The sequence below is a fragment of the Colossoma macropomum genome, unplaced genomic scaffold (genome assembly GCF_904425465.1).
Source record: "Colossoma macropomum unplaced genomic scaffold, Colossoma_macropomum, whole genome shotgun sequence".
Lineage (NCBI taxonomy): Eukaryota > Metazoa > Chordata > Actinopteri > Characiformes > Serrasalmidae > Colossoma > Colossoma macropomum.
Genome location: NW_023494805.1, coordinates 22,091,573 through 22,329,176, shown reverse-complemented (window position 1 = coordinate 22,329,176; position 237,604 = coordinate 22,091,573). Strand labels below are relative to the sequence as shown.

Here is a 237,604-nt window from a genome sequence, read left to right as displayed (position 1 = left end):
TGTAAAGATGCAAAAACATTGACATGCTGCAACATCAGACAAAATTTCAAAATCTGTCAGCTTAAACATATAGATCATAACCGCTGTGTCAGCAGGCTGGGCCACAGGCAGCATTCGGTCATGGAAAAAAAAAAGAGTGGCAGGGGAGCAGACAAACAGAGAAGAGGGGGGGAAGATGGGGCGTCTGTCTCTCCAAGGCATCACAAAGGTCCAGAATGACTCATAATGTTTTCTGGTTATGATGTTCCATGCTTTGAGCATCATACCAGAACCTCTTAAAATGAGTTATTATCATTTCATAAGACTGTGTCCTTTTTTAAACATGTTTGTCATGCTTGCAGCAGTATCTCTTGCTCCAGCGGCCAAGGTCATGCTTATCTCTCTTTTTGCATGTGGAAAATGTCATCAAGAGCAATTCATTAAACAGTCATATTCAATGCATTTATATGCATCTAAAACTTTTAATTTTTAACTTAAGTGTGGAAAAATCTTTCTTGGAGAAAAAAGGTTACATGCGAACTTGCTGTGTGCTGCAAGTGTTGAATAAATTCACCAAAATAAAAAAAGTTATGCTGGGGTATGCTGTTAAAAGGGAATTTTTCAAAATTTCTGCAGAACTATATAGTTAAAATGTAAACAAAGTTATTCTGAGTGGTTTGATGTGAAATGGTATGTTTATGAGAAATGGTGAGAATTGTTCACAGTGGTGATGATAGGAACCAGACGTCCACAGTGTTTAATGCTTCTAAAAGCTACCTCACAGAAAGTTATTACATGAAATCGTAACACACACACACACACACACACACACACACACACGCACACACACACTGACTAATGCTTGACACGTTAGTTTGAGCAAGTTTGTAGCTTAAACCTTGTTTTTTCAAATGCATTCCTGGTGGACAGGTACAACCCCATTTCCAAAAAAGTTGGGATGCTGTGAAGAATGTAAATAAAAATAGAATGCAATAAAATGCGAATCTTGTAAACCCATATTTTTAAAGGAAAATACTACAAAGACAACATATCAAATGTTGAAACTGAGAATTTTTTTATTTTTTTATATATACCCATCTTGAATTTGATGCCAACAACACATTCCAAAAAAGTTGGGATGGGGCATGTTTACCACTGTGTTTCATCACCCCTTTATTTTTAACAACAGTTGAACAGTTCGGGGTCTCCTTTGTCGTATTTTCCATTTCATAATGCACCGAATGTCTTCACTGGTGACAGGTCTGGACTGCAGGCAGGCCAGTTTAGCACCTGGACTCTTTTAATACGGAGCATTGCTATTGTAATACATGCAGAATGTGGTTTGACATTGTTTTGCTGAAATAAGCAAGGCCTTCCCTGAAAAAGACATTGTCTGGATGGCAGCATATGTTGCCAAAACATGTATATATCGTTCAGTATTAATGTTGCCTTCACAGATGTGCAAGTCGCCCATACCATTTGCACTAACGCACCCCTATACCATCATGAATACTGGCTTTGGAACTGTGCACTGATAACAAGCTGAGTGGTCTTTAGCCTGTAGGGCACAGTGTCCATGATTTCCAAAAAGAATTTCAAATGTTGATTTATTGGACCACAGAACACTTTTTCCCCACTCCCGTCAGTCCATTTTAAATTAGCTCAGGCCCAGAGAAGGTGGCAGCATTTCTGGATCTTGTTTATATAGGGTTTCTTTTTTGCTTTTTAGAGTTTTAACTTTTGCATTTGTGGATGCAGCGACAAACTTTTTTCACAGAGTGTGGTTTTCAGAAGTGTTTCTCAGCCCATGCAGTGATTTCCACTACAGAATCATGTCTGTTTTTAATGCAGTGCAGTCTGAAGGCTCGAAGATCACAGCCAACAAATACTGGTTTTCAGTCTTGTCCCTTGCATACAGAGATTTCTCCAGATTCTCTGAATCTTTTAATGTTATGTTCTTTGCTATTTTACATTGAGAAACATTACGTTGCACACTCATTGCATTCCATATCCACAAACTGCTGCATGCAGGGGAGGAGCTAAGAGAGGCCGGTGCAGTGTAAAATTTCAAATGAGACTGTCTTTGTATTTCATTAACTGCACTTTTGTTCAATGTTGTCTTCATTAGGCTTTTTGAATTATGCAGCTAAGTATACTAAGCTAAGGAAAAGGAAAGGTAATTGGCATGTTATGCTGCCTTCAAGTAGTGTCACCAATATTACATTTATGTGGTGGGTACACATGAACGCCACCACAAAGTTGTCTTTACTTAGTGGGAAATTGGTTGTGCTTCAGTTATTCAGCAGCTACACAAACACTCCAGGCCAAAATCATCCACATGCAAAAATACAAATATAAGCACATTATGTGATGCTTCTAACTGGACAAAAACACTATTCATCTAATGCTTATTTTTTGCAGTAACACAAAATAAACATACTCTCTTTAATGACAGAAAAAACACAGTAAACAAAAAAGGATTATTCCCAGCGCATCCATCTTCTTTCTGACCAAAACCACTTGAACATAGATTAGCCTACCACATCTTACGACCTCCAGAGTTCCTAGTAGAAACTTCTGAAGGCAGCATTACAGCAAACTTTAGCTTGACAGCATAAGCTAACTGCTAACTTAGGCACAATTCAATGGTGTGAGATACTGCACAGTAACATCTTTTCTTTTAGTGCAAAACATTAGTGTTCAATTTAAGACAATACTACTCTACAAACATTCAGGCTTTAAAGAGAAGTACATAGTATAAAATATATAGTGTATGTAAGAATCGCTTTATACAGAACCAATAATTTAATATACTTTATTATAAAGTATATAACTTAAAATTTAGCAAATACAAAACAATTTGATGTTTTTTTGATGTTTTGCCCACAAAATAATATTCTGTCACATTGGCTTGATAAAGTGTGACACTATTCACACCTTTAGACCTTTAGCATTGATCATTTGTTGTTAGCTCCTCTGCTGAACCGGTCAGCCTATTCTAATCAGTAATCCAATTCCAGAGAATATAGAATATAGACCAGTTAAAAAGAGTTAAACACAGCAACTACAATGGTTATCCAACATGGCAAGTATAAGGCATAAACACTAGAAATCTCAAGCATATTAAAGTTATCTTGATTGTTATTGTTCCTGTTTGCAAAGCAAGAGATAAAAGTTTTTATTCTTTTTTACTATGAGCTCTAAATTTGTTTTATTTTGGTCAGCTAGCCAGTGTCCCCTACTGCAGTAGTTGAACAACGCTTAGCAATTGCCTCATTTAATACATTGCTCTACATGTATGAAGTGCCTAATATGACAAAATACGTGCAAAAAACATTAGGAAGAATAAACATTTAATATGCAGAAGAGGTCCAGGGTCCATGCACGAGAGACGGTAAAAGATTATTTGCGAGAGCAGGGTTCGGTTATTTAGCTTTGCATTTTTCTTCAGTTCTTGTCAGTTTGGCGAAGATTTTCTCTACTCTCTGAACGAGTGCACTGCGTTTAGTTCACGTATAGCACCACAGTGACTGACTAGTGAACCACCGTTGCCAGTCCAAAGTGAAAACTAAGCAGTACTAAGAAACTTCATGAGAAAAAACGAGAGAGAAATGTTGTGATGTGAGAGTGTGAGATTAGACGGAATTGCATGAGTCTCACGGCCAAAGCGAAAATATAGGCAGCTCTGATAATGTCTGAATTGAGACGCTCCCTTACTCAGCCAGATCAATACTTTAAAAGCAACATCCCTAACTATAATGTAACAATGATTTGTTATGTTTAAACTGGGTAGCAATCTGCTCCATCTATTGGAGTCAGGGTCATTTCTGAAACTTTGGGGGCCGCAAACAAAATCCGAATTTGGGGCCCCTCATTCATTACAAATGTATTATTTTGTCTGGAAGAATAATTATGAATTAACACTTTAGTTTTATAACCTTAATAAATGCTAAGAGTGCTAAGCAAAATGTGAAAAAACAATGAGTTATGATCTCATCCAGAATGCAGCAGCACGACTCATCTTCAATCTCCCAAAGTTCAGCCACATCACCCCACTGTTGCGCTCGCTTCACTGGCTTCCTGTAGCTGCACGCATCAGATTTAAAACCCTTATGCTTGCCTACAAAGCCAAAAATGGACCAGCCCCTCCCTACTTGATGGAAATGGCCAAGTCTAGAACTGTACCACGAGCCCTTCGAGCTTCGAGTACAGCTCGGCTTGACCCGCCATCCTTCAAGGCGCGCGGAAGGCAAGCATCAAGACTGTTCTCTGTGCTGGCACCCAGGTGGTGGAACAAACTCCCACTGGCTGTCCGTACAGCAGAGTCTCTCGCTGTCTTCAAACGCAGACTGAAGACACATCTGTTTATACAGCACTTAAATGAACACTGAATTAAGTATTGATTGCAATGTATTGTACAGCACTTATGTATTGTATTGTATTGCACTACTCTGTGTTTAACTCTGTTCCTTTTTCACTAGGTGTCAATGACTTTCTGATTCTAGCAGTATCTGAGCTTAGGACTGGCTTTCTCTCTAACCTATTGGTAACTAGCGAAGATACTTTCTCTGGATAGACAAAGCACTTTTTGTAAGTCGCTCTGGATAAGAGTGTCTGCTAAATGATGTAAATGTAAATGTAAATTTGTATAGTTTCAGATCTCTAAAATACAGTTGTAGATCTAGAATTCTCTTTTGACTAGTAAGAATATTATTGATATCTAAATGTAGATTAATAACTACTCAGAATGCAGTTTTGACTAGTAATAACTACTTTTTAACTCTATATGTAAGAAACTGATATCTGTAATTATGATTTGACTAGTATGACCTACATTAGAATGAGTAATAAATAAAAATAAGATATAAAACATTAAGTTAAGACTAGTTATAATAGCTTTACAGATGTCTTCTTTGAAGTTATTGGGATTTAAAATATAGTTTGAAAGATCTACATTTCTAATTCTTACTAGTAAAATTATGTTTCCAATCTCTCCAATGGTTTAATGAATACATAAACAACTATGAGATTGCCATTTCATGCATATTTATGAGAGCGACATTAGGCAGGAAAAGGATGGTGGCTATGTGTGCAGCAAGTCAGTGCAGGGCACAAGATGGAAGGTAGTTGAGAAGGAGAGGAATAAAGGGGAGAGGAAGAATCTGACTTGTTTAGCGAGTATTAAATGTGGTCACATTAGTGAGGGAGTGACTGAAGGGCTCCAGGAACATCGACAATATATCAGCAACCGGAGGATTAGTTAAATTATCGGCAATTGTCAACAGTTTAACTAGCTAACCAGTTTGCCATATAGCTTTACATTTTTATGGTGAGTTGGACCCTAAAGTTTGAAATAAAGCAGAGTTTAATTTGTGATTTTGTAATCAAGGTTTTACAACCCCAATCCCAAAAAAGTTGGGACACTGTGCAAAATGTAAATAAAAACAAAATGCATTGATGCGCAAATCATTTAAACCCTGTATTTGATTGAAAATAGTTAAAAGACAACATATTAGATGTTGAAACTGATCAATTTTATTGTTTTTTTGAAAAAATATGTGCCCATTTTGAATTTGATGCCAACAAAACGTTCCAAAAAAGTTGGGACAGGGCAAAAAAGGCTGGTAAAGTCGTGTAATGCTAAAACATGGTGGTTTCAGAAGTAAAGATGAGGAGGGGTTCGCCACTCTGTGAAAGACTGCACGATCAAATAAAGCAACAATTCAAGAATAACGTTACTCAACATAAAATAGCAAAGAACATTTGCTTTTCATCATATATGTTACATAATAACATTAAAAGATTCAGAGAATCTGGAGAAATCTCTGAATGCAAGGGACAAGGCCAAAAACCAGTATCTGCTGGCCATGATCTTTGGGCCCTCAGGCAGCACTGCATTAAAAACAGACATGATTCTGTAGTGGAAATCACTGCATGGTAAGGGTGGGGGGGAAAAATCAGTTCTTAGATGCATCGCGATGCGGATGTGGACGATTCTGAATCGATTCACAAATGTCAAAAATCAATTTTCTAAATATTTAATTTATAAAGTAATATTGACGGAACGCAAGAGGCGGAACTTGGAAGTGTGGAAGTGCAGCGCCCGGACAGTCTGTGATGTGCACATAACAAAAACACAACTGGATGAGCGAAAAATCCGACCGGCAACCTTTGCATTAAAAGCTAGGTTAGGTCAGGAGTCACAACCCTAATGTTAAGAAGAGACATTTTGTCCTTTCAACAAAAATCAGCTTCTTGTTCGAATTTTCCCGTTCCACCTTAAATTCTGCCTGAGGCGCCAGAATGTAAATGCGGCACCATTTAAGGTGGACCGGAAAAAATGTTTGACAGTCTCTCGTTGCAGATTTAACGTAGCCAGAAAACCAACAGTGTTGCTTATAAATGCGAATAAGTCCATTTATCTCCAAATGTTCATCTTAAATCTGTCTCTTTGCCTTTTCGTTAGCTACCAGCTAGGCGAGACTGCGTTGCTAGGTGACCTGCAGTCTGTACGCCAGGGGAAAAGGGACCTGAATAAGAGCCATACTATATGCAAGTTGTGTCACCCTAAACTAAAATATTTTGGAAACGACAAACATGAGAAACCATATTACGTGTTTCCACCTGTTTTCCGTATGGTTGTACTTGCTGCCAACCAGAGGACCATTGAGCAAGCAATGTCAAAGCTTCCACCCAAGTCGGAGGCGAATTACAAACTCTATCACAACTTTTATTGCCAAGGATTTGCGTCCGTACCAGGGCTTTCACGCTATGTTGGACACTTTGTAGCCGAGATACAGAAGATACCCCAAATGAGAGACTGCCTGCGTCTCATGTGCTCCAAACAAAAGCAGTGAATGAGAGCCTTCCAGTTCACTTGCCACATCACTTACATAAAAGATATTGGAAGTAAATTCATTATGGATCATTACAAATACTTTGCTTTAAAAGAACCAGGTCCTCACACAGTGAGAAAATAGAAGTCCTGTATAGAAAAAAAGATGCATCAAGATGCATCGATAATTGTTTTATAATCGCATCACAGCCTTCTGAATTGTAATCAAATCGAATCGTGAGGTGCCTAGAGATTCCCACCCCTACTGCCTGGGCTCAGAAACACTTTTGAAAAACACTGTCTGTGAAAACAGTTTGTCGCTACATCCACAAATGCAAGTTGTGTCGCTACATCCACAAATGCAACTCTAAAAAGCAAAAAAGAAACCACACATAAGATCCAGAAACGCTGCCACCTTCTTTGGGCCTGAGCTCATTTAAGATGGACTGAGGGGAAGTGGAAAAGTGTCCTGTGGTCCGACAAATCAACATTTGAAGTTCTTTTTGGAAATCATGGATACTGTGTCCTCCGGACTAAAGACCACTCAGCTTGTTATCAGTGCACAGTTCAAAAGCCAGTATTCATGATGGTATGGGGTGAATTAGTGCACATGGTATTCGTGATGTGCACATCTGTGAAGGCACCATTAATGCTGAACGATACATATATGTTTTGCCAACATATGCTGCCATCCAGATGACATCTTTTTCCAGGGAAGGCCTTGATTATTTCAGCAAAACAATGTCAAACCACATTCTGCATGTATTACAAGAGCATAGCTCCGTATTAAGAGTCCGGGTGCTAAACTGGCCTGCCTGCAGTCCAGATTTGTTACCACTGAAAACATTTGGTGCATTATGAAATGGAAAATACAACAAAGGAGACCTCAAACTAATGAGCAGCTGAAATCCTATACCAAACAAGAACGGGAAAACATTTCACTTACAGAACTACACTTCCCAAACACTTAGAGTGTTGTTAAAAGAAGAGGTGATGCAACACTGTGGTAAACATGCCCCCATCCCAACTTTTTAGGAACGTAATGTTGGCATCAAATTCAAAATGAGTATGTATTTAAAAAAAAAATAAATAAATAAATTATCGGTTTCAACATTTGATATGTTGTCTTTATACTGTTTTCAATTAAATATAAGGTTTAAATGATCTGCACATCATTGCATATTGTTTTTATTTACATTTTGAACAGCATCCCAAACATTTTTGGAAATAGGGCTGTATTTTAGATCTAGTCACACTGCATCATAGAGTCTTAAAAGTAGGTTAATATATGATCTAACCTGTTATTAAGTGTGCCTGATGGATGCACCAGTGTAAATAAACAGCAGGTCTTTTTGAGACCAGTTATTACAGATGGGTTGCTTTCCTTCTTCCAGTATAAGTGAATACTAGACCTATTCAAAGTCCTTTTTTCTGGCCTAGTTCAGGTTAAAATTTTTATCTTGCACAGCCAACAAATTAAAAAGATTAAAACGTTAACCAGAATTTAACCAAATAAGGTAAAATGCATTAGCAGATATACAATTTTGCAAGCCATTAAAAATATACATTATATAGATCAATGGATCATGAAAGCCAAAGTATCTCCCTCTTTCTTCCAAATGCAGGTAAAGGTTGGTGGGAGATTTGCCAAATGTCAAAGTTATTGAGTGCAAAGATAGACTGCTGCATGTGGCATAACAGGGCTGTAACGCTACACAATGAGCAGCCATTGTCATCATTTCATTCAGCTAACTTCAAGGTTGTAACCTGCCATACATCATGAGTGACTTTTATATTAAAGTATCCTCTAAGGAATCTGCACTAAGCGTGTGAGAGAGAGAAGAGGTGTGTTGTCTTCTACAAAATAGCATTACGTTGAATAAGTTCTGACTAGTAAGAGGTCAGTTTTATAACTAGTCAGAACACCAATTGGACTAGTCATAATTATCTATCAACGAGTGATGCTTTCAAAATGGAGACCTGTAACATTTATTTTTACTAGTAAAAAGATATATGTTGACATCTGTACTTACATTAAAAGGATCTGTAATTCAATTTTGACTAGTAAAAATATGTTTACTTTATAAACAAGTCACTGGTAAAATTAAATAACATTTGTATACATCTATATATACACATATATCATTTTTATTCTTACTAGTCAGAATTATATTTTGACTAGTCAGAATTACTTTCTTCCTAGTAAAAACAGAGCTATGACTTGTATCGCTGGCGTCATTTTAGGCTAAAACAGCTTGCCATGAGCAATGACACGTAACAAATTCCTGAATAGTCAAATATCAGCATTTGAAAACTGGTACCTTGTACGATTAACCCAGATCCACAATATTAGTTAGTCCCCCTTCTCATATCAGAGGAGGTTTCAACACTTGTTCCACTTGAGAGGAGCAAGGAGGATTCAGTGTGGTCTTCCCCTTGTGACACAGGGTCATGGACCACTGGCACCATTTGGCGTGTTTGTGAGTCTTGGCAAGAACTCATGAGATTGCAGACAAAGTAAACTGTCCCGACGGGAACTGGAACGGCTGCCAAAGACGAGGAAAGGGTCATGCTGAAGCAGTCCTGTGCCACAGAAACAAATGATTTCAGTGCTGCTCCCTGGACAACAACAAGAACGTGTGCGCAAATCCTCCAATGCAATTCTTATGCAATTCAATTCTGCTAATTTACTGTTGATAAAATTTTTGGAAAAGACCAACCTAGTAGGGCAGAATACCAGTTGTTTAAATATACATAGCAACGCAATACAAATATCAATGATCCATGCTTAACCAAGAGAAACATCACATTTATGCATTATGATTTTCTTATACATGCTTGCTAATATGGATCAGTTACATGAAGCAGGGTCCAGCTATTCTACATTAAATAGCGCAAAGATTGCATAAAAATGTATTCAAACAACTGCCCTACTTTAAAAAAAAATCTGGGTCAGGTTCTGTTTCAATATTTGTACAAACAAAGAGCCAGAAACACATTAAATGTGCCAGCAAAAATGAGAGTCAAATAGCCATGTATCAGGAGGTCAACTGATCAACAGAGAAAGCGCCAACACTGTGGAAAAACTCAGCTACTTAAATTTGTCTACAAACAGCACCATAAGCCAGCAACAACAGGCTGATTATAGTTATAAGAACATGAACATGTAGTGGAATAAGGTGCAGACATATTTAAAATGATGTGATCTGCAAGCTACGTCAGATAACATACATATACACAGCAGTTACTGAGGTAATAAAACAGTTACTGAGGTAGTGAAAACAGTGTAAACACAGTGCTGGCAACAATGTTCCCGATAGATAGTGCAAGTAGAGCATCAAAAGAGGTGTGTATGAGTGTGTAGGGGGGGATTTAGTTCAGTCCTTGTGAGTTTAAAAACCTGATTGCCTGAGGGACAAAGCTGTTGCAGAGTCTGGCAGTGATAGCACGGATGCTCCGAAACCTTCTGCCAGACAGCAGCAGTGAAAAAGTCTGTGTGAGGGATGGATGTGTGGCGTAGATGTCCATGATGGAGGGGAGAGAGACCCCGATGATCTTCTCAGCTGTCCTCACTATGCGCTGTAGGGTCTTGCGGTCGGAGGCGGTGCAATTCCCAAACCAGGCAATGATGCAGCTGCTCAGAATGCTCTCCACAGTCCCCCTGTAGAACATGATGAGGATGGGAGGGGGGAGATGAACTTTCTTCAGTCTTCGCAGGAAGTAGAGGCACTGCTGGGCTCTCTTGGCTATGGAGTTGGTGTTGAGGGACCAGGTGAGGTTCTCTGTAATGTGGACGCCGAGGAACTTGGTGCTCTGGATGATTTCCACAGCAGAGCCAGTGATGTTCAGTGGGGCGTGGTCACTCCGCACTCTTCAGAAGTCAACAACCATCTCCTTAGTTTTGTCTACATTCAGAGACAGGTTGTTGGTTCCGCACCAGTCTGTTAGCCACTGCACCTCCTCTCTGTACGCTGACTCATCATTCTTGCTGATCAGACCCACCACAGTCGTGTCATCAGCAAACTTGATGATGTGATCTAAGCTGTACTTTGCAGGTACAGTCATGAGTCAGCAGGGTAAACAGCAGCGGACTGGGTCTTAAAAGACCTATTTCTATGTACTTAAATTTAATATACTACAATATTCCAAAATCTCAACAGACCATTTTCTGTTAATTCTGAGAAATGATGAGGCTTGTCTGAATATGATATTGTCATGAAAAGTAGTAATGTTACAGATTGTTACATGAAAATGTAAAGCCATCTTAGAGCGTGTAATACTGCAGATTTTAAGATATTCAAGCATGTTATGAATTTACTCTTACAACTGTAAAGGCTTTTTTAAGACTCATTCTGTGTGCAATCAAATTAGCCTGACAGAATTACCCTGTTATTTTATAAACTGAATATGTGATTCTAACTTACAAAGTCTAGAGTGTAGTATGATTCCTCTGCCACTGTGACCTCTGAATCTTGCGCTTGGTAAATTAAGCACTGCTTCCTCAAACTACACTGGGACACAGTCTTGGCATTAATAAGCACCAAAATGTTGAATTTCTATTGTAAAATGGATCAATAAAGCATACATTTATCTTTTTTATATTTCTCCTATTTACCAATGTTACAGAAATGGGTTCTGTTGAACTCATCTGCATATAAATGATAATCCCCCGGTATAAAAGTTACATTTGACAACTCTACAGTATAAGAAACTGTTTCAATATGACAGGCCTCTATATTTGCAGCTGATTAACTATAATAAAGTCTGGGAATACTCAGCATTCATCGATTACAATTGTGGCAGAGTGCCCCCTAATGCCAAAACATTTACATTCAAGAAATTAGTCAGGTAATATGTTAAGCCCGACTGATAAAAATATTTTCTATTTAATTTCAAAACAAAATGCTAAATAAAGTCAAACTTTTTTTACAAAATGTGCTTTATTTCATCTCTCAAGACTTATAAAATGATCATTTTTATTGCACGACCAATCTCTTCATACTCTCTTTAAGAAACATGTCTATGAAAATATATAATCCATAAACATTATGCACATCTCCTTTCATGTGGAATTAGGACACTCAAATTCAAACATTGGCCCCCTTCCTTCCCTCTGGAGGCTACTGCCTCTGACCAGGAACACAATGTGCAAGAACACGTGGTTTCCAAAAGAGGTCGCAATAGCAGCATCAGTAACAGCAGCAGCAGCAGCAGCAGCATCATTCTGCGAAGTCCAACAAGCACAGCAAAGGCACCAAACAGTTCTTTTCATAGTTTTTTTTCCCCCTTTTATCCAAAATCTTTTTTTTTCCCTTTTTTTAAGTGGACTTTTCTATAGAGTTAAGTAAAGTGCAAACACTTAACACCTAACACTTAAGTCCAGACACATACAAAATTCTATTACTTTCCCTCCATCATTACAACATGACAGACAACAATAAATACGATACACAGACAAATACAAAACTGAAAACTTGAATAAAAAGAAAAAAAAAAAAACACCACTATTTGCATGGCCTACAACTCTTCTCTTGCCATGCATCAGTCAACTATTTGTCCATGAGACTAGAGCACACCTTCATCAGGTACAGGTTAGCTGAGGGCAAGAGATGGTGACAAAAATTCAACAGTGGTGGTGGTACCGTGTGGAAAGTTCATAGTGATCAATCCGTTGATTTCCATTTGTTCCTTGTGCTTTCCCGACCCCACATTCATCTACAGGTGCAAGATTCTGCCACCATGTCCTCGTACTCCTTGTAGACGATGCTGCCATTCTTCTCCATCATCAACACGCTGATGGGTTTGTATTTGTACGGCACGCAGGAAGGCAGTGGGATGTCAGCCACGCCCAGCTCACTGATGAAGGTCTGTACGATGGCGTGGTTGGGTGAATTCAGGCCGTAATGCAGGATGCGGGGGCAGTCGCCCATGCAGTAGCGTGGGTTGTACATGTGTGGTGCAATGATCCAGTGGTCCCAGCCCAGGTCGCGGAAGGTCACACGGTACGAGTGCAGCTTGCACTGGTTCTTGGCTACGCTGTTCTTGCCCTGCTTGTAATTCGGGATGTCAGCAACTATGCTGCCGGGTTCTCTGGAGCGCCGGGATCTCGAGCCAGGGCGAGAAAGAGCTCTGACGTACTTCGCCCATTCCATAGGATGTCCCTCTTCTTCCAGGAAGAGAAGCAAAGCAGGGGCTCTTAGGTGGTTCTGCGGCGGGAGACGTTTCCTCTGGGCCCTGCGTCTCACAACAGCAGGTTGAACCCAACCAACTTCCAGACACTTGTACCGAACAATGAGGGCCAACTTGCTACCTTTAAACTGAGACACATAGGACGTGACGTCAGATACAGTCCACAAGCTCTGAGGGCCCAGAGTGACATCAGTGTCATTGGCAGGCTGTGAGGATGACACTCTGGCCGTGCACCTAACAGGAGGGTATGGTGCCACCGGTGACCTCAGATGAACGAAAGACGCCCTCAGTAGTTTGTTCAGTGGGAGGTTTTCCAATTCATACTGTACGGTGTAAGAGTACAGCAGGTCTAGCCGGGTCAGGAAAGGGAGGAGAGAGAGTCACTCTCTGGGTGGCAGGAAGACAATCATTCTGGTTCTCACAAAAAAACATTTAATGACCAACGCATAAAGCAATGAACAACAGCTTATTAATACTTCTCCAGTGGCTTAAAATTACTTATTTGCCTAATTTTGCAGAATTTACAGCCCCATGTAAAAACTCTGCATGAACATAGAGACTGCTTATGACTGTCTATGTTGATTTTGCAATGATAGAATTAACTATAACCGTTTGACAACATTTAATAAAGCATGTGTTAATTTTATTCTTTGGCTAGTATGAAACAAACACCTTCCGCTGAAAAGGCTTATTGTGCATATTTCACTGCTTCATAAGGCCACATTTGTTACACCCAGCTAGGAGAAAACAGCAGAGCAAAGCTGGTCATCAGCAAAACCAGCACGAGAGTTTTGGAGACTGGTATGCTGGTCAGCAGCAATGAAAGCCGTTATGCTGATCACCACCAAAACCAGGATATGTGGTGTTTTCTACTGAGCTCAAGACAAGTGGGCTTAATTAGCTGTGTTTTTCAGTAGGGAGCGTATCTTAAAAGAATTCTGATTCAAATCGAATTAATCGAACCAAATAATGGTGAGCTTCGCGATTCTATGATTCACTGAATTGTTCCTGAAGAATCGAAACTGAATCGAACCGTTGAGAGATCAGATAAGCATAATATTCTCGTCTAAATATGAAGATATGGGACAGTGACACGTATAAGAAGTAAAACTGAAATGTTTTACCGTTTTGTGAGGAGTGGAAGTGTTTTCTTGCGGTAAACGCACGAATCAGCCTGACGGTGTTGGACCCAAACAGTTTGTGCTGCTTCGGCCTACCGTCCGCATCCGCCGCTCTCCTGTACAGACTCCACATGAACTGCAGACTCTGGTCCTCCGCCTGTCTCTCTGGAAGCCCGCTGGTGTTGGGGCTCCTGTGTTTCGTGTGGCGGTTTCTTCGACCCTGCTCCGTGGAGGTCGGCACCCCGAGGCGCGAGGGCGAAAAGGCCATTTTATCGGCGGCGCCCGAGAACGTGGACAACAACAGCAAGAAACACGACAGCACACAAAGTCTGAGGAAAGTGTGACTGCCGGCAGCCTTCATGTTCAGCTTGTGGCACGGCTGAGTGCAGCCAGGGAGGCTACCATCGTCCAGCAAAGTCACAGGGCGGAATTTGTGCCACGCATCACCCGACCACCGCTTCACCTGCTTCACCTTTCTGCAGCAGCGGGCCTCAGTTAACCTGCTCAGCGTAAAAGGCCCTGCGCGTTACGTCAGCGGCGCGAGCAGCCTCAAACCCGACCGCCGCCTCCGCTCAGTCAGAGCACGCAAAACTAATGATTAAACTTACATCATACTGACCAGGGGCCGAGCCAGAGCCTGTTCAGTGGGGTTGCCAGGTTAGAGCAGAGATCTTACTGGGGTGGCAAACTGCTAGAGAAAAAAGTGTCCAGTAACACTACGAGAGAGTAATGTTTGGCACGCTATCAGACAAAAAGACCATTAAAACCACGAGGATTAAAGCCTGATGCTTTTGTTTTTACAATGGTAATTGCCTTATTGATTCCCATTAGAGACCACTCTAAAGACACCTTTAGATCCCATTAGGTAAACCATCAAATGCATCTGGAATTAGAATACATGTTAAACCGTTAGAGTCCTTTACACTGTGAGATCAACCCATCAGGAAAACACAAAATACTATTACTGACTACTGGACACCACCAGAAACCAATAGAAACTTCAAATGATTGATAAGATTTTTGTCAGCAGGGTTATGTTCAGCACAGAATTCCCCTCTGATGAAATATGCTAAACACTGCAGTAAACATTTGAGATAGTTCTGATAGCTCTACTCTGATTGTTAAAATCTTCAGTTACAGTAATGTTACAGGAATCCACATAAAGCGCAACAAAAAATACCATAATCGACTGATGTAGAGATGTATGTAGAGATTAAACAAAACAGAGGAATAACGTTAAGGCTGATTATTGAGTGCAGTGTCATATCACGACTGATTGAACACTGCACTGATAGCAGATTTTCACTGTAACACTGTTCACACAAAGTAGCAGGACTGTTTCCTGTGGTGGCTGCTTCATTTTTGATAGCTGAATGTTTTACTCTGTATAGGTGTGGGGGGCACTGGCAACCCCTTAGCTCCATCCCTGATACTGACACTATAACACACTAGTCTAATGGAAATCCGATGTTGTGCTGGGTGCAACACCTAATACAGGCTATATATAGGCCTATTTAATGCTTACACCTTTTAATTGTGTCTACACAGTTGATCTATTTTGTTTCACAGGAAAAAGAATACAATTTTAAAAAGTTTAAAACTTTAAAATCATCCCTAATCGGCCCCAATTGGGGTGGAATGTAGTGCTGTATAGTAGAGCTGTATCTTGTATCGTCTTAGAACAATTATATAACTTTGACTGAGAACTAAGGACGGGTGATGTGATGACATCATAGTCTACTTGAGGACATTTTCACAAACAAACAATAAGTAATATTTAGTTTTTCTGAGGTTTGTGAACAAGTTGGAATAGACAAAATACACCAACCAGCAAACCAGCAGTACTGCACTAGAAAAAAAATAAACTGAGTTCAATGTAGTTTTAAATTCAACATTGTGCAAATACATAAGCAATTGAAAAAAAAAAACAGGAGGACAATCAAACACTAGTAAAAATTAAATCAGGTACTGCACAGTTACTGTACTCTGGTTGCTCTTTTTTATGCTACATGAAGTTGTTCAGTGTTAGAAGTTCTGGCGATACCCATTATGTACTTTTTGCGTGACGTCATTTATCACGATATTGATAACATTTCATCATATTGCACACCCCTAAGACAGTTGTTGCATTACGTTTGCCTTATTAAACTCCTGATAGAATAACGGTCCATTCACCAATAGTGGTCAGATTTAGCAAAACATTTGATAAAGCTCAGTTAACACTTTAACATGGTCTTTTCCTCAGGCTGTGTTGTTTTTAACGCTGATCTGAGGCCGCTCGGACAGCTCTCTTGCAGCGGTGAAGCCTGGGAATTTGCGTAGGAGGAGCTGGTTCACTTCAGTTGAAAAAAGGGCAGCTCGGAGCTGGACAATGGACAAAGCAACAGTTTCACGATGTAGAAACGCCCGCCCCTCAGCCATTACCACATTGGACAATACCAGTGAAACTCTATCCTAAACGGTCGCTCTGCCTGTCACTCAAACGAACTTCCCAGCCTGAAGCACTTCCTCCGCTTTGAAACTTTGGAAAGTCAGTTTTGACCGCATTCTTTGTGTTCCACCTGTATTCGGACAAGCCCCGCCCACCCGCACTAGCATTGGGTAGATCCTCACACTCAAGCCGTCCTTATAATGTGATTGTGAATTATTAGCCAATTGGAACGCAGGCGGGCGGGGCTTTTGGAATACGGGTGGAGAAAGAAAACTCGTCCCGAGCAGCCCGGCCCTCCTCCCGTCACGCCGCGAGCTGCCCAGTTGTTGATAGTGATGGAGGGATTGGACTCCGCGGCCTGAGAGAAGTGAAGGCGGAATCATCAAGCGGAAAGGCGGAATGGAGACGGTCGAGCAGCTCGTGTCCTTCAATCACATCCACGTTCAGCTGAACGGAGGCGCGCCGTGGGGCTTCACTCTGAAAGGAGGGCTGGAGCACGGAGAGCCGCTCATCATAACCAAAGTAAGTGAGTGAGTGCTGTGGAAACTCGTGTGCTCCCGCTTGTTTTCTTTCAGTTGGCGAGACTGTGGGAGCTGCTGCACAAAGAACCGGAGTGAGACAGTATACAGTGACGGTAATGACGTGTGGAGCTGCAGATTGTCATTCAGTAACTTTTACCCAAAGTGTGCAACAGTGTTTGCAGTCTGGTATCAGATTTCAGGCGCTCTGCTTGACCGCTCCGCTCCGCTCTCGCATTTTTGGAGGCTTCCATTGATTTAGCCAGTTTTAAAGGAAAGGTTTAAAATCTCGAGCTTTCTGTCTTTTCTTCCATGGTTTCTCGCACTGAACTGATTTAATGCCTTTCATGATTAGAGAGCGCTTCTTTCTTCCCACCAGTCAGCTCTCTGTGGGCTTGTCTACACTCACGTGAAACGTGGGGGCAGACTTTCATTCAGACTTTGCCTGGGTGTCTTACTTTTTGGTCTGGTTGGAGTGTACTGTGCAGTGTTTGGTCGGGTTGAAGTGTGCTGTGCAATGTTTTTGAATTCACCTGAACTTTTCCAGACCACACAGAAAATGGTCAGCCGTCATTCAAAGAGTTTTCAAAATTTCTACATAATTCAAAGAGATGTAAACAGAGTCATTCTGAGTGGCTTGATGTGAAATGGTGCACTGTAGAGAAACTTCCCAACTCTGATTTCCTCACAGTGCTGGTGATAGGAACCAGGGCCCCTGGTCCAGGGGTCTTAATGTCCACAATGCAAATATAGACATTTTATTTACTATCCAAATAACCAATGAATCTACATGTGTCTTCTGAGTTTTACATGTAGAGTTGATAGTGCTAAAATAATGGTACATTCCAAAAATTACATCTCGTTTTTTTAACAATTTTATTTTTTCAAAACTACCATGAAACAGTGTGTCAGACATCAGGCAGCGTACTTCTAAATAGCTTTCTGTGAGGTAGCTTTCAGAGGCAGTAAATTCTTCAGATGTTTGGTTCCTATCACCACCACTGTACCCAAATCTGACTCTGATATTTTGTCTAGAATTGAGCATTTCACATCAAACCACTCTGAAGAACTTTGTTTGCATCTTAACCATTTAAGTCTGCAGAAAGTTTGAAAAATCATTTGAAGTCCTCTTTAATGTTTATTGATCAAAGTCATCTTTTATAGGGATATTGCAACCAGACCATAAGTTTTTATTCATGAATTTTTAGATAATGATAGACATCAGAAGGACATTTTGCAGTTAAATATTGATAATTTCATTTCTACATTTGCACTCACCTTTTTAGATGACTAGCGTGAGCACAGAAGTGTCATGTGGAGCTTTTTCATGACACATTCCCCTGATGTTTGATACAGCTCTTTAAATTTTCCACTCTCTTTTGGTGTTTGACTGCGCATTACTAACATTTTAATTCACTAGTCTTTAGGCAATGGAACGCTGATTTCTTTCTCATGTGAAATCTAAACTAACTTCAATCAAATTTAATCAAAATCAGTACTGTGTAAGAACTCCTGCATCTGTAAACCAAGATTAAGATACACAGCATCAAAAGTTTCCAGACACTTGAGTGAATTCAGCTGCTTTGATGTGCACATGCACTGACTCGGGTGTTCAATTGTGCATACACAGCTTGTGTAATCTCCATAGAAAAGCACTGCCAATAGAATGGGATGCTCCAGAGCAGCTGCATATAAGCCTAATGTCATATTGCCCAATGCCAAGCATCGGTTGTAGGGGTATAACACTCCCCTGCATTGGACTGTGTAGAGGTGAAACTGTGTTCTCTGGATTAATTGACCACAACTGAATACCTTTAGAAGCTGGAGTGGCTATTATGATCATCCAACATCAGTACCTGACCTCAGTAGCGCTCTTGTGGCTGAATGTAATCAAATCCTCACAGCAGGGCACCAACATCTAGTGTAAACATCTTCCTGCAAGGGTAGAGACTGTTACTGCAGTTAAGGGGGACAAGTATCAGTTAATATCCTTGATTTTTGAAGCAATGTTGGATGAGCTTGTGTCTACAATATTTGTCTATATAATGTATGAATGACAAGATCAGTGACATGCTATGAAGCAATCGGTTCATAATAACAGAGTCACGTAAAACCTCAGGATAAAGCATAGTTCAGTTAGATGTGCTAAAGAAGGTGGTGCAATAAGGAAATGTTAACTTTTATGATGCCTAAAAGGCAGCGGCACTGCCACCAAGAGACAGAAGCTTGTCCAGGCTTGACAAAAAAAAATGTATAAAGCAGATAAACAAGCTAAAATGAATCATAACACCAAAATTATAGAGAAATTTGCAAAACATATTTTGAGAAGCAAGGAATGGTGGGTGCTGGTTAACTGCCTATGCCGAATAACAGCTAATACTGACATCCTTGACATTTTACTCAATGGCACAGCAGGGGCCAAAGCAGTCTTGTATCTCTGTATTAGCCCCTGTCATATATCAAGCAGCTGCTTCAACAAGACTATCACATTTAAACCAAAGAACTTCAGGCTCCTCAAGTATCTGAAACCCAGCAAAGCCTGAGGATCTGACCAGTTCCCCATTAGAGTCCTCAAGGAATGCAGTGCTGAGTTTGCACTCTGTGCTGCCTCCTCCATTGCTGCTTTTGAAATAGAAACCAAAAGAACTCTGCTTCCATTACCCCAGTTTACAGAAAGTACATAAAATCCACATTTCTGCTCTGTGACATCAATAAAGTCATGAAGGCATTTGTGAATAAACAGTCACAGTGTTGCCTAATGAAACAACCTAGCTTCCAGCAGACACTTTAGATTTGGACTGAACCACAGTACACCAAGCGTATTAAAAATCTTGTACCAGAGATGAAATAACTCCCTGGATCATGGAGAAGATTGGGACTATGGCATCACTGTAGACCAAACTTTAGTCTAAAAGGGTGTCGCAGAATTTATGTATGTGGATACAAACCTAATTCACCAACAGGTCAAACAGGGAATGTTTCAGGTCACAGCTCAGGTAAATAATCTCACCTTAATTCGGTGTGGTTTGGTGGTCGACAGCAAAGTTGGACAGTGACTTCAGCCCTCATTAATGGGCTACTGCCCATTCTGCTCACTCGTACATGACTGTGGCCTCTTAAGGCTCCTGTCTTGCATCATAGATTGCAAATGTGTCACATCATTTTTAGGTATTTGCGTAATCAATCGTAGTTGATAACAATGCTGATTAATTTGCATTTTCTTTTGCTGACTTTTCAGAAATTTGCTTAAAATTTGCAAAACGTTTTCAATGGTAACGTAACTACTGGATCTTTTGACTTCCCAATTTTTGTTCTAGAACTGTATAAAGGCAGCTGTCAGCATTAGAAAGTTGGTGTTTGTCAGGGGAATGTTGGGAAGGTGCACCATAGCTTTACAAAACACAAGTGCACAGCATTGTGCATCATATAACAGTTTTTACAACACAATCTGATTAGTTGCAGAAGCACTCCAGCCGTATTATTTGTGATAAAAACACGTCTTTTCACAATAACTGCATCATTCCATTGAGCATCCTTAGCACTGCTAAGTAATGGCTTTATGCGGCGGCTAACTGTTACTGCTTTACCACATACAAAAAGAGAAATGCATATATTCCATTAATTACTTCTGTAAGATAATGTTTGACCTGCAGCCCAGATTCTAAAGAAGAGTGTGACAGCGGGCCTACGTCAAATTTTGAACCTGACATTGCCCCTAAGAAAGTTTTTCAGGCAACAGCTCTGGCCATGGAGCAACTAAAGAAACTAGTTAGCACAAGACAAACAGAACACAATCCAGCAAACAAAACAGACTGTGAAGTGCTTTACAGCAAAATAACGTTCAGGTTAATCCGGCAAATACTGAAAAAGCTGAGCTGAACCTGATATTCGAGCAGTTTTATGGCTCTGTCTGTAATGCAAAAGCTGCTACATTTTGGAAATACATTCATACATTGGAAAGAATTGCCAAAAGTAAAACATATATTTGATACAATATTCGGGGCTTCTTAGCCAAACTTTTTCTCTTTATTTTGCAGAACTGTTGTATAAAAACAATACAACACTTGAGGTTGTGAGTTATCGCAAATAAGTTCACTCTCTTGTTCTGTTTCTTAAGTATGCCTCGCTTAGCTCAATGAATTCTCTATCTACATGCTTCAGTCTATTGGAGAACATGCAAAACAGTCCTATACACAACTGACTGTTCTCAGTCAGGTCCTCAAAAGCCTGGTTGCCACTGTCGCAGTCATGTTTAAAATGCTTTGCCTTTGGCATCTTCAGGTCACTGTGGATAGCAATGGCATGTCGCTCTCTAACATTACCTTACCACAAGAATCCCCAGATCACAGATTTTGGCACACTTGTATCTGAAAACAGAATAGCCTTCAAAAAAGTCAGGAGTGTGGGATAAATAAAGTTTCCATACTCAGAGTGGATGACAGTGAATGATTTGTATAGGTTTTGTTTTTTTGGGTTTTTAACATATATATATATATATATATATATATATATATATATATATATATATATATATATATATATAATATATATATATATATATATATATATAAAGAACAGTGTGTATAGCATAATATACTGTCACATGTATAAATTTTAAGTATTGATTTTACAACAGGTGAGCTGAAGTTAAGCTATACATTATAATCCCTATGCCTAAGTCTGCTAATTTATACTTAATACACTCTCTTTGCTTCAGTAGCCTCTGTGCATTAAAGAATGAGGCCTGCAGGTCTGGATGCAGGGCCAGTTGGTGAAATGCATTTGATTTCCCTTCTGCGGGTTGCTGTCCTGCTGCGTTCCACCAAAAATGTTGATTTGTTTTTCTTGCATTAAGATGTTTTGGGGTACAAGAGCCCTAGAGATCACATTCCTAGACTCACCCTGTGAACCAGCAGAGGGGGGGGAGGTGGAGTGGAAGGGGGAAGGGTAGGATACAGGGAGAAAAAGATGGAAAGGTTGGGGGATGTGCTTGTGGGAGACGAGTGTTAAAAAGAAATCTGCTCAGTCTGTCCTTATGTTTGTATATGCTGTGGACAGATTCAAGAGTCTATAGAGAGTGAACTTCCTTTTGCTGTCTTGAGCAATTCAGATTCAAGAGCACATAGTGTTTATGGTTTAACTGTTAAAAAAGAACAGAATGTAAAGTGCTGCAAGAGCATTAAAGCGTCCCAGTGGGTTATTACAGAGCTCCAATTTTAGATAATACTTCAGTGCTGAATCACTGCGGCTAAGGATTGTTGACAAGCCTGAATGAATTCAAGACGAGCATCAACTAAACACTGTAAGATAAGATGCCTGTGTGAAAGTGTGCCCAGGCCTTGTGGGATTTTTTTTTTGTTTGTTTTGTTTTTTTTTTCCAGAGTGCATTGATGTGGCAGGCCCCTTTGCTCACAGATCACATCATGTACTGAATGAATGCTACCCCACCCAGAGCCTTAGATGTCCTGCTGACCTCAGGGTCTACAATAGGACCTGACCTGCTACTGGAACGATGACAAGATGCATCAGATAACTGCTATAGTCTAGACTTTCACATCATTACTTTATGTGAGCAATGGCTACAGTACTGCGGAAAAGTCAGAGACCACCCTTTATTTATTTCATTTCTAGTTAAAACAGCAATTAAGTACAGGTTATTCATTTTTCATTGAGAGGGGAAAAAAGCAAAAAACATATATTTATACAGAAGCCTTAACAACTGAATATATTATCAAATGTTTCAGTATGCAGTGACTTCATTACTTACTTTCAGAAATCTGCAGGGATATGTTTCCACACCTCAAAAGTTCAGTCTTAGAAGTTGGTTGCATCTTCTGCTTCTCACAATCCAGGTATTTGAAAAAAAAACATTTAGTAATGTTGGGGTCTGGGCTCTGGGGTGGTCAGTCTGTTTTTCTGAGAACATCAGCAGCTGCAAATTTTCTTTTTTGGTCTATTTCTTTTTCTCAGTGAAGGTTTTTTTACAGCTACACATCCCTTCGTACTCATAGTGCCGAGTTGTCTTCTCACAGTGGAAGGGATGGACAGAATTTTTTTTTTAGTTCTGAAGCAAAAACGGAGCTTGATTTTCTCCCCTCTCTCAAAGATGAAAGCATTAATTATTGTTTATCTGATGATGAGAGTTTGGGTGGTCTACCAGGTCTTGCATGATTGCTAGGAGTCCCATTTTCCTTTGACTTTCCCCTTTTATCCCCCTTCTCCATTATATCTAATCTCTTAGGAAATATCCTGAAAGATGCCTTATTGGCTGTTTTGACTCTAAATTAAGTTAATAAAAGGCTGTCTCTGACTTTTGCACTGTAATGCAGTCAGGGTTTAAGGCACATGTGTCAGCCTCCAGTCCTTTTGGGCCAAAACACTGCAGACTTCAGCATAGTGCCTTATTAAACATACCTGATTCAGCTCATCAGCTAATAAGGACTTTGTGAACTGAATTCAGAGCGTTAGATGAGGGTAAACACTAATATCCACAGCATTTTGGCCTGGAAGGTCCTCAGTTTAACATGTCTAGTTTAAGGGATGTCGTCCAACTGCTTAACTCACTGTTCCCATTTCCATTTAATAAGACCACTCGTTCATCTTTTAAAACAAGATTGCTTGATTATGTCATCCCTCTAATAATGGCAGGAGAATGTAAATTTTATTTAAAAGGCCCTGAGGACTCTCAGCGACTAAATGGGGGATGTCGTGCACATGCATGCCTAATTAAGCCATGTTGCAGACTGGTTAATTCTCAGTGAGCTTTAACCCACTGTTTTGCAGGTTGGTTCGTGGCCAATCTGATAACCCCATATCCTTCACCCACACTTTCTAACTGGTTAACCTGAAACACATGCTTTTTCTGACATAGTGGTCCCTCAGCCAGCATGCTGTCAATGTGTGTAGGTGCATGGGGAACTTGAATAAAACACTTTTTCAAATGTTGGTGGTCTCCGTTTTCACCATTGTGCCCAAAGAGTTGCAGTTCACATACCATTTAGCCTCTGCTGGCCTAGGGAGTGCTCATGTCCGAGCACATGGTTTTTCCATCTGATTTCAAGGCAAGGCACGATCTCCATGCTTAATAGGGCCTGTCTCTCCTATCAGATATCTCTAGACACTCTTGGAGGCACTGCTGGCCCTTCATGCACAACAAAAGGGTTATAGGGAGAGTGCCCCAGGGTTCAGTACTGGCTCACCTTCCATAACCCTATCAAACATAAAGACTTGCCAGCAATGTATTCAGAGACCTCTTTAACTCATTAAGTAGTTGAAAAGCATGCATGTCCATGTGATTTAGGAGCTTTCTGTGTGCTTCCATGTTTGACTATATAGAACAAGCAGCATGCTGCCTTTTATAGTTGGATGCACTGGGATAGTTTAGAGCAAGCACATTATAAGTGAAATTATTATTGACTTGTTTAATCAGACTGACAGTAAAAGGTGACTGGTGAGTATTTTCCTGTTGACGCATTTTCTTGTTCAAAAATATATTTTGTGACACAAACAAAGCAAAAAATCTTGGATGTTTCAGCTTAGGTCATGTTTTTTACATATCAGATACAACACCAGTTTTGGGACACTTAAGAGAGGATTAAACAGCAGAAGTTGACACTTTTTTGCACTGACCTTAAAGGGTTAAACTCCCAGAGCTAGGCCCATAACAAGAACAGCTACAATGACTAAGCACAGAGGAAAAGAGGCCTCCTCCTAACGACACCTGAAGGACTGAGACCATTCTGCATGAAATGGAAGTTGAAAGTGGTCAAGTGGAACGTTTGCTTTAGTAATGGCTCCTGTCGTAAAAACCAATGTAACATGCATGTACTGTGCCCGGCTTCTCAAGAGTTTTACAGCTCAAACCAGTATGTCACTGAATGCAAGTTTAAATGAGACAAAAAATAGGTTCTTTGTACGCAGAACTGACTGTGGATTCATGTAATACAGATCTGAAGAGTGGATTCAGTTGCATTGCACAGCATGGCACAGAATACTGATGTAAAATTAATGTTGGCATTTCCATGCTCACGCTGAACCACTAAACAAACTGCAAAAAAGCTCAAAGCCATTTGGTTCTGACAATGAAACTGATTCCACACGACAGATTAATAGTTAAAAAGCTGATTTATGAAAAAGGTCACTTTTAGGTCTTTTCTCTAAATACTGTTAGTGTGCTTTCCTTCTTTTTATCTCTCTCTCTCTCTCTCTCTCTCTCTCTCTCTCTCTCTCTCCCTCTCTCTCTGTCTTGAACTCTTAAACTCTCTTTCTCTCGCGCGCGCTCTCTCTCTCTCATGGTTTGGGATGGAAACTGCATTTTCTTGCGTTTCTCATCTTCTGCTGTGGAGTTTATATAGACCACAGGGCACACTAGTCATACTTTTCTCCCCGCTTCTAATTGGCCAATGGAACTTTTTTTCCCAGGCATCATAGTTTTGGGGTGAAGGAAGAGACTTTGGACTTTAAGATGGAAATGTTGCTCCGAGGCCCTATTTGCACAGTGTGGGTTTGCACAGTACTGGCGTTACAGGTCACTGTACTCCCTCTCAGTTCCATAACATCTTTTATCAGAATTGTGTAAAGAATAGAATGACTTCCTCTTTTTCTGTTGTCCAATAAAGACAAGCCTCTGTTTCTGGAACGTTTTCCCAGAGCTGATTCAGAGACACTGCCTGTCTGACTACTACATGGGACACATCAATATGAGGTAATGGCTACTTTTGGTGACACTGATTTGATGGAATAGAAGAGGAATTGGGTGAAACAATGTTTGTTTGCATGCTGGCCTATTCTGTAGCTGGTTTAGGGTGTGGGAAGAATCTGATATCTGGTAGGAATGTGACTTTGGCTCCTGTAGGCCTTTGCCTTGGGTGGAGGGGCTTAGATGGAGGGAGAGATATTGGGGTCTTATTGCTTCAACAGCACCCCCAGCACACACACACACACTAAAAACACATGCTTCTGTTTCTATACGTCCCATTAGGTGTGACTACTCATAATGAGTAGTTAGTGTAATTTATGTAGACATGGTGTAGAATTAGTGTATGATTTAACTGATAACTGAATAGACCTGAATATACGTATATAGATATTCAGTGTTGATAATAGGTGGAGTTTTGCTGATACTAGCGTTGATATTGGAACTTAAAAACAGTACAGTGTCTGTGTCGGTAGTAGAGAACACTGATACCATAAAGCAGTTTCTGTGTGCGCTACTGAGGACCTTAACTGAAGTGAGTGATGTATCCGTGATGTGGGATTATTTCACATTCAAGAGAAACAGTAGTAAATTTCTCACTGCAAAATCTCTATTGGCAGTGTCTTCAGGGGAGGGAGTAGTAGATATATACCTGTTGAATTTCTTCCTAAAGTATTAGCCATGTCATAAATTTTATACCCGTATGTTACAGATAAGCGCAGCTAATGCAGTGTGCATTGCTAACGTTAGCATGTAATGAATGGCTGAGTCAAGGATCTTTCAGTAATCCTTTATCTCCCTGCTGTGTAGTCAGTTACAGTCGGAGGTAATGTTGGTCCAGGCTGTTATTGAGGGAGCAAACATTACAGATATATATGAAAGGAACAGCCCGTTTCATGGGATAACTATAGCCTTTAGCATAGCAGCCTGCTAGCCACGTTTGAGATTTCCCTAGCACTGCCTGTAGTGTGCCTCCGTCAGTCAGCGCCATCAGACACCACTGTGGTCTCCAGCCTGGTGCTTGGATTCCTACTTTTTTATTACTGTAATGGTTACCGATCGCAGCAGTGTCTGATGTTTGTAAATGTAAGCACGAGTGCATGGGGTGTATGAGACAATAAATTCAAATGTAAAAACAATAAATAACTGCTGCATTTTATTATTTTTCACAAAAAATATATATATTTACCTCACTTGTTCAATATGGTTCCTGTCATCTAACAAACTTCACTTGGGCTTATACAGTAACGGAACAGCCCTTAAGATGGTGTTGGGGATTCTTCCAAGGGGAATTGGCGATAGGCAGAGTTAATGAGTTTTGGAACAGACGGCTTGTATGTGATTTGTTCTAGGTGTTTTAGAAATAGCCTTAATATTTCTGAAATATTTCTGATATTTTAAGGCTCTTTCTGAAGGAGATGGGCCACTGGTTGGAAAATGAATGGGAGAACTTGTAATGCTCATCTTGTAATGCATCTCTTTACAGGAAAAGTCCTGCCCTTCAGTAAAAAGAACTAATCAGCTTGCTGGTAAAGCTTCAAGTGGGAAAAGCCCCCCTCTATTTGGGCTCAGTTGTGGAGATCTGTGCAATCACTGTAGCCACAACAATCCGAAAAACTGTTTTTGTGGCAAATGCTACAAACTATTTGTGTGGTTTTAACAGATTTTATCAATTATTTTAAATGTTTTTGAAATGATAGTTTGGTCTTCAGTTGAGTTTTGAGGTCTCTCAGCATTCAAAGAGGTAGGAGTCTGGTCTTGTATGACTGGAAATAACTGCCTGGTGGTGTTGCCAAGACGGCCTGTGTGAACTGACTTTCCTATGATGACTCCGTGCACATTAAACATAATGCATTACATTTTGATTTTATTTTTTATTTTTCAGCCTAGTCGAGCATTATATAAATGACTTCCTTGATATGTATAAGATGTGAAAAGTTGTTCATGGAGACACTTTTCTTACTTATGCTCATTCACTAGATTTCCTACACTGAACCAGCCAGTCATAGGATCATTCAGCCATCAGACATGCTCCTCCCAGGGAGGTCAGCACAGAGAGAAAAAGAAACACTAGAGAGGAGAATAAGGGGGCACTTTGTTTGAACAAGGTTAGCAAGGGCTACAAGGTCATTCCTCACACATCATATCCTCCAGTGACACACCATGGCCCTATTCATAGACAGCAGGGAACTGGGAGATGGCAGGTTTTGTATTGAGCCGTCACGCTGCAGCCTCCCTCCTCCATGCATCCATGTCTGCTGTGACAGTGATGAATCAATCTGTCTTAGCTTTGGCCTAAAGGTTGACAACTCTATGGCTCTGACCATTGTCCTTTTCGGAAACACGTCCTGTCATGATTTCCCAATTTCCGAAAAACAAGTGATAAAAATATACCTTAGATGAATAGATGAATCAGCAGTGGTGAAAATGATGATAATGCACATTTTTCTACTGCAGATCTCTTTTGTCTCTTACAGCAGAACACATAGTGTTTATATATCAGAAAGTTACATATATAAGATATGGTGGGCTCTTGATATCTAAACTTGTGAAAGGACACCATTCTTCCAAAAGATATTTATTTAGTTGTTGTTTTGATGATGGTGGTGGAGAGTGCTGTCTAGCTACACTGGTTCAAAATCTACCATTAACAATTGATTGGATTGAGATCTGGTGACTGCAAAGCCATAACGCATGATTTACATCATTTTTGTCCTTGTCAGCACTCAGTGACCCCTGATCCAGTGCCTTGTGTATGGTAGGCAATGGCATCCTATAAGAAACCACTTTTGTCAGAATAGAAATGTTTCATCAGTCAGAATAGTATTGTGTTGACTTGCAGTGACTACTCTCTAAGGGGACAAGTGGACACAAACCATGCCCCCCCCGTATAATAGAGCCACAGAACCCCCTCTCTGTAGGGGACATTCAGATCTGTTCATCTGGCCGTATAACATTTTTCTACATCTCTGTAGATCTGTACCTAGAATTTTAATGGTACTGAACTCTCAAATGTGTATTCGTCTTTGTAATGAAGGGTTTATATAGTGCAATCCTACTATAACATCCCTCTCTGTGCAGTTGTGGATGGACTGTTCTTGCTGACACAGTCTGATCATGTCCCACTTTGACCTTCTCAGTCACCTGAGAAACAGTTGCTCTTCTGTTTATCCGTACATGTGGCACTAATACACAAGCATCACAGTCACTGAATGCATGCTTTCAATTTCCAATTTTCATCTCTATTTACTGATCTTTCCCATAGATCTAAGTGTTTTGGAATCTTTAAAAACTGTGGCCTTAAAAAACCTTACTTGAGCCTTACTTTACTTGATTAATTGACAGTATAATGAATAGATTACTCAGTCCTTTAATAAGCTCAATATTTGTGATGGAAACCTAAATAATGTCATTTCAGAATCATTATCATGAGCACATCTACATGCAGTGTTTGCCTTTGTTTGGGTTATGAACGTTGTCCAGTTTTTGTGAACTTTTAACAAGCTCACCTCGAAAAAGTGATTTATTTCCAGTCGCACTAGGAAGCAGCCTGATGTGTCTTTAATTTGCCTTCTAATTTAACTTCACTAAAACAAAGAAGAGATAAATCTCCTTCAGGAGGTTTCTTCTTCATCTCCTTGGAAACCCTTCAAAGGCGCCTTCTCACCTCTCGGCGAGAGAGACGCTGTGGTGAGAGCACACGCTGCTGCCTCTGGTCAGGCTTCAAAAGCCGGAGGTGCTCTCTGGGCATGTATGAGACATTAGGGATGTTTGTGAATATGTCTGCCAGCCCTGATATATGGCGTCTCAATTGCTCTGTAAATGGATATTTAAGTGCTCTTGATATACACATTACTGATTCGAGCGCATGACTAAGTAATTGAGTTATACAGAGCCAAGTTGTTTTGGTCTGACTGTCAACTGAAATGTAGATTTAGTCTTGCATGTTATCGCACTTGGAAAAATTAGGCTTTTATGTTGCTTGTTTTTTCCTTCTTAAACATGCCATCTGTGACAGCATTCTGAAAATGTTTTGAGATACTTATAAGTGGAAACTTGATAACATTGTATTATTATTATAAAAATATTACTGGAGAGCTGAGAGTTTGGTTTGGCTACGTTTCAAGAAGTGTTTGGGGCAGCTATGCTAGTGTTTTATTAAGTTTTAAAGCAGCATTTTACTGCAAACTGCAAAATTCACATTATACTGAAGTAAATCATTCATCCTCAGACACGTCCTTCACGAAGTTTTGATTGAGTTCTCTTCGAATACTCTTTCGGCATGTTCGAAAAATGACATAACAAAATGTTCCACCTTTCACCCTGATAATATATCACAAGCCACCACATCTTTTTTGAAAACTAAGCATCATTGGACAGCTCAGGGCGCTTGCAGGAGAACAAGAGTCCTAACTACCAATTCTGTTTGATTAGTTAACAGACTTGCTGGATGATGGGAATCCTACCCACTCAGAGAGAGCAAGACCAGTCGTGCTCTCTTGAACTCCTGACAGCTAATGGATGTGGCATCACCAGGGATCAAACTTGGGATCTTTTGATGACAAAGGCCCAATCCCATTTCACCCCTTGCCCTTAGCCCTCTGATTTGCGCGTTCACGTCTAGGGTTAGGGTGTCCCATTTTTTTGTTGAGATAGAAGGCTAGGGCGAAGTGTTAGGGCTACATGGCCCTCCAAACGTAGGTTTTTCAGAGACACACTCCAGAGTGTTATCAGAAAAAAAGAAAAACCGCCAAGATGGCTGCGCGAGCGACCAAAGAAACCCACAAATGTTAGTATTTTCTCCGTTAAAAAAATTACGGTAACCATTGTATTATCTTAGTTTAATGTCGTTTCAGTGTATTGTGGTTGTTTTCTTCGTAGCAAGCATAAAAAATCGCTAATAGCATGCTAATCTCTCGGTAGCTAGCTAGCTAACTTCTCGTTCCACCTTAAATAGTCCAGCAGTGCTGACACCTGAAGCGCCAGAATGTAACTGCTGAACCATTTAAGGTGGAACGGGAAAATTCAAACAAGAAGCTGGCGAATAGCTGACTTCAGCGTCATATCACCAATGAATTAGCGGCGCGGTGACCGATAATAAATAGGTTAATTGTCTTATACGCTCTCTATGAAGGCATATGATGCCCTACATGTAACTAAAGCCCAGCAGTGAGGTTCTCTACTATCACTGAAGACGGGCCGGGTCGCATGCAGAGCTCCGCTAGTAGCTGTTAATGAAGCAGTGTGGTTTGTTTGTTTGTTTGTTTTTTTGTTTTGTTTTTTTTTTGAAGGTTGTCCCATTTCGTAAGGCAAGATTTCAACCCCTACCCCTTGTAACTCAGTTCCAAGGGGTTAGGGTGACACTCGAAAACAAGGGGTAGAGGTAAAAAGAAAAAGTGGGATTGGGTCCAAGTGAACGCTTAGTTCCCTTTTTTGGACACAGTTCTTTATCGTTCTCTTCTACAACCTCTCCATCTGTGTACTTGACCCTCCCCTACTCAGTTTAGTCTTGCACTTTGTACCTGATCTATAAATTTTTATTTTATGGCTGTTAAAGCTAACAAAGGCAGCTTGCTGTTCTAAGTTCCCTGTGTTTCACAGAGAGATTAGCTTTGGTTATTGTGCTATAAGGATAATTGATAACTGAACTGCAAAGCTAATGTTACAGTGTCTGTGGAGAGTATTTGCAGAAGAATATCTGATTTGACTGTTGAATGAGGAGCATTTAGTGGCATTTGTGTTTTGACTCAAATGTCACAGGTGTTTTACTTGTTGGTTAGAGTATGAGGGTTGTTTTACAGTGTAGTGTGATGTGATATGTGTGAGTGAAACACTTATTTTGACTGCAGTGTGAGACTTGTGTTACTGATGTGTGCAGTGGTAAATGGTTTGGCACGGCTCAGGCCTGGTTGTCACACAAATGCAGCTGGTGTACTGCTACGACATTGAGGTCTGTGCAAACAGAAGTTGTCAATTGAGACTGTAAGAGGCAAACGAATGAGGAATGTGAATACGTTTCTCCACCGAGAGGCATTCCTTCTGCACTGAGCCTCAGCTTAAAACAAAACATTCTCTGTTAAACTGTAGCGTGTGTGTGTGTGTGTGTGTGTGTATGTATGTGTGTATGTCTAAACATGTTTCTCTGAAGTATTATATTCTGGTTAAATGTGTATCTGTGTGTATCGTAATGCCGCTGTCATAAGAAAATCATGTACGTCAAAAATGTAGGAAAAAAAATTGGCAACGATGTACAGCTCTGTGCAAAAAAAAAAAAAATCAAAAGCTGTTTCTCTGGGGAGTGAGCATAACGTTGCTGTCAGAACAAAACCTCATATTTCCATTTTTGTTATTTTTCAGTTTTTGACATAATTTGAATGTACCCATTCTCCTTTACATCATGTGTGAGTTTCACGATTAGTGGACCAACAGAAATGACCTAGAAAAAAGTCTGGTTCCATTGACTTACATTATAAAAGTAAAGTATGTTTTTTTCTGCTCCTGTAAAGTTCATATTTTAGAGATACAAGGTTTTGTTCCAAAAGCAGCAATATTGCAACAATAACATTAGAATAAATACAGATACACAATGATGGATAATGATGCTGATGGAGTTTAACAAATCTGTGCAATTGCTGAAGCGCAGCAAGAAGTCAGGGACCTGTGCTCATCTAACTGTATTCGTCTATCCAACGTATTGTTTTTTAAAAACAACAATACAACAATGTTTAACTGTATTTATGTTTATTTTTATTTATTCTAAAGCTATATAGTGTTTTTACTGGCAAAAACACACTTACTGCCAAGATAAATAGTTTTCAGCAGTTTTCTACAAACAACTATGAACAACCACAAATGTTTGGTTGGTGTGCCGTAACCATGTTTGACTGTTGAAAGACTCTAGAATGTTCCCTTCCCATTCACCCCAGTTCATTTCACTCGCTAGGTCTTAGTTCTGAACATTCTATGGACAACTGGAAACGTTAGAATGTTGTGCTCGTGTTTCCTGGTGTTTTTCTCATCATGCACAGTGTTGTACATTAACAAGATTTTGGACTATTTCTGTTGGTATATTCAGACAGTGTAAAGGGTAACTGGCTTTTTTAAATGGCTTACAAAACCCCCCGTGAAGTTATGAGGTTTTGATATGACTGATATATATATATATATAGTTACACTTAAAAATAAGGGTAGTGGAAAATTTCCTTTTGAGTGATGCCATAGAATAACCTCTTTTGGATCCCTTAAGAATCTTTACAATGGATGTTTCTTCAGGCAGGTTTGTAAATAAGAGTGTGAAGAACCTTTTTGAAGTTCAAGGAACCTCCACATAATGTAAATTCTATCCTAGTTAAAGGTTTTTCCTAGATCCATGCATGCAAGGCAAGAATAATTTAGGAACCGTTAGTTTTAAGAGCGTATGAGTGTGTTTAAAGCTGCAGGAAGCCCCCGAGCTCTGTGTGTGTGTGTGTGTGTGTGTGTGTGTGTGTGTGTGTGTGTGTGTGTGTGTGTGTCACACCTTTAAGAGTCCTCTAGCACAAAAAACTTCAGAACGACTCACTGAGGTATAGCACACACACACACAGCCTAAACCCTCAAAGAAGCCATTATTGTCACTTTTTCTCACACTGTCTCTCTATTTTAATCTCTCTCTCTCTCTCTCTCTCTCTCTCTCTCTCTCTCTCTCTCTCTCTCTCTCTCTCCCCTTAACTCCTCTCCAGTGCTATTACTTCCACACTTTGTTCATTCTGCTTTGTTCTTTCTCCTCATAATGGATGTGTGTGCCAGCGACAGGATTTTCACCCGCTATGACCCTGAATGGCACCCAAGTGTGTCCATGCTTCGGGTTACCCCGGTCCAAAGCCAGATGAGAAGCTCCCCTCACTGTGTGTGTGGGGGGCTGTGTTTCCATCTAAAGAATTTTTATTAAAAATGTATGTTGAAGTGTGTTAATGCTTTAAAACTGTTTGTCTATGTAAGCTGTGGAGACAGAAAGCATGTGTAATATTTTAAGAATGTTGACAAAACTTTATCGGATAAAATGTTTCTCAGTACCTGAAAGAATGTGAGGAAACTACATTGGAAATTTGTTTTTTTTGGGGGGGGGGTGGGTAAATAATGCACTCATGCATAAATTAAGTGTTGTGACAGATTTTCCCTCTTACAACAACCACAAACAAACAGTATGGACTGAAAAGATATACTGCCATATATATATATAGACAGAGAAGACAAAAGTACACAAGTTGTGGTGCAATTTAATCAAAGATGGAAACATGTCAAATACCACTTTTTAATCCATAAATAAAAACGTATGCCACAGCTGTTTTTATGATTACATAAAGAATTGTTACTGCTAAAAGTGTGTGTTTGTGCTTTCAGTCTGAACTGCGGATCTGTGTGTGTGTGTGTTAGGGAGAGGGGGGGGGTTAGGGAGAGGGGATGGGTTTGGAGCAGTGGTGCATGTCAACATTATGGCAAAAATCTGACCTCATGATACACATTTTAATGATGCACAGTATTTACTAATATCTATTAGAATAAGCATAATGATTTGTTAAATTCAGCATTTGAAAAATATGAACTGTTTAAAAAAGAATAAGATGAAAAATCAAACAATTGTTTAGAATTATTTATTATGATTTTGGCACTTAGTGGCATATCAGGCTAACATCCAGTCAGCTACTTATTACTGTGCAGGTTATGCGGTTACTATACACTAAACGATGTTGTTGTTTTTGTTGTTGTTGCAGATGGCATGACACCACGTTTTATTGGCCAATACTGGTTCTCTCTATAATTGACCCCAGTTGTTCACCATAGCTATGACATACTGAGAAAGTGTATTGGGATGTAAATCTAACAGTAACAAAAATAAGTAGAAGTAGAAAGAAGAGCTAAAGAAATGTGCTGGGAGGCACTGGGTATAATACAGATGTTAGTGTGTGTTGTTAGCTTGTGGTGTGGGGCATTGGCTGAAGTCCTTGTGAAGCTGTAGACAAAAGCAGTCCTCCAGAGGAAGGTGTAGCCCCCCCCCTCCTTTAAGGCTGTGGGGAATACAATGGCTGGAAGTCATCTCTACTTGTCTGGATGACTATTCACCAATCATGAGCACCCACACTCCCCCACACTGCCCATTGGTCCGTTCACTGTTGTTGAAAATAGCTTTGGGATCAGTATGTAAGCCATTCAAACATTTCATGTCCATTTTCTATACATTAATGACTTATCCATAACCTACCTGGGTGAAATAGCATGCCCTGTGTTCTCCTCCCACGTTTGTGCTGGGCATCAAGGAGGTAATTGACAGTGTTTCAGCTCAGTGCTTTGCGTTGTGTATACCTTTGGTAGGGCCTACAGAGGTTCGTCAGTGGACTTCATTGTTCATGCATTTGGACTGCAGTTCAAGCAGACTGGTCTCTGTTTCCATTGACAGACTATGTGATTGAATGGAAAGGTGTGGCATAATTAAGTTTGATTCATAGTGATGTAATGACTAATTGCATGTGTAGCCTGTATATACTCACTCTATTTGACTCTAATGTAATTAAGTTTATTATGATTGAGTGCATCAGGAATCGTTTTTCTGACTTCTTTTTTCCCCCAGTAAGTTTCGAAAGCCCATTGTACACATGGTGAAATCAGTGGTAGCAAACAGGACAAACATCTGTGTAGAACAGTTGAGCAGGAACATTGTAAAGAGTCGCTTTAAGGGAGGAGAGTGACAACAAAGACAAGTTTATGGCTCTATATGAGTTTTGGAAGTCTCAGGAAGAGGAGAGGGGTGAAAAGGATTCCTCTTCAGTTCTGGCATGCAGCTGTGAAGCCTCGTCCAGCGCACACCAATACACTCCATGGCAGGGGGTTACCGTAGCGACCTGCTGACTCTGCTTTTGATTGTTGTTGGAACGAAAGCATGGCTTTGTGGGGGGGTGTGAGTGTGTGTGTGTGTGCGTGTGAGCGAGATGGAGAGCGCAGTGGTGTTTGTGTTTTCTGAATGGATGTTCTTGAATGGCATTCCCAGTGGACTTTGTCCTTTGGTATCAATTTCCATACTGAATATGTATTAACACATGCAGGGGGAACTACCATGCAGTAGAGCGCTGGGGACCTATTATCATGTTACAATCAAGGAGAGGAGAAATATGTTAAATGCAATCCATGTTTTTATTTGCCCTGGAGTTCAGGTCCATTTATCACTGTAATAGACTACCACACTTGTTCATTACATGCAGCTGTTTAATTCCCACTGAGTGCAAGGCCTGCACAATATATGGCTTGTTAATAGTATGTTGCGTTATTGCAACTTTGGCCTTTGTGACGCAATACACAAATGAGCACTTCAAATAAAATAATGCACTGAAAAATCTATTTTACACTATTGTCCCCCTACCCCAGACAAGGCTGATCGACCTAAACGTGTTTGGTGTCTGAAAGAGCTACAGGGGCCTTAAGGTTAGTATAACAAAAGTTATTTTTCTGAATCAGTACTGTGGCTATGATTTACATTGCGATTATTTTTCCATAAACTAAGGGTCCAGACTTGGCTCAAGCACTGAGTGTAGGATGGCAGATGCCCTGTTCTTTATGTGGTCATGTCATGTGGGTGTAGTTGCTGACTGGTTTAACCAGTTATCTACGGACAGTTCACAAGCTCCATGTGACTAGGTCAAAAAATTCCCCACTTTAAACTAGTAAGTTGTAATTAAAATTGCAGCTCTTGTTGCAGCTTAAATTGTGATTTCTATGTAAAAGTGATTAATCTTTCAGGCGTAATAGAAGTCACCCCAAAAGATTTTGAGTGCCTTTGACTTAATTGTTAATTGTTTTTATATTAAAATTGCAAATCGTGTGAGCTGCGTTTTTTTAATTTAAAGCCTATATTATCAAGTTTTAGGTGGGGAAACTGAACCCAGTAACACAGAGCTTGTGAACCAGCTGTGGATGAGTTAGACCAATCAAAAACTACCAAAACACCCCTTTGTACAACACAACCACAAATAACTGCAATTGGAGTTTTTGGTCAAGCCTTCTTGGCTAAAGTAACAGGCCTGGACCTTAATTAATGAGAAAGAATTGCAATTTAAATCACAGTTACAATATTGGTTAGACAAATAGAAATTAGATTTTTTCCACCAACTTCTTCACTGGTCACTGGTCACCTTACAACTTTTTAGTTACAATAGCCTTGTAGCGCCAGCATAAGACTAAAGCAGCAAACCAAAGAACCAAACATGTATTGGCTGATCAGCTATATTTAAGGTAAGAAAGAATTTATTGTATTATTTCAGATGTGTTTCTGTGGCAAGAGTAGGGTTATGACATCCAGTAATTTCAGTCAAAATAATGCAGGCCAGTCTTTAACTATATAATATTATAACTCACAATTGTATTTTAATATTTCAAGAGGATTATTGCAGTTGCCACATGCAGCAACATAATCATAATACAATATTTTGTCCATATCATGCAGCCCTACTGTGCGCACTCTAGATGGAGTGCAAGGCTGTGGCTTCAGCCTTTTATCTGCATCTATAATTATGCCGATGCTCCTGCTGTGACCTAAAATGCATCCTTTAATGTGATGTGAAGTTTTTCTGTCTGTTCTCTATAAACATCTTTTCCTGTTTACTTCTGTCCTTCTTTTTTTCTGGATCAAGCACCTTCCCACACATAGGTGTGACATAAGCCAGTCGCCAGGGCTTCTGTTGCTTTTTCCTGCAGCAGTGCTGTGAATGGAGCAGATGAGAATTTCAGTGTGTTCCTTAGTCTTCCCGGACCTGCCCAGAATGTCTTCGTCTTACTCACTTCCCCCCTTCCATACTGCTCATCTCCTTTTTCCATATCCTTTCTTCAAATGCTTTAAGCCAGTACATTCAAACCCCCTCTGTGCGCTGAAAAAATCCCCCTTTTTATTTCAGTGGAAGGTTTTGGTCAGCATACATGGATCTTCTTTCTGTGGGCCATAATTTAAAAGAGAATGTGTTTTCACTCAACATCTTGTTAGGCTGTAGTGATTTTGATTAAAAACAGTCAGTCAGTGAATGAATGAAAGAATGGAGGCTATAAAAGAAGAGGAAGAGAGAATACAGGAAGAAATGAGGGAAAAGACAGGCAGAATAATCTTTTTTTCACAGGGAGCATGCTGTTTAATGGACAGTGAGCAGATGTAGCATGTGTTAATCATTGGCTGTCATGTGACTGGCACACACACACATATAGGCTCTGGAAAGACAGATAAACCAGAAAGACAGACATTACTGATACGTCAGTAGGCCTATCTGCATTTAAAGGGTAATTCCTGATTTTGTAAACATTCTTAAAGTTCCAAAATGTACTGTTCACTTCCAAGACCAGGCCATACAGTACGGTGCAGAAGTCTGAGGCCACTTTTCATTTATTTAATTTCCAGGCAATACTTTGTTTTTGTTATTTGTTTTTGTTTTTTTTTGGTCCATTTCCTTTTCTCATTAAGTCCTCCTTGACAGAACCATAACATTTGAGTTTCTTCTCAAAGTGGAAGGATGGACCGAAACACTTGTGGATTTTTCTGCTGTCTCTCACGGATGAAAGCATGACACCTTTGGTGTTCTTCCAAGTCTCACATGGTTGTTAGGACTCCCATGTTTTTAGTATCGTTTAATAATTCTTTTTTTTTAGCTCCAGTTTTAGAAACTCCTGTTTTTTCACTTATTTTCATGTCACGTTCCCCTTCCTTATTCAAGTGTATTGTCTTATATTCAGTCTCATCAGAAGTATCTCCTGAAAAATGAATAACTTGTACTTAATGGCCGTTTTTACTGGAAGTTAAATACATTAAGAATGGCCTCTGACTTTTGCACAGTACTATATATTGACATTAAAGATGGCAAAAGAGGCTCATTCTGTCACAAAAAACAACATATTTGCATATATCTGCCTGTTTAGCCTACAGCAGTTTAGCCCTGCCCATTTATGTTGATGTTATAAGGAGTGTTTCAGCCCAGACTGCAGACAGCTCAATACAGGGCAGCCATTGAGAACAGAACAATTATTTTAACTGGATATAGAAAATAAGTATATCATACCAGTAACAACTACTCAAACATGACATACAAGCTGCATGTCAGTTGTTGGTCATATGCATATAAATAGTTTACCGGGGTTTTCTATGTGGTTACAATTTAAATGTCACTTTTTATGGGTAAATATTTTTGTATCATGAATTTGCATAGTTAATTAGCCTTGCACATTGATTGCAATACTGTTTTTGAGATGTTGCCTTGCAGTAAAAATGCAGCAAAGAGAAGGTGTAAGTAGAGTCAAAATGTTGTTAAAGTTAATTCTCACCAATTTCTCCATGTTTTTTATCTGTGTGAGTCCCAAAACGCTCCATATTAGACAAGCTGTAATAGTCAGTCCCAAAGTATTCACAGAAAATGGCCAAATTTCAAGACATTTCTCACACACCCCAAAAATATCCACACTCTGAGACTCTGGGCTGCATGCCTTTGGCCGCCTCTCTGTTAATGATTTTTTGACTGGGGAAATCATTACAGGCATTGATAAAGGAGCATTTGTTTTAGAGCGGCATTTTTGGCAAACTCTTTCTCCCCAGTGCTCATCGGCACTGGCCTCTACTGAACACATCCTTAAATTATTGCTCAAAACGTGGGTGTCGAAACTCGTCTAATTCTTTGAAAACATGTTTTGACATGTTCTGTTTTAAATGTGTTTATGTTGAACACTAAATCCTCTCAGACTGGTGTCAGTGTGATCAGCGAAAGCTACGTTTCTCCTTTCAAGGGTAAATAATCTCACTCAGCATGACCGATTCCTGCATCTCCATGTGTGTCTTCAGAAAAGGCACGCTAATCAAAACTCTCGCTGCATTTGACTTTGAAATTACACTGATCGCCAATACTTCTGGCTTTCAGACACTGTAATTTCACTGCTTAGGTGTTTGATTTCCTCATAACTCCAAAACAAGGCTTTCTCTTTAGCAGAGGATTGTTTTCCTTCCCTGCTTGCCCTCAGTTTACTGGTTTGGCATGGACTGCAAAGGGCTATCAGGTGACTGGGCAGCTGGGCAGTGCCTTCTTGTGTCCAGCTGTGGCACAATGGCCGGCAAAGGGCCAGGCTGGCGGAGAAGGGCACGCCCTGTTATTTATAGAGCATTAGAGGGGCTGACCTCATCCAGTCGGATCGGAGCGCGTGGGCTGGGGCTGGTAGACAGGGAACTTATTCTTCTCCATCACTCATCCAGCATGGTCTATAGACTGTCTAGTGTTTCTAGAGCACACATAAAGCTTACTCTGCTACTTCGTTTCAGTGTTAGCTGCATAAGAGAGGTCAGCTGGCTCTGGATCTGTAAGCTCAGTGGTCATTCACGTTCTTAGTGAAATCTAAATAACATGACTGATAGTATGGCACAGTTCTTCAGTTCCAGTCCTGGAGGGCCCTCATCCAGCACTGTTTGGTGCTTTCCCTACGCAAAAACACCTACTAAACCTGCCAATTAACCAAGAGTTGAACCAGGTGTGTTTCAGCAGGACATCACCAAATTGTGCTGAATACCGGCCCTTCAGGACTGGAATCTGCTGATCTTCCAAATCATACTACTTACTTTAGTAAGGTGCTTGAAATCTGTTGGTCTTCCAAATGATCCAAATTGCATTAAACTTCTTTTTCTGTCATATGTAAGCATAGTTTTCACTGAGCATTTTTCAAAATTCAGTTTTTGTCAAGCTTTGTGAGGTTGCAGGAAATATTTACATAAGGTACTTAAATTTGTAGCCCAGCTATCATAATCCAGATGATAGAAATAGATTTTTCCATGTGTTGATTGATAAAAATCAATCTAAACTAGACAATGTCACCAATACATCAATTTGAGACTCCTATTTCTCTGGTTACACTAGTGGGTTCTGAGAAGACATGCACCATTACTTTAAAGGTAAATAGGCAAATAAATCTTTTTAAATATAAAATACCAGTCATGTGTTAAGAAATCAAACCATTCTGTCAGCAATAAATTCAGTGATGTCACAATTTTCAAGCACTGCATTACCATATAAGTAGCCTAATGAAACAGGGTGACCATTAGCCGGCATCTGTTAGCATTAACCTTATCTAGATCTTGTTAACGGTACTGGCACACTTTTTTTTTATTTACTTCTGTTTTTTATACGTCAGTTTTATGCATCAAATCGTCCAGCAATACAGTGACGCAATATACCGTTAGAAAGCTTGAAATCTCAGGATTCAATTCCCGTAAACACTTTTATGATCTGTTATATGTCTCTCATTTGCAACATAAGCACTGAATGAGCAAGCGCTAGCAAATCTGTGGGTCCTTACCTTCAAAGCCTTGCTGCTATCCACAGAGACATCATAATTCAAAACACGTCGTCTTGATAACACAGCAAGAGTCAGAGATCAGTTTAGAGATCTGTGAGTCAAATGGAAATAAACTCCGCCATTCTAGCCTCTGTTACTCTGTGTCAGTAATTCATACAGTTATTTGGTTGGGGAAAAAAGACACAAAAAAGAGTGTCACCTTTTAAATGAGACCAAGATCATGACTGTAGCCCAAAGTATGTGCGAACAGTCCTCCTTTTAGTTTGGGTGTGCTGTTTCAGGCAAAAATGCAGCAACAGATTACTGTTTCCATTGTCTGCTCCTGTTGCTAAAGTTAACTACCAAACATCTGTGGTAATTTATTCCAATACACTCTGAAAAATACAGGTGCTGTAAAGGGTTCTTTGGTGCTGTAGGAGGTCCACATTGGTTTCCTTTCAGTGGATGGTTCTTCAAAGAACTATTTTAACTATTAGAACTATTATGTAACTGTGAGTGTGAAGAATCTTTTTAAAGTTTAAACAAGCTCCACATAATGTAAAAGTTCAAGTGAGAACCTTTTCCTACATGTTTCATATTTTTTTTTCTCTGTGCTCCAGTTATAATGTTATTTAAAAAAAAAAGCCAGGACTGTTCAGTTTTCTTGATATTAGCCATTTCAATTGATACAGAACCTTTGCATTATCTGAAGCCTTTAAAACTTTAAAAGATTCCTCACACTCATAAATCTCTTTTTCAGACATGGTTAATTATTGAACCAAATGATATAAACCTGTGGCTGCAATGTCAACAACACAAATAAAGCAAAAAAAGTGGTAAATCTGGAAAAAAGAAGTTTTTGTTAGGCACCATTTTGCCTTACAACACCCTGCATTCTCCTCTACTATAAATAGATTAAACAAAAACAAGTTTCAGGCCAAAGTCTTACCTCTGAACTGTCATAAAACAGTGTCTTAGACATCAGGGAGTATTGTAATCATTTCATGTGATGACTTTCTCTTACGTCTCCCTTTTTTAGAGGCGTTAAATGCTTCCATACATCCGGTTCCCATCTCCACCACTGTGAACAATTCTGACTCTGCAAGTTTTAATTCTGACTCTGTAAGATTTCACATCAAACCACTCAGAGTGACATTATTTACATCTTAACGGTTTAATTTTGAAAAATTGGTGGAATTCCCCTTTGAAAGCCCCTCACTATCTGCTTAAACATAGCCCTTCAGATTTGGCTCGGAAATTGATAAAGGGCCTGATGTTGTCAGTAAAGCAAGTATAGCAGGTTTGCCATCTGTCGGCTGCATTCAGTTCTTTTATCATTCGTGCTAGTGTTTGAATGATGTGGTCATCAAGGCCTCTTCAGCAATCAGTAACATGCTGGAACAGGCTGCTCTTTAATCCCAAACACAGTATCTGAAAAGCCCTGAGAGCAGTCTGGTGCACTTCTCTGGTTTGATGTGATGCAGGTCCTGTTCAGGCCTGGTGCGTGCTTGTCTTTTTTGGTGCTCTGGATCAACACTGTGTCCCTGTTGTAGACGCTGGGACTGTTCACCCTCAGCCCATCTCATTCTGATAAACACACACACACACACACACACACAAACACTTCCAGAGCCTGAGAGCATACATGCGCGTTTGCTACACTGGCAGAGCTGCTAAGAATGGCCTCTCAAAGCCACTTATTGTATTAAGACTATTCCCGCCATGGGACTTATAATTTTCCAGCCTTATTCGGGTAATTTGAGCCTCCTCTCACCTCCTGGGGTTGAAACGGTGAGCGTATTTTATCTCGCCAAGGAGGGGCAGGAAAGGAGGTACAGTGATGCCATTTGTTTCCTCTCCTCACCCACGGCCTCTCCTTCATTCCACCCGTCGTTTGTTTTCACAAACGCAAAAAACGTTAATTAAAAGCTAGCAAACTAGCAGTCTCCCACTAGCTGCGAGCTACCTCCTCAACAGCGTTGTCTGCCAGACCTCGTTTGAAGAATGGGGTGCGGAAATTGTTTTATTTTCATGGCTCGTAATGAGCGGTGGTTCCTGAGGGAGATGGCTGAAAAAAGTGAAGGAGAAGAAGGGAGAAAAAAAGATGGAGGACCATTCCAAACTCCACAAAGACCTTCTTTGTAAAAACCTCTCCTTATGGTCATTGGGGAGCGTGGAACAAACTCGCTGGTGCCAGTGCCTAAGCCAAATACACTCACACACACACATACACACACACAAATACACGGAAAGAGGCCCGCTGGAACATAGGTGTGGCGTGTGCAGAGCACACAACGCCACAGTTATTTTTATCTCCAAACCTCCAAGGAGAACATGACCTCAGGGGAGAAGGAAAGAAAGAGAATGAAAGGTAGCAGTGGGTGGACACTGAGGGGAGAGAAAGACAGAAAGGGAGGGAGAGATGAAGGCCGAGGGTGGAGGTGTAGTGGCTTTCTGAAGTCCATGTGGCGTGCACCAGTAGAAGCTTATAACTCCTCAGAGAGTAGTGCTGAATGGGGGAAACTCCACTGCCATTTATTTCTCTACGTTCTCTAAATAAGGTTATGACAGTCTGGAGCTAACAAGGATGGAGTGCCATTACATCATGGCTTGGGGCGGCCATTAGACGGGACCGCTGGGAAACCAGGTCCGTTTTGATGGAAAGCATCGCAGGTATTGTAGAGAAGCTTCCGTTCTTTCTCCGTTCTCCTTCTTTTTGTGTCTCTCTGTGCTTTGTTTTGGGAGTGTTGAGCACTTGGGCACCAAATGAAGTAAGTCTGAGAGGGTGTGACTGAATAAAAATGGGGGCATTTGGCTGCTTCATTCAGAAGTCAATGCACATTAAATTGCTGGCTGCCTGAAATACCATTACAAATCCCACTATAAAGCCTACCTGGGTTTATGCTTAGCCCTGGAATAGTTTTGTGCCTTGTTCTGGTGATGCATGTACAGCTGTTACATGCAGGCTTAGAAAGAAGCTGTTTTTACTTAATTTCTATTTATAGCTATGTAAATGGTCAAGTGCTGGCAGCACTATTGGAGCTGTATTAGGCTTATGAGAGGAGGTGCTGTAATGTAATTTCTCAGAGATTTGACTGGCCTATTTGTACAGGATAACATTTCTGTATAACTTCCCCAAATTCCCACAGACAGCATAAATTGAGACATCATAGAACAAATCTATATGTTACCATTACGCAGCAGGCACCACACTCAGTAACAATAACAGCTCGGATCATGGTCATGTCTGTTTGGAGGTTTTGTTATTACATTACTCTTTACACGCAAAATGGTTCTTCAAGGTTTCTTTAGTAAAGGCAAGAGCTCTATATAGAACCATTTGAATGCATAAATAGTTCTTTGCACAGTTAAGTGCTTCTTCCACATGACAGAAAAAGAGTTGTATGTGTTTTTTTAAGAACCCATTTAAAAATGGTTCTGTATAGCACCAATGAAGTTCCATTATTGAGTCAGAGAACTCCTTTTCAGTACTATGCCGTACCTTTATTGCTAAGAGTGTTTCGTTAAGTAAGGTCAATTGAGACAGGATTACACTTAAGGATGCTCCGATATGGGACTTTAAATTGGTACTAGATTCACCTGGAGAATTTAACATAAATTTTTAGAGATTTACAAATGCAGAAAAATGAATAAATTTCAGATACTAATGTCTTTTTTAAAAGCAAATATCTATCAATATGATTCTGATATCATTGTGCTTCCCTAATTACTATTACTGAGTCAGCTTTAAAGTTATGGTCAGCCAATTACAGAAGGTAATTCTGTATGAATTTGCACCTTCAAACTGGATTACAATTACAAATCTTGTCTGTAATGACTTCCAGTTCCTCCCCAGGTATCTAGCTTGAATAAGGCTTGAAATGGACGTTTGGCTAACCAAGAGTGGATGTGAAGAAGAAGCCAGGATTTCAGAGTCATATTTGAGTATTTACTGTGGCGTCTGTCTGAGTTTTCTTCAGACGAGTGCTGTCAAATATCTGTATACACCAAATGCAAAGTAATCCATGTTATCCCAGGAAAATTGCCTTGTGAGGAAAAGGAGTGAGACAAAGAGTGTTATTGGGAGCATGAAATTGTTTCCATCACATGGATTCCTGTCATAGTTATCAGAGAGAGAGAGAGAGACCCACGGGCAGGAGCTAGTTCTTTTTCATTGAGGCCTTGAGAAGAAACATGGACCAACTTAGAGGAATACTTCAGTGTTTTTCTATATCTGTCTGCTATATCTGTAGCATAGTCACTTACCACAGACAGTAATTTTGGTTTAGAAAAAAAAACTGAAAACTTGTCGAGTTGAAATACAGTTATAATAGAAGCCAAACGGCAGATGTTTAAACAGCTCAATACAAGGACATTATTGTGTACCGTAACTGACCATTTGCTTCATGTGTCACAGATAGAGATTAAGTTGAAAAATGCTGTATTCCTTCTACACAAATGTGATTAGTTCTAGTTGCTACGATATGATATATTGCTGAGTGGGAGAGATAAAGCCTGCAAAAGTGAACTGGAGGGAAGAACATAAACGTCTTTTCTGTAAACCCCTGACTAATCTATGCTCCTGCAACACAGATTAGTTCAGATTGGTCCAGAAACAGGGTGTCCTTTGGCTCCATTGTGCTCCAGATTTCAAACCCGTGTTCCAAATTTCCCTTCATCTCTTATGTGTTCTTATTTAAAGTCAGTGAGGTTAATGTCTTTTTTTTTTTTTGGATGGATGAGCGTTTCAGAAAGTATGCAAGTGGGTGCGCATACAAAATAAGGCATGTGAAACAAGGTCATGAAGCACATTATAAAAGTAACTGTTGTGCTTCAGGGTTTACCTAAGAGCAAACACAGAAACAGTGCGCTCCCCCACCTGGCTTTGTACTCTGTGAGCATGAATATGCACACAGTCTCTGCAGGGACCCTCTCTCTTTCATCTTTGACGATTCCTCACCAAAACCACAGTGAAGTATTCCTGCAATGTTCAGAGCTGCTCTCCCACACAACCACAGCCTCAACAACACTTCTGTGTTTATTTACACTACTGCAGAGAGGCTCGCAATTACCACGGGAGGAGAGAGGGTGTGTGTATGTGTGTGTGCGTGCATACATGCATTGCGTGCCCGTCTGTCTGTACATGTTATTGTAGCTAGAAGGGCTGCTTTTGGGGCCTGTCTCACAAAACAGAGTTTCTTGCAGGTAGCCAGATACATGGTTCATTGTAACCCTGGATTATGATGATGGATGACGTTTTACTTGGTGACCATCAACATGGAAACTTACGCTGTATACCTAAGCTGCTCCAGGGCCGCTTATGTTCAGGATTACGAATTATATAGAACTTTTGGAACAATCAGTGCAACTGTCGGACCAATCAGACTGTTGGACCAATCAGAGCTTCTGACAGAGACTGCCTTTTGACACAGGTAGACTCCTCCAGTTGTTTTCCAGTCATTTTGACATTTGTAGCACCTAGGGGTGTCACGATATGCATGTTAATATTCAGTTTTTCATTTTTCATTATTTTATTTATTTATATATTTATTTTTAACAGGGGTTATATGGGGTTGCAAGACGATACACACTGTGAATCAAATACAGTTAAGAGTTCATGCTGTAAAATGAGTGATACTGGGAATGGCTGCTTTAGGTTTGTTTAACACAAACCACAACGAAACCTTGAACGTGAAACACTCTGCTCTCACAACTGGAAAAAACAGCCTACCTTGGATGATTGATTAGCCAAGCTGTCTGCAATGGCAAGTAGAAAGGACAAGCTTGAGCAAGCGAAATCGTCCTCACACTCTCCTGTTAATTTATTAATTAATCATTATTCCATATTAATTAAGAACCATTGACCAATTGTGCTTGCACACAAAGGAATTTGACCTCCACATTTAACCCATCCATGCAGTGAAACACCCACACACATTAGTAAACGCACACACTAGGGGGCAGGGAGCATACTTTCTGAGAGCGGTGGGCAGCCCTCTCCACGACGCCCGGGAGCAGTTGGGGGTTAGGTGCCTTGCTCAAGGGCACTTCAGTCATATCCTGTCGGCTCAGGGGATCGAACCAGCGACCTTCCAGTCACAAGACTGGTACCCTAGCCTCCAACCTATGACTGTTGGGGATCACCTCACTTTCCCTTTCGAGTACAATAATGAAGGGCAAAGAGTGGTAGATCAAACAGTGACCATGTGCCTGATGAGGTGCCTAAAATGCACAAAAACACTGATTTTAGCTTCTTTATTCGTCTCATCTGTTCCACCTAAAATGAAGCAGGTTTTGTGTCTTGTAAACAAATATATGCAAATATTTTTTTTTTTCTAATTCTGGATCAAAAATGTGTCATATCATATGTCAGTATGTATTGTTTTGTGAAATTTGCATATCATTTCACTCCTAGTGGCATTAGTCACATATATTGAAAAATATTGTTTTCAGTGGAGGAAACCAATGCTATTGCATAGATATTAAGAATATGAAGCAGTTATTACTCCAATAAGTACTAACACAGCAGCCGTGGTGACAGCAATGCCTTATATTATCATATGCTTTACTTTCCTCATATTCACATAGTATAATTTCTTTTTCCTTTGGAAAATAAACAGTTCAACTCTTCCTCGTGTTTTACGTGATAAGCATCATGCTTTCCTGTGCACAAGCACATGGTTTAATCTTAGCTTCGCTATCTAAAGCCCTGTCCCAAATGACGCCCTGCAGTTCTCCTCCAAGACTGTACGTAGGTGATGTTATCATTGGGCGCATATGAAGGGCAAAATCCCTCATGGGCTCTGGGCTTAAAAGTGTGCATTTAGGACAGACTATGTGCAGACAATTGCTATGTGCAGGCTTTTTTATACTGATTTTTCTTAAATGGGCTAATTTGCTTATGGCACAATTCAAATTCCAAGCATTATGCAGCACAATGATGTGTTAAATTAATAAACAACTGCATTTTAGCTCAATAGTGCAGTTTGGGATAGGGCATAGACCTGGGCTGACAGAGGATTTTTTAACTGAGCATGGAACAGTTACATCCACTGGTTTTTCAGATTCGCTTGGTTAGAAACCAAAATATTGCCAAACAGGTGCAATGGCAAGCTCAATCATTTACCTCCCCCCTGAGAGTAGATCTCATGTCCTGGAGTTTTTTTTGTTTCATTTGCTTATTCCTCAGCATTGTTTGCATGACTGAAAAACTGAAAAGTGGCACTGAAAATAAGTACAGTACTGTGCAAAAGTCAGAGACCATCCTTTTATGTATTTAATTTATAATTAAAACAGAATGTTATTCATTTCATCAGTGAAAAGAGAAATAGAAAAAAAAAAAAACATTTAACAGCCTCATTAACTAATTATAATTTCAGTATTTAGGTAATCCACACTTTCCACAGATATTCCAACTTCCATGCATTTGGAATACTTGCTTTCATGTTTTCAAAGGAATCTGCAGCGTTTTTTTTGCTACACCTTCTAAGTTCAGTCTTAGAATTTGGTTGTATTTTCTGCTTTTCACAATCCAGTTTTTTAGCTCTAGATTCTGGGGTGGTCAGTTCATTGTTCTGAGAATACCAGCAGCTTTGTTTGATTTTGCAAATTTTCCTTTTCTCAGTAACGGCTTCTCGACAGCACCACATCCTTTCAGACTCATAGTTGTCTTCTCTGAGTGGAAGGATGGACAGAAACACCTGTGGATTTTTCAGATCTGGAGCAAGAGTGGAGCTTGATTTTCTGAAAGATTGAAACTTTAGAAGTATTTTCAAAAATATCTCCACAAGAATGAATAACCTAATGACTGTTTTGGCTGGAAATAGAAAAAATGTCCCTGACTTTTCCATAGTACTGTACGTGTATAGGGAGTTTGTTTGTGATGTTCTGTTTGTAAAGCCTATAATGAAGTGTAGTCTTTTCTAAGGTATACATTTTTTAACTAACCGCAGATTACAATGATTGTAAAAAAGGAATATTTAAATAACAACAAAACACTAAAAGAAGTCTTGTGGCATGTAAAAGAGAATGAGTAAATGAATGAATATGACTATAATTCAGCATTTATTGAAATTATCACAAAATCCAATAATAGAAATTATTGGCCCAAGGCTGTTGTTAAGCACCATCATAAAATTAGTTAACTGTGGTTCCATTTGTTAGGTTTGAAGTTGAATGTGCTTTGTGAGACAGGCCCTGTGTGTGTGTGTGTACATTACTGTAGCAATAAAGGGCACTTTTGGAATCTGTGTGTCTGTGTTTGTGTTATTGTAGCACAATTGGCCACTTTTCCAATGTGTGTGTGTGTGTTTACATGTCTCCACCTCTCCACCGCCGGCCGTTTCTGTTTTACAGAACAAAAGAATAATGGAGCGAGGGATGAAGTGAGAGAGCTGCAGGCATATGGTAGTGATCACAGAGAGATGCTGACAGACACGCACACACCAGCAAACCTGAGTCCACTTGTGACAGGCTAAAGTTTGGCCACCTCTCTTCATGTTCAGTCTGTGTGTGCAAATCCTCACAGTCTGCTCTGTGTAACTCGGCTGCCTCGGTAAGATTGACTAATTAGCAACATGCTTCCTTTTCTATTCGCTAACTTTGTGAGTTGTGGCACAGCTCCAGTTGATACCGGTAGGGTGAACTATTGATTTAGTGAGCAGCCTGGTATTCACTAGGTGTTTGATGAGAGAAGTTAGTGTTCAGTAGCAGGTAAGACTGAGGAGGAGGGCTTGTAAAAGAGAGTGATGCATTGTGCTGACTTTTCTAGAATATCTTGTTCTATTTAGTGAGAGGTCACTGTGGGAGAAGCTGGGTTCACTGAGACTGCACTGGTTTGCAATAATATTCAGGGGGTGTCCAGAAATGACTAAACAAGGCATGCAGCCTTTTCTATTGTGGTGAAAGAAAACACTTCTTGGGTTTAAAATAGTATTGACACACAGAAGCCGGAGTGTAGATTTTTCTTTTATTCTGAATATTTGAAATGCATATCAATTGTTTGACTGGCAAAATACATTTCTTTCTTAAAGTGGAATTTTGGAATTTTTCAAAATCTGCATAGTTCAGTTTCTGAAATGTAAACAAAGTCATTCAGAGTGATTTGATATGAAATAGTTCACTGAGAAACGTTCTGACTCAGATTTCTTTAGTGTTTTTGATAGGAACCAGGGGTTGTGATGTCCACCAGTGAACCTACACATATCTCGAGTTTTTATGTTAATAATGGTAAAATAGTGGTAAATCAGAAAAAAAACTTGTCTTTGGAAACTTTTATGCCTTACAATGCCCTGCATGTACCTCTCCACCATGAGTGTATTTAAAAAAATAAGTTACAAAAAAATCTTGTCTCAAAACTATTGTAAAACAGTGTCTCAGGAATCAGGTAATACATTCATAACAATTTTGTGTAAGAACTTTCTGCAAGGTAGTTTTCAGAAGCATTAAACTCTTTAGACATCTGGTTCCCATCACCACCTCTGTGAACAATTCTGACTCAGTAAGTTTCTCGAGAACAGACCATTTCACATCAGACCACTCTGAATGACATTGTTTAATCATGCAAGTATGCAGAACGTCCCCTTTAATCCATGAGCTAGTGCTGTTTCTTTCTAGTGAGACCAGAGATTTCAGAAGTTCTTTGGAATAGTCTGATAGTGTAGTGCATGATATGCTCTGAATGCTCACAGGAGAACATTCAATCACCCAGAGATCAGAGATCAGACACATCACTAATATACCCATAAGTGTCACTAAGCAAGAGAAAAGTATCTGCTAATATGTAAATGTAAAGATGAAGTTTTTTTATGTTCTGTCTACTTTACAAGATTGCAGTGAGATGAACAAATCAATTCTGGAATTTAGCTCAGTACGATGCAGTGTGGAGTCCAAGAGCTAGAATGGCTATTGTGGCAAAGGCCTTGGTTGACTGCATTGCCTGATAGATAGCTATACTGTACTAGGAAGGCAGGTTATCTGAGAAGTGTGGCAAGGTGGGTCTTTCTTCACGTACTTCACAGTGAAACCGAGTCATTATGATGCCATTATGGAATTCACAATAGCTGGGTTCAGGCACGGGGTGCGCAGTGTGACGATATTTATCGTTATCATGTCCCATTATGTCACAAGTCACTTTACTGAATATATTGTGGATATTGTCATTACTAAAAAAACACTGACCGACTACATGTTTCATTATAAAGGGAGCGTAAATGGTCTCGTTTAATGAGATTGAGTGCAGCGCAGTACGTGAAGAAAGAAAAAATATTGTGGTGCATATTATGTACCAAGAAAATGCCTTGAGTTACTGGAATATATTTCTGCTATATCGCCCACCCCTGGTCCCAGCTATATTATTACAGCAGTCAGCTTTTTTGATAATACCAGACTCTACATTACAGGATCTAATATGTACTGTTAGGTTTCTCATCCTTAATTTATACCTGCTAGGCTGCAGAGTCTTCTATGATGGCCTGATTTGTGGTGCTGTCAGTCCTGTCTGCTGGAATGAGGGATGTTTGTGCTGCTGATGGTGATCTCTGGGCTTGACGGAGTATGATTTATATACAGTGGCAGGGCTAATGTTTATTTGTGTGAGATTTATGTGCTGCTGTTAATGAGATTTATGTGCCGCTGTTTAGACTGGCCATATCACTGACGTGTGTGTGTGTGTGTGTGTGTGTGTGTGTGTGAACTGTATGTGTTTACAATATGGTATGTATTTGACCTTTGACCCTTCTGTCCTGCTGCAATTAGAGGAAGTAGGGAAATGAACTGCCTGACGCTGTCTGTATGTGTATAGTTGTGTGAAAGTATGTATTGGATGTATATTGTGTGTGAAATGCTGCTCTTTATGCTTTATGATGTGAGTTTAAGTCTTTATGTTTAAATGTAACAGCAGAGCTTTAGACATTGTTTAGGCTCGTTTTACAAAAACTGCTGAAAGAGTGTTTGTGTTTGACTGAATTTAACATTTAATTTTTAACTCTTTCTTTCTTTCTTTGTTCTTTTCTTTTTCTCTCTTTCTCTCTCTTTTATTCATTCTTTTACTTTCCCTCTCTTTCTTTTCTCTATTTCTTCCTCTGCGTTTTTTTTTCTTTTTTCTCTCTTTTTTCTCTTTTCTTCTCCTGCTTTTCTTTTTCTTTATCTCTCTTTTTCTCTCCTCCTTCCTTTTTCCTTTGATTTTCTTCCTCTTTTTCTTCTTTTCTGTCCTTTCTTTCTTTCTTTCTTTCTTTCTTTCTTTCTTTCTTTCTTTCTTCCTTCTGTTTCACTTTTTCTCTTTTTTGCCTCCTCTTTTCTCTTCCCTTTCTCTTTTCCCTCTTTCTTTCTTTCCCTCACTTTCTTTGTTGTGCGCTCTCTCTCTCTCTCTCTCTCTCTCTCTCTCTCTCTCTCTCTCTCTCTCTCTCTCTCTCTCTCTCAGATAGAGGAAGGAGGGAAGGCAGCTCAGTGTAAGAAGTTGAAAGTGGGAGACGAGCTGGTCAACATCAACGGCTCTGCACTCTGTGGCTCTCGCCAAGAAGCGCTCATCCTCATCAAAGGTTCCTACAGGGTTCTGAAGATCATAGTTCGCAGGTACACACTCTGTACTCCCTTTCATACACATGCTAAGCCAAGGTCAGGGAGTATTTCCAGGTCAGAGTTCTTCTGGATCAGTAAAACTGAAGAAGGAAAGGCTGTTCAGATAATGATGACCTCAATGGGATTTGTGCGTGTGTGTGTGTGTGTGTGTGTGTGTGGGTGTGAGAGTGTGAGAAAGAGAAATACTGACGCTCAGACATGTGGAAGTAGCCTCCCAGTGTGTACTGTTTGCTTTAGCAGGGCTGATATGATCTGACGTCAGTGAAGTTCAGCAGACAGGCATTAGGTCACCCGTGCCCAATGACTGCTGTCTGACTCACCCAGCGCTACTCCTTCTCTCATCTCAGAGAACCAGGCCAAAATGACCTCAGTGGTATCTGTACAGCTACACTGTTTAATGAGTAGAGGATTAGCACTGATTAGGATTAGGGATTTCCAGAACGAAGCTGATAGATTAGTATCATTAGCCCTAACAGGCATAGTTTAATGTATCAACAACAACTACGTTAGAGCCCTGAAGACCTCCTCCGCCACCTCTGCAGCTTCTTACCTCAGATCTTAATCCCTTCTCACAATAAAGGTCCTCTCTCACTTCTCTTTTCTTTGACCAGCTGCACATGCACTTTATTACCCTCCCATTGCACAAGCAGTCTTAGTGTCTTTAACTAGCCACAGTCATATAATGTTCTCTGAGATGTCTGTACATTGTTTAAGGTAGTGGTTCTCATGGTATTCACTTTGGAGAGTCGCAGATTTTGTATACACATTTTTGACCATGATTTTATGACCTTTAACACCAGCCCAGTGTTATCATGTTGACATTATAAACTAAGTGCAAGAAGCAGGAAAAGGCTCTCATTGAGATGGCTGGCCAGCAATATGCAGTTTTGAGTCAAACAGCTAACTGCTGATTTGTGTATGTCAAACATTACATGATTACTAGCGAACTAGGCTAAAAGGAATGTAAAAAGTGTATGTCACTTTGTTCAGAGTGAGGAAGAGCTTTGGTTTATTAATGATCAATAATGCCATGTTTTATATTTGTTTGGCAGCCCTGCATGTGATATTACTAATTAGCAACGCAGCATGTTTACTACAAACATAGCCTGTAGAGCTAGCCTACCAGCCCTGCTAAGAAGTCCATGTCCCTTGCTCGCCAAAATATGAAAAAGCCTGCTCTAGCCTCTAGATTGCTTTACGATGAGTTGTGAGGGAGATCAGGGCTAAAACTGGCTAACCACTGGTTTAAGGAACAATCACTTGTACATGGATACACAGAGGTGCATTTAAACTGTGTTTTGAAAAAGCCAATGGTGGCGTAACCATCCAATCGTATACTGACTAACTGTGAAACTGTGATGCTGTAGCAACCCTACTGGCAGCCTAGCTTATCTGAATTGGATTGCTTTTATTAACTCATATTTGTGTGACTGTATTATCTACAAAAACACAGATATAAATCAACACTCAGTAAAGAACTTGGATCAGGACTGGGGGCAAAAAACAAAACAGGATTGGGACATCCCTGATTAGGATTGGCTGTGTACAGGGAAAAAGCAGTAAATTCCACCTCTTTGTGACTGCGTGGTTATTTGATTCACTGTCTGACTTGTATTTGGAATATAACACAACTACCTTGTCCCCAGACAATAGTGTCTATCCAGGTTATATAGTCACCTGGAAATTAAGACAAATCCTTAGTCCTGTCTGTAGTCAGCTGTCAGGTTGTTATAGAGATTTATTCTTGTCTACTGGGGCTGGTTCACTTGCCGATCTGCCAGATGGGCTTTTCATGCACTGCAACTAATCTATAGAATTTTATGTATCCTAATTGTTTACTGCCTCACACTGGCTAAAGCTGAAACTACAGTGAATAAGGGTATGGATGGGAGCATTCCTGCTCCTGCAACTCTGGCGAGTTTGTGTGGGTGTGTGGGTGGGGGGTATGTGTTTAGTAAGAGGGGATTTCCTCACAGTTTATTATTCAGGTCATTCTTCTGTATCAGTTAGCAGTCAGTCATGTTTGTGGCTGCTGGTCATTCTGTTGTGTGTGTGTGCTAAAAACAAACTAGGCACAATGTCCAGAAAGGCCAGTACTAGGACAGCTCTGCACTCTAGTAATGCTGGCTCTGTATAAGTATCGAGTTAGGAATAAGGGGGTGAGGAGAGTGTTGGGGGGCAGAAACGGAAAAATTCCTCCCCTTTTTACATCCGTTTATTTGGCGGCAGTTCAGAAATGCACCACTGAGTCTCAGTGTTATTAGCCTGCCTGTGGTTTCTCTCTCTCACTGGTTTTCGAGGCATCCCAGGCCTGCGTGTGTGTGTGTGTGTGTGTGTGTGAGTTCTCTTACATGTTAAAGACAAAAACCTTAGAAACAAACTTACAGTTAAGGATAACTTACGATATATGATATATTAGTATTACTATTATTGTGTTAAATTTAACGGGTTAAATTACTGATGTCACTAACTCCTTAACACCGAGTTTGACGATTTAAAGCATCTGTAGTTCCAGCCTGAAGCCCAATTGGACAGTGCTCGTGGTAGAACTATGGATAAATCAACAAGCAGCAAACTGACAAAAGCAATTGCAAAGTGCAAAGCTTCAGATCCCCATGAGGGCCTCCACTGTATTGAGAATCCATGAGGTGTGTGAGAGCGAGAGGCTACAATCACAGAGGAGTTGGAACCTTTGCTTGGATATATGATATAGCTACTGTTGCTCTCACAGTGATGAAAACTGGAGACTTCATTAGCCTTATTTTCATGTTGGCAGTGCATTCACATTGATTTTCATGTTCAGTTCACATGAACTCTGCTTTGAAAATAACGTTACTGAAATGTTCAAGGTAATAAATACGTTCTGGTGACATTTTGTCCACTGATATAGCTATGACATGACAAAACGCGCTGCTCTTTAAATGAGGGAAAATCTTTCTCTTGGATTCAAAATTGAGCAAATGTGATTGACAAATGTGATTAAACATGACTAACTCTACAAAATAATGTGATTAATTGTGGGCAGTTTTTATTTATATATTTAAATTATCTTCATTTTTGACAATTATAAAATACCAGCTGCTTTTAACACAATGTGAAAATTTCCTGATAAATGGACCAATAGAAATGGCCCAAAATTATTTAGAATAAAAGAAACAAAGAATTTTCTTTGTTTCTTTTTTCCTCATCCTGAATAATTGCTGTTTCAGAGATATGAGGTTTTGTTCCAACAACGTTATATAATACATGTGGAACTATATGACTCAATATGAAACTAGTGTGTCTGTGTGTGTGTGTGTGTGTGTGTGTGTGAGTGTGTGTGAGTGTGTGTTCTGTGCTCCTCTTTTCACAAGTGTGTGAGTGAACCCACCACCAGAACTTTGAGGCACTTAAAGGGGTCTGGATTGCATGTTTGGCTTGTGCTGTATGGACAGATTATTACAGTAAGTTCTCTGTGGTTTGTGTGTGTGTGTGTGTGTGTGTGTGTGTGTGTGTGTGTGTGTTAGTTATGCATTGGCTAGAAATAAGAAGCACATATTCATTCCTGGCTCTTGGTGGTATCAGGGCACCTTTGTGTCATTTGCGGCTGATGCCGTAGATGCCAGTTGTGTGTTTTATGCCAATATATGGTTTCTTGTCGTTACAGTGTGTAGTTTTTGGCAGATGTCAGGATGATGTTCTCCATGACTCTGCTGCGGCTGCTGTTGTCACGGTTGCTGACGCCGTCTTTGCCGCCCAAATCCATGGGGACTATTGCTGGAATGTTTCAGTATACAACCCTTGGTTTCCAGCATTAAAGCTGGAGGAGGTATGAAAGACTCCAAAACAGTGGGGTCCGCTGTGGTCTAGCTATTTGTTTCTTCTCTTTCCATGGACCTTTAGTAGGCATGAAATAATTTGAGCCCAATTTTTTTTAAAAAGTGCTCACTTATTCTATCTTATTATTAAATGTGAGTGATGCCAGTGAATGAGTGAATTCTTATAAATATTTATTGTTATATACTCACCCAGCATTAGGAATACCTCCTTGTATCTCCGCTCATTGTCCATTTTATCAGCTCCACTTATCTTATAGGAGCACTTTGTAGTTCTAGAATTACACACTGTAGTCCATCTGTTTCTCTGCATACTTTGTTAGCCCCCTTTTACCAGTGATACTGATGTGGTGGTGGTGGTGGTAGTGGTGTGTTAGTGTGTGTTGTGCTGGCATGAGTAGATCAGACACAGCAGTGCTGTCCACTCACTGCCCACTCTGTTAAGGCACTTCTGCCTTGTTGTTCCACCTTGTAAATGTAAAGTCAGAGACTGTAGCTCTCCGTTGCTGCACCGTTTGTGTTATTCATCCTCTGGTCCTTCATCAGTGGTCACAGAACGCTGCCTACAGGAAGCTGTTGTGTTTAATCCACTTGTACCACTGTCCCGACTTTTTTGGACACGGGTTTGTACTAGACAACGTATCTGTAAGTTATTTAGTTATTGGAGGAATTTAAGTGTGGACCCTAATACAGGCCCATAGAATTTAAGGGGTTAAACATAGCCTATTTGAGCAGGAACAAGTTTCATTGGGTGCTGTTGTAAACACACAAATGAAAATGAGGAATGTTTTAACTGCGCATGTCTGTCATACAGAAATATTTCACTGAAGAGGCCATTTTCTAGAACAGAGTTCACTAGAGTTCTTGAATAAGAACCGCATTGCTCTAAAAGCCACGATTTCGTTATAAACAAGTTCACTTGCATCCTGCCTGGTAGACAAGCACACCCCTAAAGGATTGAGATGATCTTGTATGGAGTGGACATATACTGTTACAGAATAGAACTGCTGTCAGATGACCAGAATATTCAACTGTTTGCTTAACCTCACCTCTAAACTCACTCTTTCCATTGCTAGAGTGATAATTACAGTTAGGTTATCTGGATAAAGTTTTGCTTCTTTTTTTCTCCGCAAATATTGTAATATTTATCGAAAAGTCCTAAAATATCAAAATACAATTTTTCCCACGATATAATTCCTCTCTAATAGCCAGTCACTGCATCTTTTCATAGGACAGTTGAATGTACTTGAAGGAGAATCCTCCATAACCGACACATCTGATTGGCAAGCATCATTTCTTTGTGCTCATCCTCTCTCAAGTTGTCTCTTTTTCCTCTTCTATGTGAACAGGCAGATTTCCTCTGCCCCCCACAGGCTGCTCTGGTGAAGACAGGACAGTGTGTGTGTGTGTGTGTGTGTGTGTGTGTGTGTGTGTGTGTGTGTGTGTATTTGTGTGTGTGAGAATGGGAAGGTGACGCGTGGAGTAAATAGGATGTTTTGTAGTGTTCAGTGGCCGGAGACTGTGTGTACCTCCTTCCTGCTTACATTGTTTAGCAGCAACTGTTTGGAATGGCGATTGTTTTGAATGTTGCTCAGTAGACCCAGATTGATGAGGTCATTTCAGACTTCAGTGTCAGTGCTTGTGGTCATGCATTGACACATCAAATTATCTTTATGCACAGAGAGTATATTACAATAAAACTGAGCCATGGGAAGATGTGCATTACAGTGATTTTACCATGGTTAAGGTGTGTTAAAAATATCTTGAAGTGGCACTGTTTTCTTACAAAGGCAAAAAAACAATGACAAAATGCAATAAAATGCAGCAATGATGCAATAAATACTTAATTCAGTTATTACTAATAATAATGACAATAAACAGTCTTCTGCCCAGCAGTATGGTTTAACAATAAGCTATGGTTGCTAAGCTACATAACAGCCATTGTTCCATAAACAGCACAAGAGTTTTAAATAACGTAGTGCATTAAAGGGGAATTCCACCAGTTTATACATAATTTAATTATTGAAATATAGTAACCAAAGTCATTCAGAGTGGTTTAATGTGAAGTGTGTTTTAGGCCAAAATCTTACCTCAAAACTATCACAAGTCAAATGTCTCAGGCATCAGGCAGCTTATTCATAAGCATTTCATGTAATAATTTTCTGTACAGGAGCTTTTAAAGGAGCATTTCGTGTCAAACCACTATGGATGACTTTGTTTACGTTTAATTTTTTACCAGTTAAATTATGCAGTAATTTTAAAAATTGATGGAATTCTTCTTTAATACAAAACTCAGCTGATGCGTGTGATCATATGCATGTGTGTCAAGTATTTTATAACAGCTTTGAAGGTGACTCAGCCAATCAAATTTTCTGTTTCATAAAAGGTAAGATCATACCATCTTCTGTACTTGGTGTACTTGCCAAGGGGTGCGGTGCTGACCACTGCAGCTTGCCATCCTGACCACTGCACTCAGTCTTTGGGAAATTCCTAGCCCCTCACGTCACACTTCCTGGTCCTCCCAGCAACATTTCCCCGTCCTGCTTCCTGTCGCAGCCACTGACTGTAGCAGCATTTTTAGGTAGTGCACTCGGAGTCATGGGAGCAGAAGACGAAAATGTTTACATACAGCCCACGGCCATTAACAAGGGACTGACCGTTAATCCCTGCCCAGGACAAGTCCAGTAGCGGGGAACATTGTTTAGACTATGAGTGTGGAGGAGTGGCTGTGGGGAGTTGACACACACATGAAGCACAGACGAACGTACATGCTCAAAGAGGAAGGGCAGAACACTACAGGAAAGCCACGTGAAGAAGCCAAGTCTTGCTATCTGCCCTGCCATATTCATCTTGCTTTATGTGAGGAGGCTTGACACATTCTTACTCACCACTGGCAGGGAAAAATAGACTTCCCTTATACCCACTCTCATGCACCCTGATCATAATGAAGATCATGACCAGTGTCCTCTACATGCCTCATCACTCACCGCTGCCTTAAATGGAGAAATCCATACTTAACTTAAATAAAATCTGTTTTTATAGCCCATTGCTTAGAAGCTTGTACTAGAGCACTGTTCGTATTATAGTACAATACATCCATCTTAGCATAATAACTTTTAATGTAACAAAATGTCACATTTCCAAAATAGTGAATTTATTGTACAGGAGGTTTTGGCCTAAAATGTAATTTATTATGTTTAATTCTCAGTGGATGGATAGTGAATAAAATGGCTAAATCTAGGTTGCAGACATTTCAACCCCTTGTTCCTAACACCACCACTGTAAATAATCTCAGCTGGTAAATTCCTGTACAATCCACCATTTCACATCAGACCACTCTGAATGTCTTTGTTTACATCTCGGCCTCTGAATTATGGAGAAAGTTTATTAAAAATCAGTGGAGTTCCCTTTTAATGTGATATTTTAGGCCAAGTCACATAACGTAACGAGTACTTGATGTTTTTAAAAGGTGTAAAGCAAGGCTGCCAAAAGTTGACCAGTGAGGATGTTTGATTTGGCCTACCAAAACGCTATCCTAACCCTACCTTTGCAGCCACTGAGACTTTCCTTATTTTCCTTTTAGAATTGTGTACAGAATTGGCAAAAACAGTGCTAAATGTTGTTTCACGTCTTAATTTCAAGTAGGCTAAAGTTGGCTTCTAATTCGCCAGCTTTTTTGTTAGAATTTTCCATTCCAACTTAAATGGAGCAGCAGTTACAAGGTGCAATGGGAAATTTGACTAAGAAGCCAACCTCAGCTTTTATTTCTCAGGTTGTCTCCTAAATGCTTCCCATATACTTGTGTTTCTGACTGTCAGGAATCAGGAAAATATTACTTTGCTCTTCAGTACCAGCTGGTCAGTATCACTGCTTGTTTAGCTCCAATCTGATCTTTCTGCCTTGATGGTTCAATTTTGTGTTTATATGTGACCCATCTCTGTTATTAGTGTGAACACACAGGTACACTGAAAGGTCCAATGTGGACACAAAATCAATACTGCACATTTGAACTGTATGCATCATAAACAAAACTGTCATCCGTCATTACGATACTGATGAAGTGAACAAACTAGCAGCTCAGGTCTTTATTGCAGAAATGATTTGCCCTGGGAGGTCATCAGCTATATGATTAGAGTGGGAAAGTGAAGGCCAAATGCAGAGCTTTTGCTGTTTCTGTAACTATTTTGTGCTGGGAGATGTGGGTGCATGTGCAGGTATTTGCGTTTGCAGTGAAGAGTGTGGTAAAAAATTTAAACACAAACCATTCTCATGATGTGTGTGTGTGTGTGTGTGTGTGTGTATCATATGCATCCAATCTTGAATACATACAGTCAGACTGTGTTTTGCCAGCAGTGACAAAGAAAGATTCTGGGAGTACACAAATTATCTTGATGGAAAAATAGGCAACAGTGAGTGGGTGCTATAAACAAAAGAAAGAAGCGCAATAAAACAAAGCAAATTGAAGAGGCAGCTGTGACAACCAGTACTGAGGGATAAATTATTAACCAGTACTGTGCAAAAGTCAAAGACCACCCTTCGTTTATTTCATTTCCTATGAAAACTTTTATTAAGTATATGTTATTCTTTTTTCAGGAGATAATTCCAAGGAGATTATATATTACACTTGCATAAGTAAGGGGAAAGTCAAAGGAAAATAAATTAAAAAAAAAAAAATCTAAGAGATTTCCAAATGGGGCTCCAAACAATCAGCCAAGTACTGGTAGACCACCAAAACTGTCATCATCAGATAAACAGTACTTAAAGCTTTCATCTTCAAGAGAGGGGAAAATCAAGCTCCACTTTTGCTTCAGATCTAAATGTAAGTACATGCTGCTGAAAAAAAATAATTTAAATGAAGGGTGGTCTCTTCATTTAAATTACTTGTATTTAATGGGTGGTCTCAGACTTCTGCACAGTACTGTATATGTTATGTTAAAGTTCAAAAAAAGCACTTTGTGTAGTAGTTGTTGTTGTTGTGGTGGTGGTGGTGATGCTGATGTGTGTAAGGAGTCTGATACTTGGCCAAACCTATCAGGAATACGTCCATGGCTCATGCCCCTGGCTGACATATAAGCACCAAATGGGCAAAGTGTTGACCTCAAAGCAGAACCTGCGGGTGCTCTCAGCAGGGGGACAGAGTGAGTACAGCCATTTGGAGTTCTAACATGAGCTGTTTGGCGAAGGCTCCTCTGAAGCCAAGCTCAATAGCATCCCCCCTCTATGAGTTTATGGGCCACAGGGGATGTGTCGGCTCTTTCAGATCTAAAAGAGATGGCAAGAGGAGAGACAGATGAGCGCAAGGGGGGAGAGAAGAGACCGACAAGTTCAAGGAGAACAGTGTCAGGAAGTTTCCAGAAAAGCACTTTGAGGGGCTGGCAGGACCCCCTCCTGCTGTGCCAAGAAATGGCAAAAACAAAGGAGCTCCAACTCCTGCCAAAACAATGGACATTCCAGGCATTCTTAAGCCTGCCCCCCCCCCCTCCCCCTCTCTCTCTGTGTCTGTCTCTCTCTCTCTCTCTCCTTCCTCTGTCACTCTCTCTCTCTCTCTGTCTCTTTCTCTCTTTCTGTTTCTCTCTCTCTCTCTGTCACTCTCTTTCTTTCTCTCTCTCCCTCTCTGTGTCTGTGTCTGTCTTTCTTTCTCTGTCTCTCTCTCTCTCTCATCTGTTTTTCATGTAGCACTGTGAGTGTGATGTGTTTGCTGGTTTTGTTGATATGCATATTACACATCTATTGCAGCTGTTTATTGTCTTTATATTATTTGTGTTGAGTTCATGTGTGTATAGTAAGACTTGTATATCTGGTGAAAAATGTCACATATCATCGCTCTCCCAAAAAACAACACAAATAGTTTAAATTACTTAGAACAAAATCTCAAAATTTCTAACATTAATAGTTAAGAATATTTGTCTTCTACTGTAACGTTACTGTTTTAGGGTGCATGTATTTTTTGGACAGCAAGAGTGTGGAAATGGGCATGTGTGTATGTTTATCTGTGTGTGTGTGTGTGTGTGTGTGTGTGGTAAGAATTCAGAGTGAAGACACTCAGTCCAGTGTAAAACATGCATAGTCATCAGTGCAGACGGCCTCTCTGTGTGGGGTCTACGGCTGGCTGCCATTGGGATTCCATTACTGTCTGACCACACAAATCAACGTGGCTGCTTTTTATTAGCACTGCCATCAATCGTGGGAGGCTACTTCTCCACTTCTCTCCTCACTGCTACAGTTCACTGATAGAGATTTACCGGACCGGACTCCACACATGCACACAAGATGTGGGCTGCATTGTCATGAAGAGGATGTGCAGGATCAGAGATGGATGGGTCAGTTATATGGATTTCACTGCAGATGGTCAGTGGACTGCAGAGATGAGCTGCAGGATCTGTGTGTAGAATGAAGCCAAGTTGGCCTTAGATTAGGAAGCACAGGCGTTTTTTTAAATGTTTATTGCACTTTTTTGGATCTGAATCTGATTCATTAATAGTAAAACTATCTGAATATTACTACCTGAATCTGATTCAATGACTAACTGAATAGTACTATGTGAATCTGTATTAAACAGTGTTATTGCGATCTTACTACGTAATTGCAATTAATTGAGCTGAGTGCAGTCATTTAAGCTGATCATTTTTCCAAATTTATTAGCTTTCACAATTTTATGTTTTCATCACAACAAACAGAATGTGAAATGGATGTTTTATCCACTGGGTTGAGCGAAATACATGCAGAAAAAAGGAAATGGAAATAAAAGCAGAAATGCACTTACTGCGATACATTGTTGCTCTTAAGGAAACAACAGAAGTTCTACATTGTGACTGGTGCTACAACGTTTAAATGCAGTGGTGTGTATTGTTTGTTTATTTGAGCTCGAGTTGTGTCTGTCGTCACATGGGAGCGACTAAGAATATACAGATAGGAAGCAGCATAGCTAATCTGTCAGTTTGCCCACCTCAGGCTTGTACTTCAGTAATTGCACACAATTAACAAAAAAAGACAATTCAAACATTAATTGCAATCATTTCCACAGCAATTAATCATCAGCCAACATTATTATCATGGTAGGCCTAGTCCTATTCACATCTGTTTAATAAATAGTAGAAATATTTCTTCTATCTTAATAGCACTACCCAAATCTGAATTACTAGTACTACTACTATCTGAATCTGTTGAATGTGTGCTACTGTTGCTGTCTGACTAGTACCATCTGAATCTGTTTAATGAAGTGCAATTTTGATGGCTTTAATTTGGTGCTGTTGCGCTCTTTAGTGTGGCAGACAGGCACCTGGAGCCATGACTCAACACTTCATTTAGTTTGCATGAGGAAGTCCAGACAGAATTGAAGCAGGGAGCGGTTGAGTATCGCTGATAAGCTGTTTGTGTAGAAGCGTTCTAAAATACATTCTTCTTCTACTAGAAGAGAGAGAAAAAGAGCAGGCAAAACCCAAAACAACAAACAGGCCATTGTGCTGAGGAGGCCAGTTGTGGACGGCTCTCTTCCTGAGAGACTGGCGTTGGGCCTGTGGCAGTAATGCTCCGAGCGCTGGTGATTATATGGAATGCGGGCAGTGTGTTTTCGGGAAGTGGGTGACTAGAGAGCAAACAATGGTGGTTGGAGACTGCACACGAGAGTGAGGGAATAAGGAATGTGTGTGTGTGTGTGTGTTTAACGGCCAACATGTTACAGGTCAAAAGTCAATATAATTGGGGACAAGTAGTTCATCCTGACAAATGGCGCTTACCTTACAGGGGAATTCCACCATTTCTGCACAATTCGTCTTAAGGTCTTAGTCTTAAGACCTCTAAAATTAGTCTTAAGGTCAAAATAAGATTTTTTTGCAAATACATATTAGAAGGAATTGTGGAATTTAAGAATTATGTCTTATCTTAGAGCATCTTATTCTTATTTAGCAAATCCTAAACTTCTCAATCAAGGTCGATAATTATGTCTTTTACTAAGCGACCAATCATTTGCACACAGCTGAAATGTAAACACAATCAGAATAATGTAAATCAGCGTAAAACGAAATAAACTGGAAGTTTTTTAAGAATATTGTGACTGTGACTGGAGTTAGGATAAATTAATAAACTTAGGACCTGTTACTCTGTAATAGCTTCTGTCCTAAATACCATCCTAACTGAAGCTGTGGTGACTAAACAGATGAGATGAGATTTCAGAGTTAGTTTCTGTAATTGCAGCCCCTGGAGTCCTGATATCTACAACACAAATAAAGCCATTTTGTTTACAATCTGTTATTACCAAAGATTCCACATGTGTTATATTGTTGAGGTTATATTTTCACAATGTTGATTATGGTAAAATGGTGATAAACCTGGAAAAAAAATCTTTAAGGACTTATTTTGCTTTACGGCACCCTGACTGTATCTTCCTGCCATGTATCTGCATTTTAGGCCAAAATCTTATCACAAAGCTACGTAAGACAATATCTCAGGCATCAGGCAGCATATTTGTAACATTTCCATTAAACAGCTTTCTGTGATGTATCTTTAAGAGGCAGAATAGTCCTCAAATTCTTTTTTGCTATCACCACCACTGTGAACAATTCTGACTTGGTTTTCTTTAGAATGGACATTTCACATCAAATCACGTTGAATGACTTTGTGTATGTCTAAATCATTTGGGTATGCAGAAATTTTGAAAAACTGGTGAAATTCCCCTTTAAGATAATGAAATTCCTAGGATGGCTTTGTGTACATTGTACACCACACACTCTGTCTTAGACATTTCCATGTAAACAAACACACGGATTCCTCAGTGTTTGGTCAGTCTGACCTCAGACTATTATGATAATGTTATTGCATTTCTGTGTTTGCTTTCTCATTTTGGAAGTGTTTCATTGTTTTAATATTTGACTAATGACATTGCCAGCTGAACCAGTGGCTTTGGAGTGTTATGAGGAATGGAGAAATCTAAATGAAATTCCACTGGCAAAGGCTATAGAAAGACTAATAGAGTCTAGACTAAATGGCTGAGTAAGTATAAATGCTTTTTTCAAATGGTCTGAACATGATCTCTGTTACATTCATTACTTAGATATAAGGCTGCATAGGCTGCAAGAAAAAAGACATTTTACGATTAAATTTCTATGATACGCTTTGCTTTGTATAAAAATACCTTGATGTAACAATGTTATTGACTGGCCTGTATTATTTTCATCAAAGGTATTTTGCATTGGTGAATCACATGAATCACTTGCTTCTAAAACTCATCTGGAACATCTCATTATCAGGATCAGGTCAGGATGCTCCAACATGCAGCTCTTTATGATTAATCAGCGGCCTAATGTATATTTAAGCCTTTTGCAATATCAGTATTGCAAAAGACTATATTGCGAAAACAATTAACAAACGATATGTTGTGCAGACCTAGCAAATCATCCAGAGCTGCTTGTTGTTCTTGCTTGTAGACATGAGCTTCAACTCATTACCTTGATTATCACATCCATCATGGCTTGAATTAGAGCAGGAAGAACACTAATCTGGAAAAGGCTGCAGGTCCTAGACAGGCACAGAGAGTGGGAACTATAGGGAACCTTATAGAGCTATAGATGCTGAGCTACTGTGAGCTACAGATGCAGGATAAGATAAGACATAAATGAAATAAATGATGATGTTCCAATAAAGAACCATAATTTTAAATGTTCTTAATGGACAGAGTACACCAACAACTGACCAACAACAAATCCTAATGTTTGTTTGGTGTGCCTTACCTGTTTCTGACTGCTGGGAGACTCTAGAATGTTCTCCCCTTTTCACTCTGTTCTAGAATGTTCTCCCTCCATCACACTCTTTTAAACTCTTCTTCCCCCATTCACATTTCCAGTTTTACTTCCCTTTTATGCTGTTCTAGAATGTTTTACCTCATTCACAGTGCTGTACACTCTTAAAAAAAAAAGAAAGATGGTTCTTTAAGGGTTCTTTAGTAAAGACAACAGTTCTGTATGATGAAGTGGTCCTTCAGATTGATGGAGAATGTGTTACATATGGTTCTGTGCAGAACCTGTGCAGGGTTCTTCTGTTGTTAGCAGCTTGACATTATAACAACAGCAGAACCTTTTTTTTAGTGCTAGAACTATTTTCAAAAGGGTTAAATATAGAGCCATATACAACACAACATCCATTTCATTATACAGAGTACCATTTAAGCATGCAAATGATTTTCTGGGTTCATGGTTCTACACAGAACCATTGTATTTCCTAAAGAACCCTTGAAGAACCAATTTTTTTAGGAGTGTAGAATATTCTGTTCCATTAAGTCCACAGATTTACATTTTTTTCCCATTCATACTATTGTAGAACTTTTCCCCCTATTCACACTGTTCTAGAATGTTCTCTTTCAGCACTGTTCTAGAACGCTCTCCCTTAACCCCTTTAAAATCAAATTCCAGACTTATTACACACCACTGCCTGGCCCACATTACAGGATAATCAGGTCGATTCTGAGGCTGATTTGCTCCTCCTCACAATCGCAAAAGGTCTCCAGATATCAGGGTGAATTTAAACGATAATCTTCCCAGATTATCCTGTAGTGTGGGGTGTCTATAATTCATTCTTTGCTCCTCCAATCTACTCCCAGTCCAGTCGGGGCCCCGATTGTGAATCGTAAATATTAAACATGTTGTAAGACTCAGTGTCCTGTAGTCTGGGGTGGACTGCGATTCTCTAGTGTGAAACGTGATGTTGATGTCATGCCTGAAAGAACATCAACCAATGAGAGCTGAGCTGAAATACACTTGTCAGTGTGTACGGAAGAAGTTGCAAGCATGGCGGTCAAATCGAGAACTGTTCACCTCGTGTGTGAATGTATGTGTGTGTATGTATGTATGTATGTATGTATTCACCTCAAGCTCACCGCAACCTCAAGTTGCAGTATGTATAAGCCCTGTTGACCTCTTCTTGTCAGCCATGGCTTCATCCACAATTTTTTACTTCCACTTGGCTTTTTCTATACAGAAAGCACATACCACCAGCAAAGCAGTAGACCACTGAAGCCGTTTTATCATTCTGTAGTCAGCGCTGTGCTCTTATGCCCATATAAGGAATTTCTGTATGAGAAGAATGAATGGAGTTTTTCAAAAACCTCTGTCATGTTCTGTGGTAGTCAAAAATGTTCCAAAGCTGATATGTTTTCTCTGAATTACAAGATCGTTAAAGAGTCAAAGAGGTCCACCTTAACTGGTGAGGCGTTGCAATAATAACTGCTGCGCCATTTAAGGTGGAACAGGAAAATTCAAACAAGAAGTTGGCGAAAAAGTAGCTTACCGGCTTCATTATGAGGTGAAAGGCATAAAAAGGAACAAGGAGGTTGCTCTGTGTCTGCTTGGCAGGTGGGTAACATTATCTTCTTTTTGCTCTTTCACAGAATCCACTGGTCAGTATTTTTTTTGTCCCATTTGCTAATGTATTTGACAGCTAATCACAACTGCTGCACTATTCCAAGGTAGAATGAAAAAATTCGAAAAAGAAGCTGACGTCAGCCTCGTAGTTTTTATTTTTGATAAGGAGACTTAGGTTCACAAAATATCCTACCTACAAGTTTTATGTACAGAGCTACCTATAAAGATGTGCTACAGTAGGACATTTTGATAAGTTAGCACAACTTGCCAGAACATCATAGCCCACTTTACTTTCGTGTAGCATAGTGATGTAAAATTCATGCGCGTATATTCATATTTCAACACTTTAACAACCTCTTAATTCGGAGGATCTGGTGATATTAGGGAGAAAAAAGGTATATAGGACTAAACATATCAGGTTCTGAACATTATTTACCGCAGGGCATAATAGAGGTCATTTTTAGAAAATCCCTTTCATTCTGGGCATAGAGAAATCGAGCTTAGACCCGGAGTTCCTGATATTCCACTACGTGGAATGATGCATGACTTCAGTGGTCTGAAGCCTCGCTAACAGCCGCTGTGTTTGTTTAGATCTAAAGTCATAGAAGTTTGTGGGAAACTTCTATGAGGCTTTGAGGATCGGAACCATTAGTCAGGACTTCTGTTCATGTGCACAGTCTGAAAGTGTGTTTCATTCAGGGCAGATTATATAGTGTGGGGCATTTGATGATTAACAATGATGAAGGACAGAAAAATTGGTGAAAAATATTATTATTTGTGGGGTAGAGCTGGGCGATATGGCTAAAAATGTTATCACGATAAACAAAATTCATATCGTTCGATATCGATACATACCGCGATAAATGTCAAATCATTATTTCTTTCAAGTTTGAAGGCTGATTTTGCTCCTGGGTGGTTAACTGCTGTTTTAAACTATCCTTTATGGTCGGAACACGACAAACACTCACCAAACAGTGGAACATTTCACAGATCTGTCATGGGAGAGTGGGAGAGAGTGTCTGGTGAGCTGTTTTTACCAGCTGGAAAAGCACGGCTATTTTGTAATAGTCATAATTTAAGAAAGAAAACAACAGAAACAGATCATTTTTAGCTGGTGACGAGCGCTCGGCTACCCCGTTACAAATGACATCACAGTATTCAGACACCAGCTAGCGACAACTGGATTTCTCTATACTATCGTAGTAGTTTAAGGGGTGAACCGCAAAATATCAACACCAGACAAACGGAGTCCTCCTTTTAGGTATGTTTAAACTGAAAGCGGTGCTTTTGTGTCGTGTTTGATCTACAGTATCATCAGTTCTCCGTGTTGTGCAGTGACGGAGCGCTGCTTCAAGTTAGCCAGCTGCTAAAACAGCTAGCCTGGAAAGATAACGCTCTCCTGCTCTCCAATGTCTCACAGCTTCCTCAGTTTACTTTCGTTTAAATCAGAGCTGTAATTTACATGAACTCACTTCTTTCTTTCACTTTCGTTGCTCGAGAATGCACTAATACTAAAATATGACTGTCCGAGCGCTGTAACAGCGCTTTAGTTGTGAGGATTGTGATTTAACGCTGCTAAAGCTGTTAGGATGTTAGGAAAGAGGTGAGTTCGCTGTAGGACAGTACAGTTACACCACTGACCTCGTCACTCAGACTCGGTCACAGGAGAACAGATCGCCGGTCGCTCGACTCAGACAGGGAATGTGTAACTCCGTGTTTCAGCCGTTGCTAAAGACTTATCTTACTCGTGGCCCCCTCCCTCTCTAATCATGTCGAAAAACTCGGAAGTGCGCCCTCTCCTGGCGACAGCAGGGTAGTGTCGCTTTCCTTGCAGTAGAAAACGCCACCAAGGCTTTCGCTGAACGTGGGAGTGTGAGAATGGTGTATTATATTGAACATTTATCGAACATGTCGTATCGCTATATCGAGGAAAAGTTATATCACGATAATTATCGTTATCGTTTTATCGCCCAGTCCTATTGTGGGGTCTCTGAGTTTCAACACTGGTTAGTCCTGCAGTGTGGGCCAGGCCTAAGGCTTCTTATTCAGTAACTACTTGGACTACAGTGCAGACTGGCTGAGGTATTCTTAGGTCATCGAAGTGTGTATATTTTGGCTATTTAAGGGGTTGACTGCTGACAGAAGAATCTTGGTATTTTGGTGTTTTTGGTTTGGCATGCTCCAGCCTTTAGGGAAACAGAAGATGTTCTTTTATGGCATCGTTCCAAAGAACTGTTTTGACACCTTTATTTTTAAGAGGGCATGTGATCCGTGGATTAATGATTCATCCAAAAAGACTCTGATTAATCATGGCATGGTCTTGCAACAGCCACTAACCAGACAGCAAGGACTGTGAAGTATTTTAGTCATCCTGTGTGTGTGTGCACTACTCTGACTAACCTGTCTATCATAACAACCAAACATCTAAGTAGTCAATTATATCCTCTCTTGTTTTATCTTTTCTTCTGCATTCATTCAGAACCTTTGCTCACACGACCCGTTCAGAGCCATTTAGTGTGTTATTATGGTAGTAGCTCTTGCTAAAAAAGCTTAGGCCACCATCTGAGACACCTGTGTAAACCCATCATTAGTTAGAGAGAGCTGGATATCCATTATCATTTCTCCCATGCGCTTTATTTCCGACTTTTCTCTTTCATCCGTGCACTCTCTCGGTTGTGGATTGACCCCGTTCTGGCTTCCCTCAGCCCCTCTGATGGGGGAGCTGTTTATGAAGGCCAGCTGAAAAGAGTTAAGCTTCTCTTTTGCTCTCCAACATGCTGATTGAACAGCAGAGCTCACAGCTCTCACATTGTTGTGCTATCAGCACTGAGGAAAAGGCCAAGAAAACTTTAACCTGGCAGCGTGCCACAAAAACAGTGCAGCCCTACTCTCTCTCCCCCTCTATCTCTCTCTCTTATGCTCACTCACTCACTCCCTCTCCCCCAAAGAGATCTGTCTGTCGCTTTCTCTCTCTTTCTTTTTCTCTCTTGCTCTCTCACTTTCTCTCTCTCTCTCTCTCTCTCTCTCTCTCTCTCTCTCTCTCTCTCTCTTTCACTCCTTTTCTGTCTGTCTGTCTCTCTCTCTCTGTCTTGCCATCTCTCTTTCTCTCTTCTTTTGCTCGCTCATTCCTTTTCTCTGAAGAAAGATGTCTCTTGCTCTTTTCCTTTCTTTTTCTCTCTCGCTCTCTGTTCCTCTCCCCTTCTTCCTTGCATGCGCTCTCTCTCACTCCTTCTCTCTCACTGTTTCTCACTGTTTCTTTTTCTCTGTCAGTTTTTTCTTTCCGTTTCTCACTCTTTCTCTCTGTCTGTCTCACTCTGTCTTGCCATATCTTTCTTTTTCTCTTTTTTGCTTGCTTTCTCTTTCTCTCTCTCTCCCTCTCTCACTCGCTCTTTCATTCTCTCTCCCTATCCCCTTCCATTTTTACTTGCTCTCTCTCTCTCTCTCTCTCTTTCTCTTTGTCTCTCCCTCTCTCTCTGTCTCTTTCTTTCTTTCTCTCCCCCCTCTCTCCCTCTCTCTCACTTGCTCTTTAATTCTCTGCCTCTCCCCTTCCATTTTTGCTCTCTCTCTCTCTCTCTCTCTCTCTCTCTCTCTCTCTCTCTCTCCCTCTTTCTCCCTCTCTCTCCCCTTCTTTCTCCTCTAGCCAAAGCTGACAGCTCTCCCTGAGAGACAGGAAGTGGTCCTCACATTTTTCCCCTCATTCAAACAATAATAGGAGAGTACCCTGGGTATTATTTTAGCAGCGGCTAGCTTCTTTATCTGCTCTGAACATAGTTTCCTCTCCGTCTGAGAACCACTTCCTCTCGCTAATGTCATTAGAGAGAGAGAGAGTGGGAGGTTTGTGTGTGTGTGTGTGGTTTGTGTGTGTGTGTTTGAGGGTGAGTGAAGACTGCCTTGTCTTTGGCTCTAACTAGAAATGTAGAGGGAGGGTGGGGGGGGAATAGGGAAGTGCTTTGCTGTAAGTGTGTGTGTGTGTGTGTGTGTGTGTGTGTGTGTGGAGGGGGGTATATTCGTGTGTTCATTTTTCCTGGACTAGAAATCTGTTCAGAGCCTCAGGCTGCCTCATTACTGCTAAATAACCACAAGCCTTCACTCATATGACCGCCAGAGCTGTTAGGGTCCTGATAAGGGCTGACCGCTGACACCGTAAACAGACCTCACTGTAGTTTATTCTCTGAGTTCTGTTGAGGACTACTACGTTTGTACCTGGACTTTATGCTGGACTTGGTCAGAGAGGAGTATTTGAAGATTTTTCTGCTTTTATTTCTTGTGAGCCTGTTCCGTTCCGTTGCATTGCGTTCTGTTCCATTACGTTCCGTGGGCACTCTGGCTTGGTAGAATCAGAGTAAGTAACTGTCATTGGTTTCATTGCCTTTCTTTATCTGTGTGTAGTTTTCTTCAGGAGCTCTCGTGGATGTTGAGAGATCTAGCTTCAGATTCGTATGTTTGTTGCTACGTTTTCATTTTACACTTTACTGAAGGGCAGTGTTCATAAAGCTTCATAACACCTACTTTTCATGACCGCTGACTTTCATCTATAGTGACATTCTGACAATACTTGCTGAGGTGGAATGACTTTAAACTTGGCAAAAGCAGACTTTGACAACTGATTCCTGTCAGAATAAGCCTTTGTAAACATTTACATAGGTTTATGTCATTTGTCATGAAAGTCTTATGTAGGTGTCATGTAGCGTAATGAATGCTACGTGAAGTGCTGCTGACAGTTCGTATGTGGTTTGTTTTCATGTTGCGTATCTGTGTAAGTTTGCTTGTCTGTGGTCTGTGATTGTTTCTATGTGAACTGAGCTTTATTGAAATACAGGCTTATAAACAGAAGCTAGCCGTGTCTTGTGAAGTTTATTTCCTGAACGCTACTTGACTTTGTAAGATACGGTTAGTTAAATCGCTGATTCCATTTTATGCTTGGGACTTTCTTGGGACAACAGACCTCCTCAGCCTCTGTAAGAGGACCTTGGGTAGCATTTTGTTTCTTGTAGCTCCATTTTTGTTGTTTTTTTTTATTATTTTTAACAGAATTTGAAAGTGCCAATGGTCCTTTTTAGGATGTTAAAATGTAAAGCTCAGTGAGACACTAGACATGCTCCAAAATTACTTTGAAACAATCTTCTTATATTCAAAGTTTAGAGAGCTTTTTTCCTTTCTTACTTTCTTTCTCAAGCCATAAGAGATGGCTACGATTAAAAAATGTCTGAGTTAATCCAGTAGAGTGACAGTTTTGGAATTGTTTGCTTTGACACTGAGCTTTTATTATAAGTACTGTAAACAAGAACCTTTTTGGCTTTGCATGTTGTGCCTGCAAAGTGCTATTCTAAGTGTGTTCTTTTCCAAAATTTCCCATTTGGTGAATTTTGTTTCCTGGCCAAGTCTTCCTTGGGGAACACCATTATTATTATTAGCGGAATAATAAGCCATTCAGGACAACCGTTCCCCTGGGAAGCATATCGTCATCCGGAATGTTTGGGAATATTGTCTTTTCTGTCAGTGGGGGTAATGGGATGTACCTGGAGTCTTGGCCTTGTTCCATGAAAACTGTAGATTAATGAAAGGAATTTAAAGATTTTCTGTAGGTTTCTCACAAGGGCTTATAAAAGAATTGCTAATGCTAAGCTAGCTTGTGGTTTGCTGATATGTTTTGGGTTTTTTTTTTCAGATTTCTATCAGTGGTGGATGATGTGCAAGCAAGAACTGTTTTCATTGTTAAACACTAAAAAATAATTTAATGCTTATTCATCAGTATAGGCATTGAAGTGGGTTTTGAAGAATACTGAGTCAGTGTCACTCATCTTAGATGTATAACACGGTGGGATTACTGCATTTTTCCACTTAATGATGGTATACACAACTAGGGGTGGGCAATATGGGGAAGGTATAATATCACAATACTTCAGGACTTTTTCATATAATGCAATATGCTGTATGATATTTGTTTTTTCTGAAGTTTGATAAGAAAAAAAAAGTGGTTGATGCAGAAGAAAGGATGACATCGACAATATACTCAGAAAACCATAGCGTGATATAATGTGACATAATTTATCACAATATTCGTAAATATATTGCCCACCCTGTACACTACCAGCCAGAATCGCACCCTGTGTGTTGTGCAAAATCCAGGTGTCACTGCCGACCTCGTATCAGCTGAGTTCAAGACAACTTGCTCAGTCGTCCATCAGTTCATTTGCTCATTAAGACTAAAGAGCAGCCTGAGTGACAGAAACAGTCATGTACCATCAGTCTCATTTGTTATGGTTTCTGATGATGTATGCATGTGTCTGTTTTCTCCTGGCAGACGTACTGTGCCCCTGATCCGCCCTCACTCCTGGCACCTGGCGAAGGTGTCGGAGCCACCCTCTGTGCCTGGCCCAGCAGGCAGTCCGGACGGCCCCCCGGCCATGCAGCTCCACCCCCCAACCTTCAGTGTACCGTGGCACTCGGGGGGTGAAAACAGGTGGGAAACCATACGCATGCCCTCCTCAGCCCTCACTCACAGCCCTAAAAACCCAAATACCTTTGATATTACTGTAAAATGGAGTCTTTTAACATAGATTGCTGGAGTGTGATTGCTTGTTAATAGATATAGCTGGCCCTGCTTTGTTTGTGTGAGAGAGAATGATACTGCATTTTCGGCCTGGGGGATTTTTTTGTAAAGGAACACAATCAGCAGGAAGCCAGTGATCTCAGGTCTTATGTCAACACATGCCTCGCCGGATGCCACTGCTATTTTTAGACTTTTGATTCATGCATTCTTCAAAGATTGACCAAAAGCAGAATTATGAGAACATTCACAATAAATCTACAATTAAAAAAACACCACAGAAAGTACTATAATCTTAAATCTTAGAGGATTTCTGAATAAACCAATTCAAACCATTCAAACAAACCATATTTAACAAACCATATTACTAGTACATTCCAGGTTTCCACAGTCTTTTTCTTTAAAAAAAAAAAAAAAAACCTTAATGAGGATAGGCACTGTTCCCTGTTCCCTTAGGTGATTGTAGATTTGCATTCTTGCTGATGGTTTGCGCCATAATGCCAAGTGTGTCTGGGCCATTGCATTTTGATATTTATCACTAATCTCATTGTGATTATCTGTAATGAGTGTAAAGGAGTTTATGTAAGACTAGGTCAAAATCATTCTAAATTCCCATACTTCTCTAACTTTGACCTTCTCCAAGTCACTTATGCTGGTGGAACAATTAAAATATATCTGATGTGAAAAAATGCATATGAGGATAGAGATGGTAAATACTTTCACTGGCTGGAATTCATTTCATAGTCACTTTTAGAACATTTGATTTATGTTCCTATTGACTTAAATATTTATTGCTATCCTATTGTGATCTAATATGTTTTTGAAGAAAACTTGCTTTAAAGCAAAGTTACAGCAGCATTGATTGGACCACAGATCAAACAATAATGGGCCACTCTGGGTGCTGTGAATGTTGTCACATATTCTGTGTTGTCTAGTGGTGATAGGATAGGGATAAAGTTGGGAAAGATGTGCGACTTCCCTAGTGAAAACCTAATTTCCTTTTTCCTGGTATTGCCTCTGGTGCAGTAAGAAAAAAGCTATACATGGAAAACAGAAACACTCTATTATATTCCATACACTGTAAATTTGACATTTCAAAAAAATCCAAAATAGTTGATCGTTGATTAATGCACTTTCTGTTGTCTCATGTCATTCTTTCTTGTTTTTTATCACACCCTCTTTTCCCTTCCCTCTCTCCTCTCCCTGACTCCCCGTTGCTCGCTTTTCTCTCCCTTTTTCCTTTCTCTATCTTTCTGTTCCTCTGCAGTGAGCTGTCCATGCAGTTGGGCCACCTCTCCAGGCACTACAGCACAGACCGCAGCAGCTCACTGGGGAGTATGGAAAGTCTGGAGAACCCTTCTAGTCAGGGTTACTACGAAAGCCAACTCTCCCCCATCGATCCTGCAATCTTCAACAATAAACGAGACTCTGCCTATAGCTCCTTCTCTGCCAGCTCAAACACTTCTGACTACACGGTATCTCTGCGGCCTGAGGAGAACAGCTCCATGGACAGCCTTCTTCAGGGCTTGGGCCCCTCCTGCAGGTTTACAGAGAGCCATCCAAACTCCACAGCCAGTGGCCGTGGAGAACTGCATTGTGAGGAGGCAAGCCTTGAGTCTAGGTCTCTGCCTCATAGGCCAGAGGCTAAGGTACGGCCATCATCTTACAGCTGTGAAGAAGAAAAGTGTGGACCTCCCCAGCCTCCCATGAGGAAGGATAGTTTCAGGGCCACCAGAGGCCGACCAGGGGTGACAGACAAACGTTGTGTATCTGCTCCCGTTGGTATTCCAAATATGACATGTTGCATGATTGAGAGCCCACCTCACATTCAGGAGGGACTGAATGGGAGTGGGTGTCTGAATAATGCACAAGAAAATGGCCAGAACTTGAAAGGAAATAGCACAGAACCTTACTACACATTAAGTTCTCAAAGAGAACTATGTTTAGATAGCCAAGATGGATTAACGGAGGAGTTTAAAAAGAGCAGTCACCTCCAGCATCTAAAGAGGCATTCATCTAGGCCCAGTCCTCAACCAACAGAGAGCTCTGATACCCAACTCAACCACTTACACAACAGTCTCCCATCCAGGATGCACAGACATAGCGCCCCTGAAAAATTACTAGCCTCTCAGCTACGGATGATGGAAGTTTCCAGTGACAATAGTGAACATTCCATATCCCCTTCTAGCCAGTGGTCTCATTCTATGCATCCTAGGGTTGACCTGAGAGAAAACAGCCCAGATGTTACAACTCAGGGTAAATGGGAAGGCAGCAGATGCTCCACCCCTGGTTCACTGACTACATCAGAAGTGGAGGAACAAAGAGTGGAGGAAGAACCGTTCGATTCAGGCCAGAGCCTGTCTCCTATCCAGCATTCCTGGGGACGATCTGTCAGTGTTCCAGAAGAACCTTTAAGAAATGGATTCTCTGGGTCGGCATCCTCTATAGACTCCGAACTTCAGGAAAGGGATTTTGGGCCGATTAGTGCTGCAACCAGTATGGACACACTACTGGAAGAGGAGCAAGAAAGAGAGAAAGGAAGGGAAGATGAAGCTGAGGTTTCAAAGCCTCCTCAGAAGCGCCATTTTCGCTCATCTAAGTCTCGCCGTCGGAGTGAGCGGTTTGCCACAAATCTTCGTAATGAGATCCAGAGGAAAAAGGCTCAGTTGCAGAAGAGCAAAGGCCCAGGTGGGATCCTCTGTGGTGGGGATACAGTAGAGGAAGAGGATGGTGCAAACCTTGATATGGAAGGAGAATCCCGATCAGAGTCTGCAGGAATCCATCAACCCAGAGCCCAAACTCAGAGCCCAAACCACATTGGTTACCAGAATACTGCATTTGCTCCATCTCAGCCCAGAAAGACTGCTTCAAACCCAACATTTCAGCAAGATCCAGACAAATTCTGTGGAATAAATCCTGTGGAACATTCAAGAACCAGGACTGAGGAAATAGAAGTTTCACAGCATGAAATTCAGGGCATCTCATCAACCGAGGCAACAAGACCAGATTGTGTGCGTGTGGTCGAAGAGGTGGCACCAGCAGGTAAAGCCCGGCGTTGGCGCTGGACACCAGAAAACAAACTGCAGCCAGAAAAGGAGCCATCCGAGAAGAAAGGTAGTGAAGGAACACTGCAGTCATCTCGGAAGCTTGGAACAACAAGAGGAAGAGTGGGTTCTTCTAGTGGGCGCTCCAGTAAAGCAGAAGATTGTGACATCCCACCATTTGCAGACCGCAGGAAGTTCTTTGAGGAGACTATTCGGAACCTGAGCCAGTCTGTGACTAACTTGTCAAGCCTGACGAGCCGCCGCCAGAGGCCAGAGAAACAGGGGAGGAAAGATGATCCATCTTCTCCTGATCCCCATGAGTCAGTCCCTGACCTTGGGCGCAGGAGGTTCTCTTACCAGGGTGGAGTCCATGATGGAGCGTCCATGAATTCACTTGAGACTAGGAGACAGTTTGTCAGTGCACGGCGAGAGAGGGAGAGAGAGAGAGAGAAGATGGTGGAAAGGGAGAGGGAGAGGAGAGCAAGAGAGACTTAGGGAGCAAGAGAGACTTAGGGAGCAAGAGAGACTTAGGGAGCAAGAGAGGCTTCAAGAACAGGAGAGGATAGAGGCCTGGAAAAAAGAGCAGAACAGGGAACAAGAGAGGGAGAGAGAAAGAGCAAGGAAGGAGACAGAAAGAGAACAGAGTGTGCAACAGATGGAGAGAAAATGGGAGACAGACAGAGATCTCACGTATGCAGGTCATGACCTCAGCAATTCCATAATGCCACCATCGTTGCCTCACGGTGCCTATCTAAAACAGCCACTCCCACCTCAGAATCTAATCTCCACTAGTTCTCATCCAGACAATTCCCACAAGACTAGCCCTGATATTCAAAAGCCATGCTCAGCCTTCAGACCTGTAATGAGCCATCAGCATCAGTCTGACCACTACTGCCGACACCCTGAATACCAGGCCAGGAGCTGCACCCCAACAGAGGTGAGATTTTAGATTAAGAATAAATGATTTCAGGTTTAATAACTTGAATATTTTATATGCTTGTTATATTCTGAAGATATTGTTTTGTAAAACAGATGCAGGTACAGTGCAATTTTTTTTTTTTGCTATTTCATATAATTTACAGTAATAGTTTATACGACGGGGATTTAAATATTACAAACTATTCACCAAAATGTGTTTTTAGATGTTTTGTTCATTTATGTTTATGCATTTGGCAAACACTCTTTTCTAGAGCAACTTACAATTTAAATATGTTACAGAGATAGACAAACGTGGTGTTAGGAGTCCCAGGCGGGAGGTTGAACTCCAGTCTTCCACATAGGGGGCAGCAGTGTTACCTACTAGGCTATATCAAATGTAGTATTTCACGAATTCTGTGAACAAGACATTATTTAGTCAGGAAATAATAATAAAAAACTTTTAATTGGATTTGCACTTTTGAAATATGTTGAATTCTGGATATTAATTTTATTAAAACTTCATTCTTAATTCTAAATAGTTCTCTCAGTCATTTTAGATCTCCAGCATTCTGGACACATCTAAAATATCTTAAATTTTATTTACAGCTTCCAGTTGTCCCACTAATTATTCAAAACTGTGAAGTTGCATAGTACTGACATATTAGAATAATTTTATAAATATGTCTGCAACCAGATTATTATTATTATTATTATTATTATTATTATTATTATTGAAAACAGTGATTCCAGTCTTTTAAACAGTGATCCTGAACCTTTGAATGGTAGTGTGTACTATATTCTGTATATATTCTGATCTTTTGGAAAGTTTGGTCATCCACCTTAAATGCTGCTAAAGGCAGTTCTTGATGGACATATTGCTTGGTTATGACACCATATTGGAATATATGCATATGCATTTCAAGCATGCCGCACACCAGATGTATGTAGAAATCTTTGCAACGTGTAGTCTTGACAGTCTCTCCCCTGCACTTTACAGTCTAGTAATATCCTTGTATATAAGTTTGCAGTTATTGCATAGAAGAAGTCCACAAGTCTGGGTCTGGAAGAAAGTAGACTAGCTGGATTTATGAAGCCCAGTAGGCCTAAAGAAAGTTGCTGGGCTCCTTGAACTGCTGGATCAGGGCCACTTGCTCTAGAACCTCAGCAGCCAGCCAACAATAACCTTGGACAAGACTTATGCTCTGTCTTGGTCCAGCTTGTATTGTAGAGGAACATACTTTAACCGGAGGTTCAAATGTCCGTTGTGTAACTAAATGTTAGAATGTATGGTCTGTTATAAATACATAAATCTAGTATGTCATCTAGGAGGTACATACCAATTCCTTGCAAGCATATAATGTGAAGTCACTGAAGCTATTTTAAAGTGAACCAAATAATGCTGAATTTGAAAGTTTTCGATTAAGATTAAAGTTAAGTTCACTTAGAGTTGGTTTCCCAGACAGAGATTAAGCTTTGTCCAGAACTACACAGCATTCTGAATGGAGTTTCTCCACTGAAAGGAATGTGGAGTCCAGAACTAGGCTAACTCCCTGTCCAGGAAACTGACCCTTTAAAACCGAAGAGGAGCGCAGTGAATAAACCATAATTCTTAAATGCAGTGAAACAGAGCAACATTTTTATCTTGAGAATGTATGTTGAAAAATGACTTGTTCTTGTTAGAAATGCTTCCAATTAACATACTTACTCCCATCAACTAAAATCCCTTGGAGTTAAAGTTGCAGCAATATTCCACATTTGAGTAGTGTTCAGATATCTCAGAAGTCTTTCTGCAGGGTACTACAAAGATAGAAACTGGACATTCATTTCAACTCTACAGAATAGTCCAATCCCCCTTTAATGTTACCAGATGTGCAGGACATACTAAAATGGTGCTTCCTCAGGATCCCATGAGGAAAAGGTTGGCTGTGTCACTGAATGTAAAATATTTCATAAACTGGCTCCAGTCTTACAGGAAGACTGAATATGTATGTTGTTTTATTATTCATTGCTTTCAGTTCATGACCTACATTCTGATCTCATAAAGATAAAATATTATGAAGTTTTTGTTTTCTCTGAACCAGAACATTCTATAGCTCTCAAACTGACCTTCATCCAAATAATCAGTTTTCTGGCTATGAATAATTTTAAGAAAAAAAAACATTCTTAGTTTTATTTTGTGTGGTACAAAACATAAACCATTCAAAATATTTTTCCCACCATGTGTAGGCATGACAGATACAGATACATGACCATAATTTCAAAATTGGAGTTGGATCTACTACTATATTTCAAAAACTTTGTTTGAATTTTGTTGAATGGTAATGTAACTGTAGCAGAAAGTTAAGAACTTTCATCATTACAACAAAGCTTCATATATGGCTATTTTTTGTGCCTCAGGCACCAAGGAAACTATAGCATCCAAACAGTTTTCCTGTTTCAGTTCCTGTTTTGAATCACTTGGCAACTGTCGTCCACAGGCCTATCCTGTGCGGGAGCTGGAGCAAACAAAACTCAACAGGAAGTTCAGCCTGACTGAGAGGTAAGGTCACTTCCCCTATATAGAGGAGTGTTTCACCGAAAAATCAAGTCTACACAGTTCTCCACCTCTTACCTCAAAGGTAGCTGATTGCATGAGACATGTTTGTTTCTTCCTACTTTATTCTTGCACTGGAGCTACAGGCTAATGCAGCTAAAAAGTACTGTAAGTCTATGGGGGTGATTTCACAATTGGGGTGCAATTTGTGTCCTACTGACGTTACATTTACAAACATGCATGTAAAGATAAAAGATGTTTTAAACATGGGTGTCCTTCACAACAATCTATGTGAATGTTTCACATAAATAACTATAACTTTAATTTAATTACTTTAAACATTAATAATACTTCTATAGCACTTAAAAAACAGTTTTTTTATTTTTATAACTTTACCTTGAAAAATAATCACTAAAATTCTTAATGTTATTTTTGCACTAATGTGTGAATCAATTTAACATCTCATACTTGAAACATCCTCTTCCTATGAGTCATTCATTAGAGGTTATGGAAAATGTATATTTTAGTTCCCAAACAATTACTCAACCCTGTTACTTAAACACGTTCACCCCTGTGAAATATCTGGAAGATTCCCCAAGTTACATGTTCACCAGGAAGTTGCAGCTGAACTTCCTGAAGGTCATGGGAACAAAAAGTTTAGCATTCTTTATTTTCAGTGATTTTGTAATATTGACTTGAAAGTAGTAAATCATTACAACACTATTAGCATGGATGCTAGTTGAAGAAATTGAGTGTGTTTGCTAAATCTGTGCAAAAAACTCAGTCCTGTTTCTTTCCATACTGTTACTCATGTAAGCCATTGTCAGCAAAGAAACCTTGTGAAAAATGAGTTCTTGTTCCTGAGATCCTGAGATGGGTTCACACATTTTTTAAATTGTTCAAATAATTCAATAGTTCAAAGAGTTTGAATTAGTTCAAACTGTGGTTTCACAGTTTAAATAAATAAATAACTGTATTCAGATCATCAGATATTTACAAGAATTATGTTATGATCTATTTCAACTCAAACAAAACTGTAATAAGCTCTATTTAAACCATAATAAGCTAAAGCTATATAAAACCATCATTTATAGCCAGGGTGTCCAATCCTGGTCCTGTAGATCTACCACCCTGCAGAATTTAACACATCTCATCTAGTTAATGAAGGCTTTAAGGGGCATCTGAATATTAGGTGTTGGATCTGAACTTTCCAGGGTTGTAGACCTCCAGGACCAGGATTAGCCACCCATGATGTACAGGGTACTTTCTTTTGGGAGGTGGCTGACCCAAACCCTAACCCCTAAATTTACACTTGTGAAAATACTTCATAATATTCAATATTTTTTCTTTTAAATTGAAGTTGAAATATTTAGATTTATCTATCATTTTATTTTTTTAAATAAAAAAAACAAATAAATACAAATACTGGCCCACAAAGAGTTTTAGTTCATAGACAGAGCCTTATTTTAGCCACAGCCCTGCATTTTAGAGCAGGAGGTGAGACTGCATCCCTGTCCCTCATGGCCACATGGTGAACAGTTAGATCCCTCTGTTTTTAAGTAAATGTCTGAAAATCATTGTGTAACATAAAAATGGTCACTGCCATTTTAACATTAATATTAACACATTAACATACACATTAGATGTAATTAAATAAAAAAACTCCACTGCAAAACTAAAGAAGTAAACCTCAGACACCCAACATGTTTTGGCCGCTAAACTATGTTTGAGGAGAAAAGGGGAAAATTTGTGCAAATTTGATTTTCAGTGAATCATGCCTTTGATTTCACTAGTGGGTGGTCTTTCCAAGTTTAACTTTTGTAATTGTTGATATGTTTTGTCATTTTTGATTATGGTGATCAAATTTCAAATTGTACAGTAATTTTCTTTAATTATATGTAGACGTAAGTCGCATTCCAAGAGAGGATATGTGCTGTTTCAAAAATTGCTGCATAAGCTCCAATAGCATGTATGAATCTTATTTTTCTTCTCTGTAGGGACTATGTTCAGAGTAGACGAGACTTCAGGCCAGGAGAGGTTACTGTGTGTCCGGGCTTTCAGGGCCAGTGGAACAGACCACGTGTTCGTCACAGTGATGATCAACCCTTCAAATCATCACTACTTAGAAACCGTGCCATGTCAGAAAATGACCTCCGGGTGGAGACCCTTTGCATTCAAAGCCACATATCAGCTAATGCTAACGCTAGCAGAATCAGAGAACTTGATGAGAACATCACATCTGTTGATGAAGCAAAGAAGAAGAAAGGCCCTCCTCCTCCTCGTCCACCGCCCCCAAAATGGGGTCAGTTCCACAAGAGACGGGCCTCTCATCACAATCTCTTCTCCTCCCCTCCTGCCTCCTCTCCACAGACACAAACGTATTCACCTCGCCCCCCTGTTGTCCCCGAAATGTCACGTCAGCGGTCCTATAGCCTTCCTCCAACGGATGGGGCAGAGAACTGTCAGCACTGCTACCACGAATGCCAAATTGCTCCACCTAGTCCTGCCTTGAATCGCAGAGCTTTCAAACCGGTGGCCCCGCCTCCAAAAGAACAAGACACACCCATGTCTCACCATTATGAAATGAACAGAGTGGTAGACACACCCCCACCCTCGACAGAGTCGAGCACAAGGTAAGGACAGCTAACAGACCACCTGTTCTGATATCATATGTAAAGGATAGGTATTGTGTCTGACCTCATATCTATAATTTCTGATTTCTATGTATTATCTCACTTAGCCTCATTAAACTGTTTTTCAGATTGTCTGACCAAAGCTGGGGTCTTCCTTCAAATCAGTTGAGACCAGCTGTGGTAAAGCCAGTCTTCCATAAGCATAGAGCAGAGTGGGATTTGACTGGCCCTCACAACTCCTCAACAACCAACAGCACTAGTAGGTCATCAGGACCTGCCCCTTCTTCGGAGAATGGCTCTTATCCTGGGGCTGTTCCTCCTGAGTCCTACTTCACAATGAACAACTACCAGCAGCACTTACACAGTCAGACACAAATGGCCTTCCCTGGCACAACCGTGAAGAACCCAGAACATTCTACCCAAACTCCACCTCCAAGCCAGGATCATGCCTTGCCTTTGGAAACAGACATAGATGAGTTCCACGAGAACGAGGGCACAGCAGTGGAGCAGCAGAGGCAAGAGGAAGGACGGATGGAGATGCAGTGCTTTGCCCAACCAGTGACGGTGCTGGAAACCGACATAGACACGCTTACTGACGAGGAGGCTCCTTTGGCAGGGATGAGGAGAGTGCAGAGAGCATCCGTGGTGGACTCATTGTTGGAAAAGGATTGTGGCAGAGCCAGGAAGGAGCTGATGGGAGAGCTCTTCCCTCACTGCACAGAAGCAGGGAGTGGAGGAGAAGGCTGGAGAGGAGGTTACCCAGTTAGTGGAGACACTCTAGAGAGGTAGATCAACTATTTTTCTCTGTTTTATTCTATTTCCAAGACTTGATTAGAACTAATCTCCATGATATCATAATTATTTTTAACTGCTTAACTACTTAATCCCTGCATACTTTTTGTGCTAGGTCCTCTAGACAGGCCTCCTCAGCATCACAAGGCCCAGCCTCCACCACCTACAGTGCAACCAACAACAAAACTCAGCTCCTTTATAAGATGAGGGACTTCTCAGAGATAAAGGAGGAGGATAAAGAGCTTAACTACAAGGTTTGGTCTAATTAGATTTCTTTAAGTCAGTGGTGTAGTCTAGTTTGAAGTAGAAGGTATTCTGTGATTCGCTGACCCAATCACAGTTAGCAAGACTAGCCTAGCTAACGCGTAAATGAAATGCTTAGCTAGCTATATAACTAGGCTACTTGCAGTCCATTAAAATGATCTCTTATGTATGATTGCAACTAGTGACTATACCCAAATCTAGTGCTTTTCTAGGGCTTATACAGTATATATCTGCCCCAAGTAGTAGCTTACCTGTGTTTTCAGTAAGGGTCTTCCACTGACTTTGAAAGATTTGAAATTTATGTTTCATTTTTCTATATGTTGGTGTTTGCAGAGGCAGTTAATGGAGAGCCTGCGTAAGAAGTTAGGTGTGTTACGGGAAGCCCAGAGAGGCCTGCAGGAGGACATCAGGGCCAACGCTCAGCTGGGAGAGGAGGTAGAAAGTCTGGTGCTGGCTGTCTGCAAGCCTAATGAGGTGGACAAGTTCCGCATGTTCATTGGTGACCTAGACAAGGTGACGAGTTTGCTACTGTCCCTTTCTGGCCGGCTGCTGAGAGTGGAGAGTGCCCTGGACTGCCTTGACCCAGAGTCAGGTCACACTGAGAGGGTGAGGAAAGGGGTGGCACTGTGGGGCACAAGTATACTGTTGTGATATGTTTTGTTATATTTCATCATATGGGGTGGAAAATTGGGATTATAGTTTTCTAGTGTCTAGTGCTACTTTCTTCTAGTCTCCTCTAGTTTCTTTCTGTTGTCAGTCAACCACTTCATTAGCTTTTTTTCATTAATCTGTCTGCACAGCACTTCTGTACTGATTCGATTCAGCATTTGATGCTGAAAAACATGGGTGTTACCCAGGAATATAGTGACTGGCCTACTATTAGGTTATTTTTAAAACTTTAAATTTCTTAAAATACTCAGTATTTCCTAAGGAGCGTAATTTTATAATGCATACAGCCTTAAATTCTACAGTTTAGTTAGGAGTAATGCAAATACTTCTAAAAGACTTTAAGGGGGAAAGATGTTAAAAGACCTTATGCATAGATATTTTTATTCATTCTGCATTTACCCTTTCAAAAGTATATGTATTGGTATCAGGATACTAGCACTGGCGTTGCTGGGTATGGATTGAAAAATTAAAAAACAAAACAAAACAAGACACACAGTGGCATTACCTGTCCCTGTTTACCTGATACCAACAGTCCCAACTTTTTTATAAGGGTTGTTTTTGGTTTCTCTGTGGTCCTCTAGCTCCCCCTGCTGGAGAAGAAGAAGCAGCTCCTGGCACAGCTGGCTGAGGCTCAGGAGTTGAAGGAACATGTGGACCGTCGAGAGCAGGCTGTGGGCAGGGTGCTGGGCCGCTGCCTGACCCCCGAACAGCTGCGTGACTACAGCCATTTTGTGAAGATGAAGGCGGCGCTGCTGGTGGAGCAGCGGCAGCTGGACGACAAGATCCGGCTGGGAGAGGAACACCTCCGTGGCTTGAGGGAGAGCCTGGGCCTGGGAGTGGGAATTGGCCTGGGATATGGGCATTAGAGCAACTGGAAGACGAGGGGAGGATATGTGTGCGCGCAGGCACGAGTGGCCGAGCATGATCGTTTCTGCGTGACCTAGTGAACACATAAGAGTATCTGAGAAAGACCATTATGTTGGGGAGTGGACCATGCATTGGATGTTGTAAAGAGCCTGCAATGCCTAGACTTGATGCTAAAATACTACAGAAACTCTTCAGTTGGTAGTTTAATGCTTTGTGCCTACATTTACCCATTCAGCAACATTTTCACTACAGCACTACTTGAAATTGTGCATTGAGAATTCACACTAGGCTAAAAATAACCTCAGAACATTACATCTAAGCCACATTACAGCTGTATGTGTGCCTCTCATCCATCTCAACAGAGGGATTCTCCATGCACTGCTATTTATTTATTTATATCTCAGCGAATATGAAGAAAGAATTCAGCGTGCTGTATTGGTTTCTCTTTACGAGGTGACTGGGGTGGGCTCCATCACCCGAAAAAGCAGACAGACACCTCTCCTATCAGCAAACTCAACACTAATACATAATCTTGCATCATTGCAGAATAGACATGCTACTTATTATCTGTTGGAGTTAAAGGTCTTTGATAGAGAAAGAATTGTATATCAGGGATAGAGTTACAGAATTACACGGTCTTCGTGACATCCATCTTTTACCTTTAATCCATTCAGCCAGGTTCAGAGAACATTTGCATTCGTTATTCTTTAAGTATTTATCTGGCAACGTATCTTGTCTATTGCAGAGCATAACACAAAAACATGCTTTTAGCTTTTCATTATAAAGTGCTTCACTGTATTTTCCATAACTCATTTCAGGCATTTTTTGCTGTTGCCAAAGATTTATTCAATGAACACAAGAACAAAAATATGGTGCTTATTCTTTTGAATCACATGCAGTCAGTTAGCCTGTCCAGATCTTGTTTCAGCTGTGTTTTGTTCATTTTAACTATTACATGTAGTTAAGTGAGTACTGGGGTCTCCTGCTTTCTGTTGTGTAATATTCTACACCACTTCAGACTGCAACTTCTGGGCAAACTGCTTCTTAATATCCTTCTCTTGTGGAGAAAGACTGGAGTTTTCTTCAGAGGAAAGGGGAATGCTGCTTTATTGAACATTTAATACCTTGAAAACCTTTGTTAAAAGAAATGTTAAAGAAATTTGTTATTTCTGTTTTTTATGTTTTTTTTGAGATTGAGTTCAGGATTTTTTGAAGGGCTTTCACAACTGACTTCTTTCTCACTGTGCCAAAAGAATGAAGGTGGAGTTGTTACAGCAAGAAACTGTCAAATATGCCCTGGAATATGTCCCGGAATATGTCCCTGTATATACAGCCTACTTTGTACTCTTTTTGTTGTATTATACTTTCGTAAATAACTCCAGACTGAAAATATAAGAAAATATTTGGTTGAGTAATGGTTTCCCCACTTTTTTTTTGCTATATTAAAAAGTCCAGTGTGGAATATGTACAATTGATGATAAAATATTAATATTTTAAGCTGTGTGTCTTGCTTCATTTATTATAAACCAAACACAGCACTGTGCAGAAGTCAGAGACCCCTTTATTTATTACAGTTCCAGTTGGCCATTAAGTACAAGTTTTCAGAATTAGGAAAAAAGGCTTATGTTTAACAGAAAAATACACAGAAGCCTCAAAAGCTCCATATAATTCCATTTTTTTCCATTTCTCGTGTGTCTATTATTTTCAAGAGACTTGTTTTCAGTTTTTCTAAGAAATCTGCAGGGATATTTTTCCATACTACAAAGTTCAGTCTTATATGTTGGGTGTATTTTTGGCTTCTCACAATCCAACTAATAACTAATTATAATTAAGACTCCAGTCCATAAAACACATCCGTTCAGACTCATAGTGCTGAGTTGTCTTCTCACAGTGAAAAAATGGACAGAAAGACCTGTGGATTTTTTCAGATCTGATGCAAAAGTGGAGCGTGATTTTCTCCTCTTTCAAAGATGAAAGCTTTAAGGATTGTTTATCTGATGGTGACAGTTTGGTGGGATACCAGATCCTGCATGTTTGTTAAAGAGATTTCTCTATTATTTATTTTTTGGACTCCAGTTTTGAAACCCCTGTTTTTCACTTTTTTGCCTTGACCTTTTACTTCCATATGCATGTGAATGGAAGGATATTGTGGTGGAGACTTCTGTGTAATGCTTACTTGTTTCCTGCTTTTTTTTAGACTGAAAAACGAAAAAATTTCTATAGCTGCTTTGACTTGTCCCTGACCTTCGCACAGTACTGTGTTCTCGTTTCACAATCATTACAAGAATTGCATCTGTACAAATATAAGTTGTAGAATTCAGTAATACAGGCTATGCCATATTATATATCGATCTCATTCTGTACTCCCTATCAGGATGGCTCAATGGCTAAATTACCTATTTAACCTGTATAAACAAAAAAAGGAACATGACTGAATTACTAAGCTTCCCCCCAGATTTTCCAGTTATACACCATTTCCAATTTTTCCATTTCCGTTTTTTTTTTTAGCTTGTATTATGTTTTTAAAGAACATTACCTTTCGCTCTAGAAATTGAAACATTTTGGTTAACTTTACAAATGCATGAGACATAAGGTGAAAATCCCTTTAATAAAACTCATGAAATTCAGTGTAACAAAGGAAAAACACTAACTAAAAGCAAGTTGATAACATTTACAACCACAAAGAAAACAAAAACTGTACAACCCTAATGTTGGATTCACTGCTCATTTTCCTTTACTCAGATTTTTGTTTAATTCATTAGTTTTAATAAGGGGAAATTTTTGTGACAAAAACGGTTCACTGTATGTGTTTGTAATACCGCAGAGTAACCATCGCACACGGATGTATGAATAATAATCTTGGCTGGTTCTTGGGTGTATTCTCCTCCACCGCTGTGCCAGAATGAGGACCGTTATTTGTACAGGATGTCGTAGTGGCCTGGTCGATAGAGGAGGAAGATGCGTGGTTCGCTGCCCTCTGGAAAGACGTGGTGGTTAACCGTGCCTCCCTCTCCTCGGTCCATGTACTCCACCAGTATAGACACATTTAATGCCTGTGCTAAGGCAATGATGTGGATGTGGTCACTCTCTTTGGACATTGGCTCCACCTCCTACAAAGCAGAACACGGACATTTAGGCATTAGTTTTTCAGCTAGTTTTAACACTCAGCTTCTCATGCTTTGGATAAATTCTCAAATATTATATTTCTAGGCTTCTGCTGAGTTTTTGTCCTTAAAGCGAGAGTTCAGCATTATTAAATATATACATTTTCCCCCTTACCCCATAAGTCATGTTTGGCATACAAAATTTGCCTCTTTATACTGCTTTTACACAAGAAGTGACAGGGCACGCCTACACTGCTCCACCATGCTTGCTATTTCACACCATATGTGATTCACAATGAACTGAAGAGCATTTTCTGTCCACATTTGTCCTTTCCAGTAATGTAATGAATAAGTTACTACAACCTGCAGACGTCTTTATTCCATTCACAAATGAAATGCATTTTATGTAGACAACATTTGAGCGTAGCTGTTAGCTATTAACCGTAGCTATTAACTATAGAGGATGTGTATACTTGTTTTCAGAAAATCAACAAAACATGTAATTTGACCAATTTGAACAGTCACTTTTGCACGTGACTGGCTGTTTCATTATGGGCCCAGACTGCATAATATAGCAAGAAGTTTTATAATGTTTCTAACTAGAAACCACCAACATACCACATGTGGCAACCATCCAAAACAGACACAAAGCATATTTCTGAGATACGCGTTCTGCCACAGTGCCGCATGATGCACATGGCTGGTGTGGAAGGCTACATTAATTAACACAGGCGCATCAGTGTCTGGTGTAAAGTGAGCTTTATATTTGCACTGTGAGGTTAGTGTAGTTAACAAGTAATGGAAGCTTATAAGGTATAACCATCAATTAGCACAGTGCAAACCGCTTGTCTCAAAAGGTGTCAGCTGTTAACTAATCTCAAGCAGATTCGTTTTATTTCTGACACTGTATGACATACAGTTACCTACAAGAAATTTAGAAAACAGGGACAATATTGTACATTTTTTTGGCCAATCACTTCAAATCCTCAAAAGTCTCTTCTTACCTGCTGGCAGAATTCTTTGACGGATCGTCCTCCCTCTATGAAGTGTTGAAAAAAGGTGTGCTCTCTCTGCAGGTAGCCTGAAGTAAGCAGCCTCAGATATACCACCACATAATCAGACACACTCTGGTCATTAAAGGAGCTCAGCAGCTCCCCGAGAGCTGGCTGCTTTTCACACAGCTCAATCAGGTCCATGAACTAATGAAGAAAGAGCACAACAATACGCATGAACAGTACTGACAACTAACAAACACACATTTACGGAATTAAAAATGTTTGTTTAAACACAACAGCAGGAACTCGTCTTATCGTTCCAACTCACTGTGTTATGAAAGTCTTCAATAGTGAACTCGGTGAAGCCCTGGTTCACAAGGTCCAGTTTGCTTTTTGCTGCCACTGCTTTAAACCTACACCCAGGGGAAATCAGTAACACACAGACAACTTCACTACAACACTGCAACAACTTCACTAATATGGGAAGTAACCAAACTACCTAAATCTTTCCAGCCAGGTGCTGAATAATATTTGAAAGACATCAACTTCTTATTTTGACTTGAGTTAATATACATAAGCAAAGTTATCATCAAAATTAACTTAGCCCTGAAAAAACTCTGACACCTCATCTAATTTTTTCTCACTGATACTGTTAATTTTCAGTTCCTTTCAAGTCCATCTTCTTAGGTCATGTCCCTGGTCATCTTAAGCACCGATTCGTCATACAATTTAAAAGGCAAATTTCATATTTTTCCCATCATCTTTGATTAAAGCATAATGACATTTTCCTGCCTTTAAAATGTCTTGTAAATTCTGATTATGTCGCTGTGCACCAGTAGACGGGGAAAAAGGATATTAACCAATAATACCATGTTTCACCTCCCCCTCCAACCATCCCCATCTTTCATCAAGCAAAACAAATTCTGCTACCTCAGAGACCCTCCCTTATACCACATTTCACATTGAAATACATCACACTACAGAAGGACGTGCAGAATGATTCACGTGGACTTAAAACAGCAATTGGCTAATACTCTGGGTACATTTTACAACACTCAGCTTCATATTCATCAGTGTTTTCCTTGGTATGAAGACTAAATTGTGCTTAAACAATGATTTGACAATTTTCTTGTCCAAACTATTATTAAAAGCACATAATGAAACTCTTTCGGGCCAAAGGTGGTTTAAACAGCTGAACGGTTTGAGTGCTGATGAGTGCTGACATCACAACAAGAGGATAAAATGCAGTGTGTAGTAGTGTGTCATTATTCCCATGGTAGTTCTGTCCACAAACATTAATGTGAAATATTGTTTTGCTTGTAATAAATCTGGCTAGTCCTTGGTATGTTAAGTTAGTGCAAACCAAAGAAAGAAAGCATGCTCATTTGTAAGACATTCTGAAAAGCTAGGAGTCCCCAAACCTTTTACACAGAGTGTACATTTCCTGCTATTGCCCAGTCCAGTTCACATCATTAGCCAGAAAGATGGCAAAAAAAGTGATGAGACACTGTATTAAACTACCAAACAAAACCCAGGCTTTACTTTTGTAGCTCTTTGCTGTCGTCCAGTAGTGACTCCAAATGTGAGAAGCCGAAAGCTCTGTAGAAACAGTTTCCATCAGGTCGCGTCTTCCGAATGTATGAATATTTTTTGTGAAGGTCCTGCAGAAAGTACATCAGTTAAACAAAAGTAATGATTATGTTAATCCTTAATTTTTTATTAGCTACTTAAAGATTTGATGAACTCAAGTAAAGCAATGAAATACATTTAAAACATTTTTTAAAAAGGTATAAATGTATCTCTGCTCAAAAGATCTTAACCTTAATCTTGAGTTGATAGATGGTGTCTTCTTCTGCATACTCTTTCTGTAGCACAGACAGATCCTGTCTGTCTGACACTAAAGGGTTGCTGGTGGCTATCTGTTCAAACAAAGACAGCAAATATACGTTTCTATACAACAGCGTACATGCTCATAATTAACGCAAGGGGAAAAGGGTAAATATTAGAATCTATTCACACATTCAGCATACAATATTCACTCAACAGTTGTGTGTCAGTAGAACCACAGATACCATCATAACTCTGAAAGAGCTACACTTTCTTGTGGCTAAAACACACTCAACACCACAATCCACAAATCTTCACCTGTGGTATGTGTAAATGCAAAAGCCAAAATTGAATATTGAACCATCATAACTTACTTCCTGCTGAATTCGGTCTTGCTGTGCCATGATGGCTTCGTCATAGGCAAGGCAATTCACGCCTACAAAAAAAAATAAAAAAATTAGACATCTCGGTGAACATTATAATGACCATAATCTGAGTCACTTGGGGAAAAAAAAAATTCTGTAGCAAAGACAAAAAACGTCTGGAAAAAAACTGATGTACTGATGTATTTCAGCAACACATATGAATATGAATCAGTATGGCCTCTGTAGCAGTCCCATGCTGCAGTTTATCCAATCCGATGAATTTACGAAAAAACGACTATGACCAAAGGCAACGCATTAGAACAAAGACTAGAGCTAGATATCAGGTCAGAAAGCCAATAACTTTACATATCTTCAAGAATTGTAAATTTTATTTACTATTTCTGGTCTGAGAAGTAAAGCCACAACAAGAATTATTAAAATAAAAAACAAAATAGCAAAAAAATCTGTTCTGATGATGACAATAAACCCAGACCTTAACATGAAAGGTCCACAAGAGTGATTGTCCATTCCCTGACCCCACAAGCACACAAAATTGTCATTAAAAATAGCCTTTATTGTTTATTTTAATTATTTATTTTACTTCACTTTTTTAAACAAACAACAGCCAATTGCCGTTCAATTTTACAATGCTCATTATCAAAGTATGTTAAAAATAGAACCATCTATGAAAATATATTTTATGTGTGTTTTATTTTTATGTGCTTTATTTTATTAGTAGTCACCATTTACTTTCGTCCGTTTATCCAGATTTTTCTTAGTAAGAAATCGGATGCAACTGGACCATTGCAACCATTGCAAGTTTGGATCAGAGACCCTCCATAACACCATGTTTCCCTTGGAAACACATCACAATTTAAAAGGAAAACGAGTAATGATTTTTAATTCATGCTGACAGCCAATAAATGAGCTGCTTTCTCAAAATGAAGAGTGTAAAGGATAGACACAGCATTGATATTACTCAAACTGCACCAATGCACATATGCTATATGTCCAAAACTTTGTAAACATTTGTTGAAATTTGCAGAAATTTCTCATCCAACGTCTCTTCTGAAATCAACAGGGAGCTTAATAGGGTATTAATAGAGAGTCTGTCCCCCTTTGCTGCAGTAACAGCCTCTACTTTTCTAGAAAGGCTTTACACTAGATGCTGGAACATTGCTGCGAGGATTTGACTGCATTCAGTCACAAGAGCATTGGTGAGGTCAGGTTCTGATGTTGGATGATTAGTTCTGGATCACAAACACCCCTCCAACCCAGCCCAAAGATATTGGATATTGGAGTTCCATTACCTCAGCGAATGCATTTCCACTACTCCACAGTCCAGTGCTGGGGGGCTTTATATCCCTCCAAAATAGTCCCAGAAGTGTTTTTCCAGATTGACCACTATTTTGCTATTATCAACATTACATATAAAAACTCAGGAGAGACGTACAGGATCACTGGTGGTTTTGGATAGTAAATAAAATGGGTATATCTGTGTTGTAGACAACCCCTGGTTCCCATCACCACCAGAAATCCAAGTCTTAAAGTTTCTCAACAATTAACCATTTCACATCAAACCACTCTAGATGATATTGTTTAAATGAAGCAGAATTTATAAAATGGTCAAATTTCCCTTTAAGTCTTGAATACTTGAACTGATCGTGTCTGAGCTATGGCTGTATTGTCCATTTTTGGTCATTTCGTCCTCTTTTCCTGACTAAAATGGCTCTAAAGTAATGACTGCCAAGGTTTCTTTAGTGACATAACTGGGGAAAAGCTCCAGCTATTAGCTAACTACATAAGTTTACTCGAGTCAGCAAAGAGGAAGCCTAGCAAACCACAACACAAGCTCACCGGCAGTTCGAAAAATGGTTTATAAATGAAAAAATGTGAAATAGATGTCGTCGGCCTCCAAGCTGGGATTTACAATCACATGAAGGCATCGCTGCGCTGTCTGTGTGTCTGAGGCAGCAGAGCGGCCGCTGCTTTATTTACACTGAGGTTTCTGAGGCGCCTGACAGCCGAGACGAGCCGGGTCAGTGTGAAAAACTCAGCTGAGAACATCACTGACTGACATACTGAAATCTTCCCTACATCTCAGCGTCTCTATCTGCTTTCTCTGTGTGCAGGCTGAGGAGCTGTGGCCTCCCTCCTTCCTCTCTTTCTTTCTTCCTCCTGATGTTGCAGCTCGGCCCAGACAGACACAGAGGCAGGGTTTTTTTTCTGAAGCAGGTCTCGAAGTAGAAAAGAAACAGAGCTGGAAACACGGGACCTACAGCACGTACGTGCAGCACCGTGTCAAGGGAAAATGTTTCGTTTTTAACACACACCGCTGCGCTCACTCACCCTCCATCTCTCCCTGGGATGTTTCCTGCTGCTCGTCCGCCATCTTGGACTGGGGTTGTGTTTCCCCCTCCCTCCGTGAACCTTTCAGCACTGCCGGGTCAGCTCCGCACTGCAGCGCTCCGCACTGCAGTCTGAAGGGTTCTGTCCTTCTAGATCAGCTCGGTTCTCCAGACCTTTAAAAATGCTGAGAATACTCAGGCTGTCGCTGTCTTTGAGGGGTTTTCGCAAGGGGGCAGCGCGGCGCTGGCATCATACTAGTCTGACAAGTTAGTTGAGAGTTCTGTTTCCTCGTTTCATACATGTGGTGGTAATGTGACCTAGAGAACATAAGGTGATTCGTACGGATTAATTTTAATAAGACGTGGCCACGAATTAATAATAATATATTGAGGTCACAAATTAACATTGTCGTGGCCTCAATATTAATTTTTGGCCACGAGAAATTAACTTGTGGCCTCGATATATTAATTCGTGGCCACGCGTTTACGAAAAAGTAATCACCACGTTACCTTGGGGGCATCTTAGATTCTAAGTCCAGCCCTGATTCTTCACTTCTTGACCTTGATTGAAAGATTGCTGATCTGTTGTACGTTTCCCTCACAGGATCTTCAGTAGTGTTCAAAAGTTTGGGATCACCAATCATATTAATAACAGTAGTGTTGTTTTATTCAGCAACAACTAATACAGCATTGATTGAAATACTGTAATCTAGACACCATTTCAAGATGTTTCATTCAGTATAGAAAGTTTCTGGGAACACCATAAAATCATTAAATGATAGATAATGTAGTTCTTTATTTATAGTTATTTCTAGATGTTATCTGCATGAGATTTGTTTTGAGTTCTGGATGGTAATTTTATTATAACTTCATTTTCAGTGGTTTACATCTCTCTCAGTCCTTAAAGAGTCATCTAAAGCTGGACTTTATTCTTGAACATTTCTAGTTGAAAATTAGCTGAAAAGTATCAGCATCATAATAAAACCACTGCATACATTTATTTGGTCCCAAACCTTTGGACATGAGTGTAAATTGATACTAGAGGAAACTAGGATTTCAACAGTGCTGTGTAATACTTTTATAATAATCTGTAATGTTTTCTCCTGTAATATTCCTGTAATATTGTTTTATAGTAGAACTCGTGTAGCATCCTGTTAACTACAGTAATTGTCTGAATTTGCTATACAATTTGTAGATGTAGTATTAGATCTTTTCCATAGGGGATAGTGGGACTTAGACTGCCAAGACAGCAGTAATCAGACTTTTTTTTTATATACAATTGCATTAGAACCTATTCTGGATTATCAACTGTGAACATAAAGCCAAACTTATGAAAAATGTACCGTGTGTTGTTTTTCATAGGCTTTGGCATATTTTGTACATCCAAAGGCAACTTGGTGTGTAAATTTCAAATATGGATGGAATTATAATATTGACCGACATTAGACATCTCAGGTGATATCACATAAATACATTAATTCAATGAGGGTGACAATTTTTATTTATTTATTTTTTTTACAAGAGGGATGGCACCCCCTTACATCCCTGCTCAAATTTAACTGTGAGTTACGTTAGTACAGTGGTTCCCACTGGTCCTGGAGTAGCCCCTGTCCTGCACATTCTGGTGTTTTCCTTGACTCCAGCACACTTGTTAAAACCAATTAGCTAACCAACAAGCCCTATGTTAGTTTCTAGAACAGGGTTTACACCAAAACGTGCATGGCAGGGTGTAGTCCAAGACCACGGTTGTGAATCTATGCAGTGTTGGAAGCATGCCCATTAAGTAAATATATCTTGTGTATCCACAGATGACCTCATTGAAAACATGGACAAGAAAGCCACATGGGACAGATTTTACACAGAAAATAGCAAGGGAACATTCAAGAATTTTGAGTGGTTCTTTGGCTTTCATGCAATCAAAGACTGCATCCTGCCTCTGCTGCAGACTGCGTCCACTACTGATGCACCATTACATGTTCTGGATATTGGTTGTGGGACATCAGCACTGGGACCCTGTATCTATAGACACTCAGAATGTGCTGTGAAGATCACATGTGCTGATATCTCCCCAGTGGCAGTGCGACTGATGCAGGAGCATGCACAAAACATGCCAGTACAACCCTGCAACCCATCCTCCATCCTGGTGTTCCAAGAATTGGACTGCACAGAACTAGAAAGACACTTTGGGCCAAAGAGCCTGGCTTTAATAGTGGACAAAGGGACGACAGATGCATTGGTGAGGTCTAAGAAAGGGCAAGAGAAGGCTGGTCAGATCATAAGGCAATGTCTGAAGGTGCTGAGACCCTCAGGGAACCTACTGCAGTTCTCAGATGAGGATCCTGATGCCAGGCTCCTTTGGTTGGAGAAAGAGAGTCGAGGCTCAGAGGTGGCAGCTGAAGTAGGAGTAAATGAAATTGGAGAGATCAGAGGGGTCACTTATTTCTGTTATCAGATATCCCCTCGTATACCCCAACTCTGACACTGAATATTCCTGTATGTCACTTCAGCTACCACATTTTTTTGTCTTATCATTTTGGTTTCTTTCATTAAACATTTTTGCAAATTATATACCTGTAGAAGAGTGTCAATGTTTTGAGGCCATTGCTTAAACATCTGTAGATGGATTACAGGTGGACTGCCATGATTGTACAGATAAGACTTTATTGTAATTTGCATAAGTGCCATGATTAAAAAACACAACAAGAAAAAAGCCCTGAGGCCAAAGCCAAGCTAACTCAATACAATACTGTAGCAAGCACCAAAAGAGCCAGTATTGTATTCACAGAGGCAGGACACTGGTTGGGAGTGGCATGGCATCTTAAAAAAAATACATGGAACATCAAGAAATTGTAGACAGTGCAAATGAACTATGGTGTCCACTTAAAATAACACCAATAAAAGCCTGGTTTGATTAAGAACTATAGTCCACACAAAACAGGAAAACAACTTTTAAAAAGGCAAATAAAGCACATTTTGGGATACCACAGTGCCACACATTAGAAAAAGAAAAAAATTGTTATGGTCCTTGACGGCTTACTTCAAACAAAAGAACAAAAGATTTGCACGCACTGTTGCATCCTGCAAACATTTATAACTAGTAAAATCCTGAGGGTTTTTGTGGGAGACATCAAACCCACCATGTTTCACCCCTAAACAAATTAGATGTCTGTTTTTAGTATTTGCAGGGACGGTTTGGTTTCTGGCGAGTGTACGGGTTGTACTGACGCTTTGTGTGCTTCTGCTTCATCACAAAGTTGTTTGCTGTACAGGAGGGGGCAGCAGAAACAGGTTTTCCACTAGAAGAAGGCAAGGTGCTGTAGTTGCCACCTTGAACCCAAAAAAGATAAAAGGTATGTTAATATGACAAACCTAGGGAATGTAACACATTACCATAAACATCCTTGAAGTCAGTTAAAATATAATACAAGGTTAGTGATGGTAGATGCTATAAATATTCCACTTACCGTTGTGAGCGGTGTTGTTTTGCTCAACGTTCCCAAAGCTGAAGTACCCAGCACCAAACTGCGGGAGTGTAGTTATTCCATCTTCATAGAAATCAGGCCCATAGCCATCATACTTCTGTCCTTGTTGCCAGACTGGCCCTGAGAAAATACATTAAAGAAGTTGTTTGTAAACACTTATGTAGCCCCTTTATTAATTTTTAATGAAGCGAGGCCCCAAATTTAAAAATTGAGGCCACGAGTTAAGTTTCTTGCTCCCACAAATTAATATATTGTGGTTGAGCTTGTGGCCTTGATATATTAAATTGTGGCTACACATTATGAGAAAAAAAAAAAACACCACCATGTCACCTTAAGGCACATGTGTCAAGCTCCAGTCCTTGTGGGGGCAAAAATACCTCAGACTTCAGCATAGTGCCTCATTAAATAAACCAAATTCAGCTATTATCTAAATAACAAGGCCTTCACGAACTAAATTCAGAGTGTTAGATGAGGGTTAGTGCTGATCTCCACAGCACTTTGGCCCAGAAGGTCCCCAGGCTGACATGCCTGCCTTAAGGGCTCCATAAATACTAGTTTTTAAAAAACCTTTTAAAAACTGAAGCTTATTCAAATTTTGGCTTAATCGTTGTAAAATCTGGTTAACAATTTTTATACAGAATTAATTTAACATTTTTACATCATTATTGATTATGTTTAGTTGATTGCAACCTGTGTAGCTGAAGGCACTGAACGCCATGTAAAGGTTACTATACCCCCTGCCATCATATGGCCCTGCTTTAAAAAAAAGGCAAACATTATTCAAGAAGCACCTCTGACAAACTCCTTGCACCAGCAAAATATCATAAGTCTTGTTTATCTGCAACCACTCAACTTTTTCAGACGTCCCACTGGTACTCTGTAGGTTTTGCTAGAACCTGAACTTGTCCAGGTTTTAACAACATATGTTCAGTAAAAAAGGAGACCAACTTTATTAACAGTGTACAGTAACCCAAATAAATAATAACAAGGGAAACAATGGAGTGAGCACTTTACCTCCATTATAGCCAGAATCTGTCCAGGAGCATGATGGTCTGTAGTCACTTTGATATGAAGCCTGGGTGTAATTCAGCACAGCCATCTTATTCTGGTCTGTAAGATAAGGTTGCTGATGAAAATTGCTGATAAAAACACACACTACAAACTACTACTTTCAATTTACAAACTTTTCACAATCTGTTCTCTGAGTTGGCAGGCTGGTTATACACAGGAATGTGCTGCAGCTGCATTCCCTTACAAGGAACACAACATATGTAATACCGACATGCCAAGCACTAACCCAAAACATGTATTTTTCCTCCAGAGGAAGAGCAACCTCTGCAACATTTCCGACTACTTCAATTTGGCGTTTGTGGGCTGAGTATACACTCACTGGCCACTTCTTTATGTTCACCTACCTTTTATCTACATCACTTTCCATTTGATCATGTCTACTCAGCATGCACTTTGTGGATCTCCAATTAGAGACTGTAGTACATCTGACATGATAGAGACATGTTAGACTGTGTGGACTGCACTGTTACTGTAGTTTTTGAGAGCTTAGTGTCACTGCTGGACTAAGAACAGTCCACCAACCAAAAATACCCAGCCAACAGTATCCTATGGTCAGACATTGACCACCGATGAAGGACCAGAGGATGACCACAAACTGTGCAGAAACAGAGGAGTCATCATCTCTAACTGTATATCTACACAGTGGACCAATTTTACATCTACATGGTGGACTGACTTAAATACTCCAGCAACAATGCTGTGTCTCATCAAATCATACCAACACAACACACTAACATGCCTCTATTATGTCTGTGTCACTGCAGTGCTGAGAATGATCCACCACTGAAACAAGACCTGTTCTGTGGTTGTCCTGTGGGGGTTCTGACCATTGAAGAGCAGGGTAAAAGTGGACAAAGCATTCAGAGAAACAGATGGACTACAGCCTGTAATTGTAGAACAAATGAGGAAAGTGCACCTATATAATACATCAGTGGATCTAATAAAGTACTAATAGAAGTAGGTGAGTGTATGTGAAATTTGTATTCCAGGTTCACATCCTCTTTTCACATGGTAATACTTACTTAGAAAAGGTTTTTAAAAATATAAAGTTTTGTTTAACATACCTTTGGCAGTGTGGCTGGGCAGCTCTACGCCCCAGGCCTGAGCAGCATGGGCCAGCAGCAGGCACGTGATTTGACGATGTGCTATGGCATTCCAGTGAACCCCATCCTTCATGCGATGTTGGAGGCTGAATCGGAACGTGAAGTGCAAGTCTAGAACGTCCAGTCCGTAAGCATTTGCCAGCATAGCACCGTAGAAGTTTGCCTCGATTACATCAAAACGTAGTGTTGGGCCCACATACTCAATCTGAATTGAAAGATAAGAAAATACAATTATTATCTTACTAATCATAGAATTGTCAGTCGTCTGACTAAGGGACTATCCAAAGGTAACTTTAGATCAAGGGCAGAACCACTGTAAGTCCATGCTCCATGTTTTTCTATCAAACTGTGCTGGACTCTGAACGTCCAAAACCAGAACTGATGACCTCTGCTTAAGGACTTTTGTGACAAAGTTAAACAGAAGGGACCTGCCTCTGGTACAAGAAAGCCTCCTATGATCTTCTTGCCAAGAGGCATGGTCATGTTCCACATCACCAGGCTTTCCCTTGGCAGAACGGCCTTCAACTGTGCAAAGAACTTGTGCAGGTTCTCCTTGTACTCAGAGACCCACTTTCGGCTATATCTGAACACCAGAACGGAAGATAAGTTCAATACATACATAATGCAGTGATGATCAGACATTTACATCTAGAAGTCACATGGAACAAGAACAAAAGTAAGTAAGAAGCATTTTATCTTCTTTACAGGAGCAGTGGTTCTTGTCCTTTGGCAGCATTACATATAGGTGTACATGCTTTATTCCGTTACCTTGACACATCCCAAAGACAGGAGTTGACTATGACCACATCTGGTTTCAGCTCATGTTTGAAGTCAGCAAGGATGCTCTCCATGTAGCGGGAGAAGACCCGTGTGATGAAGTAGAACCGGACCAGGTGATGGTCTGTGCGGTACTGACGCACTTCTCTGTACTCTGTGCCGTTGGTCATGGGCCCTAGTCTTCCCCCCTCTACTAGGCAGTCCTGTTCAAAGGACAGCTCTCCCTGACAAGAGATCACAACGAAAAAATATCCAGCCTTTTAACTTAAAGCAGAAGCCCAAGCAGTCATACCATCACTCCTGCCCCAGGACAGTTATCACCCCTATGCGCTGACCTAATTTTATCATAGTTTGTATATCTTTGCAAAGCAAGAGTCTGCTCACCAGGTGACTAACAGGTAACTCTCTAGTAGGACTACAAGGTCTGTTCAAAACATTGCTTCAGTAACTGTAATAAAGTTAAATGAATCTGAATATCACAATCCATTTTTATTTGACTGCAAAATATAAACAGTTTTTGCCTACCGTAGAAAAACAACTAAAAGGTCTCAGAAACTGCCAGGGCCAAACCCTTTACGTTCCGAAATGTGTCAAGTTACTGGGTCTGTATACTTTTACAAATCCCAATATAGAGTTTGCTAATACATGAGTTGAACGGCATACCTTGCTTTTTAGCTGGGACAACGTCAGATGAGTATCTCTCTGTAAAAGTAACACCAAGTCTTTGTACACAGACCGCTGAACTAGAAGGGAAATCAAATGATGCACACTTCAGCCATCAACAGTACCTCCGTTATATAGATAGGTAGCTAACTTACTTTCATAAATGGGAACATTACGATTGTTAACTACTGGCTGTTTATACTTACTTGAATCTCCAAGTACAACAACAAATTTATTGTGGAGGAGCTGACTAGCCTGAAAAGGAGTCACATTCCTCATTACGGCCTCTCGCATCTTTTTATGCTAGCTGGTTAATTAGCTAGCTAGCAAGGCTGTATAAATGTGAAGTACCTGCTACAGTAGTAGAGAACTAAATAACTGAACCGAACCAAACCAAATCAAAAAGGGTACTGGTGAGTTATGTTGATTCAATGGCGTTAATGCTGTGCTATAGCCTGTCAAAACCGGATTTCCACGCCGCTCTGTTGGTGTTTTCAAACCGCCAGTTCAGAAGAGCGTCAGAAGGCGTTTCTCCTCGGTTGAGAACGTCGCAGGCTGCTAATGTCTTGGTGACTGTTGATGTTGACGGCGCACCATGTTTAAATAATTTGGTTGTTAGTTAGCCGTGGTGCCTGGAGGCTACATGAACCGATTCTCCTGCCGGCCTGTAAATTAGTAGCGTTCACGTGGACCGAGACCGATTCATCACTGAAATCTGCGACGACACGAAGTTGTATCTAACGTTAGATTGCTACCTCCAGGGGGCAGCCTTTCCCTCAGCGTCTTCAGCCTGATGGCTTGGTTTAGGTGTCTTAGAAGCTGTAACGGAGAAAAACTGTGGACTGTCAGTTGTTACTAACCTAATAGTTTTAGTACTAGGAGTATTGTTTTATGGGGTCATTTAGGCCGACAAATTATCCTACCAATAGTTTTAATGCTGCGAATATTGACAAAGTAGATCGACAGATATAATCTATAAAAATATGCGCGGTCAAACAGCTATTCTGTAGAAGAGTGTACCTCTAATCAGGCATAATGCAGTTCAATTTACAACTCAGAACCGCACTCAGAAAAATGGAATAAATGCCTGAAATACATATTTATTTTCACCCACTGACTCTTCATTAATTAATTTATTCATTAATTTTTTGTGCTGTTGTCAATAGGCAAAAGCACAAAGACAATAGGTGCACAGAAAGTGTATACAGATATATGCATGAACAGCAACTGTAGGTCAGAAAGCAGAGGTAGAATTTAAAATGCACACTATAGTTACTTTACTACAGGGATGTCCAAAGTCCGGCCCCAGGGCCAAATGCAGCCTGCGGACAGATTTTAAGTGGCCCGTGGCTTCTGCTTAAAAGTGTGTTGTAATTGGCCCAGTAGCCAGTACTATTTTAATCTGCTCTTCTCATTTTAACAAAGTGGTTTCTGGACGCTGTTATTGCATTTATTTGATATGTAAAGAACATTTGTAACAAAATCATCCCACAAATGATATTTTTTGAAAAAGTAAACATTAGTCACATTTTATTGTTACTCTAAAAAAACAAATCAACAACGTGTTGTAAGCACTTACTGTTCCAAATTGCTCTGAATGAAGCCTTGGGGCTTGGAGCCCTCATGTATTTGTCATGGTCTGATCTGGCCATCTGTGATAAACGTTTGGACACTGCTGCTTTACTACAGTAAATAACCTATAATAAATATACCGATCAGGCATAAAATTATGACCACCTCCTTGTTGTTCATTGTCCGTTTTATCAGCTCCACTTACTATATAGGTGCACTTTGTAGTTCTACAATTACAGACTGTAGTCCATCTGTTTCTCTGCATACTTTGTTAGTCCCCTTTCACCCTGTTCTTCAGTGGTCAGGACCCCCATGGACCCTCACAGAGCAGGTACTATTTGGGTGCTGGATCATTCTCAGCACTGCAGTAACACTGACGTGGTGGTGGTGTGTTTGTGTGTTGCACTGGTCTGAGTGGATCAGACACAGCAGTGCTGCCAGAGTTTTTAAACACCTCAGTGTCGCTGCTGGACTGAGAATAGTCCACCAACCAAAAACATCCAGCCAACAGCGTCCTGTGGGCAGCGTCCTGTGACCACTGATGAAGGACTAGAGGATGACCAACAAAAACTATGCTGACACACATGAGCTGCTGTCTCTGACCAACAAGGTAGGAGTGGACAGTGAGTGGACACAGTGCTTAAAAACTCCAGCAGCACTGCTGTGTCTGATCCACTCACACTAGCACAACACACCACCACCACGTCAGTGTTACAGCAGTGCTGAGAATGATCCACCACCCAAACAGTACCTGCTCTGTGAGGGTCCATGGGGGTCCTGACCACTGAAGAACAGGGTAAAAGGGGGCTAACAAAGTATGCAGAGAAACAGATGGACTATAGTCTGTAATTGTAGAACTACAAAGTGCACCTATATAGTAAGTGGAGCTGATAAAATGGACAATGAGTGTAGAAACAAGGAGGTGGTCATTACGTTATGCCTGATTGGTGTATATGCCCTATAGCCGTTGAACTTGCCATGTACTATCCTGTACACATACAGCATGTGCGCTCATGTATGTTACAAGACATTTGGAGTTTAACCTAAACATGCTGGCGATTGTGGCAAGGCTGATGGCGATGCACCCTAAATAAACATACCAATTTTAGTGTCTCACTGTCAGGCAATGTCTGATGGTGCTGAGACCCTCAGAAAACCTGCTGCAGTTCTTCAGTGAAAATCCTGTTGCCAAGCTGCTTTGGATGGAGAGGGAAAGTCAAAGTGACAACTGATGTAGGGGTGCAGGAATTTGGGGAGATGAAAGGGGTCAATTATTTCTGCTGTCAAATATCCCCTCATATAGCTCAACTCTGACACTTTCAATATTTTTGTATGTCACTTCAAAGTTTGTTGTCATTTTGGTTTCTTTCATTACATTTCTTTATTAGGGTTACATGACTGTTGAAGAGTCTTACTATTTTGACACTTGTTTAAGTAGATCTAAAATATGACCCAGGCAGTCTCTGAAAGTCTATATGGTAATTGGGAAGTCACAGTAATTGTAGAACTGACATAGAATTGTAGAAAGAATGAACGGTCTGTCTAAAGTATGAGATTCTTTTTAAACCACTGCTGAAACATATGTAAATTGATTACAGCTGGACTGCCAAGATTGTACAGATAAGTCTTTATTGTAACTTGCGTAAGTGCCATGATTAAAATAGACAACAGCGACATCAAGAAGCTCGGTGGCCAAATATCATGGAATTATAGACAATACAAATGATGGTGTCTGAATAAAATAACACCAATAAAAGCCTGGTATGATTAAGAATGTCAATGGCAACAAAATAACACGCTTAACATAACTCTTAAAAAGACAAATAAGGCACATACATTTTTTCTGAAGGTTTAGTGAGATGAAATCAAACCCACTGTGTTTCACCCCTACACAAATGTTTGTTTTCAGTATTTCCAGGGACGGTGTGGTTTCTGGCAAGTGTACGGGTTGTACTGCCACTTTGTGTGCTTTTGCTTAATTACAAAGTTGTTTGATGAACAGGAGGGGGCAGCAGAAACAGGTCTTACAGTAGATGAATGCAAGGCATTGTAGCTGTCACCTTGAACCCAGAAAAGACAAAACATAAGTTAATATGACAAACCTAGGGAATGTAACACACAGTCCATTACCATAAACATCCTTAAAGTCAGATAAGGTATAATACAAGTTTAGTGATGGTAGATGCTATAAATATGCCACTTACCATTGTAAGCTGTGTTGTTTTGCTCAATGTTCCTAAAATTGAAGTATCCAGCATTGAACTGAGGAAGTGTAGTTATTCCATCTTCATAGAAATCAGGCCCATAGCCATCATACTGCTGTCCTTGTTGCCAGGCTGGACCTAAGAAAATATATTCTAAAAGTGCTTAGCAAATACTAGTGGATGTAAATTTTACATCCTCCAAAGACTAAGGCTTATTCAAATTATGCTTTAAATATATATATTTTGATAAAATTTGACATACCAGCTTTAGCAAAATGATTGTAACCTGTGTAACTGAAGGCATTCGACTCCATGTGAAGGCTACTATACCTCCTGCCATTATATGGCTCTGCTGAAAAAAAGACTGAACTGATTAATAGATAAGACAGTATACTGCTTGTGTGTCTGAAACCACTCACATTTAGGGTAACTGCGTTATTATCTAACTAGGGCTCTATAGGCTTTGCATCAAAATCACATCAGAATCAAGCAGACTCAGGTCAAAGGTTTAGCAAAAATGTTCAGTGAAGACCAACTTCATTAACAGTGAACAGTAGCCCAAATATAAAATAACAACAGAAACCATACAGTGAGCTCTTTACCTCCATAAAAGCCAGAATCAGCCCAGGAGCATGATGGTCTGTAGTCACTTTGATATGAAGTCTGAGCATAATCTAGCAACTACATGTTATTCTGGTCTGCAAGACGAGATTATTGTTGAAAATTGCTAACGAAAGCAAACTACTTCTTGCAATTCAGAAACTTTTCACAATCTGTGATTACCTGAGTTGGCAGGCTGGATAATATGATGCAGATGAATGTGTTGCCGCTGCATTCCCTCACGAGGAACATATGAAATACTGACATGCTAAGCACTGTCTTGTATTTTTCCACCAGATCAAGAGTAACTTCTGCAACGTTTCCAACTACTTTAGTAATTCATGTGCTAAATACATGTAAAATTAGTATTTCAGCTTCAGATTGGATCAAAGCCTGAAATGCACATCTAATGCTAATGAATCTGTGGCAACTTTTAACATCCGATACTTACACACGTATGCAGGGAAGGGTTATAAAAGAAACCATAGGTCTTGGACTGTTGGTGAAGTTTTGTTAAACATACCTGTGGCAGTGTAGCTGAGCAGCTTTACGCCCCAGGCCTGGGCAGCATGAGCCAGCAGCAGGCACGTAATCTGACGATGCGCCACAGCATTCCAGTGAATCCCATCCTGCATGCGGTGGTGGAGGCTGAATCGGAACGTGAAGTGCAAGTCTAGAACGTCCAGTCCGTAAGCATTTGCCAGCAAAGCACCGTAGAAGTTTGCCTCGATGACATCAAAACGTAGCATTGGGCCCATGTACTCAATCTGAATTGATTAAAAATTCACTTAGTAACTATAAAACAGAAGCAGAGAAGCAGAGGCCCTGTCCAGCTGGGGTCCAGCACAGTTTGGTGATTTTCCTTCTCAAATATACGTACTAAACCAACTATGTAACTAACAAAGCAGGTGCTTTTCTGCAGGGCATTCGCCAAACTATGCTGGACCCCAATATCAGAATTGATGTCCCTTGCGCAAGTACATCTTTGCCCAGGTTAAACAGGAGGGACCCACTTCTGGAACAAGAAAGCCTCCTATGATCTTCTTGCCCAAAGGCATGGTCATGTTCCACATCACCAGGCTTTTCTCTGGCAGAATGGCCTTCAGCTGTGCAAAGAACTTGTGCAGGTTCTCCTTGTACTCAGAGACCCACTTTCGGTTGTACCTGAACACCAGAATAGAAGAAAATGCACAGAATGTAAGGATGATCATCAGGGTTCCCACTCTTTATACGAAATAATTTTCCAAGACAATTTTCATTACTTATAAACACGACAGCTTTTGCTCACAAAAGATTGCCCTTAAAATGTCAAGTAAAAAATAAAACCCCTAACAAAACCTTACTGACGTAGTGTTACACACTCGCACAAAGCATTCCTCAAACAATCAGCATCTGAACACAAGTTCTACTTAAATGTTAGAAGTGAACTGCAACTGTCACACATGCTGCAAGACGCTGGCATATGTTAATGTAATCCCTCTTTACCAGGCGTTCCAACACATCTTCCCCGTATCTGTCCACTGTATTATTGCAAACAAGAAGTACGAATGGACACTCAAACTGGGGCATTCATTGCTAAAATATGCAATAAAAATATGCACAAATATGAAATGTCTGTGGCCTCATGACCTAAATTACACTTTTCCAGGACTTCACAAATATTTCCACGGTATTTTATAAATTGTGTTATTTTCCATGTGTTTAACTGGAAACCTAGTCTAGGAACTTCCAGGCTATCCAGGACATAACGCACCCCTGATATTCAAACTTTTATATCAATGCCACATACACTCACTTTATTGGGCACACCTACCTTATTTATGTATCTATGATCAATTTGTCAACTCCACTTACCATATAGGTGCAGTTCGTAGTTCTACAATTACAGACTGTAGTTCATCTGTTTCTCTGCATAACTTGTGCGGTTATCCCACCTTTACATCAGGACCCCTACAGGACCACCACAGAGCAGGTACTATTCAGGTGGTGGATCATTCTCAGCACTTCAGTGACATGGTGGTGGTGTGTTAGTGTGTGTTACGCTGGTCTGAGTGGGTCAGACACAGCAGTGCTGCTGGAGTTTTTAAATTATTAGTCCACCTTGTAGATGTAAAGTCAGAGACAACAGCTCATCTGTTGCTGCACAGTTTGCGTTGGTCATCCTCTAGTCCTTCATCAGTGGTTACAGGATGCTGCTCACAGGACGCTGTTCATTGGATGACGCTGTGTGTTGGTTGGTGGACTATTCTCACTCCAGCATTGACACTGAAGTGTTTAAAAACTCCAGCAACACTGCTGTGTCTGATCCACTCAGACCAGCGCAACACACACTAACATACCACCACCGTATCAGTGTCACTGCAGTGCTGAGAATGACCCACCACACAAATGATACCTGCTCTGTGGTGAGAATGATCTGCTCTGTGGTAGTCCTGCATAAGTCTTAAGCACTGATGAATGGAATAAAGGTGGGACACAATAACAAAGTATGCAGAGAAACAGATGGACCACAATCTGTAACTGTAGATGTACAAAATGCACCTACATTGTAAGTGAATCTTATGAAATTGTCAATGAGCGTAAATACAAGGTAGAACCACCGGCTGTAGAACAACAACAAAAGTAACTAAGACGCATTTTGTCTTCTTTACAGGGGCAGTAGATCTTGTCCTTATGCCACTCTTAGCAAAAATGTTTTTATACAGTACCAAAAAGCGTCCTCTCACTTGTAACAATAGCAGAACCCTTTTCAGTGCTCTATAGAACTATTTTTTAAAACCATATACAACTTTTTTTTCCAACATACAGAAGAACCATTTGACCACGAAAAAAAACATTTGTTTTAAAGAAGCCATGAAGAACCATTTTTTAAAGGTTGGTTTACGTTTACATGCTTTATTCCATTACCTTGACACATCCCAAAGACAGGAGTTGACTATGACCACATCTGGTTTCAGCTCATGTTTGAAGTCAGCAAGGATGCTCTCCATGTAGCGGGAGAAGACCCGTGTGATGAAGTAGAACCGGACCAGGTGATGGTCTGTGCGGAACTGACGCACTTCTCTGTACTCTGTGCCGTTGGTCATGGGCCCTAGTCTTCCCCCCTCTACTAGGCAGTCCTGTTCAAAGGACAGCTCTCCCTGACAAGAGATCACAATGAAAAAACATCTATGGATTTAATTTTGTGCCAAAAGTTTCAAATAAAATAATAAAATCCAAGCAAAATATTAAGTATAAAAATGTCCAAAATATGTTGCAAACACAAGTAATGGGAGTAAATATCCAGGCTTCTGACTTATAGCAGAAGCCTAAGCAAGCATATAGTCATTCTCCATACCATACCATACGCCTATGCTGACCCCCTGACATATTGGGAAATTCTACTTTGTGAAATGTGCCCAAGGGTAGTAATAACCCCTGTGTGCTGCCCTTGTTTGATCATATTTTTGTACATCTTTGTAAAACAAGAGTCTGCTCATCCGGTGATTAACAGGTAATTCTCTAGTGTGACTATGTGGTCTGTTTAAAACACTGCTTCAGTAACTAAAGTTAAATGCATCTGAAGATCAGAATTAATCCTTTTTTATTTGACTGCAAAATATAAATAATAGTTAAATACCTTGCTTTTTAGCTGGGATAACGTCAGGTAGGAGTCTCTCTGCAACAGCAAGACCAAGTCTTTGTACATAGACCGCTGAACTGGAGGACAAATAAACTGTTGCACATTTACCAGTTAACAGTACCTTCATTATACACTGTTGTACATCGTTTATACTCACTTGAACCTCCAAGTACAACAACAAATTTATTGTGGAGGAGCCGACTAGCCTGATGATGAGTCACATTCCTCGTTACGGCCTCTCGCATCTTTCAACGTTAGCTGGTTTGTTAGCAAGGCTGTGTAACTGTGAGATATCTAATACCGTAGTAGGGAACTAAATAACTTAACCAAACCACCGAATGGCCGGGATGATTGTCTTAAACACGGCGTTAATGGTGTGCTGTAACCTGTCAAACATCAACCTCCATGTATTTTTGTGGGGTTATCAACCCGCCAACCCAGAAGAACGTGAGGAAAATTTAGTGCGGGGACTCGACTGTCCGATTCAAGGTATTCGGGAATCGACTCCCAAGATTTGATTCCACACAGAGACGTTCGAGGGTGGGGGTCATAGTATTAGATATTCTGCTGCCGCTTTCAAGCCATCCTGTATAAAAAATGCGTCCTTCCACAACATAAACACCAATACATTGGCTGCATTGACGAAGTGAAAACGAAGTACATTGTACATTATAATAAAAGTAGCTTGTCTGGTACTGGTTTAAGAGAAGTGCTGGTCGGGTACTGGTTTAAATGGTCACCCAGCATGGTGATGATTGTTGACCAGCGTACCAGCAACCAAAGCACAACATATGCTGGTTTTGCTGATGCTGTTTCTTCTAGCAGGGACAGGCTAACTATCCCGTTGGTCAGCTAGGTTAGTTTAGCTAGAGTTGTCTCTTCAAATAGCATTGCTAATATCTAATAGATAAACGCAGGACACTGTGAAATGCTAATAAAAACAGAAAGCAGACACTATAGTAAACTGGTAAAACGTAAAAAGTCTCAACTTTTCACAAAGCAGAACTTCTCAGTTTAGCCAGGCAACTTGAAGCCAAAAGCAAGCTGGTCAATTATGAAAAGAGCTGAGGGACATTGCTATTGGACATTTCTCATCTTTGGCCTTTAGTTTTCTGGCTAACTGAGAAATCAAGCTTTGTGGAATACCCACACTTCAGTTAACATCACAGCATATGTGAGACTGGAGGTCACATGTCTGGAGTCTTGAGATTGAGATTCTGCAAGTGATTTTCTCACAGTCAGGACACAAATCAGTCACTACATGAAAAATACAACATGACAAAACATAACAATGATAAACAAGAATATTTTGTTAAATAAACACACACATTTTCTGAGCTGCTTATCCATCTGGGTCTTGGGGAGCTGGAGCCTATCCCAGCGGTCATTGAGCGTAAGGCAGGAAACACCTTGGACAGGTCGCTAGTCCATCGCAGTCATAAATAAATAAATATTTGTATCAATAATAAATTGATTCTCTGGCCAGGCAACCAGGGTCCTTGTCTGCTTTGTCTGCATGGGTTTCCTCCGGGTACTCCGGTTTCCTCCCACAGTCAAGCCAATTGGACATGCTAAATTGCCCTTAGGTGTGAGTGTGTGCGTGAATGTATCTGTCTGTCTGTCTCCCCTGCAATGGACTGGCGACCTGTCCAGGGTGTATCCTGCCTTCCACCCAATGACTGCTGGGATAGGCTCCCCCCAGCGACCCAGAAGGGTAAGTGGCTTAGAAGATGAGTGTGGTGGTGACAGGAACCAGAGGTCACCATGTCAACAGTGCCAATACAGCCATTTTATTTACTACACAACTTCCTTTTTGACACCCTGCACCTCTCCACCACGAATGGAATAAATAGGTAAAAACGTATCAAAACTAGTGTGAAGCAATGTCTCAGGCATCAGGTAACATTTTCATAATGATTTCATGTGATAACTTTTTCCGATGTCTGCATCTGGAGTTCCCCTTGTGTGCAGCCATATGTGCATGTGGAGTATAACAGTTTCAACCATGACTCTGCCAATCAGACCAAAATGTTTTTTTTTTTTTTTTACATGAATCTCTTTCATAAAAATGTTTTTCAGAACTCAAATGTGTTTAGATTAGCATATATCTGAAAGAAAACACATGAACCAAAATTTACTTAAATGTTGTATATTATTTTATGCACCTGTGTCTTTCAAAGAATAGAAACGGTACAATGTCTAAACTAAATATATGTTTTAAAATATTTCAACTTCGTAACAGTAAAAAAGCAACCAAGACAGAGATTGCCTGAACACGGTCTAATCGTTTCTAACTGAAACAGTTATAATGATTTTCTTTTTCTTCAAAAAGCAAAGCTAAAGCTAAGGATCAACTGCTTTTAGAAGGTTAACAGTAACATTTTCAGAACTTAAAAGTCAAAACATGGATATGTCCTACATCCAGTGAACTTTCTAATTTAACCTTCCAGCATAAAAACGGATAGCTGAAATTACAGACAGAGCAGTCAACGGCTGAAACTGTCTACGAGGTTTTTTGAGTTCCATGGTCCGGCGTTGTTGGCCAAGAACTGCTGGTTCACCACGGTCTTGGCATTCTGATACAGGTGGGCAGCCATCTTAAAGAGAATATAAATGTGAAAATATAAAATGTCTACCCACACAGACATTACTAAAGAATTACTGTTATAGCATTCCCTATTTCAAGGTTCTCAACTCCAGTCCAGGGGATCCTACAGTATTCACCAAACCCAGCACAGCCAATCCAGCTAGCTCATGAAGGGCTTGATAATGAGCTGGGCCCAGTTTCCCCAAAAGCACCTAAGCACAAACATTATTCATAAATGGTAGAGAGAGTGTTCAGTGTAATGCCCACTCTATCATTTATAAATAACGTTTGTGCTAAATGCTTTTGGGTAACCCAGCCCTGATGAGTTGGATCAGGTGTCTTGGGGCAGGGTATACCTGAAGCTGTGCAGGGCATTGGGATCCTAGGACTAGAGCTGAGGACAACTGGACTACATGCATCAGTTTCTGGATAGAGATTAAGCTTGTGCATAGATGTTGTGGGACATGCAATGCAAAATCACCCCTAAATAATAGAAATAAATTTTGGCCTAACCAGTATCTATGAAACTCACCCAAGAATTGACAAATACCTTGGCTTTGCGGTAGGTCGCAAATGACAGAAGGTCTGGTTGACCAGAGAGCATGGCTACTTTTCTGAAGCTGAAGTACTGGGCTCGTTTGCACAGCCTACTGGAGAAGCCAGGCCCACTCACAAATGGAGAACTGGCAAAACAGGAAAAAGATAAAAGACATGCATGGGGAAAAAAAGAAGAAAAGCCAATGTGACTGCAGTGGTTGTTTTGTGATAGAACAAATATATATTAAGCTTAATATTAGTGATTGGGGCAGTGTTGATGGTGATGTTCTTCAAACAGGCCACAACACTGGAAATGTGCTTCTTATGGAATAAATAAACAGCTGAACTCAGATGTAAGATTGTTATTTTAAGATTTGGGTTATTCAAATGGAACACACTTGCCCCAACAGGTTAGCTATAGTGAGCTAACTGGCTAGTCAGGCGAACTTTGTAATGCGCAAGTTTGAGCATAATGTACATAATGTGTGTGAGTAATTGCTTTGTCTGGCTATAGACTTGGAGCAGAACCACGGTGTAATGCCTGTAAAGACTACTTTTCTCTTCTGTTGACGTAGAAGTAATGCCTGGCCCACAGTACAGGATAATCAGGCCAATTCTGAAGCTACTTTCCTCCTCCCGACAATCACAAAAGGTCTCCAGATATCAGGATGATCTTAAATGATAATTTCCCCCCAATCATCCTGTAGTGTGGGGTGTCTATAATTCATTCCGCCCCAATTGCGAATCGTAAATATTAAGCAGGTTCAATATTTATGACTCAGTATCCTGTAGTCTAGGTGGACAGCGATTGTCTACGACTGTCATCAAGCCTAAAAACTGTCAACCAATTAGAGCTGAGCTGAACTGAAAACTTGTCAGTGCACAGAAGTTGTAAGCATGGCGGCTAAATTGAGCTTGAGGTGAATACACACACACACACACACACACACACACACACACACACACACACATATACATATATATATATATATATATATATACACATATATATATATATATATATATACACACACACACACATATATATACACACACACACACACACACACACACATTCATTCATACACACACACACACACACACACACACACACACACATATGTAAGGTGAACATGTATGTATGTATGTATTCACCTCACGCTCACGTTGCAGTATGTATAAGCCCTGTTGACCCCTCCCTGTCAGCCATGGCTTTATCCACATTTTTTCTTCAACTTGGCTTCTTCTTTGCAGAAAGCACACACCACCAGCAAAGCAGTAGCTTCACTGTCATCCGCTATGTTTGTTTAGATCTAAAGTCAAATTATTTTGCGAGAAATCCAGCGAAGTAGCAGTTCGCATGATCTTCCATGACGTTTTGCGAATCGGAACCATTGGTTGGGATTCTTGTTTCTGTGCACAATCTGAAAGTGTGTGGTCTTTCATTTTGGGCAGATTGTGTAGCATGGAGACAGAAAAGTCTGTGAAAAATATCATATTCTCTCACATTTTCAACACAGGTCAGGATTTTTAAGATCCTATAGTGTGGGTCAGGCATAAGTCACCATTCATACTGTCCTTACCAGCTAATAGCATAACCAGTGGTGCTGTCTAGAATCTCAATGCTGGAGTCTCCCAGACACCAGTTGACACTGAGGTCTCTGCAGTGATCTGAACTCAACGCAGGTCCCACACTCTCTCCATTCTGAAAGAAGATGTTCGTTTGTTGGTAAGGAGGGGGCAAGAGATCTTTCACATCAGTTCCCAGGCGCTTGTTGATGGTGTTGGATACATTTTCTGCGTGGTGACTAGAGTCACCTAGACAACAAAAAGTAAACAAATGAAGAAAACCATTCAGTGAAAAAACATCACAAATATAAGCCCTCCCTAGGTTTGTTTTGCTGTTGTTTTAGGCAAAAGGTTCTGGTAATTTTTACAACAGCCACAAACCACTGACACATTTGTAATCTCACCAAGTATGGCACTAGTGATGTATAATGGCTTAATGAAGTGACTCAGAAGTGCTCCTTGTGCTCCGGTGACAGTCCAGCGGGTGAGTTTTGCACTGTCAGACATGCAGCAGATGCGGGCGCCCCAGACGCTGGGAGGCAGGAAGGCTGCAGGGACCAGAGAGCCTTTGGCATGGCACTGCAGCTTCAGTGATGGATAGCCACTGCTCTGGGATTTCCTGTGAAGTTAAGCTATTTACTGACCAACTGCAACTGAAAAATCATCAGCTTTACAACTTCTAACTTAGACTTTAGGTTTGTTTACTTTATGTTATAAAAACCTCACCAGGTTTCAAGCGCAAGTATCTACATTAAAGCAAATAATTTATGACAGGGGTATTCAGTTAACTAATTTTTTAATTGCCAGGTTTAGTAGGTGTGTCTGAGCAGAGAAATTAGCAAAATGTTCTGGATTCTAGCCCTACAGGACTAGAATGTAATGCCCCTGATTTATGATTTAAAATAATAACTAAAAATGCAGTATGCCATACCTTTCAAATTATGTGTAACACACAAATGAGTCAGGATGACAGTTAACTCACATCAGAATGCACTGTGCTGCTCCTTTTGGAGTCTGGCTGGTGTAGAGGTGCAGGTAGATCTGTGGTTTGACCTGAAGCAGCTTCTCTGTGGGCGTGCTCTGGAATATAGAGCATTTACTAAGCTCTGATTCAGAGCTGTAGAACAACATGAGCTGCTTATACAAATACCTGATAACAGAGACAGAGATATTAAATACATTTTAAGGCTTCATAGAAGTAGTTTGTATGAATAATGTAAAACCATTTAAGAGCACATGGATGACACAGATCATATTTGAGGTACCGATCAGTAAATACCTAATTTCTAATGTCGTTTGGAATAAAAGCTTAATATTTTTTCATCTTGAATAGCACAAAGCCATTTGGAGTTGCAGCCAAGTCTTTGTACTCAGTAGGTAGGACCAATAGCAAGAACATTTAACTCACAGCTCTAAAATCTAATCTCCTAAGCCATTCAGAGTGGTTTGATGTGAAATTCTCCATTATAAAGAAACTTACCAAGCCAAAATTGTTCACAGCGGTGGTGATAGGAACCAGACGTCCGAGGAGTTCAATGCCTGCAAAATGCTCCCTCAAAATTATTACATGAAATAATACATGAATGCATTCCCGAGACATTGTTTTAAAACGTTTTCAAAGAAAAGTTCTATTTTCTCATTTACCACTGCATCACTTTATACAGGCTGACCGGCGACTTCATTAAATACATTGTCCTGCATCTACACTCATTATCCATTTTACTAGCTCCATGTAGCACATAGATGCACTTTGTAGTTCTACAATTACAGACTGTAGTCCATCTGTTTCTCTGTATAGTTTGTTAGCCTCCCTTCACCCTGTTCTTCAATGGTCAGGACCCCCACAGGACCTCCACAGAGCAGGTATTATGTGGGTGGCAGATCATTCTCAGCACTGCAGTAACACTGACGTGGTGGTGGCGTGTTATTGCGTGTTGTGCTGTGCAAGTGCATCAGACACAGACACAACTGGGTCAACTAATTGTTCACTTAGACACCCACCTTGTTGGTCCAACTTGTTGACTGACTGCCGGTCATCCTCTAGTCTGTAATCAGTGGTCAAACGATACTGGTTTGGTTGGTGGACTATTCTCAGTTCACTGGTTGTTTTGGGTAGTAAATGAAATATATATTTACAACCCCTTGCTCCTATCCCCACTACTATAATCTGAGTTGGTAAGTTTCTCTACAATTAACCATTGCACATTAAAATTTAAAATATATTATTGTTTACATCTTAAGAACTTCTGTTTATGTTGATAATGGTAAAATAAAAAAAAAAAAGTTTTCTTCAAGTACAACGTCTCCACCATGAATAGATTTTAAAAATATGTTTTGGTCCAAAGTCTCATCTCAAAACTAAGAAAAAACAGTGTCTCAGGCATTAGGCAGTGTATTCATAACATTTCATGTAATAACTTTTTGTGAGGTAGCTTTTACAGGCCAGATGTATGCTTCCTATGACCACCACTGTGAACAGTTCTGACTTAGTTTTTCTAGAACAGAGCATTTCACATCAAAACACTCAAAACTTTGTTTACATTCATCAATTGAATTATACAGACATTTTTGAAAAATCAGTGGAATTCTCCTTTAAGTTTCAAAAAAAGTCCTTTTTCTTACCTCTTGAGGGCTCTACGTGCAATAACGATGCCATGGCAGTCATGGACAACAGAGCCTGTGAAACAGAGCCAGCTGCTGCAGCAACTCTGACCTGTTCCCAACGCCACCACTTCATACTGCTCACAACACTGTCCTCCTGTGTCAGTCACCTCTGATACAAAGAAACATTTTCACATGTTCAGTTGAGCACCATCACTTTAATCCGACACAAACTGTGCTACATAACCCATTGTTCTCATTCCAGCAGCCTCACACACCCACCTCTCTCCAGTATGAAAGCAGCAAGGCAGCTTTTAGTGCTGTGGTACTCAGGACATTCTCTCAGCAGTTTGTCGAAGCGTTCACTACACAGGGCTGCAACACGATTCTTATGCCAGTCTGTGAACCTCACTGAAAGAAAACATGCAAGCATGAATTTTACAAAATAAAGCAACCATTACAAATGCACCACATGTTCATAAAGAACTATTATCATTTAAGAGACTATATTGTACATTTTTCTTGTTTTTTATTTTGTCCCCTGACCATAATTCATTAATACATGACTATTTTCCATCCTCTCTTAATCTTAAAAAATAAAAGTCACAACATAAGTGACACCACATACCACATGTAACAAGCAATCTGAGCGGAAATGTATAAAACAAACTGATGAGCTCTGGCTGAAGTCCTCAGAACCGTCAGAAAAAATAACAAGTTAATTTCTTTAAACAGTTGGATCCTTTGACAGGCTGCAATGATTCCTATGCTGCCTGACAGATGCTGCCTGATGGGACCGCTTTTGAAGCTTACGTTTCCCTATATGGACTGGAGGGTTAAATGTAGATTTTTAAAGCACGTTCACATTCAACTTATATCAGAAACGTTTTTCATGATGTAAACCTTCTGAATATGACACACACAAACCACAGAGCACAGCATATGGACAACAGGACATGTTGCACAACCAGCCCACCTCCAGTCCTCGTCCCTCTCTTGGGGGAACTTTCTGCTGTGTCACCTTGCCCTAGTAAGCTGCTCTCCCCTTCGGAAGTGCTAGCCAGGCTCTTGAGTGAGAGGCAATCCAGCTGGTCTACGTCCTCGTCCTCATCCTGCATCAAGGCCGGTGGCTCCAGCGTAGGAGTAACAGGGGTCCCTGGCCTTGATGTAGTGGGATTCTCTGAGGGAGCTCGAGGTAGGAGGAGGTCAGGGGTCCTTGATCTGCATCCTTCAGCAGGAGCACAGGGAGGGTCCCCAAACCCATGGCCTGGGAGGGGAGGCCTGAGACTGGCCCTGTGCACACCAAAGGTGGGCTCCCGCTCTGAGGCAAAGCGCATCATCAGGGAAGCTGCCATTCGTGGAAGGCGTTTCCCTTCTCCACTGGTACCATGATCCACCATGACGAAACCTAGTGCTGAAGTTTACATTTCGGAAGAACATTCAGACAGATAATTCTATATAGCACCAAAAAAGGTTCTTCTATTGTTACAAAGCCATGTTTGTAACAACAGCAGAACCCTTTTTGGTGCTATATAGAAAAATTGGTATATAGAACCATATACAACACATTCTCCATCAATCTAAAGAACCATTTTACCATGCAAAGAACAATTTAAGCATGGAACGGTTCTACATATAGTGTGTATATGTGACCAGGTCAATAGGTTATACAAAACCAGGACGTAATCCTCATGAAAAATGAGGATGGAAATATTTGCAATGATTTAGGTTAGCACAAACACAATTAGGCAACGACAAAAAAGCGAAATGTATGCGAAACATGGTAGAAAAATTAAAACAAATCAGCTAGCTGGCTAAGTTTAGCCACCTTCTAACGTTAGCTCGCTAAATTGGACTTTGTTTGCTAAAATTAGCCAAACAGAACGTTAAAAAACTAACGATACATAGCAAGAGAGCATTAAAGCTTTCATTCAGTAAAAATGACTAATAAACAAATGTAAATGAAACAGAAAAAGCAGAAGTACTTTTCTGTAAAACACATACTGTCTACTTACAGGTTGCTCGGTCGCTCTTTTGCCGAAACAGCCAGTTTCTAACACCGTCCTCAGTTCAGTATCACGCCTTCTCCGCTGAATCGTTAGATATCAGTACTCGTCTTCCAGATAATGTGAAGAGGCGCTCCATTGGCTGAAACGAGTTGTCAGTCAACCGGTGGGCGGAGCAACTCAAGTTTCCGCCGCAGTCCTGCAGTGGCGCGACTTTCAGATTCGTGAGTCGGTTTGGCGGGAGACGCAGCGGGTCTAACAGCTCCGGTTGATGTTTGTTTCAAACGATTTTAAATAGTTTTACGACGTACCGGAGTATTTACTCTCTGTTTTCACATTACGTCTAATTTATCTGCACAGCGGAGCTGGAAAGCCAACGAAATGGATGAGTTCGGTGTTTACGCCGTGTTTGGACCAGAAGAAGAAGCGCCTCGGCGGATTGTAAAGTAAGCAGACCTTCACCGTGTTTACCGAAATACAACCAGCTGAGCTTCGTTAACTCGGACCGTATCAGTGCTTAAGAAGATTTAACACTGATTACCTGTTCTGTAACAGGCCCGTTAAAGCGAACACGCCTCTGTGGATGATGCCGCTGTTTTTATTGATTTGTATGAGTCTTAATGCAGAATGAGGTCCAGCAATTCAGGAGACAGAAACTGAAGGGTTGCAAAATAGCTTGCTAACGCTATATTATTTAATTTCAGAGCAGTTATATAGACTGCCTGAAACATCTGTTGGACTCGGGGACAAAGTCTGTTGCTTGGGTCGAGCATTTGTGAGCGATTCATGAGGTAACGTTAGCTTAAAGGCTAAGCTAACAAAATAACAACACCCCATACTTCTTTCCCAGTTCCCAAGCTAGCCAGTCTGATTTCCATCTATTTATCTACATCAACTGATCAGGATTTCCCAAACTCTCAGGGAAGAAAAATGTATTTGGTACCTCTAAAAATATGTAAATATTATATTTTATATATTTTAATAATGTGCCTCATTGGCACAGTGGTTCTGATGTGATGAGAGATTGGTCACTTTCTTAGCAAACAGTGCCTCAGTCCTCATTTTTGTTAGGTGTTTTTTTTTTTCACTTTCTAGTCCCATATATTATGTGCTTATCTAATCTATCTAATGTTGTTCTTTGGTTAAGTCTTTGGTAAATCCCTCCACTACACCCTCCCTGTGATTAGGAATAACTTTAGTTAAAAAGTTACTTAACTAACTTAAAAAGTAGTTAGTTTTGGATGCACAAGCATAAATGCCTTAAAGTAGAATTCCAGAGGGACTAAATAGTAAATATGTAAACAAAGTCATTCAGAATGGTTTGCTGTCAAATGCACTGTTGTAGATAAACTTAGAGTCAGAATCGTCCGCAGTGGTGGTGATTGGAACCAGACGTCCACAGCAACATCACAGAAAGACACTACATGAAATTGTTGGTAACATTTTGCCTTGTGCCCGAAACATATTCTACGATGATTTTGAAATAAGCTTTTGAACTAAAACATATTCATGTCAGAGAGGTGCTTAGATAAGGGCATATTTTTTCAGATTTACTACTATGTTACCACGGTTAGTGTTACATATGAAACACAGGCGACAGTTGTTGGTTCATTGCTTGCTTTGGATAGTATATGAAATAAAATGGCTATATTTGTATAATATGTATCATGACCCCTGGTCTGTCACCGCCACTGTAAAGAAATCTGAGTCATTAAGCTTCTTTACAATTTCACATCAGGCCACACTGAATGTCTTTTATATCTCTACGGTTAAAGGATGTAGGTGTTTAGCTTCCTCTCTAACTATTCAAACAAAGTTCTTGTTTAGGCAGAGAAAGTGAAAAGTCTTCCCCTTCTCACAATAGATCAGTGATCCCAGTCCTGGAGTATCCTTACTCTGCATGTTTTTGGTGTTTTCCCTGTGCTACACACCTAGTCTAACTATTCAGCTCATAAACAAGCCATTCTTGAGTTAAAGTGAGTCTCAAAATATGCAGAGCTCCAGTACCAGGGTTGGGAGAAACTGCAGTAGATGATGTTTGGTTAAGCTACATTATTGTTTTTCTTCTTAATGTCCCCATTTTAAGAAATGCTGGCCTAATGTGTTCATTCTGTCTGTACAGTATTGGTAGACCTGGAAAGAGCACCGTTACAGTGAAACCAGGTGTCCAGCAGATTGTACTCTTCACCAGAGGAAGATGGGACAAGTGCACAAGCGTTACAGTAGAGCTCAATGATGAGAATAATGTGCTTATCCTTCTGGGCAAATTAACACCATTCAACAAGTAAGACTGCTTCACTGAACTTTCTTCTGTTACAATTACCAAGTAAGATTCTGTTTTAATTCTTTTATTATTATGTTTTATACTTTCAGATGTTTCTCCTGGGAATTATGGGAAGATGGTGCATGGTCCAATGGGGCAACATTAACTGTTCAACTTGAGGGGGTGAGTGCTGTCTGCAATCATGCAAGTTACTGGTGAGCTCAATGGGTTTTTAAACTAAATTATAAGCTTATTTGTGTTTTCAGGTTAAAAGTGAACCTGATGCAACACTTACTATTTCACAGAAAGAATACACTCCAGAGGTGAGGTGCTTGCCTGAATTCCCAATTGAAGTACTTCTCAGTCAACTATACTCATTTTGAGATCTTTTCCTGCTTTCAGGTAGTGTGTCTTAAAATCACTCTTTCTTTGTAGTGCAATGCCGCAGCTCTTGTACCTCGAGGAGGCGTTGGCAAAAGGAAGCGGTCACGAGACGAGGAGGTAGAGGAAGATAAAGCCAAAGGACAGGAGAATATTTGCCCGAATGCCTCAGAAAAGGCAACACCACACAGACGAGGCAGGAACAGTCTCCGTGCAGGACAGACCCGCCTGTTCCCACAGAAAGAAGAGCAGACTACAACTCATACCCCTCAGAACCCAAGAACTAAGGCAAAACAAACCAAAACCCCAACACAGACTGGTGAGTATGTCTGTGTCTGTATGTGAGTTGGCTCACATTCAAGGTAGAGCTGCACAATATATTGTTTGTATCATTTTTAAAATATTGACTTTAGTGATATCACCAAGGCTTGGAATATGTGAAAGAACTTTCATTCAAACTAAATGTTTTATTGTGTGCTCACACAATTGCAACGTAAATAATTTAAGTCAAATTAATGCCAGCCAGTCTTTCACCACATCACAATAAAGGTTCACTGATAATGTTTTAATATTATATTGCAACACATAGGTGTACAATTATGGTCTTAAGTGTTTGTAATTGTGTGCCTCCTCAAGCTGCTGTAGACAGTCCTTCAGGTCGCTGGGGCCAAACACTCTGTCAAATTGACCCCCAGACAGCCATACTGATTGGAGGGCAAGGTGCCAGGATGCAGTTTTGTAAGGACCCCATTTGGAAGCTGTGTACAGGTGAGCTTTCTAAACCCTTTTTTCTGTACTGTCCATCCACAGTACAATAATGTACAGTCTGCTTGGATATTCATTCGTCTTCAGACAAGTATATTTGTAGACAAGTTTTAACTTCCCTCTGATCTCCTAATCTTCTTCTTTAGAGGACCTGTCATGGGTGCCAGCAGAAACTCTGGCAGAGGGCCCCACACCAGAGGCCCGGATTGGTCACACAGCGACCTATGACCCAGAGTCGAAGCGGATCTTTGTGTTTGGCGGCTCCAAACACAAGAAATGGTTTAATGATGTCCATATTCTGGATACACAGAGCTGGCGGTGGACTATGGTGGAGGTAAACTGGAATAATTTTAATGCAATACTTTTTATGATTGTACTATTTAACTTTTCAACTAACACTTTATGCTGGATGCCTATATATTTTTCATTGAAAGTGTAGTTACAATACATAGCCAGGCTAATTTGCTTGTCTGTAAATGTAGTCCATAGGGTCAGTTAAAAAAAACAACAAAAAAAAAAAAAACTAAAATCTCTAACTCTTGCCTTCTTAGGCACAAGGTAAAGTTCCTCCTCTGGCCTATCACAGCTGCACATTGTTCAGGGGAGAGCTCTTTGTGTTTGGAGGGGTATTTCCCCGCCCCCACCCTGAGCCTGATGGCTGCAGCGACTCTCTCTACATCTTCAACCCTGAAATGGCCATCTGGTACCAACCTATTGTCAACGGAGACAAGCCTGCTCCACGCTCTGGGTGGGTGTGAAATTGAGGAATATAAAATCAAGTAAAGTTGAAATTAGACTTGTACAATAGCATGAAGCAGATATTATGTTGAAGAATGACTGTGAATCACCTCAGTATAGTAAATAAAAAGTGACCATTGTATATAATGTTTACCTCACTGAAAAACAGGAGAGAAATGAAGGAAAATGATTATGATCATTTAAATTTAGTTTTTGTGATTTTCAGAAAAGGTTGTTCATTTTATTTATTCGCCTTCTTGTCTAGGCATTCTGCTTGTGTGATGCAGGGCAAGATCTTCATTTTCGGAGGCTGGGACACTCCTGTCTGTTTTAATGACATGTTTCAACTGGATCTGTGTAAGCCCTATATTTTGATTTCTTATTTTGTTGCCCCCTTGTTGCATTTGGTTTTCATTGTGGGGACATTAAAGGGACACTCTGGCCTGAAACTAGCACTTCATGTTATTTATCATGTTATGTAATATTCACTTGCACAGCATTGCATCCCTCAGCCACATCAGAATCCACAGTTTTGTGTTCTTTTTGTGTTTTCGTCCATCAGTGTTTTCTCACTACAGTACCATGCATGCAATACACAAATAAGTTATACAACCATTGCAAATCCCAAGCAGCAATATAAAACTACTGATGTAATGACTAATAAACACAAATGATAGCTTATTAGCAGTAATGTTATCTATCTGGCTTCTTTGTACATTAGCCCATTGGGGGGGCATTTGCGTCTTTATATTCTCACACTGGCAGCTTTATTCTTAGAACCATGTAATGGCTGAAGAAATCTTTTCGCTGACCAAAACCATTTACTTCTTTTTCAACCAACTGGGATTTTTGGGTTAATATAAAATCATAATTTTTTAGGCTTGATGGAGTTTTCAGCAGTGCAAACAAGTGGATCAGCTCCCTCGCCAAGAAGGTACTCGTACTGTTTGAATTTTCTGCTCAGAACGTAATGATCCTGGAACACCTAATTTACATTATCAGTCATTGCTTTATGCTATTGAACTAATTACTGCTTCATATTTAATGATGCTGTTACCCTCTATGACTAGCTTAAAATGACTTTCATCTTTTGTTGTAACATTATTATTTAAGCCATTACTCAGCTGGATTGGTTTAGAGGATGTTCTGTTTGACCCTACTGACTCACCTTAGAAATCTTGACCATCTGACCATAATTTCACAGCTGGCACGGCTGTGCTGTCCTGTCTGATTCCCGTTTCCTGGTCCATGGAGGCTACAATGGGAATGATGCATTGAGTGACACGTTTATCTTCAACACAGGTGAGCATTGTGGTCTGCCCCACCGACATATGCTCAGACCGTAATTGGCCTTAGCAGCGTGCATGTTGACGTGGATCAGAATTTTAAAGCCATGCAGATTTGCTTCAAATTGAACACTAGCTCTCTTGTAGCAGCCAGTGCTCTGATCCCTAGTCTCCACTCTGTTTCATCCAACTGGTCTTCCAACTACCAACTACAGGGCCGTTATTTATCAGCAACATAAACTACACCAAACAATTTATGAAACCCAGTTGAGGTCATCAGCTCAGCCACAAACCAAGCCCAAAAATACAACATGCAATGAATGGGTACACAAAGACAGAATTACTTACTTATGCCCTCGTATGCTTTGCAGTACTGAGTCAGTACATCTGTACTGAGACTGTTTGTCTGTGACTCACTGAGTAAACTGGTTAGAGAGGAAATGTATCAAGTACTCAGGTTGCAGTAACTATTAGAAGCTGCATTGGTCAGCTTATACTTCTAGTGGCTACGGCTTGAAGATCAGCACAGAAAATTGGCACAACACCTTTTGAGTTTTTTACAGAAACACAAGGATGGAAACTTGTGCTCATCTATGCACATTTCTGATTTTTACATTAAATTCACTTTTTATAAATGTGATTTTTCCACTTTACAATCATATCTGTGTGATTTTTAAATAAGGCCAAGCTTGCACTGGATTTTGTAATGTTGATCTTTTAAGGAAAGCATTGTTTCTTCACCACTGGCATTTTTTTTCTTATATAGATACAAGCTGCTGGACCTCACTGACACTCCCTCAGCTAACATCAGTGCCACGAGCTGGACATTCCATCATCACCATGGCAACAGCATGCACGAAGGTACCTCGCACATCCTGGAAATCCACAGAAAAGGGATTTCACTTAAACCTTTAAAGAATATGTTTGTATAACAACTCCAGATGTTGTGTTTTTTTTGGGTTCCACATATACATTTTCTTCAAAACAAATGGGGTCTTGCATTATTTGCTTTCTTCTATCACAGGATTCCAGTGATGAGCAGGAGGAGTTTTCAGAGTCTTCCCCACAAACCATGCTCATATTTGGGGGAGGAGACAACGAAGGCAGCTTTTTCTCTGACTTAATCACTATGCCAGTGAAGGATGTGTGTGAATAAGGCTGAATGTTTTAAATGTTTTGTGTGTTTTTGTTTCTTTTGTGTATTGTGAATTTTATGCTATTATTTTAGAAGTTGTCATCCAGTTATTGTGTTTTACACTCTGATGTGAAAATTAACCTGTTGGAGCCTGTTGCCCATTGAGTTGAATAAAAAGTTGTATTTATCTCTGTTATGAGTGGAATAGTTGAGGTTGGAGGTGGTTGGATCCCTGGGTGTTTCAACTAGAATAACTAGCTATAAATAGAATAAATGTTATGGAAAACCAAAGTGGCTTTTCTGATCCTGTTCTGGTGACAACAGCTGCAAGACATTTGTTTCATTCGAGTTTGCAAGTATTTCTTTTCAAAGGTGTACATAATCATTAAAATATCATTTTAGTGTGGAAAGAACTGCATTGTTGGGGCATTATTTGTGGTGACTGCAAAGTTCTTTGTAAAAAGAAAATTCTGTTCTGTTGCTTCAGGGTGTTTTTTTTTTTATTTCAGATTTCTAATTTAGCACCAACTTTTCTCATTCAGGTGATTGTTTTTGCCTCATGTCTGTATGATTTTAGACCCCTTTAATAACATGGGTGGGTGATGTAGAAAAAATAAAATGAGACATTTTCATTGTATGTGATTTGTATCGTATTTTTCTGAGGTTTACGAACAAGTTACATAAAGCAGACATTTAAAAAGCTATAGAAAAAAACTGACCTCTGGTTCCTATCATCACCTTGTTTAAGGTTTACAGTAAGACTCCGCAAGTTTCTCTTGAAAGGTGCATTTTGCATCAAACCAACCTGAGTTTGTATACATCATGATTTAACTTTGCAGAAATTTTGGAAAATAGATGGGATTCCCCTTTATTTTTTTAAGATAACTACAGTTCAGTTTTCTCTAAGTTCTGATGATATACCTGACATCCTCAGGAAAGCACATCATGACGTAATTTATCACGATAACGATAATATTGTCATATTGTCACCCCGCTAAGAGCTGTGATGGTCCTCGTAAGCCAGCTGCTCTGTTCTTTGTACTGGGCGAGGGCCGCTTGGTGTCAGCCGACGCCCGCAGTCTAGCGGTGAGTAACTTACCGCAGTGTGTTCTTGAAGGCGGTGCTGCTGCTGTGTGTGTGTGTTTACGATCCCTGCCGATGGAGGCCGAGCTCCTCTCTTCACCGCCCCTCGATGTACGTCGGCCGGCCATGTTGCTTTGCCTGTTCCGGTGTCTCTCGCCTGATTGAGCCTGGCGCTCGGACACCGCGCCTCACAAGTCAGCCTGACCCGCTGTCCCTCGTCCTCGGTACGGAAGATTGCCTCTCAGAACCGTGACCATCATGGATTTTACAACCTGACCACTCTGGATGTTCACCATGAACAGTAGTTAGCCACTTTGCCCTCACGCGTCGTCCCTTTTTCCTTAATGAGGAGCGACCGCTCTGGGATCAGGATCAGGATCAGGACTGTGGAGGGACGCGGTCTCCGCGGAGCTGCTGCTGCTGCTGAGGTGTTTTTGGGGGGATTTGCCCATTGGAAAGCTAAGCTAGCTGACTAGCTAGCTAACATTGTGCTAGTCCTTGCCTGCATTAGCTGGCTCACTTCCACCGCACACCACAATAGTTGGATAGCTAAACCAACGTAGCCAGCCAACTACACAAGCTTATGACACTGCTGTTCCGTTCTTCACCTTTATTTTCCACTCCACCGCTATCGGTTTCGTGCGAGGGCGCGTTTATTTGTTAGTACCCGTCATTGTCTTGTGTATTTTCCGCAGCGAGTGTCAAATTAGCTGGTTAGCTAATCCCGGTCGGCCTGACATACTTGATTTTTGCCATTGAGGTGCCAGAAAAGCTTCACAACAGCTTGATTTTGCCTCACAGTCAAGTCTTTTTAGCCATTTTTGAGAATGGGTGCTGTAGTCATTTTTCTCTAAGCACGTTATCGTTATTGTGCTTTCAGGCATACTGAAGTTACTCAGCCTGATACTGAGCAAAATCCACTCGCCCTGCCACAAAACCTGTACAATTAGCTTAATAACGTTAGTCGCTGGATTTCATTCAGGGAAACCGAGCCGTTTTTTAAAGAACGGGCAATTACTTGGCTGTGCTAATCTAGCCATCAGCTGAACTTTTGATTTTTATCCTCCTTCACTGTTGACATGGACTAATGTGGGATTCAACTTGTTGATCTCTGTCTGCGTGGCTGGCTTTGCTGGCGAGCTAGCATTTAGCTAACAGCTCATTGGGATCCCAATCCTCTCTTCTTCCTTGACCAGCAGCCGGGAACAACGAACAAAATCTCTCTGAGCCTCAGTGCTAAATGTGTGTCTGACTCTAGAAAAAACTCTTTCCCTCGGATCCGTTTCTGAGAATCCCTGACCAAAAATGTCTACCCGGACTCAAGGATTAAGTGTCATAGAAAATTCCTCTGGCCAGGTGAGACTCAAAAGCTCATTCATATTCATAGTATTCATATTCCGCTCATTACACATAAGCAAATCCATTTACATACACAGCAGTATCTCAGAGTTTGATCAGAAGACGTGTCCCTCAGTGTGGATCATGTTGCGTCTGAACTAAGCTTGTATACTGTAAATGTACACTGGACCCAGCAAGTAAGCTTGACAGGTTACCCGTTAATATTGAAGTAGTTTGTTTTTCTACAGTCTCTCTCACTGGCAGCCTTTAAATCTAGAGGGTCTTAAAACTCCCTGTCAAACTAACAAATGTGTCAGCCAGTCTAGCCTTCGTTTCGCTGCAAATGCATTTACACTGGTAATTTGTCTCCTCATCATTTAAATGATCAAGTAAGAAACATGGAGTACCTGAGGAGAATTTTAGCAGTCCCAGATCAGGGACTCCACTAAGACTCGTGTCAGTCTCAGAGGTGTCTTTGCTTGTGTCAGTCTCAGAATTGACAAAGCTTCTTATCAGACAGTTTTTTAAAATGAAATGAACTTGAGAAACATATCAGCCACCACAATCACAGGTGTCTCTCTTTAGGGCTGGTTTCCCTGGAAGGTGATTAGTCTTAGTCATGGACTATAGTTTGCCTTTCAGTGTAAATTAAAAGAGCCCATTCAAAGTCCTGTGTAGTCCAGGACTAGGCTCAGTCCTTGACCAGGAAACGGGTCCTTAGGCTCATTTTCCTTTATCTAGATTATGCTTAATCCTATTCAGAAAAGGCTTTTCAGTGGCAAGTCACCATTCGTGCTACAAATTAGTCCTAGACTAAGGCTTAATCTGTGTCCACCAAACTGGGCCTAGGATTCATTCTCTCTGACCCAGATTGAGACTATACCTAGACTAAATAGGATCTTTGATGGTAAAACACTGTTCACATTGCGGTTTAGCCCAAGGCTAAACTTAATCCATGTGCAAAGCACTCATTTTCTGTTTTCCCCTGCATCATCCCATTTTTATCTCCAGTCATGTTACAGCGTCATAAAACAAAAGGTTTCAACATTTCCTGCATGGAATTTGAACTAGAGGCGGAAGGAGAAGCATGTCTATGCTCATTGATTGCTAATGCAAGTATGACTAATACTGACTGAAGTGAGAGATGTCTGACCGGAGGTAAGCTGTACCTGAGCGGGCATTTAGCTCAGGGATTTAACAAGGAAAGCGCTGTAGGTCCATTTTTTTTTTCTCTCATATTTCTGGGAATCTCACTCCAGGTGCTCTCAGTCCCAATTTAAGGCGATCTTGTGTGTCTTGTTTAATCGAGGTTCAACGTGAGAAAGATGAGTCAGTGGTGTTAATCATGCAGCTGAAATGTGGGTGAGCCTCAGCTCCATGAGAGGGAGGAGTGCTGTAAAATGTGTGATTATTTTGCATCATCCATCAGTGGTGTATTCAGGAGCAGGTTGATATGAAGGCTATTTTTTGTTTCTCTGCAATCTGAATGTAGGGCAGATGTTACACTTTGAGGAAGATGACTCTCTACATCTGTTTATTCTTCTTTGCAACATATTGAACCCTGGTGTGGTGTTGTGTAGTTGTGTGTTCAAACCAAATTATTACATGTGAAAGTATACTTGGGGGAGAAAAAGCACAGAGGGGTGCTAGTGTTGCTGTTATTTCAGGTGAAGGCCTCTCAAACCTGTCCATTGTGTGGTTAATTTTATAGTTCTCAGAAATTCTCGATCTTGATCCCAATACATGAACAAGTGGTCTAGCCATGTCATTTGCCACCGTTGCTGTGTTTTCTCCTGTTGAGATGTAATATCACAGGCCACTGTTATCAATCACTTAGCCTTATTCACATCATAATATTGCCTGAACTTTTTACACCAATTAAGTGGAATGAGCCCTCCCTTCCTGGAGGATAATGAAGGTGTTAGTTACTAGTTATTACTAGATATTTAGTTATTTTCTTCTAATCTAACTGTCTAATGAGATGTATGCACTACTTTTAGTCTTCTGCCATGGAAAGTGTTTGCAACCAGTCACTGTCACTTTGTTTACTTTCACAGAAAAGAATTATAAATATTTTTATGTTCAAGGCTATCAAATTGTTTATTATGATTAGGGTCATGTATGCAGCATGTGTGCAGCAGCTTTATTGTATGAAATCTTGCATGATGCAGGCTTCACAGCACGTTTCAAACAGAGAACAGCACACTAGGCAAAAAAGTGCTCAAATGCCATTTGGAGGCATCTCCTCCATTATGTTTTTTCTCTCTCCACCCAAAAAGGGATTCTTCATGGGTCCATGGAAACTCAAAACACCATTTGAATGCATGGTTAAAAGTTGTTTTGTTCTGTTATGGCGAAAGAATATATAGAAGTCTTTAAATGCCTGTTGTTACAGGTTACAGCTTTTTTGGGTACTATTACAGAACCCTTTTTTGCTAAAAGAGAGTGTAGGTTTACTACATGTTTGTACATTTAAAAACATTGCACCCAGTTTTCACTTGTACATACATGCTCACACATCTAAATGTATTCAAAGATGTCGATGTGGTTATGCTTTCATTGCTATTTCTGAATGTGTGCGTATCAAGATGACTTTGTTCTTGATGTATTGCTGCATCTATATACTGATCGCAATCCTTGTTTTCGTAGATTAGTAGTGGATAATATAACTTAAATGACAGAATTATGATGTTGAGCAACGAGAAAATTACACTAGTGCAGAACTGTATGGGTTTCTCTTGTTTGATAGGTTATGCAAGGTAACTTGTGTACAAAAATTAAGCTTACATTTATCCTTTAAAGGCTTTTATGTTGAAAACCTCACCAAATAAATCGACCAAAAACCAAGTATATACTGAACTACAAATGATGTTAGTAGCAGCATGAAATTAAGTTTGCCTGCTCCAATAAAGGGCTGTGCATACTGTTTGTATGTCAGCACTTCAAAGAAGCCACATAAAGCGAGACTATTGCCAGGCCTGCCAATAGTAAAGTAACCAGCATGGTCTAGTCCAAATTCACTAAGAACTAGGCCATAACAGGTTTTAATTAAAGCTTGTGCTGTCATGGACTGCTGGTGGAACTTGATTATGCTGGGATATTCCTAGCTAGTTAGCTACTGAACTTTTAGTGACAGCCCATATTGCTTATTAGTTAATCATTCTACTGCAGTGGTTCTTATCCCTGGTCATGAAGAACCCTGTCCTGCATAATTTAGTGCTTTCCTTCCTCTGATACACTTACTTTAAGAAAGTGCTTGTTATTTAGCTGATTAGATGGATCAGGTGTATTAAGAGCAGGGAGAATGCTAAAATATGCAGTACGGGGGTTCATGGCAAAGGATTGAGAACCTCTGATCTACTGCTGTTTATTAATAGCGTGGACAAAAACACAGTGAGATACTGACAAGAGAACCCACATAAGCTTTCTTTCCATAAAATGGAAATTTGAGCTAATGCCTTTTTAAAGTTTATGGGCAAAATTATACTACTATCACACATGTTTTCTAAGCATTCTTGGACTGTTGTTGGGTCTGATTGATTAAAACTGGATATGGATACTTCGTTGGACCTGTTTCATGCTAGAAGCTGTCAGTGCAAATCATCAGTCACTTTCAGCTTGAATAATCATTTGTGATTTTGATAATCTGGGCCAAAATCTTATCAGCTAAACGTGGCAAAATGGTGATGAATATGATGAAAATAATCCTCTGGATATCGTCGTCTGAATCAGCGTTGATTGTCTCACTGGTCACCATGCACATTTGCTTCTACATGTTCATATAGCTGTAGGATATGAAAAGTAGGAACAGATCCTAGATCATCACTTTCATAGCGAGAAGTATGAGACATATGGGCCCCTTCTGTTCAGCATGGTTGAGCCCAGGGTTGATCTTTTGCCATAGTGAGATTAAACTGTCTCTGTAATCTGTAAAAAACAGACAAAACTGCTATCTCACACATAATTCTGTCACAACAAGAAGACCAGGACATCAGTGGTGTTAGGTTCTGGATGATGATTAAAAATCGCCTGTTCATCTTTGGTCTCTCAGTTTGATCTTCCATCATCTATTTGTAGTTGTAATTCATTCGTTTTCATCATTTCTCTGCATAGATGAGAAGGTGTTGAGATAGTGATACTACCTGCATTCTGTTATGGTCATTTGCAAAAATTCGAAATGTTGCCATTTCGACTAGCCAGCATCAGCATCATGTTCCATGGTGAGATATAAGAGTTAGAACTTGGAGGTATAGAAAGGTGGGATACCAGTTATGATACACCAACACAGTGTCCTTGACAGACTTGATTCATGTTTCATTCACATTTTTTATTGCTCTGTAAAGAGAGGCAAAAGATGATGAAGCGAATGTTGAGTGATCAGGTGAGATCAGAGGTTATTGGTTGTAAAACTCCTTTTGCCTTCCAGTGTGCATGTGAGACAAAGAGTAAGTGTCTTTTTCTAAGGCTTTGTTCTGACAGGTAGCTCAAGTCCAATGTCCGATTTGAGCAGGAAGGTTTTTCTGCAGTCTGAACAGCACAAAACCACATGAAATCTGTTGTATGTGGTTTTAAATTCAATTCAAATGTATCTCTAAATATTTCACTGAGTTTGACCAGTCAGATCTGACAAGTTACTATTTTTTGCCATTTGGCTCACGACACTTCTTACGGTCAGAATACCCTGGTCAGTTTAAGGACACAGGCTTTGTTACTATGAGAGTCAGTGTGGATATCCAACCAAATGCAACTAGACTCTGAACATACTTATCGAATTCACTCACTGGCAACTTGTAATGTGGACACTAGGTCTGAAAATCTGATTTAAGAAACACATCTGATTCACATACAACGTGAACACCTGGAGACACAGAAGCATCTTTTTTTGCTTTTAATTGACCATCCAAAACCAAAAATGAGAGAAAACTATCAGGGCAGGTCACTTCTTGTGATCCTTTACTTTGGTGGGTCCTAAGTTTGTGGACGTGCAAAATCATTGCGATGTTATGGGTCTAAACTTTATCATGTAGTTTTATACAAATTATACATCAAAAACAGTCCAAATCCTATTTGACCACTAATATTAGAGCATAGCTTTTACAACCTACACTGACCTTATAAAATATTTATATTTCTGCGCTAAATGGCAGAGCAAGGAAACGATGGTATCATCCTACAACGCAATTCTAAATTTAACTGCCAGTTCTGTTCCACACACCGCAATAAAAATCTGCCAAAATCATGACAAACCAGCCCAATTTTTGTATACTAGCCACAGCACATTCACTCAGGCAACAGAGCCAGACGTTCACTTTCTGTATCTATTTACTGACTAGGGAAGTGTTTATTTAAGTAACTATTGGTTTATTTACTTGTACTTCAAAAGGAAATAAGTCTCGAGTTCCTGAGAGTTTGACTGTAGTTCTTCGCGTTTTGTAAGTCTGCAGTGAGGTGAGCTGAGTTTGAAAGCCTCAATTTCCAGGCAACTGTTGCCTATCAACTATATGCAGTTCGCTGAAAAAAAATCTATCCCCCTTCTTCATATACAGATCAGATTGCTTTAATGGAAGTGAACAATTACAAATGTCACAATGCCAGAGAAATCGCCAACTCCAAAATATCATCTTGACCGGTTTTACCTCGCATAGTCACACATTTCCACAAATAGATTTTCACAAGTTGAAAGAGTGAGATAAGTATCTAACAGTGTTAATGTAATGACACCATGTTACTGCTGTGAGTGAAGTTGGGCATTCAAGTAGATCAAGAAGAACCAAACCCAACCATATACAGGTGTACAGTGGAACCAAACAGCATAGCTTCGGGGCACTAGTGCAACATACAGACAGGGCTGGCGTTTACAGGACCGCACAGCACATGTCCAAGACAAGTTCTACATATAGAGCAAGTAAACAAGGCCGTCCAGTGCAATACTAAATTACAGCACAGTGATTACACAAATATCTTGCACAGCAAAGTCTAGAAGCAGTCAGATTCTACCCTTTCCATTTGAAGATTTCTCTAGATCCAAACATCATCACAGAATTTCATCAGCTGCAATTAAGAATAAATTAGCTGATGTAGAAAGAACTGACTCTTTTGACTGTCTTTCTCTACGTTTTGATGAAACATTTCCACTGTATCAAAGCAATAGGCATGTGGGACAAGATTTTATATGAATTTAAGATTCATTTTAGTCCATGTAAATGCAGATTCTGTTACCTGGTGAACACTTAAAATCTCTGAGTTGTTAAATTTTGGTAAAAACAGACTGCATTGAATCTGTTGTTTGGCAATGTAGATTTAACAGAACAACAGAAACTGCACTTGTAGACCTAAAATGATCTTGTTTATATGAATGAATGAGTTCAACCGTAGTTTCTGCGATGAATTACAGTTTTGTATAATCCAATAAATCGGCCTTTGGCAGAGACATAGGATAGCACTGTAAGTGACATATAAAGATGGTTTTTGGTGTTTTTGACTCAAAAAGCCTGTTATGTTCCCATTTGTTCTGACCTCTATTACTCCTTCCCTTCTAAAGATAATAGAAAACTCTGGCTTTCACCTGTTACTACTGGCACTAAGGAGAAAACTCAACCTTTCAGTAGGGATTCGTGGCAATGAACACCTGTACACAAGGTCAAAGAAAAGTGCAGTCAGCACACACCAACAGCGCCTCCAGCTCTTATAGTGTAAGCCTTTTTAAACGGTTGTAGCACTAGGTGATCACTGATCAGTTTGTGTACCATGTGTTGTATATTCTTTGTATGCTGTTGATCATAGAAGTAGTTTAATTTAAGTCAAATCAAACTGTGGCTCAATTTGTGCCCAGTTCAAATAAGGAAATATGCAGACATGTTTAAAATCAACGATTAATAATGTTGTCTTATTCACATAAAACTCTTATTCACGTAAGTTAAAAAGGGCATTGATGATAAAGTTATCGATTAATGCATTTAATAATTTGTTAATACACAAATGTTCCTGACCTTGCTGAAATACATTTTTGCCTGCATTGAGATTGAATGTCAGAGATTTATTATTTTCAGCAGCAAGAGCTGCACAATATATTTTTATCATGATAGCAGCCTTTACATTCCTGTAGGGCAAAAGACGCACGAAATGCAGTTGAGTCCTCTAACCAGTCATTTTACTGTGTGCTATGTGCGTCTTGACAACAACAGTTACACATGGGTTTCTGTGTGTGTTTTGATGAATGACATTCATGTAATACAACAAAAGTAAATTATTTGAGTAAAAGTAATGCAGGCCAATCTTCAACCATTGCATAGAGTTTGTAATACATTGCAAGTAAGGCTGCAATTAGTCGTCAAAGTCTAAGAATATAAAAAAGTTGTTTTATTGTAAATTGTAAATGGTGTTGTAAAAAATTGTCAGTGTGGATTTTTTATTGTCTGTGTTGTTATGAGCTTTATATTAATATAAGCATAAATTCTGAAAGATTTCAGTACACTCTGTACTCCTGGTCAGGTGTGTTGCAGCTTCTGTTTCATTGCATCATAAGAAGAAATCATTTGTGGCACAGACAGAACTTTGAACGATGGTGCCAGAAAAGGTAGATGAACTCAAGAAAGCAAGACCCACAATAGTCGTAGTGTGGTGCAGTGGACAATATGCGAAGAGTAAGAGTTTTACATCAGCACAACAGTTAAATAGAAAGCTCCAGAGTTTTAACATATTTTAAAATGAAAAGATTTCTTTTTTTTTACATTTCTTCTTGTGTTCTGTCATACTATTGGTTTTGCCTGTTGCCATCTGACATTTGTCTTTTTCGGACTCCATAAAACAAGAATTTCAGCTAAGTGTAAATGGGATAGTAATATATAGTAATAGTAACAGCATCACAGTAACTGCAATTTCATATTTTAAATAATCCGTTTTCAAATTCAGGATTCATGTGCCATTATTTAAATTTATATCTCACTGAAACAGGAACAGAGTCATTAGATTAGTCAGTTAGTCAAGACAGTAGACGAAAGATTAACAGATTATAGAAGTAATCATTAGTCCCAGCCCAAGTGTGAAGCTTATCACTTTTGGCATCTGAATATCAGTGTTTTCTCCGCAGTCTGCAGCCCTACTCCACACACACAGTGTACGTCAGTATGTGCTTTAAGCTGCTAGGTTTATAAAGCAGCAAACATTTTTTTGGAGGTTTCTTGATGTCCTTTGTCTTTTGGAAATAATTTGGCAGAGGTGAAACAGTTGGTTAAGGCACAATGCTTTGTTTACGGACACGAAAAGCCTCTGTAGGAATTCAGTTGACTAGGCTTCTTTTACACTTGGCCTCTCTCCAGAATGAGCTTTGGAGCCAGCAGGGCAAGTATGAAGCCTCTGGCTGTAGAGTGTGTTGTTAAAGTAAGGTTGTGTAAGTTCACTTTAGCTGACCGACCGGCAGCCACGGCAGCTCAGAGTTACGAGCTACTTTGAATGCTTTACTGGAGCACACGCAGAACATTACCAATGTTGAGGAACCACACACTGCGGTGTGGGTAGAGTTTATTTTATTAATCAGTCAGTACGAATATCACAAGGACTCACAGTAATTCTAGCAAATACCTTTTTAGTTTGAATTATTGCTGTCAGAGTTGACTAAGTGTACAAGTAAGGCTTTATTTAGACAGACATTCAAATCAGTCATATATCAGGTGTGTTTTTTCCTGATATTATTCATCTTTTTCCTGGAGGGTAAATGGTAAACAGAACAATCTAACTATAGATCTTTTAGCTTCTTATTTGAATGTTGATGTGCTATTTCAGCAAATAATCACATTTCTAGGACACCATTGTGTGTTTGGGCTTATTGTATGTTTACAGTAGTTTGTACCTGCTAGTTTCAGCGATTCTTGACTGGTTTTCACGTCGAACTTTAGCAAACTAGAGGAAACAAGCCTTTCCAGTTGAGCTGGGCGTGAAGTTGACCGGAGGGAGTGCCGAGGCTTTCATAGTACATGACGTCATGTAAGGGTTTGTGTGTGTGTGTGTGTATGTACGTAACACAGAGAGATGAGTCAAAGCCTGTGTTTCTGCTGGTTGATATCACTGCTTCAGTAGCTCTTGTTTGAATACTAGGCATGTTGGCTGAGTAATGTGTAACTCGTTTGTAATGGACTTTTCCTAAAGCCATTCTGTGTTGAATTTTACAGTGTCTTTTTTTCTTGATTGTCATACGCTTTTTGTCTTTCTCTCTATTCCAACAATACAGTATCCATATGGGTGCATTAAAAGTAGCTTTGTGTGTGTGCATGTCTGTGTGTGAGTAGATGATCACAGTAAGATTAGGTTGACACCACTACCTGTCATCAAGGTCTTTGAAACAGTCCTGCGACACCATCAGCTTATTTGTTTGTGTATCAGCAACTTAAACAGGCTTCAAAGTTTCTCTCTCTCTCTGTAAGTTGCTTTGTGTGTAAGTCACTGTTACAGTGCATTTTTGCAGTAAGAAAATTATTGATTTTTTATTTATTTTTTTTTATTGAAAGAGGAGAACTGCAGTCCATACCTTTGTACCAATGCCTGACCCATATGAACATTTTGTCATTTTTAGTAAGGCTGATTTTAAGGACCTAAAATTTGCCTAATACCATTTTACATGAGCCAGAAAATTCCAGCAGTTTTAGTTAAACAGTGCATTACTGACGGATAATTGTCACTTTTGTTACAGTTATCAATTATAGTTATAGTGTAATAGTAGTGACTAGGCCCAGGGTAACCAGGTTACTGTGGTAACAACCCCTACTTACAGTAAAGACTCATTTATCACTAAATAAACCTAGTTTATTTATTGATTTCCTTAATACAAACCATTGCAAGACACTAGTGTTCCCACACGTGAGCATAATGGAACTTTTGGCAGAAAGGCTTCGGCTCTTGGGTAAAACACTGTCATGTTCTGTTCTCATATAGTTGGTCATCAGGCGAAAGACTCTCAGACAAAAAGGCATCAAATGGCCAAATTAAAGATCATAATATACTACTATCACAACTTTTACTGAACTGTGAACTGTTCTAGCGTTCTTTCATTTGACCTTCAACTTGCAAGCTGTGACTGTGTTTGCTTCCCCCTTACAGTTTTGGTTTAGCCATTTACTGCAGCTAGTTTCCACAGAGCTACCCAAGTAAGAGGATTCTGTTTCGGGCACAAGTGTAAATGTAACAGTCCCTGCAGCAATAGTTGCATATGAAAATACCATTTCCATGCAACGTTCACTAAGAATGGATCAGTGCTGTATCGGGATGTTACAGTGTTTTTAGCCACAATTAGCGAGTTATTATGGAGCCATAATGTAGCTTAATTTGGTGACCCCCTGCCGCTCACTCATGAGACTAAAGATGGCTCAACACACACTTACACTTTAACACGCTTAGCTGTGTGATTGGTCCCAAAATGTTGCATGTCATTGATATCAGCGTTATTTGTTAGCTGTTGACAGTTTACTGGAAGAGGATGAGACGGAGAGAGAAGGGAGTGTTATGGGCAGTGAGAGAGAGATAGAGAGAGGGTGAGAGGGTGAGAGGAACAGAAAGAAGGTCCAACTGCTGTCTATTTGTGTCCTTGGCTGTCACCAAGCTCAGTTGGAAATAGAGACAGTGTGATATTTATACCCTAAACACATTACCTGCAAAACCTTGGAATATTTTTCTTCCTCTGTCCCCTCATCTCTCCATCCATCCGTTTATCTGTCTAAGGGTCAGTGATATGGAAAAAATACATCATCATTGTACTGAAAAACTTTATGGTAAACTATATATAGAAATATTTAGGTTTCTGTTGTTTGCGTTTGAACAGACTAAATGCAGCAGCAAATCAATAGTGCCACATTTGCAAAAGACTATGAAAAAGTGTGAGAACAATGATTTTTAGTTTGGAATTAAAATGCTTTAGGAAAGATTAGGAGAAACTGGTGAAAATTGGTAAAAAAAATAATTAAAGAGATAATGGCACAAGGTGTAGATGTCCACTCAGCTACTTGTTACTGTGCAGTTTATACAGTTAGTTCACACTTGCTGCTGCTGTTGTTGTTATTGTTGTTGTTGTTGTTGTTGTTGTTGTTGTTTTTGTTGTTGTTGTTGTTGTTGTTGTTTATAGGTTCTTTGTTGGTGTTTATGGTACACATGCAGTTGTTCTATGTTTCAGGAGTACTGACGATACCTATGATGAAGTGTATTACGATGTAATTTCTAACAGTAACTGTCATCATTGCCCACCCCCAGCTACATCCGTTCTTTTGTTTTTTCAGTTTCACACTTTGTTTATGTCCCCCTTTCATGGACTTGACATGACCTATGTTTTGCAGTCTGTGGACACATTGCTGTACTTCTCTTTTTACTGTATTATTAGTGGCATGTACCACAGATGAGATACTGACATGCTGTTTGGTGCAACATGTCCTCATTCTTAGACCAATCCAACTTTTGGTCTGCACGTAATTAAACACAAGAGCATGCTTTACCGTTCTTTTAGCAGCACGTCAGCACAATACATAGGGCTGGTCAGTACAGTACAAAATGCACCAGATATGCAACGGACATTTTTAGTCAGTGGTTACTTTAAATTTGTTTTAAAGCTACAGTAACAGGTTATAAGTAAAAAATGATGAGGAGAATGTATTTAAATTTATTTATTTGAATTTCTGAAATATTTTCTTAACATTTTCCTTAAATTCTTATATTCAGATTTAAATTATTCAAGAATAAAGAATGTATAGGAGAGATCTTCTGAGAACTATTTTCTAGATGTGGTTCACTCTGAGGTGCTGACCAGAGCACAAAGAGGTAGAGTCTGAAACAGTAATGCTAATTGAAAAAATCTGAAACAATAATGCTAATTGTTTTTAGATTGTACCTTCAATTCTGAATTATTGGCACCCTTCATGACAATGAGGTAAAATCAACATATTAAATTAACCACACATTCATTCATTCATTCATTCATTCTAACCCGCTTATCCTTCTGGGTCGTTTGGACCATGGACAGGTCGCCAGTCTATCACAGGACAACCACACATTCAAAGAGTTTTTAAAATGGGTATACTGCACATTTTTATTTAGTGTGTTTTGGAACAAACAAAAGATTTATTTATTTATTTATTTCTTTATTTATTTATTTGTATTGGCTGCTTCAGTGTAATAATTGGTGAAGCCTCCCCTGGCGAGAAAAACAGCGCTGATCTGCTTTCTGTAATGCTTAACAAGGTTGAAGAACACTTGTTGTGGGATCTTGGACCACTATTCCATGCAAAACATTTCCAGTTCCTTGATATTCTTGGGTCTTTGCTTGTGGATTGCCCTCTGCAGTACATAGGTTTTCTGTTGGGTTCAAATCTGGAGACTGAGAGGGCCATTGCAAAACTTTGATTTTGTGCTGCTGCAACCATTTGTATGTGGATTTTGATGTGTGTTTAGGGCCAGTATCTTGCTGAAAGATCCACCCACGGCTAAATTTCAGCCTTCTGGCAGAGGCAAACGGATTTTGGGCTAGAATCTCCTGATATTTAGTGGAATTCATTATGCTGTTGATTTTTACTAGATCCCCTGCAGCAAAACAGCCCCAAAGCATCAATGATCCATCACCATATTTGACAGAGGGTGTCAGATGCTTTTTGTTGTATGCAGTCTTTTTTTCGCTAAACATGATGATTGTGTACATGATCAAAAAGTTACAATTTTTCTCATCTCACCAAATCACACAATTCCATTTATAGTTTTAATGACATTTTGCAAAGTTTAGGCACAACATTTTGTGGCTTGCTCTTAGGAAAGGCTTCTTTCATGGAACATATCCAAGAAAGAGTACACTGTTGATAAAATAAAACAATTCTTGTAGGAATGATTTTCTTTTAGATAAATGATAAGAAGTTTCTCCAAATTTTTAAGGGATAATGTGAATTATTGTATGTATTGTTTATAATATATATAATTGCTTTGCTCAGTTTTTGAGGTGGGGCAGTAATTCTGGGGTTGACTGTATATGAGAATTTTCATTATATGTTAACATAAAGCTAACAGTGAGTTCAGTACTACAAACTTTTGGAAAAAAACGTTTTTGTGAATTTTACTTCATACACATGCCCCTCCTTCTGCTGTGCCGTGGCTGTTGTGATTGTTTGCAAGCTCTGCTCAGAGGTGGGAGTGTATCATGTGACCCGAGCGTGACAGTGTAATTGGAGTTTGTGAAAGAAGAGCCAGGCTGTGTATCCAAAATGTCTGGTGAAACGACAGCTTGTTTGACTATATTGCATTGATGCTGTTTTAAAGTGTCCACAATAGTGTTACAGTGCGTTTTTATTATTGCTGTATACCAAATTACCGAATACCAGCACATAGCTAATTGGTTGTTTGTGTGTGTGTGTGTGTGAGAGAGAGATGACTGTATTTGTGCTTGTGTGTATGTGGGTGTAAGATAAGCTAATAAATTTGTGTGTTCTGAACCTGCCGGCGTTTGACCATCACATTGTGATTATGGCCACTTTGAGTTAATGGTGAAGGGAGAGAGTGAGTGATCCTTTAGTAAGGTAAGGGAAAGTGAATGCGTTGAGAGGACTGCTGCAGCGATAGATCTCCATGGCAACGCAGCAATCACGACCTAGGGTGTTTTCCTTTTTTTTTTGAAGAAGAAGAAATGGTGGAGTGTCTATCTGTGTGTGTGTGTGTGTTTAAGAGAGTGAAGGGGGTTGTGTTGTGCAGCTGTTTGTAAGTATATCAGGTTTCTAGGCACTTTTGGTTCGTGCACACACCCCATCTCAGATTTGTGAAGAAACTGCTGTGGAAGCCGAAAAGGTCAGTGATAATATAATGGCAGCCACGTCAAAACAGGTCCAGCCTGACCCTGCTGTTCTGCTCTGGGATCAACACGGAGAGTGTGTTGTATCACCACCATCACCTTAGCAACCTTGTATCACCAGGGTGTCTCAGATCCAGTACTGTAGAGTACTAACCACTTTTATCGCAACTCTGCAACTGTTGTGTTCGCACAACACACAAATGAGGTACTACAATTAGAGGTGGGCAGTACGAAGGTTATCGTTGTGTCACTGTACACATGACTGTATCATGGGTTTTGTTTAGGGCCTGAACAGCGTTTTACAAAATTTATATACTTGATATTCAATATACTTGGTATATGGTAATCATATATATACCTGCATCTCTCTGACATCTCTGCATTTTTAGCTTTAGGTGTGGATGTTTAGAATTGATTTATTTTTGACATTTTCCATATACTAATAATAACTGTTTTGTTATAAGGTCGTGGCTGATAGAATTTATTTTAAGCCTTAATTTTTTGTGGCTTATAAAAAGACAGTGTAACTGGAAATATGTAGGCCAGCTCTAAAATCATTAGTATTTGTATTACATTGAACAACTGAATGTCTCGTAAAAAGTCCGACTTAAACTGAGGACTGTTATAGAGTCTGTAAACAACAACAGTAAAGTTATAGTAAGGTGCAGTAACTCGTAAATAGTAAATTTGTTCTTGGATTTTTCTTTTTCTTGGCCACTGGTCTCGCCACGGTTAGTCTCTGGTATTGACCAAAACCATCTAGCTTTGTTTAAAAAAAAACAAAAAACAAACCTAAAAACTAAAACATTCCATTGGTTGGATTTGTTCAGAGTGGGCATTGAATTAAAATTCAAATTTGGAAATGGACCCTTGGATCAATATTACTTTATTAAGATTTGAATTTCGCGAAAACCTGTTGTTATGTGTACAGTCTTGCGGAAAATAAAAACATTCTTCACGTTTGCCAATTTTTTAGTCAGTTTCTGACATCAAAGCAAACAAAAAGTCAGAAGTTGCAGAACCTGTTGATGCAGAATATAATTTGAATGAAATTTGATGTCATTGATAGCATAACGATGGAAATAGTTGTGTAATTATGTAACTGCATTTAAACAGTATAATAAAATGAAAGTAAACACTATAATTCTGAGCTTTAATTCTGTTGTCTGATGTGAATCTGTAAGGGGGTATAGCTCGATTTTAACTGACTCCACTGTACAATTTGAAAAGGAGGAAATTTGAACTGGAAGTATTTAAGTTACTTTCAAAGGATTATGAATTGGTATTGCTTTTGTTTGAACTCAGTCTTGACTTGACGAAGATGGTCTTGACTAAAACCCTAATACATAGTAACAAGTAGCTGGTTGGATGTCACCGTAATGTGCTATCATCCCATTTTATTGCTTTATTTGTCCAATTGTTTGATTTTTTATTTTTTTTTAAGTAGTTTATTTTGGCAAAGCATTGAGTAAAAAAACTCATGGTGCCCATGTTTTTCCATTGCTATTTTGGCACTGCTGGTACATTTTGTCAGTGATCATATTGTAAAATGTTAATACTTTTTGCTCTGAAACGTTAGCATTTGATTTGAGATTAAACTACGGTGTAGTAATTCTGACTCTAGAAGTGAAGTACAGATAGTGAAGTGCTTAGTGCCTGAATTTGTGCCTGTGAAGGGAAGAGAAAAGCGTCGACAGCAAAACACCTCGTGCTCTTCAGTAGTCCGGCAGTGTGCCGCAGAGAAAGGGTAATGAAGTAAAGGGAGAGGGAGTCGTGGCTAAGAGGGGAGATTTTATAAATAAATAAATAAGCAGTCGAGTCAGGATGTATATAGAGTCTTTAACTGTGAAGAGAAAACAGAGGACAAAGCTAAGTTGTGTCTGTGTGAGAGAGAAAGAGTGTGCGTGAGTCAGTGTGAGTGTGCTATCTCGATGATGTAATGATAGATCCGCCCATACCACCCTGCTTCTGTATCAGCTGCATGAGGACACACACACACACACATATATAATGCCAAGGTCTAAAATCCACCTGTGATGAACACTGTGCTGTACAGTGTGTGTCTGTGTGTGTGTTTGTGTATCACAAGGGCAAAACCTTTTCTTTATGGTTACTAAGTTTTAAGGTTTACTAAGTTTAGGTTTGAAACCAAGAGGAACATTTGCAAATCAAACAACGAAGCTGCTGGTGTTCTCAGACCAATGAACTGACCACCCCAGAGTCCAGACCTCAACATCACTAAATGTTTTTTCAAATACCTGGATCATGAGAAGCAGAAAATACAACCAACTTTTAGAGTTGTGGAAAAATATTCCTGCAGATTTCTTAGCAAAACTGAAAGCCAGCCTCTAGCAAATAGTGGAAGTTGCTGCTGTGTAATTTTGTATTAAACGTATGTTTTCTGCTGTATTTTCTATCACTTCACTTGTGAGTGTTAGGAATCTTTGTCTTTGGACAATATTTGAATTCCAGTTCTGGAAACTCCTGTTTTTTTTCCTTTTTCTATTTGACTTTCACTTTCCTTATGCGGCTGGATTATACAGTAATGAATAACTAAATGTCCAGGTTGACTGGAAAAAGTGGCCTTTTGTCCCATCTGTATTATATGTAAGTACCTGTATGTAATAATAATATGTTGTATCTTAATGGCTGATTTGACAGAAATGAAGGCTGTGCTTTATATATGGAACGTGTGTGTGTGTGTGTGTGTGTGTGTGTGTGTGTGTGTGTGTGTGTGTGTGTGTGTGTGTGTCTGTGTGTGGGTGGGTGGGTGTCTGTGTGTTGCCCTCTAAAGTCAAAGCCCTATCCTCAGTAGCTGTCAGCACTGTGTCAGTGTCTCCTCTTTCCACACCCTGACTTTTGCTACTGCTCTTGGCTTACTCAGCCTGAGTCCACACACACACACGCACACATACACAGAAGTACACACACGTACACACACACGCACTCTGAGTTGGGGTCCCATGTTTTTTGGCTGGCTTTTCCTGCATTTCTAAAATGCTGTGACTGTTAAATTGACATTGTGTGAATTGGTTTAGAAGTAAGTAGTTTGTGTGTTTGTGTTCGAGTATGTGTCTCTGAATTGTGCCATGACGTCAGGATGTTAATTGTACTCCTCTGAACTTTGATCGAGTTAGTCTTTGAAGACAGAGCAATCTTAGTGTGCAGTGTGTCTGTCTTTGCTCTTTGCACAGTGAACACCTCACTCACTTTGTAATTACTGAACGTCCTCAAGACCTTCATCTCTTTCATTCAGATATAAAAGAGAGACTTCTCTTTCACCTCAGATGGAGTGTGTGTGTAGGACTGTCAGAAGTGATCAATTAAATGTGATTACTTCATTTTTATATCATTGATTTAATTGACCTTCTTGATTTAATCAGCAATGGTTAATTAGCAGTTTGTATGATGATAATGCATAATTTGAATTCCCCAACTGACCTCCTGATAGACAAATGCGTTTATATGTATTTTGCCACGATGTTAATATATTTTCTTTAAATTGCGTGTTTTTCTTGTTTTTATCTTTTTGTGTGAAGTATAAATAGCTTGTTATTGTTGTTACGTCCATTATTGTTTTCTGTCTTTATAAAAAAAAACGGATTATTCGATTCATCATGAAAATAATCAGTAGATCACTCGTTTACTGATAAAGTATTGCCATTTATGTTTGATGGCATAGCGATTTCTGTTAATGTGTAAGGAACAATGTCAGAAAAGGGTATTGTATGGGTAGATTATTGTCCATCAAGATACAAACAATGTAAATATACCCTGTAAGGTCCAACAAAGTCCTTGAAGTCCAGTTCTGCACCTTAAATGGGTTTAAAGGTACACAATGTTCAGTTCTTCTGAGGAAAGATGCATATTTGTACATGTTCATAACTTTTTTTAAAAAAGTAAACTAAAAAAAAAGACAAGGCATAAGCAGACAATGCAAATTAAAACAGCAACTGAAAGTGTTTGGTACTATTATTTTACTGACTGAGTGCCGCCTCGATAAGAGTGTTTATACCCTGAACAACATTTTTTGACAGCAAAGGTGTGTCAGAATGTGTTTATCTGATGTGAAAAAACTTTTTTTATCTAAGCAGTAAGAAATGTATATGTTTATATGTCAGTGCACATTTGCGAGGGGGACAGTGGGGATACATGTCATTGTTAACACTTCAAGGTTGACACAAAGTGGCTCTTTCTGCTGTTTTATCTTCTGCTTTCCGTTATTAACACAATTTCTGAATGCGGTTGCTTTTATTTCAGTGTGTAAACATGATCTGACAAAGAAAAAAATTCTTGGGTTTTATTCAGCTTGTCTCACAAACCAATTTTATGCACACAGAAAAACATGAATAGGAATGTAAGTCACAAATCAGTCACACTTTATTTTTACTCAGTTTAAACAAATAAAAGACAGTAAATAAAGCACTTATCGATTGAACAGCGCTTTTAGTGAGCTCATGCTGTCGTGTAGAAGAAAACACTGTGCCTCCAATAATAAAAGAAGCCTTGTGCTTATTTCATACAGTGATAGAAAACACAGTAGCACATAAAAAGCTCTGGTTCTATATGCTGAAATTACTAAAATGATTTTGCTCTCTCCAGTGGGGACGTGCACATAGCATAGTGCCTTGGCCGATTTAAAGAAGTGGCTGTTTTTTCTGGTGCTTGGGTTCATATGGTTAACAGAAAGTATTATGTTCAGTTTAAATTGCAATTAAATCTACATGAATTTCACACATATGAAGTTGTGTTTACTTTTTTTTTTGTTTTTTTTTTAAACATTGCACTCATATGTGTCATTTGTCTGTAGTGACAGTGGCACCAAATACTGTATTCTTCGCTGGGGAACCAGCAAATAAGAAATCCTTGTATTTTTTGTGTGTGCGAGAGTATTTGAGTGGTTCACGTTCAGCAGATGGGCCTAGCTGCTCTAAACTGTATGTTTAGCTTTTTTAATGTGGTAAATTGGGGGGATTGGAACTGGGATTTGTGTTTGGAGCTTGTAGGTAATTTGACTGGATTAGGGAGCTTTTAGGAGTTGGGATGGTCCTAAATCTAGTGAATGCTTATGCGATTATCATATTCAGCATTGCAAGCTGCTGCTGCTCTGCTTTCATTCTGTATTTTCCATTTGTCCTACTGTCACTAATTTATTATGCTGTATTTGCATGTTAAAAACTCTTCTTACATCTGTAAATATTGAAGCACATCATGTTTGGCCATGTTTCATGGGCTCAGCTCCTGGGGTCAATATGCCAATGTTATTTCTAGCCACCACTGAGTCGCTGTGATGATGCAGTTAAATTCAAAACAGGACAAGTTGTTTTGTAACTTCCTGGTTCACTTCAGAGGCTGCTTTGGTGCAAGTGTGACAGTATTTAGTTGGGAAAGAATCTGTGACTAAATTACAGTGTCTCTGCCTTCACAAGCTTTTTTTTTTACATCTTGGAAAACCTCAGTGTTAAACTGCTGAATATGGAGACTTGTGCACTTTATAATAAATGTTTAGCTGACACTGTTCTAGTGAAAGGTTAAACTGTAAACTTCAACAGTCCCAAGTTTACAGTACTATTATTACTCTATATAGTATTGCATGCACATTGCCGTTATCAAATATAGAGTGCATGTTTGTGTGCATGTTTATATTTGTATGCATTTTCATTAAAATAATGTTCTGACTTTGTTGGAAAACATATTATTGCTGTCCACAACACCAAATTTATAGGAGAAGGCAAAGATGGTTTTAACTTTTAAATGTAAGTAAAGAAGTGATATATAAATATATATAGATTTATATATAAATATATATAGATTTATATATATATATATACACACACACACACACACATTTTGCAGATATACATTCATTTTGAAACTAATACCTGCCACACATTCCAGAAAAGTTGGGGCAATTGATGACTAGGAACATTGTCCCCCCAGTGCCAACAGGAAAGTGCAATGAAAACCCAATAGTCCTTTTCAATACTTTTATGTAGAAAGAAAGAGCAAATTACAGTAAACATCATTTAAAGATGTCACTATCCTTGTCTTTGCTCTGAACACACGGCCAGTAATGCTTAATAAACTGTAAACGGCTAAGGAAAGTCCAAAAACAGCCAACTTCCACAAATCCTGAACAAACATTGCATCAGGCCTGTTTAGGTGTGTTTGAGGCTTCCTCTTCTCCAGCGCGGAGATTTTTAGCCAGGACTTTTGTTTTGGCATTATTAGATGGTTGAAAAAATTGCTTGTTGAGATTACGATTGTAGAAAGCTGCCTGTGCCTCTCAGTAGTCCTGTCTTTCTGGAGCCTCCTGGTCTGTGACCCTAACCAGCTTCACCTGTCTGCCTGGATCACACTGCACATACTACACACACACTCGTGTTACACACCCAGACTTGTTGTCACTCTGTTATGTTGTCGCTGTGTTACGTTGTCATAGGGAAGTTTAGTTTGAACGAGTATCTTAATGAGTGAGTAATCTTCTCTCTTTCACTCTTCCTCAGACCTCATTGGACTCAAAAGCAGGCGGGCGACCCAGCATGCCGCGCTGCCGAAACCCAGTTGCTACAACAGCGGACGAGCAGCCACACATCGGCAACTACCGTCTGCTGAAGACCATCGGCAAGGGCAACTTTGCTAAAGTTAAACTGGCCAGACATGTCCTAACGGGGAAGGAGGTAACCAGAGCCTTCGTCTGACCTGTATCCAGTTCTCTGACCGTCTGTGCGTTTCTGTGCGAGTCTCCTTGTGGACTCCCCTCATGTCTCTCTGTCATGATGGCTCAATTAAAGTCAAGTACTCAGTTAAAAAAAATGATCAAAGTTGGCAGTTTGCATAGTGTGTATTATCTGTTCTGTAAGGTTAATTATTCTGAATTTTCAGTTGTCAGCATCATTGATCAAAAGCTCAATTTTTAACAGTTGATAATGACGGTACTAGACTCTGTCAGTCTGATTCACTATTAATGAGTGTGACACTTAAGTTTTTTTTAATTTCCTTTTTTCTATTTTAGGTTGCTGTAAAAATCATAGACAAGACACAGCTCAACTCTTCTAGTCTTCAAAAAGTGAGTCTGCAAATTCTCTGTTTTTTTTTTTCTTTTCTTTTTGATCTGTCTCTCTTGAGGGTATGCATAAAGGGGCTAATTACAGGAAGAGGGGCTGAATGACTTCCTTTAGTGAGGGGTGGGCGAGTCCTCCGGCTCATAAAATGGACACACCAGCCTCTGCATTCTCTCCTAAATCTTACTTGACTGTTAGAAACTTTTAGAATAGAGTGTCTTTTCTTACTGCAGGTCTTGGTAGATTTAAGTAATGTATAGGTTGTTTAAAGTTAGATAAAGATAATAGATAAATTTGCCAGACAAAGTGACAAAATCTGAATTTTCAAGTGAGGAGTTTTTTTCACCGTAGCAAATCAAAATACTTGCTTCTGCATCTTCAGCCATATTTTGGAAAACTGTGTTACTGTTCAGGTTGAAGTTTTCCTGTTCTTTAGAGGATTCTTACCCATGTACTGCATATAATTAACCAGTATTATTTGTTTTAGTTTGACACCATGCATCAAAGATTAGGTTTACGTACTGTACCAGAGGTTGTCTATAATACAAATGTCAATGTAAACAAAAAAAGCTAATATAATTTTGCAAGACTTCAGAACAATCTTTGAAAATATCTAAAGTATTTTTTCTGTTCTTTTTGTTTGTTGCTTCTTATAATGTTAGTTTTGTCTGTATGTAATGTATTTTGTTTTGGTTTGTATCAGGCCATAGGAACTACAGTTGAAAATTAGCCAGGTGGCTAGCATTGGCACATATACTTAAGTATGGAGGAATGTGCATTTTCTGACGTAATAATAATAATAATAATAATAATAATAATTAACCATTTGAGACTGAACCTGAACTCAAATTACAGTAAAAAGTATGAAGATTAACCTTAAGGGTTAAAAGCTTTTAACAGGGTGGACCTGATAATTACAGTTGATGGGAATCTTCTGAAGCTGCATTCTTTCTTCTCTCTGCCCTCAGTTGTTCCGAGAAGTGCGAATCATGAAGCTTTTAAATCATCCAAACATAGGTGAGTAAATTCTTCAGCACCCTGTATAGTTGTGCAGTGTGACTGTCTGACTCTGCTGTTACAGTTGTGTGTGAGTGATACTTTGTTTCATTCAGGACTGTGTGTGTGTGTGTGTGTGTGTGTGTGTGTGTGTGTGTGTGTGTGTGGCCCCGATGGCCTTGATGGCAGCAGTAGCTCATTAGTGTGTAGCCAGCACTCGTAAATATGAAAGATGAAAGCAGAAATATGAAAGGGAAAGCCATGGATGCTTTGAGGGTGCTGCACAAGAAAGAGAGAGGAGGAATCGGCCCCGTTTTAACCAGTTTAATGCTCTGTATTAAGGATTTGAATATGGGCAGCTTTTTACGATGGCAGCCTGTGCTTTGCTGCAGCATGCCCTGTTGGCGGCAAGATCAAGAGTAACTCGCACCAGTAGATCTGCTTGGCCGCTTTACTGACTTTTACTCAAACGTCTCAGTGGTTAAGATCACCATTTATTGCAGTGGTTATTTTCTGCTTTGTCAGGGCCTCTTCGGATTAAAATGAGGAGAGTTACAGCCATTTTGCTTCGATTATGTATAATAAACATTCTAAGACATTCTAACTGCCATGGAGAAATATACACAGTGGCATCAATAGCACAGCAACTGTAGTTAAGATTATTAGGCATGAGTATGAATCTCTTCTATCTGTGATTTGTTTACGATTCTTTAGGAAACAGTTCAGTGCATCCTGAAATCTTAAATTTCGCTAATTTAATTTGAAAAGATTGAGGATTATTGTTAAAAATACACTAAGACTACAGGAGCTACTAAACTAAACTACTATTCTTATGGAATTTTAGATGGGGAGATTGGATAATGTAATTTTATCACAAAATGTCTGCTAGTATCGGTTCGCACTTTCGGACCAGTTACAGGAAGTTTTTTGAAATGAAAGAGTTGTTGTTTTTTGTGATGTCATGAAAACCAATACATTTGCATATATTCACCCCTTCAGCCTACAGCAGCTTAGCCCTACCTGTTCATGCTGAAATTATTTCAGCCTGGATTTTTTTTTGAGTGAGGCTCAATACAGAGCAGCCAATCAGAACAGGCACAGTAACAAAAACAGCATGTTTAATTCTAAGGCTTAAAAATGCTCAAAGACAGAGTATTGTCATGTAAATATTGCAGGATGTGGACCTTTAAGAACAACTTGAAAATAGCCTGAGAGTTTTATTGTTGTCCAAAAACGAGTGCATGTATTAATTAACGTTTGTTATAATCGGATATGACTGATTGTGACTCGGTCCACTGATTTTTATATTGTTAGAGTGTACTTTAGTACTCTGGACATTACCTTTAAAAATCCTGTATCAGAAATATACGGAGTATGGCATAATTTGTAATTATCCAGTCTGGTGAAAGTGTTACTGGACTGATAGTTGTGGACATCCTTAACTGTTTCATATTTCTTTTTATTAGCTGTGTTATTATGTTTTGTGTAATTCATTATGTAATTTTTTATACTTCAGACTTCGTCATTTAGTTTTAATGGAAGCTAGCATTTAAACTGACCTTTGTCTTTTTTTTTGTTATGTATATGTGGTATATATTCATGCTTCAGTTGTTATTGCTTGGCTGCAGTTAAACTGTATAGTATTTTGCTTTATATATGGAAATAGTTGATTTCACCTGAAATGCTTTTTATTGCATGCATCCTAATGTTTTGGACACAGACTGTTGCCAGAATGCTGCAACATTTGTAACCGACCTTCAGTTGCAGTGTACGGTTGCCCACGGGTTGCCAAATCCCCAGTTAACCCTCTTCTAAATACCTCTCTGTTGACATGTTTTGACTGATAATGATCCTCTCTCTCTTTCTTTCTCTCTGACTTCCCCTTTTTCCCCTCCCTCTAGTGAAGTTATTTGAGGTGATCGAGACGGAGAAGACGCTGTATTTGGTTATGGAGTACGCCAGTGGAGGTGAGGGGGCTGTTTGAGGCCTGCTGTCACTAGCAATCTTATCAAGTGATGAGTACTCTCCTCAAAGCACTTTGAACACTGGGTTTAAATATCCTCATGCTATCTTATTCTCTTTCTTCCCTAACTTTCTCTCTCTCCTGTCCTTTTCTTCTCTTCCTTTTACTTTCTCTGTCCTTCATATCATTCACTTGTTTGTGTGGTCTTCTCTTCCATTATGTAGGAGAGGTTTTTGATTACCTCGTCGCTCATGGGAGGATGAAAGAAAAGGAGGCACGTGCCAAATTTAGACAGGTGAGTGTGTGTGTGATGTATTAATATTTTACAGGTAAAGTGTGTTTTGTCTGCTTAACTGCCTGTGTGTATCGGAGAGACACAGGACTCATTAAACTTATAAGCTCTCGTGTGTTCGTATTTAATGGTGACAGTTTAATTACAGACAGAACGTCTCATTTAGAGTGAGACAGTTCCCATGTGCACTGAGCACCACAGCCTAATTCACTTATCTTAGTAAAAGCTCTGTCTGCTCTCTCTCTCTTTCTCTCTCTCCCTCACTTTCTCTGTCTCTATGTACCTTTCTCTCTCTTTTTACTTGCCTGTCACTGTCTTTCTCTCTGTCTGTATATATGTCCATCTGTCTATTCCTCCTTTTCTGTCTGTCTGTCTACCTGACCTTTTGTTTCTCTTACTATCTTTCTTTGTCTTTCTCTGTTACTATGTTTTCTTCTGTCTGTTTGTCTGTCTGTCTGCCTGTCCATCCGTTTCTCTCACTGTCTTTGTCATTCTGTCTGCATCTCTCTCTCTCTCTCTCTCTCTCTCTCTCTTTCTGTCTCCCTCTCTCTGTATCTATCTGTCTGTTTGCCTATGTGTCTGTCTCTATCTGTCCGTTTCTCTCACTGTATTTCATCTCTGCATCTCTCTCTCTATCTATCTATCTATCTATCTATCTATCTATCTATCCAGATTGTGTCTGCAGTGCAGTACTGCCACCAGAAGTGCATTGTACACAGGGACCTGAAGGTAAGTGATGGCTATACCTTTATTCAGAGGGACTGTGTGTGTATGTGAGTGACCTTTCAGGGCTTCGTCTCTTATGCAAGAGGACAGGAGCAGGAGCATTTTTTTTTATCTCCGTTTGTTCTCTAATGGCTCTTACAGCCCTCCTATCTTAAAACATCTCTGAGCGCTGCATGAATTAATCAGGAAATAAAATCCCCTGATAAGTTCAAGGTTTTTTTTTCTTTTTTAGAATACACGTGAGTGCATGTAGGAATACATATCATCACAGTCCTGCACACACTGCCTGTTTGACCGCACAGCTTGATTTCACAACATTCTCTCTCTCTCTCTCTCTCTCTCTCTCTCTCTCTCTCTCTCTCTCTCTCTCTCTCTCTCTCTCTCTCTCTCTCTCTCTACTGTAAAGAACAGTACACAGCTCAGAACACTTCTGTTTTACAGCCTTTTGATCACCCACTCCCCTCTCTCCCATGACAATGCCACACCCATCCTTCACCTCTTCGCTGTATTGGTCCAGAACCCTGTCACTCTGACCTTTGAGCTTTCGAGTTAATCACAGTCACCATGGTAGCAGGAGTTAAACCCCCCCTTCATCTCAGAGAAGTAGTTTGAGCTTTAGATTAAATATGCTTTGTACCGACCACACAGATGTGAACCACACACACATTACACACACAAACATGCACACAGTGTGCATTACTATAGTAACACAGAAGAGCAGATTACAGTAATACTCACTGTTTTCCTCAGACTGCTAAATTAAAAGCAACTACTCCACAGTGCTGAGTGCAGAATAATCCCTTCTTACACACAAACAAAGATCTCCATTAAAGCTTTGCATTATTGAAATTATAAAGAGTAAATTATAAACAGAGGGTATATGGAATTATGAAAAGTTTTAGCAATGATAAAAACTTTTAAATGTTGAGCTGCCCGTAAATGTTAAGAGCTACAGTGAAAAATCTTAAGGAAAAAATCAGTTTTGTCTGCATTAAAAATCTGAGATTTTTTCCCCAGTTAAACCTGAAAAACAACAAAATTACAAAAATATTAGAATTTGACATTGAACCAAGGAAGCTTTTAAGTCTCTGTTTCAATTAAGCAAATTTATGACATTGACCATGATAACGCCTTGGTACAAAAGGCCTATTTCTTCCATTTAAGCCTGTGTTCAGTGTCCACTTGGGTGCACGTTGTCATTAAAGCAAAAGAGGGACATACTGTACCAAATACTAAGAAATTCTGATGTATGGAAATATTTAGAAGATTCCACTCACTCAAATTGTTATGCTGATGATATAATGTGTAATAAAAAAAATAGAAAAGAATGCAAAGTAGAAGCATTTTCACTTGTAGTCTCAGACTTTTGGACCCCACTGTATTACTATTACTGTATCTGTGACTGCAGCCTAAACTTTTGATGCCTTGCTAAGTGTGCAGTCAGCCAGCTAAGCCAAATGCATTTCATTATTTCCAAGCAGACACACAATATAAGGCTTGCAAGGTGTCAGAAAGCCACAACAGGCAGTATTTTACTTGTGAAAGCTAGAGATGCACTGATATTGGATTTGCAGGCCATCTGCTGATGCCAATACAAAAAACTTTATAAAATGTAAAAATAGGGGCTAGATTCACCTGAATTAGCTTTACAGAGAAATGTAACATGCTGTTGTGTATAAACCTTGTATGTCCTTTTTTTTCTCATAATTTGAAAACTCCAGCTACTCTTCACATTTGATTTACAGTATAAGTGAAGAATGCTTTTCCTTTTCCTATGAAGTTACCATTTTGTCGATACGAGGTTTTGTTCTAACAGCAGTGATATATTTCTAGTGGGTTGTATTGCACAGCCTAAACATTCTGCTCTTAGATTACTACATCATCAACTGTCAGTCTTAAAATACAGCCAAGTCTAAACATCTGTCCAATGCCGATAATTTTTTTAAGCAAATATCGGCCGATATCGATATGATTCATCATCATGAATCTGTAGTTAATATAGTACATATCACATGCAGTCATATACAAAAGTTTGAGTACCCCTTGTCTGATTGTATGTTTTGATGCAATAAGTGAAAGTAAGTTAACACACCCGAACGTGTCAGAACACACTTGTGCACATTTTAATGCGCAATAACTGTTTATGTACTTAAATTAACATATTGGGGGACAAAGAAAAATAAAGAAACAAACAAACAAATATATGTTATGTATATGCTGTGTTAAATCAGCAAATGAATGAGTTGTGTACTGAAATATATGCAAAAAGCCATAAGCATATTCCCTGTAGAGGATATGTTTTTTTAATTTCACTTAGAAAGAAAACAGAACATGTCATTTGACAAGGGTGTTCAAACTTTTGCGGATGACCGTGCACATGGAGTGTCACAGTCATATCAAAACCTGTTTTTCTTTTTTTTTTTTAACACAAATTGAAAACACCAGCCTCCCATTATATTGCAAGAACATTTTGTGATGTATAGATCAATAGAAAGTACCTAGAATGAAATAATGGATTTTGTACATTAATGTACGTTGAAGTTTTTTTTTGCTTTTCTTCACAAGTTTCAGTTTTGGAGATATAAGACTTTACAATACTGATGATATGATAATATGTTGAAGACTTGGCACAGACTGTATATTCTTGTGTCATTGTCTCTGCTGTCTGTATGTTTGTGTTCGTGGTATTCACCAGACTGAAAGCGCTGTAGAAGGTGAGGTGTGTGTGTGTGTGTGTGAACGCTGACTGTTACCTCACATTCACTAAGGCCCAATCCCATTTCACCCCTTGCCCCTACCACTTAGCCCTTAGCCCTCTGGTTGGTGTCCCAATTTTTGTTGAGATAGAGGGGTAGGGCGAAGTGTTAGGGCTACATGGCCCTCCAAACTGAGGTTTTTCTGAGGCTCACTCCAAACAGAGTGTTATGAGGAAAAAAAAATAAAAATGGTAATTTTCTTCATAACAAGCACAGAAAATCGCTAATAGCATGCTAATCTCTCGGTAGCTAGCTAGCTAACTTTCCTGTGCCGCCTTAAATAGTGCAGCAGTACTGACGCCTGAAGAGCCAGAATGTAACTGCTGCACCATTTAAGGTGGAACGGGAAAACTCGAACAAGAAGCTGGCGATAGCTGATTTCAGCGTCATATGTCTGAAGAATCAGCGGTGGGCGATAATAAATAATTGTCTTATACCCCCTCTTTGAAAGCATATGATGCCCTAAATATAACTAAAGCCCAGCAGCGAGGTCGCTGAACTTTACCCTCCTCTGCTATCAATGAAGACGGGCCGGGTCGCCTACAGGCCACCGCTAGTAGCCTCTTGAAGCAAGGTTTTGTTTTGTTTTGTTTTTGTTTTTTTTTATTTGAAGGTTGTTCCATTTCGTAGGGCAAGATTTCAAACACTACCCCTTGTAACTTTGTAAGGGGTTAGGGTGACACTCAAAAACAAGGGGTAGGGGTAAAAAGAAATGGGATTGGGCCTAAGAGTGCTCTGAAAGCGCAGCCTGTGTCTGTGTGTGCCGTGTGCGTGTGTAATGTTGTGAAAGTTGGTCCATGTTAGGCGGGTAATATTTAACTCTGCCAGCCAAGCCCAGTTAGCACTCTGCATCTGTTGCTAGGCAACGCGGCCTTCCCGCTTGGCTAACGTTGGTGGATAAACATTTGAGTGGCAGCGCTTAGGGTGTTCGTGCATTTCAACACCACCACACAGGCATGCACGCATACATGCACATCTGCATGCATGAGAGGGCTCATCAAGGCAATTTGGAAAAAAAGCTCAGAGGGCTGAGAGAGTGAGACACTTTGAAGTGAGTGGAAGATTATGTGGAAGTTGCTGATCTGGGAAGACTTTATAGTTGTCTTTTATTCTTTGCTGACTCATCTTCATTTTGTACTGCTTTTATATTTTGCCCCTTAAACCCTCTGCTCCTTCTTTAACCAGCAAATGTTTGAAAGGTCACAGCCCCCCTTCCTTTCCTTTTTTATTGTCTTACGAGGCTACACAGTAACAAAAAACAGCTAACGGATAAAGAGAAATTAGAAAATGGTCATGTAAAATGAAGTATGTAAATCATAACTAATTGGAATTCAGGGAAAAAGTAAAATACAAAACAAATGATATATGGACAAGTACACAGACAACAACAAATCGCTTCCATTGTGGAAAAACATACACTTAACAGAATGGAGGAGAAGTAGTATTAATAAACATACATATTAATGCATATAAAATAGTTATATTTTGTATAAGTGCCTGATAATGACCCTTCACCAGGATATACAGTAGCCGATTGTTGTCAACTGGTCAGATTGTTTAAGGACAGTGTTTCGCCATATATTTTATTTCCTGTGTGAACCATTTATGATGTACTATATTTCCCATAATGTGTAGCACACCGTCAATACTGTCTCCTCCTCTTCCTCTCTCTCTCCCTCCTCTGCTTCCTAGGCTGAGAACCTTTTGCTGGATGCAGATATGAACATTAAGATTGCAGACTTTGGCTTCAGTAACGAGTTCACGGTGGGGAATAAGCTGGACACGTTCTGCGGCAGCCCCCCGTATGCCGCCCCAGAACTCTTCCAGGGCAAGAAGTACGACGGACCAGAGGTGGACGTCTGGAGCTTGGGTGTCATCCTCTACACGCTGGTCAGCGGGTCACTGCCCTTTGATGGGCAGAACTTGAAAGTAAGATGAGCGTGAGAAGTTCAGAAGTATTGTTAGAGAAAGATAAGTTGGAGAAATGGAAATATAATAATGGGAAATATGTTATTTACTCATCGACAAAGAGTGTTTAAAGTTGATGCTTTGCTTCATTTCTCATCTCTCTCTCTCTCTCTCTCTCTCTCTCTCTCTCACGCATAGGAGCTTAGAGAGCGTGTGTTGAGGGGAAAGTATAGGATTCCCTTCTACATGTCTACAGACTGTGAAAACCTGCTGAAGAAATTCCTCATCCTCAACCCCACCAAAAGAGGCAGTCTGGAGGTGTGCATATTTTTTTATTTGATTAAAAAAAAACACTAAGTCCAGAACTACAGTTACCGTCTACTAATTCTTTTCGCAGCTTGTCCATTGCACTGTCCACCAAACAGTAGCAGGGCTTTGCATGCAGTGTAGTCTTACCCTGAGACTTTGTCCACGCTCTGCAACTTGCCTATAAATATGACTGAATGCTCTGTTGTAGATCTATTACTGCCTCCACTCATGCTGATGGATTCTTCACAACTGTGCCACATGCACACAGTGAGAATATTGACCAATTAATTAATAAGGCATCAGAAGCCATACTCGTGATTGAAAAGAATGGCTGAATTAAATGACCGTTATGCTTTATAACTGCAAAACACGTGTGTATTATTTAATTATAAACCCTGGTATACTCTCTCTCTCTCTCTCTCTCTCTCTCTCTCTCTTTCTCTATTCAATTCAATTCAATTCAGAATAGCTTTATTAGCATGACTGTGAAGTACAGTTTTGCTAAAGCATCACAACAGTAGCAGTGAACAATGAAAACAATAATGAAAATAAAATAACAAAAAGAACTAACATGATAACCATATTAATTATTATAATCACAGTATTACAGTATTATTATTATCAGTGTAAGTATAACCATGCTACTTAATAAACTTATGACACATTTGCAATTTTTAACATAAATAAGTAGGGTGGGGGTCGGTAGGGTGGGGGTCAGTAGGGTGGGGGTCAGTAGGGTGGGGGTCAGTAGGGTGGAGGTATTACCCACTGTCTCTCAGGCGGTGACATGTTGCGTACTGGCAGCGAAGGGGACTGTCTGCCCCTGTCCAAAAAAGATTTGTAATTTCTGCAGTTGTGTACATTTTTCAAAATTTGAGATTAACTTCAAATTAATTTTGAAAAATTTAAATCTCTCTCTCTCTCTCTCTCTCTCTCTCTCTGTCTGTCTGTCTGTCTCTCTCTCTCTCTCTGTCTATCTTTTTTACATTCTCTCTCTCGCTCTCTCTCCTTCTATCCCTCACCCTCCTCCTCTTTGTCTCTATCTCTCTCTTGCTCTCAGCAGCAGATCATGAAGGACCACTGGATGAATGTGGGTCATGAGGAAGATGAACTGAAGCCCTACATTGAGCCCCAGCCCGACTACAAGGATCCCAAGAGAACAGGTGTGTGTGGGAGAGAAAGTTGAGGCATGCACACAAAGAGAAATGCTGTTAAGAGACAGTGCTGTGTGATATATTGTCTATAGCTACATTGGTGTTGTACAATAATGTGCAGTATATATGAATAGTGCATTTTACAATACTGCTAAGTAAATAGTGCATTTCCTTTTTGAAAAAAAATGTGGTTTCTGTCTGGTAAACGATTACAATACTATGTAAAGTTCCCTGATATAATTTATAATATATTGTACATAAAGAGTCATACAATATTATATATTTTCATACATTTTTCTTGGACTTTTTTCTCTTGAGGTCATTATTCATTTCTACATGACCATTTTCCAGCTTCTCTTTATCCCTTTAAATCAAACAGGCTGTTTTTTATTACTGTGCCTATAAAACTGATAAATAAATGATCTCTTCTGAATAGCTATCCTTTATAGTGCCTCAAAAGACACTTAGAACTGAAACACTACCTAGAACTACAATATGAATAGGGCTAAACTACTATAGGCTGGATTGGTGGATATATGAGGATGAGTTTGTTCTTGTGACATCACAAAAGATGAATTCAAAACGGGCTGTTTTTGCGTCACGGTTTCCATATATAGAGTGTATGGACTGGGTAGTGAATAGTGTTTGGGAAATTTGGTTTTCCATGGTATGGTCCTTTAAGAGAATAAAACATAACAAAACAGTCCAGTCAAAACACACTGTGTCAGTTTGTAAATATTCTCTTCGCATAGAGACCATTATAGAAGAATGGTCTCATGAACCTTATTAATGCAAACTTGAATATCACCTGATATTGTTAAATATTTGGAAAATATTGTAATATTGTCTTTTATCAACACTACCCAGCACTGGGACAGGAAGAGTGTGAGGCTTATGAGTAACATTTGTCTTATTTCCTTTTATTTAGATATAATGCTCCAGATGGGTTACTCACAAGAGGAGATCCAGGACTCACTCGTCAACCAAAAATATGATGACATCATGGCAACTTACCTCCTGCTTGATTATAGGAACTCTGAGGTGCACACCTGCGCACACACACTCTTCTGTTCAGTCATATGACACATAAGCACTGTTTACTTATATCAGCTATTTCCTTCACGTCTCTGATGTATGTGTTGCAGCTTGATGAGGGTGTCAACATGTTGATAAAACCACGTCCAGGAAGCGACCTCACAAACAGTAATGCCCCATCTCCGCCTCACAAGGTACAACGCAGTGTTTCCTCCTCTCAGAAACCACGGCGAGCCACAGATCAGGGTGAGTGATGGGACAAGTTAGCGACACTGTAGTCCTTTCATTTAGCCTTCTCTCTAAACCCCCCCCTTCTCTCTCTCTCTCTCTGTTTAGGTTCATACTCTAAAAGGCCTCAGGGGGATAACAAGCACACCGCTGAGGATTCTGGAAGGAAAGGGTCCAGCAGCTCCACCAAAGTGCCACCCAGCCCTATCGTCCCTGGAGACCGCAAAAAGAGCTCCACACCCTCTACTGTAAGTGTGCATGTGTGCATGTGTGCATGTGTGCATGAGAGAGAGAGAGAGAGAGAGAGAGAGAGAGAGAGAGAGAGACGAGAGAGTATAGCCACATTTCTTTCTGAATAGTTTACATGCATCATTTCATTTTTTTCCAGTATGTGTATCATCACTGTTATAGCTCCATTTCTTTCACAGTTTTTTGTTTTGTATTCGTTTGTTCTGTTTTGTTCAAACGCCATTTAAAAACTCCAGCTATGTTTTACTTGTACTTTACTTTTTTCCCTGAAGTCTACTTAATATGTTTGGGAGGTTTTATGTAACAAAAACAGTCATAAATAATTTTTAGATGACCATTTTCAACCTTTCTTTATCTCTTGGAATTAAACAGGCTGTTTATGTTACTGTGCCTTTAATATTGATGTATGTAAATGGCCTCTCTTCTGATTGGCTGCCCTGTATTTTGCCTTGTTCGAAAGCCACAACCACTGCAGGCTGAAGAATTCCTCATAACTTAAGTGTGAAGGAGTGGATCAAAAGTTTAAATGCCGCTGGTCAAATTACATGTTTTTGTTGATTTTCTGAATGAAAATAAGTTAGAATAAAATAAGTACAAAGAACAAACGTCTGTGCATTTTAATGCACAATTACTGTTTATTTACTAAATTTAACATATTAGGAAAAAAACATAAAATGCAATTTTAATAACAATTTTACTTCTCCTGCAAAGTTACATTTCAGAGATGTGCAAGGTTGTTATGGCAACGATGATATGATATGGAATGCTAATTGCTAACCCTGGTTTTTGGGACCTTTGACCTTACAGAACAGTATCCTTTCCACGGGCACAAGCCGCAGCAGGAACTCTCCACTTACTGAGAGAGCCACACTGGGAGTCCAGAACGGCAAGGACAGGTACGTATATGCACATACACGCACAGTCAGCAGATAACATTCAAGAAGTCATTGCGTTGAAACACATACTCCAGGATTTCTCCATACTCCAGAGTTGCGCATGCGCACACAGACAGGTTCAGGCATGAGCTGCACTTCTCAATGAGTCTTTTTAAGGGAGTTAGTAGTTACAGGTTCTCATACAAACATATTTAACCCTCTCTCACTGTCTCAGTGCTTGCGTTAGTTAACCTCATGCATGTTTGACCCTAACTGGTCTTGTGACAAAGTCTTCTCTGAACTCAGCTGGTACCTGTCACTGAGGATTTAGGTTAAATTAATTATGCCTTTTTTTGTTAGGATTACAGAGCACTCTTACCAGTCAGTGCAGGCGCACACACAAAGGTGCATCAGTGTTTGCACACCACCGTATACACTCAAGGGCTTGTTAACCTTTCTACATGAACAGCCTGGCATTTCTAAAAACTAACACAACCTTATCCCTAATCCACTCCTCCTCTATTCCCATCCTTTCATCTTTCCCCATGCCCTCCACTTAAAGGACTCCCTTACTAGCTCATCAGTGGTCCTTTCTAATCATCAATGTTGCTCAAGCCCAAGATACATATACATATACATGCTTACATTCTATTGGCTTTAGTGTGCAGTGTGCTCTGTATACAGTGTATATGTAAAATAATGTGTTCATTATGCATAATCAATGCATAAGCAGACTTATAGAATCTTACTGCACTGCTTGCTGCACACTGGAATCAAATGGGATAAGGGATAGGCAGAAATCACAGAATTGGGCAGCATTCAGTGACATATAGCTAGCTCTTACAGTACTTAACCTGTATAAATAATCACTACATATAGTTAGGCAATAAACAACAAATAAATTCTCTTGAAAAATATAAATAACTATTGATAGCTACCCCAGACTGTAGATGACCTGTATGTAAATATACATAATCATTACTTACATCTAACCAGGAAATTATGCGATCTGTACTATAAAAGGTAGTTTTTGTAGTACAGGTTGCATACTTTTAAGTAGTTTTTATTTAAGAAAACAGATTCTTCCTCAGCCCAATGAGAGTTGATTCCTCTGTGGAGAAAGCCATGTTTCTTTTGCCTTTAGCAGTGTGATTTGTTTTGCTCTTGCTTGTTGTGTTCATTAGAAAGCTTTATGCTCATGTACTGTTAAGCTTTATCAGTATGTGGTGTGTCTATGATATTCGTGCTGTAAATGCGGCTGGAGGTGCTGTTGATTTCATTTGCCTCTGTGTTAATCTCATGAGCTTACTTAAATCATTAACTAGTGTTGTACTGTGTTTGGTTTTGGTGTTACCCTTCCCCCTTTACCGTCAGCTTCCTGCTTCTTCCTCTTTCTCCATGTCTGTCTTTCTTTAGTACTTTCTCTTTATCATTCTCTCTCTCTCTCTCTCTCTCTCTCTCTCTCTCTCTCTATCTCTCTCTCTCTCTCTCTCTATCTCTCTCTCTCTCTCTCTCCTTTTTATCCTTGCACATTCTTTCTTTGTTTCCTCTCTTTCCCGTGTGTGTGTGTGTGTGTGTGTGTGTGTGTGTGTGTGTGTGTGAAGGATTAGTTTGGCTTGTGATGGAAAAAAGGCACCATTAACTCTTTTGTTAGATTTCTGTAGTCGACCTGTAATAGGCTTACTCTCTCACTCTTTGCTGCACAGAAAGGTGATAGTATGTTATTTCCCCACCACAAACTACACTAATCCCTGTGTGTGTGTGTGTGTGTGTGCGCGCGCGTTTGTTTTCTTCTCCTTGATGCTTTTCCCTGTAATCAGCACTTTGTTTGACCTCCCTCACTTCTCTCTCTCTCTCTCTCTCTCTCTCTCTCTTGTGCACTTTCTTTCTTTCTTTGCTTCATTCTGCCTTTCTTTATTTCTTTCTTTTTTTCTCTGTCTTGCTCTCTCACTCTGTCTCTTTTTTACTGTTTTTCTTTCTCTGTAATTTTTTCTCTCTTGAGCACTCTCAATCCTTTTTTACTTTCTCTCTTTTGCTGTCACTCACTCTCTTTTTCTCCTTTTCTTCTTTGTTCTCTCTCTCTTTCTTTCTCTCGCTGTCTTTGTTTCTCTCTCTCTCTCTCTCTCTCTCTCTCTCTCTCTCTCTCTCTCTCTCTCTCACTCTCGTACCACTCTGTGCTGTCTCTCTGTGTATATTCTCAGTGCCTAAGCTCATTGCTTTCCTTTGTGCTCTCTCTATCTTTGTGTCCTCTGCATGCTCTCGCTCTCTCTCTCTCGCTCTCTCTGTGTCCCTCCCACTCTCCCCGACTCTCCCTCTCCATTGTGTGATGAATATGGCTTTTAATGAAATGCTCTTCCCTCCCTCCACACACACACGCCCATGTCTGTGTGTGTGATGGTGTGCGTGCAATTGTATGGTGGCACTGCTGTCTCAGCCTGAACACTCCCGGGTCCCGCGCCTCCACAGCCTCAGCCGCCGCCGTGCTCTCCTCCTCATCCTCTTCTTCACGCTCCCGCCATCACAAGTCCCTGTCCTCCTCAGCCCACCCCTGCCCCGCTGACCTGCACACACACCAGCCCAGGCAAGTCCCCATCGAGCCACACACAGAGTCCTGTACCTTTTTACTCCGTGAGGGTTGGGCAGGGCTTGGTAAAGGTCACTTTAGGACCTTAGTGACCGTACAAAGGATTTTAAAGTGTAAAGATTGTGGGGAAAGTCTGTGAATGCCATGTGTCTGAAAGAAATGTGAAAGAAACACTGTTGGTGAACTTTAAAGACAAAATGAATCAAAACATGAAAATAAACTGCACTAAAAAGGAGTGCACCATTAATGTTTTAATACAGTTTGTTGTAGGCCATGTCACAGTTTTCAAGTAAATGGTTTCACAGTATTTTTAGTGCTGTAATGTCAATGCCATCAAAATGCCAACAAACGTGAATGTGAGTTGCAAATGAGGAGCCAGCTGTGGAATGGCTGGGAATTTTTTTCAGGAATGGGAGTGACATCATTGTCCTTGAATCCTCAATGGTAAGAACAAGGTTAAAGGAACACTTAAGCATTTTTCAGACTAATTTCTGTCTGTTGTATTTGTAGTGTACAGTTAACTACTGCGGGCAGTAATTTCAGAACATTTCCCTGTACTTAGAAAACACCTTGACTCGAAACACACTTTAGAAGCCCTTGGGCAGTTGCTGAATTCCATCTTTAAAAGCTTGTGTGAAATATGTTTTTCTAGGACACTTCGATGAATTCTTCAGTCAGATATTTGTAAATTAGGCTGTAAATACGTTAAATTTGACCTTTTAGAGATGAAGCTAGTTCTCCGTTTTCTTTTGTAATTTGTGGTTATTCCTTATCAGCACAGTGGTGTGGGCAGAGTTTTTTCTGTGTTGCTCCAGTCTTTAAAACGTTGCCTAAAGGTTCATAACATGAGCTCTAGTAAGACGTTCTGTCATGTCTGTCTCATACTAACAAAACAGTCACATTAGCAGGTGACAAGTGACCAGTCATTTTCTATTGAAACAGGCAATTTGTAGCTGCTGTATAGGGCAACAGGGCAAGTTCTCATCCCATTTCTTATTTTTACCCCTACCCCTTTGAGTGTCACCTTGCCCCTTGAAACTAGTGGTTCAAATCTTCCCCTACGACATGGGACAACCAATCAAATAAAAAAGAACATTACTTCATTAACAGGCTGCTAGCAGTGCTCTGTAGACGACCCTGCCAGTCTGCAGTGATAGCAGAGGAGGGTAAAGTTCAGCAACCTCACTGCTGGGCTTTATTTACATTTAGGGCGTCATATGACTGTAAAGAGGGGGGATGTGACAATCCTTTATTATCGCCCACCTCTAATTCTTCGGTGATATGAAGTCAGCTATTCGCCAGCTTCTTGTTTGAATTTTCTGTTCTACCTTAAATGGTTTTTAAGGTGCTTGTTGTGAAGAAAAGATGCTTGTTATGAAGAAAAGCACCATAATACATTAAAATGTATTATGTACAATTTTTTTTTCCTCATAGCACTCCAGTTGGAGTGTGCATCTGAAAAACCTCTGTTCGGAGGGCCATATAGCCCTAACACTTCGCCCTACCCCTCTATCTCAACAAAAATTGGGACACCCTACCCCTAGGCGTGAGTGTACAAAACAGACGTGTAAGGGCTAAGTGGTAGGGGCAAGGAGTGAAATGAAATTGGGACCTAGACTGGGTTCCAAGGGTCCCCATCTACTGCTGTCTGAACCTTTTGTTCCTGCCAGCATTTTGTTTTTTGTTCCCAATAGTATCACACAAAAAAGGGAACCTATACATATCAACTTATGAACTTATAACAGCAGTTCATATTTTAAACAAAACAGCGATTTTTGATCACATGTGAACAGTCTTACATACCCATTAGAGACAAACTTGAAGCAACATTAGCAACGTGTTGCTTCCTACTGTGCATGTATGGAAGGACCAGAAATGGTTGTTTTGAATTCATATTGTATAGCCACGTATTTCAAGTGTTTATTCATGGAATTCAGCAGTAATTCCATGAATAAACATGGACGTTTGGAGTTAACAGCTTTCTGTTCTTTTTAAAGTACTGGGAAACACTTGGAAATTACAGTCCTTGGTAATTGAAGGTACAATACAGATGTAGTAGAGATTAGACTGAAAAGCAGTGGAACATTCCTCTTAAAGATGTATAGTTGTATATGCAGCTGTTGGCCAACGTGTTCCTGTCTGTTGTACAGAGATGTAAGTTGAAAGCAGCGATGAGTTTATTATAGGCTGTATTATTCATTTGTATTTTTTTCTTGGTAAAAAAAAAATAACTTAGATGAATGAATACCTTATATAACCTCTATGTTATGCTTCATTAGCAGTCTTTCTCTTTTGAATATGATATTTGAGTCAAGTGAGCAGCAGCAGTGCTCACTCTCTCACCCTCCCCACCTTGTGAATGACCTCATAGCTTCTCCTTCTTACCTTATTCAGCTAACCTAAACCCTAACAGCTGTTCTGTCTCCCTTTTCTGCAAACGCCAACCAGCTACACCTGGGATGAACATCCATGCAGCTAATAACACGTTTCCTTAACAGCACAGCCACTTACACTTGTCTGGATATGAGACATATTTGTCTGCCTTGACTTAATAGGTATAAAGCGCTGTGTACACATTTTTCAGAGACGGACAGTGTCATCAGCACACAGTCTGCAATAGGCAGACTCTCCTCAAACAGTCCTAACATGAGGGTGCAGCTGTGGAAATGAATACATGTTTCAAACATTCAGTGCATCTCCTAGAAAAGGACATTGTGTTCTCTAATCAGAGGTGGGCAGTCACTAGTTAGATTTGCTCAGTTCTGTGTACTTTAGTAAAATGTTGATTAATTAGTTCTTCTCTGAGTTATTTTCAGTAATACTTTTACATCTACTGAAGTGTATTTATTTGTAAGGAAAGTATTCCTCTTTTCACTCAGTCACATTGTAGTCAATCACAGTGAGCTGCTAACTGTCTTTTTTTTCATTCTGTTCTGTTGGTTCTGCAGCTAATCTGCTTTTCTGTTTCTCACACTTCTTACCTCTCACTTGCAAGCTTTAGCATTTTATTTTATACCCAAATGATCCTGACAAACAGGAGAAGTTCAGTTGCTATGCTGAAAAAAGCTTCAGCTTAGAATTTTTACTGCTTTTCTGTAGGGATCTCAGTCCTCGGATGCTTGTTTTGATCTACTTTAAAGCAGAAATCCATACATTTTTCAAACTTGCTGCATAATTAAATCCTCAGGATGTGAACAACATTCAGAGTGGTCTGATGTGAAGTGTGCCATTTTGAATTAGTCTAAGTCAGAATTGTTCACAGCAATGAAGAGTTTAACACCTCTAAAACCTGCCTCACGGAAGTTTATTAAACGGAAGGGTTATGAATCGGCCTCTCACAGTTATTACAAAATCACCTGATTGCAATCATTTGAGCTGATCGCAGTTTTTTCCACACTTTTAGTTTTTACAATCATGTGTTTACATCACAACAAACAATGTGAATTGAATGCATTTTCATCAGTTTTCATTGAGGAAAATGCACGTAAACAAAAGAAATCAAAACGTTTTTGGGTTTTATTTATTAACTTCATTATTTTATTAAACTTTATTTCTGCATTAATTTCTGAATGAGTGCTATAACACCTGTGAAATGAGCAGTGTTGAGTAATGTTTATTTGAGCTTGAGCTATTTCTGTCAGTTGTGTGCTACTAAGAATCAGCAGGAACTAAGCTAGGAAGCAAGATAATCAGCCAATTTGGCCACTTTAGCATTGTATTTTAATATTGCATACAATAAACTACAAAAAAATTGCAATTACTTGTATGACAATCATCAACTGAAATTACATAATTATGACAGGTTGTTACAAATACGTTACCAGATTCCTGAAGCATTATTTCTCGAACGTTTTAAGCGTTTTGGCCTAAAATATAATTTTTAAAAAATATATTTATGGTGGGGAAGTACATGGCAAAATAGTACTAAGAAACAACACTCCACCCCCACAGGCCATCCAATTTTGCATATTTAATGTAATTTTATCTTCATAGGTGAATGAAAAATATCACCATTTCCCCCTTTTTCTGCCTGTATTACTAATACTGTTACTTTTACTTGGGACTGACTACTCTTCACCCCAATTTACTCGAGTTCTTCTGTTTCTAGACTCAATTAAAACATAGAGGTAATATATGGAATGCATGGTTGGCTTTAACCTTGTAGCTTGCCCTTGCTGTGTCACTGTGAGTGAATGGCTAGTTTTAAAAGACCTGCTGTGTTGCATGCAGTGAGCTGGGGCTCTTCCGCATGTGGTTGGGGACCGTTGAGGTACTGCTGCCTTGTCACAAAGCCTCTCTTTAGTTCCTTTATATATGATCACTAACTATTTCCCTATGTATTATTCCTCCTAACTTCAGTTTAAGTGTGCTGCTATACAAGTGCCATATATATATATTAGGCATATATGGAGTATTATGAAGACTTGTGTAGTAAATGGTGTGATGCAGTGGCTCTATGTGGAAAAACTGGATTATTTAATCCAGCAATGCTAATGTGTTAGCTACATTAGCATTGTATGGTTTAACTTTCCCTTTTAGAAAACATCTGCTGTGTGTGTACAAGCCCTATAGCTTGTACAAGCATATACTGGCATCGGTATATGTTTGCTAAAGTCTTGCATACTTTCAGTCAGTTTTTTAATAATTTACTTGCAGCTTATGTTCAGTACAGAGATATTTTCAGGAAGTTCAAGTTTTGATGATAGACTGTAAGTATTGCATATCCATGCATGCTACCGATGTGATTATACTGCATATTAATGCCATACAGAATATGTAACATAACACATTCACATACGCGCTATAGGGTCTGATGTAGTTGCTGTGTAGTGTATATGTGTGTTGTGTATAAAATACATTATCAGCCAAAAGTATGTGAACACCTGACCATCATACCTACATGTGCTTTTTTGGCCATACTATTCCAAAATCATGGGCATTAATATGGAGTTGTCCCGTACAGTGGCTATAACAACTCCACCCTCTTTGCAGGCCATGTCTTTATGGATCTCGCTTTGTGCCCTGAGCCACAGTCATGCTGGAACAGGAAAGGGCCTTCCCCAAACTGTTGCCACAAAGTTAGAAGCCTATATTTGTCTAAAATGTCTTTGTATGCTGCAGCATTAACATTACCCTTCACAAGAACTAAGGGGTCGAGCCAAAACCCTGAAAAACAGCCCCAGACCATTATCCCTCCTCCACCAAACTTACGGTCTGCACTATGCATTCCGGTCCAAATCCAGATTTGTCTATCAGACTACCAGATAGTGAAGTATGATTCAACACTCCAGAGAACACATTTTCACTGCTCTAGAGTCTGGTGGTGGCGTGCCTTACACCACTCCAAACATTTGGCACTGTGCAGAGTGATCTTAAACTTGTGTGCAGCTGCTCAGCCATAGAAACCTATTTCATGAAGCTTCTGATATGCAGTTCTTGTGCTGATGTTGCTTTCAGTGTTTGGAAATCTGTAGCAAGTGGTGCAACAGAGGATATGTGATTTTTATGCACCGTGTGCTTCAGCACACTTCAGTAGTCCCACTCTGTGAGTTTGCGTGGTCTACCAATTTGTGGCTGAACTGTTTTTGCTCATTACACAATAATAGCACTTACATTTGAATGATTTGTGGCAAAGGTGCCATCATATGACAGTGCCACATTTAATGTCACTGAGCTCTTCATTGCATGGCTATGTGCTTGATTTTAAACACCTGCTGGGAATGGGTGTGACAAACACCTGAACTCAATAATTAGGAGAGCGGTCCACATACCTTTGGCCATATATTGTATCTTAGATGGTTGCTGTTAGAGTTCACAAAAGCTTGGTGTCTTTTCTGTCCTGGATTATTTTGCTCCCCCAGGAATGACTGAGAATACATCCATAGCTTAGTAGTTTTTGTGTGTGTCATATATACTTCCCACACATTAGCTTCAGTTCCACAGAAAGCGGATGTAAAGTTTTGTTTTTTCTGCAGTGATTGCTTTATTTATTAAAGGCCAAATATTTAGCTGCTGTTGAACAAAGACACCTGAAGCCTGCCGGCTGGTTAGCTGTTCTCCAGCTGTCAAAGCCAATGAAGTGTATAGCCTAACAACGGAAATGTATGTGCTTCTGTCTTGTTTTCAATACATTTAAGATAACATAACTTAAACATAGTTCTCCAGAGTAGACTAATCTACATGGTGTTATTGTTGTGTGGAAATCTGAAGTGCTGGATTTCAGGTATTACTGTCATGGATACAATGAGGAACCAGAACTTTCTTGTTTAATGAGCAGTGAAGTGATATCACATTTTCTCCTCAGTTCCTTATTACAGTAAGATTACATTATTGTATTAGTACTCAGTGGGTTAAGGGGAATTCCCCTGATTTTTCAAAATTTCCACATATTTCAATTGTTCAGATGTAAACAGACTCATTCAGAGTGGTTTGACATGAAATAATTTATTGCAGAGAAACTTAGAAATATAGCTATTTTATTGCCATTTTATTCAGAACCGTAAATGACTCAAGCATCAGTCATATTTGTAAACGTTTCATATAATACCTTGTATGAGCTAACCTTTTAAGGCATAAAACATTTTGGATAACTGGTTCCTATCACCACCACTGTGAACAATTCTGACCTGGTAAGTTTCTGACTTGGGAGGCAGAATGGTGCATTTCAGACTACTCTGAATGACAGTTCATATCTTAAACATTTAATTAGGAGTTCATTTAGAAAAATCTTTGGAATTACCCTTTAAATTACAGTGATTCCATGCAATTTTCTTTCTCAGAATAGGATTGGAGTGGAGTGGGTCCCGTTTAGAAACCTAGTGTCCTCTGCTTAGATGCTATGGTTGAGTGTGCCTCAGTGTTAAAGGTCTTAGGTGTATATGTCTTTCCCTGCTCTGTTTGCCAATCTTTTGTGGTTGAAATGGGAAACTGTATGGCAGTGGAGTGTGTGTGCATGTGTGTGTGCGCGCGTGTGTGCGCACAATGCTAATTGATGACCTGTCTATACGTTTACCCCAGATAACAGTTACAGTCCATATTCATATTGACAGCTGTGATTTTTGTTCCTCATAAGTCGTTAGTGGATTTTCTTTGAGAAGTTTAGGAGATAGTTGATCAGTGGTTAAACCTGTTTGAAAGGGTACATAATGCTCATCTTATTGAAATATAAAACGATTATAGATGCCATCTCAGCTGACCTGTATTTTTAAGTGCCAAATTGCTACACTGTTAGAAATGTCACCCAGTGGGTGTGTGAGAATCAGCACACTGGTTTTTGATCTGATATATTGGCTGCATATATATATATATATATATATATATATATATATATATATATATATATATATATGTATATGTGTATATATATATATGTATATATATATATATATATATTAGCACCTTACTGATATATTGTATTATTGTATGGATATTATGGTCCTGAAAACACTTTTTACATTACTTGTTTTAGATATTCCTAAGAATTTCGGGAGTTCACGCATTTCAGCTGAGCTGACGGGCGCCAACTGTTCACTTCTATTACAGCGATACAGACTAACTGATAAACAGAGACAAAATACCATCATGCTAGAAACAGCAAAAACATCCAAACCTTACTTAATGCATGACAGCAATGTTATACCATTAAAAAAAAAAACCTTTAAGGGGACTGATGAAAAATAAGAGCTAATTATCAGAAAGCAACAAAATGATTAAAAATTATGTGAAGCCCCGCCCCCTACACTACATTGTTTGTCATGTATTTGTCATATTTGATGATTTATAACTGATAGTCATATCACTCAGTATTGCACTGTTTAAGTAAAACTTGTAGTTTCAGCATATCATCACTATTGCACTTCAAGCCTTGTCTCTCTATTTTCTTTCCTTTTTTATATATTTTAAAAACTCCAGTTACCATTTACATTGTGTCAGGATTTCATGATACATAAGCCTAAAGAAATGATCCAAAATTACTTGAAGAAAATCTTGCTACAATAATTTCCATTACAATTTCAGAATGTTTTTTTACTTTTCCTCTATGGTTACAATTGTGAAAATTTGAGATTTTGTTACTACAGCAACGATGTAAATTAGAACTGAGCTGAAATGATTTATTTGTCAGGCTCTATCGTTCATATTGAGTGAATGAAAATTTCCAGCAAGATTTCTTTGTTACATTCTTCATAGTGTACTAGCTTTTAGAGCTGTTTCATGTGTACTGTAAATGTGTATGTCAAACAAGTCAGTTTGAGAAGATTGTGTAGCTCATGTGCACTTAGGCTTATATAAGGTCAGATGCCATTATTAAGTAACTGCAATGTTAGGGTCAAGAGACTATCCTGGCACGGCTCACAGCTGATTTACTATTGGATCTGACAGGGTTCAGGGCAATTGGTTGATGCTTCAGCAGTTGTTGGTATGGATGCCGTGTTTGGGTGAGATTCAGTAGTTGAGGAAGGCACACTGTACTAACAGACTCATGCACACACATTACAAGATCTTTTAGTCATGTTAAATTTAAATTAATATAAAAACTTACTAATTAATGATAATAAAGAATCTGCTTCCTTAATCTTACTTTGAACATTGTGTGTGTCCGTGTGTGTCTGTATGTATATGAGAGAGAGAGAGAGAGAGAGAGAGAGAGAGAGAGAGAGAGAGGGATTTAAGCTCTTTATATTGGGAGAGGGATGTGATGTCTGTGCTCTGTTCTCTCTCAGCACTGAGCATATTTTATTATTTTGAGAGATTACATAACACATTTTAGCAGTGCACTGCAGGAGTGAGTCAGTTTCACACCTCTATATCTCACACCCTGCCACATTTTAGATGTGGTAGAGATATACTGTGGAGTTTAGGTTATCGCATTGCACTAGTTGTGTCTTGTATTCTAAGCTCTTAGGTGTTCTTGCTGTACATTTTGCACTCTGTACATCATTCCTTTGGTCTCCATGATTCAAATTATACAGGTTTGAAAACAAATGAGCTATCTATACTTTACCCACAAATATTTCCTTTCGTATCAACTGTTGAGGTTGGAGAAGCTTTACAGCACACTGGCAGAAATCCCATTCAGCCTTATAAGACACTGCAGTAATCTTTGTGACTGATCTGAATCTCTTCATAAGGTTGAGTTTTCAGTTTAAAATGATACACTGCTAAGGGCTCCTGAGTAAGACAACCATCTAAGCGTTTGCTCCCAGCAGGAGATCACAAGATCTGTGTGTGGTTATGCCACACCCATTCGTGGTCAAGCCAGCGTAACTGTCCTCTGTCTGGGTGCGTAGGTTGGCCCTGTGCTCTTCTCCAAGCGTGTTGAGCGCTCCAATGATGTTGCGTTAGTGGTGGTTTGAGAAGATGTGGTGCTGGGTTCACATGACTTGGAGGAATCGGATAGCCTTCACCCTCCCAGCTTGGTAGCGTTGAAACCTACTTAAAAGATAGAATTGGCTGGATTACGTTGTTGTACTGAATTTTGTTTACACAGGTTGGAAATGACAATGAATTTGCCTCCATGCTATTGTTAGCTTGACTACACACCTACAAAATATCCTAACAGTGTGACTCTCACATGCATGCATAGTAATAAATATTTGGTATTACGACAAAACCGGAATTGCGTGCTACAATTTCTCATTAATTAAACCTCACAGAAGTTTTTGCGAAAGAATTTGTGGGTAAAGCATGCATAAGGTTAACTGTTTGAAAACATGTATTTATTTGCTACAAACAAACACTTTTTGTGGGTGGAGCATAGACAGGTCAACTTTCAAAGAGGGGAAAATGTTTGAATTTATTAAACTATTTCCCTTTTTTCCCTCTTTTGCTTTTTTCCAATGGAAAAATTGTTCTATTGCAGTGCCCCCTCTCAGAGAGCACCTGGTGCCTCCCCATCGGCCCACAACATCAGCAGCGCCGCAGGCACGGACCGTACCAACTTCCCCCGAGGGGTGGCCACCCGCAACACTTTCCACATCGGTCAGCAGAGAGGGGCCCGGGACCAGCAGGGCTCACCCTACCATGCCCCGCCAGCTTCCCCCTCGCTGTCCCACGGCAACAGCCAGCAGAGGCGGCCCGCAACCTCCGGCATCTTCAGCAAGTTTACCTCCAAGTTCGTTCGCAGGTGAGAACCGCAAAAAAAGAGCAGTGAGTCACCTGCTTGGGTGGAGGTGTGGGCGATCAATGGGTTGGAGAGGGAGTGAAAGGGTCTGTGGGGTCCAGCTTGGTGCTGAAATGTTGAGAGGTTGTTAAAGTTTTCTTACCGGCCAAGGAAAGAGGACGTTGTGTTGTAGGATGTGTTGACAGTGTCTGGAAATAGAGTGACTGTTTTAGAGCAAGAAACAGATGGAAGGAAAGAAGTGATTCAAAGGAAGAGAGAAATTCTTGTTAAAGAAAAAAAAGAAGCCAGACACCAGCACATCTAACATATTCTCACATCTCCGCTTCCTTCGCGGTTGGGGTATGTGCTTACTTGGGACTTTCTTTCTTTTTTCCCCTCTCTGAATTCATGCTAATTTCAAATAGGGAAGTGGTCTGGTTTTTATTTCTGTGTGTAACTCTCACACAAATCAGTCATATCTTTTATCAAGCCAGTGTTTCTATCTTTTAAAAAAAATCTAATATATTCAATGTTTTAACTACCCCAGGTGTAGTTTATCATCCAAGACATATTTGGTATCTAAAAATGCTTAAGTTACCAGGCTTATGCTGCTAACAAACAGTAGAAGCAAATAAGTCACCCAAATTTTTCTATAACTACATTCCCAAAACTTCAATCCGCAGATCTTCATCAAGACTGCACGGTTTTGTTGATTTGGTTTACAGCACAGTATGACTTACTTTGAGCTATAAAAACAAACAAAACACTGCAAGCTATTTTAAACAACGAGGTGTTTTGCCCCACTCTTCCTCCTCAGGTGTATGCATGCTTCAGATTATGTTTGCGATTTCTGCAAAAAAAAGCTGTTTAAGTGTTGAATTTTCAAATTGAAGATAAGTTTTTAAAAACGAAATGTCAGAAATCTCATAATCTAGTGTCCACATGCCGGCATGGCGGTTGTGTATGCGAAGGGGAAGTGGATACAAATCAGCGAAACCTTAATAAAGGGTTGGGCACATTCACAAAGCTTCTCAAAGTAGGAGTGCTGATCTAGGATCAGATTCCTCTCTGACTTTGACTGACTTCGAGAAGCTTCATGAATACAGGCCCTGGATGTGGACTGAGCAGGTTGAAAGTTTTGGGGATGTATTTACAGAAACAATTTGGGTGACTGTTCACTTCTATTGTTTATTAGCAACATTAGCCCCATAGCTCCAATTTTAAACTAAAGAAGCAAAATTTGGACACCAAACATCATCTTTGATCGACTGCATCTTGGGTACGTGGAAAATTGTTTAAATTAGATTTTTTGTGAAATCATTCCTTTAAGTCTATGCACATACTCACCTCTGCTCCGGGGTGTTTGCTGCTTCAACATTGTCTCAAATGATCTTGCCCACAGGTCAAGTCCTTGTTAGGTAATGAATGCACTATCACACTAATGCATTATCAGTATCCACAATCTTAACAGCACTACTTTAACACACATACACATATTCATACTCGTGCATTTCTCATCTGTTTCATCATCTCCTGCTTATAAGTTCCAGCACAGTCTGAACACACTGCCACTGCCATCTTTTCCGCACCTCCGTGGTGACAGTAACCATGGTAACAGCGGAGGTATCGCATTCCCTGGCTCTATAAATATTCGTGGTGGGGACACCTTGGCCTGCACTCTGTGGTGCCGCCAGAGCCGTGGGCTTTAGAGAGAAACTGTAGGAGGAACTTCAGTAAAACATTACTGAACCGGTAGCATTTTACAGATCAGTAATAACTGGGTCATAATATGGTAATTTTGTGGTAACAGTTTGTACTTACCAAAATATTACATGCTAATTTTCTGTTTGTTACTAAACAATAAGTTATTGTAATTGTAACAGTAACGAGGTGGTGATTTAAATTTATATGCAAATTTTTTAGCTGTTAAGTACTAAGATAAAGAAAAATAAACATGTATAAAGATATAAGTATGTTTTGGTGGTGTGTTTTTTCCATCACTGAACTAATTTCGTAACAGTGTTAACAGGTAACACAAAAGGGACGTGACGTTACATTGTTCCAGCCCTGATTCTGTGAAATGTCAGTATATTTACCTCGTCTTCTTCCTCATCCTGAGTAACTACACTGTGTGTAGGTGGACCTACATGTAACAGTAATAGATAGAACAACCATGAGTGATTCAGTAATTTAATCCTAATATCAGTGCAGTTACTCACCTTATTTTGAAGAACTGATGTTTCCACCTGACATGAGCTGCAGTAACTGAAAGTCAGTGATTTAAATGATTTAAAAGAATTGCGGCAAGATTAAGCAGGTATCACGCTGTAAGAGCTGAACGTGAAAATAGTTTGCTCCCATTATTTTTCCATCTTATTACCAACTTGTTACCAACTTATTATTACTAATTTATTATTTGTTAACAACTAAAAAAAGGTCATTTTTTCAATTTATTATACCTTGTTATCATTTTTTTGTTTTATTACCAACTTGTTACCACTACAGTTGCTAACTTATTACTAATTATCAGCTAGAAAATTCTCATGTAATTTTTTAGGTCAGAATAACTTGTTACAATTGTTTTTCTATTTCATTACCAGCTTGTTCCTGCTACAATTACTAACTTGTTATTGCTACAAAATTAGCATATAATCTGTAGGTTAATACAACTTGTTACCATAATATTGCTATATAATTGCCCCCTTACTACCGATCTGTAAAGTGCTACCACAGAACTATTTCCACACTGTTCCCAGCTCGTTTTTAACATGGCATTATAAGGCTGGACCTCACATTTGAGGTTGTTTCTTTCAGCACAGTTTAGGTACCTCATCTACATAGACGTCTTTGTGATTTGAAGAAAACAATGAAGTAACAGTGTATTATTTTATCTGTTAAAGGGAAAGAGGAATCTGCTACTAACTAAGAGAGACTGGTTCTGTTGAATCCTCTATGGGTCTGGTTTATTGAATCATATAATATGTGCAAAACAGTGACTAGAGCAAAAAGAATAATACAGGATGTCATTATTTGATTAGCTTGGTAGTTCTCAGTGCTATAGTTCCTCACCTATTGCGCAACCCTGCTACAGAGCTGTGACGGTCATGGCTTGTAACGTTTCTTATGAAGCCACTACAGCTTTTCAAATTACTGGTACTGCAACATTGCCCAGCACCTGAGAACTGTTTGACCTTTCATATTTCTTGTCCCAGTGGTGGCCTTTTCTCAAAATGAACGCTCTGCCAACAGCAACAAATTTTCAAGGTCTTCCTACTAAAGTTGGGACGCAGCACAGCTGGGACCCTAATTTGAGCCCCAGCAGGGTTCTGCAACACAGAGCGAACTCTTAGGATAGTTGACTTGTTTGACATGCTCCAGTCATTGATCTACTGGACTACATTGAAACTACCAAAGTACAAAATGTTTTGATAAATCTGACCCTAAGATTTCAGGATTTTTGGACCAAATATCTTTGTATCACATGAATGGCTCATTTTTGCACCAGAAGCTTATTGTGGGGATTGTTTTCATCTTGGTGTTAGCTGTAAGTCTGCAAGAGCAAATATAACTGCAGTTTCAGAGCTGCTCTCTGTATAGATGTCTTCAGATGATGTTCATTTTAAAACAGCGGACTGTTTAATTTAATTATGAAGCACTCTATGAACGCAGAGTTCAGCGGAATTCTGAATTAGAGCCCAAAACACATACAAAATGCTCTTATGAGAGAGTGAAATTGCCAAATTTTAGCACCCCTGGTGAAATTACATGTTGATTTTCTAAGTGAAAATAAGTTAACACATCCTCTTGGACACACTTCTGCACAGTTAGTGTTTATTTGCTGAATTTAACATATTGTAAAAAAATAAAAATAAAACATTTGGCCTGTGCAAAAATTATGGCACATTTTGTTTTATGTTTTGTTTTTTTACAAATGTGAAAGTGTGTTCTGTGTAGAGGAGGTGTTATTGTATATTATAACTTACTTTCACTCATACAACAAAATATGTAACCTGACTAGGGGTGTACAAACTTTTGCATACAACTGTATGTAATTTGTTTTAATCAGTGCTCATGTAGAGGCATTTTTGCATGTTTGCTTGTAAATACTTAGACTGTAACCTTACAGAGGAAATGTGGTTTCATGCTGCGTAATTCAGACCTTATGAAGTAAATGGTTGGCACAATCAGCCACTTTTGTGATGCACTCAGATTTGGTTAATATGTCAATCCTGTGTATATAAATAGTGTAATATTACAAAGGATTTTCAGGAATACAGAATATTTTTCAGTTTTTAAAAGAAACCAGAAGTATTACGTTACTGGTTGTCTTCAAAGATACCTCAAAGTGTTTGTCAATACTGTGTGTTAACATGAATTCTTGGTAACTGTTTAATGGCATGCTGTGAACACTATGTTTACTTACTCTTTCACATCATTCAACCTCATGTAAAGTAATGCACTTTGCAGGGAACCAGTTCACCTTGAGGTTTTATATCTCATGCTTTTTTTGTGCACTGCCATTCATATTTACATGCATACATTTTTTTCTTTCCTTTTTGTTTTCTTTTTTCTTTTTTGTTGTTGTAGAAATCTATCGTTAAGGTTCCCCAGAAGGTAGGAAAGCACAATGATAACCCCTGCCGAAGCTTTTTGTTTTCATTTACCCTTTTCCAAATATTTGGTGTTTTTGTGCAGCTTTTTCATTTTTTTTTACTTTTCCTTGTGCTGTTTCCCCCTGATATTCTATGGTTGACTGTTTGTTTATTTCTTTTCTTCTTTTTTTTTTGTATTTGGTTTTTGTGTGATGTGTTTTGACCAGTACTAACATCCCACTTCCTTCCCAAAAGCTCATCCTCAACACCCTCAGTGCACCAAAAGCATAACACCCATCCTCTTACTTTCCCCATCCTCAATCCTTTACCTCATCTCCCTCTTCTTTGTACATGGTGACCTCACCTGTGCTTCCACGTAGACTACAGTTCCTAACTTACTCAGGTTACCCCCAGGGCACTGGAAACAGAACATGATGTCATAGCAGTTCCCTGGCAGAAAGGATGGATGTAGGTCATGGGAAAACCCAGCGTGAGGTCATCAAATCCCTGAATTTAGAGAAGTTCAAAAAGAAGCAAAGTGATGAATACATCACTGCCTTGCACATGCTCAATAGACCACTTTTGGTTCCGTGAAGAGCCTTTCAATGGATAACTTTTCAAAGAGCTGTTAGTATAAAGTACCTTTTTTAAGGCTCATCATAATGTAAAGGTTCTACACCAGTTAAAGGTTCCTCTCTAGAACCATCTGTGCAAGGCAAGAAACATCTAGGAACCTTTATTTTTAAGGATCTGTTTATTAGATAGAGCTTTGAGATTTGAGAAAAAACTGTAAGGGGGGAGTTGAGGTTGGAAAGGAATGATGAAGGGGTTATTTTTTTGCTGCTTTCTTTTAGAATGAGGTCTTCCCTTCTCTTTCTTCCCTTCCTTTCTTTTTCTCCCTGGCTCTTTTAACATGATGATGATGATGATGATGATGATGACAGCAGCTGAAGTTGAGATTGTCTGTCTGGCTTTGGGCTGCTCACCCAACCCTCCTCCCCATGCGCCCCTCTTTTTTCTCCTCTTTTTTACCCCCAACTTCTAAGTCTCTATATTTAACCTTCATTTGTGCTGAACTGTCTGTGAGAACTTTCCAGACTCACTTGTGCAGGCACCAGGTGTATGGAAACCTCCATCACTCAAAACTCACTTGGGTTACAGAGCTTCACAAACTGACAAATAAATTAACACATTATTTGTGGCAATATATGTTTGCTTCCCATCAGTGAGTGACTTCTCCCTTGTGTCGATGATATGTGGTGTTTTTGCCAGCAGAGGGCACTGTCATGCAGTACAGTCACTAACATGTTATTTTGTGCCCTCTGCTGGTTAAGAATTGTATTGTCAATTTCATTAACTTTTCTTTACAGGTTGTATTGTACCCATAACCTCATGTCTTTCTATTCTTGGAACTGCAGATGCTACTTTGTGGTCACTAACCTCTTTCATGCCTGCTTTCAGCTCTTGGTTGACCATGTTGTTGAATGTCTTATTAACTGTCTGTCTGGATTTGAAGATCTCTGACGCTTGCATTATTACATTAAAGGAAGAGTTTAGCAAAGGCAAACTGCTTTCTTCTCACTCCAGATTTAGTTGATCAAGTGAGACATGTTTGGTGTACAAAGTTATTGGTGTACAAAGTAAACTTATTCCATTGGCAGATAGCTTGATTCAAGAAAAGCCAAGATACTTTATTTTGTCAGTGTAATTCATAGTAACTAAATGTGTTACATGTTAGTGGTTAAGTCCAAGGAGTTGATTTAAATCTGGTGTACTGCTCATGGAATTTAGCCATACAGTATGTTTTACTGTATTTTTATTTCAATTTGTTTTAATTTTAAATAATGTTTTTACAGATAAAAAATACTTACAGAAGGAAGAGTTTAGCAAAGGCGAACTACTTTCTTCTCACCCCAAATTTAGCTGATCAAGTGAGATGTTTGGTGTACAAAATTCCTCTGTTCGGTGTCTAAAGTAGCTTTTGCCTACCAGTTAGCGTTGTACAAACTGCCTAAATCAGCTCAAAACGTACCTCAAACCACATCAAATTGTTTTGTAATCTCAAACAGACTTGCTAATGTGATTTCTAACACTGCATAAGGTACTGTTAGCTATTTAGATTAATTTGCTGTTTGAGTTGCACAGAGCATTGAAAGTAAAATTCTTTTTAGATTTAATAAAAAAAGAAATGTTGATTAAGCTGAAAAAATGAAACATATTTTTTGTTCAGTCAATAATAATTGTATGTTTTTAACATATTGATATAGTGTTGCTTGGTATCAAGCAATGTGATACTATTAATACACTTAATAACAGTATCGAAATCAAAATTCTGGTAAAACAAGCTTCCTTTACTTCTCTACATTTGCTTTGTAGCTCCAGTGCAAAACTGAGGAAACTTTTTATAAGCCAAACATGTTTTGCCGATTAACTACTTTTAGAGTAAGGAGAAAATTTTGTTCATTTCATTTTGCCATTACTTTAATGTGAGCCCTTGTCTGTCTCAGAGTTTTGTGTTTGTCTGACTGTCCGTTTCTGTTGTTAATAATATGTGTGTGGTGGTTGGTTGTTTTGATGTTGGTGTGTTTAGGTGCTGGTGTGTGTAGTTAGGGGGTTTTACTGCCCGTAGGGCTAAACGGTGTTGGATGGCTGTAGTGGCTGTGGTGATGGGTTTGTATTTGCTCCTTTAGGGCATCCTGGATGGTCCCAGTTTATCCTCTTCGATTCCATTCCATCCTATAATAATTGCTGATTCATTCATTCACTGTATTCACCATCATGGAGCACTGTCAGATGGGTGCTATTGCATGTAAATAACGTCAGTACTTACACAATACTGTCTGTCGAAGTAAAACAGGTTCTCTGATCAAGACCATGTAACCTAAATGAATGAGTACAGTTTTCGATAATGGAATGGGATAAAAGTAACCACATAGGTATTCATGTCTCTTAAGGTGCTAGAATCCCTCTCTCTGTTCTAGACTGTAAAACTAATTTTGTTGCGATTTCTTTCGAGGAACCCATATGAGGGAGAGGGTCGGGAAGAGGGGAGCAGGTGAGGAACAAAAAAAAAAAACAAACAGACAAGAAAGGCAGATCGGATCAAATGATTTCCTAATCAGTAGATAATCAGAAAGTCATAATTGGCTCAGAACAGGGGGGTTAATTGGGTGCTAATTGGTTTGTAGCTGGAATTGTAACCAATCAGGTTAATGAGTGTAGAGAATGGTGTTAGAGTGTGTGGAGTGGATGCGTGTGAGCGGAGGGTGTGTGTGTGTCTGAAATGCTTTGTCATGGAATGTTAATTTCATAATTTGGTGACTAATTGTGTCTTCAATCAGATGGGTCTCTTATTCCTGTCTCAGTGATTTTCTCTATCTCTCTCTCTTGCTCGCTCTCTCTCTCTCTCTCTCTCTCTCTCACTCTCTCTCTCACTTACACATAGATACACATATACAGACAGTTGAGCATGTTATAATTCCCTATGTGCCTTATTTCTGACCAGCCTCGTACTCCTTTGTTCCTGTAGCTGCAGCCACAGCTTTGTCTACACTTCATACATAACAGCAGCAGCCTGTGGTAGAAACGTGAGGAGGGTCAAGAAAGTTCACTCAGATTTGAGGCAAAAAATAGTTTACATCTAGACCAAACTTTCTCCACAGCCATGCATATAGTGTCCCCTGCCTTGCAGTGCCTGGCCCTGCAGTGGGAGAAGGAGAAAAGGAAGGTGAAATGCAGTACTGTGCAGAAGTCTGAGAAAAGTATATGTTAAGCTATTAATTTGTCTGATAATAGACTAACATTAGAAAATTGTAAATAAGCAAATAAACAGTGCATTGTGATTTGATGTGTATCAGTCTGTTAGCTTAATCATTTCCAAAGCTCGCCTTAGTTACCACACAGTATCTAGTTTGGTTAATCAGTCCTTCATTAATGTCTTAAACCCAAAGGCTTCATATAACTAAATATCATACATATCGCTGTTGTCGGAAGAAAACCTCCAAAATGATGACTTCACAGGAGAAGGAAAAAATCTACTTTTAATGTAAGTCAGTGGAACCAGACATTTTTCCAGGTCATTTTGGGTTATTTCTTTTAGTCCGTTCATCATGAAATTTACACACGATTTAACGGGCAACAGCCACTTTCAACAACTGAAAAATGACAAAAATAGAGACGTGAGGTTTTCTTGTGACAACAGCGATATTTATTTCATAGTCATTACTGAACAGACTAGATTTTATCTAGTTAAATTATCTTATTCCATTGGCAGATGGCTTGATTCAAGAAAAGCCAAGATACTTTATTTTGTCAGTGTAATTCATAGTAACTAAATATGTTACATGTTAGTGGTTAAGTCCAAGGGGTTAATTTAAATCCGGTGTGCTGCTCATGGAATTTAGCCATACAATATGTTTTACTTTATTTTTACTTTAATTTATTTTAAAGTTAAATCATGTTTTTACAGATAAAAAATACTGCCAAGAACGTTTCAAACAGTTTTTGATCAGTACTTTTGCACAGTACTGCAGATGAAGAAATAGATGGAGAAATGCCTCTTTGGATCAAACTACTTGAGCTGTTCTCTTGTCAGCTTAAGGTCACACACACTATCACAGATTAGTCAGCAGAGTGAGTCTGAGTAAGTTGAGGCCCACATACTTACTCAGTAAGCGAGGCTGTGGCTGGTTTCTAACAGGAGGCATTAGCTGTATGTGACAGACATGAGAATTAGCACATAACCAGTGAGGAGAATGAAGTGGCCTTAAAGGAATACTCCAGCGTTTATCAGCATCTCTACCTGCCATATGGCTTATCATGGTTTTATAGACTTATATTTGAATCAGATGTCTTCACATTTTTCCATTAAAACACTGACTTTCTCAGCACATCCAGAAAAACTGTAGCAGCTTAGTTTTGTATGTCACAAGTGAGCTTAAACTTATCATCTAATGTACTAAAATATGCTCATAAAAGTAAGTGCCAGGCAAAGGACAGCAGTCATGTCAAGGCTCTCATTGGCCTTTGGGTCTCGGGTACTGGCCTCATGCATGGACAGTGTATATATATAAGTGTATATATATAAACTGGACCCAGTCATTCCAAGTGAGGTCAGTCATGTCACTTCCTGATTGGATTCTCAGGCGGTGGATAGCAGGAACGTGTGAGACTAGGCAGGCATTTTAATGATGCAAATCTCCAGCATGATGACGTCCTCCATCATTATTTGTTTGTGTAAAATAAACTGTAGAATAAAGATAAGAACAACAGAGCAAGAAAAAGACAAGTGAAAACAGCCTCAGCTAAACATATAGTACAAAACTGATCATTACAAAAGAATTTTAAATAATGTAAATTATTGTAATTATTGTATTGCATTGCAACATTATTGTAGTAGTAATAGTAATAAGTGAACCTGGTCCAGTCCTTGTATTATTGAACAGCTTCTACGTTTTATATTACAGTTTGGTTCTTTTCCTTTACATCATTTTCTGTAGTGTGATGGATAAACACTTATTTTGAAGCCATAAAGTTATCGACAGACCTAAGAGTCCAGCCTCTCTATAGGAGGGCGGGGCCATACGATGATTTTATATGGCTTAGGTGTGGCTTTATTTTTGGAGTGAAATCAGCCCAAAATGATTAAAAGTGTAAAATGCTACTGCAGTAGCTTGGCATGTAACAGATTCACCAGAGCACAGGTTCATTCAGGCTCACTAAACTCACCGATGCATGTTTTGAGGACTGAAATCTGGTTGAGTAAACCTGTGTATTTGTATGGGGAGCTGTTGGCCTGAGCTACTTTTGCTCCCTGTTAGACTACGATCCCTAGAAGCTAGAGTTAGCTTAGTGAGAAGGCCTAAGCTTTACACACAACTACACAGGTTCATTGCAGCCCATTGAGGCCTCACAGACACAAGTTTGGAGAGAAAAACTCAAATCTAAGTCAGTTAATTTGTGTTTTTCTATGTGAAGCTGTTAGCTTTAGCTACTTTTAATTTAAGTTTTCTTGTACTTAAAATAATAAAATTATTGACTAAAAACCACTTAGAATAGAAGCCAATTGGCAGGATGAAAATGCCAGAATATTCCTTTAAGAGGAGAGACATACAAACAGTAACATGCATGCCCTTTGTCCTTGGCTGTTCTTTCTTGTTTCTCGTTTTTTTTTTTTGTTTTTTTTTTCTTTCAGTCATTGTTGCTGCTTCACCCTCTCCCTTTTCTCCAAAATGCTCAATGATCCACTTCCCCATATCCCTTTATCTTTTTTTTTTTTGTCATACTTCTACTATTTATCCATCGCTATGCTGGTTTCTTTTTCACTCTCTATTTTCTCTCTGTTTCTTCCTCTTGCATTTTCTCTCTCCTTTGACATCCACATTGATCCCGTTTCCTACTTATTTCCCTCTTTTCTTGTTTTCTCCACCTAATTATTTCATTTTCTCCTCTCATCCCTATGCTATTTTCCCATTCTTTGTATCCTTGTCTGTCTTGCTCTCTCTTTGTCCTCAATGACCCCTCTCTTATTGTCTTACTCACATTTCCCCCTCATTATTTCATCTTCTCCCCATCCTCCCCCCTTTCTCCATCCCTCTGTCCAGATCCATGCTGAGCAGCGCTGAGAAGTCTGAGAAGACAGGTGTAGGGGGCGGGACTCTGGGCTCAGGGGGCGGAGACGAAACCAAGGACTCTCTCTCGTCCTCCTCTCCCAGAGGCGGGACTCCACCCCCTCCTGCGTCGGCGAAGGACAACGCCAAGCCACGCTCCCTTCGCTTCACCTGGAGCATGAAGACCACGTCATCCATGGAGCCCGGCGAGATGATGAAGGAGATCCGGAAGGTTCTGGATGCCAACAGCTGTGAGTACGAGGTGCGCGAGCGCTACATGCTGCTGTGCATGGCTGGCAACCCAGCCAGAGACGACTTCGTCCAGTGGGAGATGGAGGTGTGCAAGCTGCCCCGGCTGTCGCTCAATGGCGTGCGCTTCAAGAGGATCTCTGGCACCTCCATCGCCTTCAAAAACATCGCCTCCAAAATTGCCAATGAGCTCAAACTGTGAGAGGGCGGAGAAAGGGGTACTTTGAAAACAGATAGAGGGAGGGGTGCTGATTTCACCTAGAGTTGTAAAACCTTTGAAGGCAGGGGTGAGTGGGGAACACAGTCTTGGCTCAAACACAAGTCATGTGAGGGCGTATGGAGAGATCTTAAGGACCTGTCACATTACGGTTTAAGAAACACCGGTGTTGAATGAGCTACACATGGCTAATGCCACACATTTGGCATGGGATCAAGAGCGAGAGGTAGGAGAGGTAAAGCTGAAGTGCTGTATATGTTGATTTCGGTTTCAGGATCACTAGCCTTTACACATTTTTTCAGTTCAGAAGGGGGTGTTAAAAGAGAAACATGGTTGTTCTGCTGTTGTCCACTCTGAGAGGAAACTTGGTTGGGAACTCTTTTTGAGCTTTGTGAGCTCATGTTGGTCTTCAGCTCATCACGAGAACATACCCAACGAGGAGCGGGACAAACTTTATGACCATTTAGGACATTTCCTCTTTTGCTGGGTGGACTGAGGCCACCCCCTTGCACACAAACACACACTCACTCAATGTTTCTTCCTTTTGTTCTATTTACAGGGTTTAGCCCCACGAGTACCCAATAGAGGGCCAACACTTGAATAATGCTCAATGGATTGTGTCTTACAGTTAGGGTTAACTTAGTTCTTCATTGGCTGGGTTGTGACTTGCTGCACTGGAATGGGTGTATTTGCGTTGCCTTTATTTTCCTTTCTGAAGAGAAATGTATTTCAATGTTGTATTGCCAGTGATTTATGGTTTAATGTTATTCTTAGGAGAGATTCTTTTTTGTGTTTTTAAATATTCTCATGCCTTGGTATAGTGAATGTCACGGATGAACACCAAACTCCAACAGATCCAGCTTCCCCTTCTTTCTCCATCACCTCCCAAAAGAAAGACAACCATCTACATAGTACACTTGTACTAGTTTGAAAAAAAAATATATCATTGAACACGAGGACTACTGCTTCAAGAACAGCTCTGTCGTTTCGTCGAGCGTGGAACTGATGTCAAATTGTCTATTTGGTCTTGATCTGCACCATCCTCCTTTCGAAACCAAGCACTCCATGCCTAAAACCATGCGATGGTTTGGCAGCAAAAGAAATGAGCCCAAATGTCACTCTGAGCGTTATCCTTTTAATGATTTGTTCAACTTCCGTTGATGTGCATTTGTCTAAATGAGAGTGAATCACATGCGTGTATGGTAAGAGAATGAGTGAGGTGTACGTTCAACCAAAAGGTTGCTTTGGACGTTCTGTCTTGACCTTCATACAAAGATTGTATTGATAAGTAGCGGCAAGACCGGAGTACCAAGCATCATGAGCAGATGGCCTTACTACTGCTCACTTTAAACGAGTTCTTGTTTTCCAATGGTTTTTATTTGTTATTTTTGTTTATGATTATTTTCATTTTTGCTGAAAAAAAAATAAAGTCAGGCATTAGTACAGACAAGATGAGAACAGGTGTGTCTGTATATGTGTGAGAGAGAGTGATTAGAGTGTAAATGGACAGTGCTAAAAAGAGTGTATGTTTGTCCACTGAGCTGTACATTTTTTTGCATGCGTCCTCTAACTGGCAGGGGTACACACTCCATTACTATTGAACGAGTGGGGGGTAAATGGAGTCTCTTCCAAGTCTATCAGCGGTTTGGGGACACCTGTGCACGTCTGTATTTTATATCTTTTTGGAAAATAATGATTTTTTTTTGTCATTATTTGCAGTTCTATGAAATGATCATTGTCTAAGGTGCTGGGGATCCAATTGTCATTGTTATCTATTATTTTTCTTCAGGGTTGATTTTTATTTCATATAATTTTTCATTGCTGTAATTTTACTATTTTCCTCTGTCAGAACTCAGAGTAGTCAGGGAGTGAGAGGAGGGATTGAGAACTTCAAATGTATATTTTTTGTTGTTTTCTTTTTTGTGCAAAGAGATGACTATGATCAATGATAGTAATAAAACACAAATGATATTAAAAAAATGAGATGGTTGCGTAGGAATTGACGCAACAAGGAACAACCGTTTCTGCTCATGTCTGAATCAGTAGGGGGTCTGATTTCATGCCTGTGTTTGAGTTTCAAAAAAACATTGCTGGACATCAACTTTGGTCATTTCACTTTATTCTAAAAAAGATTCCAAAAACAAACAAACAAACAACCAAATTAAAAAAGAAAAACACACACACACACACACACACACATACACATACACACACACACACACACACACAAGTAAATCCAAGTTCACATGTAAACATTTCTCACAAGATTTTGGGGGAAAAAAAAAAACAAAAGAATTCCACTGGCACAAGCTATCATCTTTAGTGTTACAATGCCTTACATCTGTGCCTTCAAGAGCAAGACAGTCAATTCAAAAATCAGTGTATTTCAGAGTGTATGCAAGAAAAGTCAAGTATTTGGGTCATTTAGTGCTTCGGTATCAACTACGTCTACATAATTTCTACCTACCAATATCTTAGGGATCTAGTCATAGAAACAGAAGAAAAGGCTTCACTCAGTTGGATTCTAGTAGTACATGGCTCTTTAACGGAAGTGTGAGGATGCACGTTCCAAGTTTCCTTACACCCGATTCGCTCCGGAACACGATGTGGCGTCTTTAGTGTTGCACAGTTTGAGATGTTCTGCTGTTGCCATGGAGATGGGGGTTGGTGGAACCTGCGATTCAGTTGTCAAACCATTTAATTACCATGACGATCCAGTGTATAAGTTCTGAAGAGGGTTTTTTGGTTCAAGTATCAGTGATGCTTCCTGTTACATGTTTGTCAAAGGTTGTTGCTGTGGCTGTTGATCTGCCTGCAGTTACTGTGGAAATGGTGATGAGTGGGAACACTGAGGTATATTCTTATGACCTGAGGGCTGTTGGGTTAGTGGTCTGTTTTGGCAAGTTGAGACTGAGGTTTTTTTTTTGCTGTGTTAAATGAGTGAGGCTGCTATCTGGTTGTGTGTACCGGTGTTTGATGGGGATTCTCTGTACTGTTGCAGGGGAAGGAGAACGGATTCTTACAGTGTTGTTCAAGCAGTACTGCTGACTCATTCTACCTGTCTGTATGTTTGTCACCATCTCTGACTCATCTTATCTGCCTGAATAGGAATGTATGTCTATTTTCAACCCCTCTTGCCACTCCTGAACATCTCCCCATCATTGGGAGCGCTTTGGAGAAGTTGGCCTTTAACAGTGGTCTAAAATCAGTTTCCAACAACATCCTAATATTCGACACTGGTCCCAGATCACTGCAAAAGGACAACTTCAGTTTATGCTGATCAGTGCGAGTGCGGGGACTCCACCTTTAGGCCCACCAGAGAAGGAGGCAGCTGGCCACCTGATGCTCCAGGAGAGTTCCTCAGCCCACCCTGGTGGAGGGATGATGCCACTGCAGGTCTAATGAGTGGAGGTGGGGGATGGTTGTGCGGAGCGCGGTTCTGCAGGGGCCGCGTCTGCAGGGGTGGAGGCTGTCGTAGCAGGCTTGGGGGCGCAGAGGGGGGAGTAGGGCGCAGTAAAGGTGGGGGTTGGGTCAGAGGGGGAGAGGACTGGTTGGAGTTGGGGTTACTGGCCGTTTCAGAGGGAGAGGGACTCCCTGAGTCTGGAGGAGAGATGCCATCCATCTTTGCCTAAAGGGAAACGAAGGATAGGCAGACACATTACACCTCAGGAAAAATAAAACTCCTCCCAGTCAAAAAATTAAAAGCTTTTTACTGGTCCTGTATCTTGTGTGCGACAAAATTAGAACTGGCAGGTGACTTCTAAACTAAGTGTCCCTCTTATCCTATCTTTCCCTCTTTTGCATCCACTCACCTCGTCCTCTTCCACTCCTGTGGTTCCGTTCAGGTCCTTCATGGTCTCGCTGCTTCCCCGGAGCACGTCCTGTTCCGCTTGCCACTCTCGTAGCACTTCCTCTAGGTTGAAGCGTCGTCGGTAGCTGACAAAGAATGAGCTCACCTGACCGACAGTCTTGTTCCCAATCACATCAGCTATGGCTGCAAAGTCTTTACCGTAGCGCCTGATGGCTAAAGAAAGGTCGGGGGGAGGGGTGCATTAAACTACCAATACATGCTTTAAAATGATCAATTGTTTCAGGCCCAGTATTCATCTGTGGTTTTCTACTAAACTAATTAAAATTAATTCAATTTAATCAAATCTTGAGTAACTTGATTACAATACATACCTTGAACACTCAAAAAATTCCTGAGTACTGGTACTAGTACTGGTACTAACTAACCCAAATTTGTTAATCTAACCTTGTACCAAAAAATACGAAACAACCAACAACAGTCTTACCCTGTACAGCCAGGAGCTGCTCCTCTGTGGTCCAGCGAGAGTTAATCTTGGGGGTGGGCTGAAAGAGAATGTAAATGTATGTCAATATACTGGACTACTGAATCTCATTTGCTCTCAACCTTTCACAGCCAAAATATGCATGTAAATTATGGGATAGATTCATAACTTTGCATATAATGAGGTACTTTCATAAATGTCCATTACTTCCTGATAAACACTATCAGGAAGCTTCAAAGGAAGCAAGTTTTTGTCAGATTATACATAAAATAGTCAAAGATTGTCATAATGGTTGTCATATGATTGTCAATGTTTATCATTTCCCCATTATGGATCATGATATTAATAAATGTATTCATCATACATTTGAAAAAAGACTATAATTTCTATTTGGGGAAAAAAAAAACAAAACCTTATGTGAACGTACCTCAGTTGGTCTCACAGCATCAACGCCATCTGCCAAGCTGTGCTTGAGAACGCTGTTTGCTTGCTTGATGCTTTGAACCTGCAAAAAAATTGAAACGCTACACTGTATATTTACTACTGTAATACTAATAAGGAATATTATTTAGTACATAACATTAATAATATATTTAAAGTAGATGTCAGTGTTAATTACATAAAATGTGATCAGTTTACTTGCTCATGATCTCTTATGAATCAAAGTGTTTGTGTGCACATGCCTGCATTACCTGTCTCTTCAGAGACACTAGCTGAGTGTCCAGCTGTCGGTTGGAGATGGCCCCTGACTCTGTAGAGGCTGAGATAGTAATGATGTCATCCTGGTCCAGGTGCATGCCCTTAGGGGGTCTACGGCGTGCCCTTAGCGGGTGATGCCGGTACTGAGAACCCTGGTTCTCCTTGCGTGTCGGGCCTGATCTCCCAGAGCCCCTGTCACTCCCACCTCCAGGCCCAGAAGACTGCTTGACCTGGACAAGAGAACACATGCTCACTCTTAAAGCACTGAAGGAATTCTCAACATCACTACCCAATGTTTTATAGCTTATTTGGATATCCTATGCTTTTTACAGAATAGCTCTGACAGTTTGGCTAACAACCTAATGTTTCACTTTTCTGGCATGCACTAGACACATTAAGATATTTTTGTAGTGAATGGGTCTTTCCATGAGAAAGTTGAGCACGATTGTCCCAGCCATTCAAATGGCAGCAGAGGGAATTGAATATCCATTCCACAACAGGAGAAAAAGAAGGATTTAGCTCTTGTTCTCAGTTATTTTGGCATGTTTAAATGTTAGTGTTGTACTGGATCCTTACTCTTCTTTGTTAATTATGTATTGCATATTTTTCAGAAGCGGATTGTGTTTATTGTTTACTTAGCAGGATCAGATGAGGTCCCAAGGTAAATCTCTTATAAGCATCAAACGTGCCTGCAAGCTTTTTACTGTTCTACCACATTAGACCTTCATTATGCATTTTTCTGAAGCGTTGTCTCACCTTTCTACATCACAGACTTCACACCTTTCATTCGTACATGCTAGGACTGCACAATTTATTGTTTATCAATATTATGTTATATATTACTTATACTTACTTAGAATATTACTTATTCTAAGTGAAAATAAGCTTGCACATTCTCTACAGAGAACACACTTAAATGTAAACTTTTTTTTGTTGAAAAACTGAGTTTAACGTATTGGGGAAAAATAAAACATGCCAACTTATGCACAAACCACATTATGTTTGGACTTTTTCCTCCCCCAATATGTTAAATTCAGCCAATAAACAGTAATTGTGCACTTGATGATGCACAATGATGTCGGGTTCACTCCTCACCTCTTTCTTTGTGTCGATCTCAAAGTCACTGTCACTTCCATGGTCTCCTTCCTCCATCTCATCATTACTGATAGGAACAAATTGCACTTCAGTATGTGATTTTTCACAAGACTTGCCTTTTCCATTTTTGTGTTTCTCCCTCTCTCTCCACCGCACTCACCTGTCATCCTTCTCTCTCTTGCTGACTAGTTTGCGGGCCTGGCGGTCCATGACGCTGGTGCGAGTCCTCGTCTTCTTCCAGGAGTAATAATACTTCACCAAGCTAGAAATTAATTTATCCGGTAGCTGAGAAATAAGAAGAAAACGCCATCAATACTCATAATCAGAATCTCCATTTTTCAGTGCACTGTGTAGAATCATAATTATCTAAAAGTCTCTCCTGCACTACACAATCTTAAAAAAAGAATCATCTACTGTACTTAAAACATTAATTAAAAGATTTATCACCACTGAAACCATTCAATTAGTTTTGTTGTTTTTTTTTCCATCTGATATCAATTCCTAGAGCCGGGCCGATATGTATTTTAAGGGAATAAATCTGTGATCTTGGCTGATATAATTTTATATTTAAATTTTACACCTTACAACTACCTTTGATTATTCTTTTCATCAGTCTTCATCATAAAAAGGTATTTTGTCCCAACATGTTAGTCTCATGTTAAAGGTTCTAACTATGGTGGTGTTTTGTGTTCGGATTTACCAGTTCAGCCTGCATTGCCATCATTTTTAAACAGAGGGTAACTTATGTTGGGTTCCCCGTTGTAAAAAGCTCTATATGAACCTATATAACTGAACTGAATTGACTTAAACACACTACCTAGAGAAGACTGCAACTGACCAAAACTATAAGGAACTCAAGAATGGGCCGTCAAATTCAATTACTTTTTATTGGTCAATTAAAATTGACCATCTCAAGTAATCACTAGTGGTTAGCTGGCAACTTCAGTAATTATGCATATTTTCAATTCTACTGGTCTCTCTCACAGTAAGAAACAGAGTCAGATTAAACACCCATTTATATGCACCTTTGCTGCATTTGCCACTTTTTCCATGTAGTCTTTGCAAGAGCTTTCTTTTTTTATCTTTACCCAGTGTTTAAGTACAAGCATTTTGGAATTTTTCAAAGGCTCTGCATGGCTTGTTATTATTCAGACAAGTACAATGTTATTTTCTAGCCTTAAAAATGCTGTTAAACTGGAATAACTGTGAAACTAATCATTAGGTTACTCGATTAACTAGTACATTTGATAGTACCAGCCCTATACTCCATAGCAGGCTGCAGGATTCTCTGGCAAGCTGTAAAGCTGCTACTCTGTTGAAGTAGCAGGCAGATGGGAGGACTGCATATTCCTGTTATATAAGCTATTTTCTCTACCTTCTCTCCTTCCCATTCCCACTCTCTCTCCCTACACTTTCACCCCTGCACTCTCATGCATTCACCCTTTCACTCTTACCATCTGCTGGATGCGGTGGAAGCTCTTGCCGTGGAAGCTGAAGGCCTGCTCAAACAGCACCTTGTCCTCCACCGTCCACTCATCTGGGAAAGGTGTGAAGTTGGCCAAATCAGCTAGTGACTTCTCCACGTCGTGCTTGTGCCACAGTAGCATGCCTAGAGACTAAACGGCGATATAAAAAAATAGCTCTTCATTTGTGGCTCTAAGCTATGTAAACCATAATAGTACATTTCTTGCGTAAAGAATCAGGTTTACTGAAACCATCTAATAAAACAAGTCACAATTGTCTACTCCACCTGTTCCATATTGTAGCCATGCTTCTCTTTGGCCAACAGGATGTATTCATCCACTGAGGGGAGAGAATAAACATGTTCAGCATCTGCTGAATTCACTGCAACTATCAAAGACAAACCTACTATCACATTCAAGAGTAATAACCTTTGCAAATAACTTTGATAGGTGAGGAAAAATTGCTGCAGTTGCCATTAATTCATAAGGTGTGAGTTGTGCTGGGTTTCAACTCCTATTAAGCTAGCCATCTGCTCTGTGTTTACACATGTACAGCGTACTATCATTACATGTGAGAACCCCATTTGGGAAAACTGTGTGACAGACTGCTAAGTTTGAGATGGCCCCATAACATAGTACAAATCATGAAGTGCTTTCCCAGTTTTAACAGTATTTAATGAACTTTGGACTACAAAGTGTTACTCCAACTTAGGGGTGGGCAATATGGCGGTATTTATCATGATAAATTATGTGATATAAGGCAACAATCTGGTTTCCTGAGCATATTAGCATGTTGTGGATATCATTAGTACTAAAACACTGACCAACTGAAAGTTTCATTATAAAGGGAGCCTTATTTATTCCTGGCAAGTTGGATTTGCAGCACTTTAAGTGAAACACTGAATGAATATTATACTCATCATTTTTGATAGTTTAGTAAATATGGTACTGTGCAAAAGTCAGAGGCCATTCATTTACAGATATAGATAATCCACTTCTAGAAGGAAGTGGCAAAGGAACATCAAAGGAACATTGAATGTTTTTTTTTCCTTTTCTTTTTTTGGGACAGTGAATGTGTCCTGCTTTTTTTCCCCTGACGTAGAAAAATGAACATGTATTTCAAAAGTGGTTTTGACTAGAAATAAAATCAATGAAATGTGGTCTCTGATTCTGCACAGTACTGTACATATAAAATGCCTTGAAATATCATGCTGTTATATTTTTGCTATATATCACCCACCACTACTCTGAACTTACCATGAGGGAACAAATTTAGACAAATATAACCAAGTTTTCTGAGATGAACAGTTTGACAGTCTCATAACATTTTCTAGGAGTTTTTTTTTTCCCCCCCAGAGAGTGTGACAAACGTTACTTACACATGGCATCAGACACCTGGCTGTTGGGCGACCACACAAGCATACTTCTCTGGTCTTTGTCACTGTAGCGAGACTCGCAGTCTGTCAATACGGAAAACACCACACAGGTATTTCTCTCGCTCTCTCATACACACATGCACCTGCTTTCTCTTTGAACGATGTGGTTTCTCCCCCACAATATACCTTTGAAACCAAGTGCACACATACACTGTGCCAAACAGCCCAACATTTAGAGCTATCTAAAACACAGCAAGTGCTTCAAGCAAACAGAGATGTACTAAACATCTAAATTAGCGGCATTAAGACTTGGGCTTCCAGTGTGCTTAATCATTGTTCTTTCAACAGGCTTCAATACCAACTGATTGTCATCTTTCAAACAATTCACTTAGCTTCTGTTGGTTTGTTTTCATGTTCAAACAGCATTTTAAATCATCTACTTCCATCAACTCTATAGATTTCAACTTGATTTTTAAAAGATTATACTTTATTAAAATACTAATAGTTTGAATACCAGGGTCAAATTATTTGTTTTGTTGATTTTCTAAGTAAAAATAAGTTAACAAGTCCTCTGTAGGGAATAAAGTTGCCAATTTTTCTGCACATTTTTTTTTATTTCTTTGCTAAGGTTAACATATTACAAACAGAAAAAACATTAAACATAAACTTCTGCACAGGCCATATCTATTATACCCCAATATTTAAAATTCATAAACAGTAACTGTGCAGTAAAATGTGCAGTGTGTTCTCTGTAGAGGATGTCCATATTTTCATTCATTTGACCAAGAGGGCCTAAACTTTTGCATGACTAAGTGCCTTGGAGTTTCCAGCATGAGGTTATGCATTTTGAACAGTACGAACATGTGCATTGCAAAGAAAATGTCAGCACAAAGTCTTATGATGCATCACAGGAGATTCATATCTCATATGCTTTGCATCATTAACCCACTAATGTCAGTATCTGAAATGTTAACTTGCCTTTGGATAGACATGATGGCACATTTTCTTTTTTAATACCAATATTAAAACCTAGTTGATAATCCAATATTTTTTTTCTTCTCTTTAAAAACTACTAAAGCGTTTAAATTTGCTCTTTTTTATTGAAACATTTCACTTAAGATGAGCATCTAAAAGTAAGCCATCATGCAAACAACTCAAACAATGCTACTACCCCCCAGGAAGAAATACATAGCCAAGATCATCACACCACACAATGTAAGTGTGCTATTTCAGCATAGATTTGTTACAGAATTGAACGAGATTCATAGTTTTATTTCTCTGATATTTAATCCAGCATTTTCTTATATGCACTCAGTTGAGCTTACAAAAAAACACCTCATGGACCAGGCTTGTAGCCCACTCACTTACATTTAGCAGGCTGACAATTTTCCACAAGGGAGACGAGGTGTCATTAAAGCATAGGCTTCGCATCAATGACACAGTGTGCACATTTTAATTGATAAAACCATAAGGCTAAAAAGTTAGTTACAATCAAAATTCCTTATTAAGTTTAGTTTTTAGGTCACATGGAACTACTTTTTCACAACAAAAAATACAGCAAAAAATCCTACTTTGATTCTGAATTTAAAAAACATGGAAACCACATGTAAACAAAACAATTCAAATGGTTATCATTGAATTTTAATCTAATGCAGTGTTTGCCAATCCTTGTCCTGGGGTACTCTAAGTCATAGGTTCCCCACATGTACCTCAGTGCTTCATATTTTAGGGTTTTCCCTGCTCTACTACACTCACTTCAACTCAAGAGTGGCTTGTTAATGAGGTTAAAAAGGCTAAACTCTGCAGTGCAGGAAGTACTCCAGGGCCAGAGCTGAGAGCCAGCGATCTAAGGTTGAACTATACACATTTTAACACTTTCAACCAATCAGAACAAATTCTGTGGCATTTCCCTTCACAACTAAATTTATTTGTTAGACATGAATGGCTCAAAAAGTCAGAAGAAATTCTGCAACTCTTACACTTTTTGTTCACATTTAGCTTTCCTATTTCTTCACTTTTCCCCTCATGATGTAAAAATTTTTGTGCTAAATTTTCCTCTCTTTAATTCTTCTTGCTATTCTTCCTTACATTTCTCTCACACAAAGTCACATCTGTTCTATTCATTTTAACTTTAATGCACATTAACACCTACACATCTTCCCCATCTCTCAGACCTCACACAGACCATCCATATGGATCTAGAGTTCAGTTTTTCCATGTGCGCTCACAAACACAGACTTACCTGGTTTGTACTCTGGGATTTGTGCCTGGTAGTCTGCGCCAACGCGGATCATGCTGTCTGTTAGAGAGAGATGGAGATGTAAGAACACTATAAGGAGGAGTTCAGTAGTCATACAGAGGGCAGTGGGAGAGAAGTGGGAGGAGGAAAGAGGGAGGAGGGAGTCATGCTAAATGAACACCTACTGTGGGGCAGAATGGCTGTAAATGTGCATCAAGATACAGAAACACTAGAAGATTTAGTGTTGGAGGGTGTCTGTGTTTGTGTATGTGTAGTGCAGTGGTTCCCAAATCTGGTTGTGGAGTACTCTGCAACCCTAAGTGTTAAAGGGAAATCCACTGATTTTTCATATCATTTTTTTCAAAGTCATTCAGAGTGGTTTGATGTGAAACGCTCCACTCTAGACAATGGAATCAAAATTGTTCACAGTGGTAAAACCCAAGTGTTTAATGCCTCAAAAAACTCGTTCATAGAAAGTTTCTACACCAAATGGTTATGAATACATGCCTGATATCTGAAATATTGTTTTGTGATAAGTGAGATTTTTACCTAAAATATCCATTTTAAAATCTATAGTGGAGAAGTACATGCAGGGCGTTATTAGCCAAAACAGTCTCCAAAGAAACTTTAATGTTCACATTTACCTCTACTTCACCCTTATCAACATTATATATAAAAACTTAAAGCACACCGATTCATAGTAAATAAAATAGCTTTTTCTGCATTTAAGAAACCACAACCCCTGGTTCCCATTACCAACACTGTAAAGAAATCTGCATCAGTAAGGGTCTCTAAAATTGAGCAATTCACATCAAAACACTCTGAATGACTTTGTGTACATCTTAACGACTCAATTATGCAGAAATGATGAAAAAAAATTGGTGGAATTCCTCTTTTATTTTTGCACGGAAACACAGAACATTATAAACTCATAATAAATGGACACAATTACAGACACAACATTTACACATACATGCAGCGCAAAGACATCAGTGCACAAACATGACATGCAGAAGACAACATTGTCAAACTTTCACGTTCAGTGGTGGGTGGGATGTGAGATACTGTGAGTTCATATAAAAATGTTAGTTTTTTTCTGCTCTAACACACTTCAACTCAAAAAGGGCTTGTTATTTAGCTGGGAGGACACTAAAATATGCAAGTACTCCAGGGCCAGTTGTGGAAATGGCAGGTAGAGAGAGAGAGAGAACATACCATGTGAGTGTTCCTCGTCACTGCTCTCCTCCTCTGAGTGCTGGCTGTTGCCATTGGTGACTGTTTTGGCTCTGCTGCGGGACAATACTCCTGACCCAGAGCGCTCCATCACTGAGGGCATGGCTGAGAGACAGAATCAACACCGTGAAAATTTTTTTAAGTAAAAGTTTGCATGAAAAGTGTCTACGTTTGGTCCTGAAGGGCCAGAGTCCAGACTTTGGTGACTTCCTTGCTCAAACACACCTATTAAACCATTAGTAACCACCTGATGAGATGAATTGAATGTGTTGGAGCAGAGAAATCACCAAGCTGTCTTGGAGCCTGAGCTGGAGCCCCCTGGGTTGAGTGATGTTACATTTACTGAAAGAAAACACATTTAAACAAATGCTTACTGTAGAAGACTTTTCATTCATATAAGTAATTACTAAAAGTAATGTAACTGTGCTGTAACACTACATTACTCTAATTGACTAATAAAAAAAATCATATACACGATTACTAATCAATTCTATAAAAAAGCCACTTTGACTCATTTCATAATGCAAACATTAGCCTGTCGTTTGGTTTGACATCAGACCTCCAAAAAAATTGCTAAGGAGGGATACAATCAATTTAGAGGGCTCCAGGCCACACAGTTTGAAGACTAGTTCACCCCAAAAATTGACATTTACACAATTTTCCCCTCACCCCAAACAGAGTCGGCCAAGACTAGTCTGATGTGCAAAGTTTGCCTCTGTAGCTTCGCATCGGAGCTACTAAAGCTATCAAGTACTACAAGTGTGAAGTCATTTTGGGTGATACAGACTTCGGTGTACAACTAATGACGCAGACTTCAGACAAACATGTCTTGTCTGAGGGGAAATTTGTGTGAATTTGACTTTTCGGTGAACTATTCCTTCAAGCCCTTCAAATGAATACCAAATGTACAGCAGGTCGACGCTTTTGTATTCAATGAGTTTCGTAACAGAATAAAATGAACCAAGAGCAAACATTTCGGCGTCCTTTCAGGGCCTAATATGAAGGAAAAAGTTTTAAAACGACATCCTACATATCCACTAGGCCCTTCCGCCCGCTGTGGAGCAGATAAAGGCAACGCGGCGGTCGCGATGTTTCACAATAAGCAGGCCTTTGTCTACCGGGGGGCTAACACGCTGACGTTACGCCTTTAAACCACAATATAAGTAAGCTAACGGCACCGACCAGCTGAACTCACTCTCACTCCTTCAGTTTATGATGAACTCCTTTACCAACAACACTACGAGCTCAAAACGAGCGCAGTGAAACACAACTGGAGACAGAACAATGTTGTGAAGTGGGTCGTTGTGGCTCCTCATTGTCATGGGTCAGCCTCCAAACTGCACCGTCTCACTCATAGGACGGGCTCAGAGAGCTTAAACTGCACCACACTGTGACTGGAACTGTACAGGGAATCTGATTAGAATGGGGAGCAATAAAATCAGCTTTTTAACTACTTCATTTGACCAATTCATTCGAGGCGAAAAGTCTGAGGAGTGTTCTTTTCAGGGGTTATTTGCCTAGTCTGATATAGGAAATGGGGAGATTTGCTTTAAGGTGGTGTATCTAAAACGGTATGAGCTAGAAAACAGGTCACCAGCAACGTAAACTAGAAACTATAAACCGGCGACCTCTGTTTGAATCGGGCGACCCTGACAAAGTGTCAACTGCCTGGACGGACGCGTGACGTCACGCTCGGCAGCTCCTCGCTGTTTAAACGGGGCTGTTTTCACTCACGGAGCTGTAACGGTACAACCGTCCGCTACTGTAAACGACACGCCGACGGGTACGCCGCGCTGCAGCCCTGCTCCAGTTTTCACAACTTTATCCCCCTGAATGCAACTCCGTCGGTAACTCTCATCACTCCGAGTCGACTCCATCCTCTCCTCTCTGTTCATTAAACCGACCATTAACTCCAACGAGCGAGCCATCAACTCTTCCAACGAGCGCCTCCTCGGACCGGCGAACGAATAAATAACGAACCGGGCGCTAATTGAAAACTTGGAGAGTGCAGGACAAAAAAAATCACCTTTCTTTTCTCTCGCCTCACTTTTTGGCACTGGCCGTCTCTCAAGTCAGGGCTCTTTTGTGCAAACCCCCGATTTAGGTCCTCCAGCAGCTCCAGTTGTCGGTTGGCTAGTAGCTGTCGCTGAACATTTGTGTTAGTTGCCAACCAGGATAGCAGTTCATTACCTGGCTAGCTGGGCTTCTCTTCTATTAAAACTTAATGAGCGGTAGGTTAGGCTTTTAAAATGACACACAACACTGATAACTGGTAACTAATATCCCAAACAACTATTTAAATCCTCGATGAATAGACACTCGTCTCACTCTCTCGGCTGCATGGAGCTCCTCTCCGTGTGTATATGCCGGGGGAGAGAGGGGGGAGGACGCGCAGCTCCCCTTAGCCGTGGTAACCTTCCGCCGCCTCTCCCCAACTAACTTCGATGTCAGTTATATAGTCCCATATACTGGTGTACATCACACTAACTACATCACGTCTGTCAAAGAAGAGCACATATTTTAGTAATCCACCCGTGTTTGCTCCTACTATTCCACGCAGTTTCTCTGCTATGTTCTCGCCTAAGGCGCGTTAAGAAAGACAGAAGACATCATCCCTGCATTTGAAAGCAGTGTTCGTCATTTTCCAACGTAAAAAGGCTGAAGTGGTTTCATTGTTGGTTCGCTGCTAACAGGTTTTGGACGTATTACAGAGAAATTGAACCCACCTCACCTGCGTGGCTCCCACATTATACCGTGCGGAACTACTTCCCACTGTACGTGCGGATGAACTCGTCAGCTGTGCACTGCGGTGCCGAGGTCCTCCAGACCTATACTAATATATGCAAGAAGAGAAAGGCTGGAGAACTTGCGATTATACTTTTCATTACTGGTCATTTTGACGAGGGAGTCGCCGATTATCTAGTATTCTCATTTTATTCGTCATATTCAATTCAGAACGGGGCAGATCTTAATGTAAACAACATTTCTTTGCCTTGAGGAATTAGTGTGGGGTTGCTGGTGAGCACAAATGCAGCAATCAGACCTACCAGCCTGTTTTATCATCAGCTGATTGTTACGTGCTGAAACTGCCCCCTGCTCTCGTGCCCTAGTCTCACACCCTTCTTACTGCCATACTGGGTGGGTGGGTAGGCCCAGTGGACACATCCATGCACGTTAGTGAACGTTACCATTCTGTTTGCATGGCCCAGCATTTATGGGCAAACAAGAATGTAGGCAGACATAGCAGCACTTGTGGCACAGGACTCCTCCCATGTATATTCTCTGTCTCTCTCCTTCCACCCCCTCCCTCCCTCTCTCCCTCCCCTGCAAGCAACATCTTGTCAGTTCTTACCAGCAAAATCTCCACTCACCTTCTCACCTTATTTAATCCATTTAATGCTCGTCTCTATGTCTCTCTCTCTTCTATGTATTGCTGGTCTTGATCTCTCACTAGACTTCCTCCATCCTCTTCACCTCCGAGTTCCTCTTTTTCCCCTCCCCCCTCTTTCTCTGTGCCTTTCTCTCCTCATCCTGTGCTTCCTCCACTGCAACACCCCCATACACACACCACACACACACACACATACACACTCACTGCTTTCGTTTTCAGTGTTAATTATCGCTGCATGTTGTTTAAGGCCTAAGCGTAGCCCCCAGATCCTAGACCACCTTTTATATATGGACAGACTACATACAGCCTACATATGGCCCAGTGCTCATATAGCTCCACACCAGCCATTGTTCTCGCCACATTGTTGTGGCAGTTCATTATGGAGGCAATCTGAGTGTCTGAGTGAGAGGAATGAACAGTGTGGTCGTGGAGAAGACATGGCCAGCTGATGATTCACTCGGTAAATGGAGTGGAGAAGCGAGTGGGAAAATAATATTAAAGTTGCAGTTCTACGGGAGCTGTCTCCCTCTCTCCCCCCGACCAAACGGAGCTGAACTCCATGACCCCCCTCCTCCTGAAAATGCCATCTCTCCCCGTCGAGCTCCATACAGATCACCCGAAGACAAAAGGGTCGAGGCGGGGCTTACTGACGAGCCATCTGCGGGAGGAGGAGGAGGGGGGGGTGTACTTCAGGGCCCAACGGTGTAAAGCTCTACCAGAGTGGACACATGGGACCCCCAAGTCATGGCTTCCTCGACGTCTTTATGGTCACAGGCGAAGGAGTTGAATTCTGTAGTAGCCTAAAGAAGCCACAGCTAAAACCTGCCTAAACCAAAACGTGAATATATTCAGCTATTCGAAATCTAAATACCTACCTGAGAGTGAAATGAACCAAATGCAACAAACCTGTAGCTTATTGATCGTTTTGTACAGTGAGCGAGGCTGATCGTTCAGTAACTTGAAGTCGCTACTTGTGTGCAGTGCACGCCGTCACTTGTGCCATCTGGTGGACTGAAGAGGGATTGCAGGTGGCCTTTTAAAGACAACCTTTTTTTTACCTTGTTAGTTCACGTCCCTGCACGATTCAGCATATTATACCATATCACAAAATACAGTTTTCCATAATCTTCCATCAAAACTGTAAAGACGTTTCTCTAAAAAGTCATCTGATTTTTGATAACGTCACGGGTTTTAAAGTTAAAAATAAGTGGGTTAACTAGATATTTTGAGTTCACTGCACTTGTAATATTAACAGACGAATCATGTTTTACATTTTTAACTTAATATTACATATTGCTGTCAAAAGCTCAAGTTAACCTGGTTAATTTTTAAGTTTAGAAGATACATAATTTTTACTGTGCAGGACTGTAACAATACACAGGTTTCCAGGGTCAATAAAGCAGTAAGCCATGACGCAAAGCGGAGTGCCTAAAACCTCCTTCCCTGTGATGAAATCGCAGTAACGCACAGCCTCTCCTGGCTTACTGCTTTATTGAACCTGGAAACATTTTTATGGTTACAGTTCAACATAGAATATTATAAAATGCACAATTTTTCAGAAAAATAATTAAAGTTATTATTAATAATAATCGACATGAACAAGAAATGTAGTTCCTTTAGAGTGTGGTATCGTTGCCGAGCAACCATGGACCGCTGAATGAGGAGGACGTTCGGTCGCCCTTCGCTGCTAACACGGCACTGTTTAATGCAAAAACTTTATAAGTACTTTTTGGTCAACAAATTACCACCGCGAGTCTTATTTAGCACCAATCCAGCGGCGCCCTCGTCTCGTGCTGGGGCTGAATCTTAAATGGCCTCCTACATACTATATTAAACACTGGATCCTGCACCCCAACGTGCAAACTATAGCTAAATAATAGTGATTTGGGACTAAGCCACATCCATACTAGATAAATGATGCATTTAGCTGTGGAGGCTAGAATTTCCCCAAGAGCTAGCACACTATTTAGGGAATATGGAGTCGTTTGGGATTCAGCCTGGGTTTGATGCTACTTCTGACTGAAACACGAACGTCTTTAGTGTGTAATCCGTTCAAGTGACATTTTTTAGTTTTTTATACTGCCACTGTTTAAGGTTAATCATACCGTAAGTACGTCTGTGATATTAATGATGGAGTTGTTTAGGCTGTTGGCTTAGCTGACAAGCCTAGTTCTAGTTAAGAACACAAGTCACCAGCGCCCCGGTTTCAACAAAAAACGGGTTCTTACTTCATCAGTATACTCAGTTGTCCATGACATGGCGCAGTGATACACAATTCGACTGCTGTTAGGCGGTCATAAGCGTACCTATATCCTGGATTTTACAACACAGCCAATCAGATTTGAGGACCGGAACTATCCGTTTTATAATAGGATTTTGAACACTTTGAGTGTTAAAACCGTCTTGACTAATTATTAAAAAGGGTCCAAAAGCATTTTACTGTTAATATAAACTTAACTGGTAGAGAGAGTGTTCAGTGTGATGCTCACTCCACCATTTAAGAATCATCTTTGTGCTAACATGGCTGCATCACATAATTGCTGCACATTTGTCAGCTGCACATTCATGAATCTCCCAATCTGCCACACCTCAAACATGTACTACTGGATTCAGATCTGGTGACCAGGAGGTCATTAAAGTACACTGAACTCATATTCATGAAACCAGTTTGAGATGACTTGTGCTTTGTGACGAGGTGCATTATCATGCTGGAAGTAGCCATCAGAAGATTGATAAATTGTGGCTATAAAGAGATGCACATGGTCAGCAACAATGCTCTCACTGTGGCACTCAAATAATGCTTGATTGGTAATAGGGGGCCAACTTGTACCATTATACCACCACCAGCAGCTTGAACTATTGACATAAGGCAGGTTGGGTCCATGGATTCATGCTGTTTAAGCCAATTTCTGAGCCTAGCATTTGAATATCACAGCAGAAATTCTGATTCATCAGACCAGGCAACGTTTTTCCAGTCTTTAACTGTACAGTTTTGGTGAAACTGTGTCCCACTGCAGCCTCAGATTCCTGTTCTTGGGTGACAGGACTGGGATCCGAAGTGGTCTTCTGCTGTTGCAGCCTAGTCACCTCAAGATTTGATGTGTTGTGATTTCAGAGACGCTCTTCTGATCACCAACGTTGTTAAGAGTGGTTATTTGAGTCACCACGGCCGTAGCCTTCCTGTCCGCTTGAACCAGTCTGACCATTCTCCACTGACCTCTCTCATCAACACAGTGTTTCTGTTTGCAGAACTGCTGAGCATTGGATGTGTTTTGTTTTTCACAGCATTCTGTGTAGACTCTAGAGACTGTTGTGTGTGAAAATCCCAGAAGATCAGCAGTTTCCACTCAAACTACCCATCTGACACTACAACTGAACCACGGCTCTATTTAGTCTTTATTCTATTAATGTCTTTTTAATCAGGTCATAAAATATCAGGATGTCTAAAATACCTATTTCAGCTGTTAAGGCTATAAGTATGATATGTAAAACAGTAGGAACAGTACTGAACAGAATAGGACATGTAAATACGGTGAGGTAGATGGTCTGCAAGGTAAAATAATTCTCTATGGAGCACAGGAGGAGAACCGTGTGATGTTTAGATCTCGGGTCATTAACTGTGATAGGATGTCTCCACCAGGCTACCATTGCTGACAGTGGTAGTTCACTGGTTTAATTGTCTGATCCAGTAGCTGTAAGGATGTTTGTGAGCCTGCAGTCAATGGGGTGTCTTTCCACTGCTAAGCCCTTCAGCAAGGCCCCTAGGCTTTAGCTCCTGTAGGAGCACTGTGTGATAGCTTCCCCTCTCTGTATGTTTCTATATATGAGTGTACATCTCTTGGGTGTGAAAAGACACTGCAAAAATTTACACTGCAAAAATACAATTAAAGCAATCGTCACCTTAAAAGGGAATTCCACCAAAATTTCCAAATTTCTTCATAATTCAATGGTTTAGATGTAAACAAGATAATTCAGAGTGGTTTAATGTGAAATTGTAGAGAAGTGCATTGTAGAGAAACATAGCAATTGGGGTTTCTTTATAGTTGTGGTGATAGCAACCAGGTGTTGTAATGTCTACAACACAAATACAGACATTTTATTTCTTATTCAAAACAATCAAAGAACCCACATGTGTCTTCTGAGTTTTTAAATGTAGTGCTGATACTAAAATAGTAAAACAGAAGTAAATCTGAAACAATACTATTTCTATATTTCCAATGCGTTGCATGTGCTTTACTGCCATTCACGGATTTTTGAAATACATTTGAGGACATAACCATATCTCAAAACTATCATAAAACAATGTCTGAAGCATCAGCCTGCAAATTCATAACCGCTTCATGTAATGACTTTCTGTGAGGGAGCTTTTAGAGGTTTAAATGGCTAGTTTTTATCACCACTGTGAACAATTCTGACTCGGCAAGTTTGTCTAGGACATCACATTTCCAATCACTCTGAATGACTTCGTTTACATCCTAAAAATGTAATTATTTAGAAATTTTGAAAAAACTGTGTAATTCCCTTTAAACAAGCACTAATGGAAACTTACCAGGAGAATTTGTCTACTGTCATTAAACCACAAAGATAAGCTTGTCATCGCAGCTTGAGGCAGGTTATTTGGTCATGATCACATATGATGCCGTGAGTCTGATTCTAAAGAATCTGAAATTCTTTTGCATCTTGAACTCCTGAACTAACTAGAACACTGCTAAAAACAGTACCATCGGTGGATATTTGATGAGCACATTGATCCAAAGCATTCCTCAGGATCCACGGGAAAATGGCTCACTGATAACAGCATCACACTTCAGCCGAGGCCATCTCACTTTCTTGAGTTGCATTACACTACAAAACCTACATTGCATACTAAAAGAGATTCCACAAGCTATGATGGGCCTGGATATATTATGCATTGAGAAAATAAAGAATGATGCCTTTCTATGTGCTCACTCACCTCATCTGTGAACAATTCTTACTCAGCAAGTTCGTCCAGTATTTCACATGAAACCACTCTGAATGACTGTGTTTCCATCCTAAAAATTTCATTATTCAGAAATTTTGAAAAATTGATGTTATTCTCTTATTAAACTTATTAAGTCAGAATTGTTCACAGTGAGGGAGAGAATGACTGCAGTATAGTATAGTACAGTAATGTAAAGCTTTAAATAATACATAACTTTCTACAGAAACGATTTGGAAAAAGGTGCACAAGCCGTGCTTCTGAATATGCAGATGATCCTGATGTGTGGCCTCTGGAAATGAAAAGACCTTGATTCTGATACTTTGAATGAGCTCAACAGTTTAAGTTCCAGTTTTTCTCACACATTATCTGTGAAAACAGTCAGATGTGACCATATTTAATTATCGAAACCGTGTTTAAGCCTTTAGCAGGCATCCTCTCACCTGTACAATTCAGTGAGGAAACAAGAAGAGAACTCATGACCCCAAACCCATGTCGTCATTTCCCTAAGACCGCTGTGTGTGTGTGTGTGTGTGTGTGTGTGTGTGTGTGTGTGAGAGAGAGAGAGAGAGAGAGAAGGAGAGAGAGAGATAGAAGGAAAAGGAAGAAAGAGCAGAGCATAATTATCTCCGCTGTTTGGCGCCAATCTGCCAGAGAAAGAAAAGGCCAATAAAGGAGAATGCTGATACCGTGTGTTTGTATTCGGTCGCGGTGTTGAGTTAGCCGGGCTCTCTGTTCGAGCGTAGCTCGTTGTTTTGTTACTGTGGGCTAGTTAGCTTGCTCGTTAGCTAACTAGCATTTTACCATCCTGTGCATCAAAGCCCGTCTCCTCTTCAGACACGGGTTTCTAGCGAGCCAACTTCCTAAGGCAGTTGGTAGCACATAGCCTAAGTTTCTCCAAGGCGGTTGTTTTAAAGTCTGCGAAATGGGGGTGAGTTTTGTTTACGTTTTTGTTGCTAGCTTCTCTTTTCGTGCCGCAGTTTGAACAAAGACTCGCAGCGGAGCGCACCAAGTGCTGATCCGTCCACAGGGAGCGAGTGGAAACATGAGGAGGAGAGCAATGTGGAGGGGTGAAAAGAGAAAGAGAGACAGAGGGATATATATGGCGATGGAGATCCAGTGCTCGTTGGCTAACCACGAACATTTAGGCTTGGTGTAATCCTCAGCATCGATCAGGGATGCCGAGCGTTTTTCTCTTAGTGCGGGACGTTACTCGCTACTGTTCGTCTGGCCGTCAAAGAGCTGATGTCGGCACCGTTTGCGCCATTTCTCACAGACTAACGCTGTAGTGGAGAACAAACCCTCTTGCTAACTGGTCAGACAGAGTAATGATGGCTGTGTGCAGGATTGCACTGCAGACTACTAAATTGTTTATTCCTGTACTTCGTTCGATAGTAGCCTTGGTAATGTAACTCAAGCAAGGCCAGGAATTTAACGTCAGCTAGCAAGTGGCATGGCTGAAAGTAGCAGCAAGAGCTGAACATGTGGGCCGCCATAATGGACACTCCACCGGCCCAACCTGCCCTTATTTTAAATACTATTAGCTACGCATTATTAAGTTTAAGAAGGAGAGACTATATGTAATAGCTTAGAGTCAACTTCTCTTTCATAGTTCCTTTTTTGTCCCTATCTAGTTGTGCGCATCAGTTTCCTGCTCGTTGTAGGCCCATCTTCCCTTAGAAATACTGGAGAAAATGGTAAAACAGTAAATACTGTGTTTCTAAAGATAATATAATGTCATCATGAAACAAAAGCCAGATCACGTGAATCTCTGAATCTGGGTCTGTATTCACAAACCACCTCAGAAGTGAAGTAGGAATGCTAATTTAGAGTCAGTTTTTGTGACCCTTGCCGTAATAAATATGATCTGAGATCAGCCTTTTAACTCTGGCTTTGTGAATATCAGCCCTGGGTGGTATGTTCCTGTCTAAGTAGGCTAAAGAGCATGTCACCTTGACACTACATCCTTTCCCCCCAACTTACAGCAGGCACTGTGCGCCTATATTTGCTCTGCTGCTTGTCGTTGACTTGTTTTTGCTTCTTCTAATATGCGTTACCATGTGATAGATAAAATAAATTGGTCTGGAATCTCTTGCATTGACATGGAAACTAGGAGTTTTACAGGTAGAACATGCACATTTAAGCAGCATTAAAAACAGGGCGTGATGTGTTTTGCCAAGACATTCTTTAATACAGCAAAATATATGAAATTGGATGTTTCTCTTGTGTGGGGCTCATTCAGAATTGATATTTGATAGCCTTCCTTTTCTTTACTTGGTATATCTTCAGAGAAAGTCAAATAGAGCAAAAGAGAAGAAGCAGAGAAGGCTTGAAGAAAGGGCAGCCATGGATGCTGTGTGTGCTAAAGTGGATGCAGCCAATAAGGTTCAAAATTTTCCCTAAATCACCAAAGTTGAAAGTATTTACAGCTGTATTTAGAACTGGAATTGTGTTTTCTTGTCATTTTGATCTTAACGTTTTTTGACCCTGCAGCTTGATGACCCTCTGGCTGCTTTTCCAGTGTTCAAGAAGTACGATAGACGTGGGTAAGTTGTCAGACTGGGGTTTGTCATTTTTCTGAGATGTGTTTTTTAGGCTTTAGGGCTCCCTGACAGTTACAATGTTTTTGTTTTTCCCTGCTGTTCTGTGGCAGGTTAAATCTGGATATTGAGTGCAAGCGGGTGTCCGCACTGTCTCCCATCACTGTGGAGTGGGCCTATGAGCTGACCAGAGCCAACATGCAGACGCTGTAGGTATTAGGCACACAGAGAATTCTTTTTTATTCCTTATTTGCATGCTGCAGTCATGCAGGTGATTCTGTGCACATCTGCAGTACATCACTGATGGATGCTAGTGTTTTAATGCAGGTGTTACACATTTTACATGCAGATATGAACAGAGTGAGTGGGGGTGGAAGGAGCGGGAGAAGAGGGAGGAGATGAAGGACGAGAGGGCGTGGTATCTCCTGGCACGCGATGCTGAATCCACACCTGTTGCTTTCTCTCATTTTCGTTTTGACGTTGAATGCGGTGACGAAGTGTTATATTGGTAAGGTTTTTTGTTTTTGACCCTGTTTACACCTGGTCACTTCATGTGATTAGTATCTGGATATCTGGATCGCTATTAAGCATTTCGTTTCATCTGGTCTCCAACCATGTGCGTCCTCCACTTTTATCCTCCTCACAGACACTGATCACCTGCCTGGTGAAGCAGAGCATGGGGAGGAGTTTCAGTTGTACTGGGAGGGGCTTTGGTTGTTAAATGTGTCTTGAAGAGACGAATGCGTTTCCACGGCTATAACTTGAGGCTCAAATGCATCTCAGACCACCTCCCGAAGTGGTTTGAGCACTAAGTTTCTTATATATTTTAAATGTGTCTTGGGTGCGTTTTCACTTGCATTGTTACGTGGCTTGGCCTTATCCAGATATAATCAAAGTGCTCAAATCACATGAAGTGACCAGGTCTAAACAGTGTCTTTGATATGACTATTAATATACAATTATATTCACTTTACATGTAGAATAGAATATTTTGCTGATGTGGTGTTTTGTTTTTTTTTTTACTTTCAAAATCGGACAACAGTTGTTTGACAGACAGTATGTTCGACTAATACAGTCAGACTTTTCCCTCAGCTATGAAGTCCAGTTGGAGAGCAAGGTCAGACGGAAAGGTTTGGGGAAGTTTCTCATCCAAATTCTACAGCTCATCGCCAACAGGTACAAGGCCCCATATATGACAAGCATTGTTAAACGATAGTATAGTCCCTGAGCTGTGCTTGTTTACTGTTCCTGCACTTTTTGAGTTATTTTTAAAAATGTCCCAAATAATCATACAAAAGTGATCTTCACATAATACTGTTGAGCAATGACTCCACCCTCTTGGAATTGCATAGTATGCTGCAGTTTCATGCAACAGCCAAATTACACAGCTAAATTGATATGATATTCTGGAAATCACAGTCAGAGAGCATGTTAATCAGTTATAACCCCACTCACAAAACTGATAAGCATTATACTTGGCACAGAGATGAAATCATTCTTGAATATGTAAAACTCAGACTAGGTGTAAGCACTGTAGGTTATAGTTTTGCTGCTGTACTGCAGATTCATGTTTCTTGCCATCAGAGTTTACAGTAAAATTAGCAATTAAGTGATTAAAAATGATAGCTTGTATTGTGACCTAATATTATATTGACCTAAGATATTATGCTATTTGTCATTAGTTTCACACCAGATTTAAGACTTTAAGTACCTTCTAACCATATTTGGTAGATCAAGCTAAGGTTTTATTTAGTTTTGTTTTAGTTTCATGGTTAAGTCAATTCTTCTTCTTCTTCTTCTTCTTCTTCTTCTTCTTATTATTATTATTATTATTATTATCATTATCATTATTATTATCATTATCATTATTATTATTATCATTATTATTATTATTATTATCAAAGTATCACAGTCTAGTCCAGTGGTTACCAACCCTGGTCCTAAAGATTTTCCTGCAGAGTCACAATCTGCGACACCTTCTCCAGGTAATTAACTTCAGAAGTAGTTGTTTAGTTGGATCAGTCGCATTACTGTCCAAGATGACAAAAACATTACTTTAGCAGAAGTTATTTTAAGTAATGTAAAATGTTTCCTAATTTTCAATTAACTGAAGCCCTATTTCATGCCAAAAATTGATTTGTGTTAAGCTTGTTCTAGTGAGCAGTTCAGAGAACCCCTCTGGTGCCAGTTTGAACACAGGTTTTTGGGTGTTCAAGGCCAAAATTGTTTTTCCTGATAAACATGCTTCTCATATACTTCTATTGCCAAGGTTTCTGATTTGCTCTGTTTTACTTTCCTTTCTTGCTTCAGTACACAGATGAAGAAGGTCATGCTGACAGTATTCAAACACAACCATGGGGCCTACCAGTTCTTTCGGGAGGCCTTACAGTAAGTTGAAGCTGTTTTGCTTGCCAGTTGCCTCTGTTCTGGTTAACGTTCTATTTGTGTCAACATGCTCTGTACTGCAAAGTACCAGTCTGAAAGATTTTTTTACATCTGTATTGGATGAGCCATGTGGGAGTGATAGCCCTTTTGGGGCAGTCGTGGGCTGGAGGTTTGGAATCCAGCCTTGTGACCGGAAGGTTGACTGTTCGATCCCCTGAGCCGACAGTACGTGACTGAAGTGCCCTTGAGCAAGGCACCTAACCCTCAACTGCTCCCCAGGCACCGTGGATAGGGCTGCCCACTGTTCTGGGCAAGTGTGCTCACTGCCCCCTAGTGTGTGTGCTCACTAGTATGTATGTGGTGTTTCACTGCACGGATGGGTTAAATGTGGAGGTGAAATCTCCCCATTGTGGGACTAATAAGGGTCACTTAATTTTTAGGTTACACTTTGTAATTGTACAATTAGCTGCTTAGTTGTTTCTTGGCAATCTGAGTCATTGTATCAATAATTAATATGAATGAGATCCAACAAAAGGTCTAGAGCTGATTCTAGGTGTGACATTTACATCTGGAGCCTGTTGCCTCTCAACATGGAGTCCAAACAAGTATCAGCAGAAAACAACAGTCATGGATGACTAAGGAATACACATTCATAAAGAAAAGCTGTTAAAAAGAATAAGAAAAAATCAAGGAGGTAGATAAAGATGTCAAAGAGAGAATACACCAACGTGACTTCAGAGGATTTACCAAAAGTTGCAAATCACTTGCAGAGTTCTGGGACAAAGTATTCTGGACAGATGTGAAGAAGATTAATCTGTACCAGAGTGACAGAATAAGGATAGTTTGGAGAAAACAAGGAACAACTTATCCAAAGTAAACCACCATTGGTTACCAGTGAAACTGTCCCACATGTCTTTACTGGTGGTTACTGACATCTGCAGCAGAGTGAATTTTGAACCAAACATTTCAAAACACAGTGTATGGCACTTTATGGAGGAAGTAAAAGACCTGAAACATACTACTAAAACACCCTTTGAATTTTTTAGGGTGACCTTTTTAAAAGGGTAATTTTAAGTGAAATCTGGAAATTCACCCAACCTCAAACCCACTGAGCATACATTGCATTTATTCAAGTCCTTCCTCTGAAGGAAGCAGGAATATTTATAATTTCGAGTTGTAACAAGGTAAATATAACTGGCATGGTTGATGGCAGCAGCATGACTGGTGTGTGCAGCTGTGCGTAACTTAGGAGCTAAACAGCAGGAGAGTTAGCTAGCAAGCTGGCTAACTCTCCTACCATAAAGAGTAAAACAAAATAGTCTCTTGACTGAGTATGTATCATGAATTCTCTTTTTTAAGTGTTTATTTATGGGCAAGGTGCAAACATGTACTGCAAGAACAGTAAGTGTAATTCGTTACTTTCCACCACTGTTAGTTTTACATGGGAGGTGGGTTGAAGTCATTTTTACCTGTGTTTCTCAGTGATTTTGTTTTTTGTCCCGTCTGCATCTGCCATGTCAGTCAGTTTTACACACAGGCTGTGTGCTCCAGCTTCAGGACAGATCCTGACACCTTTTTACTTCTTGTAAAATTAAGTGTAGGTATATACAGATTTTGCTTATTTTTTTAAGTATGGAGGCACTCAAAAAAGCATTTACATGTGTTCTCTGAGGCCTGAGTGAAGGCAGTATGTAAGTCGAGCTATTCCCATCTCTGCAACTTAAACCGTGATTTCTTATCCCTTGCGAATCAGTCATAAAGATTACATCCTGTTGTAAAATTACATTACCCCACCTCCCCATGTCAAACTAATCCCGTTCGAAAAGTACAGGATTGTTAATAGGTCACAGATGTCAGTCAGACATTGATAGATTTATGTAAATTTGTCTGATGACTTACAGTCCTCTAAACAGTGGTTCACAAACTGATCCTCAGTGACCCCTAGACGGTCCACATTCTTTCTCTAGCCCTGTGTTTTGCGAGTTGGGTTGGAGTAAAAATGTGGCCCGTTTGGGGGTCCCTGAGGACTGGTTTGAGAACCACTGTTCTAAAATACAGGGAATATTTCTTAAAAGGCATTTGTTTCTTATGTTTCAAAGAGGCAAAACTGTCAAGACTGAGACAAAACTGTCACTGTGTGGTTATTTAAGAGTGTTTAAGAGTAGGTGTTTCCAATGTCCTGGCAGTGCTAAGGCACCATTTGTGTGTGAATAATCAGTGTCCTTCTCTGCCTCAGATTTGAGATCGACGACACTTCGCCCAGTATGTCTGGTTGCTGTGGAGACGACTGTTCCTATGAGATTCTGAGTCGACGAACAAAATACGGCGAGTCCTCAGGTCACGCGCATGCTGGCAGCCACTGTGGAGGCTGCTGCCATTAGGTGCACCCTTCCTCCTTTGTTACAGAAACACTCCTCATCCTACACTTCAATCAGCAATCACCTCTTTGCCCCAAGTTACCTCCATATAAAACGCCCTTAAGCCTAGTTCAGTCACTCTCTTTGCAAGAGTGCAGGATGCCGGACAAGAGCTTGTCAGAGTGCCTCTGATATTGGGTTGGTGTCAGTCAAGCAAGCGTTTAGGAAAGTGTTCTTTCATGTTATCATGAGCGTTCCCATTTGCTGTCAGATTTTGAGGTGAAAAGTTTTCAGTAGGTTATAGTTTATAAGGTACTTGAGAAAGAAATAAAAAATACATTTTAGATGCGTGATCAAATCATTTCAGATGTTCAGATGTTTTATTTGCATTTAATTCGGATCACGAACCTTGCAAAAAAAGTTTTTATATAATTTAAGTATAAATCAGTCATACCAGAGACTGTTCTAACAGTCAGTTTTGGGTTTGTAAGGCCATGATTGCTTTACTTTTCTACCTCTGTGTTGGCCATGATTTTATTAGTTTTTCTTTGAATCAATGTGAAAAAGTGCAGCATTTGTAAAAGGAGGTGCTCTGTGGAGGCTCTGCGCTCTATAGTGGAGAATGAGAATTTGTATGTCTTTTTAGATACATGATACAAATGGTGCTCCTAAGTCATTCTAAAGATGTATGAATGAGGCGTAGTGAAGTTACGGCTGTGGAGTGATGACTGAACTTGGCCTTAGATTAGATCTCTCAAAGCAGTGGCATCTATGAAGGTTCCTCCTTGCACTTGTTCTTAGTTTTAGCCTGAAATTGGAGGTACAAGAACTGTGTTTCATCTTCTGTTTCATTAAGAACAACAGAGATGGCAGTAAAGGCTACTGTGACAGCTCTGTGTAATGACCTCTTCTCACCTCAGGAACAAGCATGGTAAGTTTGTTCTTAGATCAGCACATCCTGTTCTGATAATCACAACAAGACTCAAGGCTGCACTTTACGCTTTTCAGCCTGCAGGTTGCTGCCTCCCAGGCTGCCGATCTTTTGAGTGAGTTTAAGTGAGCGTCACACTGGTCCTTACTGCCACTTTACTGCTCTTTCAGGGTACTCGTTCATATATTTTAACGAAATGCAAGGAGGTTGCTACACGTATTACTTCAAGAAACTGAATACAATGGCTTTGTATTCTTTATAATCACTCAAACTAGTCTGTCTCAGGTCATTCAACTAAATCAAACCTATAACAAATGTTTTATAATGGCTCTATATAAGGGGTTGGTGTTAAAGGATGATGTTGATGTTCTCTATCTTATCTGAAGAAGGGGTTGATATGTGTGTTGCAATGGACCTTTAGTGTAGAAAAGTATTTTTTTTTTTTCCTTATATTAAGCATCATAGCATTCTTTTATCAAATCATTTCTGTATATCCATATTTTTTTTCTGAGCTGTGTATATAATCTATTTGCCTTGTTCATTTTATTTGCCTTCACAAAAGTCTTTTGGGAGGGGGGAGGGGGCGGGGTGACGGGGTGACGTCGAAAAACTAAAAAGTGACCAGACATTTGAGAAATGAGTATTCCTGTCTTGTGCTCTGTTGTTGGTGCGGAAAGGGAAAAGTCATTTCAGCTTTCAGTGTTTTATTTGAATGCAGCAAATAAAGGAAACTTGTTTGACTCAGAATTACTTCATTTTCATTGCAAATAAAAACAAATATGGACTAGGTGTTCGAGGAGATGTCTTACAGGATGCATATCATTCAAAACTGAAAGTTTCAAAACACGTGGACCATATATGGAAACTAAGCTCAAAAACAGCTCAGTGTTCTGGTGAACAATTTTGTGCGTGTGTGTGTGTGTATATATGTATGTGTATATATTTATATAAAAAATGTGTATGTGTGTGTGTGTGTATGTATACACACATACACATATACTTATCAGAATAGTCAAAAACATTCAGCCTATTATTTTTATATATATATATATATATATATATATATATATATATATATCAGTCTTACAGACAGTTAAAAACAGCCTCTTAAATGCTAAGGAATAAAGAGAGGCTGGAAAAGATAAAAATGAATTAGGTTATTGGTACATAAATCCACATGAAGTAGAAAAATTACCTTTAGAAAAACCCTTTAGAAAGTTCATGGTGTCAGAACTTATTGTCATAAGTATTATGTTGGAAGGTTCATTTCCACTTTAACTATTTATTAGTTTATTTAATTTTTCAACTTAAATACTTGTACTCTTACTCAAAGAGAAAAAGAACAAAAAAAAAACTACATTTTTATTTAGACCTTCAATGTACTCTTTACAAATGTCACAGCTCAGTAATTTTTTCTCTTTTTTATTTTCCTTTTAGCAATCAGACAACTTCACTCGTATTTTTTATTCTTTTTTATTAGAACATCCAGCCAACTTCATGTCAATGCAATATGAAACGGCCCAAACTAGGACCATTACCACCTATTAGTTTCCAAACACCACCACAACAAAGAAAACTTGTCTAAGCATTTACTTCTTGCTTTTACATGAGCATTTTTCAATATAGACACTTTACGACTTTTACTCAACTATATTTTTGGCTCAATATACTTTTCTTTTGGTAAGATTTTGTCACAGTAACCAAACTTCGATTGAAAGGGAATCACATTGATTTATAGGTCATAGGTGTCAGTGGTCTGATGTGTAATGGTAGAGAACGTTTAACACTACTTATGAAACCCAGAAGACACGTGTAGCAATACTGGTCTTCTGGACAGTAAATAAAACGGCTGTGTGTTGTAATTAGACGTAGCGTTAGTGACCTCTGGTTCTTTTCACCTCCACTTTAAAGACATCAGAGTGAGTAGCTAAATATCTCTTCAGTGCATCATATCACACCAAAGAACGATTGAAATATGCAGATATTTTTGAAAAGTCGATGGAATTTCCCTTGAAGTACAGTTTCTCTCCACGACTGTTTTTTCACCTCTGGCGGAACTACAACGTGTCGTCTCTCGTTTAGGGGAATGTAATGAATGTTGCTCCACGGCGGAAAACGCTGGCGCTCCGTAGGAGCTGATTCTGCTGCAGTGACAGTCTCGGCGCTTAATGGCTGATTTTGCACACAATGAAGAAGAACTGGAGGAGCTTATTACACTGTCTGGACTGGTTTGAGGAGGTAAACGGTAACGTTGCGTTAGGACGTGTCGGTGACCGCCAGTTGTTTGTCAGTAGACTCACTGTTAGCACTGTCACAGCTGTGATAGCTCGCACGGCTCCCTCTCTGGAAACCACAAGTTAACCGTTTCTGTTATTCTAGCTGGCTTGGTCGCATATTTAAGTTGAAAATATTGCCGTGTTTATGACATTGAAGCTGGTCGTCATGTCATCATGCTTTGCTTTGGGACGCTCCCAGTAATCCAGAGTCACTCAAAAGAAATCTCTGCGCTCTCTCACCAGCCTCCTCAGTCTCACCAGTCTCATCAGTGTTCTCAGCATTAAGTCAACAGTTCACCCGCAAAAATGAAGCTCAAACTTAAGACTGTGTTCCTGCTCTACTTCATGGTGTCTCTGATGGGGCTCGTCTATGCACTGATGCAGTTAGGTAAGACTGGTACATCTCACTGCACCTGCATCTCACATTTCACTCCATGTTTTAACTACACTTAGGTTTGGCACCCATAAAGGATTTTCCTGGATTGCCCTGGTTTTAGGTTGAATATCCAGGAAAAAAATAATAATTCCATTCCTGGTCAGGAATCCAAGCATTTCCACATGTTGGTATTTCTTATGAACAGCTTTTTTTTATCCACTCACACCATCTGTAAACAAAGAATGGGTTTGATTAGTTCAGATTACCCTCAGTGTAGGGACAAGTGTTTGGGAAATGTGAACTGCTGGTGACATTTTTAGGCACTAGGCAGCTCAGCAACATAACTGAGAAGATTAGGCTCTGTAGCTGAGCTGACACCCACCTTAGAATGCACTGTAAGCATATTGACCCAACCACTGAATTTAGCAAATAATCAAGCCACTGATCGAGTGTCCAGCAGTTTTATTTGGCTGAGGTGGCAACCCTAACTACACTATGTTCCCAGAGTAGGGCTGGGCAGTATGACAGTATTTTATCATATCATGATGAACTGTGCTACAATACTCTTTTCTGAGCCTAATCAGGAGTACTTAAAAACTGACCAGCTGCATGTTTCATTGCGAAGAGAGCAAAATTAGTTATGTTGAATTGTCCTTAGTGCAGCACAATAAAAGGCTGTTTACATCTTGTATGAACATGCTTTTTCGTGATCCAATCATGTTCGGATTTCTCTTGACTGCAAACACACCCAAGACATATTGTGATCATCTCTGATCACTTAAACCACGTTTAGAAGTGGACACAGTTCTTGAACACATTCAACACAAGTGTAAATGAAAGTGTTTTGTACATTTTGTACATACCAGTATGTAAGCAGAAATGCATCTGCCAAGTGCTCTCTAGTAGATGAGAAAATAAATAAGGAACACAAGATGGGAGTTATCCTGAAACCAAGAGCCTTGTTGCACTCTGGGCCAATGAAAGCCAAGCTCATCGATTCGTATGCTAAAAGAGAGAAAATGAAAGCAGAGCTCGTTTAATCTCCAAAGAAAAGCATTGTCAATAGAATGGGATGCTCTGGAACAGCTGCACATGAGCCTAAAATCACCATCCTCAATGCCCAGTCATCGAAAAAGTACAGAGAGACGGTTTTTAAGAAAAAGTATAAGTACTGTATCACAACAGTACTCTATTAAAAGTGAAATTATGGAGTCAAAAAGTAAAAATAAAATGTTTTAACACATTAAAATTGAGTCATGGCATGTTTCTGTTCATTTTTTCTGATGTATATTAACCCTTTTAACAAACTCTGTGTGTGGTACAGAGAATAATGTGTGGTACCCGTCCTTGCACAAACATTAATTAGCATCGTAATGGGCAGATACATTTTAAATGTGAAAAACAAATATTAGACAGAACATTTCATGTGAAGAGTCTCCTGGCCTTTGAGGTTTATAACAAGTACTTTGAAGGTCAACATGAAAATGTAAGGAGTTACAGTATTTATATGTTTTTTGTAAATGTAATTGAGTGAAAGTAATTTTTATTACTTTTGAGTTAAATACAAATCCTCAAAAACAGGAACTGTGTTCTTTTGAGTGATGAAGCACCATCCAACATCTTTCCAACATCCAACAACACTAAAGGTCTTGTGGCTGAATGTAATCAAATCCTCACAGCAAAGTTCCAACATCTAGTGTAAAGCCTTCCCAGAAGGGCAGAGGCTATTACTGCTCTAAAGGTGGGGACCTCCTGTTAATAATGAAGAAATGTTGAGTGAGCAGATGTCTGTAAAGAGACCACCCTTCATTTATTTAATTTACAGTCAACACAGCCATTAAGTACAAATTATTTAGGAGATGTTTCTGAGGAGACTAGATATAAGATAATCCAATTGAAAAATGAAGTGAGAAGAAAGTCTTAAGGACAGTAAGTGGAAAAACTGGAGTTTAAAATATTATCAAGAAAATGGGATGCCTAACAACTGTGAAAGATCTGGTAGACCAACTTTAAAGACTGAACTTTGGAGGTGTGGAAAAATGTCCCTGCAGTCTCCTGAAAGTTGTAATAAAGGCAATATTTAGTTGTTAAGGCTTTTGTTCTGTAATTTTCAGTTATATACACATTGTCATCTCTGACTTTTGCACTGTGCTGTATTGTGTATGTGTATTTCTATGAAATCATTCACAGATTTTGACACTTTTTTTCTAGGTCAGCGCTGTGACTGTAGAGAACATGACTTGCCTAAAGATCGAACCATCTCTCAATTGAGGGGTGAGCTGCACAAGTTACAGGAACAAATGAGAAAGTCAGAACCAACAAAGGCCTCCAAGAAAACTAGTCTGCCTACCATCTATGTAATAACGCCTACCTATGCAAGGTATGAAAGTCTATGTTAAAAAAGGAATTGTTGACATCCGTACAGTGTGGTGATACAATTATTAGTTTTTTCATTTATTTTCTGAACAAACTGTTTTCTTTTTCTGTGTTCATTCCTCTTCCTGTTCCAGACTGGTGCAGAAGGCTGAGCTCACTCGTTTGTCCCAGACTTTTCTGCATGTTCCTCAGCTTCACTGGATCCTGGTGGAGGATGCTCCACACAAGACGCCTTTAGTCAGAGACTTTCTTGCTGCCTCTGGTCTGACTTACACCCACCTCCACATGCTAACCCCTAAAGAGAGGAAACTCCAGGAGGGTGACCCCACCTGGCTGAAGCCTCGAGGAGCTGAGCAGAGGAATGAGGGCCTGCGCTGGCTCAGGGAGATGGCTGCTGCAGCTGGGGGGAAGGGACAGACCGTTGAGAACGCTGTTGTGTATTTTGCTGATGATGACAACACATACAGCCTGCAGCTCTTTGAAGAGGTGAGTGAGTCTAAGTTTGTTCTATCTTCATTTAACTATCATACGGAGGTATATTCTGTGTGACATGCAGATAGACACTCAGCATTCAAGCATTGTTTGATTGCTATTAATGGGTGTGCCAAGAAAACTTTCCCTACACCATTACAGCACCTCCACCAGTCTGGACTATTCACACAGGTTGGGTCCATGCATTCATCCTGTTGGTGCCAATTCTGATCCTACCATCTGTTTGCCTCAGCAGAAATCGAGATTTATCAGACCAGGCAACGTTTTTCTAGTCTAGTCAGCTGTCCAGTTTTGGTAAGCTTGTGCCCAGAGCAGTCTCAGCTGTCTGTTCTTGGCTGACAGAAGTGGAACCCAATGTCGTCTTCTGCTGTTGTACCCCATCCGCCTCAAGGTTCGCTGTGTTGTACGTTCTGAGATGCTTTCTGCCATCACAATCGTACAGAGCGGTTATCTGAGTTACCATAGCCTTTCTGTCAACTTGAACCAGTCTGGTCATTCTTCATTGGCCTCTCTCATCAACAAGACATTTCTGTCCACAGAACTGCCCTTACTGGATGTTTTTTCTTTACTGCACCATTCGGAGTAAACTCTCTAAGGCTGTTGTGTATGAAAATCCCAGGAGATTAGCAATTATAGAAATACTCAGATCAGCCCGTCTGGCACAATCAATTATGCCGTGGTCAAAATCACAGCAATCACATTTTTTCCCCATTCTGATGGTTGATGTGAACATTACCTGAAGCTGCTGACCCATATCTGCATGATACCCACTGCTTCCACACGATTAGTGTACAGGTGTTCCAAATAAAGTGCTTTGAGAGTGTATGTTGTACACCTTTTATGAAATAATTTGTATTTCTGTGTAGCCACTTAAAAATGGTAAAAGTGTTATGTATTTGGCCATTAAACCGAATAAATGTAAAATTTCGATTAAAAAGAGGAAAAGTACTGAATTAACAATGAAACCCAATTCCCCTCAGCTATGGAAATAAATTTGAATACATTAAAACCATAAGGCAGGGCTGAAACTGCTGGCCCATGGGCCAGATGTGAAACAACTTCGTATAGCTTGTCACACGTTGAAATCTGGATCACAAATTGGTTTTTTTTTTTTGTTTTTTTAAACTTAATCCTAAATTTGATGCCTGAAACAGGTCCCAAAAAGCTGAGACAGGAGTATATTCACCACTATGCTACATGGCCTTTCTCCTTTTAACAACACTTTCGTTTATTTAGAGACTGAAGACACCAGATCCAGTTTTGAAAGTGAATTTTTGGCCATCCTTTACTATACAGGTCTTCAGCTCTACAACCGCTCGTTATCGTATTTTGTGCTTCATAATCCACCATTTTCAAGTAGGCCAGAAGGCCAGTCAGACACGCACACTCTAATTACACAGCTAAGCTGTAGTAACACCTGCAGAATGTGACTCTGCTTAGTCATGTTGAAATAAGCATGGATGTCTCTGAAAAAGATCCTGAAGGCAGCATACGTGGTTCCAAAATGTGTATATGTCTTTTAGCGTTATCTTTCACAGATGTGCAAGTTACCCATTCCGTGGGCACATCCCCATACTATAACAGACTCGGCTTTTGAACTTCATTCTGGTTACAATGTAGATGGTCATTTTATTCTTTGGCCCTTCTTTGGCCCGTCCTTGTCTTCTGAAAGGTTGACTTGTCAGACCATGATACACATTTCCACTGTGCATCATTGCATTTCAGAGCTTAAGCTCAAAGTAGTTGGCAATGTTTCTAAACATTGCTGATATATATTACTCAATGCTTTCTTTCCAAATATGAATTTGTCTCAGATGCGATACACTCAGAAGGTCTCCGTTTGGCCAGTGGGACTGGTCGGGGGGATGAAGTTTGAGAGGCCTGTTGTGGAGAACGGGAAAGTAGTTCGGTTCCACACTGGATGGCGTCCCAGTCGCCCCTTTCCGATCGACATGGCTGGCTTTGCTGTCTCCCTAAAACTGGTACTGGACAACCCTGAAGCTCGGTTCGATGGTGATGCGCAGATTGGCTTCCTGGAAAGCAGCTTCCTGCAAAACATGGTTACCATGGAGGAGCTGGAGCCCAAAGCTGACATGTGCAATAAGGTAGGCCCTGGCTGGTCAGTCTGTTGTTTAGTTTACATTGTTTTAGTTTGTAATACTGTGATAAAACTGGTGTAATGTGTATTTAAATTTCTTCTGTTTTGTTTTGTTTTCCCGTCAGGTGCTGGTGTGGCATACTCGCACTGAAAAGCCAAAGATGAAGAGGGAGGAGGCTCTCATAAAGCAGGGTCTAGGATCAGATCCCAACGTGGAGGTGTGAGTCCATCCCCTCCAGAAGCATGCACACATACACACAGATCTTCTTCCAGACTGCTAAAATGAGAATACAACTAAGAGATTTGCCATATTGCCATGTTTAAATAATTCTTCATTGTTAAAACGTTTAGCGCATTTTCAGGTGTACAGTCTCAGAAAAAAGGTAATAAACTGTCAGTGGGGTGGAACCCCTAAGGGTATGTCTTCAGTACTTTTACTTTGGGAACTATAAAAAAAAAAGTCCCATATAAATGGAAATTATTTTTTATGTTGCATTATCTCCACTCTGTCTTGACTCAGGCTTTTATTTTATTATTCTGGAAAATGTTAGGTTATGAAAAGGTATGTACCTTTTATGTATGTTAGGTTATGAAATGTATGTTAGGTTATGAAAAGGTATGTACCTTTCCCCTGGGAAGAGGAATGTAGGGAACCTTTAAAACTCATTTAAGATACATAATAGGACCTTAAGACCATTGTTGTACCTACATGTAGGCAACATTTACTTTCTTTGAAAACAAATGTACCCACAGTACCCTTTTTCTGACAGTGTTTAGTGAAATTAGAAAACAACATTAAGTCCTTAATCTTATTGACTAAGATCATTTTAGTCCTAGAGTGTCAGAAATACTATGGACCACCACATTGGTCTGAAATGTCAGTCTTGTTGTGTTTGCAACAATCAGTATTGATGAATAATGAAGCGACTCCTGAATCAAACTGAATGTACCTTTTATGATTTAATTACATCTGAAATGGTCTTAAAAGACTTGAAGACAGTAAACAATGAGCTCTGATCTAGTATTATGACAAGTACTATGTTTCATACATGTTTCCCCTGCCGCAAACACACTGGACTGAATATGAATGGAAGAATGGTACCCTACTGAAAATCTGACACACTACAGTGCAAAAATAAATCTATGCATTATAAACATAGTGTATGTAATACAATATTAAATTTACATAATCTTTAGAGGAAGGCATGAAAAAAGGGAAATAACATACAAAAATAATGTGACATAAGATGCGTGTTGTATACTTATTGTAACTGAGATTGCATTTCAGTTGTATATACTGTAGACTGGTGTTATTTATATCTGAAAAGAACAGTAAATGTTTACAAGTGTGAAGTTTTATAGTGTAGTCTCAGTTTGTGTGATCAGGAGTTCTGCAATGATATCTGGATCTAGATTTGATTTTTGTCATTATGTCACTGTGGAACTAAATGGAGCAAGTGCACAGGAGAAGAAGGCCTGGTCCATGCCATGAAATTTCACCACATTTTTTTTATACATGTGTCTTTTCCCTGATGTGGCAGCGTTCTTTCCTGTTGGCTGTATATCATGAATATTGTATGTGTTGGGTTATTATGATTGGTTGTATGTATTTATAGGTCAGTGTGTGTATGAATGCAGTTTCATATATATTTATCTTCCATAACACTCTGTACTCTGTAGAATATAAGTAGCTGTCTGTATGTGCCTCATGCCTTTATATGTTTGTCTTGTACTTCATATTGGTATTGTTACATCCACCTGTTGGTGTGATGTTATAGAATTCTTTGAAAAATGCCTTAGAATAAAAGAGATGTTTTACACAAGCGTCAGTATTCTGTTTTCTAGACTACTGTGACGTAGAGTGTCTTTTGTCAGTGCTCTCTGTTAGTCATTGTGTACAGCAATTCTAAAGCTTAGTATATCATAGGCCTTGGGGGAACAAGTAATGACTAACATTTCCTAAGGCTTTCAATAGAGGGAAAATCTCATTGAGAATGGCAGTTGTTTAAAAAAAATGTTAAACCATATGAAGCAGGTAGAAGAGTTGATTTATTCTGTGAAATCAAGTGCACATCCTCCTCACAGTTGTATACATGTGTATATACACACACACACACACACACACACACACACACACACACACACACACACACACACACAAATGCTCTGCTGACTCAGTAACTGCAGAGTTCCAAACGTCCTTTGGCTTTAACATCAACACAAGAACTGTCTGCCGGAAGCTTCATGGCATGGGTTTCCATAGCCAAGCAGCTGCATGCAGACTTTACATCACCAACCACAATGCCAAGCAGCGGATGGAGTGGTGTAAAGCATCCCATCAAACACCTTGGGAATGAACTAATGTGTGTGTGTGTTTATAGCATCCTAGAACAGTGTGAATGAAGAGGGAACATTATTAAATCTCCCAGAGGTCATAGAACATCAAAAATGTTTGGGGTGCTTGTGTTTTCTGTATTTCCATCTGTATTACCCAACAGAACGTCTGGTCTTTAGTTGTTATTTTTTGACTGACATATCCTTCTGTTAGTTGAACTCATCATGGCCTTGTATGGACTGCCGGTGCTCACTTATTCATCAGCACTGGATCACTATAGCGGTGTTGCTAGGTGAGTTATGGCCCAGTTGACCACAGGAAATAAGGAACACAGGCAACACACCCATCTTAATGACTCATAACCACATCTCAACCTCCATATGTGCTGATCTCCTCACAGCCACACACACAGTAGCACACGTACTGACATGCACAGCTGCAAAACAGCTGCTTCTGTTGCTCACACAAATACTGCCTGATGATCCTTGGTTGGTAAAGGCTGAGGGGGGTGGAAGAACACTTAGAAACTGCTATGAGTCTTTTGCATGCAAGATTACTCATAGGAACAGTATCATGGACTGGCCTGTTGATACCATTCACTCTTTGTTTGTTGTATGGCACACCTACCATTTCCGGGGATAAAGCACATTCCTTCCATTTGCCACTCCATCTCTAACTCTCTAATTGGCTCATTTAATGAAGATACATGTTTTGCATTCATTTTCAGAGGTTTGGGGATCAGAGGGAGGAGTCAATTTATGTGCAAGAGACCAAGAGATGGCTTCCAGTATATAAAAAGAATAGTATGGTGAAAAATTAACACCACCACCCCCCCACCTTAAATGTACTTAATCAGCCAAGGCATGTTTGTTGTACAATGTTTGCTTTGGTTTACAAAGCTTCTTTAATTACAAGGCTATTGTTGCTAACAGTTAAAATTGAGTTAAGTAGACAGCAGTGCATTGTGTACCTAGAAATGGCAGTGGCAGCAATGTAAAGCTTGAATTTTATCCATACTTTTGTCCATTTTTATACATAAAAGACTGTGATGGTGTAGCCATGCAGTTTGTACAATGGCTCAATGGAAACTGCAGTGGTGAACCATAACAAGTAGAGTTAGGCCTTCATTTTGGCCCATAAATGTCAGAAATGAAAAAGCCCACCTCTTTGTTAATGCTAATTTCTGCTAGTGCCCGTATGGGATTTTGAATTGTATCTTAGCACTAAGCTAACAATGCTGGTGCACACAAACAGTTTTGATGTTTCTAGAATAAACACAAGCTTTTAAACATTTTAAAGTTTGTAAAAGATATTCCATGTTTCTATTTGAGGCTTGTAACAGACATTAACATATTTTACCTTAATATTGCAGTTTTAAAGTAAACTTCAGTAAAGACCCCTGGCATAGAGCTCCCACTGTTGTCCATTTCTAACATCTGACTGAAACCTGTTTAGGCTCACTTTTTGCACTCAGTGAGGTATCTAGGACTTACTAAAAGGCCGAAAGTGACATTTTTTGTTTTATTTTCTCAAAATTAAGTATCTTGGTAGTTAGTCTAATGTGTAAGGCCTTCTGTCCAGCTCCTGAAGGCCTAACCAATGGGAGAGCTAACTTAGCTGTATCCTGAATAGAAAAAAAAAGTTCCATCGAGCATTTTCAGATGTTTTGTTTCTAGATAAAGCTGTTTTGTTTCCAGCTAAAATGTAACAATGAAATAACAGTTTAAATACAACAAGCATGATGATTCTTTAATTAATTCTAGTTAAATTGAACTAAAACTACACAAAAATGTACCAAAATTAGTTTGGTTACTAGACATTGTTATTATTCTCTGAAGGCTCTTCCAAGCTGGCTAATTGGTGGCTTTCATTACTTGCTAGCAAGATTAGCCTCCTAGCTCAACTGCAAAGCGAACAAAACTTCAGACCCTAAACTTCAGATCCTTAACATGTCTTGGCTGATCCACTACCTTTGAGTTAAGGGTCAGATTTTTCCCCATTCAAACTTCCTTCCAAAATTCCTTTAAGAATCAAAGTACGTCTCCTTGTTTCTCTCTTTCTCTCTCTCTCCAGCTTTTGGGAATATATCTTTTGTGAAAACATTTAACCAGAGCAAGCATGCAACTATGTTTTGTGTGTTATGTGTACTCAAATAACCGTCTCCTGCTTTGGGTCACGAGTTGTCATTAATAGTGGCGCAACGAAGAGGCTTTTGTGGTGGAAACACTTGATGGTGCAACGTGGTCCTACCCAAAACTTGTTGACATTCTAAGAACTGGGACATCCACGAAAGCCATCGCCTCGCTGAGTATAGTAAGTTCATACTGTCTAAATGTTTCTCTAACAACATTCCTGAGTCAGGGTACTGCAAGCTTATTGTCAGTGTGTGCTTACAGTTTTTGTTTTCTACAGACGCATGGATGGTGTCTGAATTCTGAAAGATTGGTTAGTCGGGGTGGGCAATATGACAATGTATTGTTATTGTGAGAGCATAATTAGTCCTGTTTAACTGGATGTAGTGCAGCACAATACCCTGTCAGAAAAAAGGGTACAGTCCAAGTAATTTTACACCTCTAATGTACAACATGTAACCTTGAAAGTACAACATGGCCCTAAAAGGGGATTTCCACCAGTATAAGAAAAAAATAGTATAATTTAATGGTTAAGATGTAAGAGTCATTTAGAAAGGTTTGATGCAAAATGCTTTGTTCTAGGGAAACTTCCTGAGTCAGAATTCTTCTCAGCAGTGGTGACAGGAACCAGACATCTGTAAACATTTAACACTTCTAAAAGCTACCTCACAGAAGGTTATTACATGAAGTGATTACAAAAATCCACCACATTGTTTTACTGGAATATAGTTTAGAATATAGTTTTTAAAATCCATTCATGGTGGATATGTGCAGGGTGTTGTATGGCAAATTAGTACCCAAAGAAAACAATTTTTTTTTCAGATTTACTGCTATTTTACTATCATCAGCATTACATCCGGTATAAAAACTCTAAAGACATGTACGTTATTCAGGATAGTAAGTAAAATATCACCACCACTGTAAAGAAAGTCTGTAAGCTTCTCTACAATGAACCAGTGAACCACTCTGAACCTGACTTTGACTCTGACTTTGTTTACATCTCAACAGCTAAATTATGCTATAATATAAATAAAGTAATAAATAAATAAATAAAGGTGGAATTACTCTTAATGGACCAATATTTGTACCTTTTCATAACTTAATTTTTTAAAAATGAAAATAAAAAACCAGGAGTCAAGATAAATTAGTCAGTGCAACTCACAGGAAAAATATAATGGAATATGCTGCAGTTACGTTCCCTAATGAAAGGTTCTGAAGATGTACCCTTAGAGTACCACCCCAGTCATATCATGTATATCAATATCTTCAAGTATTGTGATATTGTATTGTATGTGTTGTATATTTTGTAACTGCACTGTGTTAATACTAACATTTTGTCTTGTTAGGTAATTCACCAAGAGAGAGAGACAGTGATTGGTGGGGGTGAGAGCACCCGCGAGTGTCTTACCCCATCTAACGAAGACTTGGTCAAAGCAGTTGCAGCTTCTTGCACGTTATAAGTAAAATAGACATTCTACATAAACAATTGCTGATTCATCATTACAAATAGAAACTATTATAATGCAGACTTGAATTGATTCAGGAACAAAGTGTCATTGGTGAGATTCATGTCAGCAAGAGTCACTCTCCGTCAGGCCTTTCACCCCGCTGTACTATGTTGACAATACTCAGTTCCAGCACCTGTACCATCGGCTACCACCATGTCTGGTAGAATAGATTGGAGATGGGCATAAACAAGTCCTTATCTCTTGTCACAGTGTCCTCTTTAAGCAACATGCCACAAGCCTCACAGAGACACAAAAGCCAAAGAACTCTATTCCTAAGTGTAGGAAGTATATTTGTAAGAAAAATATTCTATATTAAAAAAATCCACATTTGATTACAGGAGATAATCTACATCTACATTAAGTTTTTTTTCTTATCTAGATGGAAAGAGAGGGAGAGAGAGTGATTGTGTTTGTTTTAGTGACGACAGGTTCAGGCAGAGTCCATGACGACAGTGTGTGAGTGTGTATGAGGTGAGCTGAGGGTGGACGGGGCTCAGAGAGCAAAAGCTGAGCCTACAGACGCGCACGCAGGTGAGCCACTTCTCTACTCTAACACTTAACACAACTAAACCATTAACAGATATTAATGACAATTGTGGTTGAATTTACATTGGTAATACTGTATGTTCTCTATTATACTCCAATATTCCAGATCTTTTATTTTTTTAGAACAAGATGTTTTCAAACTGAAGTAGAACAATGAATCTGAATTCAATGAATCACAATTTGACTTATGATCGCAGGATTCAACATGAAATTAGTGTAAAATCAGGGCTTTAACTATGTCTTTAACTTCAGACTTATAGGCCTGCAGCAAGTAATAAGTGGCAAATAGCTAGACAGCAGTTTAAATATTAACAGTTCAGTTATTTGAACAATGTCACAGATCAATGTGCAGGTGAAATATCATGTATCAAATGCATAGCAAAGCTGTTACCATATTGTGGCCATCATAACAATCATATATTCATATCTTTACAGGAGAACTTTGAAATACGTTAATGTAATGAAATCTTACATTAATTTAACACCATTTTGCCTTAATGTAACAACATTTCTATTGGTCCATTTGTCATGAAAGGGCAACACATATTTGGATGTGGTGTACAGCACAGAAATATATGACAAATGTATATTCAAAGTTGTATCTATATATGTCTAAAGGTATGTTTTCTTAAAAAATGAACATATATTGAAGAGAATTCAATTCAATAGATTTTGAAAGAAAACTGCATTGAAAACATTTTATCCATTCAATTCTGTAGTATAAATACAAGTACAGTTCCTTACATCTTGTATTTTGTATTTACTTCAATCGTGTGCTTTCCTTGAATCATTACTGTTTAAATATATATCTGTATTTTAGCATATATTAGAACATTCAGCATTTGCATATATTTGAGTGATATACATTTGTACAAACATTTGTGTGACAGGTTTATTTAGTATTTTGCATATATTTCAAATATATTTTAGAAATAGATATTGTTTCTGCATATGGGGAAAAAACAAGTTACAATGTTTTGATATGACAGTATACACAAATTTGCAGCACAATCTTAGATGTGATCTAAATTGATTGGCCACATGGAGAGGACAGTTTTACACGCTGTATATTTACACGTGTCAGTACAATACAGATGTGCAGATGGGACATTACAACGTTGTCAGTGCTGTTCAAAGTACTGTGTGACATTTTTATTTCGGAGTGACACGCTGTCCTGGCACCGGCTGCAGTTCCAGCACAACCAGGCAGAGTCAAAGTCAAAGTGAAGCTGGAGCTTGTCTTATCAGTCAGCACAGGAGACACGCTGATACTGATAGAGAGATGCAGAGACTTGGCGATACGTCAAACAAACACGCATGCATGTACTGTACTTTGGACAGTTTGAGTGTGATGAGGTGACAGATAAACACACAAAGCAGAAGAGAATGAGAGATATGCACCCTCAGCCCTTACAGTGCTCTGAACATCTCTGACGTAAGACTCATCACCAGTTTGACTTTTTAGAATTCCTAATTTTTTTTCTTAATTTTCTTCTTTTCTTCCACATCTTGAAAGTCAAAACAGGTTTCAGTTTAAGCTGAATTGTGCAATTCAGTACCTCAAAGCTCTTCCTGAGAGCACCTAGCACAAAGTATCTTATAGCACACTTATTAAAGGGCCCATATGCTATCATTTTCATGAGGTTAGCTTATAAAGTTTGTGTGGTTTTGTGTACCAAAAACAGTGATTATTAATTTTTACATGATGATTTTCCAATCTCTCTTAATCCTTTAGAATTAAACTGGTTACTTTTTGTTACTGCACATTTATGACTGATATATGTAAATGTGCTCTGTTCAGCACTCCTTATAACTTCAGCGTAAATAGGCAGAGCAAAACTGCTGTAGGCTGAATTGGTGGAGATATGTAAATGTTTTGATTTTAATGACATCACAATAACAGTGAATTCAAAAAGGCTGTTTTTGCAGCCTTGTTTTGGACTGTATTGAGTGCTGAGTGAAAGCTTTGTTTTGAATCATTAATAGTATTTGTACAATACATCAAACTCCTATTTAAGAAAAGTGAAGAAGTTTGGTTTTCCATGATATAGACCCTTTAATATTACACATAAATAGCATCAGTGCCTTCTTTGACTGTCTACTATTCAGTTAAATTTGATATATTTGTCTTTTTTTTCTGAGGGTATTTTACTTCACTGTATTTTCATTTATCTATCTGTATTGGTAACTTTGTTACTTTGTAAAATTGTTTTAAAAAGGGGCTACATTAATACATTATTCATAATTTATAAATTATTCTTCTTACAATCTTCTTATAATTATTATCTTCTTCCTGCTTTTCTCCTCCCTCAGTCCTCAAGACAGAAAACCTCAAGACCATGACGATTGGCAAGAGCTCCAAGAAGAACAAGGCTCCTCGCTCTCCTCCTTTTTTGGACCGGGCCAGTGGATTCTATGGACGTTTAGATGAAACGGAAGCTGAGTTGGGGAAGGAGGCGGAGACCAGAGGGAAAGAGCCAGCAACAAAGACCACAGTGGGAGAAAGGAGCAGCGTGGAGGGAGTCACAGATGAACAAGAGCATAGCATTTTTGACTTCAACCAGGGCATGATGGAAGACGACGGGGCCACACTGCTGCAGAGAAAGCCCAGCCGCCTGAGTCGCCGCTGGAGCAGAAAAAGCTCCAGGAGGACCAAGGCTGAGCAAAACTGCCTGGAGAGGGAGAGCCAAAGCAAAGGAACTGAGACTGAGAGAGCTTCTGCTGTGGATCAGAACCCGGACGTGCAGTCTGAAACCAAAGCTGAAGCAGGATCCACCAGCAGAGCTCCAGAACCAATGCTGGTCCACTTCTCCATCAGAGAGGAAGCTGATGATCAGGCGCTCATCTCAGAAAGAAAGGAGAAACAGAGGGAGATGGAGGAGAAGAAGAGAGGAGAGATGGAGGGGAAAACAGGCGGAGAAAATATGAAGGTCATGAAAAGGAGCACACTCAGGAGTTATCGCAAGGTGAGATAACATGAGCTTATGACTTGGAAGATAACAAAGGGTTTGGCTCCTTAAACTCATACCACACATTCTTGAGTGGCCTGTTCCTGGTTATATAATTAATAATTCAACCTGATTAGTACAAAATGACCCACTACTTATATACTGTATTTGAAATATCAAATTAAATACAGATAGTGTAGAGAACTTAACATGGCATGTATTTATTTGTACTCAATCTTGGCATAAGAAGAATTGTCAAAGAAAGCTTATCCAACTTCAAGCACACGTTGCCCTTGAACAGGTACATCTGTAGTTGCAGTTTAACTTCCTGGTGATGTAATCCATTCATAATGAGGAGCTTTTATGGAGGCAAAAGTTCCTTTGCAAGTTCCAAATGCAGCTAAAAATAGGTCCATTAATAACTATAGCTAAATACCTTTGCTAGCTTTAGCTGTAGGCCTTTTCCTGCTGTTAAATGTGATCACACCGTTTTTTCTGGTTGCTTCTTATTTTTCCATGCTTCCCCTCACACTCGTCCCTTCATGTTGACCCCCCTCTGCCAACTCTCTTCCACCCCTTGTTTCACTGGGCATTCCCAGGGGGGTTGATTCCACTTCCCAGCCTTTTAATCAGTCTCTATGTTTACAGGGTATACATAAAGAGGAAAGGGAGGAGACTGCCATAAGGAGATAATCTCTCTCTTAAAATTTTGTTCATGTTGAGCAACCTTGACTCAAGGGCTTTACTTTCCTGAAAACTGTTAACCCCTTCATGTTCAACAGCTACATTTAGTAGAATAAGGAAAAGCACCACAGAATGTGTTCTGATTGGTCTAAAGTGATGAAATATAGTATAGCTATATTGTACAGTAAAATAGCTTTTTACTGCATGTAATTTTCATACTTTTATTCATAATCAAATTTGGATTTTCTATTGATTTGTTTAAAAGTAGTCCAATTTGACCAAAGGACTGAATTAAACTTAACTTTTTAGCTATATATTTGATCAACTTGAACAGTTTCTTCAGTTTTGTGCTGATATAAGCTCAGGAAACATCAAAGGGATCAAAGGAAATGTAACATTTCAGATATGGACATTAATGAATCAATTGAGCCTCTCTTTGCTTTAGCAGCATTTAATTTCATCTTATGGAGTTTCCAGTGTGCCTTTCTATTGCATTCGAACATCAGAAAAGTCAGCAAACCATCTGTAGTTCTTTTGCAGAAAAGTTTTGATCCATATTCTGCTATATATAGTATAGTGTATACTGTATATACAGTTCTGTGCCAAAGTTTTAGGCACCTGAGAAAAAGCTATTTGATTAAGCAGTAAGAGCAGTAAAAACACAATAAATACAAATAACATTAATACAATACATAGTGATTTTATGTGTCAGTGTTTTGTTTAACCATTTCTAAACCTCTCCTCTTAGCAGCCCAGTATTAATTGTAACAAATGTATGCACTGACTGGGGCACCCAGGAGAAACCTGGAACCAAAATTTTGTTCTTTTTGTTCAAAAGACCAACTACCTTTTAGAAAAAAAGAAATTCTTGTTGCTTTTTACTGCATTAATGTATGTTTGCATTTATTCTAATAATTTTTGGTGGATGGATGAAGTAGATAAATTAGTTGCTGATTAATTATGCAGCAACCGATAAGCTACAGTCAGAAACTGTATACGTACAATGTGCACCTATATGGCACATGTAGAAGGTGGTGTTTCCAATAAACTGGCAATCCAGTGCATGCTGTGTATACTGTCTAATCTACATACAATAAGTGGTTTATTTGGACTGCAGCCTGATTGCTACATATCTAATAGAACTCATTTCTCTTGCAGGCCTTTGACAGAGCGCTCCGTAGAGGCTGGGAGACCTTTGTTGCGAACCTGTACAGCGTGACCCTCACACCCATCTCCTCCTCCTCATCCTCACAGACCACATCCACAATGAACAAAAACATTGCTCTGGCAGAGTACAGATAATATAGAATCAGAAACTGCTTTGTTTTGCAAATGACATCTACATTTTAGTAATTAATTGACTGAAAATGTGTTCCAATATAATATTTATTATAATATTTTGGGACAAACTGTATTTTTATTTGAGTTGTTTATATATTCCCTGTTACGTAATCCAGGTTTATTACTATTAATCATAAAACTGTACAGCATTTACAGTCTGCTGTATAGCTCAGGGTTTATAGTTGCACTAATGGAAACATGTATCTTATGTCCACTGTATAATTTATACCGATCTGTTATTTTTACGGTCCTATACTGTGTAAAATTCAGAGTTCAGTGCTGATCTTGTTTTAGGACGGTTTGCATTGCGGAGCCTGAGAAAGCAAGGTTAAAATGCTTACTTTTGAATACTTGGCTTTTGCCTTACATGTAGTGCTGACTGGGGGCAAAATGAACTAACACACTGTTCCTGCCTACATAAACACAAGGCCTTTGGCCTAGAGAACATGTACCCCCTCACACCACCTACTGGAGCGTTTTAGGACTTCTTCCAAATGTTATGAAACAGAAGAGCTGGGAACAGAATAATGGAGACAGAGGGCTTTGGCTTTTCTGAAATCTCCAACACTGGGAGCTCAACTTAACTTTTTTTTTCAGAACCCTCTTCATTACATTAATTAGTATCTTTTTGGCCATGAAGTGTATGACTGAGCCAGCTGATTGAGCTATCTGTATTGATCACAAAATATGTGTAAAGAATTAATACATCTTAAGAAAATAGTTTCTGATCAAAAGCATAGGTGGTCAAGAGTTCTACGTAAGGGTCTGTTTGTTTATTTTTTCTTTCAATTTTAAGAATTAGGAAAAGGCAATGGAAACTTTTTTTATAATTATTTTTATTATTTTAATGTGTCAATTCAAAGTTTCCTTTTCAACATAATATCATTCTTTCCAAGTTGTGTAATAAAGAGAAATGAAACATGAGACATTACAATCAATATTTGCAAGATCATTTTTTGAATGCATGTAAATAAAACAACCCTAAGTATATTTTATTAAAATAACCTAGATCTATATTTTGTTATTTAGATATTTAGATACATGCGCCATCTTGGTTCACCTCATGTATCATAAGAGACGGTGTGAAATTCTGGGCAAGTGATTAGAAACTTGATGATACATGAGGTAAACCAAGATGGCGCATGCCTATTCAAGTGAATGGGGCGAAAAGGGGTTCAGTTCCGTGGCTGGAAACCAGGAAACAAGTTCTCTGGTAAGATCAGGACGAGGATGTGAGATTGGGCACCACACCAGTTTAAGGGGAGCCTTTCCCCCTCCTGTTTCCCCAGTTCTGTCAAAAACATGACAGCAAAACGCCAGAGGGCGCCCGCGAGCAAGTCCTCAATGAATGGGGTGAACTGAGCTAAATGGCTAAAAACGAAAAGTTTAAAAAATTTAAATAGTTTCTAATCACTTGCCCAGAACTTTCCATTAATTTTAAAAAGTAGAAGTTTGTATTCCTCTAAAAAGCAAAAAAAAAAAAAAAAAAAACAAAAAAAAAAACTTTTCTGCATGTTTCTTTTTTTACCACAGCAAACGGTTTCGGGCCACAGGACGCTACAATTACTGCTTCTGAGTGTTGATTGTTTGGCGAGCGGAGCAGCTCATTGGCTGTTCGCGCTCACTGACGTCATGTACATACACGAGGCGCAGTTTTGATTAAGCCGTAGAACAGCAGAGGGGTGTTTTAATGTTAGCGATTCCTTCCGCCAAATTATAGTTCCTTACCAAGCAGCTCTTTGCTACGTCTGAGTAACGAGCTCCGCTCACTCGCTGCACAACCAGCAGTTCGTTCTCCAGCTCCACACAGACCAACTGACCGTTTCAGAATTTAGTGTAGTCTCATCTTCAGAGTCTGACCAAATCGGCTGTCGGTCAAATGTGATCTTAAAAGTATCCATTTTCTGTTTGTGCGCAAAGTAAGAACGTCCAAATAGCTTGAACGTCTCCTAGCAAAGTCATTGCTTAGCAACGGCGTCTCAGCGGAGTGATACAGTGTTTGTGAAAAACCCGCCATGTTATGACGAAATAACAGCGCCGTTAGAGCACTTCTCAACCAATCAGCTTGCGTGGCCGGAACTAACTGTTTTATAAACTCCTATAACTCGAGTTCAAAAGCGCTGACAAATATAACAGCGGTGTTAAAATGTTTTATGCTGTTCTGTGTTCAAAAAATGAATGTACTATTTGTATTAAAATGTTTAAGCGTTTATAAACTATGGTTTTGCTCAAACGCTTCATCTCAACCCATTCATTTTGGACTCGCTCGGGAGCGCCCTCCACGTCTGAGAAACCCGGAAGACGTGACAGAGCGGAGGCAGTCTGTGCAACAGGACCCATAAGAGGAGCGCCATCTGGTGGGAAGACACTGAAACGATGAGAGGAAGTCTTAGAGGAAGTGACATTTCAGGTAGTGCCTCAGCTTAAAAACATAGCAATGTTTTTTTACTTTTATTTAGTTTTTAAAGATGAATCAGCATTTTTAAGCACTCTGTAGTGCTTATTTTATTTTATTACTAATATATTACAATACAGTAAGCTAGGCATGATGAGAGTTTTAAAATCGGCAGAGACTTTTATCCGGGGTCTGTGAGAAGAAGGCGGGGCTTTTGGGGCAGATAAATTACGCTGCAGCCTTTCCTTCGGCCACTTCACTGCGGGAGAGATTACGGTGAGTTTGGTCGTCTGCTTGGTTTCACTGCTTTTAATTTAGACAAATTTTCATTTTTACCCTTAGTGTTTCAGGTCAGGCTTGCACAGTCAGTATATGTATATTTATATATGTGCGTGTTTACGAACGTTGTAAAGCAGCAGTCCTTTGCTGCGTCAGTCTACGCAGCCCGTTCCGCTCTGGACTGATTTCAAATCCGCAGCCATCCTTGTCTTGGTGATGATAGTGTGTCTTATCCCGGATTCGTTATTGAGATAAACATGTTAATATATCCGTAACATAGTGTATTAACCCTTTTTGGTGGTGGATTGATGAATTAGTTCTCTGTCCTTTCCGCCGTCATGAAGCCGCGATGGCTGACCTCTCTCGGTGATGATAACTTTCACAGACCTGTACTGAAATGCTGTGATTGCAATTATTTTATCTGAGGAGAGAGTTTTCATTAAAGTGCTCTGCTTTTTACACTTAAAGCAGCTTTTGGTGTGTTGTGCGGGTCTTTGCACGTGCTAGAAGTTTCTCTCATGCATGCACGTGGCCTGTACTGACCAGACACCTCTTTATCTTTGCAGATAGAGGGAGCGTGGCCTGCGAGACTGCTGAAGGTACGTTTTATCCTTCTCGTTTTATTTTTCATTTGAGCAGTAAATCAGATCCATGCAGATTGCTTTGTATACTGAACTACTGTGAGGATTTCCTGAACTCTCTCTTTCCGAATGCTTTTGAAGAAGCCCTGTTCTTTCTGAGTAGTTATAACAGAGTTAAAGGTTTGGTTAATCCTCAGTGTGGAGTGACTGCAGTCTTCAAATTCTTTTTGCAGGTTTAAACTACTGGGCTAAGCTTTGCTCCATTATTGGTAAGACAAACATTCATCTCCTTCCTGCTTTACATGGGTCTCTTGTGATGAGTTTATTGACAAGCATATGTCTGATTTGCAGTGATGCTTACATTTTAAATCTGAAACCCTGACTTTCTGTTGTAAGGATATCTGTACATTCTGCTCTCAATCACTTACACTTGTCTTTTTCTTCTGTGGT

At 39.7% G+C, this 237,604-nt stretch overlaps 13 protein-coding genes and 1 long non-coding RNA gene across 26 annotated transcripts in view; 8 read left to right on the top strand and 6 right to left on the bottom strand.

Moving 5' to 3' along the window:
- Positions 1-11,661: 11,661 nt before the first annotated feature.
- bmp15 (bone morphogenetic protein 15) lies at positions 11,662-14,653 on the bottom strand. The gene is made up of 2 exons (XM_036596739.1): positions 14,128-14,653; positions 11,662-13,352 (listed from the first exon to the last, which is right to left on the bottom strand). The coding sequence occupies exons 1-2, from the start codon at positions 14,483-14,485 to the stop codon at positions 12,526-12,528; spliced, it is 1,185 nt and encodes a 394-aa protein (XP_036452632.1). The 5' UTR covers positions 14,486-14,653; the 3' UTR covers positions 11,662-12,525.
- Positions 14,654-16,829: 2,176 nt separating this feature from the next.
- Positions 16,830-87,561, top strand: shroom4 (shroom family member 4). The gene is given in 11 exon segments (XM_036596117.1): positions 16,830-17,077; positions 52,503-52,654; positions 74,131-74,289; positions 75,644-77,909; positions 77,911-78,357; positions 80,816-80,877; positions 82,869-83,504; positions 83,633-84,289; positions 84,412-84,550; positions 84,894-85,166; positions 85,811-87,561. Coding segments are annotated over 11 exon segments (5,199 nt in total). The 5' UTR covers positions 16,830-16,954; the 3' UTR covers positions 86,096-87,561.
- A 1,297-nt stretch (positions 87,562-88,858) lies between these two features.
- otub1b (OTU deubiquitinase, ubiquitin aldehyde binding 1b) lies at positions 88,859-94,853 on the bottom strand. The gene is made up of 7 exons (XM_036596118.1): positions 94,737-94,853; positions 92,397-92,458; positions 92,016-92,114; positions 91,738-91,856; positions 90,524-90,608; positions 90,205-90,399; positions 88,859-89,206 (listed from the first exon to the last, which is right to left on the bottom strand). Exons 1-7 carry the CDS (start codon positions 94,777-94,779, stop codon positions 89,009-89,011), a joined length of 801 nt encoding a protein of 266 aa, XP_036452011.1. The 5' UTR covers positions 94,780-94,853; the 3' UTR covers positions 88,859-89,008.
- cskmt (citrate synthase lysine methyltransferase) lies at positions 94,818-97,303 on the top strand. The gene is made up of 2 exons (XM_036596119.1): positions 94,818-95,002; positions 96,544-97,303. The coding sequence occupies exons 1-2, from the start codon at positions 94,918-94,920 to the stop codon at positions 97,212-97,214; spliced, it is 756 nt and encodes a 251-aa protein (XP_036452012.1). The 5' UTR covers positions 94,818-94,917; the 3' UTR covers positions 97,215-97,303.
- Positions 97,304-97,907: 604 nt separating this feature from the next.
- Positions 97,908-102,110, bottom strand: LOC118826442 (PC-esterase domain-containing protein 1A-like). Its single transcript, XM_036597415.1, has 9 exons — positions 102,038-102,110; positions 101,832-101,911; positions 101,160-101,392; positions 100,824-100,974; positions 100,353-100,596; positions 99,232-99,327; positions 98,908-98,970; positions 98,200-98,337; positions 97,908-98,062 (listed from the first exon to the last, which is right to left on the bottom strand). The coding sequence occupies exons 1-9, from the start codon at positions 102,108-102,110 to the stop codon at positions 97,908-97,910; spliced, it is 1,233 nt and encodes a 410-aa protein (XP_036453308.1).
- A 3,198-nt stretch (positions 102,111-105,308) lies between these two features.
- LOC118825378 (PC-esterase domain-containing protein 1A-like) lies at positions 105,309-110,074 on the bottom strand. The gene is given in 9 exon segments (XM_036595963.1): positions 105,309-105,456; positions 105,604-105,745; positions 105,894-105,956; positions 106,210-106,305; positions 106,731-106,974; positions 107,221-107,371; positions 109,115-109,347; positions 109,827-109,906; positions 109,987-110,074. Coding segments are annotated over 9 exon segments (1,245 nt in total).
- Positions 110,075-112,196: 2,122 nt separating this feature from the next.
- On the bottom strand, positions 112,197-119,213 carry adad2 (adenosine deaminase domain containing 2). Its single transcript, XM_036597420.1, has 9 exons — positions 119,139-119,213; positions 118,100-118,537; positions 117,406-117,534; positions 117,145-117,295; positions 115,505-115,672; positions 114,927-115,141; positions 114,537-114,771; positions 112,967-113,099; positions 112,197-112,426 (listed from the first exon to the last, which is right to left on the bottom strand). Exons 2-9 carry the CDS (start codon positions 118,521-118,523, stop codon positions 112,316-112,318), a joined length of 1,566 nt encoding a protein of 521 aa, XP_036453313.1. The 5' UTR covers positions 118,524-118,537; positions 119,139-119,213; the 3' UTR covers positions 112,197-112,315.
- A 132-nt stretch (positions 119,214-119,345) lies between these two features.
- LOC118826247 (kelch repeat-containing protein) lies at positions 119,346-126,175 on the top strand. Its single transcript, XM_036597159.1, has 13 exons — positions 119,346-119,575; positions 121,252-121,413; positions 121,503-121,575; positions 121,659-121,715; positions 121,828-122,092; positions 122,410-122,541; positions 122,685-122,872; positions 123,090-123,286; positions 123,542-123,633; positions 124,156-124,210; positions 124,481-124,578; positions 125,329-125,423; positions 125,587-126,175. The coding sequence occupies exons 1-13, from the start codon at positions 119,511-119,513 to the stop codon at positions 125,716-125,718; spliced, it is 1,611 nt and encodes a 536-aa protein (XP_036453052.1). The 5' UTR covers positions 119,346-119,510; the 3' UTR covers positions 125,719-126,175.
- Positions 126,176-126,915: 740 nt separating this feature from the next.
- mark2b (MAP/microtubule affinity-regulating kinase 2b) lies at positions 126,916-187,844 on the top strand. 7 transcript variants are annotated; one of them, XM_036597152.1, is made up of 18 exons: positions 126,916-128,136; positions 148,429-148,602; positions 148,938-148,991; positions 149,955-150,003; positions 151,884-151,949; positions 152,170-152,240; positions 152,910-152,966; positions 157,412-157,648; positions 157,826-157,945; positions 158,997-159,099; positions 160,019-160,131; positions 160,236-160,371; positions 160,462-160,601; positions 161,410-161,498; positions 163,912-164,058; positions 173,921-174,184; positions 181,769-181,807; positions 185,355-187,844. In XM_036597152.1, exons 1-18 carry the CDS (start codon positions 128,086-128,088, stop codon positions 185,809-185,811), a joined length of 2,367 nt encoding a protein of 788 aa, XP_036453045.1. In that variant the 5' UTR covers positions 126,916-128,085; the 3' UTR covers positions 185,812-187,844. The 7 variants fall into 7 exon arrangements, with proteins under 7 accessions (XP_036453045.1, XP_036453047.1, XP_036453046.1 ...); XM_036597154.1 differs by lacking the exon at positions 181,769-181,807 and adding an exon at positions 178,748-178,774; XM_036597153.1 differs by having other exon boundaries at positions 126,917-128,136; positions 159,000-159,099.
- A 285-nt stretch (positions 187,845-188,129) lies between these two features.
- Positions 188,130-201,704, bottom strand: rcor2 (REST corepressor 2). 4 transcript variants are annotated; one of them, XM_036597160.1, is made up of 14 exons: positions 201,603-201,685; positions 200,250-200,706; positions 198,206-198,328; positions 196,994-197,050; positions 194,755-194,835; positions 193,663-193,715; positions 193,367-193,528; positions 192,073-192,197; positions 191,913-191,979; positions 190,811-191,047; positions 190,546-190,623; positions 190,122-190,179; positions 189,639-189,850; positions 188,130-189,454 (listed from the first exon to the last, which is right to left on the bottom strand). In XM_036597160.1, exons 3-14 carry the CDS (start codon positions 198,324-198,326, stop codon positions 189,107-189,109), a joined length of 1,599 nt encoding a protein of 532 aa, XP_036453053.1. In that variant the 5' UTR covers positions 198,327-198,328; positions 200,250-200,706; positions 201,603-201,685; the 3' UTR covers positions 188,130-189,106. The 4 variants fall into 4 exon arrangements, with proteins under 4 accessions (XP_036453053.1, XP_036453054.1, XP_036453055.1 ...); XM_036597161.1 differs by lacking the exon at positions 200,250-200,706 and having other exon boundaries at positions 201,595-201,704; XM_036597162.1 differs by lacking the exon at positions 200,250-200,706 and having other exon boundaries at positions 201,603-201,702.
- A 5,403-nt stretch (positions 201,705-207,107) lies between these two features.
- On the top strand, positions 207,108-214,894 carry naa40 (N-alpha-acetyltransferase 40, NatD catalytic subunit). Its single transcript, XM_036597150.1, has 8 exons — positions 207,108-207,505; positions 208,864-208,959; positions 209,068-209,120; positions 209,228-209,323; positions 209,464-209,622; positions 210,207-210,290; positions 211,425-211,502; positions 213,736-214,894. Exons 1-8 carry the CDS (start codon positions 207,500-207,502, stop codon positions 213,878-213,880), a joined length of 717 nt encoding a protein of 238 aa, XP_036453043.1. The 5' UTR covers positions 207,108-207,499; the 3' UTR covers positions 213,881-214,894.
- Positions 214,895-216,639: 1,745 nt separating this feature from the next.
- On the top strand, positions 216,640-224,228 carry b3gat3 (beta-1,3-glucuronyltransferase 3 (glucuronosyltransferase I)). Of its 3 annotated transcripts, XM_036597182.1 has the most exons (7): positions 216,690-216,706; positions 216,870-217,025; positions 217,307-217,451; positions 219,651-219,819; positions 219,950-220,301; positions 222,122-222,412; positions 222,531-224,228. In XM_036597182.1, the coding sequence occupies exons 3-7, from the start codon at positions 217,370-217,372 to the stop codon at positions 222,627-222,629; spliced, it is 993 nt and encodes a 330-aa protein (XP_036453075.1). In that variant the 5' UTR covers positions 216,690-216,706; positions 216,870-217,025; positions 217,307-217,369; the 3' UTR covers positions 222,630-224,228. The 3 variants fall into 3 exon arrangements, with proteins under 3 accessions (XP_036453074.1, XP_036453076.1, XP_036453075.1); XM_036597181.1 differs by having other exon boundaries at positions 216,640-217,025; XM_036597183.1 differs by having other exon boundaries at positions 216,640-217,451.
- Positions 224,229-228,781: 4,553 nt separating this feature from the next.
- sb:cb1058 (uncharacterized protein LOC394209 homolog) lies at positions 228,782-234,837 on the top strand. The gene is made up of 3 exons (XM_036596369.1): positions 228,782-228,911; positions 231,240-231,892; positions 233,717-234,837. The coding sequence occupies exons 2-3, from the start codon at positions 231,266-231,268 to the stop codon at positions 233,858-233,860; spliced, it is 771 nt and encodes a 256-aa protein (XP_036452262.1). The 5' UTR covers positions 228,782-228,911; positions 231,240-231,265; the 3' UTR covers positions 233,861-234,837.
- A 1,679-nt stretch (positions 234,838-236,516) lies between these two features.
- The window catches only part of LOC118826439, a 4,639-nt gene continuing 3,551 nt past the window's right edge, over positions 236,517-237,604 (top strand). The window contains exons 1-3 of one of the 2 annotated variants that reach the window (XR_005008751.1): positions 236,517-236,570; positions 237,140-237,172; positions 237,388-237,423. This is a non-coding gene — a long non-coding RNA (uncharacterized LOC118826439). The remainder of the gene's footprint in view (positions 236,571-237,139; positions 237,173-237,387; positions 237,424-237,604) is intronic. The other variant, XR_005008752.1, reaches the window with a different exon arrangement.

What these genes read in the sequence shown, in the direction of transcription:
- LOC118826442 (XM_036597415.1), bottom strand. Translation starts at nt 102,110, where the DNA reads ATGAGGAATGTGACTCCTTTTCAGGCTAGTCAGCTCCTCCACAATAAA. An exon ending in GCCCAGCCACACTGCCAAAG is followed by an intron (nt 99,328 to 100,352) that starts GTATGTTAAACA and finishes CTTATCTTACAG; the next exon opens with ACCAGAATAAGATGGCTGTG. An exon ending in CAGTGCCTTCAGCTACACAG is followed by an intron (nt 98,338 to 98,907) that starts GTTGCAATCAAC and finishes GTATTTTCTCAG; the next exon opens with GGCCAGTCTGGCAACAAGGA.
- b3gat3 (XM_036597181.1), top strand. Translation starts at nt 217,370, where the DNA reads ATGAAGCTCAAACTTAAGACTGTGTTCCTGCTCTACTTCATGGTGTCT. An exon ending in ATAACGCCTACCTATGCAAG is followed by an intron (nt 219,820 to 219,949) that starts GTATGAAAGTCT and finishes TTCCTGTTCCAG; the next exon opens with ACTGGTGCAGAAGGCTGAGC. An exon ending in GCCTGCAGCTCTTTGAAGAG is followed by an intron (nt 220,302 to 222,121) that starts GTGAGTGAGTCT and finishes AATTTGTCTCAG; the next exon opens with ATGCGATACACTCAGAAGGT.
- sb:cb1058 (XM_036596369.1), top strand. Translation starts at nt 231,266, where the DNA reads ATGACGATTGGCAAGAGCTCCAAGAAGAACAAGGCTCCTCGCTCTCCT. An exon ending in CACTCAGGAGTTATCGCAAG is followed by an intron (nt 231,893 to 233,716) that starts GTGAGATAACAT and finishes TTTCTCTTGCAG; the next exon opens with GCCTTTGACAGAGCGCTCCG.
- otub1b (XM_036596118.1), bottom strand. Translation starts at nt 94,779, where the DNA reads ATGGCGGACGAGCAGCAGGAAACATCCCAGGGAGAGATGGAGG. An exon ending in GACAGCAAAGAGCTACAAAA is followed by an intron (nt 90,609 to 91,737) that starts GTAAAGCCTGGG and finishes CCCTGGGTGTAG; the next exon opens with GTTTAAAGCAGTGGCAGCAA. An exon ending in TTGAAGACTTTCATAACACA is followed by an intron (nt 90,400 to 90,523) that starts GTGAGTTGGAAC and finishes TTTCTTCATTAG; the next exon opens with TTCATGGACCTGATTGAGCT.
- cskmt (XM_036596119.1), top strand. Translation starts at nt 94,918, where the DNA reads ATGCTGAGAATACTCAGGCTGTCGCTGTCTTTGAGGGGTTTTCGCAAG. An exon ending in GCATCATACTAGTCTGACAA is followed by an intron (nt 95,003 to 96,543) that starts GTTAGTTGAGAG and finishes GTGTATCCACAG; the next exon opens with ATGACCTCATTGAAAACATG.
- adad2 (XM_036597420.1), bottom strand. Translation starts at nt 118,523, where the DNA reads ATGGTGGATCATGGTACCAGTGGAGAAGGGAAACGCCTTCCACGAATG. An exon ending in GAGAGGGACGAGGACTGGAG is followed by an intron (nt 117,535 to 118,099) that starts GTGGGCTGGTTG and finishes GTTTTCTTTCAG; the next exon opens with TGAGGTTCACAGACTGGCAT. An exon ending in CATCACTAGTGCCATACTTG is followed by an intron (nt 114,772 to 114,926) that starts GTGAGATTACAA and finishes TTTGTTGTCTAG; the next exon opens with GTGACTCTAGTCACCACGCA.
- naa40 (XM_036597150.1), top strand. An exon ending in AAGAAGTACGATAGACGTGG is followed by an intron (nt 209,121 to 209,227) that starts GTAAGTTGTCAG and finishes GTTCTGTGGCAG; the next exon opens with GTTAAATCTGGATATTGAGT. An exon ending in GGTGACGAAGTGTTATATTG is followed by an intron (nt 209,623 to 210,206) that starts GTAAGGTTTTTT and finishes CTTTTCCCTCAG; the next exon opens with CTATGAAGTCCAGTTGGAGA.
- LOC118826247 (XM_036597159.1), top strand. Translation starts at nt 119,511, where the DNA reads ATGGATGAGTTCGGTGTTTACGCCGTGTTTGGACCAGAAGAAGAAGCG. An exon ending in TCAGCTCCCTCGCCAAGAAG is followed by an intron (nt 124,211 to 124,480) that starts GTACTCGTACTG and finishes ATAATTTCACAG; the next exon opens with CTGGCACGGCTGTGCTGTCC. An exon ending in CACGTTTATCTTCAACACAG is followed by an intron (nt 124,579 to 125,328) that starts GTGAGCATTGTG and finishes TTTCTTATATAG; the next exon opens with ATACAAGCTGCTGGACCTCA.
- bmp15 (XM_036596739.1), bottom strand. Translation starts at nt 14,485, where the DNA reads ATGAAGGCTGCCGGCAGTCACACTTTCCTCAGACTTTGTGTGCTGTCG. An exon ending in CTTCCACTCCTCACAAAACG is followed by an intron (nt 13,353 to 14,127) that starts GTAAAACATTTC and finishes TGACCCGGCTAG; the next exon opens with ACCTGCTGTACTCTTACACC.
- rcor2 (XM_036597161.1), bottom strand. Translation starts at nt 198,326, where the DNA reads ATGCCCTCAGTGATGGAGCGCTCTGGGTCAGGAGTATTGTCCCGCAGC. An exon ending in TAGTGTCTCTGAAGAGACAG is followed by an intron (nt 190,624 to 190,810) that starts GTAATGCAGGCA and finishes ATTTTTTTGCAG; the next exon opens with GTTCAAAGCATCAAGCAAGC. An exon ending in ATGCTGTGAGACCAACTGAG is followed by an intron (nt 190,180 to 190,545) that starts GTACGTTCACAT and finishes ATTCTCTTTCAG; the next exon opens with CCCACCCCCAAGATTAACTC.
- mark2b (XM_036597152.1), top strand. Translation starts at nt 128,086, where the DNA reads ATGTCTACCCGGACTCAAGGATTAAGTGTCATAGAAAATTCCTCTGGC. An exon ending in ACTCTTCTAGTCTTCAAAAA is followed by an intron (nt 148,992 to 149,954) that starts GTGAGTCTGCAA and finishes CTCTGCCCTCAG; the next exon opens with TTGTTCCGAGAAGTGCGAAT. An exon ending in ACGGCGAGCCACAGATCAGG is followed by an intron (nt 160,372 to 160,461) that starts GTGAGTGATGGG and finishes CTCTCTGTTTAG; the next exon opens with GTTCATACTCTAAAAGGCCT.